This window comes from Nesoenas mayeri, assembly GCF_963082525.1.
Source record: "Nesoenas mayeri genome assembly, chromosome: 9".
NCBI classification, from domain to species: Eukaryota; Metazoa; Chordata; class Aves; order Columbiformes; family Columbidae; genus Nesoenas; species Nesoenas mayeri.
The window spans coordinates 24940086-25228443 of record NC_137557.1 but is presented as its reverse complement, the minus strand read 5'-3'; the positions used below and the strand labels follow the sequence as shown (position 1 = coordinate 25228443).

General features: G+C 40.1%; 1 protein-coding gene across 1 annotated transcript; it reads right to left on the bottom strand.

Moving 5' to 3' along the window:
* Positions 1-139814: 139814 nt before the first annotated feature.
* Positions 139815-266786, bottom strand: NYAP2 (neuronal tyrosine-phosphorylated phosphoinositide-3-kinase adaptor 2; the record flags this gene model as incomplete). Its single annotated transcript, XM_080349761.1, has 6 exons — positions 266575-266786; positions 213293-213591; positions 191171-192268; positions 172483-172695; positions 164109-164212; positions 139815-140042 (listed from the first exon to the last, which is right to left on the bottom strand). The coding sequence occupies exons 1-6, from the start codon at positions 266778-266780 to the stop codon at positions 139815-139817; spliced, it is 2148 nt and encodes a 715-aa protein (XP_080205887.1). The 5' UTR covers positions 266781-266786.
* Positions 266787-288358: the final 21572 nt, after the last annotated feature.

The following is a 288358-nucleotide window of genomic DNA, read 5'->3' as shown; positions in this document are numbered from 1 at the left end:
AGCAGAATAGACAAAGTGGGCAAGAATTGGCTCTTTGCTCTTTTCACACGCAAAAACCAGGGACCAGCAAATGAAGTCAGTAGGACCCATGTTCAAAAGAAACCAAAGGAAGTTTGGTTTCTTCATGCAACAGGCAGTAGATTTGTAGTTTGTTCCAAAGGATACGGAGGCTGATGGAAGTTTACATGGGTTCGAGGAGAGATTGCACAGCCAATGGGTGAGAAATCAGTTAAGAATTATTAAATTGCAGAAACTGCAGCCACTCAGAAAATCCCTGCAGCTAAAACCAGTTGTTATGCGGGAGAACCTGTGGGGACTGTCACACCTACGTGCCCTTTTCTTGCTTTTCCCTGCTCAGCTCCTTTGAAACCATGCTGGAGACAAGTCCTGGGCTCAGTGGACCTTTGGTGTGATCCACTGCGGCTCTCTTTATATCGTAACACCACTCTGCTCTTGTGCCTCAGGGGTGTAGGATGGATTTGGGCTGTGGGAGTGAGAAACTTCTCTTTCTTGGATGCTGTGAAACTTATCTAGTGATTAACCAACAGATGTTCACCTGGTCTTTCACTGACCAAAGCTGCCTTGCCAGATAAAGTGCAATTTTACAGTATGGTCTACAAATGAGATATCTGTGCAGCATCGGGGAAACCCGCAGCAAGCAACTATAACGGCTGACAGACCCGTGAGACCCGGAGTCTTGCGTATTCCAGAACAAATTTAACAATCTATTGTAATGCCCAGGAGGAAAAGCTATCAGAAATTTTCATAGTGTTTCCTTCATTGTGAATTTATTTCTAGTAGCAGCTAGATAGATAAAATAATAGAAATCTAGCTTCTGCGTAAATGATGATACAAAATAAGTTACAAAAGGCTGCAGGAAGATCAGCTCTGATTGCTCACTAGTGACTTCCTAATTTACAGCAATATACTGCAGCAGCAGCAGAGTGAACATTTACTTTACTAGGCTTACACTTCAAAGCACAAATCTAAAGGAAGGACAGTGCGTAAACTGTACTACTAGTCCAGGAAATGTTCTGGCAGTGATGGGCGCAACGTTGCGATTGTGGCTCAGAGAAAACAGCCCAGACATGGTTCCTCTGTTTCTTTCAATGCAGCTGTATATTAGCAGCAAATTAAAACTCATTAACGCTACCTCAGCTGCTTGGACACATGAGCTCCCTTGCTGTAGTGAGTATTTTATGATCAAAATTTGTCTCTTCTCCATCCTTTTCGAGTCCTACCCAGTTGCTCCAGAGAGAAAACATAAGAATAGACACCTCCACTTGCTCCCAATGGTCTGGCTGGTGGAGGGGTTATCACCGTACCATTTGTATATGAATTAACAGCAACCTCCCCAGCTCCTCTAGTTGTTCTAGACTCATAAAATATTCTGGACTAGTTTTAGTCATGTAACTGCCCCAGTAAAAGAAGATTGTTTGATCAGATCTAATGTGTGATCTGTAAACATTGTCTTTCCTGTCAATCAATTTTAAAATTTTCTAGCAGGACATTCAATTGTAATATATGTGCGAATAGATACGAAACCTATATCCATATATAATAAATAATTTTATATTAATATAGAAAGATTTCACTGTAATGCACTGATTTTGACAAACACAAAAAAGGATATAGAATTTTCACATCAGTAGATTCAAAATGCTGATGTTTTCACTTTATTCTTCTATAGGAATTGAAACTCATTTTGATGTTTCCTAATGTGGAAATTTTTTTTGAAGTGTCTATGCTGCAGGACATTTTGAAATTTGTGAATTTAGAATGAAAAGAAATTTCCAAATATTTCAATTTTCCCTGGAAAACAAATGCAGGAATTTCATCAGCTGCATGTGAGCCATTTTAGAGCAGGCAGATTCATACTTTTTCTAGGTTTCTCGATACAATCCCATCTCTTTTTCTGTATGTAGCATTTATATAGATATACTTATGCATGTACATGATTGTCCTTTTTATTCTAGATTTATAATATTTTAGCTCTACCAATATCACAGCCAATGAAAACTGCCTCATTTGAAATGCATTTTGAATGTGTGTCATGGAGGAATTGCTTTTTAATTAATCCATTTAGCTTCAAAATTATTCCCAGATTGAGGAGTTAGACTAAGCAGAATGAAATCTTTTCACATCTTATTTTACTGCATGTACAGATTTTTTTTTCCTCGCGTTTTAAGGAGATGAAAAATAAACAATTGTGCTTTTTCAAATTGATATTTTAGAATCCAGAATATTAATTTGTTAGTGTGAAATAACATCAAAAATATAGTTCGTTCTATGCTACTATGTTCTATTCCATCATTTAATCACTTCAGAAGGTTTGGTTTTGACCAGGTAATATAAAATTTGTGTTTGTTAAATTCGACATTTTTAGTAGTTTAAAATCTCAACTTCAGAACTTTTATTAATGGTATAAATATAAAAGTCTATGGATAGAACAAAGAAAGGTTTATGGGAAGAGGTGCTGTCATTTATGTGCTGAGTTCATACAATCACAGAATGTCCTGAGTTGGAAGGGAACCACAGAATCATTGGGTCCAACTCCTGTCCCTGCACAGGACATCCCTACAGTTCATGTGTCTGAAGGTGGTGTTCGTTCTCTTCTTGAACACTGTCAGGCTTGGGGCTGTGACACCTCCCTGGGGAGCCTGTTCCAGTGTCCACCACCCTTTGGGGGAAGAACCTTTTCCTGATGTCCAGCCCAAACCTGCTCTGCAGATCTTCCTGCCATTCCCTTGGGTTCTGTCATTGGTCAGTAAAGAGAAAAGTTTGGCGTCGTGCACTCATGACACCCCAGTTGGAAACTCTGTCCTGAGGGAAAAGATGTCTGCCTTGATACAAAATACATTATCAGAGGGGGTGTTCTTTAAGAAGAGACAGAGGGAACTTCCATCACGTTTTGACTGTCATCGTCACGTTATGAAAATTACAGACTACTGAGATGTTTCATTAAAAAGAATTCTACCACTAGAAACATTATGATTTCTTGGCTAGCATAGGGTTGTTTAACTTTTAAGGGCAGAAGAGATGACTATAATCATCTGCTCTGACCCTATGAATAAAATGAGCCACAGCAGTTCACCAAAATTATTCAAACCACAAGCTAGAGTGCAGCTTTTGGAATAGTATCTAATCTTGAAGAGTAAAGAGTGTCTCAAAACACTAACAAAACAAAATGTCTGGACAATATTTGACACATATTCAGAGTGTCAAGGAGGGGGCTAAAAGATCTTTGAAAGGCCCAATCCATTGTTGTTGTTGTGTTGGGTTTTTTTAATGATGACTTCAGCTGGATGTAGTTGACGCCACTGAAGTGTTACGTAAAAGCAAAGTGCGAGGAACATGTTAATCACCTTCCCAAGGATTTTCCCCCTCCTGTATGGTATTACCTAAAGTAGTTGCCTTGGCCCTGACTTTTACCCCTTCTCTGAAATGTGCTCATTTCCTTTTCTTAACTCCAGGGATCCACTGAGGAATTAACCTTGGGCACTGCAGCCCAAGCTTGAAATTAAGTCATAGTGAAAGTTGAGACTCCTGCACACTTCACTACTTCGTTTAATTGAGAAGAATGGATTTATCTAACTTCATAAATACACTGTTAAGGAAACCTAAATAGCACAGAGCTCTTATGGAACTCTTAAACAAAGGTTTACAAACTTTCTCCATGGAGATATGATGAGGCTGGCACTATAATCTTATGGGAGTTTGTTTATGAAATGTCTAAAGGGGTAGGCCTGTAAAAACAAATAACAAACTCCTTCCTCCCATGCCCAAATTCCCACGTGAAAAGATGCACCAGTAGTTACAGTCCATTCTTTCTTTTGATGGTGTAAATACCATCTTTTCTGTTTTATTATTTCTTCCCCATAAACTTTAATTTGCATATTAGTCTGCTTTATGAAAATAAATTGAGCCTGTAGCTGCTACTATACCACCTCACAGGACAAATATCTATGCGTATTTAGAGTAACCATCTTAAATTTCTTTGCTGTGTACTTTTGACTAACAGGTAAGGATTCCTCTGGAGTTGGATCCTGTGATGATCCTTCTCCTGCCTTCCAGGCTTCTAAACTTCAATATGATAATTAGGTTTTCTTCCTCTCTTTCTTTTCCTTCTCTAGTACTCGCTCTTCTAACTCAGCAACATGTGCTAGGAAACCAGGATATCATTACAGTAACAAAGTACTTTGAGAAAGACAAATTTCAAAGTAAGAAAACCCATATTCCCCAAATTACCTGTGTTCAAGGAAAACAGTGGCGTATTACAGAATTAGGACTGTGGAAACCAGAAAACAATTCAGTTTATTTCCTATTCAGCTCCAGTCCACAAACACGCAGCTCAATGCAAGTCCTCAAGTGAGTATTGCTTATTCTCTTTGCCTTTTACACATGGGAAAACTCAGTATTGTACCTATTCTTACATACTGAAATTAATAACATTTCTGACTAATTTCACTGGTAAGAAAGACTGATAAAATTTGTTTGTCGTCCCAGTAGATACAAATACCTTTTCAGGAATCTGCTGTCCTGTAATTAAAAAAGATTGCTGGTGTCCAGCTGCAGGTAACAAGTATAATAATAGCAAGTTACTTTCTGCAGAGCGGAGGCTATGTGACATTGTCATAGGGCACACAAAAACCTAAACCATGATGGAGTCACATAGCTCTCTTCTGTTACCTTCCATTGCTGTTAGAGTTGTTAATCAGTGCAACTGCACTGTCCTCAGATGAGTTACTCTTGATTTGCATCAATGTGAGGGGGGTCATCTTATTTTAAGCGGCGCCAGTTCTTTTTGGAGATACCATTAATGTGCCTAATATTTCCAGTCAATGAAATCCAGATTGTGCCTGCAGCTCATCATATCCTTTCTTTACAAACTGCATAGAACTCCTTGGTCCAGTGTGAGAGTAAGTATTAACTAACTTAAAAGTCGTCATCATCCAATGCACCCCTGTAAAGTATGCAAAGCAGAGCTCCACAGCTGGAGAAAGATCATTATTTGCCGGGATTTTCACAGATCTGATCTCCTACCTTAAAGTGCTTCCAGTGTTTGTGGGTTCCCTGCAGGGACTCCCTGCTGAGCATGTTTTTATGGTTGGCAAAGCATGGGTGGTACAGGTACACGTGGAATTGCCTTGTTTTCCGTGTGTGGCAGTGACATGGCACAGGTGGCTAGACTGTGACAAACACACATTACTCCCCCACCCTTCCCCCCAAAAATCTACACCAAACCCCCAGACATGTCCTCTTCTTGGATATTTGCAGCATACAAAGGTGAACAGTGCAGTGTAGAAAATTATGATGCAGCTTCATCAGTTCTAACTTAGCAATTCAAATTCTCTTAAGGACTCTGTGAATTACATGAGAATGGATTTTTTTTTCTTTTTAGGATATAGTAGATATCAGACAAGTTAACCCTGATATATATGATATATACTGAAATAAGTGGTTTCATTTCTTTGCAGTGTGCTTGACTTTGATTTTCATGTGCACTAAGGCAAAAGTCCTTTTAAGTCACTCTTGTCCAGATGAGAATATATGTCTTTGCTTTCGAGCTTTTGTCACACAACTTCTTTTGCCTGAACCATTATAGGAGAAGAAATGCTTTTTTGTAAGAATTTAGCACTTTCCACCCTTCACTTAAGAAATGACAGCTCTCTCACCTACACATTTCTGAATCACTCTGAAAGACTTGTTTTGCTTGTATTTCCAAGGAAGTCAAAAGAGGGAAATGAAAGTTGTGCATATTCTACATCTATAAACATCCACACACACATCTATGTAAGCCGTTCAGCCCACCCGAAATTAAAGAGAACCTTCCTGAAGAACTGAAGCGGTGCTGTTTGCTGCCCGGTCTGGTGTGCTGTGGAAATGTTGTCCCGGGCACGACCCTGTTACGCCAACCACCATCATTCTTGTGAATCATTGCAGTCAAGGCAGCGGAGAGCTGCGTGGAGGGAGCGATCATGTTCCTGAGTCACGCTTGAGGAATTGTGCTGCATTTTAGCAGCAGCCTTCTAGATTTGGTTGGGAATAAATGTTAGAACACACTGTGTAGATTGTCCATCCCAACACCACTGCATAGCTGAAGCTGAGTATTTAAGTAAGTTGGTTATATGTGTTGTTACTTCACCCTGTGGCAAATGTTGTTACAGTGAGAGGCTGTCATGGAGATGGAAAGATAAACCTCTGCACAGGCTGCATCCATAAAGGTGATGTACTACCTGTTGCAAAGGCATACTGTCTTCTACCGATGCTTAAGATGGGTTAAGCCTATGTCTGAAGTGTGCTATTTGTTACCTAAAACGCTATTCTACATGGCTTTCAACCCTGTTACCAGGCTTAAAATGATAAGTGACCTTCTTATTATCTAGTGCGTTATTACAATGTTTTTATCAGTGAACAAAGCAAATGAGTTTCAAGTTAGTGTCAAAGATGTGTGATTTTGAGATACCAAACAGTTTTCTCATGGTTGGGCTGATGCAATTGCTCATGTTTAACTCATGCAAAGATTAATACAGATATAATGTGACGTCTTCTCTCTCACTCTTTGACCACTACTAAAGCACAGTACTCTGTAGCGTTATGCTGTACCCATTTGTGAAGCGTACCTAATTGATTAGGCTAGTTTAACATTTTTATTCTGCACATGAAGTTCCCTCCTCAGCAATCTCTCCCTCCCAAAATGTATATTCATCATTAATTACAAAATCAATGGGAGAGATGGCCCAGACATACACAATTGATAGCTTCCCTCTTCAGATCAGCATAACCTACCAATTCATTATGTGGAGTGAATAATACAGTTGCTGCCACTGCGAAAAGGGTCAGGTCACTTGCTGTAAATTCCTTAACAAAATGTGGTGTCATGTGCCTTTTCATTCGCCGAGTGTTTACTGTGTGTTTGGAGGGATCCATCTTCTTTGTGAGCCCAGGTTTGCCTCTTATCTCTTGGCAAACCAACAATCACAAATTCAGACAAATAAATGTTTACATGTTGAAAGCTGGAGAGGCTCCTCCTGAAAGCTGCAGTGGTTCAACTGAGAGCTGCACAGTGCTGAGACTGCACCTAGGAATAAGACATCCAAAATAAAAATCTGGTTCCTTTAAACCCAATAATGCTCTTGCATGATTGGAATTTGGGCCATAGTGTGCATACTTTCCTGTATTTTAGCGTATTAAAAGAGTGAAATATCCCAGATATTTCTTTCACTCTGTACTATATTAGGATTAGAGTCTTCCATTTCTCTTTTCTCAAAGAAATAAGCTTTCAGTCACGTTTTCAAAAATAGCTTCTGTAGTCTTTCAGCAGCTACCCACTTATAATGTTACAAGCCAGGTCAATTATGAAATAGATACAACATTTCCTGTCAGAGTCAGGAATGCAGCTGACACTAAGTAAGTATTCCTTTTACAGATGGATAGAAGAATAATCCTCTTTTTATTTTTAATTACAGTCAAGGATCAGACCATGAGATATCATGGCCCATGTAGTACCTCACTCCAGGAGTGTAACTGAAGTTAATGGGACACCTGGAGTGGTAAGGGGGTAGATTAGATAACAGGAGTAATGTTGAGAATCGTCCTGTTAGTGCCAAGACAATGGAATCTTTATGCTGAATAAAACTTATACCAAACTACTTATACATATAACAGGAATCTTTGTCTTAAATTCTAAGATATGAAAGACGACTTAGCTATTTAAGTAAGGGGAATACATGCTTACAATTCTCATAAGCATTAATGGAGATTTTACTGGAGAAATAAATTTTTTATTGATAAATAAATTAGGGAGAACACCTGAAGCATAGCTAATACTGGTATTTACAACATGATTCAAGCCAGGCTATGAAAAAAGAATAATGATAGGATACTTGTCTTAATTAAATTGTAGTACAATTATCTATGCATTAGAGATCAACGGAATATACAGTCAGTTACAAACATGCCTTAAATCAAAGATGTTTTTATTTAGTTTGGTATGAAGATAAATTTATTCTCTGATTTTATTAGCACTTCTGGATTGCTGCTTGAGCTAATTTTGCAATACTCCCAAAGTGATTACCATTCACAGTTTTTATTTAGACCTCAGTGAAGAAAATTACTGTAATCTCTTGCTCTTCATATGCACATTCTGAGTCAGACAGTCCTCTCCAAAAAACTTTCCAAAAGGATTCATTGGTGGAGATCCAATTGCAAAATCAAAGTCTTAGTCAACTGAAATGTTGGTGTCTTTCAGCACAGAAAATAAGAGCAAAGTGCATGTACATATTAAATGCCTACTTCTAGTGGCACTTCCCTGTCAAATATATTTTTCTATTATTTGCTTCAGTATTATTTCTCATGTTCCAAATCATGGGATATTCCCATGCTTGTCAGCTCCTCAGTCACCTGCAGCATTTCCTGGTTATTTTCCAGTAGTCATATTTTTATGATATTACTACAATCCTTGCCAGAACCCCTTTGCCTCACTTTAAATAATTCTTCCACAGTCTTATAGCGTGCTTTCAAACCTCAGTAGCCATCTATCATATCTTTCCCGGCTTAGCCAAACCATATACACAACTCTTTCATTACCACGACACATGGAAAAAGCAAAGACAGATGAACCAGACCTGATAATTTCTGCATGAATAAGGTTTTCTTAGCTAAACAGAGGCCTTTTTTATGTGAAGAAACCTTGCATATTGTTGGCCTGTGTAACTACATTTATGAAGTTCTCTAAAAGCATGTTATTGATTTGTCTGTGATGCAGTGTTGTTAGACTTTGTCATGTAAGTATGTAGTTGGATGCCTTTATAAAATGCCAGTTATTGACCCAGACATATAAATATTTACTCACTGTTTTAAAGCTCAAATGATTTGACCTGATTGTATAACAACCCATTCTTAAATAAAGAAAATGCCACTGTAGTATGTCCATATTTGAAATTTTTTTAAAAAGCTTAGAATTATCCCAATAAGAATTATCCAAGTTGGAGTGATCTCAAATTCCGCATGTTGCATGTTTCTCTTATAGCCTAATGGCTTGCATAATTTTGCTTTTAAAATATATTTTTAATTATAGTAAGAAAATAATTAAATATTTTTCAGTCCTAGAACTTGTTTGCCAAGTTTCAGCCCAGAGCAAAATTTTTATGGTTGAGTTACCAACCTCTGAAAATAGGGTTTTAAAATGGAAACACTGACACCACTTTAACTATAGTGGCACTTGTAGCATGGTGTAATATACACTAGAAATAGAAACCAAGATTAGAGATGACATTCAGGACATGAGGCCTTCTCAAAGCTGTGGGAAAATAACTGTGTTCTATTTTTTTTGACAGCCTGAAAAAGGCCTCCTGGTCTAAGTGTCACCTCTAATATTATTTCCCATTCATACTGTGTATTTAATTTAACCCATTTTTTTAATTATTATTGACAGCAATTTGTTGCAGTTCTAAGTACCAACCCACATCCAAATTGTGGCTTCCCTAGCTAGTGTATGTCAAGGGTGGTGGGGAAAGCACCAAGGAGACCCAGTACTCTGTAATACCAGAGAATCACATCCCACAGCTGGCTGGATCCTGTTGCCAGCAGCTGTGGCAGCTCATGAACCAGGCAGGGGAACCATGGCATTGTGCACATATGTAAGCTGCTGCTTCTAAAGGAAAAGTTGATAATTAAATACGCTTACCTTGGAACCTCTGAGAGCAGTAACCAGGACAGTCGGTTAGTCGGGTGCAATGACTTCCACCATCACTTCTGGAGCAGGCCACAGCTTTCACCACAATTCAGCCTTGAGCCAGGATCCTGAGTACTGTTAATGGAGACCATTGCTGAACACCAAGAAATAAATTGGTAATATGTGACTCTGGGCTGGGCTGCCTTCACCACAAAGCCCTGGTGTTAGCATTGTCAGGAAGATCTCCCCGTCACTGTGGGTCTCCTTTAAAGGAGGGACTTAGTATTGTCTCAGAAAGGTAGCTAAGCTTAAGAAGTAAGTTTTAGATTTCTCCATTTTGAACTCCTTTTTCCTTCATTAGCCATCTTCCACCTCAAAGCTACTTCAGTTTCCTATTCACTGCACTACACAGTAATTCACTGTATGCTTATATGGCCTTTTAATGCCTACTGAGGTGCTACAGCATTGCTTTGCTGTAATTTCACAGGACCCATTCTCAGTACGGGGTAAAACCGAGCAGTAAGCAAAGAAACTACCATTGCAGAACAAATGCAAATGTAATTCGTTCTTGTACCCACCACACTAGTATCAGTATGAGATCCATATCCTTAGGGTGATCAGACAGACAGAATACATTTATCCTGTCTATATTGCTAGAATGGTCAAGGTAGAAACTTGTAGTACATTTGAACTGCATTTTCAGTACTCATCTGATCAATTATTTTTATTGCTGCACTGTCAGTAGACAAAGATACTGGAAGCCACTGCTCATTCTCCAAGAAATGGAGGTGTTCCTGCTCTGGCAGGGGGATTGGACTAGATGATCTTTCGAGGTCCCTTCCAATCCCTAACATTCGCTGATTCTGTGAAATGTATCCTGTAAATTCAGTAATAGTGGCAAATAGTGGTAAATTTATTGCTGAAGCAATAAAATGCTTCATTCCAGCACTGTGAAAGCTGATATAAATGTAGGGATAAACGTAACCTATTCTGTTCTGTATATGTAAGTAGGTGTATAGCATTGTGTATTTTGTTTACATGCACAATGTTGTCATGGCAGGTAGTCTGCAGCCAGCAATTGCCAGCTGCTAAATGTTCAAGGAAACGTGATTTGAATTGCTCTCCACACTGTGGGAGAGTTGCCAGGAAAACAGTCCACAGTTAATAGAATCAATGGATTCAGTTCCTGCAGCAAAGACATAGGAAAACTTGTTTACCTGCGTACATCTTCTGGATTTTAATTTTCAGAAAAAGAGGTGAATAATAATTATTCTCTCTTGCACAAATGATACATCTTAAAGCTTAGTCTGGCTCTCACAGAAAATCTGGAATATGAATTATAAAGTCGAGCTTTCACGTTCATTTTTCAACAAGATTTTGATCGTTATTGGCACATTACCTTATTTGACTTTGTGTTGCTTATAGATAAGGAAAATGTCATATACTTTCTTTAATTCTTAGGACATATAAACATTCTTTTAAGAATGTTCTTTCCAGTGGTTACTTCTCTCACTGAATAGTATTTTTCATACAAGCAAAATGTATGATATAGTCATTTGACAAAAAGTAGCATGATGATTTGAAATGCTATTACGTACCGAAGCTGCTGTAGCAGGCTGGTAATTGCAATGTTTGTTCACAGGCAACTGCTGGAAGATGCAACATTCTTCCAAAAGCACTTTCTCGGTCCTACAGGGCTGTGAGTGGGGGACATGAAGAATGGGTAGAACAAAAATCTTTGTTGAGGAAGGAGAAGCCGCCACTTCAGGCTATAGCTGTGCTAATTACTGCACATGGAGCCCTAAACTATTCCAGGAGACATGCTGAAAATACTTGACACTTGTGTCAGAACAGTGCGTTACACCAGCCACCGTGTCCTGCTTGTGACAGCTTCCAGTCACATTTCTGGCCTGCAGGGATAGAACAGGAGTTGCTGAGGAAAGGTTCTTTACACACAGAAGCTGCAGGGAGTTAAGCTGAAAGAGCTCTGTTAAAACAGTACAATGGCATGAGGGGGTATTGATGGTAATTCCACCTGATCCAGCCCCGGTGTGATCCAACATAACACTGATTTAAATGATTCCATGTGTTCGTGTGCAAAAAACAATGTAACTAAGCAGACAGTATTGCACCTTCTGTTACTCTGCCACAGCTCTGTGTGCAGGTGATTCTGTCCCACCCAAACAGCCCCCTGGCCTGCTCTTTGGCAGACAGGAGCAGTGTATTTACAAAGAGAAGCTCATGGCTGGAGGGCATAGATCTGCAGCTTTCAAGATCCCTCCAGCCATGCAAGTCCTTCATCCACAAAAACTCTTGTATTCTGCCTCTAGGCACAGGTAAATGACCTTGGAAGTGCTGTGGCAGCAGATTATATGAAGCCAGCGCTAGGATTTTTTCCTTGTTTCTCTTGAAACATTTTGTGTGATGATTCTGAGCTTATGATACCACTGTTCCTCTACACTATCAGAGACAGCAGGAGATTAACCACATGCTGATAATGTGCAAGAGAAAGGAGGATGTGCAAAATTTGCCTAGGTTCAGCACTAGCTCTGATTTTCCAACACACATAAGTCTGAAACTCATTGCTGGGAAATCAAGCAAAGCAAACCAGCCTACTGGTGAAATTTGCTGAAGCATAGGTAAACCAGAGCTGTAAGCTTCACACAGCTCTAGGACCAGCTTAACCAATTCTAGCAAAACTTCATGGCTTTATGCTGCATTTCTTCCTCTGAAAGTCAATGTTATCATTTCCTGGTAGTTTATTTCCTTCTCGTGTACCACAGACACGTAACAGTGAAAGCTCAGTTTCAGTGTGCGTGCACAGCATTTGAGTTATCTCATTGCAACAGCAGGCCCTGCTCTGCATCACGTCATTCATAGGAGGCAACAGAAGGAATGTTTCAATTCTAGATTCTGAAGATTTACAGCAACATTTTTCTGTGATAACATATTTATGCTAATCAGAAGCTATGTGAAATACTATGCTGATGTTATAGTGCTACTGCACCTAACCCAGAAACTATTCACTGTATTTCTCCCCACATTCATCTTACAACTTGGTAGGCACATTGGCTGGAGTTGTCTGAATGGATCTGCACTGGATGATGAAGTAATTTTCTTCTAGACTCACCTTGGTCGCATACTCTCCTTGATGAACTTTTTCCTTTAAGTCACCATGGGAAGCAGCAGGAACCCTCCTGCAAGACATGAGGTTTCATGTGAGCGTGACACTGCTGAGGATTCACAGTACATCTACACAGATAACTCTGTCCTTCTGTTGTTCCCTTGTGGTCCCTTTGGATCAGGCTTTAACACTGACCATCAGCTAACTAACTTCTAGGTGCCCTGACTCATGCTGAAGCTCCTGAGTGGTTGGAGTTGGCTCCTCACTACTTTACCTCTCTGTTATTTTGTCTCCCTAGACATTCTCCACTCCACTCTGAAACAGATATCTGAATCACCATTTCCCAGTGTACCAAATAAGTTGGCAATACTTCTTTATCTGATTCAGTGACTCTTTTGCTATTCAGACCAGGCTGAATTCTCTAATTCTCTGCACAGGTGCTTGAAGAAAACTTTCTTTAGCAAAGATATCTAACACGCCAGATTCTGTGATGATGACCCTAGATATGTTTTTGCTAATGTTGCTGATAAACTTTCTTCTGTCTGTGCTGCTCATTCCAAAAGGGAGGGGTCTTCTCTTTGGTTTTAAGAAAATGCCTCTCTGAGTTGCAAGTTAAACTATTAAAAAGTAAAACTAAAATAAAGCTTGACATATTGTGTCTGACAAAAATCCTTAAGTACAGGATGATATTGCAATACTTTGATCAGAAACAGGTTATAAATTCTTACAGTGAAACCGCTATTATATGGACAGACTATTGCCTAATAAAGACCCTGTTACTTATGGCTACTGGGAAATGCCAAAATCTGCAGTTTGGTCTTAGTTTCCCTTTGAACATTTCTTAGGGACAATCTGTAAAATTGATTAATATTAATGCTATTATTATACTTAATAAATTACACTGTAATGAAGGTTACTTGGCATAACTTTAAAATTATTGCAGAAGGCTCAACATTTGGTGTCTTAATAAGGATATATTTTCACAGTAACAACTAACAGTTTTGTGGTTTCTGCTGTAGTAACTGCTATAGTGGTAAGGGTCACCCTGCCATGTTTTTCCACACAGAAGGTAGCCTGTAGAGCCACCACCTAGGTTGGGGTCAGTCTCGGGGTGTTGGCTGAATGACAAGAGGACAAGCAGTGTGACAGTCTCCATGCCAATGTGCCTGCAGAATTTGCACAGGGGAAAGAGGGCACTGGTGAGAGTAGCAGAATAAATCAAAGTGTGAAAGCAACTGCAGTCAAATGTCACACTCAAGCAGTCAGTAACTGGGCATGCTGTTTGGAAATAGGTTGGGTTACCTGTCAATGTGGCATTTTCTTTCTGTTGCTAGAGAATTATTTTATCTGAGGATAAAACCTAAGGAAGCACAAATGGTTGTTAGACAGACTTGATCTTCTAAACCCTTATTGCAGCAAATCATACCATTGACCTAAATGGGACCACTCCTATGAAAAAGATCTTAGTTACATTCTCTAATTCTTTTATTATTGAAGTGATTTATTAGGTACAGTTTTGTCACTTTGTGTGTGTGTGTGTATATCTATGCACCTTAACAAAATAACATCATTTGTGCAAACTCCATCATAGCCTAACAGTCACTGGGATCAAAGTCATTGTGTAAGACTGTAAGATATCAGTTCTCACTTGGAAACTTTATCTCTGAACTTCCTAAGCAAAGATATATAGACTCTGATTTGACTTTGGTATTTTCTTTGCTTGGGAATCACCAGCCTGGAGTCCTACACCTGTCTAAGGTCAAAAGCTTCCCCTTGGTTTTTACGTAGGCATAGAAGACTTGTGGTTGGGGACCAAGAAGAGTTTAAACTGTGAAGAGTAAAACAAGGACAATGGGTTAAAATTTAGAATCAAGCCTTATTTGATTTTTCCTATTCCAAATTACTTTATGTCTTATAATGTAAATCTCTTAGCATTTCCTGAAATACTGATTTTTTGAGTGTAAATAATTTCTACAGCTGCTCCTTCTGTTGTCAGGCAAGCCTCTGTGCTCTGGGGAACGTTCAGGAGCAGACAGCTGCACAGTTCATGTTTGTTATTCCCCTTACCCCATGTGCTGTCTTAGGAAACAGTCCTGCTGGCTTCAGGAACATAGAAATCCAAATAAAAGTCAGTTGCCTTCAGACGGAAATCTTGCAGCCAACAAGCTGACTCAGTCTTTATAATGTACCTTGCTGTGTCACTGCACGATTTTGGCAAGGCAGCCAGGAGTAACTTCGTTAAAAATTACCTCCCTTCTCCTCACCTCTTTTTGTCCCTTTTACTGCTACTTTAGAACTGAAGCCAAACTCTTGGGAGGCCATTTTACCTAAACAAGGATTAAGACAAAATATTGAATCCTTGCCCTCCTTCAGTTTTGAGGAAAAAAAGTAGAATTCTTTTATTTCTTTGCAGTTCAGCTCTGAGCCTGAACTTTCCTCAGATTTGAGTGTTCGTTGTATTCTGGCCCATTAGTTAGACCTTCTCATTTACAGTCTACTACACAATTTTTATTCTTAGGATACCTTTTCCCCAGGAAAACCTGCAATGTTGGAATTGAAGCTGTGCCCCACTTTGGGAGTTTGAGGCCCTGGGACACAGGGTCCCCTTTAACGCTTCACTTCTGCTGCCATAAGCGGACCAGGCAGCGGCAAACTGGTTACGCTGAAATATCCCAGGATTTTTGAAAACTAGATTCCCTCTAATTAAAAACACATTATGAATTCTCTGAAAAGAAAAAAAAAATATCATAGCATTTCTGATTTTTATTATAGCTGTCACTGCCACACCATGGATTCAGCTAGCTCAGCCATTTGTTATGAATAACATTTAGTTTGAATTTTGGCATTTTTAATTGAGTAACTATGAGTATTTTGTAATTATTTTACCAGAGATGGATTGCAGTGAAGCTGTCTGCAATGCTTCTAGCCCATATTTTCTTTAAAAACAGAACCAACGTGCTGACCTGCAAATATTTTGCTTACTTTGATACTATTTACTCCAGCATTCTCCTCTGTTAGGAACAGAGTTCTTCATTAAAGGCTGAAAAGCACATCGCTGTTAGTCCTAGGTTCTCAAATACAAAAGCCATGAGGAAAAAAGTTGGAACCATTTTCACAAATAACATACGAGCCCAGAGCTCTTCTTAAAAAACAATGTAAGGAGACTTCATGTAGACTATTTTTTTTTCCTACAAAAACATCTTTGTGTCTGATATAACAGAGCATTCATCACTGCCCTTTATCTAAAGAAGCCCGTCCATAGAAATTGTTCAGAGCCAATTTTCTGGACTTCTATCTGAATCTCAGTGTCTGTGTAACTCAGTAACTCATCTGCTGATGGACAGGTACATAGGTCAAAGTGGACAGGCCTAAACCCATAAATTTTAATATAGCAATGACAATGAAGCACAGTGCAAGCTAATTCTGACATTCATTTCTGAATTTTTAATTTAATTCAGCCATAAATGAGCTTGGTAAAAGTATTAATTTGAAGTAGTTTTTTATTTCTCATCTGCTGGCTGAAGCTTGCAAACAATAGGGTAAAGGTCTTTCTTGCTATACTGCTACAAATAAGTAAACAATCTTTCCTGCCAAGAAGACTACAGTGTAAACACAGTGTCAGGGAATGATTTTTGACTAATTCATCCTGCATATGGATACTTGAAAACTACAGATGCCACACACTGATCTCTCTACAAATATCTCCCAAAGGAAAGGAGAACTTTAATTTCACCTAGTTTGTAATAAATAATTCCCATGGACTGCTGTTAGCCCACATCAGAGAAACACTGCTGAGCCCATGAGGGCCCATGTGAACCCATGTGAGGGCAAGGCAAGGCAAGTTTAGAAGAGGGCATGAAGAGGCCATGGGAGGGAATGAAAGCCTCAATCTATCAGAAAGCAGCTGAAAGAGCTTCCCTAAATACACCTGTTGTTCTTTGATGAGGCTGCAAGGTTATCTGCACCATGGCCAGGTAAGTCAGACTTAATTGTCCATTCAGCGCTAAGAAGGAGCTAAAGGGGATCTGGATTGAAGCTTGGATTGTTGACTTAAAAGCAAAGTTGTTTACTTCCCTTCTTTTCCCTCCCTGTGCCTCACACGGTGGCACAGCAATAGGAGCAGCATGGCACACGGGTCCCCGTTCTGGCTCTTTAACAGCGAGTAATAACTTCTCTGATGCTCCTGCTTGCCTGATTCTTTTCCTTTCACTCCAGATCTCCCTCCTGTGCTGTTGTCATTACCCATGTTTCTCCAGATGTACAGATAAGTCATCTCTTCCCTACCACATTTTCACAGGAACCATTCCCCGTCCTGACATACTGCTGTCATTTTTGAACACCACTGTCTCCTCAGTTCCCCTAATTACTCCATAACTCTTTCCCTGCCTTTCCTTTTCTCTTCCCCCTGCCCCAGTTCTGTTCACTCAGTGCTACCACTTGTTCCTGGGGCTCTTTCCTCCTCCTCCATCATTCTGGAGATACCACCCACTCTTAGCCCAGGGACAGCAGGAATGCAGGGAAAACAAGGCTGCAAAATGAACTCTCTTTCTCTCTCTCTGTATTTATGTTTCCAACTCATTCTATGAACAGGCATATGGTGCTAATCTAAACTGTCCAACACATTAGTGGGAGGGAAGTAGCACCCAGAGGATTACTACAGCATTTTACCTGGCAGATGCCACCGTATTTATTGATATGAAAATTTATTTGTTCATATCAGCCACTGAAAACCTCCCTCTGTGAAGGTCTCTTGAATTTAGGCATAGCTTTGTTAAAATATTTTGTTAAACCCAGTAAGTTTTACTGTGGCTAGAACGGACATTCTTTATTCAGGAAAATTATCACTAAGGTCAATAGAATTCTGAAAGTAATGAAAGATGTGTTCCTTGTATTTGGTTAGTTGAACACACATTATACTTTTATGACTAATTTCTGTGGGATACAAATGTGCATGTCTGCATACAAAGGTGTATATATGTATATTTGATATTGATCTCCAAAATCTATTTTTATATCAAGTGTTCCTAAAGAGAACACTCAAAATCCATTAATACTGACACATCAAAATACTAAAAAGCAGGGCCAAAGTATTACTTGAACTAATTTTCCGATAATCCTGAAATCTGTAAGGATGTCAAGCCAAATCTGGAAAGCATTTATTAAAAAAGGCAGTAGATATTTGAAAAAATTATCAAAGTTTCTATGGATGTCTTTTAAAAATAAAAATAATCGTTTGAATTGGATTTCCTACAGTTTTAATAAAACAATGAGGGCCAATATAAATACGAAGAAAAAGGGTCAAAGACAATTTAAAAAACACCCCTTGGAAGGGCAAAATCCTTCTGTTTGGTTTTTCTTTCACAGAGAAAAACTGCATTCAATTCAGTCGAGCACCACGTTTTCAAAAATTTTGTGGTTCTGGTTCAATTCCACAAAAGGGGAAAACTTCAAAGCTAAGGATCAAGCCTCCAATATTTGGTCACAATATGACACAGCTGGGTAAAAATTAAGGATGGTAACCTGTTGTGATAGACAGTGGGGAGGGGGTGATCTCTGACCCTGGATTTCCTTTCTTTTGCTGATTGAATCATAACAAATCCCAAACACAGATTAATTTCTTTTGCTATTATGATAATATATCTTTGCTTTTTATTTTGGAAGCAAATAAATTCTCGAATGTCCGCACATGCGTATTGGTAATAAAATATTTCATACTTCTACGATAGCTACGAAATCTGACTCCCCTTTCCTGGTGACCTGTTCTGTGCTCTTTGTGTCTACAGGTCCTTGCAAGCAACCTTTTTTTCCATTAGCTGACATGGGAACATGATCATAATGTGCAGTGACATGCAATACAGTACCATGTTGTTGTACGCTCTGATGGGGGATCGGTATATGAGAAAAAGCAAGGTCCATAGGCAGAAACATCTTTACTTAAGCCCATGGATGGAGCTTGGGAAAGCGGGCAATGTTTTGGGCTCAGAGCTGGTGACACTCGGTGCAGTTTTCTGTAGCAAGGCGAGCCAATGGAGATGCAGAAAAGACCTGGGCGGGGGGGGGTGTGTGGAAATCACACGTGTTGCTGTATGTATAGGTCAAAAATTTTCCATCTCAATCTGTTCCTTAAAGAGAAAATTGAATTTTTTGAGATATTTTTTCCACAAAAAAAGTATCTGCTTTCTGTAGAAAATGAGAGCTATTCATCAGAAAGCCAAACACCTGCAAGCCAAATCTTTCTAGCTGAAATTATTGATTTGGAGTGCTGCTGCCGGACCCCTCGGGGTGAGGATGGCAGTTTGGTGCTTCATCTCCAGGCTCTTTGTGAGTGGGCTCGCAGCCACCACCTCCTCACTGCCTTCCATGGGAAGGGACGGGAGCTTCTGCAGCAGTGGCAGCAATGCTGCCTGTGAGGCACAATTCGGGTGACAGCTGATTTCTCCCCCCACTGCTTCTGCAAGGCCAGGGCCTGAGCACAGGCAGGCCGGGGCAGCGGGGATGCTCCAGGAGCTGAGGCTGAAATCCAGGTCCAGGATGGGGCTGAGCAGAAGGCTGGCTGTGATACAGCGCCATAGAGAACAGCCATGTCTTCGAGCGTCTACACTTACCGTTTGTGTGGCTAGAGAAGTGTTTTCTGACGGGGAGTTTTCAGACAGAACCTTTGTTATTTCACTATTATCAAAAGAAATCTCTTCAGATTTTCCAATTAAAAAAAGAAATCAATAGGCTCAAATAGTTTTTGTAAAGTAATGGGCCTCACTCTGCTCTGTTGAGCTCAAAGGCATTAGTTGGGCAGGTTACCTACAACTGGAGCCTGGTAATGCATGAATGTTTAGTCAATAGTTTTATCATCTCACAACGATTTTTCTTTTTCCAGAATTGTATTTTAGTTTTGGTCAAATCAAGCTTTTAAAAAATGTTGGCAAAATGAAAAATAATCAGGAAATGTATCATTCTTGTTCAACCCAAAATATTTAGTTGAGATTCAAAGGAATGGCTTGATTTTTGTCTTGGTCTGCTTCACACATATTAAAGCTTTTTTTCTTTTTAAATGTAGGCCAATTTTAAAATGGGACAGCTAAAAAGCTTTGTTTTGAAAGTTTTTGGAAGTGTTTTGGCAGTGCTAGAATGAAACACTCCATTTTGAAAACGCTAAAATGAAGTGTTTTGACATTTTAATTTTTTCCCTGCGTTGTTTCATCTGGGACTATTTGCTAAATTCCATTCAAATTCAGGAAGAGTCTCACTCCCTCTGAAATTCATTTGTATGGTATATTTATTATTTGTCAGAAAGCAGAGATTCATTAAGCTCTGCATCACTTCAACCTTAAATAATGGGAAAGAATGCTTAATAAGGAATTGATTGTATACAGCTACATTTCTCACCCTCAGTTACTGCCCTACCGGAGAGCACCCAGCTGCATGGAGCTGCTGCAGGAAGGAGGCAGCCGTCACCCATCCGGGAGAAGGGGCGAGCTGCTGCTCCCTCCTCTCCACCAAACAGGGTGCTCTCCTCCTCCTCAAGTGCCCATGTCCATTTTATGGCCCACATCAGTGCTTCTGTAGCCTTTTGCTAAGCTCTGCCACTGCCTGTATTGCTGCTCCTGCCATTGAAAGAAGAATCTTTGCTGTTAATGTTAGTATACGTGGTCATTGCACTTCTTACGTTTTATTGCCCTGCTTCTTTCTTTTTCCCGTTACTCGAAGACTGGGTTGAGTGTACTCCAACTGGTTTAAATGTTTCTAAAAGCCATTCACCTGCACTAGAAATGAACAGCTTGCATACCAACATTTTAGTCTTTTCTGGCTGCTCAGCTTTACCAGGGCTATTCACAGCTTGCACTTTACTAAGGTCGTTGGTATCACTGTTACACATTTCCTGTATTACATGAGGATTGGGTTCCAGCAGTTAGCAAGTCGAAAAATATTCTTGGGGGTGGGAGGGGAACTAGGTAGATAAGTGCATTCCACGTGTCCGATTTGTTTCTGGAATTGCTGCCTTCATCTATGTGAGAAATAATTGTGATCAAACATAGGTCTGAAACATGGTACCTCAAATCACACAGAAATGCTTTTGCAGTCTGCACTCTGTTCCAGTCCACCTGGGCCAAAGTCTGATGGGGCCTCAGCTGCTGGCCACTGTGCAGTGCTTGAACTCTAAATAATCTTTGGGCCTAAATTTGCACTACTGTAATTGGGAATAGGTCCAATAAAATCAGTATCTATCTCCACATTTATTCTCTTGAAATTCAAAGCCAGTTTGGCCCACCATGTGGACAGAGTCCAGCTGAAAACTAGGGGCCAGATCCTGCTGTGACTTACAGGAAAGCAGATGAGAATTAACTCTACTGCAGTTAATCGGGCTCAATCTTCATGTGTCTGACACTGATATAACTGTTCTGACCTCAGTGGAATTGATTCTAATTTATGCCACTGTAACTGAGATTGCAGCGTGTGTTTAAATTCCGTTGGGTGCGCCTTCTTCCAGGATGGAAACTATTTGCAGACTATAACAGCCTCTTTCCTAACATTGAGGCTTGCCATATCTGAAATTTTTGTTGGGGCAGTGGGGCAGGGGGTGTGGAGAAAGGGATATAAAGCCAACTTTGTGCTTAGTGCTACTTTTGTATACTTTGAGTCCTTCAGTGTTCTGTTAAATTATCGATGTATAATTAGGGGACTAGAAGACTCCTTTCCTCTCATCCTAATACAGAGAATGCGCTCCAAGATCACCCAAAAGAAGAGAGGAAAATTCAGGAAATTCAAAATGGCAATGCGGCAATTCCGTGCAGGCCCGTTTCATATATGGCCTTTCCTGCTAATTGATTTTTTTCTGCCTCTGCAGCTCCTGTTTTTTCTAGCTCTACATACTGTGTTTTTGAAGCATATGATGAATGGGATGCTGTGCAGCTGAAAGATCACACGTCTCAAATGGCTCACTTGGCGTTCTCATACTGAATGGACTGGCTGAGTTGCAGCTCTCTGACAAGGGAAACGGTTGCTTTTCTCTCAGAACAGCACTGTAAGTCTTAAATGCAACATAAAGAAGCATTTATCTAGCAAGTTATTATACATATATGTATATATGAGTGTGTCTCTCTATATATATACACGCACACGTTTGTGTGTGCGTGTATATATATTTTCGGAGTAAAAAGCAACACTGTTTTCCTTTGCTTGCACTGGAAGTGTTCAGTTTGTCAAGCTGACTTTCTCCCCTGTTGGCAAAGAAATCTGGCCAGGAGTCCCAGCACGCCATAAGAAATCAAGCTGTGACCACATTAAGCATGAATGGCAGGGCAAGGTTACAGCGTGTAACATGAGGCTGAGGTGACCTGTTACCGACTTAGAGGCTGGGAGGTGTGAGGCTGGGTCAGATAACTGTTGCAAATGAAGCACAAAGCGAAGCCACTTTGGCTGTTTACTCTTTCAAGAGGCACTTGCTAAGGATTCTTTTTTTTTAAGGCATATTTTGAAAACTTCACCTACAGTGCTTGTAGGCAGCCTTCCAGAATCAAACCACTATAGTTATTCATTTTACCTACCCGTACACTCATGGCATATTCCTGCTTGCTCTACAATCATTAGAAAAGCTTTTCTAAGGCCTCATGCACAAAGTGACTGCTGAACACAGGCTGTCAAAGACAGAGATGTTCAGCTGCAGTGAAATAAAGCACTGTATTGCCCAACCAAGTAACGCGAGTAGATTAGTACATCTCTCCTGTGATGCTCCAGAGTTGTACTCAGCAGGAAGCCAGGCATTCTCTTAATGAAGAAAAAAAGAGAGATGCCAGGAAGTTGTTTATACCACCTCTGACCTTTGCTCCCCAAATCTTCGTTTTATGTCTTGAAATACTGAATTAAATGCAGACAAAAAACAAAAGCAAAACCCCAAAAGCCCCACACCTTTTTGATTGTAAGGCTTTCTTAGTCATTTGTCATTGTTTGGTTTGGGTTTGTTTTTTGTTTTTGTTTTTTTTTTAATTTTAATTTCACTCACTTACTAGACCTATAAGCTCAAGAGATAACACCATTTTAACGTAGCTCTGAAGGGAATTTGGTGTGGTGCTGTAATGCAGGCCAGGGAAGAGCCTGCTCTTAAAATAGACACAAGGCACAGTACGTGAATCTGCTTTCAGGATCACACTGAAGCACAATTTTAACGTTGCTTTGTGGAGTGGCCTACTTGAAGAGCACAATGAAAACTTTCAAGACAACCATAACCAGGGCTGCAAAAGATCTGCAGCGTCCCACCCTTTTACAGTGGCAAATAGGTTCTAGTGGAGATCATGCACCTGCATCAGCTTTACCTTGGTCTAAGACTGCACACCTGTGCATGGAATCCCTTGGGAGTTTCCTTTCTGCAAGGGGAGGGCAATCCAGCTTTCTCACACCTCAGCTGGAAAATATTACAGTTGTTGTTGAGGATGTCACTGAAGCCAACAGAAAAATAACTTGGTATTTGTAAGTTCTAGCTTACACACCATGGGTAAGGCCTAAGTATAATTAGAGTTTATGTGTTTAAAAGGTCAGTACTACAGCCTTGCTTAATAATATAACCCAGAACTGTATGCTGGGCAGCAGCACACTGACCAGGGAAGCGCCCCAATTTAGCTCATGTGTTAGGGAGCTGTGTATTGTCCCAACAGAAATGCCACCTCTTCTGAGGGTGCAGAGCAGCAGGGAAGCAAGAACTTCTAGATTAGTGGGAGTTCAGAGCACTTACTGCATTTTAGAAACCTTAAGATACTGAGGATGTATGAGGTCATTTAAGGATGGCCTCAGTATAGACCTGGCCACATCTGCTTCATTTCTGATTGATATTAGTCCAGCCTGTTCTTAAAACCTCTGTGACAGAGCATCTCCATAGCTTCCCCCCCAAAAAAAGTTGTGTCTGAGCTGGTTCTTAGCATTGGAAAGGCTTTTGCTAATGCCCAGTATGAGCCTTTCTTACTGCCAATTATGTTGTTCTCACCTTTCTTACTGTCTAAGCATGTTTCTTCACACCAGCCTTTTCTGTGTGCAGACTGTTATTCCAGTCATCTCTTCAGCACACTAATTATCTCCACTTATTCAATCTTACATTTTAAGTTGTATTTTCTAGATTTTTTTTGTTATCCCAATTAACAATGTAATTTTTACAGATTTACAGGCTGCAAAATTTATTTCACACATATAACAATTGAAAGTTAACTAATGAAACCCAAGTAAATAGTGCTAATTAGCAGTATGTTCAGAAGAAAAAAATGTTTCAACAATCAAATTTGGATAGTATCTTACCTTTCTTGTTTCGTGCCATTCTCTGCTGGATTGATATTCTGCTCACGTGTTTTGAGATTTCCCGATCTTCCTTTTGGTGATACTTGACTGTGGGGGAAGAGAATGAGGTTTTTTATAGCTGAAAAGCTTTAGTTGATAAATCATATTTTACAATTTAAATTGTTCTTATTTTATCCAGCATTACCCTCAGACTTGCTACTGCATGGTTTTATGTACACATTGGTCATATATTCATTTAATTAATTGGAGAGCAGAAATAGCATATTATATTCATGGAATTGAAAGATTTAACAGTTTTTGAGTCTCATTTATGACTGTAACCCAGTTGCAGGCTCAGCTGAAGCCTTTCAAACTGGAACAGATCAAAGAATAATTATTCTTACTACAGTATGTTTCACTAAAATTGGGCAACACTTTTCTGTTACTATTATTTTACATTTACATAGCAGTAGCATCAAGAAGTAGAGCTCCATTGTTTTAATGATTATACTATCTTGTTTAGGTGCATTCGTAGATCACATACCTTGGTATGGTGATGAGAAAGGACAACCTGGATAGATAATTATTCACAATGGAGATTAAAGCGCTTTAAATGTGGTCCCTGTCTGAAAGCTGACAGGGTAGATCATTCCATGTTATCAAAACAAACTGCTATGAAATTGCATTGATTCCTATTACTACTACATAGTCTCTCCTACTGCTATACGCAAAGTCCTTCAGTAGAATCACTCTTCTGAACACTTACTACACTTGTTGTTTGTGCTGGCTTTATTAGTAATCCACAGTCCAAGAAAACAATACTGCAGTTGTTTTTCAATGTTAGCATTTACTCATCTTTGCACAACTTCCGAAGCTCACACCTCACTGATGAGTGGTCAGAGGAAAGACTGCAAAATAGATTTCTTTTGAATTTTTTTTTGTTGAAAAGGGCCTTTATGCTTAAATAGAGACAACTGACAGAACTGGGCTATCAAAGCAGTAGCTCGTGGCTTGCATTATGTTATAGTGACAATGTCTTGGCAAATGAGAGAGTGACAAAATGTTTTGCAATGAAAGCATAAAATATATGGTATACTGTCAAATGTAGACAATATAAGTCTTCAAGGACTTGCTTTTTTTAATTGCTTACATTATTTTTCCTCATTTCAGTGCTGATGCAGTGTTTCATTTGGGGAAGTGTTCTTTTTTTTCCTTCTGCCTCACACAAAGCACCCAGCAAGGCTCTGAGACCAGCACTGCTTGTGTTTGTTAAGTGAAGAAGATGCAGGCTGCTGTGTTACAGAGGCTACAGGCTTTCCTGGGGGCTGACCTCAAAGACTGATTCCTACTGCAAAAAGAACTGCATGGTAGGTATTCAAAGAGGTGATGTCAAGGAAGATTCAGGTTAGGCTTTAGATAAAGCTCTTCAGAAGTGGAGATGGATACATTTCATCAGGGAAGTTGTGGAATGCCCATCATGGTCTTAACAAAAAGGAAAAAAAGAACAACTAAAATAAAAGAAAAAAAACCCACACAAACAAAACACCCAACCAACCACACCTTCCACAAAATACAATCACCACTATGCTATAAGCTAAGACAACACATAAATTGGACTCTTTGTTGAGGATGCACCAGAGGACCTCTCACAGCCCCTTTCAATTCTGATTTCAGGGCCAGATCTTGAACTGGTGCTGAGTCCCTTGCAATTTGGTGGACTATACAGGGCTGTTCATTTGCATTGGTTTGTGTTTACCTCCCTTAGTTAGGAATGAGGCTTTAACTAACTGACAGTCCCAATACTCAGCAATATCCTGTCAATCTTGTATTTAGTAGAATTTCAGACAAAGTAATGTCGTTCAAATACACATAGAGAATGATGACTAAGAAAATGATTAGATGTTACCAGGATTCAAAGTTCAGCTGTTTGGAATAAGGTATTTAAAAAGAGAAAGTGTGTGGCACCAGTGTAATGTGCAGACACAGATAAATTTTTCCTCAAATTCTGTCTTTCAAAAACTAGCAGAGAACAAGAAAACGTTTTTTTCTTAAGCTTGTTTTAAGCAGTAATTGAATGAGCTTTCCAGAAAGACAATGTATGGAAAACTTTTTTTTCAGAGAAAAAAAAAAATCTAGAAAGGGATGAATTAGTGAAACAGGAGATAAAGATGTAAGTAGCCTTCTAAGTAAATCTTGACAGTATCACAGTATGTTTGGGATTGGAAGGGACCTCAAAAGATCATCTAGTCCAATCCCCCTGCTGGAGCAGGAAAGCCCAGGTGAGGTCGCACAGGAACATGTCCAGGTGGGTCTTGAATGTCTCCAGAGAAGGAGACTCCACAACCTCCCTGGGCAGCCTGGGCCAGGCTCTGTCACTCTTACTGAGAAGAAGTTTTTTCTCAAATTTAAGTGGAACCTCTTGTGTTCCAGCTTGATCCCATTACCCCTTGTCCTATCATTGTTTGCCACCGAGAAGAGCCTGGCTCCATCCTCGTGGCACTCACCCTTTATATATTTATAAACATTAATAAGGTCACCCCTCAGCCTCCTCTTCTCCAAACTAAAGAGCCCCAGCTCCCTCAGCCTTTCCTCATGAGGGAGATGCTCCACTCCCTTAATCATCATCTTTCTTGCCCTACGCTGGACCCTCTCCAGCAGTTCCCTGTCCTGCTGGAACTGAGGGGCCCAGAACTGGACACAATATTCCGGATGTGGTCTCACCAGGGCAGAGTAGAGGGGAAGGAGGACCTCTCTCGATCTACTAACCACCCACCTTCTAATACACCCCAGGATGCCATTGGCCTTCCTGGCCACAAGGGCACAGTGCTGGCTCATGGTCATCCTGTTGTCCACCAGGACCCCCAGGTCCCTTTCCCCTACACTGCTCTCTAATATGTAATTTCCCAACCTATACTGGAACCTGGGGTTGTTCCTGCCCAGATGCAGGACTCTACACTTTCCCTTGTTAAATTTCATTAGGTTATTCCCTGCCCAGCTCTCCAGCCTGTCCAGGTCTCTGATGGCAGCACAGCCTCTGGCGTGTCAGCCACTCCTCCCAGCTTAGTGTCATCAGTAAACCTACTGATAGTACACTCTATTCCCTCGTCTAAATCGTTAATGAATATATTGAATAATACTGGCCCCAGTACAGACCCCTGAGGCACTCCACTAGATACTGGCCTCCAACTAGACTCCGCACCATTGACTACCACTCTCTGGCTTCTCTCCTTAAGCCAGTTTGTAACCCGCCTCACTACTCTATTGTCTAGACCACACCTCCTCAACTTAGCAACTAGGATGCTGTGGGAGACTGTGTCAAAGGCTTTACTGAAGTCAAGGTAGACTCTTATAATATAAAGCACAGTAGTATCATACTATTCTGTCATATTTTTATATACTAGTAAAGTTTTATTCCCTATTTGTGCAGCCCGCTGTTTCATGGGTTCTTCAGTATTCCCTGCTGCAGTAAGCAGTCATCTGAAATACCTGTGGGACTGCCCTCTCTCAAGACACTCCATATGGGTTTTTCCCTAACTACTGATTTCTACTATTTTAATGGCACAAAGAATTCTATGTTTTGACATGGAAATCATTCTCACTCTAAAAATGAATTACAGTACTCATCCAATCATAGAATGACATTATGAAATGAGCTCTTTTGCTGATGCAGTAACTATGGAGTTGCTTGATGTTATTCTGGTAACACAATTTGACCAGATATATGTTTTGACATCCAAGAAACATGGACACTGATGGAAAGTGATGGACCCAATGTCAAAAGAAGAAAACCTGGCTGCAGAAGGACATCCAGAAAATTAATAGGTGGGTTGAAAAAAATCTCCTTTCTCAAAGGGCAAAGTCAAGAAACAGCAAAATGAAAAAAAAAAATGAAAGAAAAGGCAAAGACAAACCAATTTTTATATTTCTTTCCTATAAAAATAACAAAGAAATACTCAGGGGAATTTTAGAGCTCAGTAGATGCAGGCTGAGGAGTAGTTAGTTTTAACCTGAATAGCTGACATTCAATATTCATATTTATATTTCTACCACAGCCTTCAAGAATAACTATTTTGATAAAGTGAAGTATCTCATTATAAGTATGCTTTATTTCATCCACATTTTTAGTCTTTTTCTTAATTTCTGCCATAAACAAGTTCCAGCATACTGTGAACAAATTGCCATCCTCAGGAAGACCAGCATTTGTAGACACTTTTTGTTTTGGACATTTTATTGCAGAAGCCCAGACTATTTTTTTTTTACTTCCCTCAAAAGGCTTTATAAACACTTCTGCTTTCACATTTATCAAGTTTATAATCTCCCAAATCTCCAAGAATAAAAAAAAATAATCTGGTTTTGGAATCAGCCAGAAACATACACTTCTACCTATGTTGTCTGTTCCTAACTGAGCATTTGTATATATCAGCGATTGGTCACTCTTCCCTGTCATGGAATATAAGTCATATGACTTGTGACAGGGTTTAAGGCAGAACTGTGTTAAATAATGCAGCACCAAGAATTCAGTACTAGCACAGGTAACAAAAACTCCTCCAAGTATCTAATATTTACATATTTTGCCACTTGCTGACATCATGTCTCCCTTTGCACTGGTTCCATTGCCAGGCTATTTCTAAAGCCAATCAGAAAAACTGCATTATTTTGATGTTTATAAGCAGTGTGTAAAGTCTCTGAGCAGATTTTAGAAGACTGGTCTAGCCAATATAATTTTATACTTAGTGTTCTCTTATATCCTTCTGTAGGCATCTACTGTTGGACACAGGATAACACAGGATACATATTGGCAACACGGACCTTTGGCTTGCTCCAGAATGGCCGTTCTTACTGTTCTATGCAAAAAAACCCCTAAACACAAAACCTCGTCAAACAGTCATTGAAAATGCTGAACTACAAGAAACAATGTTGTTAGCAAGAAACGATCCTGAAATCAAAATACTGAAAATCAACCAAAAGGAAAAAAGTTTTAGTCGAAGTGACTTGGCTCCATTTTCCTCAGTTCTTGGCTAGAACATTTACATTGATAGAGTTGCTAAGTGCATTCTATTTACAAATATAAACACTTGATTTTGATCAGCAAAAATGTATCAGCACACTTGAACAGTGTCAATGATGGCATAATTACACTCACAATTTCCTCTCTGTAATGATTTTTAAATGTCAGCAGTCATTTTTTGTCTAATTGTAGCCTGTATGTCAGCACTTCCTCTTAAAACAGCATGTTCCTCTCTGCTGGAATTTCACACCTCTCCACTCACTTCAGTGAAGATAATGAAGATGATATAGGGCTCCAGGATATTTTCACTCCTGTGCTGTTTTACCATTTAACATCAAGCGGGCAGCATGAGGACTACTTAAAAAAAAAAAATTACAAAATTTGATCAGTTAGGCTCTAAATAATTATTTGATTTTAATCAACAGATTGAGAGGCAGTCTTTATTTTTCTGCCCCCCTGCTGGTCCTTTCCTAATAACCTGTTTAAAACTATGGGCTCATGATAAAAATATTCTCACACATCTATAATGTAAACTTCCTAGAGGAGGCAGCTTACCCTGCCATGCCAGTCTCTTGATCAGTTCCTTGTCTGACATGCTGCAAAAGCAGGTGACCCTTTCTCTTCAAAGGCAGCGTGTTAAGAGATGTTATCACTACAGTCTCATGCTGTGACCTAGAAAGTGACTTTTGAAATGCTATTTCGCATGGTTCCAGGCATCCAGAGCCCACAGCATAACAAATAGGTGCATCTGGAGTCTCAGAGCTCTCTTCCTCTTTCCATAGATCACAGACCACATCGTCAAGTGTATGAGAGTGGATCACTTGTGCAAAGAAGTGGAAGCTCTGCACTGAGGTTAGCAGCAGACATTTTCCACTCATCTGAACATACACTGGAATTGGAAACGGGGACCAAAGAGGCCTCCTTCAATCCAATTTGCTTGCAAGCCATCTTCATCTCTCTGATGATGCTTAACTCAGGGGTTTAGGCGATAAAGCTTATAATTTACTGGCCCATTTAGTATCAAAATAGGTGAAGAGCCATAAAGAATGCACACTGTGAAATCAAATAATGTTGAGATGTCTGATAAAAAATAGAATACAACTGAGTATCTCTGATTACAAATACACACTGATCCAGAGACGTAGCAACTCTACTTATATGTCTGAATGGGTCCCCAAAGGATAGATAAATGAATAAATGTAATAAATAATATGCAGGTGGGTTGTGGGAGTGTTTTCTAAAGCCCATGGTAACATTTATTATGTGTCTCTGTGACATTACCAACACACGTGACACATACACAACTGTATATGTGCACATAGGCACACATGATAACACACATATTCATACAACACAAATGCTGACCTGGTTCTCCTTGTGTTTTATGCTGCATTTTGTGTTCTTCAGTTTTTCTATTTTGAGTAAATTAGTGACTCAGAAATCTTGTGGAGCTGTTGGAAAGGGCAAGAATTTATTAACAATTGCACCCTGTGCACTTGTGGGATGTATCAGTGAGTAGAGACAACCTGAAAAGAGATGCTTCTGGGTCACCCCGCTGCAGCGAGATGTCCCCAGGGACCATTTCATTAAGGAAACAAAGCAAACGAAGGAAACTAACAGTCCAGCAATCAAGAGGAAAATAATCCCGTCTTTGAAGACTTCTACGATAAGAGTGCTGAAGTCAGCCAGACCTGCCACGGGGAACACAGTGGGTGCAGCTAGCTTGCCTTAAGAGCTGAAAGACTATGCAAAAGATGAGCCTAGAATGCAAAGAGACATTAGTCTAGAACTTTCTAATTTTTATACCAAAGAGAAAAGTAGGTGCTATTAAAATTAATTCTAAATTGTATGTTAAATGCTTATAGCTATATTGAAACTTTACCACAAAAGTTCCTTTCCCTATGAGCAGGTTTCACTTCTGTGCACTGCAATACAAAGACAATCAACACCTCCTTGCCACGCTGCTCAGCTAAAGCTAAATTCAGAAAAGGGAAGGCAAGGAAAGAGCCTTTCCTGGAGTCTTCTGCAGTTCCAAGTGGTTTGTCAGAGGTGGTGAAAAGAATTTTCTTAAGGCTAATAAGGTAAAGAGGCTAATTTGAGGAGCAGGGCCATCTGTTTCCACAGAAAAGCAAAAGCAATATTTTACACATTAGTGTGACCCTGTGTGTAATGCAAACCCCACGTGGAGTTACCTGAGCTAATTCTCAATTACCCTGGTTAGAAGTTTTTGAATTTATTGCTGAGTCTCGGTACTTTTGTTTGAACCTCACGCTTTTTAACGAACTACAAAAGGCAAAATGCCTTTCATTCCCCCTCCCGCAACATTTGAACATGAGGAAATACACAAAAGGAAAAGGGAAAATGGAGTTTGCCATTTCAATGGGCCAAAAGTATTGGATTATTGATGTTACACACAGGAATTTTGTTTCTGTTTTACAACATTACACTTAAGCATTCCTATAGCTTCAAACAAATAAACACACTGCTGAGAGAATGACACTTTGTACATTTAATGGTAGTTGGGTTCAGCCTGTAAGAGCACAGAACCATTCTCTATACCAACAGAAACAGGTTTATAGCTTTTTAAAACAAGTCTGTTATGGCCTGTGCCATTTGGCAGATTAATCATGACTCAGTCACTGCACACAGGGCATAGACTTGTGCTGCATGTGAAGGCGTTTGACATCACTTAAAAATCGTGCCAAAAGCATTTCAAGTTGGCCTCTAAGAGAAAGATGCACATTAAATTAGAGACCACATCTGAAAACTTCAGTTGATTTGCTTCATATGAACTTGAATTGAACCTCAACCTTACAAAATAGGGCATATTAAAACATACAGACAGCTTAATGGTAACCATGACAACAGTACTTCCAAAAAAAACCTCATAAGTATAGCCAACATTTCCATATACCATGAGGGATAATACGTTATTTTGTACACTTATTAATATCAGTTCATGCTCTGTGCATTACTTTTCATCAGTAAAAATTGTAAATTATGCAGCTCTTTTCAGATACTCTATTAATTTATCTTTATTTTAAAATATTTTTTATCTATTTTTGTGTTTTTTTGTTGTTGTTTGTTATGTTGTTTGGGGTAGTTTTTTGTTTGTTTGTTTTCCCCTCCTACTCTGACAAGGTCCATAGGTCCATACAAAATGAAGTTGGTCAAAAGTTTTGGTTTTGGGTACAACATGGTCTCAAAATATTATCTCAGTTTTAAAAGTCTTTCTTTTGGTAAAATTTGATACTGTAACTATAGGTGACGTTCCACTTAACCACAATATTGGTTATAATATTTTCACCTTTTTTTTTTTTTTTTAATTGTGACAAAGACTTTTTTTGTTGATTTATTTTAGGAAGAGGGCTACCAATTTTTCAAATAGCTTATTACATTAAATGAGACTTTATTCTGTGTAGATGTCTGTTACTTTTCAGTCCTTAAAGGACTGTTCTTTAGTTTGGTCTCTTGTTGGCACTGAAGTAAAATGCTTTATGTCTCATTTTTATAACCCATTTCACCCCAACCAGGGTGAATTTTAATCCCCTTTTCTCTAACTAATTGAGAAATACAGCCCTTTCCATCACTTTGGACAGAAATATGTTATTTTGAAATACCCTGCCAAGAAGCATTTTCCTAAATGAGGATTTTCTAATCTTTAATTAGTATCACAAATACTTTTGCTGCCTCTACATTCCTCCAGTGAAAGGTTGTATAGAGCGAGTCACTGAATTCTGTATGTCCTATGGGACTATGTGAGGAGCTACACACTCCCCTTTCACACAGAGAACAAAAGCCAAATTCTTCTTTTCTTTTTTAGGTCTGAAACGCCAAAGCGAACGGTGCAATACTGAGGGCTGAATACTGATGATCAGGCCTTCTTGGGTGGTATCAGGGTTAGGCTTGATGTAGCTCTATAATTCATCTGCCATTATTTCTTTTGCTATCACATTGCTTTTCTAGCCTCATATATTTCCTTAATAGCACAGCTACGGTGTTTACTATTCCTTTCAAGATCTAATGAATTGCAACTACAATGTCCTTTCCCCTAGCAAGACCAGAGCACAAACAGCTCAGGTACTAGCAACCAGAAGCATTACACATACATATATAATTCCGATGTATTTTTATGTCTGTGTATAATTATACATATATATACAATGTAGTCTGTTAAGTAGTGGGATATATGTGTTTGGGATCAGCCACTTCTATTATATAGCACATTTAAGTGATAGCTAAGGTAGTCTTAGAGTACATATTAGTATGCATTAGTAATGCATATCACTCTCAGCTCACTGGTTACGAACTTTGTTAAGTTTCCCTAACTAGATCTGCAATCGTACCTTTTAATCTACTCTGTTTTGGGAATTAGACCTGGCTTGCACCTGGCCTCTCCTCAATAACTATGCTTGCAGTCTCAGAATAGTGATATAAGTGAGGCTTACCCATCCTGCAGGAAGAAACCTTAAACGTCATCTGGTTTTTCATTTGTCTTGACTTCACCTGTCTGGAGAATCTGGTTGGCTTCTCCTTGGCTAAGGCCAGAGTGTAAGCTAACATGTAAGTAGCATGTGCCAGAATTTGACTGTAAACTGCTGCCCAAATTAGCAAAATTGTTATCAATGCAATTATGCAATTATAACAAATTGTCTAAAGTTGTAAAGAGACCTTCAAATCTGGAACTTAGGCAGCTCTCCTGGTGTTAAACACAAGGCTCTATTTCTTACCTTTTCAAAATAAAGAGCTTGAAAAAGGAAACTTTCCTTGCCTGTTCCATTTGGCTATTCCAGAGTTTGTGGTTTAGGTTGGATTAATTCTCAGATAAAGAACTGACGTATAGATAGCAGTTGTTAGATGTATGAATGACAGCTGAAGTGATGGTAGAATCTGCCTTTTACTGATTTTTTTTTTTTGGTCTAAATTACCCTTTCCTTAGTGTATGGAAACTTATTCTGCTTTGGAGACAGCACGAATATATAACCCAGTAAATCCTACCTCCACCCGGGTGCCTCCCTCCTTTCTTTATCTGGTATTGCATGAATACTAATACTATAAAGTTACTATGAGATAGCACTAAGGGCACAAATGCACCTGATTAATTGTTCTAGCAATGAGAAATTCAAAAGCAGTGACACCCTAGAGGTTTTAACGGACGGGATAATCATAGCATGAGCAATGAAGACCTGTCAAGCTGTCCTCTTGGTGTGACCCTCTTCTGGCTTTTCATTCAGCCCTGGCACTGGCCTTTTGCTCTCTGGGGACATGTCCTGCTGCAATGGCAACCGTTTGTGCCTGCTGCTGGCACCATGTGTCCTGCAATCAGCTGCTGTAACCAAAGCCCATTCAAGCCACTGGGCAGAAGTCCAGCCTGGAACTGGCCATAGCACTGCTACATCTTTGGGTGTCACTAACACTAATTGAAATGGCAAGCAAGGCCTTTTGTGGCTATCTAGTGGTATCGTACTCCTTCCATTTAAAATGCAGTTGGCCCAAGAAAACGTGATGTTAAAAAATGTGACATTAAAAGCACTGTTAGCTGAGATTTGTATGAACTAGGATATGTACAAACAGCAACCCATGCTAAGACAATACATTGCACATAAAAAAACCTAAGAGCTACCAGTCGTGGAAGGTATCGCCATGGCCAGGGCACAGTGCCACACTGACGTGTCTCGGATCCACACTAGCTGGGTTAGGGCAAAATCCAAGCTCTCTACAGTGAGATGCAAATTCTGACTTGTGGAGTATAGGGAGAAGAGAGGCTCCCTGTCTTACAGTCCTCTGTGAAAAGTTACTGCTTCCTCAAATGCTTAGGATCTTTAAGAGACAAGCAATAAACTGACTTATTTCTCCAGTAAATTGGGAAAACACATCCTTTACTGCTGCAGAGGTTCCTAAATGAAGCATAGCTGGATGGCTGCCAGTAAAGCCTTAGTATAGTAGTTGGCTAGGGAACAAGGATGCCCTGGCAACCACGCTTTAGCGAGGATGCTGCATAATCTTTAACAAACTGTTGTGCACTAAGGCAGAGCATAGAGGTGGGGGCAGGGGGAACTTCTCCCCAGAGATTTACATAGGAGTTGCTGCAGAGGAGAAGGTGAGCACTCTCCATTGATGAACAACAATGCTAGAGAGATTGAGCATTAGATGTTTAAGGATAAAGAGCCTTCAACAATTTTGCAGGTGTACTTACTCTTTCATGTACCTGCTTGAAGCCACAAAATGTGACAAGGAGCCTTTCCATCAGGGGATAGAAGATCTAAGAGAAGGTCATGCAGGCTCCTTTTGAAAATAACAAAAATTAAAGCTTATAAGGAGAAAGGGGGAAAAAGCTGGGTTATGAACTGTAATTGCTTTAGACTGCACTGGCATCTGTTTGATCCCTGATTTAGTTTTGTAGTTTCAATCCCTTCTTTTGAGTAAGCAAGCATGCATCAGTAGTTAAGGAATAGTTATAGGTTTATCATAGGTACTGATGGTTTCACTTGCTGTGCTAAAAAGCTAGATCAGATCACTTGCATGCTGAGGAAGCAAGGTAAGTTCTCTTCACGCAATCACTGCCCATCATTTGATGACCCCACTCTAGGGTAAGGGTTTTAATGCTTTCATAAACCTAAACTTTTGAGGAAGACACTAGAGGACAGACCAACGTCTGAAAGAAACCTGCAGAATACCATTGGTGTTGCAGCTATTAACTGAGGCCTTGTAAGCATGTTAGTTAATTCTACCTACTAGTGACAGCCCAAAATCTACACCAGGTCTTCGTGAAGTGCAGGGGAGGTCTGGTGACTTCTACCACCCTGCACATGCATTCAGCTGGAGGTTCCTCTTCCACACTTTTGTGCAATAGGAACAGCCACTGCTAAGGAGCAGATGTCCTTAATGTCACAAGAAACTCCAGCTGATTGGGCAGTGGAACAAACTCACAGGCAGATCTCAAGTATTTCTCAAAGATAGTGTAAAACTTATTATTTCATAGTATCAGTTAACATTTACGAAGTATCTTAAATTCCCAGAGGAATCACTATAAAGTTGCTATAGACATTATTATAACTATAACTAACAGAAACAATATTGCGTTCTATAATCTACACAAATACTAATATTGTTTTGTTTCTTAAGAGTACTTATGTCCTTTACACAATTTCTTGTGTATTTTTCTCTGTGTCCTCTGATCCACAGGAACTTTATAATGATTTGAAACATGGGTGGTTTGGGATTACTTTTTACTGTCTGTTTTCATACAGACTTCTATGAAGGGTTTGCTAATGAAACATGCGTGTGTTTGAATTAAACCCTTTAATGCTAAGGGAGGAGATCAATTTGACATGGAATTCAACTGCTGTTGTTTCTCTGAGGAGAAAAGGCCTGCTGGATTTAAAAGCATTTGAGTATATCTGTTTGACTGAACTGTTTCCTCAAGGAAGTATTCATCCAGTCCATGTCCTGAAGGGTTAAGAAAACAGAAACCCATAGTTTTACTGAGTTGTTGTTATGTACGTTGCCAAGGGAACTGTAGCTGGAATGTTTAAATGCGTTGTTTCTCCCCAAACCCAGAGGAGTGGAGCTTGAGTGTCTTGGTGTGCCCTCATCTGTGCAATTATCTTCTATGTGGTAGAAGGACTTACGGAGCTGAATCAGACTAAATACTTGTTAGGGACACTAGGTAACATTCCCACTATGCTGGGTGGAGCAAATTTAGCATCATACTCATAACTTATGTGAGTCACAACCAAAAGCAGAAAAGGAAGTATATTAAAAGCCTTCCTTATTGCTTCTCCCTGAATCCCATGGACTTCTTTCAGTAATACACACTGTAGAAATTAATGATCTCTGAGGAGCTTTCCTTAAGATTTAGGTAAGAGAAATCATGAGGTTGACTGGTCTTGACTCAGATATCTAGTATCTCTATTGTCTTACCTCACGTGTGATTTAACTTAGCTTTACTAGTGTAAAACTGAAGGATGTCATATTGAAACCAACTGTTTCAACAGAGGAGGCAAATTTTAGCCTTGTTTTCAGTTAATGGTTAGGCTCTCGCACTGTGAACAGATTGGTCTGCAGAAAGTCTAAGCACTCTGCACTGCCAGATCAATTGCTGTAACAAAAATATGTACCTATATATATCTGTAGAGGTCAACTGCGACTTAAATCTTTCAAGAAGCTGGGAACAACAAGGTCCAAACCCTCCCAAAGCCGCCACCATGCCATCGTTCTCAAATGTCCAGCCTGTTCTACCACTCTGCTTTTTCCATGAACAGGTGGCACCACTCAGTTGAGTCAAAACTAGCTAAGCAGCACTCAACCCCTAGTTGAGTCAAACCTTCTTCCAAGTGTAATCTGACCCATACTTTGACTGATTTATATATTTCTTCTGGTATGTAGGAGGATCTGCATTCAGGTGAATGCTTTCAGTTTTGTACTTGTACCTCCTCCTATCACTGAACATCAGGTTTTTAACGCAGTCCAAGATAAATCTGTCTTACTATAATGTGAACTATTTCTTGTAACACAGATTACCTCCTTTGCAGCTGCCCTTCAAGCACTTGAAAGCCCAATGCTTTCCCAAGACATCATTTCTAAACACCTGATGAGTCTTGTTGCTTTCTCTGGCTCCTAAGCAGGACCCACATCTTGAGCTATGGGTTCCTGAAACAGACAAAGGTCTCCATCTAGTCAGTGCTGGGGCAGGTTACACACATTTTATCCATGCAAGTCCTATGCATACATCCTACTGTGAAGTTTCCTTTTTTGTTTCTGCCTCAGTATGAAACCATTGACAACAGGCTTACTTTCTGCATCCAGATAAAAAAGGAAGCTTACTCTTCAGCCTGTCCTGCAGTCCTCATCCTCCAGTTGTCCAAACTGGGAGTACCTGAACTGCAAATCAAGGAGGAAGACTGATTCACATGATCTCAAAACTTCTTTCAAGCTCTTACGATTCATAAAACATAGAAAACCAGAGCCATATGACCAGTGTTAGTAAAAACCTGGGGATTCAATGCTTCCATCAGTGGTCACAGGCCAAGTGTCCTATTTCCACTATGGTCAGAACAAGTAGACAGTGCTGAATCTAGGCTGGGCACGCTGACAGCTCACGTTTCCCAACTGTGATGAAGCTGACTATTTAAAATAAAAGAACAAAGAAAAAAAGGCAGAGTCTTGTTCACTGATTTCTGTGGCTCTTTTACTCCACGTCTTTTGATACTGCAATGCAGAGAAGGGCAACTCACAAAGCATTAATTTTGAGGTTAATTCTGTTACATACTTCTGTGTTTCATGAAATTCCTGCACAGGTTACTTTGACCAGGCATGTCTGCACACTTCTGAAAGTGTAATTGAGGGCAGGACTGAGGTGCATTGGCAGGAGCTGGACATGGCTTCCCTGCAGTCTCCTCAGCTCAGGTTTGTACTTCATCACTCAGATTTATCTAAGTTTTAATTTAAAATAGTCTCTTCTTAGAATTCTCTTTAGATATCTAAAGTCTTCTAAACTGAATGCAAAACAAAATCTCTGATATGAGCTGAGCCTCCTATGTAAAAGACAAAGAAACTATAAAAAGCAGAGAAAACATAACCAAAGCCCTGCACTCCTCAGACAAGTTTATCCTGCAAAGGGTGCTAAAATCCAGAGGCCTAGTGATACACAGAGTGCTCCTCTTTTTCTTGCTATTTGTAGCCACAAAGTAAGGATGAGCAAAAATCTACCTTTTCCCTTTTATTAGGTGTGGTAAATGCTTTTGTTTTGCTAGTGCTTCTTTTTGTAATACATAAAGTTCATTTTGAGTTTTTTGGGAGCTTTTTGTTTCCTGTCAGAGTGTGGAGGAGAAAGCAGTTCCCGTCTGTAAGTTATGCGCCCCTTACAGTGCCCCTTAGTTACACAGCGTAAAGAAAGGAGAAACAGAATCCATGGCATCGTGTAGAAATGCTGCACTATATAGTTTGCCCTGGTTAAACATTCCCAGAAAGGGAATAACAGAACGCTGCAGAGCTCTTGAGCGTCTTTTGGACAGGTGCTGCAGAGGATGCAGGCATTTAGGGTTAAACCGAAACAGCGCTGGGTTCAGGGCAAATTGGTTTTCAGATCTGAGCTACATAGATCAGAGTTATTTCCTGTTTGTATTACTACAACACTACCTCCTCCATACCTGAAATAAGTGGCATCTGGAGGCTTGAAAAGCAATACTTAACATCTGTGGGAGAACTTCAGTTTGATTTAGCTATGTGCCCCAATCTTCACCCACTTTTTTTGATCTTTGTCCAAACAACTTCAAGTATGTCTGCAAAACAAAGCTGAAAGTCTTGTATGTACAGATTTTTTTGTGGTATGTAGTTCTGTGATTTTTTGCCTAATGTTCCAGATATTGAGGGAGATATCAAACAGGAAAAACAAAACAAAAACACAAAACAAACAAAAAAAAACTCACTACATACCAACCCACCAAAAAACCCCAACAAAACCAAAAAGGAAAACACACACCCACAAGAAGCAAAGGTTTCAGCTTTGGATCAAGTTTGGGATGGTCTCACTTTCTCCTCAGCAACCACCTTTAATTCACTTTATCTTGCTCTAAAATGTTTTGCTGAGGGAAGCTGAGAGCTGAATCTCGTGAGATCCTCACGGCTGCTCGGGCTTTCTGAAATAATACCTCAGTGCATTCATAGCTAATAGTCCCCAATCTAATGACAGAATGGATCACACCACTGCATCTCGATAGTAGCTTATGTGAAATTCAAAGGTGCATTTGTAGTTTGTGCCTTGGGTCAGCTGCTTTTTCTTTGCTGCTGATATTTGAACCTTGCCCATTCCTGTGCATATGCTTTAAGGACCCACCTTCAAGATCAAATACTTTATCTGCTGATAGTTATGCTATAACATATGCTATATAGTTATGCTATATAAATGCTATCTACTACCCTGCCTATCATAGGTAAAGTCAAGTCCATGCAAAATGCTGGACAGTAGAGCAGGTTCTGGATGTGCATAAAAACATCTGCAACTGGGAGAGAACAGGATTTTAACAGTGTGAACAAGATCAAAAAACAAAAGCAGCCCTATCCCTTAAAAGTACACATTGGAACTACACGGTAGCAAGAACTCGTCCCCACAGCAAATGTACTCTTAGTTAACACAAAAGCCCTTTTCTGGTCTGTAAGTAATATTATTGTAAACTATGAATTACAGTTTATCAGCTATTCTGCCAATTAATAACTTTGTTATGTTCAACTAGTTAGTTATTGGCCATACACTGAGGCAAGCATTTGTACAATGAATCAAACCTTTCAGCACAGTCAGACGTTGGGGATGCTGGCATACACCTTCCTTTTCTGCCAGGCTGTAGCTGTATCGAACAACAGCAACAACCACCACAGAAGAACCCACAGCCTTTGGTTAGCCCTTGCATTTTTACACTAGGATTTGTTCAGTTGATATAAAATAGTAACTCAGGCGGTCCAAGTCAATGCTACAGGGGGCCTCTATAGGGGGAAACACAGACCCCTAACATGCTCCCCAGAGCCCCCCGAGTCAGGTTCAAAGAATGCAGTTTTAACCAGCCCTAAGATGAAACCCCCACCAACTTTTACAGAGGCCACCCTCTGCTCACAAAACCTAGTCCTTGCCCTGCAGGCATTCAGGGTCCTTTGAAATGGAAAATTTATGCTGTACCGAAATAGTTCATACTATAATAAACAATTAGTGCCATCATTCTGCTGGTATTCAGGGCACAATTAAACCTGAACCTCATGTGAGTGCTCCATTTGGGGTGGGAAGGTGGTGGGGTGGGGGGCACAGGGAGCTCACCCCTGCGCAGTCTTTCCTAATGCAGCAGGTTTTCCTGCTCAGTGACAACCCCCTGCTCCCTCCCCACATTTACACGGGGCACAGGGTGATTATATAATTTACAGGTCAATTTGTTGTTTGGGCACAAGCACTACGAGAATGTGGTATGTTGGCTGAAGCTGTTTGTTTGGTTAAGTTCTCAGAGTTCAATGAGGTCATTTTCTCATCTTCCCTGTGTTTTCTGTATTTTCCACAGACTTGCCAGCCTCAAACAACACCCTCTTTCTTCGCATTAGAAATGGAAACACGTCCTCTGCAGGAATTTTCCACTTAATAGCTCCTGCTTTCCTACCGGGGGCCTCAGTGCACCACCACTGCAATGCTGTATTTCTTTCCACTGCAGTTTGACATTTTGCAGCCAGAACAACGAGCGGCATTCACTCCATCCTGATTTTTGAAAAACATCTCTCTATAGGCACATAGAACACGCCCAGTGCAGCAGTCACCGGGGGAAAATGGCAAAGTATTTAAACATCATTACATGTCACTAAGAATATGACATTGTCGAGTAATAATGATATTTTATACAGTTGCTTTTCCTGACTCCCCCGCTCCCCCCCCTCAACCCTTTTACACACACAGGCACCAAAGCCTCTACCCTGGTCTCCCATTACCAACCAGTCTCATGTTCTACACTTGATTGTAATTTTTTGCCTTTGTGAATTATTTCCCTTGCATAATATTTGCAAACTGTATATCAGATCCTGACACTGTGAGGAGCAGAAATGCAGATTGCAGATAATCTGAGCAGTAAACAAGGAGCCTGCTTTAAAATGCGCAGTGACCTGTCTGCAAGCAGCAATATTTGCAAACTGTTTACTGCTGAGCTGCAATGATGTCGTCTGAAACGCAGCAGCCTGAAGATTGGAGCAAAATGGGATCTCAGACACTCGGTCAAGCACAACCTGTAATTTTTTTGTTGTTTGGATTGTGGGTTTTTTTCCTTCAAGTTAGAGCTGTGTTATAAATTATTAAAAGCTAATTTCCCCAAATCCCTCTGCTGTGTTTAAGAAGTATTTTTAAATTCCTCAACAGAAATATAAATGTCTGGAAGTAAACATTGTTTATGGCTAGAAGGGAGGTTTCCCCTGTCTGCGCAGTGGTAGAGTCTCAGACAGCAAGGTCCCAGTAGGTCAGACTGGCACATTGAATTGCGTATCAAGTGAAACTGGTATTCTGGAAACGGCTGGAAAGAGGAAGAGGGGTGTTAGTGAGGAGGGTGCTCAGGCCAGGAGGGTGGGCCACTGAAAAACAACAAGGCAAAAAATAGGATTGATGATTTGCAGGACACCTAGGGTATTTCTTTCAGGGGGTATTACTTCCACTTTTAACCAGGAACAAGAGCTAGTAGAAAAAAAAGCAGCAGGAGCTGACAGCTTTGTGCTGATCAAAGGGACGTAGCATTGAATGCCTTCCTTTGCTAGCTATTTATTAGAAAGAGAGAAGGGCTCCTTTGCCATTCTACTTGGGAGAGAAGGGATTAAAGATCAAAAAAGAGGGGGACTCGCCTGACTTCTTTGTTCAGAAAATATTTCTCTTTTTTTTTTCCCCTCTCTTTTTTTCGGTGTGCCGTGCTGTCCACCATAAGACAAAAACACCCTTTTAATAGTGTTGTTGCTTTTCTTTTCTCAATGAGTGAAATTTCTGGTGATGAACAATTCCAGTAGCTTTTTTTTTTAATGTAAAGAAGTCCCCCTTTGGGAAACTTAGCTAACTGTCTTTTAGCCTGATTAACCTAGGAAATAAAGTTTTAATGCACTGCTGGGATTCTGTTAGGATCATCAGTTCGTATAGATAACAGCAAAAGGTGTTAAAATGCACTTCGCTGGTGCAAGTGATCTCATGTTGTAAAAATGATTACGCTCGGCAGAACAGGGCAGGATTAAGGGGCCACGTCTACATCTGGGAAACTCTGTGTTTTATTAACATTAATACATGTATTAATCACACACACAAAAAAGGCCCATCAGGATGGTGGCAAATGGCACAGTGAATTAAACCTGCTCTCTTAAGTCAGTGAAATATGATCATCTTTATTCCTAGAACTGCAATAACGCTATTAAGCAGTCTGAATGAAACTGGGAAAAAGCCTGCTTGTATGATTGTGGATCACTGTGGACTACCTGTCATAGAAAAAGAAAGACTGTTACCAAATGAAGATGCTTCCATTGCAGAGGCTTTGAAGAAGTGTGGGGAAATTTGGTATCTGAGCTCTAAATCAGAATAACTACGCTGCATATGAGTTTGATGACAGTGGCCTAACTGCTCATTCATATTCTCATTTCTGTTAAGTGGATCAGATAGAGAGACGCTAACCACGTCCCGTGCTTCTGCTTGCTCCTCCTCCGCTCAGTTCAGGTTGTTGCTTCTGAGAGCAAGTGAGAGTCAGGCTGAATGGCTGCGCAAGCAAGGCGGGGTAGGTGCGGATCAAAAGGAGCGCTGTTGACCAGACATGTGAATAGCTCAGCAGATGAACACCGTAGGCTTTGATATGAGCAGCATTTGTCACACTTCCATTCCATTTCCATTTGCAGCTTCTAAGTTTTGTTTCAGCTTGAGAGCAACCACAAGTATCAAAATGAAACATTGCCAAATGAGTGGTGATTTTAAAGCAAGATTTTTGCAAAGTCTATTGCTAGCATTAGGCAAGCAAAACAAATACATAATGGCAATTTTTAGGGTCCTTTTTGATCTCCAACCTTCAGTGCCACTGAAGCAAATCTAAGTCCTTTAGTGGAGATTGCAACTCTTGAAAAGAAGTCCTCATATTTGTGCTGTATTCTCCTTTCAGCTATGCTGTGTTTGTTGACAATCACCGTACCAGAGCAGTATATAGGAAAGTCTTGGTAAAAAATAGTTTAGTACCATGAAAGATGTGCTAGTGAGACAAATTATTGACTATAATGCTAAAAATATTATAGCTATACATGTTCACATCCTGTCAAGCGTTGCCTTTTTCATTCCTGTATTAAAACACTTCTCTTTCAGTGGATATTTGGAATATTGTATATGCCTATCACCACAGCAGTGACATTTGATATTTTGCTCATCAAAATGTCACCTGCCTATCAAGATATCTAGGATAAGTAGGATTGGGAAACTTTGTTGACTCATGCACAGACTTTTTTCTGCCAGCAGATATATTGCAAGAGGCACTTATATTGATGTGGAATAGCAACAGAAGTCAGCTTTCCTGACTGCAAAGTTAAAGGAATTAACGTTTGCCTTAAAAAGGATATTTCATTATAGTAATTGCTTCACAACGTTATGGCGACAGACTGTTAAACCAGTCAGTCCATGACAATGCAGGGCTGTTCTTATTTTAGCTGGTGTTTGCAAAAGACTGAAAGTGGAGAGGACTCTGTAAAAGTGAAGTCCTGTAATATTTTGAGCATGTTTAGCTGGGACACTTGACTGCCCTAAAAGCCTTAAGAAAAACTTAACTGAGGACCTAGTAAGTAGACAGGTGACAAAAGAGACAGGAAATGGGGATGCTAGATAAGTAGAAAGCAAATTCTAAACAGGGAGGCAAAGAAAAGATGAAAAGCCAGGCCTACAAAAATACAGCCAGGTTTTTAGAAGCGACACCATTATGACAAATGATCAACACTGTTTCAAATATACTGTGTTTCTCCACCCATTCCTGAGTAGATCTTAAGTACCCTTCACCGCCTTGGAGTCAGATTTCATGCCAAAATGTCTGTGTTACTAGTTTTGCAAGTGTTGCCACTAATTGAAACCACATAACGTTGCAGATTTGAAATAAGGCAGGCAGGGCATCCCTGCTGAAAAGCTACCCAGCAGGACAAACCCTTTGTTCTCTCTAAAAATGAACTAATTCAGAGGAAGTGTTGTCTAAATCGTTACTCCTAAATGTATGCAGAATTTCCTCCAAACACACTATAATTTTCCTGCTTATCTATCAAAGAACTTTACTATTCTTGTAAACTGCAAAAATGGTTTTAATATGCACACTTGTCATTTCTAGGTGTATAAATTTTGCTTTTGCAGGGGTCTTACATGGCACGTATTGTGATCAGCCTATGGGTAAGGTAGTTAATTAGCAAAGTCCAGGTCCTCTTTCATTCCATTTGTACCAGAGTAATTTAAACTAGGAGAATGATCACAGCCACACTCAGTAACTTAACTCCCTCCTTTCAAAGCTGTTTTAGTGATTATATTTTAGTTGAATATTTTCAGGAAGTTTTTACACCGCTTGTTTTCCTGAACCATGCAAGCTCTCTCCCTTCAACCCTGGCTGTTTGTCCTTTTGAGTAGTGTTGGCTGCATTCCTTTAAGAAATTAGAAGGGATGCAGCTGTCATTATTTTGTCAATCATAAAATCTAAGACATGGAAAAAGCCTTAGGACAGTATGGGGTCATATAATTTCTGTTGAGAAAACAAGGTGTTCTCCAATACTTTCAGCAGTACTTTTACTTGACCTAAAAGAAAGTTAAAGATGAACTTCTGTTATCAGGGTTTGGATTTCCAAGTGGATTACTGTGGTGTGGGTACATAAACATCACTTGATACCTGGTTTGCAAGCCCTCAAAAGCTACACTCAGGACTTTCTGGGGAATAACTCATTATATCATTGACAATCATTTAGTTCTGAGCCTCATCATTGTTAAAAATGTTGGTGCTATAGCAATCATTTAGCTACCTACATTAACACCAGTGAAACAGATAAAACAGCTGCGGCCAAGACCAAAAACTCCAAATCAAAGCATGTTCCTTGTCACAACAAATGGAAAAACTGACAATAGCATATAACTGGTAGCATGCAAATAACTTGTTCTCTTGCACCTTAACAATGAGGGCCTTGCGCACTGTGCAGCCCTTTTAAATCAGGCCTTTTGGACAGTGACTTTGAGATTTAGGAAGACTTTCAGGGATGTAAGAGCTTAGATAAACCCATTTTTTTCTCTCTCTAATGTGAGAAAAATCAATTCATTGTAACGTCAAGATTCCAGAAAAAAAGATTGTGTAGTTTTGCTGTTGAAACTTTGATTGCAAAGTGATAGACAAATAGGTTAGTGCTTGCTTTTCAGTACCTTAAAAGAGCTGGTCTTCATTGATGCTATTGGTATTCCTGGTTAGCCATATTTCTGTCAGGCATGCTTTACAATTTAAAATGAAATAACCTGATGAACTCGTACCAGTTTCTGTATGTCTGCTCCAATTTATACACCAAAGATGAAACTTTTAACATTTATTCATGCTGGAAAATATTTTTTGAGTGTGTGTTTTCTTGACTAAAAATTCATATCGAAGTACATCAAAAAATATTTAACTTGTTTGTGTGTATCAAAGCACAAACCTCAACAACTATATCACTTTTAACTTAAACAGCTGGCGACATTCTAATTATTTATTTTCTTGAGTCCGTGGCCTTTAGAGACAGAAATTTCCAGTTAGTCTCCAAGTAGTGGGAAACCTTTTGTGAAATGTGGGCCTTCAGAGAGGAAGGGGGGTTTCCTTTAGAATAACGAAAGTGTCTTGTGGATTTTGTTTGAAGCTACAATGTATGATTAATGATTCCCTTCTATTCAGGGGAAAACAGTAACTCTCATTAAGTGAAATGAAAGTACACCAGGGTAAAATGCAGCCTAACTGAAAAAAAAGAACTGATCCTAGGAAATCCAAGCATCAACCTTTTTCTGGGCAATGAAAAGCAAAGTGTAGATATATTAGGCTTGAATTTCCCGTGAAGAAGCCAGATATTTTGTTGCTTTCTATCTGCTATATAGAAGATGGGTCTTGAGCTCTGCCAAGGGTTGCATATTGCTTGTCCAAGATAATGAGTGAGTTATCAAAATACAAGATTTATGACAGCGCAATACAAGATTTATGACAGCAGTCAAGGAATTAATGAGCAGAATTATGAGGACTGAAGAAGCCTTTGCAAATCCCCAAAATAGAGAGAAATCTCGGCTTGAATCATCTTCTGTTGTGAATTGGTATGGCATCTGCTGCTACAAGTCTAAAAGCGGAAAGAATAGACAAAGAGTTTCAGATGTACAAGCTGTGCTTAATCACCAAATAATAACAAGTAGGAACTCCACAACAACCCTCTGTGAGATCACGCTCAAATTAGTTACACATTCAAGTTTTAGAGCAACAATTTCCTCACTTCTATTTATGGGAAAACTGTAGTATATATACCAGCCACAGAACTTCCTGCATCGCATGACACAGATGATTTTCTAATTGACTCACCCTCTATATTGCTTCATGCCTGGTCTCTTAGGAGCTTTTTTTCACTGTAGAGCTCAATGAAGCTCACTGTAAAGCTCTTCAAGAGCACCTCCTGGCCAACTTTTGGGTGTGAAGAACAAAAAAATTAGCAGAACATTTCACGATGCCTAAGAAAAATGTTTTCTGTGAGACTTTGTGTATTAATCCTAGCTATATCTGTTTATTGTGTTTTCATGACAAATTGTATCAGAAGAGCTGAAGAAGAGTTTTATTTCTGTATAGTGTTTCTCATACTGAGACTGTCCCAGTAGACACAGGCAGGTAGTGAGTGTTGTCAGAGGCTGTTAAGTGTGCTTACTGGGTAAGCAGAATCAAGTAGTCAGGTTGTGGTTAATGATAATTCACATAAAGGACCAGATAATGAGAACTTGAGTGGGAAAGTAGGCCATACAATCATAGAATGGTTTGGGTTGGAAGCGACCTTTAAAGATCATCTAGTCCACTACCCCTGCAATGAGCCAGGACATCTTCAACTAGATCAGAATCAATATATCAGTAAATCCCTAATTTTTTCCTTCCCTTCTTTCCTCCCTCACCAAAACCCCCTCTTGGTTCTTGGAATTGAGAGAGTAACAACCCAAATTTTACTTTTCATCTGCTCCTTAACATGCCTTTTTTTTTCATTTAGCCAAGGATAAAATATTGCCCTTTACTGTGTAAAGGATAAAGTGGTTTTTAGGAGTTGATTTCAAAGTATTAGACACCTAAACAATGCAGTTGGGATCACAGGAGGATTTTTCAAAGGCAAAAGCAGAAGGTACTCAATGGGACTTATGAGCCCTTCTGCTTTTTTAGCTGCCCATAAGACTTTAAAGATTTATATATACATATAAGTATATATATATATATATATATGTCTCGTGCTGTATTTCCTCTTCAGGGTCACTGGCCTAAGAACCCTTTCCAGAGAAGCAGGACTGAATTGTTTAGGTTAAGGGGAAACTAGAAGAGTAGTTAGAAGCAGTGGAGCTTCTTTAATTATTTCAGAAGAGGTACCAGGCTCATTAGAGTTTATATGGTTTTACTGCAGAACAAGATGTATCTCCTGGCACTTGTGGTAGAACCCATCCAAGCACATCCTGACAAGATTGCATCTGAGGCCCCCAGATAATGTTGTGCTAGTAACCCACATTTATGTTCTGGGTATTGATAAAAATAAAGTAAGGCTCAAAAAAACCCTCAGACCAGCAGCAATTAGTTTATTAAGCCAAATAATGCTCTTTGAGTTGCCACCTGAACTATCTCTGCCAAATAATTTCAGCTTAATTAACACCATGCTATGGATCTCTCTTAATAAAGTTATTCTGTTTTAGATGGAGCTCTGCCATAGCTATTGAGAAGCAGAACATTTGGACACATACCCAACGTGTGCAGCAAAGGGTGCTTGACTTCTTATCAGCATCAATACCAATATGTAGTCAGGCACTTAATACAGAGTCCTGGCCAGGTACCCTGCCACTCAGAATCACCCATAGTCTGAGGATTAAAAGTTTCTCAGAAAGTAAAAGACTCCAAGGGAGTTCTTTTTCAACATGGGAGAGTGATGTGGACATTACTGGATTTTTTACTGTTGAGAAAGGAGAGAACTTTCTCCAATTTCTTGCATGTTTAGATCATGCTTCCCTGCATTTCCACTACTTGGCTTTAAACAAACACAAACATAATACAAATTGGTGCCTGAAAGGGAAAGAATATGCTTTTTCGAAGACTGAGTGAAAACAAATGTCAGTTTTGGGTCGACTGAAACATTTCATTCCACCCAAAAACAATTGTTCACACGAGTCTAAATAAAAGGTGCTAGAAACAAGCCATAAAAGCTACTGCCAGAATCACAGCTGAATCTGAGTTACTCAGTGCTCTGAGATTGCCTGGCTAGCTGATATTCAGTCATTAGAGAAGAAATAGGTATCTTTTAAATTAATGGATATGAAAAATGTAGTCTCCTTTTGCCCTTTTTCTCTTCCTTCCCCCACCTCCACTGCAGGTGGCTTCTCCATCATATACAGTCCCACCCTCTCTCCCTGCTTTAAGCCACAATTAGCACATATTTTCATAACAAAAATAAGCCTCTCCCTCTGTCCTCCCAGCTGTGCTTCCCACCCAAATCACATTATGAATCAAGTCAAGTACATGTGTTTAAAATAACAAAAAATATGTCATTCTGCCCTCCCCAGCCTTGCTGCCTTTTCCCACCCATCACCTCGGCTTCACTGAAATACTTCCTGGAGGACTCCAGAGTTTCTGCTGAGCTAAAGACACCTCAACCATCGATTTCTGCTTCATGACCAGGGCATTGGGCAATAATGTTGGGAGTCTGTTACACTTCAGACAGTCAGATTAAATAGGTGCAAAAGGACGAGGCAAGCTGGATGTAGGCCCAAATGGAAAACAGAGGGGTGTAAGCCATCCTTGTACAACCCACATGGGGTCACGCTGCAGAGCTTGGCGCGCTGACAAACCGGCTGCTGCAGGAGCACCCCTAGTTTGAACATTAGCTAGTGTGGAGAGTATATAAGTGTGGAGGGGAGGAGGAATATCCTAGATGGGCAGATTTACATACATTGTGCTAGATAGATTAAAAAGTGTGTGCCAAGGAAACTTAACCATGCAGGACTACTACTTATTCTGGCAGAAAATGAGAGGCTTTCATATGTTGACATGTCATGTCCAGAAGCTCTTCCCTGATATGGAAGTACCTAGGTTGGTTAGAAATATCACATTTTTTCCATGATGAGAATAATAGTTATGTTCAGCATACTTCTCCATGCCTTACAGCAGTTCCTCTGGAACACAATTGAGTCAGAACCTATTGAATACCTCAAGACACTCCAGAACACGCTTATTTGTATTTGCAGCTTATCAATAAAAATGCTGGAAGTATTGGAATGTTGTATGTTTTCTGAGAGAGGTTTCTGTTCTGTTTCTCTTCGGTGTTGTGTGATTTCCAAGTAAAGCACTATGGTATCACCTCTTGAAATCTAATCTAGGCTTTTTCAAACCAGAGCCTGCTTCGTGCTTCTCAGCCTCCAAATCTGAGCTTTGATTCAGCCTTCAGCTCACTGCTCCATACAATGAACTGAAACTGAGTTTTCAACCTTACGTCCCTTGGCCTTTTAATGCCAGCTGGGGTAGCTAACCTAAAGATGAATTATGTTCAAGCAGAGTTAATTGCAGGGTCCAAAACTGTCCTTACTGGGATGCTTTTCTGTAAAATTTTTCTCACAAACACCGAGGACCTCATTTCAGGTGACTTCGCAACCAACAACAAACATAACCTGCAAGAAGTTGCAAGGGTACTGTTTGCTTTAAATAAGCTGGGCAGACCAATGCAGAAAAAAGTTATTTTGTGCTCATCTAACCCAGGGATTTCATTGATAAGCACTGGGCCACAGACATAGTCTTTGTTTGCCGCTAGCTGAAAGGGCATGTTTTGTACAAAATTGTTAGAGTCTCTTATCCTAGAGCTCCGTTTTCCCAGAACATTACCTCCGTACACAGAATTTCTGGCCTGGCTGATGAACTTTCCAACGTGCCAAGTGTGAGCCCTGTTAGCAGAGCAGTACAGGTCCTGAGCCCTGCCAAGTGCTCTGAGCCCCCAGGGTGAGTGGCCAAAGCAGAGGCCAGCTCACAGCTGCTGGGCACATGCCCAAATCAGACCCAGGGCCCTCGGAATGGCACCTCCCTGGCTTGCTCTGCCTGCTGCACGTGCCCCAGTTGAACACATGTTCTCCAGGCAGGTGCATCAGCCTTTCCTTTTTTAAAAAAACAGGGCCTAGCTCAAAATAATTTTCTATCATTAGGAAGTATTCAACTCAGTTCTAACCCTTAATTACAAGTATTTGCAAGGGCATTATCCAGCAAACCAGAGGGAACATTTAAAGGACTTATAGACACCCTAGCATGTACCTCACTATTCTATCGCCTACAGGCTTCTACAGGTTGCAGAGGTGAGGGTAATAAGCTTGCCATAAGTAGGCACCACCTCTGTACACTGAACAATTCTTGACCTGTCTCCCAGGTTCCCATTATGCGATCTCACAGCCCATCTACCAGCTTTGATGCATCTACATCTACCAAAGAGTTCATTTGGACAAGGACAGTTTGACTCTTAAAAAAAGTGCAGTGAAGGTGTTTCTGCTAGGGACTTGCGCTTCTTGTTTAGTCTGGGTTCATGCTCCAGGGCGTGAATACTGAGAATGTAATTGTTCCGGTCAGGGCCCAGTCTCCTTCTCCAGCAGCCAACGATGGAGGTGGTCTAGCAGTCTTTGATGGAGAACAACACGGCACGGGCCACAGCCAGTTTCAGAGCCAACCACTATGGATTTAGGTTTCCACCTGAAAACACACTATATTGTCTGCTCATTAACAGAGGCTAGAACATCTCTTCAAGGCACAGCATGGTCATTTCTTTCCTTCTTTCCCAGTACAAGTTAAAACATGCTTTTATTCTTCCCAAAACACAGACTGGCTCAACTGTGAATCTCCATCCCTGAAGGATGAGCTGTCCTGGGAGGATTACCTGCTTTTCAGCTTATTTTGGTCCCTGCCCTGACTGTGCATGTCAGGCAGCCAAATGGCAGCTCAGAGCAGAGGGGCAGCTTGGCAGGTGACATGTGGCCAGTGCATGGGAAGCAAGATGGGCTCGAATGCAGAGGGGAAGGGATTGTGGGCTCTGTATAGCAGTTCAGGTACCACGTGCTCAGGGCCAGCCCTGGATGACATTGATGGTTTGGAGCAAGACAGTTAATAGATCCCTTATGGCAGCCAATATTCTGTACTATTTGCACCAGAGTCAAAGAGGTCTTCACAGTATCACAGTATATTTGGGATTGGAAGGGACCTCAAAAGATCATCTAGTCCAATCCCCCTGCTGGAGCAGGAATGCCCAGGTGAGGTCGCACAGGAACATGTCCAGGTGGGTCTTGAATGTCTCCAGAGAAGGAGACTCCACAACCCCCTTGGGGTTGCTCTCCTGCAGCTCCTTTGGAAGGAAACCCTGTCTTCACCCTCCTATGTCAGGTACAAGATGATGCACTTAAAGCAGGATGAGCGTTTGCACAAACTATCTTCACCGTGATCTTGATACTGCATTATGAGGGATCCTAGGATTCGAAACACGTGGCTAATACTCTTCTGGAAGTAGGGGTTTGCAAGTGCAGTGGCCTTTCCACTGGCCTTCAAGCATGTCAGAGCACAAAGACTTAAGTAAAACTTCTTTATAATAGACATGAGAAGTGAACCGTGCCAAATGACCACAAGGAAAACCACAACTGTTTATGCCATATTTATACCTGGTGAAACTTCTCAGAGAAGACAATTTTTTTTTCTTTTTTGCTTAAGAGTATACTTTGCCTACATAAAATTAATTCTAGGCACAAAGTGTACCTTGGGAAGATAAAGTTCAAGGTAATAGATTTTTTTTTTCTATTTTGTTGCTAATTTATTATATGGGCAATACTGAAAACATGCTAACTGCTTTACAAGCAGGAAAAAACCACAAAAACACACAAATAAAAAACAACCAAACAAACACAAAAAACCACATGACAGAAATTGATTCACTTACAGAGAAAAGGCAGGTGCAGACTTTCTGCTGGGGTAATCAGGCAGGGGAGAAGGGATGAATGTATCTGCATTATTAAGCTTTGGTGTGCTTGTCATAACCTTCCGCTAGCTTTTGCATTTACTCACTGAAACCTGGCTACCAGATGGCATTATTTGGCTTTGCCTGTGCTTCTGAGACACCCTAGTATCATCCTGTATTCTATCCAGAACCCCTTGGTGTGTTGTTATACAGTAAGAAGAGTGAGTCTGGCACCTTTCATTAGCAAACCATGCAATAAATAGCATGAGATCCCCAGGAACAAGCTGGTGCTGTTTTAATGCTCATTTAAGTCTAGCATTTTTCTGGCCAATCTTCTCTAGATTTTAATTTATGTCACAATTTCATATTTCTATTTTTGTTTCTGAGAGCTCATTTTCTTTTTACCTTCCTGCATCAGTAAAAGCGTGCATAAAAGCTTCAATCAATTCATTTATCTCCCATTAGTTTCCTGTCTTTATAATTCTAATGCCATTATTGATTGGAGTTAACTCCTAAATTTACTGGTATAAATAAAAAGGAAATTGGCCCAAATATATTTCCCATCATCTTCCAAGTGTTTATTTTCTGCAGTGTTTTTTGGTACTCTGCCTCATCACAGTGATGTCGGTCAATATTTTTGGCTTTTAACACACATTGTGCAAAAATATGCAGCAAAACTGATTTCTAAAAACAGAATTTTCTTCCCATTAAGTCTTTATGAAGCAACTCACGAGGTTAAGAAGTTATGGCATTTCATAATCAGTTGAGCAATCATCCTCACATACTACTGATAGCTAAATTTTAGTTCTATTTATATTCTCCTATTTTCTATTCTCCTAAGTTTGGGGCAACCCTTTATAGCACTGACTGCTGCTGTGAGATATGTCTTTCATCTCCCAGCTATCTGAAATACTTGTGGTGGCCACCTCCAGCCCTAGGCAATGCAGAACTGTGTTTTGTAGTCTACAGGGTTGGTTTTTTTAAGCGGTTCTGGGGAACAACTACATCTATTAAAAGTTCTAGAAGATCTTTTAAACCAGGCAGCTAGTAAGCCTTTAACTATGGAGGTTTTATCTGACAAGGCTGGCATAAAAATCCCTAGGTGAAAAAAGAAGTTTGGCCCTTCAGCCTCAGATCTCTTAAAGAAACCACTACAGACCCTACAAGATATGTGGCTCAGTGCATGATTAACTGAAGGACACCTTTAGACTTCTTGTCTTTTCCAGCTGCTCAGACTAGGGAGGGAATCCTGAGCTGCTTCTGGCTGTGGCCATGCAGACAGGCCCTGGGCCCCCACTGCCCCCCCAGCTCTTCCCCACAAAGGTCACTCCTTTGGAGTCAGAACAGGACTTCTGCAAATATTGGCTGTACAGACAAAGTGTGTGCATGGGGCATGGACTCTGCATTAGGAAAATCCCCCAGTAGGATATGCTTAAGATTATTTCATGACTGCTCATTGTTTCATAATGTTAAAGATATAAAGGGAAAATTCATGGTCATTCGCCTGTCTGTGTGAGGGACAACCTTGACATCTTGCTACCACGAGTTCTGTTGTCTCTTGCAGTAAACCTCTTCAGACAGAGCCTGGTACACACTACAGAGCCTGTGCACTTCCACACACATTTGCCTCTGAGCTGAATTCCATCTTCTGTAGCTAAAGCTTGAGGACCCTCAAAGTATGGTTACAGAATTTTAGGACTCCACAGTTCACTTTGGCAGTGACTCCAAGTAATGGCTTTTGTTCTGCCAAGCTTGAAAGGTCTTGCAGCTAAATTGTGCGGAGATATCTTAAGACGAAGCAGTGAGCAAAGTGAGTATCCATAGCCATTCAGTCACAGTATTTCCATAATGCAATTACTTGCCCATTTACTTAAATGATGTATCTAAGCAGGATATACCTCTACAGCAATAACATATTCTACTTATTAAATAATGTTTGGCACCTACTTCTGGATTTTTCTAGTGATTTTAGAAAAACTCCAGTGACATGAAGAGTAGGAATAAACTTTTTTAACTTGGTCACATGTCTCAGTATTTCTGTAGAACTGTGTTCTGCCACAAAGACATCATCTGTGCTTAAACATTTGCTAATTTCTCTCTCTTTGTAATCCAAAGTGGAACACAGGACAAAGGTAAATAACACCTCTGAAATACACCATAGTACAAAGCCATTTATTGTGAGCAGCAATCACAAACTTTGTCTTTTTTTTTTCTCTCTCATCACCTAGTTCAGTGCCATCTTTCCTTTTTTTCCCAGTGAATGCATAATAAATTCTTCAACTGTTACACTTTTTAGGTTATTCAGACCAACTTCAAATTGACACCATGTAGGAATAGCCCAATGATAAGCAAGAAAGATTTCAGATATTGTTGTTGGTGCACTAGCCATGTAAGACGTTTCCTACAGCTTTCATTTGTTAATTTCTTCCCAAGTCTGCAAGGTGGGGTCTGAAGTTACAGACCTGTTTCCCACAGGTACATCTGCCTGATCCCTTGTCTTGCTTGCAGGGCAGTGTGTTTTAGGCTACAACAGGGCCTGGTGGGAAGATCAGCATTTGCACTGAAACCAAAATACACATTTTCTGCATCTGAAAACCCTGCACTAAAGAAGTGGCTTCTGGTTGTATTATTCTTTATGCAGCAGAGGAGAGGTTTGCATTTATTTATAGGGTTTGTGAATTTGCACAATTAATATCAATTGATGAATCTGCCATCTAGGATCTCTTGGGAAACCATCAGAGATGCATTACTGCATTCTTTGAAATCAGTAACCTTAGCAAAGACCTGATGAGACACTCCTGCCATTGGTGAGTATCACTCACGCAAGCAGGGAGAAAGCTATGTGGTCATGCCCTGGCCTGAATCCCATATGTGCTACAAACTTCAGCACAATAGCCCTCACACTTTGCTTCTCTTTAGAAGTCTCTGGTCCATCACCTTTTAGTCTCCTTACATAATTTACAGTGGGTAGCATTGTGCTGTCTTTCCAACACAGCTCTCTTTAGAGATGCAAAAGCCTGCTTTGCTGGAGACACATATAAAAACACCTCATTTAGAGCTATATAAAAGGGCCACTAAAATCTTCTCTTGGTGAACTTAATGGGGGTTTTACCATTGACGTCAATAAGGCCAAGTTCCCACCCCTTTTTTCGAACAAGACTAAAACACTAAGGTCAGGTGACTGTCAGAAATTATGCAAGAATACAGCTACCAGAACAGAAACACAGTAAACTGCCATGTAAATCTTTGGTGTAACAGGATCAATGAGTGTCAATGCAGTTTTACGAGTATACATTTATTTATACATGTGGCCATTTTGAGACAGAGCTTACATGTCGTGGGGAAGCACTGCAAAGCTCCCACACCTCGTTATATAGATGTGTGTAAATTTGCCATACATAGTAAATACACTCAGGAAGATTTATTTTAGAAGTTGGCTTTCCAACCTCTTCTAATGTTAGGTCCAAGCAAGCACGCAAACAAAAGCCTCACAACCCCACGTGGAGAAACAGTTGTGAGTAGCATTTAAACCACCTGTCCAGGGAGCTACTTTGAGCCCATGAGACGTGCCAGCAATGGAAAGGTCAGAAAGAAGATGCTGGCAAATGGAAAGGCAGAGTCATATCTTTGCACAGAGTGCAACTGTGCTAATATGTCGATGCTTTGGCTCCCCTGTCAGTCTCCATCCTGGGACTGCTGCTTGGGTTGGGAATGGCAGACAGCAGCTGTACAAGTCCCTTCTGCAAACTGAATAGCGTGTGAGGGCCTGGTTAGCCATTTGTGCTCCTGGGGGTGGTTGGGGGGTGTCTGATGAAGTGGAAGGAGCAAGGTGTGCTCAAATTTTGGTGCAGAAAACATTGGGCCAGAAGGAGCTGGAGGAGACACCTGCTCCAGCAGCTCTGGTGGTATCTCCAGGCCAGCAGCACTCACATACCCTCGGGGAGCACACAGACCACCCCTCCCTGAGCCAGGAGTCTGCACAGGCGAGACAGACAAGTATGTGGCCTGAAGAGCCCACATTCAGGCAGCAAACAGGAGAGAAATCACAGAATATTGTGAGTCCTAAGAAAGTTCTAATCTCATTTCTAATCTGGTGAGGAGTGACACACACTGGCATACACCAGGACTAACCAACAGGCTGACACTTTCCCCGCTAACTTCTAGGGAAAGGCTCTTCCTGAAGAGTCCTGGACTGCCTTAAGTGGCAGGATGATATAATGATCTGTGACACAAGGACTTTGATTTATTCACTGGTTTTTACTGCAGAGAGAGAGATCACACTTGGAAGACGCATCAGCAAATATCAGAAGTCCTTTCACATAACTAGACCTTCCCCAATGTTGAAACAGAAGAGATGGCCATGAATTTATGACTAAGTATGTTTCCATGGATTAGCCTGCATTGTCAAAGCATAAAAATGCATGAAGTACAGATTCAACAAGTTTTAAATGTGAAAAGTACTTAGATGCAAATCACTTCCAACCAGAGAGAAAGGAAAAAACAGTGACTCAAAAAAATGTAGGGTTTTTTTTCTAATTTAAAATAGACAAATGCAACAGTTCTGTTATGCGTTATTTTCCAAAGACCATATTTGGTCTGTTCCAGGGTGGAACAAAAAGAATGAGACCTTTAAAGTTATCATAGAATGGAACAGTTGTTCTCTGGCCAGTTATATTAAGCAGTCTTGAGGTTACAAGAAATGCACTTAGAAATGAGAGATGTAAAGAAAAAGAGAGGCAGAGGGAGCTCAGAAACATTACTGAATATTTAATTCTGGAAGGCAATGATCTGCTGCCATCTCTCTGATCCCAAGGAAGCAGTATCTTAAGGACAACACATAAGGTCTTTGGAATGGAATAACTTTAGACAAGCAATAACCCACCCATAGAGCATCTAATAATATTATAGTAGAGAGATAATGCATTTATTTAAAGTTGCCTTTAACTCTCTTCAAATAGCTGTGCAGATGCATTGGCCAACCTAGCAACTTTGCAAACATTAAACACTTGTGAATAGTGGATAAATTCTGCAAAACCAATGTGTCTCCTAGTTCTGCAATAAATAGAGACTGGAACTTATCAGATTAATAGTTACAGTTTGGCTGTCTAATGCTGAAAGCCAGAGACTTTTTTTAATGGGAAAAAAAAAACCCCTAAGATGGTCCCTTAAAAAGATTTTCATGATTTCTGAAATATTTCACACTGTTTGTGCAGCTCATGAAATCATTACTGTTTGAGGAGTTATCAGCTCCTAGTCTATCAGCCCTTTAGAATAGACTTGCCTTTAAAAGAAGGCATCAAAATCAGTGAAGAAAGCGGTGATGATTGTCAGTAGAATTTAAATACAAGGAATTAAACAAAATACGGAGATTCAACAAAAGAGAGTCGTGATCAGGACAGGTGACAGGCTGGCTGCCTTTCTTTTGATGCTCACCCTGAAGCTGCTGTGTTGTCTAGTGAAGCTGAAAGCCCTTTGGGACCCAGGATGCATCTTGCTAATGTCTGTAAAGTCCTTGCCACATTTTCCATTCTATGTAACTCTTAAAGGCAAGTTGCAGATTCCAATGCTGTACAGAAAACTAAATGCTTATTAAAAGGAACAGTACTGTGAGGCTCAAACACAGTACCTGTCTGCTTCATCCCATTGAGACAGCTTGTCCTTGTGCCTTGTTTGTACAGCACAGAGAATCCCTGATCTGCAGGTGAGTGGTCCTTACAATTGCCCACACTGCAAATGAAAGCATTTTACTGCATATTCTTTGAAGGAAACAAGCAGAGTAGCCTTATAAATGTGTTTTACTGTACTGAGAGATAGACAAAGATATACAATGTGAATATATTTTTGTTAACAGTCAGAAATAATGCTAGCTATTTTAACTCACCCTTGGAGTTACTGCTCCAAAGGAATGTGCTAAATGCTGCGCATTTCTCATGTGTCTATTTGAATATGAAGATTCAACAGCATGAGGCTTCATCTGTTCTAAAAAAAAAATCAGTGCTTGGTATCTTGGTGTGCACTGTGCTACAATTCATCAGATTCCTTGCAATGTAGCTAAGATCTACATTTTTAATATTGGCTAGCAGTGCCTCTATTTTTGGGTTGTTAGCCTAAATTGCCTTACAGATGTTGGATGTTCTGGGAGTGCTGCTCTGAAAAGCCTTAAATGAAAAATCCAATATTATTTTGAGAGGCACTCCAGAATTATCAATTGCCTAAATACATGAATATTTCAAGTGCTCCTGAAGATAATAGTGCTTGAAAACCTCATGCAATAGTATTCAGAGATGTTGTAGAGCTTACTTCCCATTATATCTCCCAGCATTGATTAAATACTATTTGCTACTCCTTTCAGGGTTCATGAGAGGCTCTATGAGACTCTAAAATATCTTTAATTTGGAGTTGTTTAGTCAAGTCAGAAGCCCTGTTGCTCAGTTTGAATATATAGCAAGTTCAGATTTTTTTTTCAAAGGAAGAAAAAATGTGGTTTAAATTTTGCAAGTCATTCCAATACTTTCAGATAATGAGGCTGAAATAGTCTGGACAAGTGCAATAAGCAGTGTTTAGTACCACACAGAAATAAATTAGCGAGTACACAGAAATGCCTTCATTTGAACTTGAAAAGCTTAATAAATAAACAAGAATCCCCTAGGAATTCCAGTTTAACAGAAGAAAAACAGAGAAGCACATGCTGATAATTCTATGTCAAGCAGTACTTTTGACAAGCGGCTTCACTTTTGGCTTTCAAGGAATGCTACAATGAACCACTGCAACACCTGAGATTTGCACTGTTTAGCCACATTCTTTCAACTCAGCATTAACCATTTAAAAATGCCATCTCTAAGCTGGTTGTTTGTGCTGCCTCACTACTCACTGCAAAGAGATGGATGCATCCAGAGATGTCCAAGAGGATGCAATGAATAGCCCTTTGGAGATGCTACAGTTATCTGAGGTAAATATCTCCCTAGATTTGCTTAAAAACAGAGTACAATTCAACTTCTAAACACAAGCAGCCACTTTGGAAGATACGCATTTCTATCACTGTCTTACTGTTTTATTAGGGCAGTCCTGCACGTGGATGTTTGCATCTGGTAGAATCTGTGTTGCTGAATGCACCCCCAAATGCACAATTTCTGTCAATTTTAGAAGTCATTTGTGTTCAACTGTTTTTAAAAGAGGAACTTCAAAGCTGCATCACAGAGAATTTGTGGAAACAAAATTTTAAACTGGCACATGTGAGGATATGCTTCATAAATGCTTGAATATGTAAAAAGTACTGTGTGACTTCTCTGATGAATAACAACTGAGCAGCACAGCTTGACTTCCAAATATTCATCATCAATTCATTAAATAAGGAACGAATGGAAGAAAATTATGATCACAGATATTCTACAAACAGAAGGGAAAGCGAAATGACAATTCTGATGTGTCCTCTGAATATTTTCATGAGAAAATTATATTAATATTTAATGCATGTATTACCTTTTTCAGTCAGCTTCAATTTAAGTGAATTTCATTCTCTGTGAACAATGTCTGCTAATAGAATACTAATGCTACTAATAGTTGCTTGCCATACTTGGAGAGGCAGGAGTTAGTAATATTAACATCTGTGTCTAAAGATGCTATTCTTAACACTGAATTAGCAAGTGTTGTAACCACGCAAATTTATAAACTAGCACAATAGAAATGGAAGTAGTGTGTCAGAGTGAGCTATTTAGTCTATCTACATAAATACGTAATCTCACAGATGGCAAACAACCCCAGATTTGAGAAGCAGACTGTAAGCAATACTGATACTAGAGAAGAGCATGTCCCTAAAGTGGCAAAAGCTGGGGTGTTTTATGGCAAAGCCAATAGACAACATTTCTAGTTAGCCTGAGTTGCCAAAGACCTGCCTTGAACTGCTAGTTAATTTTCCCTGGTCTGTGACCCACTGTGTGGTGGAAGACGCTGTTCCCCCACTTTGTGCATCACAAGGGCTACTGAGGGATCCCTGCGCAGGGTCTCCTTCCTGGGGGAGGATGTGCTGGGAAAGCAATAAGTGCATCTCAGAGGCATGCAGAAATGTCACCTACAACATAAATGCTGGATGATTTGGGCATTTTCTTACTTTTTACCTCACTCTAATGCTATTCAGCACAAGAGCGTAATAAGTCAATGCAGTGAGGGTTAATCCTTGTGCCTGAGTATCTGACGGGCTGACAGTGCTAAGCCTTCTTTTTAGCTGTTGTGTGCAACTGATCTGAAATCTGAAGAACTACCAAGGTACAGACTGAGCCACTTGTGTTTACATCAGGCTAGATTTACAGAAGACACACACAGAAATTCTAGGGAATTTTTAGGAGATCCTCAAGGTACTCCCTCCCTCTCTTCCTCAGTCTAAATGCCAGCAAATTCCTCTAGAATTGAGAGGTGTTTGCATAGTGTTGCCCTGTTTAAGTACACCCACTTCACATAGATCAAGTCATATCCAGATATCAATAAAGTTCTGAGAAAGTTGCTAAACGTGCATTTTGTTGTACCAGGATTCCTTATGGAACCATAATCTTTCCACACATCATATTGCCGGTAAGGGATTAATGGTAATGGCTGCAGTGAGATCTAGGGGCTTGTCATATTCACAGTTGTAGTAAAGGAGAGACTTTCTGCACAATGGTTTGGCGGATGACACTGGGCATTATTCATAGTGCTAGGACATTGCCCATAAGAGCTGAGCCTTTTTCTCTTCTCTTTCTAGAGCACATGAAGTGCTCTGCTGAGAGCAGGAAAACAAATTAGGTCATTGACCTTTCCCACGACCTTGACACAAATGCCAGTTTGCATTGACCAGCAGAACACCTACTTGAATAGGACCTGTTGTGTCCTCTTTCTCACCAGGCCTCACCCATTTTAAAGTGACAGAAACAGAACAGAAAACCAAAGTTCAGATAAAAATTAGGATTTATTTTTTTTTTATTTCTAAGAACAAAACCCTCTTAAGGCTTCCCTGCCTTCATAATGTAAGGAAACTAAGTTATTTCATTCAAAGTCTGATATTTACTGATGTTGACAGCTCTAACACATTGTAGATCCTTCAGATCATATTGTTAAGCCAACTCACTTTTACAAATTAAGCTAAAAAAAATGACATGCCATAGCTTGTGAGGCTAATAGGTAATGACAATTGTGCTTGTGTTTAAACATACAATGCATTTCATTCCCTCTTGGGGTGCATTCCCTAGTCAGAGAGCACCCGAACATTTTCACAGCAAGAATTGTATCTTAACAGTTTGTTCTATGGGGCACTTCTTGTGTCACAGGAGACCAACACAGATCATTTCTCCTTCCTGTTGGTTAACTGCCAATAGTATAGCAACTACAGCTGTTTATACCAAGTTTGTTATATTAAAAAAAGTTATTTAGGTGTATGTTTTCTAAAGTATATGGCTGTGTGAATAAGCAAGCATTCAATTATGGCCAGAATATCATAATCATTTAGACTGTGGCCTGCAAGATCCAGGGCACAGGCAGAAGGATTTGCTTTCTGCAGCTCTTTACAAACTATGTGTAAGATTCTGCAACAGGGAAATCTCCTGCACACTCTCTGACTAGCTCTAGTTCTAAGCTGGAAGTAACTAAATGTGTAGAGGGGTTTTCCAAGGGGTAGGTATTACACCAGTGCTAATGAGAGGATAAAATCCATTTAGCTCCGTTCCTCCCCTAATGAATCCATGCTTTTGTAGGTTTGCTCAGACTTCATGCCAGTGATTGCTCCTTCACCAGGACGGAAGCTCATAAGTAACTGGCAGTGGGGCGCAGGGTCATTAACTGATGAGAAGAAAAATTTTTTAGCTAATCACAATACAGTTTAATCGACAGAAATGAAGAGGATGATCCAGACCCAAGGGCATAGCCACATCTTTCAACATACATGAGGCTACTAGTTGGCTTGGGATCACAATTTGAATGCGTGTGATGACCAAGAAAAAAAAATGTTTTCCAGAACATTAATCACAAGCCTAATTTGGTCTCCTGTAAGTCAATAATGAATTCTTGGATTTCTGTCAACTGAAGCAAAGTTAAGCCAATGCTAAACAGTTTTGAAAAACTCACCCAAAAATCTTATCCAGTCATTCAATTCCCAATAAGGATCTGCCTTTATAAATTCATGAGCAATGCAGATACGCAGTTCCAACATGCAATTGCTCTCTCTGCACGAACAGGATAGAGTGGTTTACATGGAGTTAGCAAAACGGGCAACATCCCTGATCCTTTTAGAAATAGGCATTTGATTTCTTTGCATGGGGAATTCAAATGTGTGCTCAGTACATATATGAGCCATTGCCCACATATTTTTGTAGAGAGGAAGAGAGCTAGAATAAAACAGTTTTTGTTGGTAGGAGACTTTTATGCTTATGAAGACATCTTTCTTCTTCAGCTATGCAACCTTCAAGACAAAAGAAGGCTCTAGTTCACAGGCCAGCTTTGTGCTTTGTTTAAGATTATCTTGCAAGTTACTCAGTATTTTGCTTTAAATAATTATGCCAGCTGCAAACCATAAAGATTAAATATATGATCCTATCCTGAGCAGAAGGCTAATCTCCCACAAAGGGAGATGAGCCAAAAGCTACATCAACTGAAGTAGGGATTTCAGTATTGCTCCTCAATTTTATTAGGAAGGTGTTCATATACAATCCTGGCAGACAGACAGACAGGCAGATGAGGAAGGATGATACATGCATGCTCTGTCATGGGAATTTTGGATGAACTGGATGATTTAACTACTTTTTTTTCAAGTAACAGGAAAGGAAAATTTGATTGGGAGGATGTTGAAAATCAGACATGCAACTTTTTACAGAATGGTTGATGACTTTTTCAAATTGCTTCAATAGAAATCATCACAGCTATTAATATTCAACAGCTAAGTGAGAGCTCTTCAGAAATATACAGAGAAAACAGGAGACAATTGTGTATTTAAAGTAGAAATGTCTTATCTATCTGTAAGGTGTCCCTGGGGACCTGTGCACTTCTCCTTGGTGACCAACATTCAATTTCACATCTGAGGTGACATTTCCACACCAGAGGATAACTGCATTTCTTGCTCAGTGTTTGAGCAGCCCCAGGCTGGGGGGCTGGTTTTCAGCCATCAACCTGTTTTTCAACATACACTGGAAGTTTGCTGCCATTCAACTGGAGGACTTTTCTCAGTCTTCTTCCTCTTCCACCACTGTACCATGCATGCTTTGTAAACATTTTCAGTCATCACAGCTATAAAATGTGAAGCTTTATAGTAACAAAATCTGTCTCCTTAAGTGCTTGTCTGTAATTCAGCTTAATGATGCTGCACTTTCTTCTGGTCTCTCATTGCCTAGAGGGTACTTTGTATTGATTAAGTCATTGTGTAGGTCTCAGTAACAACCGAACACATAAAATGCAGACTAGAGGAGGAAAAACCTTCCTTAGGTGGAAAAACACATTTATCAGAGTAAGAAGCTTTTGATTTGGAGAATCATTTAGAAGAAATATAAAAATATTTGTGCTTAAATAGAAACCTTCCTGGAAAGGATAGGGAAATAACCACTCAGTTTGTTGTTCACTGTCCTTTCCTAAACAAACTGACCAGTACTGTCATAGAATATGAAATATTACTCCATATGCAATGTGTCAAGTCCCAGTAAGCATGCATAATATATGCAACACTTATCTAAATTCCAAAATAACGTGTTTGTCCCAGTTGCAGTTAGTAACAAATATTAACTCAGTTCAATTTATATATTTGCAGAGAATGTAAGTTTTAGGTATTTAATAATCAAATGTTACCATTATATATTTAATCAACTATCTGAGAAACAGGACCTATAATTTGTACTGCTATGGCTGAAAGTAAAATATTCAAAGAGACCTTCAAATACTTTAAACCAATAAGAGTTAAGACGTTTCTTCCATTCCAGCTCCAATATAAAGAAAACTCTGTCCATCCTGTAGAATTTTTTCCCAGAGAAGAAATTTTCTAATGTTCTTAGGGCCCTCACATAAGGAAAAAGGTAATGAGAAAAATATGTAAGGAGTCTCAGCAAAACATGTGGACACCATCACCAAAGAGCCCTTCAGGTTCCCCCCACTTCCCTCACACCTGACCACCAGGCTCCCCACAGCGTGGGTGTGAGCACAAGCATTCCCGATGGGATGCAAGGTGCCAGGCAGGGAGCTGTCTTGCACAAGCAGAGGGAAGCGATATAGAGAAAAAGCCTGGGGAAAAGTCATATGTTACTGCATTTCATGTACAAGTTTATAGGCTGGTGCTCTCCACTAAAAAGCAATAGCAATTTCAGCTTTCCGTTCTTTGATGGTGATTTCTTGAAGCCAGCTGTGACTGACAAACAAAAATATTCCTTGGCTCACACTGGTGTCCTCTTCTAGTATGACTGTCATACTATAACTTTCCAACTTTTGCAAATTATTATAAAATGTAAGCCAACAGACAATATTGTGAGTTCCTTCCACCCACAAGAGAAGATCATGGCTGGCTTTTACTTGACAACATTAGCTTCTTGGTGTCTCTGCTTTTTGCCCTTCAAAAGCAGAAATTGTGCTGGAGGACACTATGCACTATGTAGACGTTCAGGAACTGTGGAAAAGTTCTGCTAAGAACTTCATCATGCATGATGGCACCATGAGGGTCTTAAACCTATGGGCTGGATCTCTTGATTGGAAGCCCAATATAGAGCAACTCCCAAATTGAGTGCTGGCTCTCAAACAAGAAGTAAAGCCACCTTTTTTAATTCAGTCTCTCTGTAATTGGCCAGTGTTCGCTCACACTCACTAGTGAGTAGCCTCAAAGCAGTCATAACCAAGGGACTTTAGAAGTCTTTCTCACTGGAAATAACATTTTGTGCTGATTTACAACTCTAACGCTATTAACCACTCAATTGGCACAAACTGGAAAATTCTATTTAGAATTGCTTGTGGACAATGTGTAAGTTACTGATTTCTCATGCACTAATGAGATGGATGTGCTGTTTGTGCAGCACAGGGCTACAGACACGCAAAGCTGATTTTTATGGCCATGCCATTTCCTTACTGACAATCATGTGAAACACTCTTATCATATGGTAATATTCACGAAGGACCACAGAACAAGAAAAATAAGACCCACAATTTGAGTGATGTTGGAAATAACTCTATAGATGGTTTCCCCAGAACAGCAATCTAGCACTAATTTCCTCAGCCATACAAGAGGAAATATAGTCTTGATTTAAAGCCTGGAATTCTCTTTTTCAGAAGATGCATGAGACTGGAAACATATTTGTGTTTCTAACTGTAAGCATGTCAATACTCCCATTAGAGAGATTTTGTGACTGGTTTTATGCTTGAACTTAAAATCACAGTAAGTGTTTAAAGGATCTCTGCCTAAGGCAGGTGTCAATATTGAAAGAAAAAAGCTGGTTAATACACAACAACTCTTATGCCATTTTCTATCTTATCTTTTGCTGGAAATTGCAGGAAAATTCAAATTTATTTTTAGTAAATAATTCATTGCTTTTCTGATGTTTTATACTTTTTCTGTGAAATCGCTAGAACTGGAAATTTCTCCCCATGCATTTTGTCTCTTTTTTTCAAGAGGCCTGATGAGGAGGAATAAATGCCATAAAACAAACAAACAAACAAGAAAACAAAAGAAAACAAAAACCAACCAACCAACCAAAACCTAAAGACATCATTAGTAGCCACTGCATTTAAAAATTTAATTTCAGTAGCAGGCTTTGCCTCATTGTTATCCATTTACAGACATCTAAGTCATACTTAGATATATCTACAGCAAACATTCTAAATGAATCAATTAAATAGATTCCTGAAATAAAAGCTGCCTTTGTAAGAGTTGCAGAATTTTTGAATGCATTGCTTCTATTCAAGCTACTAGCAATAAACATAATATTTATATAAAAATATTACATAGAACATTAATCCTACAGCACTAGTAAAAGTGCTTGAAATAATTTATGGCAGATAAACAGTACTTCAGGCATTTTCTTTGGCAATCTTTAATAAACCATGAACTCTAGGATCACTACAAGTCCTCACAGTTGATGTACAATACTACATAGTGTAGTAGCTCATCCATAACAGAATAAGGTGGTTTCCCCATTCTGCGTCTCTTGGGCTGAACATTTTACCACAGATGAGAGAGGAACAGTTTAAATAAACAACTTTCAACTTAGAGCTGTTTGGCTGTACAGCCCAGGGCTTGTGGGTATTAATCACTGATAGTGACCCACAGGGGTGCTATCTGGTGTAGGTTTAGTGTGGAATCAACAACCAGCAGCTTGCCTGTGACCACACATTCAGCAAGTTTTCCAGATTTTTAGAAGACCACTTCATCATTTCAGACTAAGAATCATAACCAAGATTAACACTTCACTCCAAAGGAGGTAGCATGGGTATGTATATTCAAGAAAGAATCCAAAATAACATCATGTAACGCAGGTAGATAACTGAGATACTAAACACAGTTTCTCTGGTGACATTTGCTGTTCATACTTAAACTTTGGATATTGTGCAGTACAAGAAATGCCAGTGTCTTCGCAGTGTCTGACTCCTACCCTGTGCAGGATTCACAGACTAGGTAATTCCTTTTTGCCAGGTTCACAGTGTGGTAGTGGTGGCTGCTGCAAACAGCATGTGACACTAAAAATATACTGGTCTCAGAGAGGAGCTGCAGGATGTTGACTAAAATGCAGAGCAAAAAGTATCTACATGTCATTGGAAGATTGGTTTTTTTTTCATTCAAATCTTTCAGAAGAGATAATCACAGTGTGGCAGGTATAAAGGAGGGTAATAACTTCAGTAACTTGAAAGTTTGAACAACTCCAGGAAGAGAAAGAACAATTCTGTTGTAAACATCTGTCAAGAGAAGCTGCAGATCTGCATCTTTATCATGCAATACATGACCTACCTGCGTTCTAGTCCTAAGCAATCAAGCTTTCATTGCAAACAACCATTTCTCTGACCTCCACATAAAATAAGTCCAGACACTAGAAAAAAATGATGAAAGAACACTGAGACTAACATGATCAAATGTCCCAGAGTGACTACATTAGAAGGTATCGTCTATCTACGTTACAAACCATTCCTTTCTATCATGAATAAAATGCAGCCAGAGTCTGTCCTTATGTGCACAGGCATGGATGAAAACTGACAGTCAGATTACTCACAGAAATTAGTCTCTTCAGTCCTTGCAAAAAGATTTTGACTGCTTACCCACACCAGTCATGCTGGATGATTTCAGCTTGCCTTTGAGTGAAGGGAAAGCTGTTAGGAAAAAAAAAAGCAAGCCTAAAGCAGAAAGCTGATAGCACAGGACTGGGAGATGCCATCTCTCCATCACCTGGGAGCAACACTAAACTTTTACAAAGGCCCATTCAGTAATTTTAGTGAGATCCACTAATTTTCACAGAGATGTACTCAGGGAAGTGCGCCTGCCCTGTTGCAGATATCCCAGTCCACTTCAGGATGCTGTTTCCCTGCTGGGCACCATGACAGCTTGCTGTCACTGCTCCTCAGTGGAGTGGGAAGGGCTGCTCTCCTGCCCAAGAGCTTTGCGGGCTCTGAGCAAGATTCGTTCCTAGGCCAGGTGTAGAGAATGCCATTAGATGATGCCTCCCTTAGAGGCTAAAACTGCTCAGAAATTGGAGTTATTCTTAAGAATAACATATGTCCTGGCACTTAACTTTGTAACCTATTGTCTTTTATAAATTTTCTTGTCTTGATAGAGTTGGATGAGTATGGCTAACAGGCTAGGTTTACAGTGGATATTCACAAGGAATCCTGCTGAAAAGACTCAGAGGCTATAAGGCTGGCAAACAATGTTCCAGCATCTATAGGGAGAGGTAGCTTCTGCTTATCTCAGATTTCTGAATCTTTCTAATTTGTGAAACAGATGACAGCACCAACAATTTACTCTTTCATAAGTAAGAAGTGCCCTAGTTTTACTTTAATGCATCTGTCTCCAGAATTTCTGGGGTGCATAAGCCCAAGAAAAAATTGCATTTGGTTCTCTCTTACAGAATTACCTAGGTAACTCTTCTCTTTCTTGGTACATACTGTGCTTGCATCTGGTAAGCATTTCTAGATGCCAGTGTAATAGAGAGCAGATATGTGGGAAGATGAGCGTGGTTGCTGAAGATACAGATGTGATCTTAAAAACCATGCAGAAGATGTCACAACTCTAATCATCCTCTGATCCAAAGGGAATCCAACCCATGTGTGAAAAATTAGTATCTACTTCAATGATCTTAACCACATGGCTGCAGGAGAGTTAGAAGCTGAACCTATGAATCTTGACATGCCTTCTGTGATAGAACTAGGTCATCTTTTTGCTTACTCGGAACACCAACGCAGGTTCTTCACACAACGTGTAGTACAAGATACCTAAATTTCACAAGATTCTGGTATAAGAACCATCCATCAGGGGCTGTAAAAAATGCATTGGTGATGCTTGTGGCTCAGAAAGTTCCTGATCTGCTTGTTTCTAGAGGCTGGAGGAGTACATCACTGAAGAATGCCTGCCCTGCTCGCTCTCAGTAAGGTTATTGACCACTGTCAGAAACAGAAAATGGGATGGAGAGACTTTTGATCTGGTGTCCTTACTACAAACAAAAATTGGTCGAAGTGTGATTTTTAGAGGTGCCAGCAATCCAGACTCTGAAGTCAATGGTAATTGTGGAAGTTCAAATCTTAAAAAAAAAACCAAAAACAAAACACAAAACCCCCCAAAAGCATAAACAAACAAACAAACCAAAACAAAAAACCAGACTAAGTATTTTATTTATGGAGACTAACAACCAATTTTGAAATTAACAACCAGTCTGAATATCACCATTGCAAATGGCTCAGCATTCTCCTGGCATAATTCTCCTTTCCAGGAAAGCCTTAGGAACTTGATGTGGTTTGTGTTCATAGGAAAGCTAAGAAAATGCAGGCTTAAGCAGCGCTGCCAGCTCTTGTGATTTTTATCATAAACCTGACAATATTTCATGTTTTCTTTAAGGTCTAAACTCCTGGATTTATGATAAGAATCTCACATTACACATTTGAAAAGGTAAGCTTCTGGTTCTCATGGCTGCAGAGAAATCTTGAAAATCTGAATTTCAGAATCAGAAGACAACCACCTCTACAATCTTTACATTTAAAAAAATCTCAACAAACTGTAACCAATCTCATACATTTTGGGAACCTGACTGAGAATTTGAATGTTTTGATTTAGCGTTAATGCTTAACTTCAGCTTTGCAAAACAGTCTTCATGTTAATGTCTAAGTCTTCATATTTTCCATATGAAATTGGTAGGCTTACTTGTTTTTTAGGGGCTGCAGTTTTATGACTGGTCAATATGAGTTGGTGAATACCATAAACACAAGTCCTTTCTAACTGTCATGAATAATTCCTTTTTCTCATTCTATTTCTGGATCAAGACCCACTTGTTGGATTTCCACATCTAAAGAGAAGGATGCAAATATTTATATTTAGAGTACATTTATACTCAAAGCACACTGAAATTGATGGACCTTTATCAGCACTACTGGACTTTGGTATCAGCACTGTGCTGAGAGCTCTTATATTGGGTTCAGAACAACGTGCATCTTCAGCTTCTCTGACTCCCACCCAAGAGCTAATGCTTAGTTTCTTCCAGATTTAAATGTAAACTATAGTCAATTCTTGCTGCTGGCAGAAATGAGAAAAACAGACATAGAAGGGAGAGTACTAAGATTTAAACCTTGCTGGGTAATGGCCATCTCAGATCTTACTGCCACTGCCCTGACTTTTACTTTCAGGTCTCACTATGCAGCTCCCTTCTCAGCCACAATATCCTTGCCATGCAACCACCTTCCTGACAGGTCTCTGGCCTGACCAGGAGGGCAGGCAGAGATGGGCATTTAATACATGTTACAAACCCCTGTCCCACACCAGGCTTGCATGATCTGTGTTGGATTCACTCATAGTCCTCCCTCAGTCTGCCTGCCTTAGCAGGTGTAAAGAAACAAGTACTATAGTATCTACCTGATACTCCACAACATGAGTTTGAAGTGCAATTGTTAGAGCAGTTTGTTGCATCCCTCTGTGATGCTCTGCAAAGGGTTTCTCCTGCCTCCCCATCTGCAGACCTAAGCTTACTTTCTCAAGAGTTCCCCAGGTATGCCTTGCTTTCCAGAGGCTTTCTGTGACATTTGATATTCATATTGCTGGGAGAGAAGAAGAAGTTTCTGTTCTGCTCCCTACTCTCTTGACATAGGAAATAAGTATAACCAAGCACTTTTTCTCTGACATTTGCTTAAGGCTAAAGCAGAAGGGATGACATGAACGCAGTCCTCTGGGGATAAGAGTGGAGAGTGGAGCCTGGTGAACCTCCAGTACCTCATTTACTTGAAGAATTGTCTCTGGTAAAGACTCTGCATGTTGCTACCTCTATCTGCTGAAAGCAGATGACTTGGCAAGGACATCTCACAACATGAGTTGGTTGTAAAGAGAGTTCAGTCAGCTAATCCATACACTTTGCAAATAACAGAAAGACAGCTTCCAAAGGACAATGAAAATAAGCCTGAGTGTTACTTTTTGTTTCACAGCTTGCACTGTGACTAGGCAGAGTTACCCATGCTGGGTACTTCTCTTGGAAGCTTAGTAACAAGAGGAGGCTCCTGACCATCAGAAGCTGCCAGCCCCCTCCAGCTCCAAACCAAGACAAGCCTCCCTGGGAGCCAGCCAGGCAGAGCTGGGACCTTGCTGCCTGTGGGAGCACCTCCATGGCCACCACTCTAGAGCCTGGATATTCTTAATCTTCAATACAGATTCATTAAATAAACATCACGCGAAGATATTCTCTTGTCAACATGCAATTTTCTTCTACCTTCCACCTCCATACAGGAAGATTTCAATAGATATTTAAGACATTTTGTGTCAGATTAGAAAAGGAAAAAAAAAATAATGGAATAATATTGAAACTCATTTGTTGCATGACTGGATTATAGAATATTTAGCTTTTGAAACTGCTTACTGGTACATAAAGAGTGGATTTAATCTGACATATAGCCCTGTGTTGTCCCCAGCAGAAACTTAATGTCTCATTTAGTATTTGATTTTTTTTCACAGAGCAAATGAATACTCTGTGCTAAACTGTCTTGTTTTAGGGAAACGGTAAGGCAAGAAAGTGTGGTCCACACAAATATTTTTGGTGCTTTATCACCAAAAATATGAGGGCATGGAGGAGGAGGAAAGGGATGGATAGAGCTCCTGATCCCTGAGTACTCCTAGATATCAGTAGCTCCTGATAAAGCCTAAATGGAGCTTGGTATGGAAGAACATAAATAAGCCTCTGTAAATAGATTAATTTAAATGTAATCCATATTTTTAAAAAATTATCTAGTAACTTATAGTTGAGTAATTCCTTATCCATGGGTAAGGAATTGGCTGGATGGTCACATTCAAAGAGTTGCAAAGAGTTATGGTCAATGGCTAAATGTCCAAGTGGACACCAGTGACAAGTGGCATTCCTCAGGAGTCAGTATTGCAATGGCACTGTTTTACATCTTTGTTGGTGACATGTACAGTGGGATCAAGTGCACCCACAGCAACTTTGCCAAAGACACTAAGCTGCGTGATGTGGTCAACACAGTGGAGGGAAGGGGAGACCGTCCCCAGGGACCTTGACAGGCTTGAGAGCTAGGCCTGTGCAAACCAGGTGAAGTTCAACAAGGCCAAGTGCAAGGTCCTGAACATGGGTCAGAGCAACCCCAAGCACAAATACATGCTGGGCAGAGAACAGATTGAGAACAGGTCTGGGAAGAAAGACTTGGGAGTGTTGGTTTATGACCAGCTCAACATGACCCAGCAATGTGTGCTTGCAGCCTAGAAAGCCAAGCGTATCCTGGGCTGCATCAAAGGAAGTATGACCAGCAGGTCAAGGGAGTTGATTCTCCCCCACCGCTCTCATGAAGCCCCACCTGCAGTGCTGCATTCAGCTCTGGTGCCCCCAACATAAGAAAGACATGAACCTGTTGGAACATGTCTGGAGGAGGGCCAAGAAGAAGACAAGACAAGCCGAGAGAGCTTGGGCTGTTCAGCCTGGAGAGAAGGCTTACAGCAGCCTTCCAGTACCTGAAGGGGGCCTACAGGCAAGCTGGAGAGGGACTTATTACAAGGGCATGTAGTGGTAGGACCAGGGGTAATAGCTTTGAACAGAAAGAAGGTAGATTTAGATTAGATATAAGGAATAAATTCTTCACCATGAGGGTTTTGAGGCACAGGAACAGGCTGCCCAGAGAAGCTGTGGATGCCCCATCCCTGGAAGTGTTCAAGGCCAGGATGGATGGGGCTTTGAGTAACCTGGTCTAGTGGAAGGTGTCCGTGCCCATGGCAGGGGAGTTTTAACTAGATGATCTTCAAGGTCCCTTCAAACCCAAACCATCCTATGATTCTATGAACTTGTCATGCTTTCTGAGGTGCATAATACATAGTAACCAGGAGGTTGTACTTATACTTGCACCCTAAGTAGCTAGAACTGAAATGAAGCAGGTCTGAAAAGAAAGATTACATCATAAAGTAGTTGAGAAATACTGTTGTAAACACCATGTGGCATTTGTATGCATTCAAGAACCTTTGATTTACCAGTACCAGCTGTTAATGGTAAAGAAGGAATTTGTTCTGTTCCTAATCAATCTGAAGTTAATAAGGCCCTATAATCACTTCATGCCTGCCCATTCCTGAATCCACATAGGTTTTACTCATCTTTGAGGTGAGGGGAGCAATTGCACAGCCAATTGCGCTTCGGCCAAAACCCTACGATAAGCCCATTGCTATGAACCAGTTAATAAGGTAATTGTAGAAGCCTAAGTTTGTTTCCGTAGCTACATAACATTACACAAACATTTTGGTTGCAATTTTGTGGCAATGGTTTCACAGTTATTTGATTAAAATGCAGTGCCCTGCTGCTTGGAGCCTGGGAGTGTCTGATATCAGTGAAAGCTCTTTAGAACTGCTACAATTTAAAATTACAGCTTACCCTGTTTGAAGGGATATTTTTAGTCTATTTATTCAGAGTATAAATATAGTTCTATACATCACTGATTTAATGTCTCTCTCTTGAGCTGGTCAGAAAGACACTTTACCTAGCACCAGACAAAGGTCAACAAATGGGTAACTTTTTTTTTCTTCCTTTTTTTTTTCCTTCCTTTCTTTTTTGAAAAGCAGCATTAAGTGCTTTAGAAAGCAAAATATCTTGTCAGCAAAGGCTGCACGTCTAACCCCTTTACTGCAGTGACCTACTTATAGGAAATACTCCTATTGAAAAGGGTTTTTTCCAAGATCTAGCATTTCAAACAAAAAAAGTATCTAAAATTAGGTGGAAAGTGTTTAAGGGATCCCTGAGCAAAGATAATCAAAAGAATAAAAGGCAAGAGAAGGGAAACGGTGATGAATCACCACACAGTCAGGAGGAGTGATGTAGTGCATATTTCTATGAATGGCCATTCTCTGGCTTTATTCTGAACAGCTTCATGAGTTATTTATTTCTGATTATTTGTTTGGGTGTCAGGGGGATGTTTGTGCCTGCAAACCCCTGGAAACCAAAGTTTTATGTACATACAAAAGGCACAGTAGTGACAGTGCAGGCAGCCACATCTCTGCTCAGCTGTTGCCGTTGCCCTTGACCTACAGGGACCCTCCCTTCCACACAACAGCTCAACACCACATATTTGATTTCTGTGTTAATGTAGCTCTGGGCTTTTCTTGAGCTGGGTTTGCTAGTTGTGCTGAACTGTAAGGGAGTCACCAAGGAGCAGTAGGGTTGTTCTGATTTCAGGTTTGATGTGTGCTGAGGGAGTGGGGCATGAGGTAGAATTTCTTGTAATAAATGGCCTCTCCTAAACATGTTGCACTTCCAGTTGCAGCCTACCTCAGTCTTACTGTAACCTACAGACCTGAGCAAGTAGAAAACACCACAAAGATTAACTGGGCTCTGCAGTTCACATCTTGGTGGAGCTCCACCAGAAAACCAACCAACCAACAACCCACCACACGCACACCACAGCAGACATGCTTCTGGGTGCTGTTTCTCAGCATCTCATTTGGGAGACACAAAAATCTAGCATCTTTCATATCATGGTCTGTGGACTGAACTGCATGTAATGTGTTGTGGGTTTTTTTGAGGTGAATGTCACTACGTGTAGGAGCTTGGCAGTCCAGATTCTGAGGAAAGAAGGTGAGAGTTCTGCATATGTGGAAAAACCCTTGTGACCAAGATGTACAACCCAAGTAAACTGATATACATCATGGGACCACCCTAACAAATTTGTGTTGTTTCTAAGGACGCAAATTTATCAAAGCTCATAATAGCTACTCAGGCACAACCTGTTTTGAAGATGATATTTTTTTTTTTCTAGTTTACAGCAAGTAATTTGGCTGAGATGGATGGAGTCAGTTTTCAGTCAGGAGTTTCTTTTTTTTTCTTTCCAGTTTTGATTCTGTATGAACAAAATTCCCCCCAAAAGTAACGCACCAGAGAGGCAGGAGAGACTTTGCAAGACATTTCAGTCCTGTCCACAGTTCACTATAGTTCTGGCCACGCATCGTGATATTTATGTGTCCTGGTTCTTCGCTTAAAGTGTCTGGTGAATCTGTCATCTACACAATTTGAGGCTACATTCTTAACATTTAATATATCACTCAAATGTTGGTGTGACTAAATAGTAGAATTACAAAAAAAACCCACAACAAAACAAAACCCAAAACAAGCAAACCCCACAACATATTAGTTTAATCCTTACTTCATCATCTGACCTTTCTTTTTATCCTTTATTTACTCTCTCCCTTTCAGAAAATGCAGATTTCTACTTTCTCAAGACTATTAAAATGCAAGGTACAACATGGAGAAATATTCTCCTCCCCAGGCTGCAGTGCAGAGGCTGTCGATAGCCTGCTCTGCACTCGCCTGGTGTGTGGAATACATATCCACGACATCAAGGGGGGTTCCTCCTGCAGAACAAAGGTGGAATGCGCAAGCAGAATAGTGCAGGGCGCCACCAAAAAACAGGGGGCTGCTCCTGTTCTGCAGATGAGGGATAAATAGTCTCCATTGCAGTCAGAAGAATGGTGTGACGTAAGCAAGTTTTCCCGTTGATTTTTATCTCGCCCTAAAGAAACCATTGGAAAAAAAAAAACCTAAATGCATAGCATATAAAATAAAAATATTGAATAAGTCATTTCACACTCCAGTGAGGTACCTGGGAGCCCCTAGAGCAGGACAGTCACTTCTGTGTTGCTCCTATGGTTTTGTGTCCCCTGAGCACTCTAAATCAAATTCACAGTATCCTGCAGGCTGTGACAGGACTCCCCTAAACACTGCAGTTCTCACAACACAAAACCTGTGAGCTTTGATGTGTACATAGCCCTTTCTGAATTCTGCTCATGAAAGCTGGGTGGGTTCTACTGCATTCTCAGCCATCAGCTGCCCTTTTTCATTTTTGGGGGGAATTATTATAGGCATAAGAAATATATACTTTAATCTGGACTTTTATAAATCTGTATGAACCATATTGCTTACTAAGAGAAATAAAACTTGTTAGCTCTTTCCCCAAATACTTTCGTAATTTTTTTTATATGCTACTAGGTTAAACACAGATTACTTATTATTTTTTTTATATAATTTGAAGGGACTACATACAATAGCGTGCATCCCACTCCCTGGAGTAAAATGCCATTTCTTGTTTACAGGCCAAAAATACAATAGGCAGACGATTATGTGATCACTGCCTAATGTATCACCCACCCCACAGTAAGGATTGCACCTGGAAAGTGTTTATTATAGCCAGAAAGACAGCCCTCCCTAAGATATTTTAGGATGTGACTCATGATAATGACTAATAGGAAGTTACTTTACTCATAAATCTGCTCTTTCCCTAATCCATCTGTTGTTCTTGTTCTTATAAAAGGCAAAACAATTTGGCAGAACGTTTTTACACAGATATAATACATTTACATGTTTGACTCTCCATTGCTGCTGGAAAAGCAAGTCATCATAGCATGAGAATATACTGCAGGAATTCCTTTTTGGAGAACATTTCTGCAATGACAGTTCCAGGTGAGCCATCTAGAGGCAAAAGCAAGATTTTCTTAAGAACACTCCACGCTAGTGGTGTAATGAGTTCCTCTCAAATAAAGATCCTAAAAAACTCACAGCTTCATGTGTACCAAGAGCTGAGAGATTGCCATCTGTTAAATTCATAAACCTCTTACATGATTTAATTTCCTGTATGCTCACATTATGAGTTTAACAGTTTCCTCTGCTTTCAAAAAATTATTTCTGAGAGCAGTTTGAATTGCTTTATGCTAATGTAGTATCAAGAAAAGCCTATATTAATTATAATAAATAATATACCAATTAAAGGGGGAATGGAGAGTTTAAAAACCTTGGAGTCTCTCCTGCTCTTGACTCTTCATATGACACTGTGAAATTCTCTTAACTGGAGTCAGTCATAAAGTACAGCTCATTTTACCATCTTTATAAAGCACTTTATGATCTTTGGATGAAATACCAAAACACTACAATAAAGATACACACAGTAAATACAATAAATGGCCACATTTTGCCTTTACTTCCCTCTTGCTTAATCCTATTAAAATCAGAACTACATGGTGCATAAATCAGAGCAGAACAAGCAGCCTTCTTTGCACTTAGCAGCAGCATCACAGTTTATGAAAGGAGGATAAAAGTCACCAATCTAAAACACAGCTGGGATGATCTCAGAATAGGGGTGCACCTGGTGCATCCAGTGGGAGGGTTTGAAGTGGGTTGTCATCAAAGGCTTATTTACTATTAAAATAACTAAATTCTTTGAAATATTTGTATTCACACAAGATTTGCCCGTGCCATCTAACTGAACCCTACTGCCGTAGAAGACTTTTGTCCCAACACACTGGCTAAAGTATTGCAGCTGAAAGCCTGATTTCTATTGCAGGAACTAGCACTTGCAGCTGATTCCAGGGTGCAATGTCAGCAGGGCTGCCTTGGCTGTGAGGTGGGAGGTGTAGCTTCAACCTCAGGGACTCGGGTCCCAAATCCAGCTGAGACTACCCTGATTTAGAAAATGCTGGTGTCCAGTGCAGCCACAGCTAGACCAGCTACTAAAAGTAGATGTAGATGCTCTGTCTTCATACCAACTGCACTAATTACAATGGGAAACAGAAGTGAAAAACCTCAGCAGCATTGTTCCAAGGCCACACATAGGCATCTGCTACACACACAATCACCCTTGGGAGCTGGAAGAGCCCTTCCTGCACTACCAACAAGGCCTGAATGGCCATTTAAAAAAATCCCTATGAAGCCTGACTGTAATTTGTCTGTCATTTAACTTTTCCTTGCAGCATAAAACATGAAACCTACACCAGTATATGTCAAGCTGTGTGTGAGTACCAGTGTGTGATGTTGAGTGGAGGTTGACCATGTGGAGGTCATTGTGGTTGGGAGCTCTGAGGAAGCAAGGAAAGATGAGGATAAGGAACAGGCTGGTGATCTTCTCTCCCTTCCCCAAGTTCACAGGGCACGTTGGGATAGCCACTCTGGGAAAACATTGTGTTCTTGTCAAAAAAGTAAGTGAAATAGATGAAGGCAAGGAGCCAACAGAGTGATGGTTCCCACTGGGAGCCAGCATGAATCAGAAAATATCTTCTAGCCTAGAAACACAGGCTTTTCACGTGGCACAGCATTGTGCATGGAAGGGGGTAATGAGGATGCGTGGGCAAAGGTGAAAGAAGGGGAGATGCCTGCAGATCAGCCTGTGAGTGGGTCACTACCCTCTGCTTTACAGTAACAGCTAAACAAAGTCAGGATACAAGAACACCTGGACTTCTGCCCAATCCTCTCCTTCAAGAGCTGGCGTTTTACCAGGGCTCCTAGGGACAGAGCTGACCGAGTTCACAAACTCACTATCTTGGCTGCTGGAGTGTGATGTGGACAAGGAGATCTGACCCCACGTCTGATCCTCTCCATACCTCCAGCTTTGGAGAGCTGCCGGCAGTCCCCCCAGCCTCACAGCGTGCTCCAGATGCATGCCGCTATCTTCTTTGGAAGGGGCCAGTTGGACTCCGGTCCCCCTTTGCTTCAGACAGCTGTGGTCTCCTGTGGCTGCCCTGTCCGACCCAACGTCACAAATGCTTGATAATACATTTGAACAGTTCTTCTTTGAGCCTTCTCTTTTAGGAATTGCAGACAATTTTTGTTAACCATTTAGGTAGTACCAATAATTGCTCTCATGTAGTTGGAGATACCTGGTACCAGCCTAATAGTATTAAAAGCATTCACTGATTTTCCACAGACACAAGCAGGATAAGGCTCATGTATATAACACAGACACTTATTCAGACAGAATAAATAAATTCCATTCTGCAGCTGTTTCCTAGGTAACTAAACCAGGACCACAGAAACAGACTGTGCACAGCTTAAAGAGTCGAAACAACAAAACTGCAGCATTTCTGTCTCCAAACTTTTGATTTTGTGGGGCTACAAATATGATAGAAATGTTTCAAGAATAAAATATGGAACTGGAAAATATGCACCTATTCTCATGTAGCTAAAACATGCGATCCCAAGAGTCCTGTGATATCACTTCTATAAGCCACCCAGAACAACCTTGCCTATTCTTGGATTTCTACTGGCACCCAAAGCACTGGAAAGCCACAGAGAGCAGTCATCAAAACTTATGTGGTTGCCTTTCTCAAATATGAAATCTAGCCACTTAGGCAAATAGGCTTAATGTGTGAGCTGAGAGGAAGTCAGCCCTGTATAAGGGACTGGTGAAATTTCTGGTCTTGTCAAGCAATGCAAGGGCTCCCTATCATTAACAAGCTGGAAGGACCCAGCAGATGGTAGGTACCACCTTGCATCAGCAAGGTGTGAACAGCATTTTTCTTTAGTGAAACTGTCTGCACCCACAATGGAGACATGCTCCAGGAAAATGCAATTGGATCCTTTGAAGCCCTGTTCTCCCTTATTTTGTGACACAACACCTTTTAATGTATTTGCACCTCCATGGGACTAACTACACTTGCTGATGGCTGATCTTGTGGCTTGCTTCTTTTTGCCACTCGGAGCAGCCTGTGCATGTTACCACGGTGTGACGGTTCCTGGGTCTATGTGCCGACTGCCAGCCTGGGGAGCCAGCAGCAGCACTGGCCTTCCTTGGAGACAGAGGGAGATCCTCCAGCTGGGCATTCCCTCCATGTGCACACCAAGAAGGGGCAACAGTGCAAAGGGCTGTGCTGTTACACAGTGAGTTAGAGAACGGAAAACAAACAAACCACATACACACAAACAGAACAAAAACAAACACCAAAACAACAACCACCACCACAACCCCTTGAACTCTTTGGCAGAGAAATAAGCAGGTGCGACTTTGCACCTGCAAAACAACAAAGGGAGAGCAGATATGAAAAATCTATGTAGCTAGACAAAGGTAAAATTATTTGGCATCCCACAACATAAAGTCTGAAGTACTTTCTGTCAGGACCTTGTATTCGACTAGGAAAACTGGAGAAAATAAAATAGATCAGGTTGGGTATATCCTCATTTAATCTACAGAAAGAGTAACATGCAAGTAATCAGCTGCCAAGTGATGTTTGTTTGTGACATTGCAATAATTGCTTCCAAAGATATATTATGCAGGTTGAAATAGATGTATTTGTTTTGTTGTGCAGAGCTATGGGACAGTATTTCTGCCTTATGAAGTAGCACCTTTTGGTGGATTAGAATTACTATAAATGTGTTACTCTAATGACAAAAGCCTGATAAATAAATATTTAACTAAACTGTTTTGTTAGCTGGAGGGCCATGGAAGTGATCTAGTTTTCATCTCCTGAGTATCAAACACTCTGAAGAATCAACAAACTTAGTAATTTTAATTAAAAAAGTATGGAATGAATGCCTCCTTCAGTCGTGCTAATACATTTAGTTATTTTTTGAAAGACACAAGATGTTCATACCAGTGTGGGGAAGGAAAGTTTTTAAGTAATGACACAAAAGCAAACTCTTATCCCTGTATAAAAGGGTCAGAGCATCATAAATACCAGTGGGGAAAAAGAGATGTCTTCTGTTTCCATGATTAATTACATTCAGTTTTTAGAAAAGAAATTAGACTATGTGCCTATCCACCCAGAAACTCGAGTTCACAGGCTGCATTTCAGGAAACATGGTGCCAGCTTTTCACTGAATTACATTTGTTTGGTCCTAGTGAATGTAATGGGGCTAGGCGAGGTGAAAATCCATGCAAAAATTGACTTGGCCAGACTCTCAAGAGGTATGTCGAAACCGTAGGTCCTGAATCTGGTCTCTTTGGCAGTGATTTGAATGTAAATTATATTGAAGTCTATTGATTTCAGTGGATGAACCATGAATGTATGCCTATGTAAATGTAGCTAGAGCCAGATCGCCCTTAGTTATATTCAGCCCTGCAGCTGTGAAACAGAGTTAAATTCTGATAATGTGTGTTTAATGCTTCTGATCTCTTTCACCTCTATATGGAAAGGCTCGGGCTGCAGGGGAACAAGATCTCATCTTGTCTGCATCCTGCTTCAACTCAACAGCTCTCTGGAAATTGCTTATTCTGCCTACTTGCAGTTTCCTGGCAAATAGTTCTATTCATATACAGCTCTAGTAAATCAAAGAAAAGAAGTCTTCACCTGAACTTCAACCAGAACATCCTTAGATGACCAGGAAAAAGCTTAGGTCTCCCATTAATTGACTGGTCAGAACAAACAATTAAAACCAAACAGCAAGCACCCTTTGTCACTGAAATTCAGAGATCTCATTTCAAAGCCAGACACATTTGTCAAGCAAGAAGGCATTTAGTTGCTGTAGTCACTTGCCTGAATGTACCTATTTTAAAATTTGATCACCTACATAAAAATAAGAATAGGATCACATAATTTCATTGGCTACAAGTCATAACCTTTTTTTTTTTTTCTAAATTGTGTACTACCTTAAGGTCCTGTGAACACAGCAGGCAGTAAAATCCTGATGTTATTCATATATCACCTAGCTAGGAACAATAGACAGTCTCCTGGGGTGAAGCTCTTTAGTAAGCATGGCAGGTCCAGGAATTTGCAGCCCAGCCAGTTCGACTTTCCCATGGGTAACAGGGAAGCGCTTTAGGGCCAGGCTGGGCACACAAATCACAGGAGTACACTGCTCTCTCTCTCACCATCGCTGGTGAGCACCAGGACGTAGCTGGCTGGCACCTGTGGCTCTGGCATTTCAGATGCAAGACTGCCTAAGTTACTCTGACTTGTTAAAAGGCTAGGGATGGCTATCCTGAAAACAATGTCCTTTATGGCACAGAACATCTAACATGAACTGAAAGCTGCAGTCTGCCAGGGAGCGCAGCTGATCTGCAGGTTGCTGCTTCTGACCGCAGTTTTGCTGTATACTTCTTCCTGCTGTATAGTCTTATTCCCTACAAGCGCAATTCAAAAACAACCTGCAGAATTACTAAACCAGTGAATCACTAAGATTGCATGGTCTGACTATAAAAATACAGAAGGGAACTCCAAAATGGGCAAGAGAGCCCTGAGGAGTCAGACTCAATGCCATCTTCTGGACTCCAGAAGAATCCAATTTATTATAACATACAGGTAAACATACAATAAAAGTTTTAGAACACAGATCAGCTAAGCTTTAGAACACAGATAAGGCCACAGTGATGAGTAAGCCTATGCACACCCACTTAATTTTGTAATATCAGCTGCATAAAACTTACAGGGTATAAAATGAAACTTATCCATGACTTGGCTCATATTTTCCATTCAAATTTATTTCTCCGACACCTGTAATTAGTGTTACAATGAAGCACGATCAACTGCCTCCAACTTCTACCAGACTGCTACTATCTCAGGATTCATACTGGGAGTTCTGCTTGTTTGAAATAATATAAAAAACCAAGGAAGTTCACTACTGTCCCCAAGAGCTGATGGAAAGATCACAAGATAGCTTGAACCTTTAACTAAAACAGACCACTGGCAGAAGAAGATTTTTCCCATATTATAGACACTACTGTGTTTAGTACATCAGGATTTATTGCCACATCAGGCTCAGTGCAGAGTCTAAAGACAGTGTATAAGGAATCAAGGCTCATCCATCCTTTCTCTCCATTAGATCTGTGAACCTGGGAGTGTTTTTGTCCTCCTGTTTTTGGTTCATATTAATTTGTTACAGTCATTCTCTTTTGTCTCTCTTTTAGACTAGCAGACTTTTTTTTCATACGAGTCTAAGAGTAAATTGAAAACATAAATCAGAAGGGAGGAGTTTAACTTTGTTAAGTTCACAAGCTGCACCATTTATGCACATACTTAGAGAATACAAAACATATACAATTTGAAAGGAAGCAAGCTCAAACTAATTAACCTCAAATACTGTAATTATCAGTGGTTTGTGGTTTTTTTTTTTCCTCCAGACTCTTAAGAAATCACTTCAATGATGATTTTGTTATTATGCAAACCACTTTAATATTGAGCCCCTCAGGTTAGAAATGCAGATGAGCTTATGTGATCATAGAAGGTGTTCTAGTGATGGATCAATCACCAGCTCAGGTTGTTTTGGGGTTTTTTTTCATTAGTTTTTTGTTTGTTTGGCTTTAGTTTTGTTTTAGAGCTATTTCTTGCAGAACCTAGAAAAGTTTTAAATTTAATTTTCATATATAATTAAATGGAAAAACAGTGGTATATTTTCCTTTGGTTTACATGTAGTATTTCCTGACTCATAATTTCTCACTGCACAGCTAGAATAAAATGGACCGTCATCTCACATTCCAGCACACACTTGAACTTTGTAGGAATGACAGACAGTTTGTACAGATCACTTAGTTTAGGTGACTGTGGTTCTCCTCTGTTCCCTTCCTTCTTTTCTTTGATCCACTTCAAATCTCACTTTTAAGAAAACATGTTAAATTTAGTTTAAGTGACCAGAGGTATTACCCAAACTGCCCTTACATTGTTGAAAGGTCAATGAATCATTCTGCTGGACTAGGCCTTCAAGTCTCTAAAGAAAAGTAGTATGATTTAGATGCTACAAGCCCAATGCTAACAGTTTGCATATCTGTAACTAGGAGAGACTGTTCTCTGGCTCCATTTCCACAGAGGATGGATTAGACATCAAGCCTTTTTGGCATGGAAAGCTCAATGCACTGGGCTAAATCAATGCTTCAGGGACCACTTCATTACTGGGTGTATAGGCTTTCAAAGATAATTGAACTAGATGAAATGAAAAACTATAAATAAATGTTGGAGACTAGTAGAAATACACTTAGCTGATAACATGGACTGTCAGGACATGGTTATTACACTCACATGAAGGTATCATAGAATGTCCTGAGTTGGAAGAGACCTACAAGAATCATCAAGTCCAACTACTGGTAAAATTGTGCTGTCCTCGTTTTAACTTTAAAGTATGAAAATAAGAGACAAAAGGTATTCAGTGTTTGCCTCACCATGATAAATCACAAGTTTGTAGGACATGTATTATTTTTTCTAGGCCAGAATCTTTATTTTTTATGATATTCACAATTATCTGGAGGTTCTCAGTAAGGAAAGCAAATGTCCTGTACACCCTGCAAGGTTACCAAAACCTAATGATCTCCCTTACTGTTTGAAGACAAAGTAGAGGAGAATGTGTTGGGCTCCATCATGACAAAACAGGGAGTCTTCAGCTGCCACATCAGAACCATCTCTGTCCCTAGTCCTCTGTGCACCAGGCTAAAAAATGCCTTTTTCCCCTTGCACTATCTAATAATTAATAGCAATCATTTAATTAATTTATTGTAATTACAAGAAACCCTGACATGGAACCCATCAGGGAACTGCAATTAGAAATACAATCCTGCAGAAGGCATCATGGAACTGATAACATAAAATTAAGTAAGTTATTAAAATTCCACTTAAAAGTCTTATGAATGCATAAACAGTGCTGAAATATATGAAGTTACTTCTCCCAAATGCAGATAGCTAGTGCTGAAATATGTTGAAAAATAAGGTATATAGTGAGAAACAAGGGACACAGGCTTCACTCTACAAGTCTGAATAACCCTTTACAAAATGAATTATGCAAAAAGATCTCACATGCTAAGAACAAGAAATTCTTTGCTCTCAGGAATGGCACGTTCCTGGGATTGAGGCTGTGTATCCACACTTTGATTTTTCCAGAATGAGAGAACCGTATTGTAATTGCTGATTCTGCAGTAAAAATGCTGGTGATGTTGTTAGTTGACCTCCCCTCTCAATTTCTGTTGGTAATACAGTAATTTTTCCACCTCCAGGATTATATTACCTGCCAACACAACCACAAATGGCCTGGAAAAGAAGGGAATTTTATTGCACTGCTTTAGGGAATTTTATTGCATTGCTTTGTGCCATGTCTACATTGGGTTGTTGAAACACTTCAACTGTTGTTAGCTTGCATTAAAGTAGGTAGTGCGTACATCAGGGTCTTCAAAGTGATTTAGTACCTCAGGCTACACTAAGCATCCCTCCTTAGAGCTCCATTTTACAGGGAGCCTGTTGCTTGTGGAGTTCACATGGCTCTAGCTGCTTTGCTGCCATAAGCCCCTTACTTAGTAACTCGCTCTATACTAAGCTGTCTTAATATTTTTATGTCTCCAGTGTGTTGAGGTTGCCTTGCCTAGATGCACTTTCTGTTTAATTATATGTAACTCCACAGACATTAACATATCAAGTTAATATATCTGCACTAGGACGCATGTATCTCTCTGGGTTTCTTCGTGGATCCATGCATAGTTCTTAAACCTGACTGCACTTGCCAAAGACATACTTAGCCTCACCACAGTAAGATATCCTACAGTGTAGATGCTTTCATAGAATTGCTAGAGCAGAAAGGCAAAAGGCTGACTAAAGCTTGAGTCAAAGCTAAGTCAAAGAAAATGACTCTGGCAAAAGTGCCATAATACAACAGACCATGATAGAAACACAAGCAAGCCTCCTAGACATGAGATGATGACTGTATTTTTGTACCCAAGACACAGATGAAGCCAAAACTAACATGGTACATATTGTCTGCAGCAGCACTGTGATAAGTCCCCACAACAGAACTGGCAGGCTCTGGGAAACCACTGCGAGCACCCAGCACCCCATGCATATGTAAGGTCTGACCCAGAGAATTACAGGGTGGCTGAGACCCAGCAGATGTGGTGGAGACACACAGAGCCTCAGAAGGACAGCCACACTGAAACACAAACTCAACAGCCAGCTAAAAACCACTGTTGGGACTTGCCAACAAGCATGATGTGTTATATGGTTACACAAGTGCCCATGGGGATTTCAAAGGGGATTGTTTTGTTTCTTTCTTTTTGTTACAAGCTACCTTGCAGGAGATAGCCTCCTTCTACCTGCCTTTTAAGCCCACTCACACAGATAGAACTCTCATCCTTTTGTACACGATATTCACAGCTTTCTTGATTCTCACTCCAATCCTGTTGCAAGAGAGAAGACTCTTCCAAATACAACAAAAGATTGTAAATTTTATTTGTTCCAACATTTTGCATGAATAAAGGAGGGCTATAATTCCTGGTCAAATGAAAATTATATATCACAGTGCTTTCTTTGTATTTCTCTTTTATGGTGCAAGTTCTTTGCTTTACTCTTGCACTGGCTATGAGCACAGGGAGTGAAGAGAGTTGCAAACATGAGACTTCTGTATGCAGAAGTATGAGTCAATAGTGGTTACTGGTTTATTTGCCTGACAACAAGCATCCAGTGCCAGCTACCTACCCAGAGTACCCTGCCTGGCCTCCACACCGCTCTTTTAAAAAGCTGCAAGTCTCCCAAGGTCCTCCGCTGCACCTCTTCTCCAACCCTCTTTTTCAATACTTATATGTCTCAAACTGCACTGTTGTGTTGGTTTTTTTCCCCTGGTTCAAGGTAGTTAAATCTGCTGCTTCCACTGTTTTTAATTTCTAAGCCAAAAATATACAGCAGTACGCAACATAGCTTTATGTTTATCTTGCACAGTTAAAAAACTTGTCCAGAATAGAGTCACCAAGTACATCTAAACATAGGTCCCTCTTATGCTTAAGAGGCTCCCTCTTCTGCTATACACTATGGACCATGTTGTGGGGCAGCAGTGAACAATTCAGAGTCTCACTGGCCATCTCTAACACTGCCTTTGTGGACTTAGGAAAAGACCAAGCACTGATTTCACATATGAAATTAATTAAGCTTTAAGCTAGCTAGTGTCATGGTTTTAAATGTCTTTCACATCTACCAATACCAAAGCATGCAACCACTCCAACTGAGGATAAAGTTCTGCAACCAAATCTGGATCTCACTAAAACCAAATGGAAAGACGTCAGTGGGCCTGGGGCTTGCTCTATATGGATTTCTAGGAATGCATTTTTTTTCGTTTAGTTTCTTAGGGAAATGGGATTTATGCAATCATTCTGTGTGTATAAGTATGTTGGTCTGCCCCAGTAACTTTGTACCCACTGGACAATTTAAAAAGAGAGCCCAAAGACATTGAGTTTCTACAAATTCAGTAAAAATAAGAAGACGAGTGCCAGAGAGCAACCCTATGAGTGCCCAGTTAAGGCTACATGGCACACTCAGCTCACTCCTTATTATGCATCTCATAATCCATGTGGGAGACAAATGTAGGAACATCAGATTTCTTTAGTCCCGCACCCCATGGAACAGCTTGATTTTGTTGCTTTTTAGCCGTTCTACCCTTATGATTGAAGATTAAAATAATCCAGGTTTTTGTTGTTGTTGTTGTTTTTGTTTGGTTGGTTTGGTTTTTGTTGTTGTTTAAGCCTAAAGGTATTTTCTCTATTTATTTCTTCTAGCATCTTCTGACAGATAAAGCAGTTGTCAATCTCAGTTAAGAGTTATATCATTAATACTGATAAAGGTGTCTTCCCTATAGTATAAAAGGCTAGCTGTTATTGTGAAACAATCTGTTTTCTTAGCAGATTATATGCAGTAATCTGGTACTTTGAAGAATTATTACTGTATAAAGCGGAACACCTATTTCCTGACAGATGCTAGAAAAAGAGGAAAAAGTATTAAAAGACAGATTCATAAACAGAGTTTGTCATAAAAAGATTTTAAATTCGGGTTTATCTTACCTGGGAAGAACAATTGTGTTTACAGCAATTACACAGTAACTGCAAACCACGTTATTTTAATGCTATTGCCTGCCTTCAAGTGAGATGTTGGTGATACCATGACAAGATCAGTCAGGGTCTTTAGGGAAAATTCTGTATAACAAAAGTCAGAATTTTTCCAGCAGAGCATCACTGTTTTCTCAGTCTTCCATTGACAACTTATATCAGTTGCAGCTACCAGTTCTTAAACACCTGCCATATTCACTATGAGGGATGATAACCTTGAAGCAGGAAAGACCTGGGTGATTTGACAGCTGTAGCAAGTCACAATGTGATCAGGATTCTCTGGATAGTGAAGTTAAAATATTTTAATGGAACTACAGTAGTTGATCAAGGAGACATGCAGTACTCAGGAATATAAAATGAGGATATTCATGGTCCTTATATCTGTCATAATATAATAATGGGGAACCAAGAGGACAGTATAGCAAATTTAGTTTAAGTGAAATTCACAATCTTAAATTATTAGAAACAACCAAGTTTCTTGCATCATTTAACTTCTTTTTTGCCTTATACCCTGATTGCTCTTCATCCCCACTTGTTTTTACGAACTATGCAATTACTACTTGGTTTGGGTTGTATCAAGGGCTTTGTACCATAGAGAACAGAAATGATAGGGAGATTTTCTTAGGAAAGCATGAAAAGAGCTGCAGCTGTCCTGCATGATACCTTGGCACCATGATTTCTGAGAGGGTGACCCAAGCACAGAAGGGCAGCTTGGTCAGTGCTTCCAATCCCTTGTGCTCAGTGAAAGAACCTGACAGTTGAGGGCTCCAACACAAGATCATGAAAACACACAACACAGATTGATCTTTTTTCTATTGGAAAACAAGGTACATTTTCTACAGAGAAATTATTATAGGAACTGTTGCATAAATGACAATTAAATATCTCCCATCCCCCACGTGAGACTGGAAGATTAAAGTTTCAAAGAGCCAGGAGCCTTCAATATCTCACTTCTATTGACTCACCTAAGCCTGTTGGAAAAAGCTCTGCCTTTGTGAAGACCAAGGCTGCAATGTTATTTCTAAAGACTTCAGAAGAGTCAGGGTTCCCTATTACTCTAAAATTAATATCCAGTCTCAACCACAGGCAAGAGTTGTTACAGCAATTCCTGTGAAGCTGTGTTGTGCCTTGTGTAAGAATCTGGCCTGGATAGTCAGAGTGGACCCTTGTGGCCTTATGAAACAATCAAAGTTCACAGGCCAAAAATATTATCATTTGAAGAAAACAAAACTTAGGTAAAATAAAATCTGTTGGATTTATGCACATACCTAAACACTCTGCCCAATCCAGCTTTTTTTCATTATTATTTTAAAATCAGATAATTTTTTGGCCAAAGTGCCTAGCCACTGTGGTTGTTTGCTTTATTACAGAAGCATATGACAGCTGGCCATCAGGCATGTCACTTGAAGAATTCTCTGAGCCAATTATAAGTAGTATTACTAAACATTTTGCACAAGGGGATAGTGAGGCATCCTGGGGCTGCAGATTGGGAAGAGTCTCTCCTATCAAAAGTTCACCCTCACTTTTTTTAACACTTTTGCCTGATTTGATCTCACCAGGCTCTGTCCCAGGGAAGTGTGACAAGCTGACAATAGCTAGGGTGCAAAAAGGAGCTGGGTTCTCCTCCCTCATCCAAGGCAAAGGGCCTCTGGCAGCACAGCCCTGGGCCAGCTCTGTGAAGGTGTGATGTTGGAGATGCTTGTGTAGGAAGAATCTCATCTTGAGATAGTTTCTATTATAACTATTCACATTCACTGGCCAACAACAATTTTTTGCACCCCTTTATTAGCCAACTGTGGCAGGATATTTTTCTGGAAGCAGGTGACAGTACAGTGCTGAAAGTGCTCCAGCTGCCTCCCTATTGCCCACCCTCAGCTGCCAGGTAGCTTGTGAGTCTTCAGCTCTGCCCTGCTTCTTGCATTAGCCATAGACTTTTGCCTGCTGTAAACATATGCCTTTTTTTAGTTTTAGTTTAGTTTTTTTCAGGGTTTTTTAAAGTTATTTTTAGGTGTTTTTAATTTGTGGTGTTTGGTGGATTTTATTTATTTCTGTTTAGTTCCATTTTATTTATTTATATTTATTAGTTTCCAGACCCTTTCCATTATTGCCTGGTGAAAGCATTTTACACAGAAGCACATAGCCATACTTCTGGGGCTTTGAATTTGCATTACTCTGACTACAAACAGAAAAACACAACAAGCAAAACAAACCACAGCAACAAATCCAACCACCACACACCACCAACAACAAAAACCCACACAAAACCTCTCTTTTCTTTGGGATTCACTCACAGAAAGTTTGGACTCTGTATCTTCACTGAAGAATGCAAAAACAAGTTCTGCATTTTCTGTTGAAACACATGGAATTTGAACCTGCACAGCTAAAACACTGTTTAACTGGGGGCTTGCTGATCGACTTGTGCAAGTGGGGACAAGATCTTCTGCATCACTCCAGACTATGTTTTGTTTAATTCAAAGTTTTCTTGGCACAGTTAATTTACTTTTGAAATTATACTCCCAGTCATAATGGGGTGGGGGCTCCCAGAAACATTGAGATTTTTATTTTAGTATAAAATTATCCTCCAGTCATGCAACTATTTATAAGTGAAAAAGACCTAAATATCATCCAGGTAACACAAGATATTGTATGTAGGAGTACTATTCAGACCAAAGTCAGATCTTTATTTGTCATCAGAAGGGGAGAAAACTAGACAGTGCTAAATACACCCACCATAAAGAAGGTTAATATTTTACCACAGTATCATTTCTGCCCAGATACTCTGGGGTAGCATGTCCACTCTCTTAGCCTCCTACTGTTTCCTGTGGGTGCTGCCCTGAGAGCTTGTAACATTCAAGAGCAGACCTAGAATATAGCTTTCATATGCCACGTGCTGCTTTCAAAGCAATAGTTGCTTCTTTGAACCTGTAGCTGATGTCTACAGAGAGCTGGGAACTTCATTTAGAAGAGTAGGGAAATGACGTTATGTATATATTAACAGTATGCAAGTATCTTACACCTGTGTGCACATGAGAAATTTCCATTTGAATTACACTGGACATGTTTGGCATGGCCATTTATCTCTCAATATATCCCCTAATTAATTGGTTCTATTAAACATTAGAAATTAGAGCTTTAACTTAAGAAACAGAATAAAATGGATCTTTTTTTAAAAAAACAAAACAAACTATGTTGTAGGTAGGTCATACATGTCCTGAGAATTTGGTTTACAAGTTGCAAGTTAAAATAAAATAATTGGAGCTCAGCAAAAATCCCACAGGATCAAGTTGTACCTTCAGCTGCACCCAATTAATTCAAAAGAAGAAAGTGTGTTTATAGATTCTAGGTGGTCTAAGCAGCATCTTATGTTGACATCAACAAAACAAACAGTATTTATCTCAAATAATTATGTGAACTATATCTTAAGTGGTACAACTAAGCACTGATAAGACTGAAGACAATGCTCAAAAATATTTTTTTTTTCAAAATATAACACTTTTAGAAAGCAGTGACCTAAGTGACAGAAGTTGATTCTTTTATTTACAGGCAGCGTTTTCATCTTAGCATGTAAACTCACTTTGAACTTGCATAAGTTACAACAGACTGCTGACTGAGAATTGTACACAAAACTAAATTGGACTATGCAACTGAAAATATTGCCACCGATTAGCTACATTTTTTTCTGAAACACGGTTCTCAACAGTTATTTGTAAAACATGCTTGATTACAAAAAATACCATAGAATCATTTTGGTTGGAAAAGATCGTTAAGATAATTGAGTCCAACCATTAACCTAGCACGGTTGAGTCCACCTCTAAACCACATCCCTAAGAATCTCATCTACTTAGTTTATAGTGTAGTTATTTAACAACCTGCATACTAAATAGCACTTTGGCTTTTGCAGCATCGCAGGTAGGAATTTCAACTTAACATCCGTTTGAACTTTTACAGGTCATGTAAAACAAAATTAAAAAAAAAAAAAAAGTAGCATTAGTCTCTCAGTTGTAGAAGTATAAAGCAAGAGTAGAGATACTGGATACACTACATGAAGGTAGGTGTTTCCAAGTACATTAAAGGAATATTATGCCTGAAAAGCTTTGATTTTACCTTTGAATTCATTATGGGACCAAGTCTGACTCATAGAAGCTTAAATGTTCAGGGGAGAGGCAGGGGGGGAACTGCCAGAACTGAAGTGCCGTATTTCTGTGCAGTGCATGCTCTTCCCTGGGACCTTGAGAAGGGGCGGGAAGGAAAATACCAACAGCTTCATGTTCTCTACACTCATTACAATAGGAGAGATTACGTTAATCCTTTAGAGTTTGAGGATAGAAGGGTAAGAGAAGGGCTTTGTGTACCTTCTCTCCAGTTGAATGCTCAACTATAGACCTTGACTGAGATAAAGCTGGCTCTTTTTTTTTTAATTCAAAATAATTTAGTACCCAAGTATCAACATTGCAAAGCAGGTTACAGCTAGTACCTTATAAATTGGAGCTATCATACTACCTTTCATTATTAAATATAAAAGTTGATCACATAATGAACAATAAATTCTTACAGTATTTTAATCTGTTCTAGAGAGAGAGGCGCTGATTTTTTGTATGCTTCATACTTACAGCTCCTCAAGTAGTTTGTAGGCAAACCCCATCTGTTTGCTATACCTGTGTTTATTTGGCTAAGCATGCTGTGTACATGCCATGACATTGTTTCTGCTCCTGGCTTTGGATTACTCGACACTTCTGAAGATAGCAGCACCACTAGTACCAGTCAACAAGAGCTGCTGCAAACACTGTTTTCTGTACTTACAAAACAGTAGATCTAGTTGTGTTTTCTAGGCTAAATATCTTGCTAAAGGACCAGGTGCAATACCATGAACATGCACAGAGGTTGCAGCAAAACAGACTTCACAGGTAACTAAGCTACAGCAGTGCCAGTCTCAGCAATTTAGAGCTGGGCAACTGGGGAGTTAAAGTTAATGTAAGGTGTTCTTCAGCTTTTCTGAAAGGTTGGATCCACCATGTCTATGTGTTTCTTAAGCAAGCTGAGATCACTTCTCCAGAAAAGCTGCGTGCGAGTCACAACTCTGCTCTTTATGAAGCATTTTTTTCCACTAAAGCCACTTGCAGACATTTTGATTGCTAAAGTCAAGTAGATCAACTTATTCCCTTAAAACAATATGCAAAATCCCCTGGCACATACTTACATCCTCCTTCCAACAGGGCTACATTAGTAGGAAAAAACAAATGAAGGGAAGATATCTCCCCCTTAATTTCTCAACTATAGATGTTTTTAATTACAGAATCAGATTTAACAAAAGAAGAATTCAAGTCTATTAAAAAAAAAAAAATCTTACTTTTCTCTTTACTTTTTCCTCCTAAAAGAGGGATTTCTTTCCACTTTTTCACATCTTTAAGCAGGTTTTCAAGAAACCAAATTTCCACTCTATATCATGGACTCCGACTAGGCATTCAATGCTGTGGCCTTTTGATTTTTACAGTCCACTGATCTTAACCTGAGAGGTGGGAACTCAGCTGGGGCTTGAGGACATCCCAAAGACACCCAGAGCTGGGTTCTTTGGCAAGCAGCATTTCATACTCTACACAAAAGCTTCCTTGCAGGAGGCCAGCATGTGCCCAAGGCACTGTTGTGGCTCAGTTCTTTGGAGAGGCTGGTTGCTGCCTCACTCCTTGCTGCGACTGAGGGGACTGCGTGCCACCAGCCTTCCACTTCCAGCCAAGTGCCAGCGGCTGAGAAAACAGAGAGCAGCAAGGAAGGGATGCATGTCAGGAGCTGCTGTCTGCAGCCAGTCCTGCAGCACGCCTGTGCCAGCCTGACAGCAAACAGCCATCGTCTCATTCAAACCTGTCAATGCACCTATTTTCCTCCTGAGTTTAATTAGACCAAGTTACATTTGTATTAGGGAGGCATCCTCCCCTGCCAAAAGCCATAGCTCAAAGGAAGTATTTCCCACTAAAATTCTAGGATTAAAACCAGATGCTGCTAAGATTCCACCTTCACAATTATAGTAAGATGATTAGCCATTAACTCTTTTTAATTTTTCACTATCAAATGAGATAAGATAGTTAAAAGAAAACACCAACGGGGTAAGACTTTTATTACTTGCCAATTAGCTTAACTGGTTCGTTTGTGTGTAGAAACCACAGAAAATTGACATTGGTTAATACAATGCAGGTATATATGCTGACAGACAAATAAGTTATACCATTACAAAAGGTGATGACTTTCTAATTTCAATTTTCATGGAAGCTCCATCTGCTGAAAAATCGCTCCCTAAGAGCAACAACTCAAATTCCAGGTGCTCACAGGGGAAGTATTATCCTGCTACCGGACATTTAACAGTCGTAAAATGCAGTAATCATTTTGGTGATCCTTTTCAGTGCTTTGAAGTGACATCTGAGTTTGTCTGCAAGACTTCAGCATTTGAAAACTTGTGTCAAGAAAGAAATAAAGCAGAGATGTTTCTTAGTGAACCAGAGGTAAGGTTACTTAAAGGGTGAGCAAGAGCAGCTTTGAATGTGGAAATGCTAAAAAATCCAAGGACAACATAAATCACATTTATGAGGTTTACAAAAAAATGCATGACCTATGCTTTAACTTCTGTAAGCAAGAAACTATAAAAATACATGTACTGTCTGAAAGCATGAATATTCATATTCAGGCAACAAAGAAGTAACAATTCCCATACAAATAAAGTTGTCAGTAGGCTCCGTGTCTCCATCCTTTTGGTTTGTTCCTACTCTGAACATCAAGGCCTGCTGATGCACTGCTTGCCTCTCTTGTCTGCACAGTGTACTGGTTCTCAGACAGCCAATGTCCCCCTGTATGGCTTGGGACAGGAGAGGTCTTTAAAGTGCTGCACTTCAGTTTAAACAAATAATAGTGTGCAAAAACTACAGCAAAGCCCACCACTGAATGGTGAAGATAACAGAAGACAAGAAGGCTGGAAATCCAAAAGACTTAGTCTTTCCCCATGACATTCTATCTTGCAAAAACAGCTTAGGTACTGATCCCTTGATGCTGAATTACTGAGGCAAGATTTAATGCTTAACTGACATTGACGGTACAGCATCAACACCCTGTTGTTCCTCACCTGCCACCTAGATCCACACTACAATCAGAAAAAATAGTGGGACACCAGTTTTCAGGAAGACTCGAGGCAGGACCCAGAAATATCCAGAGCAGGAAATCTAATCTCTGACATGTGGCCAAATGGTTGAAATAATAAGAATAAAATTAGCACACTAATATAAGGGGCAAGAGCTGTGAATGCTTTTTACAAAGGCATATCATGCTGCCCAAATTTAAGAGTTAGCTGAAGATTGTATTGAACAAGTGACAAGGCATCTTCTCACAGTACTCTTGAAAGAGCAAGCAGCATTAAGGCCTCTAAAGGAAGCTGAACTGCCAGAGAATCTATGCAAAATCTTTTCAGGAAAAAAAGTGTTCAAGACTGAGAAAAGTTACTCTACAAAATAGTTGGGCAGGTATCAAAATTACTCAAAAATTGCAGAGGGATTTAATGATCTCAAGCAATAAAGTCACAAATCAAATTCGAAGTAAAATTGCATGTGCAGGGAAAGTGACAATAAATACACTAGAATTCATCATTGCTTAATTAGCTATAACATTAAAATTACATTGGATTCTATGTAGATAGTTGTGTGGAAAATACAGCTTGATGCTCAGCAGCACTCAAGGAGGCAAAAAGATGTGGAAGCACAATAAGAAGTGTAATGAACCTAAACAGAAAATGGCATTGCATTGCTATGCTAATCTGTGGTGCAGCTTCTCTTTGATACTTTGTGTAGTTACAGTCACCTCAGAAAAGACTTAAAAAAGAGTAATGAGGATAATCTGAGATATTCATAACAGCTTCCATGTGAAGAGAAACTCAACAATTTAAGACTCTGGTAGAACAGCTGGAAGAGAGTGTCATGGATGTAATGGGGCTTTCAAATACTGAAGGGGTGGATGAGGTTAACACCTGACTATCAGGAGTTAGCCATGAAAATACAGGGTGGTAAGCTCAGAAATAAAAGCAGAGGAAGCACCTTTTCCATATAAAAAAAAAAAAAAGTGCTATTAAATCATTGAATGTCAACAGAGAAACAAAGCAGCATTCACTTCTACATCATTTACACAAGTTCATAGAGAAAAGCCCCAAAGGACTATTTAAAAACATTGGTGCAAATGAAGTCTTATTTTTCGGACAATTACAGATTGCCAAAAACTAGTAGTCTACACCAAGTACTGTTAAATGTTTGCTCTGTTTTTATATTCCTTGTCTCAGCATGTACTGCTGGCTGGCTGCTGTCAAAGGCAAGGTATTACTTCAGAGGGACCATTAGCTTAATCTAGTGGGGCTGTTCTGGATTCAGCCAGGTCAAAAGGACATATGAAGTAGGAGCTATAGGTTTTGAAGATTCACACTTTATTTAAAATTATTCAAATGGCAATAAAACAGATTAATGGAATATTTCTCTTGTTTTCTTTTAAACCTCAGTAATTTGAATTTCCTTCTCATTCAGGCAAATCCCTTAACCTCTTCAATTACACCTTCGCATTATGGAAAAGTTTCGCAAGTCTGTGTCCCATAATGAAAAGATTATCAAACAGTATTTAAAAACAAAAACAAACACATGCCTACTACATATTCATTTCTCTCTCTTTGTTCCAGTCATTAATGGTTATGTACCTTTCCTCCATCAAATTGTCCAACTAAACTGTTTCATATTAAAAAGGAAAAGTATGTAATTTACTAGCTTTAAGAAGATTGTAAGACGACAGTTTGCAAAAGAAAGGCTTTGTGACCCTATTGAGTTTCTCCCAAGAGGCTGTGAGAGCCAGGTTCTTGGGCAAAGCACAGAAAGCTCAGAAGTTCTGTTATGTGCCTTCCTATGGCGAGAGGAATCCAAGCTCAGGCTTTTGACTTGGAGTGTTCCTAAGTATGGGCATGCTCTTTTTCCCCTAGACCAACCAGAGGATACATGCAACATCCATCCCCTTTGCCTACCAACAGCAAGGAGCTGAATAAACGCCACAGGAGTCCTACATGATGCACAAAGCCATATCCTGGTTAAGCAGTAAAGTAGATGCATGCCTCAAAGAAATACTAGTGCTCCATTTTCCCAAGAAATTGACTTTGAAGATAGTGAAGGGATAAATGCTACTAGGACAAGGAATGGCTTTAACAGATACCAGGCTCCTAGCAGGCAAATTACAAATACGGGACCTGTTCTACACCTGAACACAATAGCATGCTTTATTCCAGAGTAGTCAATAACTGTCAGCAGAAGGCAGGAGTCTGATACATGATCAGATGTTGTCTAGATTTTCTTGGGACATGCTTCACCCATTGCATAAACCACATGGACATCAGCACAAGTTATCTGTGAGCATTCAGGGTGCCAAAACAGGAAGCAGGAAAATGGAACAAGTCAGGCAAGGAGAATTTCCTTTCACTTCCAAAGTTGTTGCTGGGATTTAGGACAGATTCGTTGTGATATGTCCAAGTCCACTGGATGCAAGTGCAGTAGACCAACAGAATAACCTCACTTTGCAAATTGCAAACCTTGCTTTGTACTGAATCAATGATAGTCAATCTCTTCCTATTTCCTTGGGGCTATTTTGCCTTGCACAGAAAGGACAATCAAAACATAGATCTACTCTGATTTTGAAGTTTTTTTGAACACAAAGAGGCCAATAGAGAATAACAATCTTCCATTTTGTCCTAAAGCACTGTCTACTAAATTCTACATGAAAGTGACCAAAAATAAGTGATTTATATAGCCTCACTGGTTAACAAAAATAAAGTATCTTCACACTCATCCTTTTCACTCCTGGGTTGTTCTTCCCTTTTAGTATTTTCAGGATAATTGACCTGTCCTACGATCATTGTTCAAACCATTTTATATACCACTGCTGGCCAACTGATCTTCCTTTTCATCCTGCCCTCTAGAACTGTAACAACACTACTGTATTTTATTGCTGTTAAGCAATGAATTTCTGCTATTATAATAAGTAGTCTGTGCAAGACATTTACATATCAGACTTCTGGTTTTCATTCCCAGTTTTTTCTTGAGTTCTTCCTCTCCTATAGGCACCTATTCTCACAGCGCACTTTACCTCATGGAAGCTTGGTATTTGAATTGGCTATACTGACAAAGCTGAATCTCAATAATGACATCATCTTCCTCCTGAAAGTGTTTAAGGGTATATTATTTTCCCCCTGTGCTCAAATTTCCTTTAAAAACAGACTCAAGAAATGAATGCAATAATTCAGGTTTATTTTGTTCAAGTGCATTGTCTTCAACTTCATTCTCAATTTGTTTTACAGAATGTGTTTGCCAGCTGTTCTTTTCTTGTTTTTGTACTTCTCTATATCAAATTTTCTAGTTAAATACTTACTATTTGGCCCAAATTCTGCTCCCTAGTGTGCATGATCGGAAGTCACAAAGCATATCCAAGAACTGAAATTGGCTCTAGCTGTTCACCCACAGCCTGTCCTATCTTTGGCTTTTTTGGACTACATCCATTTCATTTTTCTTAAATTATCTAAGCCATTTTACTGAGGCAGCTTTTAACAGTGTCTGTAACTAGCAGCACCTTTATTGGATGTAACACTACTTAAGCTTGAAGGTTTTCAAACGTAGTGTGAAGCAGGTTATTTTATACAATATTCTCAGTAGCTGAACAGAATCCAGTTGCACAAATCAGTGCAATTTCTAAAATCACTTCAATTAGAAAGCCAAATTACATGAGTTATATAAGCTTTCTAGCAAATATAAGATACAATACCTATTTGCCAAGTGTAGAAGCATTTAGATGATGATAATCAATTTTGCCACCTCTTATAGCTCTGTAATATATTTTCAGGCACTTCTATCACCTCTATATAGGAAATCTTTTAGACAAGCATACACAGGTATCTTGTCTGTACACAACATAAGCTACAGCTGTTAATTTGTAGAATTCAAAAAAGTATTTTTACTTTAATATGGGAGACAACATTTATACTCTGCCTTCAGTTATTGCCATAGTTTTGCCCTTTATTTTAGAAACTGACAGCAACTCATTCAGAAAATGAATAGCCTTTTAATGTGTTTTAGCATACTGGACTATTTTTACTAAACTAAAAGTTAGGGGAGAAGAAAGCCCTGAAGAAATAGCATTGGCTCATATTCTTTATTTGTGCAATTAATAATTTGCATTAGGCATTAAGAAAACCTACCATGCTGTAAATAGCTTTTACTGACTCACACTCCACTGTTGTTCAGGCTTTGCTTCACACCTAGTTCTAGCTAGCACCTGCTGCTTCAGAGAAACGTTGAACTCTCCTTATGGTGCCGGTAAGTTCAGGCCCCTGCATAAGGTCATACGCAGGAAGCAGCCGTAAGGACTGCTTTGTCCTTTCTGTAAGTGAATGCTGCTGTCAAACATCCATCCCTGTGCAAAACTTCTAGATTCTTTGTAATATGAGTGCTATTGCAACTGTACGCGGTTATATCAACAGATGTTTTAAGAGAGACAGGATGCTGAAAGAAAATATATCAGCGTTCTTAACTTCAATGTCCAGCAAAATACTTGGACCCTTTAGAAATACTTAGAAGATAACACAGCAATTGACACATCCACATTGGACATTATCATGTAACAGAAGGGAAATGGATTGGTTTGACATGATTTGTTTTAGATAACAGGTGCTATGGACAGAGGAGAAGCAGGAGATGTCATGCCCTGAATTTAGTAGGGATTTTGAATGTGGTTGGAAAATCATACCCAGAGAGCAGCTGCCAGTTACTCACTGTCAGTGCATATCAAAGCAGAGTTCTGCAAGAGTTCACGCTGGCTCTAGTACTACTCACTATACTTAAAGTTGGATGTTCAAAGTTTGAATTCTGAACAAACAGAAAAGTAAAAACACAGGTACAACTCAATAGGTGAACAGAATGAGTGTTCTTCTTAAGCAAAAAGAATTAACAATACAAGTCACTGATCTGTAGAAAAGAACCAGGGAGTTGCAGCAGATTGCAAGCATGAATTACCTAAATAGTCCCTTTGCTCTATTGATCATGCAGGTGCCACAGGGGAAGGACTAGCTCCACTGTGGCCAGACCATAAGAATTATCTAGGCCAATTAGAAGGAGCATGTAAAAGCAATGAGAACTAATCAAGGCCTAGAAAAATATAGCATGAGGGGGAAAAAAATTAATTGTTTAATCTTAAAAAAAAAGAAATACTGAAGGACAGACATGGTGAACTGTGGCAAGAAAGAAAATCTTCCCATTCTCATAGTAGATATAGGTCTAGGGGCTAAGAGGCTTCAGCTGATTAAAATGACACCAAAGAACATGAAGAAAAGCTGTCCAAAGGCAGAGTCCAGAAAATGCAGGACTGTGCAGCCAGTAGGGACTGAAGTGGCCTTCACTGCAAGGTTTTACAGCAAAGAAATACAGGCAGAAAAAGCAGAGGCACAGCTGATCCCACCTTTGGAAAAGAGGGTGGATCTTACAGATCAGCAAATGTGTCCTATAGGGGAAGTGAGTTTTTAGTACTAGTTGCCTTCTGTTTCTGCTGCTGTTCTGAAAATTAGACCTCAGGCAGATATTTATTGATATTTCCTCTCCAACTCTTTTGAAGACTTATATTCATCTGCTGCTTGAACTCCAATTTCTCATGTATTCTACTTCACCTTACAGAGTACACTGTGCAATTGCTCATTACTGGCCTGAAAATGACATATTTAGCTACAAGATATCGATCTGTAGGATTACAAACAATGACAAGCCATGAGAAAGATTCCTCCCCTCCCCACATTGACTTCTGTTTGGTCTAATTATACAAAATATTGCAGTTATTACCTTGGGAGCTACTTCAGAAGGATAAGAAAATAAGCTCTGCCTTTCAGACCAGGAAAGTGGTTATAAAGTTATGAGAAACTCTGGTATGCATTGTTTTAATGGTTCCACCAGAAAGGGTAATTTCATACTAAATTTTACTGTACTAGACCATGGCAATGAATTAGACACAAAAGCTATAAAATTAATCTTTGATACATAATCATGCAATAGAAGATAAATGCTTTTATTTAGGCCTGATAAAGTGTGTAGTTTTTATAGCACTTTTTACTATAAGTTGCTTATTTTCAGCAAAATAACTTCTAAATATTATTTTTGATGGAAAACTGGGCTTAGCTAGCTTTGTGTGTGCGTGAAACAAACCTGCACTCCACAAAGTATTTTGTATACATTGACAGTATCCAGATTTCATCCAAAGACTTTAAAATTATTTGAAAATGTCTGCAGTGTCATCTGGTTTATGGAATGGATGTCACTTGCCTGTATTTTGCAGGGAAATTGCACCCCACATCACAGTAAGTCCAGAAATGGGAACTTCAGAAGCTCACAGGACACTTCCGAGATGATCAGTTCCTGGTTTTCAGGCAAGATTTCAATCCCATCCCAAACAGCTAAAATTTTTCCTTGGAAATTACCTCTATTACTCCTTTTACCTCTTTTCCTCAGAACATTCCATGGCAATTGTTTTTCTATTTATAGTGTATATTTATGTAATCCATTCATCTAACAAATAATTAGGAGACTAAGAAACTGCCACTAGATGTTCTGGTAGAAAATATCTTTATATGAAAATTATTAACACTTAAATAGGGGACTATCATAGCTGGAAGACACACAATGGCCTGTCTGGACAAATGAAGAAACCAACACTCCCCAGCTGTTACACAGTTTAAACTCAGTTTTAAAAACAGTGATCATGCAAAGAATAATAAAAAACCCATTATCTTCTAAGTGTCACAAGTAGAATTTGCATGTGATTCTCACATCATACCTATATTCTATTTTCAAACAGGACTTTAGCTTTGGGGAGGCACAAAAAGGGGAACCCCGATCGTAGAAGCAAAACTTCAGTATTTTGAAGTGTAAAGATGCACGTGCTTAGTTGAAACAGCTTTTCAAAGTGCCTAATCAGATTACATAGCTAAAAGAGTTTAGAAAGGAAACAAAATTCTCACTTGTGTATTTCTTTGAAAGTGTATTTCTCATTTATATTTAAAGATGACCATGTTCCTTGCTCTTGTCACCTCTTTCTGGGCACCTGCAGTCTGGTGGAGTCCTTTAAACTGTCTTCATCCTTACTGTGTCTCTTGAAGCTGTATAAGCAATTACCTTCTGCCCCAGTTACAGCCATACAGAGTTGTGATTGCACAATGCAGCCCAGTTACTCAGGCTGTATAGGAATGTCACAAGTTTCAAGCTTGATGGAAAAAAAGTGTGAGGTGAAATAAAAGTAGATGTGGGTAATGTTTTTTCTTTTTCTTCCTACTGCTCAGTTATGCAACACTGTGACTCAACATCAAAACACTTGCTAAAGAGGAAACTTTTTTAAAATCATGACTTTTAGCTTAATTTACAGTGAAGTTTTCAAATTAGAAGATTGATTACTCCAAAATTCAATCTAGAGATAAATTGTACACATGGGTATGGATGCTAAGTGAGAACATTCCTCCTCAGTCATCAAGAAACAGCATTGAACTATTTTTAAAAAGTAGTAAATAAATTAAAGTAACACTGACATCTTTTGGATAGCTGTTCTGTTTAAATTGGCAGCTCAAACCTTTATCTTATTCTCACCAGATTTCTACATAACCACAGTAATGCAAAATTAACCTTCTGCATCTAAAAACTAGCTGCCTGATCTTCCTTCTACAGGGATAAAACCGATATGCTGCCCTTGGCTTCAGTGGCTGAAACTCTGTTTCTACAGATTGTTTCTTTAACTAGATTGCATTACATTTCATTTAAGTCCTTATTTTGTCAGGAATTTCATCTTTCAAGATGCTAAACTACCCCAAGCATTTGGTTTATTTTAAAGTGCGCACTAAACCCCATTATGGCAGAAGTCTGACAGTGACAAGAGATAATATGATTACCTGCTCAACAATCGCTTTGGAGGAGAAAAATGTAAAGGCTCCTTCCCACCCCCCCCTTCCCCCGTCTCCATAAAACAGGTAAGGAAGTGATCATGAAACAATTAAGTGTGGCTCTAAGGATCATATAATCACTGATCAAGTAATTCTTTAATAATTTCTTTCACCTTCATTCACTTCAACATCACAAATCTGCCCTGTCTTGCTGCACTAGATGTTGTGGAAACTCGTTACAAAGGACCATTTGTCCTCTAAATGTGTAATGCAACAATATACATTATTAAATACACTTGTGATATAATCGCTTCTGAGAATGATTGTATACTATGCAAAGATTTTTTCCATCTATAAGTTTAATAAAACGTTATTAGAAAAAGAGAGGCTTTTTCTATAAATAGCTCATTTATGCCAAATGTCATTCTATTTACCTCAAATTCCACAATGACGCTTTGTTTGCCTCAGTCTGGTTTGCATTTCTGAACAATAGTCACTATCTACAGCTAACTATTTTAGTTACATGAAAAGATATCAAATGCACACTAGCTAGCTTTTCAAATACAATTTCAATCCTTTAAGTTGTTACAATTTTTGCAACGCTTAATCAGGATTTTGAAAGAAAATAGAAAAGAGACTATGCATTATTTAAAAAAGTTTTCATTAAAAACTTTGAGAGTGCCATGAGAGTGCTTAAAGAACATACAGGCACCTGCAAATTCTTCTTATTGACTTGAGACTTACTGATCACTTCCTTCCTATAGCAAAAGGGCTCATCCACAGTAAAACTATTTAGAAAAGGAGTTAGAAAAGACTTAACATTGTCAACTTCAGCATGCCAGAACTCTGCCTTAGAGTGCTGCCACAAGCCATGGCTGGGATCCTACCATAGGGTTTGGAGATGAGTTAGAAAACCTGTCTTTTGCTGCACTGGTCTCCATCCTCAAATACTATGTTCTGTCATTAAATAAATGAGCATACCTCATTCCAATACAAGAACATGCTATGTTTTTCAAAACAAAGCCCTGGCCAGTGTTCTAACACTGCAGGAATCTATCTCCAAGACTTTTCAAGAACATTTGAACACCATCTAGCAATGCAGTTAGTGATTTTAAATTAGTTACAGAAAATTTCACAACAGTTCTTGAATTAAGTGAAAGAAAATGTTCAAGGAATGCACTCAGAATTGGACTGAAGTGAATATAAATTGGTCCCAGTTTTGATTGAGATGACCTCTGGATTACAAATCGGCCTGAAGAACGAGGATTTATTTAGGACTAAATAATTTTACCCTTGTTTATAAAACAAATTTAGGTAAAAATGGAAACCACATTAGAAGCTACTCACACCTGTAATGGTCAATAGAATAACAGCTCAAATGCACCAAGGCAGTCCTCAAGCTCCAGAGCAAGCCCTGCCTGCCTCTGAACCTTGTTTGTCCCCAGCCACATCCTGAGGTACCAAGGACTGTAACTGCCACTTGGGTGACACAGCAGAAGGGCTCAGAGAGCACCCCTGGAATGGCAAGTGCTGCTGTCACTGCTTTCACAGGCCAGCATGGTAACCCCATTCCTGCCTCTGCTGCCCAGCACTGTGTTCTGTCTTGCAGGCACCACGAAGAAGAAGGAGCAAACCCTGCCATGGTCCACAGCACTCACAAACATCACCCTGACGAGCAGGGACAGCTGAGGCCACACCAGCTTTCTTGGGAAGTTTCATTGTTTAAATCTACTGTTAGAAGAACATGAAGACTCTTCTGTAGCCTGTATGACCATCCTACATGTAGCTATCAGATGCAGAGTTAAGCTAGTCACAAATTAAATCAGCATATACTACTCCTGCTGCATGGACTGTAATAATTTTTGGGAAATAACTACCTATTTTAAATTTAATGTGACAATCAGTATGTGTTGAATTACCAGGATTTAATGGGTTTTCAGTGGGATCTAGTAAGTTTTGAAATATGTGCTCAGATTTTGCTATAGAAACAGTTCAACCTTGGCAGATCCCGAGATACCGATCTTTTAAGGGCATTATGTACTTATCTGACACAAATAACATATTTTAATTACAGTTAATAAGAGTCAGATTTTGTTTTGAATTCCATGATGTCAAACCTGGCACACTCCTTTAAGGAATCTGTACAGAGAGCACAATCTTTTTTTTCATGTAACTCATCTAGACTTTTTTTGGTCATGTCAGCTTGACCTTAAAGAGAACATGATGTCCTTTGAGATTCTTTTTTAAAAAAAAGCCACACTCAAGGCCAACAATTCTTTTGCTAAAGAGACCTCTATATCTTTAGCTGGTGAAATCTGTTGCTCCATCATGCATTAAGAGGCAGTATTCCTTGAACTCCTTGTTCACAATAGAATACAGATACAATTGAGCTCTGCTTTCAGAAGCATCACCACTAGTACTGGAATTTTTTGTATCAGTGTTGGGAGTCTGATACAGTAAGGGGATGCAAATCTCTACAAGTTTATGTAAGGTCAGATCTTTTAGTTATTTAGATAGGATAAGAAATAAGGCTCCTGGAAGTTACTAGACAATGTGAATAGCCCAATTGATTTCAGTAAGGATATTTATGCATTACCAATTATTAAAGTATTGGCAAATTGGGGGCTATTGCACTAACAATCAATTGTAATTGACATCAGTTAATTCATTACATTAATCTGCATATAACATCTGGTGTTTTTACTGATATTTTAAGCTGTCCTTCAGATTCCATCATCCTGCTATAGTTTAGCAGATAGCTGTAAATATGCCAGCAGCCTCACTAGGATTTCACTAGGTAGTTCTGTGGAATTAAACAAACAAGGTTGATAATAACAAAGAAATTTTCCTACTGTTACTATTCTAAGGGACTGGGATTGACTACAAGAGGGGTTTAGAAAATCCACGAGAATAAGTTTTTCCTACACGGAGAGCCAGTCAAGTGCTCATGCGATTTTGTTTGGCTGATCCATAAAGCATATATACAAAATTCATCAAGCTCAATAGATATAGTCATCTAAGATAGATTTATACCTCCACCAATCCTGCTGGCAGCTACTTATTCATAGATAGTAAGGGCAAAAGGGACCATTACAATAGTATAGTCTGACCTCCTGCAGAACACAGGTCAATGAACCTCACCTAATAATTTATGCTTCAAGACCATAATTTGAGTTATAGCATTTAAGATCTTCAGTGATACCTTAGATACTCTAAGTGGAGGTGAAACCATTACATTGTCTAGGTAAGTTGTTCCAGTAATGAATAACCCTTACTGATAAGAAACTGCCTTATCTTTAGTCTGAATTTACATAGATTCATTTTGCCATTGGATTTCTCTGTGCCTTTGCCAGGTGAATGTAAGAGCTATCTATTATTCTTCCCTATAAAGACACGACTACTGTAAGTCACATCTTAACCTTCACTTGGAGAATTTAATAGACCAAGTAGACATCTTTCAACATACAGCATGTCCTCATACTTAAACTGATTTTGTAGTTCTCTTCACTTGTTCTTAATTTTAATGTATCCTCTGAAATTTCAAACCCAAAGGTGCCACATCAATTCTACACCTCTAAGATGGCTGTTTCTTTCTTACTACATGGATGCTCATGCTAAGTGACCAAACCCTCACAAACCTGTGTCTTCATGAAACTATGACAAATTACTTAAATAGAACAGCTTTATAACATTAGAGTAATTAAAACCATATAAGCAACTAAAGATGTATATAGATATCTTCATGTGTAATTCCTGCTGACAGGATGAAAATACCTGATCCTGGATTTAAAAACATTCAAGATTAATAGTTACTGCTTAACTTACTGCCTTCATCTACAGCCTGATTTTTTTTCAGTATCAATACAATTTTCTTTGTTTCTTTCACAAGCCAGTACAGAAAAAAATTGTTGTGTTTTTACTTTATCAGGTTTAAGTGATATTGCCCCCAGGTCTAATACTAGACAAGTCAGTTTGTTATCAAACACAAGAAGTTCTTGAAACTACCCTTAACAGTAGTGAGACCAACTTCAAGTATTTTTAGAATGCCCAGTTTTATCTAGACTTCTTATTTGGGCATGTCATATGTAGATTTAGGATGCATTTCATTTCCCAGAACCCTTAAAAAAAAAAAAAATCCCCCAACAACAAATCACAAACTTTTGGCATTATTTTACCCACAAAGTCAGTTTTGAGAGGATAGAAGTTGTTTGCCAGTCAGGTCTGTATTTTGCAAAATAAATATAAACAATTAATGAGGTCTACTTGATGCTGTTTAGAAGTGAGAGACAGCTAAAAAAGCCCCAAAACTTATGAAAGTCTATGCGTGGGAATAAACCCTCTAAACAGCACCCACCAATCCATTCCTTAGTTTGAGCCAGGATCTCTTCTGTTTCTATGTCAAGATGTCTCCCAGGAAAGTGAAGAAAGAAGTCACTCCTCAGCTACCCACAGATCTGTATGCCCTACTTGCCACGTTCTCTTGTCTCTGGTTCTGTTGGGGGGTTCACTGATTTCTCTTGAGCTGGTTATCCAGTGTGTGTGCATATACATTCATTTATTTATGTACACACATACATGTGTGTGTATCTACTCCAGCTGAATTCGCTATTAAAAAAAAAAAAGTCTGAATATGCGAAACACCTTCCTTTGGCCTGTGCACCAGTTCTCTGCCTAGGCCAAGCCAGTACCAGCTACAGCATGTGAGACTCGGTCACTACTTCTGAAAAATCAGTTGTGTGTGTACCTCATGGACACAGGAGGCACTAGTCTCACACAAGCAAAGAAAGAATTCAACTCAAAATGTAGAAAACATTCATGCTGTCTGATTAACACCTATTTGACACTTGAGCTCACCTTTAGATTTTGTAACTTAGACTGCAACCGTATTGCATTTGGGAGGGGGAAAAAAACCAGCACTAGGGGATCACTGAGGACAAAACAAAATTATTGGCAGAAATGTGATGTATTTTTTGTGCAGACTTCGGCTACCTAAACTCCTAATATACATTGAGGCACGATGTCTTATTGCCTACTTTACAGCCTTACCACAATATCACATTCCAGATTCATGGTCACCCAAGATAATTACTTCATTAATTGACAGGGAGAACACTAGAGCACATGGGGTTAGGGGATTTCTGTTCAAAGACTGTCATAATACCAGATCAAGATCCCAGGCAACTAAGTTCAAAGCTTCCATTAAAAATCTGGGTGACTTAATTGCTAGTATTAACAATTAGAAGCTAGACACACTGCAAGAATGATACATTTAATGAAACTCATGCCTCAAGTACTGCAGTTGGCAAGGTATTTCTTCATAATTAATGCATTGCACAGCTATACAGATTTTGGCTTTCTGCTAAAGAGTATCCCTGTGTATGGGGGGGACTGGGAAATATATAGGGAAAAGCCTTGCTCTAGCAGGTGCATCTGCCTTTCTGAAATAGAGCTTCAGCAGTTCTACTGGCAGCCCATTAGGCACTGAGGTGAAACTGCAAGGGATCAGTACAAAAGAGACCTCATCTTCCTCCCCTGTTCTGGCCCCCTCTGCTACAGGTGAAGAAACAAAAGCATAAAATTAGTGTGAAGGTCATAGCACTGGGAACTGTGTTTACCAACCAATGATTTAGCTGTTAGAGATCTCATTTTTGTCTTTTTGCTATATGGTTCATTTATCTGCTGTAGTTTTAAGCTTGGCTTAACATACACATTTCCATAAACATTTTAAAATAAAAAGGCCAAACACATCACCACATCACTACAATCTTGTTCTTGTAACTGGAAGCAGCCTGCACTCATCAGCAAGAAGAAATTTATTATTTGATTACTTACTTCAAGGTGACCTAATATTAGAGCTCTCAATCTACTTGTGATATTAATCTCTTTCAAGTCAGTTATTTTGTGCTGATATCTGTAAGTTTGTCATTTCTGTGGTTCCAGGCTTCTTTCTTTTACTGTGGGGATCTCAATGAACTTGTGTCTTTTCCAGAATGACTGAGAAGTTTTGAAATAGAAGATAATCCAGTCATCATTTCTTTAGACTTGTGCAAAAGTTTTACCAAGTGATACTAAAACACAAGAGCACAACTCTTCAGTTGTCATGTGTTACATCCTACAGAATTCAGCTATTTTGACTGCTAGTGGCTTGGTTCTTGTGCATATACTTATGAAGCATTAGAAAGTAATTTCAACTCTTATAGAAGACTTGCAGTCAGATATCCAATGATATTTTTCAAAGCAGGGCAAAATGTCATTTTTACCATTTATTATACACAGGAAACTGAAGAGCAGAGGCAGCAGAGTGAGTCATTGGTAGAGACATGAGGTGGGTTCTTTATTCCTGCCTGTTAGACTGATATGCAGCCCCAAAACACAAGCGAACAGACTGAAACATGGCTTTATCTTGAGGCCTTTCAGTGTAAGTTGCACTGATATTGTAGATACTCTGCTTTTGCAATAAGGACTTCAATAACGTTTGATTACTTTAGCACAAAACTTAAAATCAAGACCCATAAAAATTACACCAAGTAGTAATATTGAATAATAATTTTTAAAACCTTGAATTTCAAAACATTTGATTTTTAGATAAATTGTAAGAATCCACATAATCCTACAAAAGATCAAGTATTTCCATAAAGCTAGAAACAACAAAAAGTAATAGAAAGCTTAACATGATAAAAAGAAGTCTTTCAAATGTCTGTAAAATTTCTTTTTAACAAGAGACCTTGGCTTTTATTAATATGTACTGTGAGAAGCTACATAGGCTCAGTCCTGTGCTAATCTAGATAAAATTATTAAGTCATTTTTAGAATTTACTAATGTTGTAAATAACTAAAGTTTTAGCTCACAAAGTAGCACTTCCTCCATATGCAATATATAAAACACCAAAAGGACGATCCATTATTATGTGTTATACATCATAGATTAAGTCCTGATGAAAGGAACCATGGAAGAACCCACACAGCTGAGAGATCACCAATAGTATAAAACAGCTGTAACATTAATAATCCACTTCAACTACCTCAAATGAATGATAACACCACTTTTCTGAATTACCTTTTTATACTCACAACATTAGCTAATGAAGATTCAATTAGAGACCTTACCTTTTAGAACATATTTCTGCTCATACCACATAACTTTAAGGTTTTAGAGATGTTCTTATTTTTGAATCAGAACATTCCATAGAATAAGTTTTTTCACCACTACTTTTTCTTCCCTCCTTCTTTCAAGCAAAGGAATTTCATTATTTTTATCTCAAATTTGTAGCATATATTGTTAAATGTACACAGTTAATTAAAAACCACATGGCTTCAGCATCCTTTGCATTCTGAATTGCATATGGAAGGACCTAAAGCAAAACAATCCAGAAATAACTAGAAAGGTGCAAGAAAAATAAAAATAGGCTGGGTGGTTCCGAGAAGTACAAGCAAGAGTGATAAAAAGCTGTTTCCCTAGGAGACATCATATATCACTGATATTCTAAGGAAAAAAAATACCACGACAACAATCACATGTGGCCCCCAACAAACACCAAATCCAAAGTACATTTTTATATAATATTGCCTTTTAAGATAAGAACCTTGAGTGCCTGAAGTAAGCAACTTTAAGAGATCTCTAACTTACCTTCACTCTCAGTTTCACAGGTGCTCTGTTGTAATTCTCCCTTGCTCTGAGAAAAAAGTGACTTGGTTCTTGGTCCACATCTGTTGCTCTCTCTAAAAGTAGAAGAAAGGCTGTCTTAGCAATTTAGCAGGAGATTTTTAACTTACCACATTAGAGAGAAGTACCTCCATAATATAACTTTTCTGTTATACTGCAACCCCTTCCCAGATCCCCTCACCTCCAAGGCACCCACGTTGGCTGCACTCTCCCACTAAGCCAAAAGCAGCCTCGTGTACTCCCACAGGTTCTTTTGTGCACTCGCACAACAGCTGAGCCTCATTGCCCTTAACAAGACCAGCTCCCCGTTTCCAAAGGAGACCCAGCTGCTGAGGTTGGCAGCTTTATCACACCTGGGTGTGCTTAATTTAGTGACAAGCTGTGAATGCCCTCAAATAAATGTTGCACACTAATGTAAAGTTTTTCACCCCATCACAGACAAAGCTGACTTTAACATTAATACAATCAGTTTTACTTGAGAGAATCTGTTTTACCTAGCAGAACGTTTCACAGGTGCATATACTGTAATTCAACAGGATTTCATGACTCATTTGATAATTAGTGAGAGAGCTTTAAACTTGCACAGATAAAAACACAGAAAACTAACCTTCCAGGAAACTTCCTTCTTACCTCCTAAGGGTTATATACCAGAGTGAGGAGTGGCTGGTCAGGCTGACCATGAGCAGGAACAGCCAGCAACTGCCACTACAAGGTTACTGCAGAGCCAAATCAGGGACATTAGCAATATAAATTAATTTTATTATATTTTGGTTTTTAGGGAAAAAAAAAATCATATGGGAAAAAAAATAGAGTAAGATCAGGCAATAGAAATGATACCATCTGTACTTGTCAAGTATACTTTGATTTTGATATTCATACACAGAAGTTAAGAATTCATGGCAATATGCATATTGTTGTTTCTAGTAGCTGCTGGTAAAACTATTGCAAGCTTTAAGAGAAGAATGCTCAAGTCATTACTCCTGTAACACTCTTCATCATTGATTGAGCAAGGAATTGACTAAGGGACCTGCTGTAAAACAATGTCCAGTGTGAAGAAAGGGGGAAAAAATGTGTAAAAGGCATGCAGGCAGCTAAGGATTGTGTTAGCAAACCTCTCTAGGTCCATATTGCATACTAACTTTGTTCTTTGAATTTCAGTTTGTATCACACTGCAGGGTCATTGTCATAGGCAGCTCATCCAGTAAGAAATAAACCCTGGGCTTACTCAGGTGGACAGAAAAACACACACCCATTTCAGAATGACCTCTGACTTGTTCCACCTTAGGTTTGTGATTAAGTAATCCAGACTAGTTTGGCTTCTGCCACCTGCTGAAGGCTCAACATTATCTGATAGTCGAGTCACCAGTTACAGGAAGAGGTAATAGACTTGATTAGAAGAACAGAAAAATAGCTAGAAAAAAGCATAGTTTGCAGGCGCTCAGCTCGTCAGCCCCTGGCAGGCTGCGCAGAACACAATTTCAGACATGAAGACAGGCTGAGTGGCCAAAAGCCTTTTTCCAAGAATATCAATCTAATGAGAACTATTAACACTGCCTGCAGTTCTTGCCCCCCTTACACTCTTAGACTACCATGACTTCAGAAATTATCTTACAAACATCTGAGAGCCACCACTGGTGTGGACTGGTGAGTTTCAGCAATACTGTTCCCTGCCTGGCCATCCCTCTCATTTCCCAGCCAGAAATAAAGATGTGTTCCCTGTAAGAGTGCTTTGAAGGGAGGGTGGCCATCATGCTCACCACAATTAGAGAGAAGACTTGTAAAAAGTATGCTCTGGAAGTATAAAAGAACAACCTTGCTACTTTTTAAGTCTCTAGTTCAAAGATGCCAATCCTACTTCTGTATGTTGGAATAAGGCTGATTTAGACCACAAGATACAGATTGTTACTGATACATTGCCAACTTCAGGCCAAAGTACCAACAAAATACAGCTTTTAAAGAGGCAGGTCGAACTCATAGATAAATGAATCAACCTTTCCCATTCATTCCTGACCTTTTACAGTATGTGAAAATTCAGTCAGTTGAAGAAAACAAAAACTAAAAAAGCCAAACCAAAAACCCCAAACTTTTTTTTTTTCTTTTTCTAAATAGCACAGCTGGATTTTCTAAAATTATAGTTGAGACCACTGGAAAATTGCTAGGGTGATAAACCAGCTTGTATTATAACCACCACTTTCATTCTGCTATGTGGTTTAAAAACTCATCTGATTTACTGTCTAGCCTTTTTCTTGTCTGAAAAAAATGTTGCTACATGATCCTTAGTGGTTAAAACTATGGCTGAGTCATTCTACTTTGCCACAGTTGACTTATCCTTCAGAAAGCCGGCTCCCACCACACTGTTTGGAGAGTGATTGTACAACCTTTGGCTTCTGCAGAGCCATCCCATGGAAGGAGCCTGCGTGCATCCCCACAGCCTGAAACCGTCCAAGGAGTTCTTTGGAAGCCAGGGACTAGCCAAGAAAACGCATGTGAGCAGCAGTGTCTGAACACAGGAACAGCAAATGTAGCAAAGTGTGTTCCAAGCAGCTGTTAGCCTCTGTCATAGCTTGACCAGAGGGTATTCTGCAAAATAGGTTGCTTCCTACACACCTCAGCTTCTCACTTCGAGGCTGTCATTGAAAGATGTCTACAGCAGATTATTCACTTGACTGATTCTTCATATGGTGAGGAAGAATGGATAGAAGAGATGCAAGACTGAGAGAAATGAAAGATTAAGATGAGGTCATGGAAGAGTGTGAAATGGGCTGGAGAAAGGTGGAAAGGGAGAAAATCTGCCAAATAAACTCACTATAACAGACCACTTTTCATTGTCTTGCTCTTCTGCTCACCAATACTGCATGGACAGCTCATGCCGGCTAGCAAATACAGTAGACCCTGTTACTCCCCATGCTTATGTCATCACATTCTATAGTTTGCCAGCTCTGAACATCAGGGACATGGCAAATATGTCCCTGCAGACTTGCCCAGGTTTTCATTACATATGCCACCCATGAATAAAGCCCCTGATTTTCTCTATTGAATAGCAATTTCTCTCCCCAGCAACAAAATCTTTAGCAGTCAATGAATGTGTTATGTCTCAAAATTCTGTATGCCCCCTCCCTTACTATTTAGCAGCAATTGGTTTATCATGGGAGAAGATGCTAAACAGTTGGTGAGATTAAAACAAAACAAACCAAAACAAAAACAAACAAATAAAAAAAAACCAAAACAAACAAACAAAGAAACAGCCACCACCACACCAAAAACCAGTCACATCTAATATTTATTTCAAACAACCCTATAATAAAAACTATTCTTTATCTCTCACATCCCTGGAGTAATAATAGCAGATCTTATTGAAAGTGGAAGTTGAGATGTGATGCAGTCCTAAATGATCAGAGACAAAAAAATCTGGAAGCTCTCAGCTCATAAAAACACCACATTAGGTTTAACATGTTTCGTGTAGCCCTCTAGGGTGCATAGCAAAAGGGTTGTATTCTGTACTATGCAAGACCTAGCCCAAGCCTGTTTCCTTTCACTTGGGAGTCTAGTTTTCACTGGTTTTAAGTGGCATCCTTCTGATCTGTGCTCAGTAAAAGTGTGAGTTAGATATAGCCTGTGTAAAAGAACAGGTCAGGTTTATTTATTTAGCAGCTTGTTCGCCCTGCATAGTGAGATCTTGCAGTGAATCTGGGTAGACTTTTTGTGGTTAGGTAAAGCTGCTCGAAGCAGGTGGATGTAGATGCTTTCTAAGGAACTCCTGGCAGCTGATGCACATGTGGCTGCAGGCAGGAAAAGAAGCCCATGACCTTGTGCTGGAACAGCAATTTAGCAGCATTAATGTCCAGGCTTTAAATGCAGTTTAAACACAGCATCTTCCCCTGGACCCAAATGGTGCAGAAGTGACTTAAAGAAACTTTTAACTCCATGACTTCCCCTTGAACTATACAAGAGACAGAAAATATAACCACAAAGATCTGGCCCAAAATACTGATAATACCTTAAACATCTGTCATATCCGAACACACAAAGCCCAAGCTTTATCACAACATAACTCTGTGGGTCCTTTGCTAGAATAGAAAACAAAAGACGAAGTAAAATTTACCATATGCAAACCATTACCAACCATTTATCACAGGTTTCCAAGTGCAGGCAGAAACTGTGGATATGTTGCACATTTTCTGGCTAACCTTGGTGAATGCTGCAGTTATAATGGCAGGTACCACATACAACACAGACAATTCTGAAATATCATTCTTGACTATTTTTCTAACAGCAACTTTTTTTATCCTGAAATATGCAGGTGATTGCAACAATATTTTGCCTGTGATGTTTTAGGTCCATGATGTTTGTGTTGATCAACAGCTGAGAGATAAGGTGCCAGAAGATGCCCTCACTGCCAGATAAACCACCCTTGCCAGGGAAGGGCTCGTTTGTCACACTCAGGATTTTTCCCTTATTCAAGATGAAACATGAAAATGCCAGATTACTTTAAAAAAATAAACAAACAAACCAACCCCCACCAAAACCAAAACAACAACAAATACCCCACACCACACACACAAAACCCCCCACAAACAAACAAAACTAGTTACTAGTTTAGATGTGGTTTATGCTGTCAGATACGAACATGTAATAGCAGTACTAAATGAAGTCTGTTATTACAATTTAAAGATTGTATTGTCATGACAATAGAAAGGCAGCACATTTAAAGTTAGACAAAACCTCAATGCTATCATTTCCGTATTTTTGAGTGCATAACAATGGGGTGAAGTTGTCTTAACGCAGCATTTTTAGTTGGTACCTTTTAAATTCTGATGTAATGTAAAGTCATTCAAAACCTAAAATTGCCAATAGTTTAGATTCCATCAATTTAGAAATATGTAGGCTTACATAGGAAAAAAAAAAAATTTCTAGGTCTCTGCTTTTTTCTCTTCCCTCCAGTACCCTCAAAACAATTTATTAACAGCACATATAAGAATGGTAGTTTATAATAGGGAGGGGAAAAAAAAGGAGCTTGCTAAAAGATAAGTATAGCACAAGAAGAAATATTCACGTAGTCCCTACAGAACTGAATAGTTTTATCTATAATAAAGATTTGTCAGGGAAAAACCTAACTATATTTTCTTTGTTGCGGTTCATATTGAGTTTCATTCACGTGAGCCAGGTGGTACATAAAGATGCAAAAATCAGATTTTTCAGATAAGCCCCAAAGCAATAGAAATTAAGGCTACAGCAGATGGATTATCTCAAACCCGGGGAAAAGTCTACTAAGAAAAAAAATGTAAAGAACTAAATTGTCAATTATTTTCCTGATATGACACCAGGGTAATATTGGTATGCAACTAACCTCTAGAGCTCAGGAATCCATCTGTACTGTGGGATCAATCAGTTCCAATACAATGAAAAGCAAACTGTGGAAGGCATCCAAAGCAGACCTCATTTGCTGTAGAGTTTGCTTTGATTATATTTCAGTAGAGTATCCATTGTCTTTACCCAGCTTTTATGCTAATTTGACTATGAGATCAAATCTATCCTAATATTTAATCTGTGTGAAATGACTCCATCCAAAAGCAGAAGCAAACTGTTACAATGCCACCATTTCCCAGAAACTGAGATGCTGGCTTTGTAGCTCCACTTTTGTAGAGCATGTTTAGCAAAACTTCAAGAGGAAGGGTAAACAAAGGCAGTTCTTTACCATCTTTACACAAACACATACCTATCACAATAATATACATATATATACACACACACAACTTTATGTCTGAGTCTGGGATCAGCTAAGAAGCCTTCAGTCTCTGAAGAAAGTGATTTTGCTGGTGGTGGTGATAGCTGTACCCTAACGACCCAATGCAAATTGTAGCATGGAAGTGGCAACACTGGTTTTAGCCTACCTGGAAAAGCTTTCAGATCAGAGAACCTTTCCCTGCCTTCCCAAGGCAGTTTTTCAGTCATTCTTGGATAGCTGGGGTCAAGGCACTGGTTCTATTTCACCAACAAAGCCAAATTCTTTTGGTCAGACTACCTATTGCTGAAGACTGTGAAATTAAAAGAAGAAAATGTCCCCTAGTTTTTGTTAACCATAAAAAAACTTCATTAACATCATTATCGATTAACTTGACACCTATCTCACTTTCATCACTTCCTTTTGTATTTTTTATATTCCTGGTTATATTCCATTTTAATGGGTTTTAGACTTAGAGTGGTATGGAAGACTTTGAGGAAGCAAATCCTCCTATGACGCATCAAGTACCTTCCATGATCAGGCCCAGGCAAAAGCAAAAGAGAATTTAAAATTTAGCTTAACACTGTATAAATATAGTCCCAATGGCAACATGACTTGCATTTCCATTCACTTGTCAGTACTAAACTTCAGTAGTAAACAATGGCATGGTGCCAAATTTCCACATATGAACACTAAAAATATAATCTTGTTATCGGTATGGGATAGAGAAAAGCAGAGCTCTAAGGCAAATTAAACTAAGCCTTTTTCACTTAGGCCCAGATCCAGAGTTTCTCCAGGGGCACTTAACTCCCATTTGTTTCAAGCTTCCCTCAGAGAACTGGGCAAGTATGAGTTCTGTCTTTAAACACCCTTATGAACCTGAAACTTAATTTACCAAGTGCTTAATGGAGGTTAAGGGTAATTTATTTATGAATAGTCTCCTGTGCTGCCATTCCAGAAACTGGGGCTGGCATTAACTACTGAAAATTGCTTTGACAAAACATGGTCCATGAACTAGCAACAGTTAGATGCTTGCAAAAAGAGTTTTTGAGCACACTTAAACTAGCAAGAGAGAAATACTTTTTATGTGTAGCTGTGGTTTGATTTTAATATTGAGGCTTCTGGAAATGATTTAGGAAAAAAAAAAATTAATATTTTGTCACTGGGTTTTTGTCTTAATCAAGAAGTAAATATACTCCAATACTGACTGGTTGATTATAAGTTCAATAACCTACAGAAGACTGGAATAAGTTGCAATTGGACAGAAAACCACAAATCAAATCAATTGCTAATAATGGCTTCTTTAAATCACCCAAATGCCCATGTTTGCCTTTGAAAATGAAGCTGACATCTCCTGAAACAGGATGGTTGAATCTCTGCAGTGAGGCTCATTCCTTCTGGCCATTTTCTTCTTGGAGCTCCTGCTCCTTGAGAAGGGAGGCTCCTCAATCAGACCTAACTCGGGTTTTCCGATAGTCAGTTTAATACTGGAAATTCTGCTCATTACTCTTAAAGGCAGGAAGGCATTTCCACACACATATCTGGTACATAGCAGGTGTGCACACAGCCAGCATACTTCCTAGTCCCTCATTAAAAAAGAAAATCAACACACAGCAGCAATCACCAAAACAAGGTATGTGCATGAATGACAACAAATCTGCCAAAACTTGTTGCAATCCATGCTTATTTACAAATGTACTTAACACATCAACAGCCTTCATCCATGAAACCTGGGACACTCTGGAATGACAGTCACAAAAGCAAGCAGCAAGCATGCTCCAGTGAGCTGATGTGTATTTTCCCACTAAGGTTGGAGGAGAACAAGCAAATGAACAAAACCAAACCAACCAAACAAAAACAAAACTAACCACACCACTACCACCACAAAAGGGAGTGCATTCACGCATTTTCAGACATAGATTAGGAGCTGCAGAGGTGATGGGACCTTGATGAGACTGCAGACATGAGGAAGAGCTTGCTTTTTGGAAACAAAGGTGATATATACTGTTTTCTGATGTTGTCACAGCCTAATCAAAGCAGGAGATTATTTCTTGCCAATTGCCAAGGCACCCTGCACTCCTTCTAAGGTGTTTTGCTGACTCTGCTCAAGGCCAGCTCTGATACCAGATGTAATAGCTGTAACCCATCTCAGAAAGGTGGGAAAAGGTCTGTGTGAGACAGCTGAGGGATGCTTCACTGGGGCTTTTTCCCTTTGCTCAAGCAGCTGCTTTTGATCTCAGTCCCCTGCCTTGTCCCTGCCTGAGCTGCTTTGCATTGGTGCCTGGCCATGCACTTCTGGTCAGGACCTCAACTTGCTGACTTGACTTACTGGCCCTGGTAGTAGTGAAAAAGGTGTTTAAAGGCTTTGAATCCTGTCGAGTTTGGTTTTGTATGTTTGTTTTTCTAGTCATTCAGAGGAGCATTTCCATTGGATCCACAACTACATGATAATTTTAAACCACAGTAGCATAGGTAAAATTAAATAATTTGGTGACTAAACTTGTGTTTGAAAGAGATTCATTCATTAATCTTTTTAACTGGAGATTGAAGCACTCTGCATTATAGTAAACGAATACACTCCTGGAATCTCTGCTCTCAGGAATTCAGCTACTACCTCTCCTTTTTTAATCCTTTAGTAGGTGGGAAAGAATGAGAGGGCACATGAAATAAGTCTGAAATTGGAATAAAAAGGAAACATATCCATCTGCTGAGCAAAGTGTAAAGAAGAGGGGGAACACTTATAGTCATGGATATTTCTCACTGCAGGAACTTAAAGCCCCCTGACTGAATGAGAGAACAACATAAAGGGGTGTTAATGTTGAGGAGGAAAAGGTAGTGGTATTGTACCACATATTTTCTCCTTCCCAAAACACTGCCTTCAACAGATATTTTCAGAGAAGACATTGATTTGTCATAGACTTAATTCAAGGTGAAGTTTTCCAGTTTCTGCAAGAACACTTGGAAATCCTTCCCAATAAATACATAACCATGATTTATAGAAATTTGCTTCAGGCAGATTATACTGTTTCCAGAGAAAATTGATATAAAATGCACTGAAAAAAAACCTGCTTTGCAGGAACCCTCAATCCAACTTCCACTCAACAACAACAAAAATCAAAACAAAACCAAGAGGGTTATTCTCTCATAAACTCCTATAAAGTAAATAAATAAGAGCTAGCTTTTGAGATCATTAATCATGACAGCTAATCCTCGCCTCCACAAAGAGGCTCACCAGCTTCCCCGTGGCTTCTTATGGGCTTGCAGTGCTCCCCAGGGTGAGGAGTTCAGTGATCTTGCTCACAACTTAGAGGTAAGAGATTGAGACAAGAACAATACTAGTCATATCTTAGTCTTCATGGAATCAGGGAGGCCTGTATTCCTATTGGAATTTCTGTTTTGAAGCATCCACCCAAGTGTTGTTAGAGAGAGAGGTTTAGAAGTGTTTTATCAGCACATATTTCCCATTACTCAGTCACAGGCTGTCCGGTAACCAGTCATGGACAAAGTGGGAACTGACAGGAGAGCAGAACAGTGCTGTTGTTGCATGTTTGCATGTGAAACATTTCAGGAAGAACAACAAGTTGTATATTTTGGCAGGTTTAAACAAAAGTTTTCCAGGTGCTGAATGAAAAAGTAGAGTGTCGTCTTGTTATATCTTTGTGACTAATGGAATTGGATAAAACATTCTTCTAAATATTATATTGTGATTTGACAGCAAGTATAAAGGAACTAGAAGAGTTTAGATTTCAAACAACAGAGAGAATTTAACCAAGCCCAAGCTTCAATGCCTTGCTGTTAACTTTTGAAATTACTCAACCCAAAATAATTTTAAATTTAGCAGATGGAACTCTTTCTCTAATGGCAAAAACCAACATGATTGATCTTGGATTTAAGTACTATTTAACTCCAACGTGTTCAAAAAGCTGAAGCCAAATATTGTAGCCATAGCTAATCTCAAAACAAATGAGAACATTGCAACACAATTCAAACCAAAAGATGGAAGCTGAATGTTAGCAACGTCTGGGAGAAGAACAGTCATATAAAATACCATGATTCTTGGAAAAAAAAGACACAAAAAGCATTTTTGCTTAAGGAGACTACTTAAAAAATATAAACACATTATCTTGCAACAGAATAACTGATTTTTCCACAGTACTTGAACTGTCAAATAGTGTAAGTGAGGGGCAAGAACAAAAGCTCTTTCAGAACGGTGATCTACACTCAAACACAAGTTTTGAAATAAGAATTCCTATTTCTTTGAAGCCCTTGAAATCATTTTAGTACATCATGGGCTACAGAAAACTGCAACTCTCACTAGCAGTATCTAAAAGCACATTAAAATTTGCTAACTACATTAATATATTCTTTTCTCTTTCACACAGCTTGGTTGCTTTTTTTCTGATGGTAAAAGTTACTGTTAAAAAGTACTAAGGAATTCTGCTGAAACAGAAATACTGCTCAGGAAATCATTATTTTACAGGCAGTCACCAAAATTTGTCATTTAAAATTGCAGGCAGGCTTAAAGCAAATGTGTACCTGCTGAGCAGGAGTGCAGGCAGGCTTAGACAAATCTCTGACATAATTCTTTCTTGATTTCTCAAGCAAAGTCTGACCTACACTCATTTGAGGCCCCAAAACTTGTTAGTTGATTGGAAAGTATTGGGTAAATATCAATTCAAAAGAATCAACACCATTAATTCAAAAATAGGGAGCAAGTCAACGAGAGCAAAAAGCACCAAGGCCCTTAAACCACAGTATTTCAGATAAAGAAAAAAAATACCTTTCATGAAATTGTATTCATATTACTGCCTTGTCATCCAGGGAGAGGAGGATATTATTACTAAGAGTGTGCATACTGTTGTTATAATTATCCTTGGCATAAATATTCAGGCTCTGTCGTTTTGTTTCATTGTTTTTTACTGTGCCAGAAGGAATACTGGTGTCACTGGTTGGTTTTCTTCTGTCATACCTTTAAAATATCTTTAGGTATCATGAAGGTTAAAAACACGTATCAGGAGGAAACAGGATAGAAAACAACAGATTCCTTGTCTCCAACCCCCAAGAAGGAATTTTCTATGGAAAGAAAAGTAGGAGGAGATACATAATAAGAAATGCAACAGAAAGAAACAGAAGATAAAGTACAGAAAAAGATAGGCAGGGTAGAACAGATGGGAGAAAAAAAAATAAACAAACAAAATCCCAAACTACCAAACACAAACACCACAAACAAGGAATGGTCAACAAAAGGAATTTCACTAGACAGCTCTCAAAAATTAACACAATACTGTTTGTGAAGATCCACTGGATATTGCAACCTTTGTAAGCAATCTCCTTCATACCGAAACATCTTGGATCCTGTGGCCATGGCCACTGAAACGTCAGTGTTTGACCTGCACTAGGCATGAAGCTCCTTCTCATCACACAGCACTCCCCATGTGTTGCTCATGTTGGACAAACATCCAGCGAATGTCTCAAGTAGACTAGTTGGGAAAGTCACATCCGTTCCTTCAAAAGGTGAGGTTTGGAAGGTTTCTTCCCTTCTAGCAAGGGCAAAAACTTACAAACGGGGCTTTTTTGCTCTATGGAAAAGGAAATCCAGGAAAAAAAGAACTGTTTTGGAAGAACCATAATGAATTTTCTCCTCCTGCTGTCTGCTGGAAAGGATTTTGGTGATTTCATAGGAATAAAATTGACAAGAGGCTGGCAGAGAGAAGCCAAGCTCCCAGATATCTACTGCCTCCCTTGGCTGGCTGCTGAAGGGGCACTGAGACTGCAGGGTGCTCAGAATCATCATGTTGCAGTAAGATGTTCAGAGGGAAAAAGCTTCTCAGTTTCATTTTCTTTCTTCAGGCAAAGTTTTCCTGAGGGGAAAATATTTTCTTTTCTGTAAAATAATAACTTTTTTTTTTTTTCCATGGGAAAATTATTTCACCAAAAAGGGCATTTCATTTCAGAGAATTTGCATGATTGAAGAGACCCATTTGATTTTATCATACAATAAAATTGATTTCACAGTAAATTTCTTTTTAATATTTTTCAGGAACAGATTATTAGCTCTTGAGAAATCACTCCACTGCCTTTCTATTTAGATCTTCATACTTTACATTTTTAATAAAAATGAACTGCTTCCAAAGGAATAACTCTTAAAAATAAGCTTTATTTCTGACTGTTGGAGTTACTGTTCTTTCCAATCTCTACTGCTCTTCCCAGTGCTCCAGTATTTCGGTTGCTCATCTGGAGCCACTGGTATCTTCAAGAAGTCTTCAAACTCAGATGGTGAAATGCTCTCAGTGTCTTAAAACAGAGATGCTTAGACTGTCCATTGTGTTTTTTGGGAAATGTTCAAGTCACCAGCTGGGAGATTCAGTTACGAGTGTACAGATTCAGTAAAAATCTCACATCTCAGACACAACACAAGAACTGGGAATGACGAAGTAACTAAAGATTAGATGTGACCTCCACTCTTCAGACGTTCACACGGTAAAATGAGGAGCATGACCACCAAACCCTCTTGTGCCCCGCTCTGCATCATGTGGTGAATCAGGTTCAAGATCCTTTTAAATTTAATATCTCTTTATTCTTGCTCCGTCTTACCGAATGGATCCTTTAATCTCCATGTGCCAAACCAAACGCTTTGTTCTCACACGGTGCATCTCTTCCCAAAGCCTGGCTGGAACTTCAGGGGCCCATGCTCTTTGTTGAGACTCTCTGGTACTTAGTGCAGAGACTTGCCTGGCACATTCAAGAACTATAAGGTCATAAGCATTAACACCTAAAACAAACTTTATGTCAGTTTCTGTTTGGCTAATCATTATTCCTTCATTCTCTCTTAGATCTGTTTTTTATTTCTGTATATTTAAGAACTGTATTGAAAATGTTCCATAACATCCATGACAGACAAATCTCTATACAAATGTGCTGTCAAAGATTCAGTGATTTGTGATTAGTTGCAAGTACTGCATTATGTGTTGTCTCTATGTGAAGAACACAAGAAAGCAAAATGTCTTTGTTTCTGTTATTCCACAGTATAGCTACTATGTAATAGGCAGCCTTTTGCCCACTGCATCATTTGAAAACTCACTTGTTCTGGCTTTACCAAGTAGTTAATGCAAAATAAATGCCAGCAATTCTATGTGATTTTAATTTGGCTAAGTAGTGGAAGAAGAAAATAGAAGCAAACAAACCACAAACAGATCAAACCCCATAAAAAGTCCAGTAGTTTGCTATGTGTTTGCTTGGAAACTATGGTTATCCTGTTTCACAAACACCTCTGGAAAGACTACTGTAAACCAGGAAGCTTTGCAAAAGTGCAAATGAGCTTATGAAATAGTCTGGAGCTATGACATGCTGTCACCTGGTTAATAAGATACTTTATGGATCTGTGATCTTTTGAGAGCTTTGTACACACTATTCCTTTAAGAAAAAAATTGCCATTCCTGTAGGAAGCAATGAGAACTACTGAAATCTGTTCTTTGAAAGGAAAAAGATGAACAAAGGAAGCACAATCCTGCCTTGTAAGAATTCTGGCAGAGACATCTGATGAGTTAAAGTCCTGATGCAGTACTGACAGATAGAAACTCTCAGACCTATAATCATCATCAGGGTACTTAATAGGCTTAACTAATAATGCCTTTAAATATCAGCTGCATATAAACCATTAGTTGAGTCATGGATCTTTGTATAAACGAGTATATGTGAAATTTGAGCAACTCTTGCATGACACATTTTGAAAGCTGAAATGTGCTTTATGGAAAAAACTTCATTCTCTAGCATAAGAAACATTGCAGTCCCATATCAGGTATGGCAGACTGTACCAGTTCAACCTCTTGATGTCAAAAAGAGTTGCTCCCACACTATGCTCAGTAATGATTCAAAATAGTCACACAATAAACAGGGTGACTATGAATACAGATAATCGAAATGTGATGCCAAGTGACTGTATCTAGCACTGGCACAATTTATGACCCACTTTACCTGTCTGAGAACAAGAGGCCTGCAATCTCTGTGGTGCTGGTTTCTGCACAGCTCGGAGCCACGTATGGTTTTGTAATAGCACAATAGATGATGTGTATTTGCTATAGACTTGCTCACATAGCGCTTGGGGTAAACACATAACATTCAACCTTGTATTCAAATACAGAGTTTTCCAGACTTAAGAACCAACTTATGAGTAAAGTGTAAACAGAGGCAAGTGTATTTTGTTTCATTATAGACCTTACCACCTCTCAAGCTTCAATTGCACTTCTGTGATCTCAATTTTTTCTTGCCTTGAAACATCATTTTTTATGGTATTAATTTTTGGAGATACTATGTCGTTCATTTTAATTATAGTTTCAAGGTAGTAGTTAACTTACAATTAGCACAGTGTGAAACTGAAGTAGAGCATCATTTGGGCCCAGAATAACCTTGTAATTTTCTCTTTATTCTCAGCTTTCAAAGCTCTAAGGCTCCAGATTGTTTGATTCCCATTTGGATTTTTAGCCCATCATGAACTTGACACAGTTGCTAAGATACATATCAGTCTGCACCATGTTGATACAATATTATTTAAACACTTTAAAGGGCAGCCTAACAGTTCTCTGTAAACACACAATTCCGCCATAAACTGATCTCAGCAGAAACAAGCAGCCTGACACCAAAATTGAATCCAGAGTATTTCAAAGATTACTGTGGAAGGCTTCATGAGCATCCACCCACCACCAGCAAAGCACCTCACAGTTGCATTGTCACTCTGATCTCGCCTCACTGTACATATACATCCTCTGGCTCAATGCCGGCAGCAGGTCCACCGCCTGCAGCTTCGCATCGAGAGGGACTCCTTTCCTGCTACTGCTGTCACACCTATGCAGGGAATTTGATTTGATGTTAGTAGCCCAGGGACAACAATTGTTTCCATGTCTACTATGATAACCTGCCTGAAGTTGATCTGACCAGGAGCCCTCCTCATGACCAAAGGTCTTTCTGCACTGCATGCTGTTGAAATAAAAAATTAAAAACTCACCTTTTCACAAAGAAGGGCCAGATATTCACACAGTCAGCAGGAAAATACAAGGAGATAGTACAGGCCAATCTCAGGATGCTTTTTGTGTAATTGACATTTATCTTTCACGACAAACTTCTGTGTTAGTTTGGACACCAACTGCCTGGAAAAAGGCTTAAAGACATGCTCAGAGGATGTTAAGCAGTCTTCACTGAAATATAAAGAAACTCAGAGAGATGTGACTTCGTGACAATATTTTCTCCGTTGTCCTTGCTGCACAGCCTTAGTCCATGAGCCATATGTCACCTGATGTGATGTCCACTACCTTGAATGCAGCTTCTCTCTGATGTGTGCACACAAGGAAAGTGACAGTGCATTGCAAACAACTGACAAAACAGAGCAGCTCACTTACCACAGGACAAACTTACAACAACATTTTGATTTTAATAGCTGATACAAAAATCAACAACTCCCATGACCATTTCCACTTTTTGAAGGTAGTGAGGAACATCTTAAAGGCAAAAGATCCATAGCTGAGATCCAAGATCTAGGGATCATATCTCATGCTGGGTGCTAACAGCATTGTCCTGGTGTAATTATTTCCTGCACCAAACCAAACATTGGGAACAATAGGCCAAGTTTTCAAAAACAGAAAAAAAAAACACCATCCCCAAGCTGTATACTGTGTTCAGAGTAAAAATATTTGTATCTACAACATACCTTGATGAGTCCAGGATATCATAATCTTGAGGGCTGTTTCATAAAGGCCAGGCATCAATATAGGTGATGCAGGTGCTCAAAACACCTGAAAATCCTTTCCCCTTTACTCAGTTAATGTCTACAGGGTTTGGGGTTTTTTTACTAATTATGCCAAGGCTCTTTGTGCCAGCCTTAAATTATGACAGTGTCTTTGGCTGTTTTCCTGCTGTTATTTAGCTGCATTAATTATGACACTAGTAAATGTTTGTTTTCTCTCTTTTAGTTTTACTTCCCCCACTAGAGCACATTCAGTCTATTCTTCAATATGTCACTTTTTTCCCCGTCAGGCTACAAACTGTTCAATGCCTTATCTTCTCTCTTCTATAGTTGTGCAAATTGCTGCATTAACTTTTCTTCTACCTGATTTTGTCTTTTTCTATGTATTCCTGTTCATCTCTTGAAACACAAAGTTTCCAGTGATGAGGCAAGTGAAAGCAGGGCAGGCTTGGATGCAGCCAACAACTCAGATCACCAGGCAAATCCATAGCAGCAAGGCAGATGCAAGGCAGGTCCAAGGTCAGGCAGGACATCACCTTCAGGGCTGGGATCCAGATCAACAGGACAGAACTGTGACAGAGCTGAAGACCACTGCTATCACATTGCTCAGGAAGAGACTAACATCCTTGGACTGAGTGTAAATGGGGCTCTTGGGCCCATGGGCAGGTGTGTGAGGGGGAGGTGAAGGCTCCAGGTGAGGCTGATAAGGGCCATCAAGGAAAGTGCATCCATAGGGCTCTGACATCACCTACATATATACAAACATAACCACAGAGGTTGCTATAGGCTGGGAATATTAGCAAAGGGCTGTTGCCACCTGGAATGCAATGTCAGCTATTTAGGAAAGGACTGCAACCTGGTCTACAGTTGTATGGCTTTTACATTAAGGTGCTCACTTAGGTGATTTCTCTCTATGCACTTGTGAGAATCCAGAATGAAACCAACAAAATACTCTCAATATCCATTACAAATAAAGAAAGAGACTTTCTTTTTTTCATGCCAATATTTTCAAGCTTCGTAACACACGGAAACCGTTATGTGTAGATTTCTCTTGGGTGTGCTATCTAATCTGCAGAGATGTCAGTTACTATATGCATAAAGACTTTAATCAAACTCTTCTCATAACCATCACAGCATGATCTCTGGATTACTCATGTATCTGTATTAATCATCTGCCTTCTAGAGACTACTAGATCAGAGTCAGAAATGCATCCTGAGTCAAAAGGTGCAAATAATAGAGTGAAAAGAGGTAATTGAAATCGGCTTTCTGATAAAGGTGGCCTCTCTTGCGTAAAAAGACATTCTATCTTACAGAACAGGCCACAACACACAGTATTTGTTTCTGAGTTGGTTTTTAGAGTCATATCATTTTGTGTGTTTGCAGAGACAACCCCTTTTCCTGATTCTGAGGGCTTGTTTTAGGGTTTTCTTGATACTCACGTTGTCCATTGACACTATGGCCACAGCCAGCTCTTCTGAAAGACCACACTGTGGCCGCTGACCCAGTGTTTGTGTGGCAGTAAGCCATGCTCTGCCGCTCTGAATTCCTAACAGATTTTTTTGCTTTGCACAGCATACAAACATTTTGAAATTTGTTTCCTAAAAGGAAGAAGGTTTCTAGTCTTTCCTGCTCCTGAGTCCTAAACTTCAGGAACAGAACCAAACTGTTGATTTTTACTTAACATTTTTCATTAACGTGTAAAACCTACTTAATGTTAAAAATGGAAAAAACATTCCACTTGCAAACCAAATAATAGAACACACCAACATTGAATAATTGCTTCATGTTTTTAAACAAAAACAGAATTTTGTCGTGTTCTGATATCAACAAAAAGGATATCTAGACAAAAGACTTCTGGCAAGAATTTTCTGATCAACTGTACTTCCTCTTCTTTGCATTTATCTTCCTGGTATGTCCTAACATTTATAATGTGCAAAGGAGTTTTCCTTAGTCACTTAGTATTTTTTTCTATATTTAAAATTGCCCCCAATGAAAATGGAAAGCAATTCAATTAATATTTTCCTTAAAGCCAGGGCTGAGTGATACAGTAATATCAGACCACATAAAGCATGAGTGATGAGCCTGACAATTTGTCATTCTCCTGCTAATCGCACCAGCCTGGAGCAGTCGCGAACCTCCGTTCCGGAATGGCCATGAGTGATCGCTCTACAAGCCTGACAGTCACCTCCAGGCACATGGTGAGTGCTCTGGTCCACCAGAGGTCCAGGAGATGGCATCAGTTTGCCACTCACCATACACAGTTAGCTGTCTCCTTATTCAAAACTGTTGTGAGCACTTCTCTGCTTGTAAACTGAGTATATTTCCAAAAGATCATTTCCTTCAGTAAGTATGGCAGGAATAATCATCTGACATTAATTAGATATGCAGACATTCTCCATCTTCTTTCCACTATGTAAGCTACAATGTTAGAAAGACATGGAATACTTTGTTTATTTATGAAGTGCTAAAATGACAGTGATATAATCATTTTTTATGGTCACAAGGCATTTTTTATAATAGCAGGGTATGGCAATTGCATGGCCTCTTGTTTCAGAAACAGATGACAGTGGAAGAGCCAGAAGAGATGATGGAGAGCATGAAGGAGGCACGTGGTCCCAACAGAGATAAGACCTGCAAGTATAAGGGCTTTTTTTGCAGGAGAAGAGAGAACAGAAACCATGGACACTCAGTAAACGAGAGGCTTGTGGAGACCCAAGATATTCCAGTTAGCACATTCTAGGATCTGTGAGTAACATTTCAAACTTGTGAGTAAATATTTTCACCATTTTTTAAAGAAAATAAACTGAAGCACTGTTTTAAGATAGAATCATAGAACTGAGTATTATAAGATCCTGATGCTTGGATGAATATTGCACTAAACATACATTTTTCATTGTAAATGCAGCACTGGTAAATGTCCCCACATGTTCTTAGGCCACAATGACACTCTCTAGTTAGGAGTTATGAGGAAGCCCGTAATGTAAGAAAAATCAATAGTCTTATTTCAGAATGTTCAGCCATGAAAGAGTAATCAACGGTTGAAAAGACCAGAAACAATCCATTTCAATGAGCAGTTAATATTAGGTAACAAGGCAGCACAGAGATAGATAAAGACTAAACTTACAGGAAAGAATATTTAAAGCATTAATTAGAGACACTAGAGCTTAATGCCTCTCAGAAGAGTTTTTAAAAGAAGGCTCTATCTTAAATTTTCTCATTCCATTGTAGAATAACATCAATCAAATAGCACATGACAAATGTGACATTGAAAACTATTTTCTTTTAAAACAATTAGATTTTGTTAAAGCAAAGTATATACTGCTGGCTGAATTCTGCAAGAGCATGTAATGACATTTCGCCTCTGAAGGTAATGTTGTACTCTCTGGAGCAAAGTTAGTTGCATGCTTAAGTAAATAAGTGCCTAACACTGGCAAAGTAAATGACATCTTCAAATTAGGATTCCAAGCTGAATATCCAAGTAATAACCTAGTATGCAACCTTCTTAATGTGAAAGACCTGAACATCAAAAAGGCAAATGACTCCACTATCTTGTTCATGTTCAGAAGCACTTGGAACTGGGTATCCATTTTGGTTTTAAGATATACATACACACATGAATATACACATGATTTGTCTGTTCCTGTCACGGCGAACTAATGAATTCCTTATTGCAAAGGTTTAATGGAGAATAGAAGCATATCACAAGACTTAAACCCACAAAACCCCCACAAAACCTAAACCAAAAAACCCAGAGCAAGCTAGCTAACAGCAGGGATCTGGAAAGCAACTGCAAGGTTCATGTTGTAGAAAACAGGACTAGATTCAAAATGGGAGAGGAGACATAAGGGAGCACTCAAGGCTAAGATCTCCAAAGTTTCAAAATGTTCTCTGAAATACGGTGGGACAGGTTGACACTGGGCCCCCATTAAGGCTGTGATTTACCTTTGAACGTATCAGACAGCCAATAACAATCTACCCAAAGATAAATCAAAAGTACATAAAATATTCTCAGTCCAGGGTAAATCTAAAAGCGGATTTCTCTGTGCTAGCACAGCAATAAATGTACCATTAATTATTCTTCTCGGTTGTATTATCTAGTGTTCTTCAGTGGAGATAGTTTGAAGGACAGAGGACACTTTGTCACAAGCAAAAATTCCAAGTCAGCATTTTGTCCAATTTCCTGTTAGTTTGTCATGGAAGTAGTATAAAACTTTCATAAGACACTCCTTGAACTAGCAGAATATGTACATTAAGGGCTATATTTCACTATTCCAAGACACTAAACAATCCTTCCCTTCCCTAAACCCACTAACCTCACTTGACAGAGCATTCATTTATCTTGTGGACATAAAGAGAAAGGAAAACCTGAGAAAAAAAAAGTGCTACATATTCATTCTTTCTCAGAGAGAGAAGGACAGAAAGTTGATTTATATGTGTTAGAAGTCTGTTAACATAAGCAATAGTATCTGTGTAAATGAAATAGGCAGTAAGAAAGCTTTCTTGTGTAAGTCCAGAAAGACTGAGCTCAAACTTGTTTTGCTACATTCCTGACAGGGAGACTACGTTCACTTGGATTAAAACTTGTCAAAATTTGTAATTTCTTTTTGGTACCATGTCTCAAAATGTCGTGTGTGTTTGAATTCCCAAATGAGATGTAAAGTAAAGTAATCTGAAATTTAAAAAAAAAAATTCAAGTGTTACTTAGTTCACTTAAAAAAATGTTATTATGAAGGGTTTTCAGCATGTCTCAGACATACATTCAGAGTATTAACTCAGACAGCATACTGGAGATTTGTACTTCTCTATGTGTCTATAAAAATAGACATAAATGATGAAACAGAGGGGAGCTTCCTAGGATAAATGAAATGCCAGCAAAAGTACAAGTGAAAACGTGATAACTGGTCAAATTCACAGTCCCTGTCAGTCCATAGCACTAAATCCCTGGCAAAACAGTAGGCAAAATCATTCCAGCATTGAGTGTTGTAACTACATGCAGTACCTGCTTCTGAAGGGCTTCCAGCGGTATCCTGGTCACACATGAACACAGACACGCTCACAGGAGTGTGCAGAGCAGTAGGGTAGCCCCTGACATGGTGTTCAGTTGTGATGCCTGGCTGGGCTTTCCCTCAAAGACCACCACCTTTCTGCTCCTCACAGTAATGCTGCAAAGCCAAAAGAGTGCTGTAAGATGCCCTGCACCGGGCATTCGGCGGCTTAGGTTAGCTTAAATTACCCTTCTAGCTGTTGATTTTCAATCCTTTGACCCTGTATACAGTACTGCTGTTTTTCCCCTGCTGACCGCTGCTGCCCAAGGAGTAGAAATCTAGTTTTTTTGAGGTCGATGGCACTACTTGCAACTTTGACTACTGTGAACAGGTTGGATCTCAGTTTGGAAATTTCTTCTCTCATTCTGTGTTATCATCAGAGCAGATGCCTTTTAGGAAGTTAGGCCAGATATTCTGCCACTATGGTCAGGGAGAGAGATGGCCAAAGCACAGCAGGGAAGTCTTACTGATGGTGAGTGTGGAAATTTTAACTGAAAGAGTTCAGAGGATGAAGCAACACTCTCACATTTTATGTGGTTATAACAACACAGCAAAAATGTACGCTGGGAGGACTAAGTGTTTTCCTCTGGTGCACTCATTCTTCTGACTCAGTCTGTAGTTTTTATTCCTGCTTGACTTGCTTAAACTGCTTGGAAAATACACGAGAGGACTCGTGTCTATACTGTTCTGAAACCTCTTGATCTCCATGTCAGCGTAGGACAGCACCTGCTCCTCCTTACCCCAGAAACCAGCATCCAGGGGGTGATGGCACAGACCTGTGCAGACATAACCTTACAGCCTACCGTGAATTAATCGTGACAAAGTTTTGCATGGAGAGGTGGCCATGCCTGCACTCCCCAGTCTTGTTGTTCCCAATGACACAGTGTGTACCAGCACACTCCAGATTGCCACAGCCACCCGCAGTGGACACGGAGTGTGACGCTGCCCCTCCTGGAGCTCACTGCTGCACTACTCAACAAGCCAGGCAGTGCCCGGCCAGTCAAACACATATCATAGGCAATAACCCATCCTGTCAGGTTACTCATACAACTTGTGTCACCACATCTCACACACAAGGTTAGAGCCAGGAAAAGAAAGTGCTGGTTTCAAACTTCTTGGATGGGCCACATATTTCAGCAGAAATTGCAACAAAATTCTCAAACGCCAATGGACCTAAAAGCCAGGCAGAAAGCGAATGCCTCTGCCTGTGTGGCCAAGGACACCTCAGCCTCTTTAAGCTGGAAAAGTAAACACACCAGAGATTCAGTTGTTGTATTTACAAGAACAGTAAAAGTCCCTGAAGAACTTGGGAAAGAAAAGAGCTCTTTGGTGGGAGCTGGATTCCACAGGAGTTATTTTGAATTTCCCCAGCCAGCTGGAGCCCAGAGAAGGCTGATTTTCCACTGCTCTGCACCTTGAAGGATCATTTACACTCCTCAAGTGGATGTAAAAACGTTACAGACACTAACAGCACCATTTAACACCCACTTTGCAGAGGTGTTAATGTCTAAACAAAGTATAAGGTCATAGAGAGCAGGCCCGGAGACACTGAATCAGGAGTGACTGCTGAGGCAGCACAGGCTCCTCTGCTCCGGGGCACTGCCCAGTGCTTCCCCAAACTGGAGCCTTTGTGGGAAGCCTGCTGCCTGGTCACCAAAAAACTGTTCAGATGGGATTACTTAGTGGTGGGTGTTGCATGTACTGGAGAGCTACATCCCCACGACCTCCCTTTGTCCCCTGAGATGACCCACAGTGCTCTGCCTGCTGCCCAGCATCAGCAGCGGCTCCATCCCTCAGGCACCGCCATGCTGCTGCGCTCCTCTGGAACAGGAGCATAGGAGGGAGATTGTGGCGGGCATGAGTCACCCAACACGAAGCCTGTCAGCCCAAAGCCCACTAGGTGCACCTGAGCAAGAGGCAGCACTGGAGCAGCCCAAGAAGCTCAGCTTGTGCCAAGCGCTGCACTGGGTAAGACATGACCTGGTGAAGCGCTGGTCTCGCCAGCTGCAGACCAGAGATCTGGCTGCTGCCCCGGGTCAGTGGGCTCTGTCAGTTTCTGCCCACCTTGCCATGCCAGGGCGCTCTCTGAAGGAACAGGATGGCCTCTGGGATGCCCACCCTGAGGGAGGCTCGCCCCTGGCGCCGGGCAGCGCAGTGTGGACACCGCTCCCTCAGGGAGAGCCGCTCTGAGGGGTGTCGGGCGGCAGCTGCAAAGTGGCGGGAAAGCCTGAGAGCGAGCAGGGCCCAGCTGCCCCACAGCCCGTTTGGGAAACGGAGCCCACCTGGGAAAGGCAGAGGGCTCAGCTCACTGCAGGAGCACTGCCACCTGGCCTTGCTGCCTCAGGGGCTTCCTTGTGCTGGAGACTGAAGTTTAGCATTTACTGCCAAATTCCCAGCCGTTTCTCTTTCCCCAGCCCAGCTGCCTCTCTGTCTCTCAGCCCTGGGACACGCAGCCCAGCCCTTGGCATGCTGGGTGGCACCGGGGCCTGGGGCTGCGAGCTGCTCCCCCACCTGCAGCCTGGGCCACTCTGCAGCTTCTCAGCACCTCTGTGCTTTATTAAGCCCTTTTAGCCACTTCCGAGCCACCCCCCGTGAAACTTGCTGTGTTTGGTAAATTGATAAATGCTATCCTCTAAAATAAAATTGATGGTGGTTCCTGTTCCCTCTCTCTTTGTATGTTTTTATGAGGGTTAGACGGTGTGGAGGCACCTGAGAGCAGGGGAGGGAAAGCACAACATTAACAGGAACAAAAGACAACAGGGGACCTCTTGTACCTACAAATATATTTTCTAGAGCACATAATGAAAGAAGGGATTGAGACAGAAGGAGAAAAGGGGACAAAGGAAGATGAAAATATGCCGCAGGTGGGGAGAACACTAAAACCACTGCCACCCCAGTGCCAAAAATCTCAATTAAAAGGTGAGAGGTGTGTAATTTTGTTTTAAAGGCAAAACTGCACCATAAAAGAGATGTTGGCAGGTTTAGAAAATAAATGCCAAATGCGTTCAGTCTTGCCTTTGAGTGGTGTTTCTTTTCAGTTGTCTTTCATTTTTGTAAATTTTATTTAGTTTCCTGCCGTTCCCTTGCCAGCTCTGTCAGCGCTGGCCATAGATCTGAGGGATGTTGGCCCATCTCTCCTCCAACGGCTGCTCCATGTCTCCGCTTTGCTCAGGGCAGGTTTCTTGTTCCCAAGTAGGACAGGCCCCTGTGTGCTTTAATTGCTTGGCAGCCACTCTGGCACCAGCGAAGGTCACCGAGTGACTGCGGTGGAGAAACAGCAGTAACTGCTGCCAGTGTTATTGTGACGGTTTTTTAAATGCAAAAGGAGCAGAGACTCAAGATAGAGCACTGCAGGCACCTTTCCACTTTTAAACAATCTTAGAGCAATACAAGTGTAAAACTCAACCATTGCTTTTTATGGTCTTGCCCCCTTTTCATTTACACTTCTTCTGTTTAAGAAATGACGGCACATAGAAAGTGTCTTTGCAGTGGCAAAGAAAGCGAATACAAGTATTTCAAATAGGGAAAAATCTGAATTAGCCACAAATTTATGCTCCTTACAGCATTTGGCAATCCTCTCCTTTTGTTCTTTCTCTGGTTCAGGTGCTGCTGTCCTCCAGCAGCGGTCAGGCATGGCACGGGGGGTGAGGTGGATGTTGGAAGTCAGCCTGGAAACTCTTTAGAAATGAGCTAGGACACAGGACTTCATGAGCTGTCCCACTGAAGAATACAGACAACAGTCTGACTCTTAAACTGACAGAATCTCTTTTAGGTCTGGAGAAATCCCTGTAAAAGCCTTATTCTGTTCATTTCTAGTAATCCCTGTAGGATTTCTCTTTGAAACATGGAGCCTGGGATAAAAAGGCTGGAGTTTGCTTTGGAGGAGGAATCACTCTGAACATCCATGCCAAGGGCTGGGGAGTGGAAGAGAAGCATAAAAGGTAGCAAAGCTCTTCAGCCATTACACGGGCCCTGGTGACAGGGTTGCTGCTGAGAAGAGAGGCTGTGTCCTGAGGCACGTGCCTCCTGGGGCAGGGAAGGACTTGGAAAGCAAATTTGGGGTCATCTGCAACCAGATTCAGAACCACCTCCTGCAGAAGAAAACCAAAGGATTCTTTCTCACTGGTTCACTTCTGCATGCAGATCTATACAAACATGGAGAGCACCTTGATTGCATTTAAAGGCAGCTTTTTCCATGAAGGGAGAGAAATTTGGTCTCAGCGCTATAGCAAGAACATTACTGTTTCTTACTGGGTTCTTTATTAACTACCTGCTTACTTGCTCCTGGAAACCTTTTCAAAATACAAAATGTCTTCGCTCATATACAGAATCCAGGTTACAGAACTTCAACAAAACCCATGAAGTATTAAAAAACTGAGCACTGGAAGACCAGTATCACTTGTAAGGTTGTACAGGTCCTTTTCTTCCCCAACAGCCCCTGTCTTGTCCCCTCCTGCCACTGTGGAATTCCACTGTAAGGACTGGCTCTTATGTCCCGATGGGTTTAAAGCTTCTGTCTGGAAACACAAAAGATTATACTGACTTTTAAGCAGATTTTTTTTAGAGCTTTACAGAGAACATGATGTGTCCCTCTCCTGTTCACGGATATTCTGCAAACGAAGGTCTTTGAAGTGACCATCTTCCATCCCAAACTGTGAAAGGTACTTACAGAAAAAATTCTGTCTGTTCTTCAGAGAACTCTTATATCATAAGGATTTAGTTGAGGATGACACTCATGGCTTTAGATGCAACGAGGCATGACTTGCAAATATTAACTTATTAAAGCAACTAATTCACTTCCTCCACCAAATGATGTGATTAAAAATGTGCCTAGGGAATGTTATAAATACACATCTGTGACTTGACTTTTCTCCCCAGGAATCTCTGGCTAATCCTTGGTGAATAACCTGTCTCTAAGCTGAAACCATCAAATGACCATGAACAGCCAAATATTTTAAACTATTGCTTTTTATTATAATTACACTGGAGCACAAATAAATAAGCACTAAATTATTGTAAAATATTTTCAATGCACTAAAGAAAGCAGAATTGATCTTCAAACAACATCTTATTACTTCAGAAGTATCAAAGTACATTTAATTACATCTTACCTAAAAAAATCAAGTACAAAAATGAAAAGAAAATTAATATGTATTTATACTGCGTATATAGAAACGGCTAATAATATATGATTACAGTTAGCCTCTAGCTACTCCTTACTCCTACACAATCTCAGGCACATACCTGACAATTTCTAATGAAATATGAAAAAAAGCAACATGACATTCAATTTCAAGATATTGGTAAATGTATTACATTGGAATGAACACAGAATGATTTCATTGTATTTAAAAACCCTGTCATTTAAAAACATAGTGCCATTGTCCACTTAAAAATAAACAACCCAAAACAAAAAACCCCTTAACATTTTATACTATCTGCTTTATTTGTCAAAAGGAGCAATAAAGTAGACATACATTGGCTAATATACGTAAACACATTTTTAGTGCAAGAATAACAAGACCTGTGACTTTACTGTGCTTTCTTGAAATCACAGTGCACTTTACACAAATTGCTACACTATAATGTTTAACTTCAGGAGTTTAAAGCAAAATAAGTGCATACCAAACGATTTCATATATACAGTCTTGGTAAGTGTGTGTATATATGTGATCTGGATGTATATACAGATTGCATATTTATACAGACTACAGCTTTAATGACGGTGTGTAACTAAGCACTGTCATTCACCCTGTGACACAGAAACAGCTGAGACAATAAATAGGTGGTGTAGAGAATGTGAAGAGCGTTTTGCCAGCTTTCGGCAGGACGGTGCATCGTTGACTGGAGCGATGGGGAGGGCAGCAGTCAAGGGACAGGATGGTGGCAGGTGTCTTCCTCTGGCTCTGTCCGTGACCAGTGGAAACTAATCCACCTCAGGCTCACTTCCCTCCTCTGTAAAATGATTCTTGCAAGTGTGAGGTTTAGTTCACATTTCTAAAGTGCTTTGAAGGTAAGTGCTAAGTTATATTTTACTTTTTTCATGTACTGTCACATTTCAAAACAAAAATCCATTGTTTCCATGGGATACAATGGAGGACTCGAAGCACACGGGCAATTATTTAGGAAGGACAATGTAAACAGTGTTGAGCAATAAAAGCAAAACAAGAAGTGGTTTTAAGCTGGGCTAAGTGTTCAAGCAAGTCTGCTTACGACAAGAATGCTTCAGTTCCCTGATCATTATTCCTATTACGTATTGATATGAAAAGGACACAATATGAACAAACACTATTAAACACGTAACTGTTTACATCAACGTTTGCCTTTCCCCAAAGGGCCTGGCACTGCAGAGCCCGCGCGTACCCACGGATCTGGGCCGCAAATCAATGCTTCAGCAGTTGGTTTTAACTTGATCGCTCCGGGAAGAGACCAGAGCAGGGAAGGAGCATCGAGACTGACTCAACGCCGGCTTTCATCTTCTCACCAGAGACTTTGTGCAGCTGGGGGAAAGGGTTGAGCTAATGTCTCCTACATAGTTATGCAAAATTCTTCTCTTGCCACATAACAAGGAAGACAAAGCACAAACACTTTCTGAATAATAAACCTGTTATCTCAACAGATTTCTCATGGCCAACAAACCGTGTTCTTTCCAGCTGATTCTGGAACTTTGCGAGATCTCTGGAGTTCTTCTTCTGCCATTTTCTTTCTTTAAAAAAAGAGAATAAGCAGAATATACAGTTGGTGCCGTTTGGACACAGCCTCTGGGTTTTTTCGCATCTTCTGTCATTTCGGCTATGAGGGGCTCTTTAAATCTGCATTTCAATTGCGTACCCATTCCAGCCACTGTATATTCATAACACACATTGATATTTAATGTATGTAGGTATATACGTATGCGCACATCTATGAGTATATAGAGATACATGCATATATACATATATATGTGTGTACACATATGCATACATACATACACAATAATGTTAATATACATACACACATATAAACACACACTTTATCTTTTACAGAAATCTCAGTTTGGACATCAAAATATACATTAATTATAAAATATTTTAAAACTTTATTTTAGAGGACGAAAAGAAACTACTACTGATAAAGCATTACTCAAACTCAAACTTTAGCAATATAGATTACAAAAACCTTCTAAAATTTGTTATTTTTGGTTTTTTTGATCAGCGATTACAGCCGTGGCAATGCTGTCAATATAATTTCAAAGAAAAGCCAATATAACAATAAGTTTCAAACAACACACCTTTTCTCCTCAATGAATATAATATTAAAATGATTGTTTTAAAGAGGGACTTTTGTGCTACCCAACTTCAGACACATAGATAGAAATTTAAATATATAAAATATATGCCATAGATATTTTTTCCCTACTCCACAGCAGTACAAGTTTCTCTCGTTCTTAACAGATCCTTTTGGAAGATACTTCACCACATGGATTTCACCCTCATAATCAGTATAAGCCATCTCTTTCTCCCGTTAAAACCAGGAGGTCATAATTCTTTGGTCATGACATAATATTCTGTTAAAATGGGTGTAATATAATACAGGGTTGCAAGCCAATTACAGAAGCAGCCAGGAAGAAGGAACAGCATAGCCGGGAGAACATCTTACGTGGGCCTCTGCTCCAAAACCGCATGAAATCCCGAGGGATTTCCCTCCTGGCTTCCAAGGGGTCTCACTTCCAGCCTTTATAAATAACACGGGGAAATCTGACACGGCGTAAAGTAAGGATGTGTTGCTGGATTTAAAAATTATAAACATGTAAACAGATTTTGTCACCTTTATTTTCTGGACCAAAGACAAATGTGGACAGGACCCGTGGCTGCAGTGCCACTGCCTCAACATGCCAAGTGATGGGATCTTTCTGTCACGGGCCGTACGATGCTTAGTCACAGTGAACCATGGTCTCTGCTAGTCAGCGGAATAGAAGGAAGAAAGAGTTGCTGTTGCAGGCTGTTCTGCAGAAAATTTAGTTTCTTGGCCAAATAATTTTAGTAACTGATTCGTATAAAACCAAGGGCAATTTATCTGATTAACTTTATGGGAAAACTGGTGCAGAACAATTCGTATTTTAAATGCAACTTGGGTATCCGCATTAAGCACTTTTATTTGTGTTACTTGCAGTTTTGCTGTTCCCCACCAAAACTGCTTCCTTTGTCCAGCCCTCTCCACCCAAAGCTAAGGACATCTAACGAGTACGACTCTAGGGAACTTCTACAGCCCTAGCACCGAGTTGTTTTGTACGTTGTCCTGTTCAACAAAATGTACAACCACATGCTTATGTACAGAGGCCAAATATAGGCAGGTAGGGGAAATAAAATTGTGGTGGCAGGGGGAAACGTTAGAATACCACATAGAAAATAGGTAATAAAACAGTATAACAGTAACATTATATAGTAAAATTCTTAATAAATTTTTGAATTTTATATATATATATATATATTTAAACAGTGTCTTAGTTTGGGCGTTTTCAATATATTGGTGAAATATTTACATTTTGATATCTTCTGGATCAAAAAAAAAAATCCTGGATAAATATGTATGCCTTAATCCAGTTGGAAATGTAAATATCTCTCTTGATTGACAGGTGAGCACTGTATCCATGTGTTTTTTTCCTAGGAAGTTCACCACCTGCAGGTCAGTCTCAGGTTAGAGCCTTTGCCTTATGAAGAAAGCAGGCGACCTGGGCACGGGGCGACAGAGCGGCGAGGGCGTCCTCCCCTCGCCTGTCAGATTGCGGTGTCCCAGAAAACAGTCTGTTGTTTGGAATAAGGAGGAGGGCTGTATTTCTTGGTCCCGGTATTCTTTTTCCAACTCGGCAAAATAGGCATGCTGTCCTGTTTGCAGAGTCCTTTTTCTGATTTCTGTCGCGCTTTTATTTCTTTGCAGAGGCAACGTTTTTTCTCAATCATATCCAGCATTGTATGGTCTCCCTGCAACCACTGCATACACGTCACCTGTTAGGGAGAAGCAGGGAGACAGCAAGGGGGAAGAAAGAAAAGAAGGAAAAAGGAAAGAAGGAAAAAAGCATAAAAATAACTGTTTGGTCATAGATTGAACATGTTGGGTTTTTTTGCAAGGTTAACATCACTCTTATTTGAAACACTCTAACTTGTTTAATGAACAAAAAGTCTCTATGCCAACAACAAAGTCGGTCTTTGCTTCTAACTGCTGCTTTAAGAAAAAAGGGTAATAAAAGGTCCCATTTTTGACTTCTCCAGAGCACTGAAAGATAATAAAGAGAAATGTTTTCAGCAAGCTAGCACTGGAATGATGGAATAGATCTTAAAAATGCACATGGATCTTAACAACATCCTTAAGTTGTGGAAATAAAAAATTCTGTGCACTGAAACCCACATTTTATATTGCTTTCCAAATCCAATCTGTCACATTAAAAGCATGGTGTTAACACTTCCGATTATCAAGCTAAATATAACTCTGTATTTAATTTTTTTTTAATTATTGAACAAACTCCATGTGAATTATATGGCTTAGCCTATCCTATTCTGTGATGATACTTCATTAACTGGAAGGCACTAAGATTTTAGAAACTCCGTTTTTTCAAGCACGTAGAATATTTGAAAACATGATCCTGATGCAAAAAAGGAGGTCAGCATATGTTTAGTATATGTCGTAGCCCCTTTGAAGCCTGAGATTGTGGCTTCGTTGGAGTTCAGTGGGGTGCTCACATGATTGAAAATGTGTGTGTCTTCAAAGGCTTTTGATTGGAACCAAAATCACTAATACTAAACTATCCTGAAAGGGCTTATTGTATTTGGATGACATACTGTATACCTGCAAATCAGAGAACTTCCTCTCAACACTTACTCTGCAAATTCGAAGTAATGTCTTGAGTCTCCCAACATTTTCCACATTAGTCATAAATTAAAGGTTTGTGTGTCAGTAAACACACGCCATTGGTTCACAGGGGCTGTCCAAGTATCTCTGACCTTGTCGTGAAAATGCACACATACTTTGGCAGTGCTTTACGATTCATGAAGAAAACGTATGTTTATTATTAAGAGTATTTGAGTACGTTTAATAATGCAAATGCCTTTCACTCACAAGTCTTAGACTGCCAAGCATGCGCATACACCAGGTTCCTAGAACTGGGGACTAGTCTTCTTAGAAGCTGGTATAGAAACTTTTGATCTTGGTAGTTTTTGTGGTCAGCTTGGAGTGTATTTAGCATTTGTTGATAAACAGATAGCAGAGAACAAAGCGAAAGGAATAAACGTGAGCAAGCCCACCAGAAAAAGTAATAATAAACAATGCACTCAAACAGAAAAAGCATATAGAAATGTGCGTATTTTTTCAAATATCTTTGTAAAATGTTTTTAAGGGGTAACACAGGTTAAAAGAATTTCAGACAGAATTACCTTTATACTAAAACAAAACCACACTTACCTTGTACATCAGAGAGTACTTTGAGTAGAACAAGTACTATATGAATTTTGTTCCTGAAGATTCTTATGAATTTAGGATTACACAGGTAACATATCTGCAGCACGTCCTCCTGAGTGGCTGAGCTAACTCTTCTGGAAGCTTGCTGTGCTGTTCTTCCTAATCGAATACTTATTTTTCATTTCAGGAGTGATCTAACGCTTACTGCAGTGCAGGCAGGTGTGAGGCATGTCATCTGCCATGGCCACGGGACTTGCTCTCTTTGGGTACCTAGGCCTGGCCCAAAACTCACCGACTGAACCAGAGATAATCCTCCCTGCCCCTGGCTCGGCTTCTCAGGGCTGTGGACGAGGCTCTACATTTCCTGCCGCTCTGCTCCTCAGTGATGGGTTAGTACTTACCCAGCAGTGTCTTCATTTTGCTGGGTCCTCCTACACGAGGCAGGACAGGGACACAGTCTGCACACAATTCATCGCACAAAATATTCACAACACACAGCTGCGCTCAAGCTTCTGGGCTGGATTTGATGACAACAGTGCTTGAGTAGCAGGTTTCTTCAGGAAATACCTTATTTATAACCCACCATGTAAGTGAACAGAAAACGTGCCAACACCAAGTCCTGAGGGTTTGTTGTGCGTGCAGCCACCATGAGCACCATCCGCAACACGTATGACAGTCGCCGTGGCGGTGTTACATCCGCGTCACCCCCACTGTACTAAATGCAGAGCTGTTGCCAACACTATGTCTTCTGGTAGCTAATATCCTCCATAGGATTCAAGGGGACTGAATGAGGATTTTGACATGCTATGCTCTAAAATACTAGTTGCAACTTCCCAAAGATAGAAATGGTGTTGCAGAATGTATCAGTTATGCAGACACTCTGCCACTCCCTGCAAAACAGCCCCTAAAATAAACCTGAGTGTAGGCAGCTCCAAAATCCCTTTTTTATAATAGACAATGTATTTTGTTGCACTTAGTGAACCATTTATTATGAAGAATTTGAGTTTTTCCACTTTCCCAGACACAGATTTCCAACATTACTTGCGATTTTTTTAATGTTTTCTTTGTTTGTATGATGGCCAAGTCCTTCACACCAGTATCTTCTTTGACATACCATCCACACGGTACGTTCCTCTCCTATAACTGCATTCAGATAATGGTATGTGCAGCATGAGCATGTGCAAAGTCATTTGCTAAAACAGACTAAGTGAACACATACGATATTGAAAGACTTGGGGGAAAAAGCTTAAAAGTGAGAACAAATATTAAAAGGTTTTACTTGGCAGTTTTGCCCAGTTCTGGTGTTAATGTGCAGCAAAATAAAAATGTACTAAACAAGGGTGCACGCCTCTTGAAGTTGCAAGATGGACCTATGAGGAAATCACCAGTTTGTAGACCAATGAACTCCAGAAATGACAATAACCATATTGCTAATAGAAAATCCAAGTGTCAAATAAATTTTCAGTGTGTCCCAGACAAATTACAGGCACTAAGGCTCACAAGTCAGCACTCAACCCAGCTGTTTAATCACAGCAGTAACCCTCAATGACTTCAGTAGGGCTACTGAGGTGTTCAAAGCTAATGTGTTTAATGCTGTGGACTTAGGTCTAATCCTTCCTGTGACTGAACTGATGGCACTCACATTTAATTCCGCTACTAATTTATTTCATATCCTCCCTCCTTCCTGGCTTCAGCCTGCTCCTCTGTTCATGCACCAGGTTGTTAATATCCCTGCTACATCATAACAAGGGATTTCCTCAGTGTGAAAGGCACAAAAAATAATGATACAACTTAATTATTTATGGAAAAAAAGTAAATCCTTCCTAACATCATAGAGCTATACAGCTCTCCTGTTCCTGAAAGACTTCATAGCACGTGAGGAACGGAACAGACACTGCAGCATGTCAGAGCTTGGCTACAGATGTGGATGTAGGCAGACAGGCTCCAAATGCATCAGCATTGGAGGTAGCAGCCAGCAGACATGGTGCAGGAGAAGCAAAATCGGTTTTGACCAAAGAGTCTTGGCCCAAAGCGTGTTCGTGCTGCAAAGGGAAGACAGAGCCAGCAGTTCATGTCAGGATTGTAAAGAGGGATCTCCTGAAGACTTTAGGATGTGTATCAGGTACTATGTCACATAATCTCCTTTGAATTATGAAATTTGCTGTTTGTACATCTGCACCAGCAGATTCACAAAAGTGCTCAAAACGTGGGTGTTTAAAGCAAGAAAAAGAAACGTAAATGAACATAGTTCTTTTCCTGTTCTTAACTATGCACGCAAAGATTTGGCAAAGAGAGTAATGGTTACAGATGGAAAAAGATAGAAAATATTCTCCAATAACACAATTAAGCAGTGACTGGTGGATACAACATTGCACACCTTCTAGCTGTGGTCACCACGTACAGCAAACATCCTGTTATCTTTTTGTTGGTGATTATTCACAGTATAAGACTTTCTGGCCCTTCAGGAACTGGACTTCCACCACAGGGACCACCGGGCAAAGTGCATCAGTACAGTGCACAAGCAGGTCTGTGTATGTCACTGAACACATAGAATAGAATCATAGAATCATTTTGGTCAGATGAGACCCTCAAGATCATTGAGTCCAACCATAACCTAACTCTGGCACTAAATCATGTCCCTAAGAACCTCATCTAGATGTCTTTTAAACATGTATGCTACTGAAAAAAAACATGGCAATACCTGTAAATTACATACAAACTGAATGATCCCATGTAGCATAGCCCTTCCGCATAAAAAACATGAAGAGTGTGAAAAGAAAAATCTGGGCTGAAAAATATACGGTGAAAAGCCCTCAGCACCAGGCCTGGGAACCTTTTTCTTAGGTGTGATTAATTTTACTTGCTCATGTGTGACAGATAAATAGCTACATAAATAGAGAGATAATGCTCTCTCTTGGCAAAAAGATGCATGTGCTACATAAGTCCTGCTCATACCTTCTTGTGTCAGCCTGTGCCTGTGTAACTTCAGCCACGAGCCCCACGCATCACGTGGGGGGTGCTCTGCGCCCCTGCCCGCACAGGGACCAGAGAGGAGCAAGTGCCAGAAGCGATTCTGCTCCTCCCAAGTCAGGCCACAGGGATGAAGTGGAGGCAGGATAAACCCATCCTAATTCCTGCTGCTGGGAGGCGTTTCAGGAAAACCTGTCATTGAAAGGTGCACTATAATTTTTCACACAAGTGCCTGTGAAAATACGTGCTGTTAAAAATGCCATGGGGGAGAAGAAATATTGGAAATATTGTAGGCGGCTCTATTACTCGTCACAAAGTTAGAAAATTTTCATTCATTTTTGAGGAAGCTTTTCTAACATTCGAATTGATGACCTGATATTTCATGCTCTGGACGTTTCTGTGAGCATGGGGGAGCTTGTGCTGTATGAACTTTTAATGACCTAAAAGAATATTTTCCACTATAGTTTACATGAGGGCTTTAGACGACACCATATCCCATTCAGCTGTTCCTCCTCATGACATCTCAGCTGGTAAGTTCTCAGTTTCTCTATTTTTAATGTTGATGGTTTGTTTGAGGTGAAATTGTAAGCTCTGGGCACTAAGAGAGCTCCACGATTCAGTGGTGCTTCCATCATTTTTTCACAGAACTATAGGTTTCCACTGACTGTGCTGAAATAGCAGAGGCTATGGGGTCGAGGAAGACACAGTTCTCTTCTTGCGAGTCTCTCCCTCTGCTGCCGGATGGGGAGAGCGGCTGACTCTTCCTCTGCAGGAAGGATGGGAAAAACCACAGCACATGTATGTGATCATGGGTGTCATGTGCAAATACCTTTTCTTTGTGACCACTGCATATCACAGATCAAATAAAAGCCCAACAGCTGATGTGAGGCTATAACGATCTTAAACCAATGCAAGATATAACGAAGTAAAAAATATCAGCAACATTTGGAGGAGATTATTTAAAATGTGTCCTGGGTCTCTAAACAAAGTGATTGCTACCAGTGCAATCTGTGCAGTGCTACACATCACTCAGCTGGGCCAAGCATGCTGGTTTGGTTTGGCAGGCTCCAGTAAGTGCAGAAGAAACGCTTTCTGAAAGCCACTTACCGTCCCCTGGGAGGACAAGGTACTCCCTCCCTCTTGCCTTTTCTCAGACAGGAGTTTCCAAACTCTCCCAATGACACTCTTGATGGCACTTTCTCTGGTGCAGACGGGTCCCAGCCACCTGGCCAGGTGCGGTATTTCCACTGGGGAGGGTGTGAAATCCCACTCCTAGAAGGCAGTCGTGTGCCTCGGTGCAAGTGGTGGAGGCCTATGTTAAATAGCCACAGTTACTTCACAATCTGCTATCTGATACTCTTAGCTTGACGTGGAGGTCCTCTCAGCACATGTTCACAAAAAGGGAGTTGTCCAAGGCAGAAGTTCAGTCAGAATTAGGTTTCAGAAAATCTGAGCAGCGAGATCCTCACCCATTTGAAGCCAGCAGGCATGTACTGGCTGACTTCACAGGTCCAAGAATTTAACTGCAGTTTGTTCAAACAAACAGTAAAAAACTCCCTCAAATGATTTTAAAAGCCTTTAGAAGAGCACTTCGAAAGTTATGTTGGACAAGATTTCTTTTGCTAACCATTAGCTATAACCATTGAATGGCAGTTGAATGTTGTTACTTCCAACTGCTGCAAAGTTTGGTAAATGAGGGTAGAACTGCAGGCTAAACCTGCAGTCTGTCCTTTCTCTCCGACAGAGAGACACTGACATGAAAGACAACGTAACTGGCCCAGGACAGTCAGCCGTTCATATAGCTCTGTACGTCTAACCCGTTCTCCTGTTACTGTTAAATTCAAAACAACAATTGATTATTAATACAAAGGTGATTAAAAGGAACAGTGTGTTCAGGAACACGCAGGATGTGCAAGGTGAGCTGTGAAAGCAGACACTCTCCATGCAATTCATAGTGCATGGTAGCAGTCCCTGGGGGCGCTGCATAGCGTAACTGCAAGTTCTTATCTGGAAGTGTCTGAGGTGTTTTCTAGGAGGTGTCCTACGGCGGCAGCCACATTAGAACATCCCCGTGCATTCACATACGCACACCACGAGCAGAAGCACACATAAGGTGCTAAGCGCTACACAAACTACCCTTTCCAGCTTTGGCAAATCATTCTTTTTAAAGGACACAACAATTCTATTTTCCCTCTAAGCACTTGGGAAAGAATTCCTCCAGCACACTAGTCTCAATTTTGACAAAATAGCTGGGCACGAAGGAGCACTTTGTAATCTTTTCCTGTATGCTTAATGTTGAAAGAATTCACTGACACCTGCTATTTCAACTTTTGAAACTATATATGCATCCCATTTCAGGGCTACTGTAACATTTGAATTGCTGTGTGTAATGTTCTGATTTATTTCATTATAAATTTCTAAATTTATGAAAATATGTCTTCTTAAAAATAATACTACTACAGGAAAAAAAAGAAAACCAGAGGCCTTGTAAAAACTGTCCTACCACTTAATGGAAGTATATGATGCCGTATTTTAAGAAAACTCCGGACACCTGTTTTCAAACATAAGACTCACTAAAAGACTTATTACATTGACTGGTGTGCTGTGGCCTGACTAATCCACCACTTAAAAACAACTGACAAGAATCTTTGGAAGTTCAGGAATTCCCAAAGACTCAAGGTTATAAGCAATTAATATTTACCCTAAAATTAAATTAGCAAATGGTTAGTAAACCTTCAGCACCTCTGATTCCAGACCTCCAGTTTCATGATTCATTGCTTCCAATTACTAAATGTCACAGTTACTTTATACAGAGCCAGCCCTGCACATACTCCTATGCCTTGAGTTTTCCAGTAACCCTCAGATTATTGCTGAGGCTATCAATAAAGCAAACTTTCAATTATAAATTCACCATCCTGCTTTCCATTTTTATCCTGGCAATCAGTCTAGCTATAGATCTTCCTGCATTACTATTTGGAAACGTGTTCTTCTCATCTAAGCTCTTTTTTTTTAACACCAAACAACTGTCTGAAATATCCTGCTTGATCTACTGTTAGTTAAGACATCCTGTAAATGCTAGTATGTTTAAAGAAAGAGCCTGTAAACTAACTCATATTAGGGATACTGTGTAAAATTTTCTCATGCATCTCATTTATGCAGTGGATTCTCACCAAGTACATTCCCATTGAGATCACTCATGAAAAATCAAAGCTTAATCTATGCCTTTGCTAAGCAATAAATGCAGAACTCAAGCAACCCACTATGATACATCCTGTCGTTCACTGTAAAATAGAAAGGAAAATTCAATATTGCATTAGGTCAATCACAGGAGGGACAAAAGCCAGAATACTTTGTTAGAGTTCAGTGACACAGAGATCTCCTGCTCACTGCATTTGATTGTACAGCACCTGCAGGGTAAGGCTATGTCTGAGGTTTCCCTGAGAGGTTACTAACCCCATTTCCCCATCTTTTCCTCTCACTGGAGGTTGCTGCTCCGTTGCACATGGCCGTAGCTGCTCAGGAACCAGCCTCTGAACAGCGGGACAGCGTGAGGCAGCAACCTCAGTGACCATTACACCTGGCCCTGCCTGTGACTGAGTAAATACACCCACACTACAACACACCTGCAATTAGTGTTACTTACTCTAAATCATGATAGTTGTTAAAAACACACAGATTCTAAATCTCGTAGTGAGATGAAGAGTCCATCCCCTGGGCATTAAGAGGTGGCATGGAGCAGTGTGAGCTGCTGGTGGGCAAGATCCTTTCCTCCTCCGCGTCCACCCCTGCGGGCTGCAAAGCTCATGCAGGAGGGGGATGAAGGCAGCAGGCTGCGTGCTCTAGATATTGCTTCTGCTTACCCACACAGGGCCAAGATGGACACAAAAATTTAATGGAAGACTGAAAACAAGTGCAAACAAGACCAAAACACTGGAAGAACTAAGAACTATGAGAAAGTTGACACTGAGGCCAATCCTAAAGTTACAAAAATGTGACGTGGGGACACCACAAATTGCATTAGTTTCCCCATTTTATTTGACCTAATTTTTCCTAAGCTAAAAACACATACATGAACTTCAGGACTCCTCCTGTTGAAGCCAGTACTAGAACTCAAGATTCAACTAATCTTTATTACTGTGACAGCTGAAGAACCTCATCACACAAGTCTGCCAGCAAAGCCCTTAAGAGTTCATATTTCTCTAGTATTTTCAAGAAAATGGCCACAAGAATAATTTAAAAAATATATCTATATATGGAGGGAGAATGCCTCAGCACTGAAAAAAAAAAGGTGCCTTCAATTTCTCTTGTTTTGTATTAGGTGATGTAAATACACAAATATCTCAGTTATAGCCCGTGAAGTTGCTTTACAGATGAGAAATTTTGAAATATGCTCTTACATTTCTCCTGTTTTGATAGTGAAATTGAGTCAATGGTAATTTTCTTAGATTAAATGCCATTTCTCAATTATTGGACTGATTGCATGGGGGAAAAATGTTTAGAAAAGCATGACTGAAAACAACACTAAATGTAGAGAGATTATCATATTCTTGCAAGTGGTCACATCTTCCTTTTTAAAGATGCATAAAAATATGATTAAAAGACAAAGATCTCCATTTATGATTAATTTCTAACTCTGTTTTAAAATGCCGTTAAAGAACAGCTACTAGAGTTATAAACTGTACTGAGAGTTTCTAAAGAATCCAAACATTTAGGAGTTTGCTTTAGTATGAGACACCACATCTGCTCTACCCTCACAGCAACACCAAGCAATTTATTTTATATCAGGAATTGCTTAATAATATAGTACCCAAATTTAATAATCTATGCTCAATACGAGTGAACAGTGTGCTGCTGCGGCAAAGAAAGCCAACAGGACGTTGGCCTGCATCAACAAGGACATCACCAGCAGAGACCAAGATGTTATTATCGTGCTCTGCTCAGCACTTGTCAGGCCATACGTGTAGCACTGTGTTCAGGTTTGGTCCCTGCTATGCAAAAAGAATGTGGACAGGCTGGAGAGGATCCAGAAAAGGGCCACAGAGATGATGAAAGGACTGGGAAGCCACCATAGGAGGGAAGGCTGAGAGAACTGGGTTTGTTCAACTTTGACAAAAGAAGGCTCACAAGAGACTTCATCACCAGTACCAGTATTTAAAGGATGGCTACAAAAAAGGTGAAGACTCCCTTTTTACAAGGAGTCACATGGAACAGACGAGGGGTGATGGGTACAAGTCACTCCTGAGGAGATTCTGATTGGACACAAGAGTGAAATTTTTCACAATGAGAAGGATCAGTCACTGGAATAATCTCCCCAGGGAAGGGGTGGATTCCCCAACACTGGAAACTTTCAAGATTCAGCTGGACAGGGTGCTGGGTCATCTAGTCTAGACAGTGCTGTTGCCAAGAAAGGTTGGACCAGACAATCTTTGAAGTCCCTTCTCACTTGGTTTTCTATGATTCTAATATAGACATGATTTCTTGACACATACAATGGCCGAGATACAGGCAAGAAACTAAGACACTCACCCACATTCCCTGCACCTTGTTTCTGTTTCTCTGTTTAAAAGGCAGTCTCCAAAAGGATGGCACTGGCTGATTCAGTGGGTGACAGTGATTCAGCTTGAACTCATGGAGAAGACTGCAGCACAGTCACCATGAGCACCGCTCCACTGAACCAGGGCTCCGCTCAGAGGCTCCCACACAGAGTGACCAGGCAAACTCAACTTAGCCTACGACATCAGCATGAGCTGAATTCAAGTTCAGATCTCCAGAACTAGGAGGAAATTAAAATATTCATCTTGAAATGTGTGGCTAATGACAATGCATGACAAACAAAACATTCAGCATCATGTTAACCTATTCATACATATCACTTGTAATACAAGCAAACAAATTGTGGACCACCAAAAGAAGTGCTGTTTTTCTCTGACTGTTTGTGTTTTAAAGTTTGGTGCAGAAATCAAACAAGAGCCATGATCTGACTAATATTAATTTTAAAAATGTATGTTGCCATTGCCTGTTCTCATTTTTATGCTTTTCTATTGTGAATTATACAATCGTAATTATAAACCCCAGATAGTAAAAGTGCTTTTTCAGACTATAAAAAAAGAGATGGGCCAACCGAACCCAAGAGTCCACTAATTGCCACTGACTTGCAAAGCCTTAAGATCAGGCCACTGGCCCATAAACACCAAAGCTCCACTAGAGGAATGTGTTCTTTCCCCATTCTATTTTTTGTTGAGGAAAAGCATGCCTTGGACATTCCAGTTACAGCTTAGGAGTGAAACGGGAATTTGCTGCTGATGTGAGTGAGGTCAGAATTTAACACCTTGACTTTAAACTAAAGAAATGAAAAGGATTTTCTATTATGCAATTTTAGTTGGGGTGAAGGCTCTTCCTAGCACTGGCTCTGTCATCCTATAAGTTCCTCAGTATTTCCTGTGTAAAGATCTGTCTTCTGAGATTTTTCTAAGTAGCTGCTGCCACTCTGCTGCAGTAACTTCTTATGCACTGAGAGTGGTCTGCCTGGACAAGCTAGTACAGTGATAAAATTAATTAACTGTAAAGGAAGCAGATTTATCACTCCCAGGTCTCATAGAGAAACACATATGATTATCACTGAAGCTCCAATTCAGTGAATAACTTAAACACATGCACAACTGGAAAATATTATCAATCACCATCTCGATTTACAGGGGTATTTTATTATTCAAGATAAGTCAGTGTTTTCCTGCCTCAAGGCCAGATAACTGAACCTACCTACAGTTGTGTGGTGATTAAGAATAATTTTCAAAGGGCTAATAAATGATCGTTAGGTGTTTTAAAAAATGCCTAATCAATTAGCAATTATTTGTCACTATGGACTGCAAAGAGGTCTGACAAATGGTGCCTGTAATGTTCCCATAAAATAGACTCATAAAGTATGATATTTTCACTTGTTCTTAAGTCTCACCTGCACTGAAGAAACTTTTCTTTCCAGCCTAAGGCCCTTCTGTATCCAGTATTTATACACACAAGACGTTATAGACATGGGTCACCAACTAGATTTACTGCAAGGCCCTCATGTGAATAGAGGAGGGATTTGCAGTATGGAAGTCCAGCTGGGTAAGGGCACCTCTAAACCTCGAAGCGCTTGACCAGCGTAAGATACAGAGAACAAAAAACTACATAGTGTGGGCTGCTACAAAACATTTTTCAACCATAGAAACACAAATATCTTTGTAATCTTAGAACTGTTCAAATACTTTTTCTGAAAAACTGGAAACTTTAAAATCAGTAAAAATAATATTTTAAAGTTCTCATTTAAAATACATGACATTTTTATTTTCATTGTTTAACAAGACAAAATGAGAATAAAAGTAGGTTATCAAAAGTGGGTGCTGGCATTCATACCTTTTTATAATTGGCATACACATAATGTATATGAATAGCCACACATTTCTAGTGAAAGATTATGAACGAACACACACACATATACAGAGATATATAAACATACTATACATACATACATACATGAGTGAATATACATATTTATGTGCATACAGTATACAGACAAGATACTATACAGGTACAGTAAGTGCAATATACTGTATAAGGCTATACAAACACCGAAAGGTTCTGGTGAAATGGTGACAACCATGAGAACAAAGCTTGGATGGTTCGTGACTTAACGCAGACAGTGGGGAAAACTTCGCTGTTCCATGTTGTGTTTTACGCAACAAGCACACACAGTTCAAACAGAAACATGGTACAATATGTCCAGTTCATATACAAAAAAGCTAAGACAAGTGGGACTGCATGGAGATAACAGAAATGCATATGAGCAGACAAATAAGGTTGTTCTACCTAGAATACAGAATGTTTGGTTCGTTTACAAAGAATGCCTATATAGAAACCCATGCTTTCATGAATTCATGCCATTTTTTTTTCCTTTAAGAATATTATAAAATTCTTGCCCTGAGTTAAACATAAATACACACAGAAAGGGGGGAAGGGGGAAGGAAATTGCATGCTTCTGGGTTTTTTTTTGTTTGTTTGTTTTTTAATATATTTTTTTTTAACCAAGGCACAATGTCTTCAATAGTGGTTGCAAGACCATTTGAAATAAATTTAGCAATTGCTATTGTTCCGGTACTGCATCCTTCCTAATGTGACTAAACTAATTGTTTGCACACAAAAGTCTCAGAACAAGTTTTGAAGTGAATTTACAAGTTTTAGAAGAGAATAAGTAAATTTAAGAGAAACGCCTTAAAGAGAGATTCCATGAAGAGGAAGGAATGTTACCAAATTAAATTCCTTTATAGGCAAATTACTGATGTTTGGACTGGAATTATTTCACATTAATTATATCATCTATTAGTTTAGTGTTACTGTAAGTTGTTACCTATTTTTAGTAGAATCATGTACAAAGCTGTATCACACAGTATCACAGTATGTTTGGGATTGGAAGGGACCTCAAAAGATCATCTAGTCCAATCCCCCTGCTGGAGCAGGAACGCCCAGGTGAGGTCGCACAGGAACATGTCCAGGTGGGTCTTGAATGTCTCCAGAGAAGAAGACTCCACAACCCCCCTGGGCTGTAAGAGCAGCTAAAAACAAGATGAGGAACCTCCAAATAGTTCTTAGTTTCTTGTTGTAGGCAGGACAGGACAGTGATCTCACTGATGCAGTGGTTTATACACTGCAAGAGTTACACTTTAGGAACCCTTGTTCATTGACACCGTGAGATCTCAAGGCGTGCATCTCCCCATCTCATCGACCTGTAGCAGTCTTTTATTGGAAATATTGGTTATTAGTTTCTGTGTATGTCATCTTAAAATCTACATACCTGTGTACAAGTCTGACCCTCAAAAGAAAGGTCTGGGTGCAAAGGCCACACATGGCTGCTGCCCGCACAGCCGAGCCCTCAGGCTCTACAGGCACACGGTTCTCACCAACTTCTCACCAGTGTGCAGGGGCTCTGGAGGGAACCTCACCTCCCAGGGAACAACCCCCTACTACGCTGTGCCCCATCGGCTGTGGCACCTGTGCCCAGAAACTCCTCTACTGAGCTAAGACTATTTTTCAAAGTACTGAAAAACACAGTCCCAACTCTGTCAAAACCAGTCACAATGCAACAACCCCCTCAAACCACAGACCAGGCAGTTGAGATCTTCTCCTGCCTGTCCTCTGTGCCTTTTAAAGAAATTGTAACTCCCAATATGAGAAACAACTAGGTAAAGTCAGTAAAAAACACATTGAGTGGGAAATGGAAACCCTCATAAATGCTGTATTTCATTCTTTGTCAGAATATTGTTGTATTTGAAAGTTTCAGCAACTTCTTTGAGGGAACAAGGCTCTTTCTGTACTCTGCTGGCAAGCTTACAAAACCCGTGCAAGAACAACAAGAGATCAGAGTAAGGGAATGGAATATTCTTCCTCCTACTCTCTTCCAGTTGAAATATCAGCAGCCAAGCTGGCACTTGAGAGCAAGGAAAGGTATGAAGACAGACAGACTCTAGATCTGGTGCTCAGAGACTGATCACTGCTCCCATCTCTGATACCCTCCCTCTGTGGCATTACTTCCACAGCTGCTCTGCTTTCACCCATCACTACTTCACCCCGACATGTATTTTTTGTAGCTAAAACCCCTGCTATGGAGTGGTACGGAGAAGGAGAGCCACCAAAGCCATGCCTGGGCCTTGGCACCCGCCACGACAGCCGTGCCTGGTCAGACCCACCTCCGCCCAGCTCCCCCCAGCACTGTGAACTGGTGGCCGCTGCGTTGGTGCCAGGCGCCCAGCACGCCCTCCCTCGTGCTCTCAGACCGGAGAGCCGTGCAGTGACCTGCTTCTGCTGCATGACCAGCCCAGCTGAATGCTGAACAAAAGATGTTGGGACAACAACAGCAGGGCTGCCTGCCAATAGAAGATGGCTTTGACACATTTGCTTCTCGTGCCAATCAGTCAGGCATGCCTTGGAGGTGAGGGATGATGGATGTGGCAATTCCATCTGCTTCAAGGTTTGTGTTTTCTTTCTTTTGTTTTTTTTTTTTTTTTTTTAATAAGCATTCTCTATTTGCAGTTTGTGTATTTAGAAATAATTTGCACTGCTCTGGACCCATACACTGATTATGTAAGACCAGATTGAAGCTGAAGCTCCACACAATACAATGTGGAGCCTTCCCTAAAGCATTAACATTCTTGTTGTTGCTCTCATCCAAAATGTTGACAGCATATTTAGCTGGACTGACGACAGCAGAATTTTGCCTTCATGTTTGCCAGATATTTATCCTGGCAGGAAAGAAAACCAGCAGTGTGTAAAGCGATCCAAGCGCTCCCTCTCGTGGGCTTGACGTTCTGCTGCACTTTATAAAGGCACAAAAGCAGACTCAGAAATCCAAACTGACACATTTTTAGCAGCACAAACTCCTCAGAAGGCCGTGTGACACGGCAGGACACAGCTCATGCCCCTGCACTTCTTCCTAGGTGCTGGCAGTCAGTGTGACGACTCATCCCTCACTCTTGTGAACATTCAGCCTGAACAAGAAGGCAAAATCCTACAGCTCTGGATGATTCGGATTTTCAAATATACTCAGGACACAGGCTGATCAAATTCAGACATCATCTCAAGGTAAAAGTTGGCCCATGTTCCACCAGTGAAGTGCTTGTGCCAGGGGTTTCTCTTTGCACCCCACCGTGGGTTCTTCCATGCCCGTCCATCCTGCCAGGCAGGACACAGAGGAGTTTCCTTCTCCCAGCTAATGCAAAACCAGTATCCACAAAATGCAGTCTATGTCTACATTCGTTTTCATCTACATGTATGCTAAAGTCTTCTCCACTGGAGGAGCAGGACTTCTCCATGAAAGGAACATTTGAGACAGAGGCATCATTTGTTAAATGTTCCTAGGAAAATTTACCTGTTTTATTCCTGGTTTTCACATTCAAATGCATTTAATTGTATTCGTGGCACATAAAACTACATAAAATCACTGACAAAGTTAAAGTAGATTGCACGACCAATATTTTTTGCACTTTCCTATTTCACATACACTAAAGTTTAAGCAATTCCTGACAGTCACATACTTACCAATCTACTCCCATCTGCAACTGCTTACTTCCTCATCTATTAGGCTGAGCTTACAAAACCTTGGGGCAAGGACAGTCTTTGTTCTACACACATTGTCTATCAACACAGGGACCTTATTTATGACTATGACTCTTAGACACCACCACAAACGTTACTGTGGTAGATCCTAGTGGCCAACATTAAGCAGGCTTTGGACCCAGTGATTATCTCACGCCTTATTAAAGGTGATGGTTAAACATAAGGAGTAATTAAGTCCCTTTAAGGGAATAACTTCACAGGCAAAAATAGAAGCTACCATCCATGGCAATAAATAGTGTATAGAAAGTCCAGACCAAAACCCCATGAGACGCTGATTACAGAGTGAGAGGCATGGGACTGTTCACACAGTCTGGACATACATTTGGAATGAAGAAAAAGATCAAGTATCAAAAAGGAACAACCATAGCCTTGGCCGCAGGAGCCCAGAAACAGTGATCTCAGAGGCATTGCACTGGTTGAAGGGGAACACTTGGCATTTACACACAGGGAGCAGAAGAAAATGATTGCCACCATCCCATTAATTGTTTCATGTTTTGCTATTCTACATCCAAAATACACAATAGACTTTCAAAACTTTTGAAAATTAGAGGAAAAAAGAGGGACAGAGAAAGTCATACCAGAGTTGCAATTAGCACAGTAGTTAGATATTCCTTTTGAACAGGAATTTGGGACTGCATCTCCCCTGAGATCTTAAACCAGCAGCCCAGGGGGATCTTATTTCCCCTTTGGCCCAGACAGCAAGTATGAACAAAGTCAGTTCTTTCATTGCAAATCCTTCTGCATTACTAGAACCACAAAAGCAGAATCACTAGCATTTGATGCTAGTTTCAGATTGTGATTCATCAAGGAGTGCATCTAGAAAAGACTTACAGTACTGAGCAATGACACAGGTTTACACTATGAAGCAGATACAAATTCTCTTACTAACGCACTTGTTACCATTTCCCTAATATTCAAACTGGATGACAGGCTACTTCGGTTTACAGAGTTCTCCGTCTACCTGCCATGACTGTATTTCTTGCATATAATGGAAGTTAAAAAAAGACTGCTGTGATCAGATACAGACCAGTGGATCTTGATTTATAGGTGCTCACTTTTCAGCAGCAGAATTCACTAAGTGCAGCAGTCAGGATCTCAGCCCTGCTATGATGCCCAATAACTGCAGGGTGTCTGCTGACTGCTCCGAGCTCTTATGTACTATTGCTGGGGAAAACGGCAACTTTAAGCTGAGAATAATAGATGAGCACAGATGCTTTGTTTATACTTATAGGGTAGCATAGAGCCCATATGCTTTCAGATGCACATTTGCCAACCAAAGCATGATAATGTCAATTCAGCGGGGAAGTACTTTGTCTAGGTGCCTTCAAAAATAATTATAGCCATAATAGTAACAATTTATCCTTCTTGCATTCATTAATTTCAGGATGAACACAATGCTTACAAGGCATACAAGGCCTGCAATATGCTTTATATCCACAGCTAAGGCCAGAGACATTAAGAGCTTGGCTTGTGATATTTAGTTGAGCCAGTATGGAATGACTCGTTGAAGTCGGCATGAGACAAACACTCAGCTACATTGCTGAAGGGTACTCAGTCCTTGTCAAAATTCAACTCTAAACTATTTCTCTGAAGTTTTATAAATTTCTTACAAGGAGCTTATTCTGCACTTAAACTGCAGGGTATTGCTCTAAGAATGCGTGTGGGGAGAAGTGAAATGCACACCTCATCTTTTTTTCTTTGTCCTATTTCCTTTCCATCATTCTTTTGCTATAAACCAGAACAATTAGAATATCTGTTTGGGATTTTTTGGTTGGAGTACAAAATTAAATAATAGTTGCCCTTGAGATATAGTCTCACATCCGTTTTAATGCTACAATTTTTTTCATGATAACGCATGTATGTTTTAATTGCATTTCGGTTAGCACCGAAATACTGAGTCTTTAACATGTTATCTAAGCTGCTGTGCGGCAGTATTTGGTATCTGGGGTCTGAGAGGCCCGGCCACCCCTCTGCTGCCATGTGGGACCCGGCGGGCACAGGCTCACAACGCTTCTGCACAAGGTTCTTCCAATTACCTGACACCACAGCTGTGATTCCAGCCAGGAGGGGGAGAAAAAATCCCCACGCATCCCAACCACGCTTAACTTAACCCATCTCCTGGGGAATTCGGGTGAAGCCCGTATACGATCCGCACGGGCTCCACGTCTCCTTGAGCCGGGCAGCGGTTTGCACCGGCACCGTCAATCAGCAGCAGCCGGGGACACCTCCCGCCTCTAGGACACCCCCCGCCACAGGGACACCCCCCGCCACAGCCCTCGCCACCAGGACACCCCCCTACACCGAGACAGCCCCCTTCCCGGAGCCGGTCCCAGCAGCCTCCGCGCCGCCGCCCCGCCCGGATCCCGTCGGGGACCGCCAGGCGGCGCCCTGGGCTCGGCGAACGCGGCTGCGGCAGCAGCGGGGCTGGGACCGGTCCCTGCCCAAAGCCGGGCTCAGCCCGCCCGCCAGGCACAACAGCCTGTTTCACGTCCCGCCGCCTCCCCATCTCAGCCCGGTACCGCCGGCATGGCAGCGCTGCTCCAGGCGGGCACGCCGCTTCGCTTCCCAGCTTGGGAAAAATAAAGCTTTTCCTAAACCTTCTGGATTTTCCAGACTTCATTTTGAGCAGCTGTTAAAGTGCACTTCTGTCCAGGACTTCTCCGGCACAGATCCAAACAATAAAGCGGGAATTGTTTCCTTACTGAACACAACACAATGTGCATTATACTTATCGCAGACCAACTGCAAATAAACACAGTGACAGTTCTGTAGTCGTATATTCAAAGTAGAGAACCTGCTTTCTACTTCTCTACCTACATTAATACACGGGAAAACCATGCTGGAAAAATTCTGGTCTTTACCTTCCAGGACCCTGTAGAGCCTGGATTTCCATTCCCATAAAACCGCTCTCTTGGTGGGTGCAACACCAGACTCAGGAGCCAGCCCACCCACCCATCCAGCACCGCCTGGCTGCTGCTCTCCTGGGCACTGCCAGCGAGTCCCAACATGGAGCCTGGCAGGAGGGACGATGCCAAAAGCACAACGTCATTTCAAAGATTACCTGTAGGCGGGACCCATATAGCTTCTCTCTAATGCTAAGCATCCATGGATTAAGTCTGAACAGGTATAAATGTCTACTATCCAGCAATGGACATTTTAAAAACTGTTACCTGTTCAGTGGTAAATGTCCAGGAGCCTCTAACACGCACAGAGCAGGAATGACCCCAGCTAGCTTTCCACAACCAACAGACATGGTTAAATTAGGAGGTTATCTGAGGTAACTGACACACAGCTCTGCGTGGTCACTGAGGTTTTAGCCAGGAGAATCCGCTCTGCAGCTGCCTCTTTTCATATAATCCACAGGGAACCTGTATTATACCCCTGATTTAGGCATCTCAGAAGTAGGTAGGATAGATATCAACAGTACGCTCAGTCCTTCTACAAGTTTGTTTTATGCTACCTAAATACAAATTTAAGGAGTCTACTTGTCTCTATAATTCTTGCTTGTAAAAGATACATACCCAAACCATCGATGGATTCACTTCATTTCATACAAGACAATAATCACACTGTCAAGTCCATTCTGTGGATGGGAAGCCTTTGCCCTTTGCTGTATTATATTCAGATAAAACATAAAATAAGTGAAATCTCTCCTCAGTTTTAGAGGGTAATGGTTGTTATGTCCATCACATGGACCTTCTGTGTTGTGTCCACTTATGGGGACTTATGGGGGAAGAAAAATGCTGTCTCAGCTTGCTGGGGGCTCAGGCAGATACCAGGCAAGTAATGAATTGAGCTGCTTTTTTTGTTTGTTTGTTTAGTTTCTCTTTTTTGTTTGTCTGTTTGTTTTCCAAAAAATAAGGCACCAAAAAATCCAGTGTTGATTCTGATATATTTTCTAGCTTCTTCTTCAGTCCTTCAATGCAAATTGAAATTTCTTAATTCATAGCTGTCCATGTATCTTCATTGAGTCCTCTGAGCTATTCCTTCTAATCACAGCATGGCTTCTGGATTTTACTTTGATCATCACTGTAAAGTTTAAATCTTTTTTCCTTGCTTAAATTGGAACTAGATATTACTGCCTTGTCCTCCCCACAAGGAGACATAAGACCTTAAGAGCTATGCAGACCTCCAGAATTAAGATAGCATACCTCGAGGATGGCACAGTAAAGGACAGTGCTGTCTTCCTGCTGAAAAGCAAGTACCTAACAGGCAGCGTGAAGAGAGGCTGCACATTTGCAGATAAGGTACAGAGTTTTGTGGGAATCTGGCTGAAAATTGCCTCTTTTCTGCAGAAAAGCTGAAATATCACATTGTAACTACCAGGAGTTTTGTTTTCAAAGTGTGTATTGTCCTTCAGATCATGGATTTTCATTATAAACATGCACTGTTGCGCTGCTATGCAGCTTAATACATGCTATTTTCTAAGAGCTGTCTACATGGTAATGAAAACAAACTTTACTTTGCACAATTCATTTGCAGCAATAGATCTAGAGATACTTAAATTGTTACCTTTTTCTTAAAATGGAAACCAGTGGGTTTTTTTGTATGTTGAAAAATGTTTCCGAGAAGTCTGTCAGTGACCTAGAGATTATTTTATGTCCATTAAAAATATGGATGTGAGACACTCTGCTCTCCAGCAGAGGGACTTCCATAGCAGACGTTGCTTGAAATGTTTTCTTCTTTTGTGACTGACTTGCTCAGTGCACATGCATCCTGTATGCAACAAGGATTTTCGAGTCCATCAATAGAGCGCAATCCTTTGTTACTCTGAGGTGAAGGTGCGGAGGATGGTGGGATGCAGGGAAACATCGCTGTACCACAGTGATCTCTGTGACTCCAAATCCTGCTTGATTTACACAAGTGAAGAATTGTATCCGCTATGAGGGTCTCCTGATATGACTGAGCATTCACCACTGCAGGGCAAAACCCCTGACCGTGCTGGCTACAAAGGCCTCAGGCACCAGCAGAGAAGCCCCAGCAATATGGGTGACGAGTTTGTTATCGAGGCATCCTTGGACCGTGCTTACTCTACTTCATAAACCTCACACGGTGGTTAACTTCTACTGTTTTCCATCCACTTGGACATCTACAAACAACTGGCATTAGTTTTCATTTCCATATAAAGGCCAAACTCAGATGGACTTTCACTGTTTCTAATTTTATTCACATATTCCTTATCTCTAAGATATGACTTACTGTACTTTCTAGAACATTTTCTCATTCCCTGTAAGCTGTCTGCTAACACTGCAGAACCTTTACAAGGCATTACATTCTGTGATACCTGGAACACTTCTGTGCTACTTACACTCCTCTCTTTAGGATATTTATATTAAGATACGTATTTAGGACGTATACCTATATGCCACTTCTGTAGCTCAAATATTATATATTCCATGCTTCTGCCATATTAGTTCCAAGCTCCTCACCTGACTTCATCTGCTACTTCTTAATTTCTTAAACTTTGTCCTTATACATTCAACATCTTCAGTTCCAAGATAAACTCATGTTTATGTTTCAGTTTAAATTGAGTCGATTCATGACTTCACCCAAGGTTACTTCCTGCAACCAGCTCTTTCAAAAAGCCCTCACCATTTACCAGCACCAAGTCCAGAATGGCCTCAGCATGTTGGTAACTGCTGGTGGCTGCTGCACTACAGGATTTTAAAGTGTTCTCCATCGGTGAACAGCCACATAATTCACCTCTGCTTGTAAGCGTTCTTTTTAAGTGATCACTATAATGCTTACCATCAATACACAATAAATATGTTCCATGAATGTTAACTGGTTAATACTCACAATTCCTACACCAATAAACAAGAAAATAAGGCATAGGGGAGTGAAACATAATTAGTTACATGATTAGCCAATATTTGACTGGAATTATAATTTTAGGTTTTCTTAGGTCAGACCTGTTTTTAATTACGTAGCATCCTCACCACTTCTTTTAATGATTCTGTATTAAAAATTACGAGCCTTGAGAGCTCAGTTGCAAATATGATTTTTTTCCCCAAGTTAAACATTTTGAAAAACATCGGTTTGGCATCCACAAAGATTTGAGAAAAATGATTAACAGTAATCTGCCCTTTCCCAGATCTCGTATCCCTGTCTGAATGTCAGCTGTGCTAATCTCATCAACAAAGAGCTGGATAACAGGATGCGACCTCTTAATCTTTTGGAAAGTCTAATTGCTGATTACAATGTCGCTAAGAAAACCAGTATCAATACAATCAATAGACACAGTGCATGAAAATAAATGCCCTATATTCCACAATCTGTCAGATTCAGAACAGGCTAGCAACCCAGCCGTTTCCAAACACATTTCACCTGTCAGAGATTGCTTGCACATTAGATAGAGAAGGTGTATAAAGAACACAAAGTATTGTTTGTGTCTGACATGGAGATTATAAGACTTTCGTTATTCCTCTGGAATCATGGTCAAATCCACACCTTGTAAAATTATGTCACCATAATAAAAGACAACTTAGTAGGTGGACAGCAAGAGAATGACGGCTTGAAGGGAAGACTTACGGGGAGAGAAAGCTTTTACTAGTTTTGCTTGGTTTTCATGAAGCCATGTCCATACATTATTCAATTAACAAGATCACCCTCTACAGTCACTTGAAAATTCCTTTTATCATCTTTGTTCCTTTCTTCTGGATGAAGTGAGGTGGATTTTTCCTCCACAGTTTCAGTGAACCCTGGCTGCAGCTTCTAAGAGGCTCATTATCTCTTCTATCACATCAGCTTCTGCTTTCAAGGCTTATTGTTTAGTCCTTAATATAAATTGAGAGACTAAAATCCCCTCAAAACACCCAAGATGCCTTTGCCACTAAGTAACCCGCAAAGCATCATGTCTGTGGTAAGACCCATTTAATCAAAAATCACATACTACATGAACACTGGGATACTCAAAACCTTTGGAAGTACAATTACCCAAACTTCCTCCTTAGCCGATGTGGTATTTAAATAGGGTGTCATTTTCAATTTCCACTACGGATTTGATTTTCTTATGTAAAATATGCTCTCAAAAAGTGCAAGGTTCTGTTAGGCACTGTGTCCAGCAGGGCTCAGATGTCATACAATAGCATCAGTTTTGCAGGTTAAAGAATTTTAACCTGTATGGCCTAGGCTACCCAAATATAGCCTTCCTAAGAAATAGTTGGCTGTCTGGATTGAGTAAAGCAACCTTGCTCTTCTGATCTCTACTTTGGTCAAGACCTTCTAGAAGCAGCTCACCAAGCTACAAACAACTTAAATACATGATTATTGCAAAGTAGTCCTCAGGAAGTTTTCCACTCAAATCTCATTGAAATTCAACAGGATTATGGGGACTAATTCCCTGAAAGCCAATCAAAAATTCACCATCTAAGGATGTTTGTGTGTGTGCATAAATATATATGTATACGCGCATATATACATATATGTTGATGTCTCTTTGTGCATATATATATATACTCACCTACACGGTGATATGTAGGCCCATACACGTACACACAAGTGATACAAGACTGCAGTGCTTTGAGCTTGACAGAAGGCATTCACGTTATGTTTAAGTGAAACCTTTCAATTGCTACTCTCAGCAGTTAGTTCTGTCAAACTAATAATACAGGTCTGCGCAGCAAAATGATACAATATCAGTATTAGCATATAAAATAAAGGTAAGTGTAGGTTTCCCATGTCTTTATTTCTCTTCCATTTTCTCACTATTGGAGAAATTTGCTAAACCCAAACACTTTCTTTTCTTTATCAAGGGTTTAAGGGACATTTTTGGTTTTGATAATGAAAAAAAGAAGTATCTCTGTTTAAGACACAAGGAGATGCTACCCCTTTGATTTGGATTTTGATTCCCAACAATATGCAATAAATATAACTACAGTGGACTATTTAATAGTCCTGTAAGCATTACACGGCCTATAGCTGAAGAAAGTCTAGCTGCCTTAACTAAACAAAACTTACTGTAAGAGCAGTTTTCAGGACAGTGATAAATCACAGTGTAATACAATCATGCATTGAGCTCAAAACAAATGTGAGACTGGCACAAATATTAGAGTACAACTGGGCAGAAGTCAGGTATGTACAAGTCATTGACAAACATTGGTGCAACTGCTTTAGACAAGACATTTAAAAGAAATTTACATAAAAAAACATAGATTAAATTTATCAAAGTTTGATAAATTTTAGAGACAGTAAAAAAAGTACAGAAAACATGAAAAAATAAAAACCCCAGCCAATTCATACAGTACAGTTTTACTACATTTATATTACAGAATGAAGACAGAAAGGATACAAGGAATCAAGAGCAAAGAAAATTCTGCTGGCTCTGGCCAGTGGAATTTCATTGCCGATGAGAGATGCGCACGCACAGATGCATGCACACACATACAAAATAAAGACAAAAAAACAAAAAAATCATTTACTGTAACAAATGACAGACACAAAGGTGAGAAACATTTGGCATGTTGCAGCACAAGAAGTCATTCACGATTTGCTAACGATGGTACCTGGCTCGGCTGAAGATCACTGCCTTGCCTGAGCGGAGCGACGGATGGAGGAGGCACACCTGATGTGGACGCAGACCGACCCAATCTGCAACTTGCTTTAGGCTCTGTGGAGGAAGAGGGAAGAAAACACACTGTTGAACAGGAGGCTGGTTACTGCTGCAGTGAACTGACCCTGGATTCCCTTGAAATGGAGACGCCAGGCTTGGTTTTGAGCTAAAGTCTTGGGCATTTGGCTGTATCATGAACAGAAGTTGAGATCAGAAGGATTAAGACAGAAGCCATCCTATGTCGAGGCCTCTTTCCTCTCCTCTAGCATCTCTGAAGTACAGAGCATAAAACAGCAGACAGATAGGAAGCATATAAATGAAACATTCTCCTTGCCCTCCCCAGTGCCTTTTTCTACTCCTTATAAAATACGGCAGTGATTAAGGGAGTTACAGCGGCTTCTGGTTTCATCTCTCTATCCCAGAGCTAAGGGAGATGGTAGCCCAAAGACTGACAGTGCTGAGGAAAATCACAAAAGGCCAGAAAATGAAGGAAGGGATGTATAAAAGTGGTGAGGATACTGTCACACTTAGGGATTTGGAATGACACCAAAAATACTTGGAAATCTGATGTTAATGTCAGTGAATTGAGAGACGGAAAGTAGGAAGAAAGGAGAGAACTCAGAACATTAACAGTGGCAAATTCTGAAGTCAGTTCCCCAGAATCAAGGCGATTACAGAAGTAGAGGTTGCCTTGAGAGAAATCTCTGTTCCAGAGAAGAACTGCACAGAAATGACACAGTTATTTCATTTTCCTTCTGCTGTTGTACAAGGAGGCATTTCTCAGAAGGCTCCCCATTGATTTCCAGCACAGGTCACTACAGTTAATGTACTGACACGAAGCTGACCGTGCAGCTCAGAAGTCCCGGATGAAGGTTTTTGTGTCTGGACCACGCTGACATCAGTGCGCTACCCCAGTGTTCAACACCCCACATCTGGTCTAGAAGAACCTGTCTTTCTGATAAAAGTGCCTGTCTGTTTCTGTCCAATAAAAAGATTTTTCCCTGCATTTCCTGTTTATTGGTGAGGAAACATCTTTCAACCCACGGCTTTTGGCCCAGATTAATGTGTTCATTCTCTTCCTGTTTTATAAGCCTTCCTCTCAACCCTGCACCTGTCCTTTCTATTTAGTGGGCAAACACTGAGACTAAGGACATTTGCACTCAGCAGATGCACTGTGCACAATAATGGATTCTCAATTTTAGCATCGATAGTACTGCTTTACCATGAGTAATAAGTAATGATAATAATACCATGCCTCCTTACAATGGGTTTAAAGAATTTCTTCTATTCAATCTCATGTTTTCAGGAAGAGGGGAAGGATGTATGCCTTGTGCAATCCTGGTTGAGCAACTTTGCCTTTGAGGCACGTTTTCCCACATCTTTTGCTTTTCTCTCTCTGAAATATATTTTGTTATGCCTCATTTACACTGCTGCTTTGTCTGTGTTTGTTTTATACTAATATCTCTATTTACTACATGGATGTCTAGTATCATCACTAGCCACTGGCTGGGCCATTGTTTGAAAGGAATGAGATGTCCACCACCAGCACATCCTTAAGGCCACTTGGCACATCTTGGAAACCCGAGGACAGCTGGCACATTACACCACCTACCAGCAACGTGCTGAAATGTGTTCTTCTAATTCCACTGATGATTTTTCATTGTCACCCCAAATGCTTATTTTCCTCAGATGTTTCAGAATTCAATAGGGTGTGGAGAAGAGCTATCCACTTAAGCTGGAGCACTTAGGCCAATGAAAGCATCTGTATGGGTGAATATTCATCGACTAAATATTAATAGGTTGGTTAACATCCAGCTGGCTGAGCAGCAAAAATATTTATGCTGTTTGACAAATGCATTATTCAATTCACTCATTCCTCGTCAGTCTGTAAACACACCACGAGTCAACACAGCAATAGGCATGCAGAAAGGAGCAGACTGATCTCCCCCATAACCTTGCATTTTGTACATAATCTGTTGGTTTGCTTTTTTTGGACATGGGGAGTTGTTCTGAAGGTTTGATTATATTTGTTTTTGTTCTGATTTCACACCGTCTGTGTGCCGGATTTCTGACTGATTCTTTCAGTAATATAGATATAATAATGGGTCTCATGTCTGTTCCCTCCTGGAATTTTGCTGGGGTTTCAGAGGGGACAAGAATTGCATTTTTGGGGGGTTGTTTTTCCCTGCTGCTAAATAGTGTGTCTGTTTTTGCTGTGACAAGCAAAATCAGACACCCAGCACATAAAAAACTCCAAGGCACTGTCTGCCATTGCTTCTGAATTGTTGGCTTTGCGAAAGCAGAGAGAAGTGTCATAATTTGCAATTTGGATATACGTGCAACAACAAGAGATTGCCATTTCCTTGCCAAAGAGACTCCTTTCATCTGGCATCAAAGAAATAAAACCTATCACACACAGATGAAGTACTAGTTCCTTTATCTCCTTGTAATATATGTTGCAGTATTAAGGAAACGATTGTGATTTTCATGGTGATCTTCCCCAGAAGAGGTTTGAGAGATGACTCCATCTAGCTTTTTTTTCTTTAAGTTCAGGAAGTTAGGTCAGATAGTGAAAGGGAAAAGTGTGTTTAGTTTTGTTTTGTTTTTTTAATGGCCATTCCATTGGTCTCAGTGGGAATGTTTTTAGACCAAATAAATGCTCATTTCTACTGTAATTAGTGCTCTGAGTAACATCTTCACACTGCACACTACTGTGGGGAAAAAAATATCCATAAATGGTCTGTTGCATAAACGGCGCCCGACTTACTGCTCTGTGTTTTGCAGCATGGTATTTTTCAGCTGTGTACTGAGGCTAACTGGATTTTGATCACTTCAAAACAATAATGATCACTTCAGATAATAACTCCTGCTTTGGGCTATCTAAACAGTAGTAAGAGGTCTTCTTGCATAATTATGTCCACCGTCCAGTCACTTTCAGTACCTTTACCTCTTGATTTCCATGTTTTAAATGATTGTCTGCAAGGCCTGCATATTGATGTTGATTCTGGTTCTGGAATGAAAATGGGCTTTCCTGGTTACTGCTGAGAATCTTGAAGGAAGGATAACTTCTGCCTGCAAATCTCAGGGACAGTTTCTAGTATTTAATTCTCGTTAATCTCACATGGATGATATGGAGACAGCTCAGTATTAACATCTGAAATGAGCAATCTTGAGACTACTGGAGAAGTCCCATCATGACAGTAATTTGTGGTGTGGAGAGAGTTTTATCAGCCAGCCTGATAAAGCACATAGGAGAGGCTCTGTAGATCTCTGTCCTCTGAGGAGGATGCATTTGCTGAGGGTCCATGATAACGCAAGCTAAGCTACATCAGGCTCCATACTGATAAAGTTAGCATGGCACCGCATCTCCGCACTGCGCTTCACTTTGCTATGCAAGTGGATGCTCTGGTTCTAAATCAAACCTGCCTGAAAGAGGGTTCCAGAGATTCCACTCCAAACACAGGACCCTCTGCAGGCACAGCTGGGGGCCTTTTGACACTGCTGTAAGCCATGCAAAAGCTGACAAGGGCTAACAGCCTAGTGCCAAGCGAGGGGACTGGCAGGCATGTGTCTAAGTGCTTTACTGGACTGGGGCCAGCGCACTGCACTTGAGTAGCCATCAGAGATGCCTGTTGCAATCAATGGGCAGCACGAGGTCTGAATTCAGCAGATTGCTCAGGGTAGATAGAGAGCTGCAGATCATATTAATGTTTTGCACAAAAATGTTCATAAGATTCAGTTGTTCTATTTAACTGATGAAACTTTGGTGGCGCTATTTTGCACAGCTTCAAATGATGCATCCCGCACACTGTGCCATACTAGACAAACGTGCTGCTCACCGAGTGCCTGAGCCACCCCAGGAGTTGGGCGCAGATGCAGCGTAGCATGAGCAGGGGCTGCTCAGCCCCCTGTCGTGTCACCACAACACTCCCAGCAATGCAAGTCGTTGGGACCACAGCCACCTCAGCACAAAGTGAACCTGCACTAGTGGTCAGCAGCAATGAGACTGGCATCACAGGACTCTCGGGCGTAAGCTGGGTCCAGACAATGCCAGCAGGATTACACATGGCCGCAAGCAAGCAGACAACCCCAAAGGACAGCATTACAGATGAGAATTTTAGGAGAGACTATCCAACACAGAAATACAGGCTTTCAAATCACAAATGGGATTGCCTTAAAATTGTGTACTTAATTATGTATTTAAGCACTCATATAAATGACCTGTTTTCCAAATGTGAAAGTGCTGTCATCGTAATTAAAGATGTAGAGGCTTGGCTGGGTGCATTCGGGGCAATGAGTGTTGGATTTTCTTCAATAAAGCAGAGTGCTGAAATGCGACAAGATTTGAGGAAATATTTTCAATCAGTTTTATACCAATGTGCTATGGTTTTCTACATTCTCCAGAAACACAACAGCTCTGCATGATTTTTATTTTTGGATCTTAACGGAAAGACTTCTTCTATTCATCCAAGGAAACCTTCACTCTGCCTATCCTAATCTTAATTCAAAAAAATACTCTGGCTGTCACTTACATTGGAGAAGCTTCTTATCCTGTCACAGTCTCTTCTTTGCACATGAAAAGAGAAATATTGCTTATTTGCTACAGCTGCCAAGAAGCACGTTTTGAATTAAACAAGGCAATGTGACAGGCTGAGAGTAATCACATGCAAAAAAAAGAAAAAGAAAAGAAAAAGAAAACATGCATACTGGAAAAATGAATCACACCTATTATCATCATACTGGCCTGGCCATGTTGGTCTCCTAGAAAGAGATGAGTAAGCTGAAACATAATTTGAAATTATGAAACTTTAAGGTGGAATAGACTGCATGGTAGTCTGTCACTTAAAAAAAGAAAGGATTTAGGACTTCACCTGCAGAAGCCACTTAGTGCTGAAATAGCACAGCAGCATGTTTAACTGAGCTGATTTCACAAAGGGAGCACTGAACCTCTGAAATGCAGTGTTACTAGATATCTATAGGCCAAAAGCTTAGCAGGTCTCAAAATCAAGTCAGGTAATGAGAAAAAACATATCTGTATTAGATGGGTTACGTATTAAATTAAGATTTTTTTCCTAACTGTCATGACTCAGGTCTATGTCAATGACTGAGGCAATGAGGTAAGGAATAACCATGTCCTGCTGGCAGTGTTTTTTTCCTTAAAATTTCTTGCTATTTTTCTCTGAATCTACCCAGTAACATATTCCTCCAGCATTAAGTTGCCTTCACTTGGAGAATCCTTGAGGATTTAGTAGCTCAGTGATACTCTGACATTGCCTGTGAGGAGAACATTTAGGGGTCGGTGGGAGTTACTCAGTCATCTCTGAGGGAAGCAGCCCTAGCTAGGACAAACTGGTACTTTGCTGCTGCTCCTTTCTTGTACCAACGAATGTGTTTTGCACCTTGGGCTTTGGCAGCACAGCTCCATTCCCAAATAGCTTGAACTTAACTATTCATTACTTTTGCAAATCCACAATAGTAGCCAGAAGTCCAGTGAAGGGTAGGCATTTACTCCCTGATTACCTATAATGTTTTCAGCTAGAATACTAATGGACTGGCTGAGTGACAAGCTGATGGTGATTCAAAAACAGGTCACAACAACAGAGTTTCTGAGATTTAAAAGGCAGTGCAGTGTCTGTCTCTAGCAGCAGGTGGCAATGCAAAATACTTCATGGTTGCAGTTAGGAAAAAAAGCAGCAACATTCCAGAAAATACTCTTCAAAGCTCCTGGAGTGAAGTTATAGCAGCCTTCTGTTTCACAGATCTCATATGGCTCTTCACTACAATTGCACTGAGTTTCCTAAATGCCAGCATGCCCACAAACCACTTAAACACTGCTTTCCATAAGAAACAACAGGATGCCAAGAAACCCAAAGTGGCCTTGACATATTATGTGACAGATGAGAGAGCAATCAGGTATTAGAGACAGTGATTTCCCATGTGCACCTAAAAGGCCAGGCTCGTTTGAACAAAGTGACCAGAAAGCTCAAGATTCTGTTTGGAGATGGCTCATTCCACCTCTGATCTTACCAGCATAGCAGGTGCAGAGATGGGGAGAACACACAAAAACCAGTATTCTCACTCAGGTATTCACTCAGACCACTCCAGTTCGCAGTTAATCTGTGCCTCAGCAGAGCTGCCCTGTTGAGCACACATGAGAAGTCCTTTCACATCCTCTCGGTTTTATAGCAGAGCAGTTCAATCCCATTTTCTTTAAATTATTCCAACAGTGCCCTAATAAATGCCTGCACCAGCGTGAACTAAGAAGTAAGCAGCAAACTGGCATTTCAAGGACATGTCTGCACAAAAAGTAGCCTTTTTTCTCGTGTCTATGATGTTGGAGAGAGAGCAACAGCAACGACAACTGTAGTGGGGACTGCCCTGGTTACATTTGGTCCTGTGATAAATCTAAGTTCTAAATTCCTAACACAGAACTACTTTGTCTCTTTGATTCCAGAAAACATTTGAATCCATACAGACATATTAAATCCCTCTTCTTGCATTCTGTTACAGTTCTAATTTAATTGCAAAGACTGAACTGTTACAATTCAGGTACAAGTTCATTAAGGAGCGCTGTGTACGGCATTTTGAATGCAATGCCCCACCGATTAAAGGTAAAACATGTTGCTCAGGCAACAGCTAGAGACATGGGAAAAATATTCATGGCAGATGAGAGGCAACATTTATGAAATGAAATGTCATAAAAACTGCAGGGAAAGAAAAAGCAGCAGCAGCCCTCAGATTCTAATCATAAAAAAGAAGCCAAAATTCAGACAATAAAATATTTCCATAATTTTTCTTTGATAGTCCTAGCTATGTAAGACAAAGTCACAGCTAACTAAATCAAGGCATGATTCAACAACTATTACAGTTTGTTGATGCCAAATAAAGATTGAGGCCAACATGTTTTGTCTGCTTTTGGAGATCAACCAACTCTCTAAAATAAAACTGATGCAGGAAGGTTGGACAGAAGTGCTATATTTTGCTAAGAACCTACTCTTTAATTTTCATTTCTCTTGCATTCTGCTCTGTACTGTCATCTCACAGAACTAAAAAGCTTGGTACACACCTTCAGTCTAATTATCAGATGCACAGTTGCTTTGATGTGGTAACCCCACCCTTTTACCTGCATTAGCACAAATGATGCTCTAATACACTGGGAACCTAATTTTTAACAAAGTTACGATCTAATCTGGAAAAATCCTACCTACCAAGATGCCTTGTGAGAACAGACAAGTAAGCAAAAGGCAGTAACACCCAAATAACCTGTGCTAGTGTCATGAGATATGCAGAAAAGCCACTTTTGCTGCCTCAGTAAGGACTCTTTGGGGGACCTCAGCAAGAAAAGCTGGACTACGTGATTGCTGCAAATGGTATATCACATCAGCAAAGCTTATTTGAGTTATGTACTGAGTTTCAGGTGTCACTTCCAGCAATGCAGGGAAAATGTTGAGCCCCATTATCACTCAGGGGAGAGCTGCCCTGGTTGAGGGGCAAGCATCTCTGACACTGACTGCCCAGTCAGTTCGTTGTGCAGGAACAATTTCTTGTTTGAATAGCTCATTCATGCTCTTACGCTCACTGAACATTGACCATGAGGCTCCAGTACTATGTAGGCCCACTCTTTTTAAAATGGATATTTTTTAACAATCCAACCAATAAGCAAGGAAGTTACTCTTCTAATAGAACTCTCAAAACTCAAAAACTACCAATGCAGTGCAGTGCTTATGCCTGAGCTATACATATCTGTTAATAGATGTGCGTTCATGTATCAGTTCTGTTTGTCTTAGTTTATAAACAAGGCTGCATTATTTTTCATGGCTAATTGGGAATTCATTATTTTATATATATATATGAAATTTGATGAATTAAATTGGTAGGTATGAATTTAAGACTTCTGAATTCCATAGTTGCTTTTCTAGAACAGCATAAAGCAGAGGCTGCCTGTGTCCACGAACCGTGCATATCAGTAAGACAGCCTCTTTTCTGAACCATGTGTTTTTGTTACTGTATGTGTATGTGAACTTATGAACTTCTTTCTGAGGTGCCATGCTGTGAGTGTCTTTGCCATAGTGTCCCTTTTCAATGTCAAGTGGAATTCTTTACTTTAAAAATAGATGAATGGCATGCTTACATGTTTGTATTACCTGCCACCATCCCAATTCTGTCCCAGCACAGAGCACAGGCAGCAGCCAGTGGGCTGGGCAGATTCTAGAAGATATTTGAAAGTCTAAAGGACATGGATGCTTACCTACATCCGTGCATGTTGAGAGATCCGTCAGCTCACAAGGATATTCATGAGATCTCCCTTGCTCTGCTACTTGACATACCTGAGCTGTTGCTTCCAGCTAACATGGTTGGGCTGACAGAGGATCTCCCCAGCCTGCTGGACACCACTGGCGGGCCTGGCGTTCCATCCCATTCCTGAGCTTTCCCTGGCTCCCTGGAAGAAGCTGTCCCATGATGGCCTCCCCTCTCTTTGTTTTCCAGCTTTGGTAGTGGTTCAGTGCTGTGACTTCTGATCTTCAGCTCATCTAGTGGTTCTACAAAATACACAAATGCACATTTCGTTATCAAGTGTCTGCTAATTACCCACATCATAAAACAATCTTTTACTCAATATTCCATATATACCAATCATAACTCTTTTAAGGGCACTTTACATCATGATTTTACTATCTAGGCCTAAAAACCTATAGATTATGTACATTTCAATATACTTTTTTAATTATTAAAGCTATACACAATGCAGCAGATGGATGAAATGTAACTTTTCTTTTACAACTTTTATATGCCAGGAAGTTATTTTCAAAAATGGTACTTAACCAAGTTATGCTTTTATTAACAATTTATGGTAATACTTGAATTCTTTCAGCTGTCATTTCAGTGAGAACAAGTTCTTCTTCAGGCACTTTCTAAGGAAGCTCTGTCCTAAGGCAATACTATGCAAGCAACATATCTGTATTCCTCACAAGCTCTAATAAAAAGCACACAATCCACAAAACTATCCGGTGTTAATATTTTGGGCGTGCCCAGCACCATAACCTAAAGAATAAAATTCCAGTTGGTTGGAAAATCCTTGGAGTCACAAAATTACTTTCTGCTTCAACACCATGAGTCAATATAAGGAGGATAAATTTTTACAAAACAATGAAAGGATTTTTAAGTGAAGCAGTGATGTCTGCTTTCTTCATGGCTGGGTTTTTTTTTTCTTGAGACCCTCATCTCTTTTTTTTGCAAGTTGAGCAATATATGGAGAAACAATTCATTCCTGATCTTTTCCACCTGTAGCTGTGAAAAATTCACATGAAAAACTAGATACAGAAGAAACTTTAGATTGCTTTTAGTTGTATCAGCTTATTACCATGCTAGTCAGGTATTCAAAGCTTGCAGGACTGTTTGGCTCCTTTTAGGGAAAAAAAAAAATCCCTCTGAGTTTGCAATTTTATACTTCATATATTTACACCCAAAGATATCTTTATGTGATAATATCAGTTCCAGTCATCCTGGTTTATAAATCAAACTCCTCATGTACCCTAATTCCTGTATGTATCTACAGTCTTGAAATTCACATTTGGTAGAGATGGACAATCTTCCCTTGAGCCGTATCTCAAAATCTTTTTGCGGCTACAAGGGACATGAGAAGATTTGGGAGAACCAGCTGCAGGACAAACACCAGGAGCCATTTGCAGGCAGTAGACGAGCAGAGCTCGCCAGGACTCACGGGAACGGCCGTGCCTGGCTGGGCAGGGCTGCCAGAGATGCAACCGCAACACTTGGCTCAGTGGCCACTTCTCCCAGTTATCCCTGTGGCCTGGAACTGGGACCATCTAGTGTGAATTTACACTCAGATGATACAGTCCCAGCAAAAGAACCACATTCAAACCACTTTGTCTGTGGCTCAAACCCCCTCGCACTGTTTCACCCTCACTACAGCGAACAGTGGAAGCTGCAATGTTGGAGATCTCTATGGTATGGTAGAGGCGCCACCAATGCACAACAGTGACAAAAAAATCTCATGTTGTGTTGAGTTCTTTGTCATTCCAGTCTGCAGATAAACTTGATGAGCAACAACACAGCCTGAAGTTTGAAACATGTAAAAATATCTAACTTGATCTGTAGTGCAATATGTAATCATCAATTTATTTCATTAATTACTGTCAGTTAATAGTAAAATTAATGTTAAGGCTATTGTACCATTACCTTAAAGAATTTTTTCTTTCAGTTACAAGTAACGCTCTATGAGAAAACAATAAAATGACCCTAGTTTAACAAGTCTCGTAAATAGGATTCAGTGACATTTTATGTGACAAAGTTGCAAAAAAGTCAAACCTCTTCCTTGAACTTTAAGGTCACCTTTCTACTTTAGTGTATGCATAAAGACACTGTAATGAAAACCCAAACTGATTGTTTTTCCTAGTTGGTAACCCCAGCAGAGCACAAGGCTGAATAACAGTCTGTGTCAATATAACGTGACATCTGCCTTTCAGGGACCTTTGCTACGAAGTGTAACACAGCTCTGTCTGTGACTGCACAGAGAGACTTGCTAATACAAAGAGCTGTGCAAAGAGATGTAGAGCCCAAATTATAGCTAGATTTGAACTGTTTCACCTATCAACAAAAATGCTCTTATATTTTTTGTGAGAATTGATATATCAAAAAAAAATTATATACTTTTTCACATAACAGATACGTGCAATCATATCTGAATTCCTTCTTTACATCAATAACATTCACTTCTATAAGATACTACTTCTCTAGGAAGAGGAAAGACATGAACAAAATTCCAAAATTCTTTGGAAATGCACACAATCCTGTTTCCCACCAACACAGGATGCTGTCTAGATTGCAGCTCTTCCTTTCCAGCAAACTGAAGAGAAAGCCAAAAGAACAGAATATGCTTTTAAAAAGCCACAACCTGCCTCTCCAAGTGCCCTACCAACTTAATGAATCATTCAATAGATTTAATTTGCTATGTCATTCAGCTGCTGCTGGCAATGCTGTGATTACCTTAGTGAAAACCTTCTCTGTGTGTGCCTCATTGACACTACTTCAACACCACCCCTTGAGCTCCACACGCTCACGCAGTCAGCCCTTAGTTGCAGTGGAAACACTCTGCTTGAGTGTGGAGCTAAGGACTTATCCGCTCCGTTTACTTAACAGAGAAGCATTTGTACTTGTTGCCTGATAAAAATGATTTGTGCTTTCTTAGTTTTGTTATCAGCTGAATCAAAGCACAGCAGTTCTCTGCGACCGGCTGGAAACTATGGAAATATTCAGACTAAATAGAGATTTGGCTTATAGTCTACTTCTTTATAAGGTGTAGAAAATCAGTTTTCAGCTGGCTGTCTAGACTTCGTAAATTTACATTCCACTATCCCTTCTTGGGGATTTTTGGTTCTCAGCTTATCTGAAAAGTAATATATCCTAAAAATGAAAAGCAGATTGAATCAGATTATAATGTCATACAACCCATCACAGAGCCTGAATCATTATTATTTGGTGATCGCTATCAGTAACACTGATACACAGTCAGAAAAACAACATGTCAATGTTTTATATAGTTTTCTGTAATATTACTTTGCTGCTCACTTGCAAATACATAAAAAATGAAAAAAAAAAAAAAAGCCTCACTTTTGCTCCAATATTTTTGTGAAGTATTTTGGAATAATTTCAGCTTCCTTAATAAATGTCAATGGGAATCATACTCCAATTAAAAAAAAATCACAGTGCTAGTTGTTGCACAGAACACTCCCCTCCCAGGTCACAGCGCATCACTTGGATGTTTTTATACTGTCAACCACTCCCTGCTGCAAATCCAGCTCCATGGAGCAAGCCAGTGGCACAAATTGTCGTGTCTCATAAAAGCACATTCACTGCTCCGTGTTTTCACTCCTGCAGTTCGGCACGAGGCACTGGTGGAAAGCAGAACAGGCCTATAGCTGCCAGCTCTGGTTACCTACAGGGTGGTGACCTTATCATCGACTGAAAATCAAACCAGTGTATTTTAAATGGAGTAACCCTTTATAAAAGCTACAGCAGGATTTAAATGGCCACTTTATCCACATTGATCCCATGCTGAAAACATGAACTCTAACCAGTCATACATATATTTTGCTGAAAGGTAACAGTAGCTGCTGCACAGCTTTTTTTTTTTTAATTTTTTGAGAAGTGCAGAAACACAGATGGGATCCAAGTTACCTCAAGCTGTTAAAAACCTTAATTTGGAGTTAGGAGATATTGGAACTCAGTGTTATGCTGTGAGCTCAACTCAATCATATGATGGCCACAGGCAAATCTTTTTACAGTCAAGTGCTGTACTTTGAAAGCTGAAATTATGGAAAGCATCTTTATTGTTCAAGAATTCGTATGCCAAAATAGTACATAAAAATGTAAATTTCAAGAAATAATTCACTGCTTTAAATATTTATGGATACAGTTGGTTGAGCTGCCATAAAAGCGTTCAAATGTTTCGAGCACATCCAGGTGTCATGGTATTTCAATATTCAAAGATATGCATTTTCTGTATTTATTTCACCTGAATCTCAGGCCTTTCCATTTTAAGAATAAGGTGGTGGCTAAAATCCCTTAGAGAGAACATATTTTACAAATAATTGACATGCACAATTTCCCCTTTATCAAAGGTCTCCTAAGTAGCTGCACACTAGGCAAGGCTGGCATGTGAGCTGTTGTACTGGAAAACTCATAAACGCTGAAGAAAGTGAGAAACAAACTGAGTTACTTGGCTGTAACTTGCACCAAAGCAAACTGAAAAATACAGCTATGGAAGAGCTATTACTCAAATGAATGTGTATTCTGTGGCCAGTCTGCCACTCTGCTGTTAAGCACAAATTAATTTCAGGTCCTGGTGGCTTCTTAGTGTAATGCTAGGTGATAAACAGCAGAACCTTTATGACAGCTTGGGGTTTTGGAGGGAAGAAAAACAAGCAATTGTTTTAAGGAACTTAAAATGAGGGCTGCTCTCTGCCATCTCTCTCAGCTGTGAGCTGAAATGTATAAGCTAATCATCCATGCATTATTCATATACTCTTTTTTCTGTGTGTTTGTTATAAACCTAAATAAATAATACATTACTCTAGGCAGAACTTGCATACTGTGGGAAGTAAACGGTAGTACTCACAGGGTCTAAAATTGAGTATACACATACAGGTGTGAAGCAAAGTCAGTCACTTGGGATGGGGTTTAGATGTGAATCAGAACTCCCTATCTCCCCCAGCCCTGACACATCGGACCTTACCTGGCATAGCCACAAGGCGGGCACGGCCCTGGCCAAGGGAGCAGGAGCACAGAGCATCCCCAAGGCACAGCTGGCAGGTTGAGACATGGGGTCAGCCAGCAGCCAGCACGTGTGTGGGACAGTCAGAGCCACCAGAGCCACTTCCCAGGCTTCAGCTCCCACCCTTGTACCCAGGGCCGAGCTGCCAAGCTGGCAGCAGCCCTGCTCAGCAAGCCAGGTCTAACCTGTGGTCCTGACCAGGGGAAGGGCCAGGCACAGCTCCAGCAGTGTCCCACGGAACGCTGCCTGCATGGCCGCGGGATGTGCCCAGCCACTGCAGACAGTCACTGCCACGGACATTGCATGCAGAGCAATACTAAGCACTTGAGGAAATCACGCAGTTTCTTCTTCCTGCACACTAGGGATTTTTATTCACCTTTATTACACATTTGAAAACTAGAGCTGCCTTTTAATGGCTTTCTTGATGAGTGGTACTTTGTCTGATCTGCACAGCTGTATATTCATCACAACCTCTCCCAAAGAAACGTAATATGTTATTACTACCACGTGCAAGAAACCTGGATAATGCTCAGTGCTTAAGCCATTTTTCCCCCTAAATAGGAGTATATTATACTGTCAGTGAAAGCCATTTCCTCATCTTTATTAACTATGGTGGTTTGTCTATTCTGACTTCATCTGCTTGCTAATTAAGCTGAAGTTTGCTCTGCATATCAATTTTTAATACCCCTTTTTTTTACAGTTAAGTGAGAGTTGCAGCAGCCAGCTTGTTCAATTAAAAGCAGCTCTGACCTAGTTCCATGCAAAATCAATAGAAAGCCTGAAAGAATCTTGCAAACCATTTAACATTTGAGGAGACATGGCTGAAATGCTTCACAGTGTTCACTGAACACGTGTTTCCATGAGCAGTGTGGGCTTTGTTTTGTTCTATACAGTGAAATCCAGTGGAGATCGCATTTGCTTGCTACAGACCTGCAAAGATCAGCCTCACCTGCTACCGACAGCCAAGGGAGGGGAAAGAGGGATTGCCAAAGAAACGCATTTGGTTGGTTTTCTGTGGCTATCCCAAAGCTGCTGAGTGGGCAATCCTGGCTGGGAAAACAAGATGGGAAAAGAAAAAACACATGCTGCGTTTGAAAACTAACAAAAGAAGGGATGGATTTATACCCAAAAGCTTTAAAATAAAAACATTTGATAAAAATTGAGTGGTTTAATCTGGTTGAAAATATAGAACAGAATTCTCTAAGTTTCATTAAGCATCAGCTGGCGTTTTCAGTCACTTCAAAGTTGAAGTTTTAAAAATTCTGTACAGTAAGACATACATTTTTAACATTGATATCTTAGAATAAGAGAAAAAATACTCTTGTATATTGATGATTGAAATACAGGAAAACCTGTTTTAAGTCTTACATAAGAAGTGCTATTTGATCCGAGATGATTATATTTTGGCATATATTATAGAAGTGCTGGCAATATAACATATCTGGTTTCCAACAGGGCCATCATTATTTCATAATGATTTCTTCCAATACTGCACTTGATTTTTCAAGTGTCCCTATTCTGCTGCAGGTCACCTCACAGCGTGACCCTTTGACTGAAAAGGCCACATCTGGAAGATACACATTATACAGATGTATTACCAAAGCAAATAAAAGTGAAGTAAAAACTCCTGGGACTCTCACTATTCTATCAAACAGCATTCTTGGAAAGGATGTTCTTTTGGCACTCTATTAAAAGGTGCTATTTACCTTGGGCCAGCCACAATTACGTAATTAAGCAGAACACTTTATTCTCTTATATTCACTGCATATTTTTATTTTATTTTCTTTTCAGAGCTGGTGATGTTGCAAATTGGTGACTTGCATTCAGGAGCACCTCAACAGAAGCCTCTCTGTTCCCCAGTGCCTCCTTGAGCAAGCACCTAAGTACAGCAAGTCAAAGGGAATTTTGCCATTGACTTCAACAGAGCAAACTCCTTCCAGCAGTTATTATTTGGGGCTAGCTAGCTACACTGATTTGTAAGAATGTATAGCTTAGTTGATGCTGGTGAGCCGCAAACATTTCTCTTATGTAATTTGTGGACCCAGATCTCTCGCTAATAACCCAGACTGTCCTTTCAGTGAAACAACTAAATGTGTGCACATAAATTTCACACCTGTAGATGGGTACAGCCATGGTCTTGTACCTGCTTGCAGAAAATAGGATTTAAGTAGGAGAAGAAGGAAGATGACTAGTTTGAAAAGTCTGAATGTGGCCGTCTCATGCAACTTTCTTCTCTCCCCTGCCTTCCTCTGTTGGTATCACCGACACTGCCCTTGGAACCCACAGTGACAGCACATGCAACACAAGCTCATAGCGCCATCCCCACCCCAAGGCAACACCGATCAGAGAAACACTGTGAGATGAAACAAACAAACTGTGGAAATCGGTGACTTTAAAAGGTTGCCCAACTGTTAGTAGCATTCGATTTGAAGAGAAGACAGTGTCAACTCTTACTTAATTGCTTTTCTTCCCAACTCTGGTTGTTTCTCTGCACAATCATTCTGGTATTTAGGTTCTCTAAATACACAGCCTTCATGCTTGGGTGAGGAAACACCAGTTTGATGGGCACTGCAAATGTCTTAGCACAGTGTGGCAAGAAATTAGAAGGCAAGGTTGAGCAAAAAAAGCTAAAAAATAGTGACTCTTGTAGGAAAATGTTTTTGTAGGAAGTTCATGACCTAAAGTTTCAAAGCTTCACTTCAAAAATATCAATCTTTCATAGAAGTGCTGACTATATTAAACTTGTCAACATTTTTTTGGTCAAGTTGTCTGCTGAAAGACAGCCTTTGAACTATATCAGCATTTTAAATGCAGGGCTTTTCCATTGTTTGACCATTTTCATTTCTTCTAGAGTGTATGCCTTCATCTAGATTCAGTAGTAAATGAGAATCTGTTGTTAAGGCAGAAAAATGTGGAGACAGTAACAAATGGTGGTTGTGAAAACTAGGAACAGGAACTCTGACATTCATATTTTCACATTAAAAAATCAATCAGAATGTTGGAGTGAAAATAAATTCTTTACTGGCTATTTTATCTGTATTTTAATTACCCTTATGGAAAACATTTTTAGAAATGCTTTTCCCTTTATTGACTCCATTAATGAATGAGAAAATTTGCCTTTCATTATTAGAACAAGCGTCCCATTTGTAAGGCTCTCCTTCTACCACAATACATTACCAGTAAAATAGAATCCTGAAGTTGTCTTAATGTTGGCACTATCTGAATTTTACCCTCAGTTTTACAAAGCCAGACAGAAGCGTACGGGCTTTTCTGTGCAGCCTCTGCCCCAAACCTGCCTGGGTCAGGGTCCCAGGACCTGTTTGCTCTGCAAGTTAACACTCAAGGTTTCTCCTGATTCCAGAATGAAACCCATACATCACTCTGTCTTTCTATGCCTTTTAACAGAGTCAATCATTTTAGACACACTCCACTTTCTAATTAGAGGTTTCATTTCATGAGTTGGTTTTACCCTTGCTAGCTATGCAACTGTTAAGCCATGACAACACAGACTACAGAATCTCAGGAAATAAGTAGAACTGCAGATGGCCTTATACAGCTCCAGCCGATGCCTGTGCGTGTAAGACATGCCTGTTATTGCTTTCACAAGTGTGCAGACCAGCTACTGCGGCTGGCACACGTCTCTGTATGTGTTACAGCACATGTAAATTAAAGTACACAAACACTGCCCGAGCAGCAAAATAGCTGTATATCCCCTGGAAGAAGGTAATTTTTGAGTTACAAATTTGAGTCACACACACAAATACAGTAATTTCCATCTCCAGCAAAATTAAACCCGCAGCTTCTCTTTTTCAGATGAGTAGTTAGAAGAACAATAGTTCTCCTTACTCATTTTTAAATGACAGATAAAGTGCTAATTGCATGTTCCCACTGTTTTAACAAAAAAAATAATTATTAGGGATGGATAATTCTGTTCAGAGGAGTAAAAGTAACCTGAACCATCACATCAAATTGAATGTAAATGAACCTAATTTTTTAATATGCATTATTATCCTGACAATTATTTCTCCAATGTTCCTGTACTTCTCACCTTATCTATACCTAGCATGTTTGTACACCCCTACAGCTTCATGGTTCAATATTTGAATCAATGTTACAAGTATAGCCCAAATACAGCTATTTCTAACTCCTTGATTTCTCTTGTTACTGATAGACTGCTGGAAGGCCAAGAGAAAACAAGGAGAAGCATATCCACCTTTTTGTAGTTAAAAGCATATCCACCTTTTTGCAGTTAATAGTCTAAAACTTTTCCTCAGAAAATTATGGGTAGATTAGATAATACACTGACAAAAATGTGTAGCATGTCATGCAGCCATCCACTATTTTTTGTTAGTCTTCATATTACTCATTACATTCTGGATACCTAAGTGCCTTGCTTTGCAGAGTGGTTTAGCAAGGAACAGCAGCGTAAGACAAGGAGAGGACACGTCTTGCCATAATTTATAACGGGATCCCCTGAAGTTTATCTTGTCTCATTCTTTAAGGACCTGTGGATTGGGCCTTTAACAATGGAGTTAAAGAACTAAGCTCACTCTGTCAGGAATCAAATCAGACATGCCAGAAAAAAAGAATGTTTTTACACAGATTAGTAAGGTAAAGACATTTTAAGAAATATCAAGAAGAGAAATAGCAGTCAGAAGTATTAGAGGATTTTAGAACTGAAGGAGGAAACCTTGTTCTTTCCTTTATTCCCTCCAAACTTCCCACCACCTCCTCATAAAATTGCATGGCTTCTACAGATAGAGCTGTGTCAAAGTATGTACAGATAAGGCATTTAATTGAACTCCATCTCTTGTAAAGATGCAACGATAGCAGTTCAAGAGATCATTGAACCAAGTTGGCATGCAAAAGACTTTCATTTAACAATGATCTCAAGCAGCTCCTCTGGCTCTGATGTAGATATTCCAGTTTCTGAAAAAAATAAGCAGATTTTTGTTTGCAAAACTATTTTTTTTGCTCACGATAAATTTTGGGGAAACTGCTATGTTCTGCTCTCTATGAAACTTGCACAGTATTTCACCTTCACAAGCCTCTCAGTCCTTGGCTTAGTGGTGGTAGTATGGGCTGGGAGACTTCAATTATTTTTCCTAAACAAAACTGTGATCTCCTTCCCTGTGATCTGGTTTAAGCAAACAGACTTAAGTGCTACCTCTATATACTTACCTGTGGAACATGTCATCTGGTTCAAAGTGCTTTATGAACATTGTGCTTCCGTAAATTAAACACAATACACATAGGCCTTCCTTACCAACAGTCTCTAGTTTTACTTTTAGGATTTAACAAGCAAAAATGCGCTTGAATCGTAACGCAAAGAAAAATCTGATTGTTAACTTAGAAAAAATAAAATTCAGGGTCCAGTGCATGGTTATGAAGACAAGTTCTGAAAGATTTAGCAGCTGCCTTTGAAAAGGAGCCCTGAAATGCCAAAGCCAAAGGCAGGAGGACCAGCTGGTCCCACCCTGAAAATCATCACTGTAGCCAAGTCGACCCACCAAAAGATCCTCTCCAGTCCCCAGCCACTGATTGGATCTACACGTGTAAACTTGCTTTCTCCCTTTTGTAAAGCTAACATGCACACGTATCTTTTTCACATCTGAACTGCAATTCCTGTTTAAAACTTCTAACTCTCCAATTGCTGCAATACATGATACAATTTTAACAAGATACTCTACAAAAATCCTATAAACCAAAGCTGACACCAGACTTTTCCTACAGCAAGAGGCTCCACATGATTTTCAAATAAATTATCTCCAACCAACACCAGGTTAGAGATACGTCCCAGCACAGCCCCAGCCCCGCCAGCCGGGCGGCTCCATCCAGCACAGCTGTGCCAGCTGCCCGAGCAGAGCCCACCCAAACCAAACTGCACCACTCCTTTACATCAGAGGAGTTCTCTTCCTACTCTCTTTCCTTTTTTTCCTTAGTTCTTTCATGAGAGAACTCTGATACCCTAAACAGATACCACCTTCCCTAAAAAACACAGTGAGTAATTATAAGAAATTGTATTTAGCAGTTTCAGTGAAGGTAATACATGCTTATGAAAAATATCACCAGATTAAGCATTTCTTACCATTATTACCGAGCACCCATAAATTGGTCATAAATTGTGTGGCCCTGTTTGAAACAAAAAGACAATAAAATCTCCGATTCACAGTCGTGCTGTATGACTCCACCATTTTGAATGCAAGCTGTTCTAGTCACAAAGGACACATTTATTTTCCTGAAGCCAGAGACACAGATGGTGTAAACTGGAGTAGCTCTCCTAATTTCAAAGAAGCAGCAGTGATTTATAAGTGCTGAGGATTTGGCCTAAAGGTCAAGATACTTCTCAGGCTTAGAAAGCTCTGGTTGGAGGGGTAGGGGTAGAGGAGAAGAGAGGCAAAAAAAATAAAATCAATGGCACTTAAAACTCAGAACCTATTATCATTATTCATGTCTTTAAGTGGGCCATGTGTTACTTTGCTTACTCTGAATATAGTGAAGTAGGTGCTGGTTGCTGCATTTAAGGTTTTGGGGTTTTTTTGCATTATTTCTATCAACTTTCAGACAAGTCACATCTTCCTGTATGTTAAACCTAAAGGGAAAATGTCTTTTTCAGTCCTCTACCTGAAACTGTTCTTTTACTTGAAATCTAACAAAAAGAGAATGGCATTTTTCTCTATTATTTTTCTTTTTTTTACGGCTTAACAAGCTTATTTCTTCTTCATTAGAAGAAATGTTGATTAATTTGCTAACCAGATATTCTACCAAGCAGTTAAGTAAGATGAACAGAAGGAATAAATAAGTCTGTATGCATCAATCATAAACAGCAGCTGTTTCCAGAAAAACCTGAGCAATTATTTATGAAATTATGTCTTCTTCAGTGCTTCTGTATACCGTCACAATCCCAGGAGGACCTGATTTTCTGATGAGCCTAAATTGCTGAATTAGAAGAGGAGACAATGTCATGGTACCAATTAGTAAAACCATTGCGTATCATCTCAAAATGCATGTTTTCTGTTTTAAAAACTGCATCTAACAAAGACATTCCTTCATCTTAAAAATGGAGGGGACATCCCACCCATTAGCAATTTGAATGACTAAATGCCCTTAAAACAGACACACTCATATTTGTGTGAAAGCAGCAAGACAGCAAATGCCATAGTATGCATTTCAATCAAGGAACGGGTACCTACTGATTAATCCCTTCAGAACAAGTTCTCAAACCTGCCATTATCCTTGGTGCAGAGGAAGAACCGCATTACTGGCACGCAGAGCAAAGGGGCAGCAATGGCACAGCCAGGGCAGGGGGTTGGCACCCAGGAACATGTCACTGCCACAGAGCTGCCGTGCATCCCATCACACGTTTCTTCTTTGCACCTTTGCTTCTCAGCTCACTCTCTCTCATGTAGAGTAAACCTAGGCAAAATATTGGTTTCCTGCCTTTTGCATGCTTAGCTGAATGACTTTGATGTCACAACATGATTTTTCTTTCCAGTTATTTCCTCTGGTTTTTAATTGGGGAACACAGGTCAGCTTCAACAAGGAAGATGCTCCAGCTGGCCAGGCTAGCTGAGCTGGATCAAAATGTTCAGTCCAGCGCCCCCCTCTTTTTGCTAGAGGATCTAAGGATTACTGGTGAAGGACAACAGTAGGAATGGCTGAAGCAGCACTCAAGATCACTCAGCTGCTAAATCTGGTCACCCCCATGTTTACACTTCAGTCATGCTCAGTTCTGTCTCACAACATCCCACGCTCACCCTTAGTGAAAGGCAGTTTAAGAGACCTGACTCCAGCAGAGCAGACAGCTCGTGACCTTTGTGCATGCAGGTGTACACGGCTCTTGCCCTGAACATGCACTCACAAGTGAGCACTTGAAGAAAGTACTTCTGATGCTGCAGCTCCTTAGCTTGCTGCTATCTTGACAGATAGTAATTGATGGGTAAGGACAGAGCCTTTTTCAGGCTCCAGCTAAATGCAATTAATTGCAGTAAGACCATATCCTTCCAGTGGCGAACGAGTGTCATTCTCTTCAAAGCTGATGTTCTCTTACCCTCTATTCCTTTTCCTCTGGCACTTCTCCCTGCTCCCTTCTCTAAGTCTTTTCTTTCAGATCTGCTTTCAGATTCTACTTTCTACTGTCAAACGAGACATGACTGCTGTGATCACCTCGTCTCATCTCATACATATCATGGGTCATCAGACTAGAAAAGCTAACTTCTAGTGAAACATCTGCTTCACCTGTGACAGAGAAGCCAATACACCTCTGGCTCAAAGGTTGAGGAGTAACTTCAGTTATGCAATATTATTTCTGTAAAGCTGTACCTATCTCTTTGGACTGAACATAGCATTTGTACTGCATGCAATCAATTGCTACAATGCCGAAAAGGTCTGGAGAATTAGGCTGACATCTCTTTATATAAAACTATGAAAATATATTCATCTAGAGGTTAGAAATGATGTAGGCTTCCAAATTTCAGTTTCTGATATTGACTCGCAGTTATGCAGTAGTTGAGCAATTGTATGTAGTGGAGTAGCTACTATATTTTTTTTACGGCCAGCCTAATCTTGTGGGCAAGCTCTTCCTCTTCAGAATATCTGAGGCTGAGCAGGTATCCAGGTGAGAAGGTATGCAGAGGTTGATGGCATACCAAGTCCACTCTCCTCAGGCCAGCAGTTCTCATCCTAAGTCTATTAGAAATACATAAGCTGAAATCCTGCTGTCCGCCTGCATCCCTCATCCTGTGTTTAATGCACAGAGGTGGGGGTCAAACAAACAAACTGACCCACATGGGGTGAATTTTCACTTAACTCATTTCCCAAACTCTCTTTTCCAACATATTGTTCTATCTAACAGGGAAATCCAAGCTGCTTTCTAGCTCCCTGGAAAACATCAGTATTGAAAACAAAAAAAAAGGTAAAAATTTCCACTGTAACTCCACAATTTCTTCAAGGAAGGGTCTCACCTGCCTGAAATCAGCATGAGCTGCTTTTTAACAAGTTGAGCCACGTCTGCACCCCTCCCCACACTATTTGACAGCTTATAATAAGATGTTTTACATTCCTAATGCAGTGAGTACCAGCCAGGAACAGGAAATGTTAATAATTATCCTAATTTTCAAGCACTTTAACTGAATTTTCAAAGTAGCACGTTCACAAATTTCCCCCCTATTGGTAACTAGAAGCTGACAAGTGAAACTCTCCATAGGCAAAAGCCAAAGCAGCTGCAAAGCCCTGCAGAGCGGCTAAAGAAAAGAGCAACGAGCTGCTGTGCATCGCATGTCCTGATCTCACACCTCGTGCCCAGTCGGGGCACGCAGCAGAGGTAACTATTCTGTTCTGCAGTTCACTAGGATGAATATTTACAAAACTTGCTCAAAACAGGCGCAAAGTTCCCAGAAAATTATGAGCTATAACAAACGGAAAAAAAAATTACACAAACAGAACTAACATTCTGTGATTCTGTGAAAGGGCTGGTCCTGGCAAGGGTTTACAGGACCATTCCACCCAGAAAATATGTCCAGATGCAGCCCAGCAGCTCCTCTGTTTTGCTTTTCAGGATGTGGGTATGCCTATAGGCACATGACTTCAGCTCTATATTTTCATGGAGTACAGCATGTTTCTATGGTGCAGAAAAGACAGAGGCAGCAAATACAGCTCTAGAAAATCCGAAGACCATTCCCTCCCTCTTTCCCTCCACGATTCCCTCTTTCCTGAAGGACACAGGTAACACAGACACTCAGTGCATATGCTAAAAGCAAAAGAGATGTGTCATTTCACACAGCTGGACTGAGCAGTCCACACCTTCAGCTGTACTAGAAAAAGGACACACTGCAGTAGCCCAAGGACACCAGGCGGTGTCGATACCCTTTAAATAGTTTCCTCTAACCTCTGACAACTGATATTATATTTCACAGGGGTCTGCCAGCTGTTAGGGCATGCTACCATGTTATCCCACTGAAAAGTAGGAAGGGCTAAAGAACAGTCAATGACGATTAATGTCTATCTTTTCCACTCTTTCATATTTTTCATGCTCTACATCTTTCTTCAGATTTCTGTAGGGGATCTATCTTTCTGCCTTCTCTTTGTGATCATCTTCCACCAATTTTTTCATTTCTGATTTGGCCTCGCAACTTATTTTTCTTTGTTCTTTCTCCCCACCTTCTTAATTGCACTGTAATGCATATTTAAGATGCTAACAGCACACGAGAGGATTTTTAGAAGAACACAGCACAATAAGTGAGTTGCTTAAAAAATCCAGTTACGAACATCACAGCTGCAGCTGGTGGCTGCTGAGTGCATTCAGCAGCATGTCTGGGGCTCCAACGGAAGCTCATATCCTCAGAAAATATGGCCCTGAGGTGACAGTCTCCTTAGGACCACTGATTTATCCCAATTTCCCACTAATGCTATTCCAGTGAATTCTAGCGGAATAAAATAGAGTGGGATAAAAAAAAAAAAAAAGGAAAATTACAGAAAAGTATAGCAAATAATACAGAAAGGCTATGAGGGCAGCTTTGCTTGTATATTAAAGCTGTTGACTGGAAATAAGGTTTGTGTAGTCCCCCTCCCTCAAAGAGAAACCCACTCAAAAATGCCACAAATTAAAAGCCAGCAAATACATTCTGAGTTTGGACTCAGATGCCAAATTTCCACAAAGACAGTTGCAGTAATAACAATAAAGATGAGGGAGAATTTTCTCTGTAACTGCTGCAATATTTTGCAAATACACTCAGCTGAATACAAAATTGAGTATTGTGCTATTGTTTTTTGGCTAGCATATGGCAGTGAGAGCTTCAAACAAGCCACAGAGGGCTGAGTCTTCAAGGAGAAAGTTGCTTGAGAAATGCTCAGAATAATTTTATATTTTAGAAGCAAATACTCTTAGTTTCCTAGCACAATTTCATAAGAGTCGTATAATTTCTTTTTTTTGTGTGTGTATTTATTACCCTCTAGATTCTGGAAATCTTTCTGTATGCTGAGAGCAAATTACCCTGAAGTGATAGCTATAAAACCATGGTAGTCCCAGTTTGTACTATGCTATGCTTAAAAAAATGGCCTAAAAAAAATAATCCAGAACTGTGTAAGTGCCTTAGGCTTCCAGTGTGATTTGCAGGCACAAGATTTCTTTAACAGATCATATGATTAGCCCAGTCTACACTGTCTATCGCTATGCATAATCACGGCATGTAAACAGGAGTCTGGTCAGACTCTACGTTCAAATCCCAGAGTTTAGATTCTTTCATGGAGGATCATTTTAATGTAGAATTGCAAGATATAAAATGTTAGAGCTGTATGTGCTTTCTATAAATCTTAGAGTGTCTTCTACCTCTGTAATATCTGGTTCTTGCTCAGCACAGTAATCCCACAGGATTAAGTCATACTGTAAATACCAGACGAATTACAATCGGATTAGATGGGCAGTCTGTTCATTTACTCAACACAGCTGCACTCCAGAGTCTTTTCACCACTGGTGTCTATTTATAACATGAATGTTTTGTCCTTAAAGTAAATGAACACAGTTTCTATTCCATTTCTCTCTTGTGCTCCCATTCCTGACCAATAAGGAGCACATTTCTGCTTCCTAAGGAGCAAGCAGAATGCTCCTTGAGAGGCCAAGAAGAAAGCTGTTCTTCATACAAATCTGCAGGGCAAGATTTATTTTAAACTTATCAGTGAAAAGTTCCTTGAAAGGTCTGCATTCAATTTCAGTCAAGTGGAATATAGAGAAAATCTTTCTGGGGGCACGTATGAGACAGAAGCACAGATTTGCTGAAATGTCCCAGGACTTGCCACATTCGCTGCAGGAATTTTTACAGGTTCCAAACCTGGTACTTCTGCCTATATCAGTAAGCATAAAACCATCCAGCTTACAAAGTTCACCAGGTAGATTTAGTGTAGCATGGGATTTACAGGGGATTTCTGTACACTTATGAATAAGAAGCATGTTTAATAACGTCCAATTTTGTCTGCACTTTGCCAACATCTCCCTGCCACTTCACTGCAATTATTCATAAACGTCACATCACATCCCTCATAATTGTTCTCAGTTACAAGAATCATCTTTACTTTTATGTATAAACTTCCATCCAGCATGCAAATCTGGCATTATTGTATCCTTGTTACTCTAATCACTTAGTGAAACCCTACTGAATCATGGAGCCAAGACTTCAAGAAAATGGTATTTATGATTGCAGGCCACAAAAATATTGAAGCAAACTTGTATTCTCAGTATCCTGCTAACTCCATTCTCGCCTCCACCTTCTGATTTCAGAGTCATTATTCCTGATTTGCACAGACATGAATAAGAACAAAACTGCTGAGGTTGGGACAGTGGAGTCCATGGATCAGGAGGAATGTTTTGTATGCCAACCCAAGCCATTGCCACCAAGCTTCTCTGTGCCTACATGCTTGTGTGTACTCAGCTGCAGAGGTGCGAGACAGGCAACCTCTGCCCATGCAAACCCAGAGGGGCTGTTTTTGTGAGCCCCTCGAGTGTGACGCAAAGCCATGTGTCTGTGCTACGATGAGTAATGTAACAGAGAGACACAAACACAACCAGCAAGGCAGTGCAGAATTCACTTCTTTAGCGATATGGTAGCCTGGAAGCCAGAACACCTTCCTTTATCAGGTGTAAATCAGTGTAGTTTATCACATCTATGTAATATATTACAGCTGCCAAATAGGTATAATATAGCACTTGGACAAACACAAGATCAGCTGCTCTCCAGAGAGCTTTTTCCATTAGGCAGGCGTCAAGATTTCAAAGTCATAAACTGATTTTACTGAAGTTGGAGGAGAAAGCATACTGAGCCCACTTTGCACTCTGACTGAGGTGTTATGGCCGCCTTCCACTGTGAGACAATGTCTCTGGCACCACTGAACGGGAATGTTTTTGTAACAGAAATACTGGTGCCAGGTTCTGCTTCTGCTCACACCTGTGACTCCTGCTGATTTCATTAGGAGTTTCCGTATTTCACTAGCTCAGAAATAGGTGTATGTTGCATAAACCTGAATACATATGGGATGATTTTATGATACACCAAATGAAAAGTCAATATTGGCTTAAGGTTTTCCTGTACAACTTCCTCCTGTGCTTTTCTCTGTGTGTGAATAATACGTTATAGGTCATGTTGGTTTTCAGATCGATTCACAGTGTGGCCTCCCAAGCAGGCACACCACCACAAATGAGAGAGAGACTCTGTAGCACAGCACAGAAGGAGGCAGCTGGAAGGAGAGGCATCAGCTAAGCTGGTACCTCTGGTTCCCATCATACACACCATGATCACTGGCCAAGTTCATGGCGATCAATGGATCTTTGCCAAAAACAACTACTGTTGGGCTATTTTGTTACGAGCTGCTTGGACAATTACCGTGTCTTAGCATCCAGCAAGAAAGGAAGGATGTGACATGGTGGGAAGAACCCAACTCACATTGGACCCTTACAAATGTGGAAAAGTTAATGAAAACTGACTACTTTTGCAAGGCCAAACCATGAATCGTACTTCCGTAGTGCAGTATGCATACTTAAGCATCTTAAATATAACAATATGAAGACTAAAGAAATTTTAACAATAATAACTTTTCTTCTCATTACAAGAAATTTCTATAAGGAATTCAGACTTCTGAGACATTTGATTTTTGCAAGTGTTTGATGTAGTAAAATATACTGAAAGATATTATTATACAAGGAAGAATGAGGGAAAATTACATCAAGAACTTACTTTCCGCAGGTTCCTTAGATCTTCTGCCACTGGAGGACTTCCTCAGGAGGCTTCGTCCTGAGGTGAAGAGGCTGGTTAGTTCCTCCAGAGGACTGGTGGGTGTTCGAGAACGGGAACCACTCTGACATGACGACCCATAGGTACTGACCGAGGCATTTACCATCTTTCCTCCTTCTTGCAATGTGTTTCTGGCTGTAGTATGAGGCACTGATGGAGAGCTTCTTGAGAGACTTCCTGAATGTACAGAGTCATAAGGTGGAGGTCTTTTGAGGCTTAAGGGGGTAAGAGACCTACCCATACTGACAGGAGAAGGTGAGGCAGAGTGACTTTTAGGATAACCATGTGGAGATTGTGTTCTGTATAAAGTAGAAGGATGAGGAGGTGAGGAGGTATGCCCAGTGGTGCTAGTTCCATGAGATACTGTCTGGTCTTTCTCCAGTTTTTGATGGCCTGGTGTATGAGGTGGCAGTGAAGATGGAGAAGCTCCAGCTTGTTGTTTGATGTAAGACACATTTTCTAAAACAGGAAGCTTTGTCACCTCTAGTGGAGTTAGAGGAGACTCGTCAGAATTTGGGGAACACTGCACTGGTGCTGGTGGGAACACCAGCAGTGGAGGTCTGTGAGAAAGCAGATTTGGAAATGGTGGGGGTATATCACAAAGCAAGCCCTTGGGAGTAGATGGCACTGAAGACTTGGTGAAATCCAGGTCAGGCACTGTGGGAGTAACACACTGAGAAGAACAAGTGTGATGGTCATATTCACATTGACATTTTGAATCTTGGCCTACATCATCAAATATAGGGTATTTCATCTCCTCATAGACTGCTTCACTTTGGTCATCCTCATCTTTTTTGAAGTCTCTGAGAATATTCCCAACCATTTCAATATAAACAGGCTCTTCTTCCTCTGTGTCTGGGGCAGGACTGCTGACCTGCGACAAAGAGGCATCCCTAGTGAGCGTTGTCTTCATAGGGCCATGCTTTTTGATATACGTTTCATCAAAAGAGGTGCTTAGCTGAGTGTTTGGATTTCGTTTCGGCTTCGGAGGTGGAATCTTCTTTGTGTATTCATCACTGTGAGGTCTTGGTTTGGCTGACACTGAAAGCAGAATCAAATATAAATTCATGAGAAGAACGTGACACACTTTGTCAACCACAGAATCTTTGTTACATTGTCATGATTCCGGAAAGAATTTCCTATGACTAGGCAGTTGCTGGTTTTCTCTGGTATTGCATCAATAGAACACTACAAAACTAACATCCTGTTCAAAACACTCCTAATCTTCCCGCAGAATGCTCTGACATTCCACTATTAACCAGTGAGCAGTCCCCTTCCTCCAAGACATCTGTTCTCTCCCAAACTCTTTGGACAGGGGAATTTCCATTTTTATATGTTATGGGATTTTGAAGACCCAGAGAGTTGTCAAAGACATAAAACTGAGTATCCAAATGAATTCCTTATGGCTTCAAGAAAAGATCTTGGACATTCATACTGGAATGACAGGGATGTAACTCTGCAGCAACACAGTGATGAATCAAGACCTTTTTATTTATAGTAACTTCTTGCATAAAGCACAACACTCTTCTCAGCATTGAGAAAGAAAACACATACCGATACTGTAAAATTTGCTGTTGGGATAATCCTAATCATTTATCTGGACTCTACCCTATGAGTTAATGAGACTTCAGTGAAATCAAGTGGGAACAAAGTACCTCACAGATTCAGATCCTTCCAAAACATGTTACTTCTAGAAATGGTAGACCCTTTAATCTTTGAAATTACAGATCAAAACATTATGGTGAAATTCATTTGAAATAAGAGGTCAAAGGTTTATTAAAAACTTTTCTTTAGGAATTAAACAATAAATTAAAAAAAGTGGAAATTGCATTTTGTTCACTTTGCATAAATAGTTAATAAAATATCTCATTAAATGTTAGGGTTAATAAAATGCCTCATTCAACGTTTGGATGAAGTCAGTTTATATCCTAAGTGGACTTAACTAATTCAGAAGCAAAATTTACCACATATACTAAAACTAAACTAGATTCCTATAGGGTAAATAGTTCCTGCGTTAAAAGCCTTGATACCTCACTGTACATTTCCAAATTAAAAAAAGAAATCCTAACCTGCAGGCCAGTTTAGAATAGCAGTTGTCCTGTCTTACCAACCTTTGCTGTTTGCTACTCATGGCGACAGATCTGCCACTGTAAACTCGGTGCTCTGAGAAATTTCCAGACACCTTCTGCTGACCCATCACAGAACAGCCAGCAAATTTCTAATATGAAACCAAGCAGGCGGTGCTCACGGAGTTAAAATCCCTCTGTCAGAACCAGCCTCAGTTGTATTACCAAAGCCAGCAGTGAGGCACTGTTCTGCCAGCGGAGAGACAGTGTCCTGCCACCCTGTGAGGATGTTGGTGCTACAGCATCTTACTGATGGGATATGCTCAGGGTCAGAGGAGGACTCGCACTGGTGGTATTGCCTTGTCACACTTCTGCTTTCATCTGCTAAATAACCTCTCCAACTATTACAAAGCACAGCCATAAAGGCAGATGGTAAACAAAATTCCGGTTTTGTTTAGGAGTAAGGAGCTATGAATGTATGGATGTGCACATATACGAAGACACTGGTCCTCATAGACAGCATTTTACAGAATCACAGCATTTATTTAAGCTTAACGTATAACGAAGGTAGACAAAGCAAAAAGAAAAATAAACCTTGCCAGAATTAAAACAAAAAAGAAAAAACATAAAAAAACTATATTACGCTTTCACGATAATTCCAATTAATGTGTTCCACTTTGCAGCAGGCTAGGGACATGCAAAGCCTACCACAGATTATGGTATTTAGTAGCTTGATAGACTTTCACTTTGTGGATATATCCTAATGCACATTTGTCTTTTTAATTAACCCAAATTAATTTTCTTGAATGTATTAGGATAGACTTTGGGAATGAGATGTAGGCTACCAGAATCACTTGGGCTTTGCAGAAAATATTACTCCTGATGTATTTGACAATACTAGCAGATTTTTCTTGCCATGTTTCCAGTTAAATGATCATTTTTCTTCTGTTTAGTCTGTTATTTGTATTATTACATTCCTATACATTCTACTGACATAAATCTGATCTCAATCCTCTCCCCACACCTCTGTTAATCTGATTTACAACCCTGGCAAAAGCAATCTTGTTCAGATTGGTGTCATTAAAACGAAGAGACAGTCAATGAGACCGGCACAAACTGCCTGATCATTTCTGAAAATCTTGCCTAGGGCTCGAACTCTACTTTAGACTGGCTAAAGGATTACGGACTTTGCTGCCTTTGAAAATTGTGTATTTTCTACACAGGGGCTTCTTGCAATCTTCAGTTCCCTGTGCATCATGCTACCAGCCATAATTTATACCAGAGATACAAACGCTTCCTGCTCCTGTGCCTTCCGCACAGCCTCATTCCCTCTCCTGTCTTCTGTGTCTCCTGTGCCACGGGTGTCACCCTGAGAACATTCTCTGCCTCACAGCCGTAACCCTCTTGTTCCATTTCTTTATCTGGAGAGATGTTAATGATGGACAAAGTAATCAAAAGATGCTCTTGTGCTGAAGCACATTCAAGGCTACTGTTAACTGATATCTTTACCTAAAAATAGCTAAAAGTGGTTATGAGTACTGTGTTCTCAAACAAATTGCTAGAAATAGCATATTTTACCTCTTCCCTTCTTCCATTTCCACAGTTTTTATCCAACTGATAAGGTTCTGCCACATGGTCTAGGCCTGTCCTTAGGTGTTGGTGTTTGCATATACAACACTCACAAGTTATTACATTACAGAAAAGGAAATAAGAAATGTCATGGAAAAATGATTGACATTCTGCCATCTAGTCTTGTGTTTTTGCATGGGTTGAAATTAAGTACTGCAGTGACACATACAGCATTCTCATTTGCCATTGCATGATATGTAACGTTAGCCTAAAATATCTCGGTGACATTATCAACAAAAAGGTCAAATGGCCCAGTGTTGCTGTATAATACACACAGTAAAATGTGACAAGGTGAAAGATTTGCTTTCCATTTTCTACCAAAAGCATGTTTTCATCTGCCACAGTTTATTTTGTAAAAGCATCTATTTCCAGGTTCTGGTATGTTACTGGGATCTTTTTCCCTCCTTGACAAATTGGACTTTTCGAACTAAAATTTAAAACTAAACACTTTGAATATTTTTAAAACTTTAGAAAGTTTATACCCTTTCGGCCCAGAATAACATAAAAAAACCCACCAACCAACCAGCCCCACAACAGAAAACAAACCAAAACAAAACCAGAAATTCTGCAACCAAACAGAGCTGTGCAAAGCTAATGAAAGAAGCAGGGAGTAGCTGTACGCTTCCTGTGTTACCAACATTTGGCAGGCATACATGTGCATGAATGAAAAAGGCCTGGCAAGATCCCATAGCCAATGAAAGGAGATTATTTGGCAATCTCTAGAGAGGAACAGGCAAGATTACTTTAAGTACTTGACATTTATCAGGCAGAAAAAGCATTCGGTGCCTGCTGGGAACATAAACTCCTATGAAAAGCAAACCATGCTGATATATTGGAGATACACATACTGCCCTGTTGTCTGCTCTAAACATGGAGTAATTAAATGCTTTTCAACACGGATTACTACATCCTTGGTGCAACTGTCTCCAGTAACTTGCCTTGAGACTGCCACTCGTACTTCAGCGCACACAGGGCCTGATCCAAAGCTAAATGGAAGAAACGAAAGTGAGGACTGTTTCTCCCCCTGCCAGCTGCACGTTCCCTTAACCAGTCATGCCAAATGGCACCACAAAGCTCCTGTGTGTCCTACTTCAGAGACACTCAAATGCGAGACATCACCAGGTCAGCGAGGAGTTTGTGCATCCAGAGGCAGGTACCTCAGCAACTGCTCCGTGGTTCTGTGCCCTCACCGGAGCTGCTCTGGCTGTGGGAGCTCGAGGAGTGATGCTAATGGCTCCTTTTATTTGCATCAGGACTGCCCAAACTGTCACAGTTGTTAAACTGGAGGCACGATGATCCTTGCAAGCAAAACCGAACTTTGCCGAGTATACACTGCTGGGCAGGAACCCTTCCTGTTTAATAGTATCCTACATCTAGGAATTACCTAGCTCTAATAAACTGCAAGTGAAACAAAACATGCAGGCTGTAATAACTTCATTTCTCATCTAGAAGCAGAAGCACAGTGCCTAAAATAGCCTTACGGGAGCCCTACTCAATAAGCAGAATATGACATTTTTGAAATGAGATATTTGTAGTGCAAAGGTTACGCATAGCTTTCAGACATGCCCAGATAATCTGCCTTTCATAGTTAATTTTGGAAATACAGAATGCTTCTTGTCATCTTATCCTTCTGAAGTATTTTTTTTACTCTTGAAGGAGAAACTGAAATATGAAAATGTGTTATCACATTGTTTTTTATTATTTGCTCACTGTATAAGGAATGAGTGAAAACATCTAAAAACTAAAATGAATTTTGTCATTTCTATTGTCCTTTGGGTGTTTACCAGCTTTTGCAGTTGAGACCAAGCCGATCCGTTATGCTGTTCACCATAACAAACAGAAGAAAAATACATGTAACAGGAAACTTCCTCCCTTTCAATTTCTACAAAGGGCTATAGCATTCAATTTCTTTTTAAATGAAGGAATTATTTGAAGCCTAAACATTTTTAAAATTCTTTAAAATGTTACTTTAAATGCAGAATAAATTAATCTTGGTGTATTTTGAGGAGTACCTCTATCAAAAAGAGCCTCTGGGAGTGAAAGGACATAGAATTTCTTTAATTAAACCCTGAATTTCCTGGATGCTGAATTAAAGATACACAGATTTGGATTTACATCACATAATTCAACAGAGAAAATCCAGCTCTAGGGTAGCACAAAACCTATATATGTGTGTGTGTGAGTTCAAGACTATGAGTAAACCCACTGGCTTTAACGAAATGAACTGCTTGTTCAAAGCTGTACATGATCTTAAGTGCATTTGTGCACCAGTGCTTATATTGGGTTGGATTTCATTATCCCTGTAGATGAAGTTTGAATATTCTTAGTGAAACTGAATTTAAAAAGGCACAGTCCTCTGAACTATGCAAAAGATCAGCACTCAGGAGACCTGAGTTTAATTCATCTCTTTCTCACAAGACACAGGGCCTTGCCTGTCATTCCACCCCCTTAGGCCACTTTTCACTATCTATCTTTTGCCAACTCAGGCTCTAAGGTGCCTTCGGCAAGGTTTTTATTTTAATTTATTTGTTTATATCAATCCTTGCACAGTGGTTCCCATCATTGGAAAGCAACTGTAGAAAACAAAAGCAAATTTAAATGTATTTATTAGAGACATGCAGTGTTGAACATGTATCTTTTCTTCTCCACAACATTCTTGAATACAAATGGTTCCTATACTGTGGACAGCCACAAAAAAAATAAACACAAAGATGTATCTTAGCAAATGGCTATAGGAATGTCATCGCTGGGTTGAAGTAACATCAGGGAACATATCTCAGTGACAAAAAAAACCTGGCTTTCAAAATAGCATTGTCCTTATGGACACAAGTCCTTTACCTGCAGGTAACCTTTTCTGTTTCTAGAAGAGACTAGTAAGGAAAAGCTTTCCAAGCAAGAGATGGTTTCAACACAATGATTTCATGCAGTACATTTTTTTCCCCCCCTCCTGAATCTTTTAGCTCTTACTGGAAATTATTTGGGCATTTAAAGAGGACAAAACTACACTGGAAATGAAAGGACTAAAAGACAGTGTTCTAAAATAATACTGATATCTCAAGGCTCTAATTAAGAAGACTTCTTCAAAAGTATTCAGGTCCCTTTATTTTGGCCACAATTTATTTCAGCTTTTAAAAGGATTGATTTCTGCTCCGATTCAAAGTGGTAGAAATCTTGTGGCTCCCATAGTGATATTCCAGAATGAAACACCAGTATAACAGAGAGCAGAACTGGGCCCTGCAGTTAAAGTCAGTCCTGCACTAATCCAACAATACAACCACTGCAGGTGATGGGCACCATGGCTGAAGCCATGCTGCTGCCAGACTGGGCTTAGGGCTGAGTATCTGGGTCGCACAACTGAATTCTCAGCCCCAACGTCACAGCTCCTTACAAGCTGCACATGCCAGGGGGATTCACAAAACCCAGCCTGCTGCACTGACTGCACCGTGCCAAAGCCTTTGGCCAGCCTGGCAGGGGCTGCAGAGCCTCTGCTCTGCACTGGTAACATGACCACAGATCCAGAGATGGCAGGACATTGCAAAAGCTTCGATGTATCAGTATCGCTCCCTGAACTGCCACACTCCAGAGCAGGCTGACTTCCAGGCTTTTTCCCCCAGAGCTCTCCACTTCTCTGTGCACCTATCTGACACACTGGGGTTTGCTTATTACCCTTTTCCCCCAGTGAAAAGGTCTCCAAAAGCTTTCAGATAATTACAAAGTGACTAAGTCTCCTCCTGAATACCCAGCCTCATGCTTTCATATATTTTGAACTTCACCTCCTAGTTCTTTTAAAGAATGAATAAGTGATGTCCCTGATTTTCCCAGATAACACTGAACAGTCAAAGAAAAAAAGAAAAGAGAATGTGTGAGAAATAATTACAAATTATTTGCAAGCCTTTCTGTACTATTCACTGAAGCTAAAAGTTATTGTCAGTCAGCACAGCCCTGGAAAGGCATAAAATCTGAGATTTTGGATAAGAAAGAAAAGTCAGTTTGAATCATCCTCCTTTTACAAGGAAACTGATGAATGGAGTGAAAACCAAAAAAAAAAAATCTCACAGTAACTCTTTTAGGTTGCAAAGGTTTCTGAATATCCATTTAGAAAAATATCCTTGAACTAATATGCCCTGACAGAAGGGGCCAGGAGCCACAGCTTTCCATGGGTGTAAGTTACAGCAGCTCCAGTGGAAGCTCCGAGGAGGGAGAGGTGGGAGGATTACTGGGGAAGTGGGAACCTCACACTGCCCACACGCAAACCCAACATTGCTGCTGAAGTGCTGGTTTGTTCTGTTCTCAGACAACCTGCAGTCTGCACGCAAAACAGATTTTGCAGCCAGTGCACCAGTAACACTAAAAAATTCTGTAATTGTATAGAATCTGAAGGAATTCTAGATATAGAAAGGCAATTGGCACGGGAATTTATCAATCACAAGCATCATTAGATGAATTACATGAAGAGTGTGTAAATAGAACTACTGAACCATGCTTGCAGAGAAATTAATTTACAAAGTGTATGTGCTTGTTGATGGCTCCAGTGCTCTACTGCAAGAACCCATTCAGAGTCAGAGCACTGACAAGTTAAATGTGGTCACAACAGGGTAGGGAAAAATAGCCACAGATCAGCAATATGAGTAAAGCCCTAGAGTTTTAAAGCAACATTTATGGTATCTTGACTGTCACCTTGGAGATGAAACTTGAACAGCTTTTGCTGTTTTACTGTAAATTAACTGTTATTGCTCTATTCTTACAGCTACCCACAAACTGACTGCATTTCACGCTGAGAATGATGGGCGACATCAGCCCCCGCCACCCCACACTCAGCATCTTGGTTCTGGTGCAGCTATTAGAGCCCAGTTCTCATCTAACCATCATCCTGCACTGGCTGCCCCTCTCCCTCGCTGTAGCTACTCATCTCGCCTTCCCCAAATGTCACGTAGAAGGTGGTGAGGCTCTGCATTTTGTCTGACTGAGTTACTACAGGCTGTGCTCCATGACAGCTGAAAGTGCAGCAGCATTTCTGTTGACCTGCAGAAAGAAAATCTCTCTCTTCATGCTCAGAAAGGGATGCTCTGGGTATATGTGAAGAGCTAAGTCCCACCAACACGTGCCTTAGACACTGCATCACATGAGTTTGGTATGTAGCAGACACCACAGTAAGATACCAGTAAGCCTTTGAAGGGTGAGCTACTTATTCATATATTATCTGCTGCCCAAAGAGCACTGAAGGCCTCTGTGGTATCATTTGGCAATGCTCATGTAAGCAAAGGCATACTCCAGTCCAAATGAGACTCCTGGCTTCACAGGAACAACACTACTATAATAATTTATTTGATTACTATTGTAGCTGAGGGAGGTGATGTGTGAAATCACTTGCTGGACTCTCAAGAACTTCTTGGAGAAGGTACAGTAGAGAGGCTTCTGACCCAGTACTCATAGAGACACTGAATGAAACAGATCTCTGCAGGAGTTCCTGGCTCTGTGTGATTTCTAAATCCAGTACCTGAACCCAAAGAGCGGACTCTGAAATGATTTACAGAGAAAACAACAGAGGAGGAAATCAAGCTAGAGAAAGAGCAAATGCTTAGTGAAACAACAGGCTCAGCTCACCTACTTCATTTATCTAGAAAAACAGTCTGTATTTACTTACTTGATATAACTGTTGCTTTGGTTCACAAATATCCTGTCCAGAACACTAGCAGTGCTTATATGAAAATACTTAAATAATTTGCCTGGAGATTTGAGACTCTTCGTTTTTTAGATCCACAGTAATGCCCATCTTCTACTTACTGATACAATAAGTATGTCAGATCCATTATTTGCTTACATAAGTAGCAATCTGTTTGCCGAGCTTCTAAAATAATTGAAGCCCATTAAATTAAGCTGGCAGACCTACCGAGATGATATTGTGCAGAATACTGACCGCTTAGGGACCCCAACACATAAAGAATTGTGTTTGACTATTGCACAGGCACAGCAGCCCCGCGAATGCTGCTGCGCTTCCTCAGTGTCTCCCACCAGCGACACGGGACCAACAAATTTCACTAACAAAGTCCAGAAGTTTTGTGGGCTTTGTACAATTCTTTTCCTCGAGGCCACTATATAAACAGCCTCTTGCTGCTGCTGAGCGACAGGCTCAGCAGGTGCTTCTGCCATGGAGGCGTTTCAAAACAGAGCACAAGGTTGATGGCAAGGGTCAAGTGGGTCACAGGAGCAGAAGCATGGAGAAAGCACACGAGCGCCACTGAACAGGAGTTCATCTAACGGGGCACTCTTGCCTCTGCCACAAGGACACAATGTGGCCCTGCAGAAGCAGTTCCTGCAGGTTGTCACTGAGCATCTTTTGTGTGAATATGATGGTAGCTGAAGTGGACAGAGCATTGCCAGAGCAGCTCACGGGCAGACAGCAGTGCCTGGAGATGTAACACCTCTGCGGTCACAGGCTGAACATTACTGAAATGCTCAGTGTAATTGGCTTTGGGAAAAGAGCCTCGCAGCTATTCATTTTACCTTCATCTCCATAGAGGTGACTCCTCTCTCCTCCTCAACTCTAAATACAGTGTTGACAAAATTACACATAACCATACATTATCAGCTGCCTCCCACTTGGAGCTTCTCTGTGTGCTTGGCATCTATTTTTCCATCCTGCACTGATTTGCAGAAGGGTCTAGTGAAACTAGTCAAGTCTGTAACAGTGTTGATCTATACAGGTTGTGCAGCCCCGCCTCCTCACCCTAATTCACCTGGTATGGCTGCAGTGTACAGTACCATTTTGACAGTGTTGTATGCAGTTCCAGACAAGCTTTGGGAGAGCCCTCTCCTGTTTCAAATGCCACCTGAGAAACAAGATAGAGAATGAAAAGACAAGGACGGAGCACAAAAAGGAACAGGGGAATTGCTGCCAGAAGCTGTTCCTATCTCATCCACGACTGCAGAACCTGTTCAGTTAAACTCACAGGCAGAACTAGTGGAAACAAGAAAGAGCCTTGATTATTTTCCTGCAAAAAATGAAAGAAAGACCAATCAGCAGAAGACAGAGATGGAACAATGAGGAGAATTGGAGTTCTCTAGCAAAAATGTTTGGAAAGCTGAGGTAAATGTAAGGCAATTAAAGCAAGAGCAACATCACAGCCTGAAAGATCTTAGTCAATATCTAAGGGAAGAAGCAGGCATCAACTATCAGATTATGACTGGACAGAGAGACCCAAAATCATAATTTGCTCCTAAAAGCTCTTTACATGAATAAACTGTGTTGTTATTTCCCCTTGTCTCTCCCACATTGTGTTTGCAGTGAGCACACACACAGCACTCCCCTCCTCTTCCCACTTTTCTCCTTCCATTCTGTTTTCCCCTTCTCATTCCTCAGTTATTTATGATTTGGACACATCCAACCCTGAGCCAGCCCTAATGGTTCAACTAAGGGCAGAATGCAATGGTCTGGGTGTAGGGACAAGCCAACACTGGCTTTGCCAGTGAAAAGCTGGTGTCTGATGAAACTGTTATCCCAGTCAGCTTTCTCAGACAACATATCCTTTCCTTTGCCAAGCAAATGTTCATTGCAAGATATGTTCCTTTTTATCAGATCTTGCAGCTGTTGAAGGTCCCCATGAAGACTGAACTAGCATCTACTCCCACTGTCACTAGGGCAAAGGAACAGACTCATGCTTTCAGCAGTTCCAGAACCACAGGAAACCAGAAGCTATTGTCACAACCCAGTGTTTACAGCCTTTACATTTTGCTGTTGCTCAGAAGCAAAGCTCTTGGCAGGAATTCATGAATACCACTGAAGCATAGCCTCTGGCACAGGACAGCACAGAACAGCCTAAGCTCCAAGAAGGGTTGTTACCTACCATCTCCTGTGCTGTAAACTGATGGCATTCAGCATTTCACTGAGCTGGACCAAAATTGCAGCCCAGATTTTGATATCGTTATTCATGCAGCATCAGGATACCAACAGGAGACTGGGAAAGGGAACTTGAGCAATTCCTATGCTGAGAACCTGCTTCAAGTTCTCATTTCCGTAGTGTTTGCCCTGAGTTCACAAATGAAACCCTGCCAGATGTGTGGAATTTCACATTAAGCAAGGACAGTCTTTTTCACATATTCTCTTCTCTACTCAAAAGGCCCTTTCTACAGTACTGTTCACAAAAGCACTCACACACATCCCATTAGCCCAAGTTTTGGCTGTGAGCAGAAATACTCCGATCATAAGATCATTGCAAACCACCTCACAAAACAAAGCCCTCGTTACTATCTCTATTTTACAAGGGAGGAATCTGGGACACTGAGAGACATGTGAAATGCTCAAGGTCATCTGAGCCAGTGGCAGAGCTGTGAAGAGCCCCGTTCCTCCACTTACACCACTGGGAGATGGTTTGTATTATTTACAGAACTCTCCATTTGGCATAACACTTACTCACACGCAAGCATGTATTTGCAGGACTGGGAGCTTATGACAATTAGTCACTGCAGATATTTATCTACAACACTAAAAATTATCTCATCTTAACAGAAAATAAAAAATAAGTCAGAACCATGGAATATCTTGAGTTTCCATGTTTTTGTTTGCGAAAATTCATACTTAAACAGGCTAGACATAATATCAAGTTTTTGAATCCACACTAGTGTTATAGTTTCAAGTTTGTACTGGATGCACATTTATGTTTGCTCTCCCCCCCCAACTTTTTAATCAAAGGGTTACTTACCATCTTATTCACCAAATTCCAAATATTAATAGACTTCCACTGTCACAAGTAAAAATCTAACCCCATTAAAACTTTCCAAATTGAGGAGACTTGTAATATCACACTAATCTTAAGGCAAGATTTATAGCCAAGCCATCCTTTGGTATTCTACCAAGAGGAAATGGGAGACAGCTCCCTTGGCAGTCATGCACAGAGGGAAAAATGCCAGGAACCTTCTTCATTGCACAAAACACTGTTAGGGCCAGCCACCCTAAGGTGACACTGCTTCCAACACAGAGCTGAGGTTTTCCAGGCATGTTGATGCTCAAAATGTCCTGTATTTGTAGCATTCGTTTTGCTTTACTGCTAAGCATAAGAGGAGCTAGAATGATTCAATCGTTACACGCAGGCTGGTTGTGAATTTGAAGGCAGAGTATTATTCAGGATTATCTTGGAGAAATAATGAAAACCATGGCAAGTATTACATCGCTGCACTGGAAATGGATATTAAGCTATGCCTCTTGATGATGTCAAGTACACCATGCTCCAGCTTTTTATTTTGCACATCTAAGCCCCCCTTCACTCTGACCCAACAGCCAGCTGCAAATTGCACTGGGCTTTGAGAAATGTGCTGCTATTTTGACGTATCAGCAGTTCAAAGTTATGGTCACTAAAATTAGCACAAAAAAATTGTGTCTGCTTTTTTTTTTTCCCATCATGCATCTATGAAAAGCCTAGGCTGGTACATTGTGACCGCCAGGCAAGTTGATGGCATGGCAAAAAGGAATCTGTGCTCTGTTGAGCTGTCACTGTTGTGCACGTTAGCCCAACACAGCACTGTTTGCACATGTACGAACTGAAAAGCATGAAGTGCCAAAAACAGTTGTAGCATGTCAGGCATATGTTGCTTGATGTCATCCAGGATTAAGCCACGTGGAAGAGATGAAAGCAGCAAACCAGTGCACCAACCAAGACTGCTATATTCAAACAGTCATTAAAAAGAAATTACCAGAGGATAGCCATGACAGGATTTCACCTGGAGTCAGACTTAGATGTCTTGGGATGTGACTCTGCTAAGCACTGTGTGTTCTCAGGAAAGCCAACGTGGGTGCCTGCCCGCCCCCGCCCAGAACCGACCTCTTGGCAGATTATGCTTTGAGAGCTCAGTCATGTTTCCCTCTATAAGGATTTGTCTCATTTGGTTGTTTAAGTGAGAACAGAATTAGGGCACCAGTTAAAAATAAAGTAAGACGAAGAGGTGGAAATCCAGTGTATTTGCAGTGGTATAAAAAGTGCAGCTGCTTTGTGTTTTTTCTTTTCATCCCAAATGAGTTTTGTCAGACCTGTTATTATCACAGACCAGCTCCGAGTGTAAACAGAGACTTCAGGATTTCAGTCTGGTCTCTCAAGCCCTTACCATTTGTCCACAATGTCTTTAACAGACAATGCCAAAGACAGTATGGAAAACAGAAGTGTAGTACAAGTACTTCAAAATGGTTATTTTTGTAGTTTCTCGGTCATTTCATTTTACTTAACAAATTCTGGAGGGCTGTCAAAATGAGGCAAGAGAATTACCTGGATTTCTCCTCCCCTCCTCTCCTGGCCCTGATTTCAGAGCCATTCAGTGATGCAAAATAATGCAAGAATCTAGTGTTTCATAGTATTTCGGCTCACAGGTGGAAATGCTGAGAAGGCCCAGTAATATGGTTCCCTGAGGCATAAACAAAATAAAATATGAAATATAGTCACAAATATTATGACTTACGGGTGGGGTTTTTTTTGCAATATTTCAGCACTGACACACAGTGACCTGATGATAATTTATGGATTTATTGACACTATAATCTTCCAGTTACCTACGGGCTGTCTGTCGAGGTTGCAAACTAACCATGCAGTGGACAAGAACACCCACATGACAGCTTTCTTCAGAGGCTCTCTCTTCAGTGTGGTCTTTCTGGTAAATATAATTGATTCAGACACCTCAAAAGTACAGCTGAAGTACTTCCAGGGCTGGGTTTGCTCTAAAAGTGGCCTAGTGACTGTCATATGATATGAAAGCTGTGTTAATACTCTCTCCTGGATCCCAGCTGACTGCATGAATAAGTGGCTCACATTTCCTTGTCTTGTTGGTGTGTTCAAGGACTGCAGTGACCCTATGCATTCAGCAGACCTCAGGGTGGCAGCAGCCTGGAGAACGTTTCCTACTCAGCATGTCTCCATTATACCCAACAACAATGCTTTGAGATCCTAGATGGTTTGCTGATTCTGGGGCAGAATGGTGTGAATTCACAAGTGCAGTTTGTGAAACCAGGCTCATAAACTCTCCTGAACCCTGGAGCACTGGGGCACTGCAGAAAAGCCCATGCACTCAAAAGGAATCACAAGTGTTTAGCAGGGTGTACTAGCCTCAGCCTCCCGAACTGGCTGCATTTGCAGTCTGGTAAATCAGTACAACACTCCCCGAACTCGCATTATTAAGGCTTTTCCATTATCAAGAACATCACAGCTTCCCTCACCCTTGAGAGCAGAGAGATAGCTGAACTGCAGGGGGGCTGCACATTTAATTTTGTGCCTTTTCACACAGGTGCTGTGTCTCTCAGCAAATGAGCAACATCCTAATGTGAAAAGAGAGATGAGGAATAAATAAGGCAACTTTGTTAAATTAAAGTGGAAAAAAAAAAGAGACACTAAGTACACAGGATAGACTAGCACAACACAGCTAAAGTACCAACTGCCAAGTCTTGGGCACAATGCAATTCCCAAATGGGTAACTAGATCTTCATGTCTTTTACCACTGCATGGTCTATTTTCTGTTCAATGCTTGCAGCTTCCATTAACGTTAATGAGTATGCATATGTGCCTCGAGGGTAAGAACATACTCCCTCTGTGGATTCAAAACTTGTTTATAAATCCCTCCAAAAAAATCACATTGTGTTGATTGCTCTGTGCAGAAAGCTATCACAGCAGCTATAAGAACCGCTGCTTTCATTCTTTCCTTCCCCCTTGCCCTCCCTCATCTGAAGGGCTAGAAAACAGACCTGGAAAGAAGAAGGGCTGGAGGAGGTGGCACACAGAGGAACACAACCCAGCACTGGGAGCTGCAATCTGAAAACTGACCCTTCTGCAGAGAGGGACAAACTGAAATCTCAGAAAAAGCAAAGAAAATCAAACTTCAAACCACTGAAAAACTACTCTCCCATGCTAGCCGTCCCCCCCAAAAAAAAAGCAAAGCCTTTGAAAATGTCTAAGCTACTAAATGCTAGAGAACAGACCAAAATCTTTGCTATGCCGTCCTTCTTGCTATAGCACAGGTCAGAGGGAACAAGCTGCTTCAGCAGCCAAAGGAGCCACCACAGAGCAGAGGCACTGCTGGGCAGAGTCCCACAGCAAAGCCAGGCCAGCGCTGCCCTCCAGACTTACCACCACCGCGGCAGCAAGGAGGCTGCTGGGACGAGGGGCTGAACCAAGGGCAAGAAGTGCTGGGCTTCTAGGGGACACTGCATTGCTCCAGTGCTGCTGAAGGCACTGTACCTACCCCCATGCCACACAGGGCAGTTCTCCGGAGTCATGTGTAGTAGTTAAGAGCCTACTCCACCTGACCCTACTGCCAACAGGGCATGTGTTTTCTGATGTTGGCTTTGACTTTTCCCTCCGTCACTGCCAGCTGCTTTCTCCCAACATACAGTTTCAAGTTAAGCCCTCTCAAGCCTGCAAGAGATGAATTACAGCATACAAAAAAATATTGGCTAATGCAGTACTGAGATCAAGAATTGGACTAAGGTGCATGGAGGAAAACAGACAGTACTTTACTCATGGCTGAATACTAGCTTGCATTACACCTATGTAGCTAATGTGAACAACAGCTGCAGTTTTTTTTGAGTCAAAACGCTGTGCTTAAAATACAGAGCAGACAGTAAGAAAGAAGAAAATGATCTAAAAAGCATACAGTGTACAACACATAAGCACTCACACCTCTCGGGCACAAGGACACACGGGGACTCCAGCTGAGCGGTGGCTGAGGAGGCCATGCCTGGAGGACACCCTGCGAGCTAGAGCTCTGGAGGCAGCACACCCCATCCTGCCCCAGCACCCAGCCTGTCCTGCCCCTGTCCCCAGACCCACACCCTGGCACTGCAGCAGCATCACGGGGCACAGTGACAACAGACCCTCATGAAGGGGGAGTGCATGGCAAGAGCCACCTGCATGAATCTGGTGCCCATTGCACGGGGCTCCAGCAGATCTCACCACTGGATGCTGCTCACCGCTCTGCCCGCCCCATTCCCTGCCACAGCTCCTGCCCAGCAGCACCCGTCTCAAAGACACGGCCCTAAAATACTGCATTCTGCTACGTCAGCACTGGGTTGTCGCATCTGGCAGCAGGCCAAGGAGATAGCTCAGATTCAACAGCACCTTAACCTGCCCATAGCTTTACCCACCAGAGCTCATCTGTCAGTCCCTTTAGACTCATTAGGTCTGAATAGGGTTCATTAGTGATATTTCTTCCTTTAGTGGGCACAGATAAAAAGATACAGGACTAAGATCTGGCTAGAAGGAAGGACATTACATGGTTACTGCAGGTGACACTATTTGAAAGTCCAGGTTGGACATGAAAGGAAACCAGCACCATGCAAAAACAGCAAAAGTGCTAAATCCCTTTAATCCAAGTTCTGTTAATGACAGCAGCAAAAGTTCAAGTTTATAATGCAGAGTCACCAGTCTAGCTGACAGAAAACTAGATTTATGAGAGAGACCAGCTGGAAGGCAACTCCAGTTACAGTTACTGTAATTGCTTTTCTCAAGAGTAAAATTGTCCTTACAACTTGCCCACCTTTGAAGATCTCTGAGGAACACAGAGGCTCCCAGTGCATGGGCTTAGAAAGCAGCACATAACACCCAGAAGGAAAACACTAAACAAACGGAGTGGGTTCGAGAGGTGGGGATCCCTGCAAGCATTTTCATGTATCAGACCTAAACTTCCCAAGGCCTCTGGCAGGAGCAGAATTACAAATGTAAACAGCATTTTGAAAATGCTACTCTGAGCTTTAATTTGCTTTTGTGTGCACAAGTTTGTATGCACATGCAAGCACACACAACTTGCATTTTCATTATACATGAATGTGCATATAATATATACATAAATTATATTACATATTTTATGTGCACATGTTTATATAACAGCCATTCATATTACTAAAAAGAATTTTAACAAAGAGTTAACTTTCAAAATGCAATTCACTTACACCTCTTCATTTCTGTTTGCACTGCAGCAGATCTGTAAACCTTTCTTGTGGACATGTAGGGATCATATCCAAAAACACTGCTTGAGGCTGGTTATGTTCACCATTTATACTGTTTTATTAATTTCTTTTTTTGTAAGATTGGGCAGCAAAAGCACATCAATTAATTAAACTCCTGCATTTTCTCAATAAAGAACCTCTCAGGATCAAGACTAGATATGCCTTCCATGCTGAAATGTTATTTAAAATTACCCTTTTCGGTTCACTTCTCACTTCTAATGTGAGATGTACAGGGAACAGCTACATTTGTTTGCTGTTCCTATCAGAGTTTAAAAACCCTACAAAAAGGCAACTCACATTTTTAAAAATAACTTTGTAGAAACCTGTCATGGAGGAGAAGTGCATTGGGTGGAAGGCGTCCAGTGGGTGCACATGAGAGGTAGCCAGAAGAGTGAAAAAGGAATCCTGAAGCCTAAGAAGGGACACGAAAGTGTGGAAACGCAGCAACAGAATTAAAGCCAAGTTAAGGAGGACACGGCCTTCAGGGTGAATAGTGCTCTTTCAGGCAGAGTCAAGGTAGACTGGGACGAACCTCAGAAAGCAAAGTGTTATCACACTGCTGCACAATGAGACAAGGTTAATATATGTCATTGCAATTTAAAAGATTCTCATACTCTCACAAATTTGGAAACAAGAGAACTTACAGAAAGTGTGCAGAGCTGGTGTGGCTGTTACTGATGCTATTTGCGCTTTAGGAGGAAAAGGTCTTTCAAGTTCATGATCAAATTTCTTCTGCCACTTACATCTGCAGTAAAGTCAAACTGGTATTCAAAACATAATCTAACGTTATGCTAGTTATTATGATGGGGTGGATTCAAAATTTAGGCTTTACCATGATCAGAAAAAGAACAAAAGTTACCATTGGTAACTGCTTTTGTTTGTATAAACTACACCATTATCAAAAGGCAAAAAGTTAACATGTTTAACAAAAATGAGTGGAGAGACTGTCCCTGGTTGCCTAGGAAATGTAGCAAAAACCTTTTTGAAGTAGCCACGGGGTCAGACAATAGACATTACAATCTGAATTATTCTGCATCACCACAAAAGAAATGAGCTGGGAACAATTTTGTGACAGCTCCTTTGTAGAGATTCCACAATAGCTGATGGAGAAACAATAGGGTTTTCCATCATTGTTTTCCATAGTTCCTGGAAAAAAGCTGTAGCCATTCAGCCTGCAAATACCACAAGTACATAAAAATGTATGAGACACATGCATATACAAATATTTTGGTATAATATAGACAACAGCGACTGAAAGTTAAACGTGTGTGTTCTTGGACTTGAGCTTCCAAAGACCTCCCTAGAAGAATGTGAATATTGTATCCTATGGACTGTCTCACCTGAAATTTGAAATACAGGTTCATACTTTCTTGAATTCAAAGACTGCTACTAGAGTGAGAACTACTAGATATGGAAAAATGTAACCACTTGCACATAAAAACCAGACTGGCAGACTCAGAGCTTCACAGGTTTCTTTGTGCTAGGCACAATTTCAGATATTATATTTGCAGGGAATTAATTGTAGAGCAACAGTAATAATTTCATATTTCGGGACAAAGCTGGTTTATTATTTCTACTAAATCAATACAGCAGACAATGAACTTTCATCTGGTTCTGCTCATCTTTAGATGTCCTCATCAACATAGGGCCACAGTTTTTAGATAAGCATTCCTATGCTAGTCAGATGATGACTGTGAAAATCCTTTCACCAAAACAAACATGTTACCTTGGAGAGCACAGGTGATAAGAAAGCCTCTCCTGGTGACAGCAAAGCATTTCAGAAATCCAGCCTGATCATCCAAACACGATACTGAACCACTCGAGTATATCTCAGACTTTAAATTTTGACTGCTCACTTCAAAAAAACCCTACAATCTGATCTTACTTTCTACATATCAAACCCTTTGGTGAAACCCCTATAAGTCCGACACATATAAAACCAGCCATATACAAACAAAGAAGACATTCTGACATAAGAAAACCAAGGCATGGTTAAAGGGTTTTGTCAATCCAAAATCTCCAGGAACTTCTTCATGATAGTCTAAATGTGCCCATTGCTGCACTACATGTAAATGAGCAGAATGAATATAATACAGGTCATGTATCAAGTATCACAGAGATTCTCAATATTCCATTAAGGCATTTAGTGACACTAAAAGGTAACATTTAGGTATCACCTTTCATGCTAGTGATGGAGTATTACCCATTCACCAGTTCCTTCCAGAGATCTTGCTATGAATATTCAGCTCTTGATGACACTAATGAATCTGAGGTGCTCTGCAATACTTAGCACTATGGTGTAGTTGTACCATTGTCATACAGATTATCCAAAGTGAGCACCACCGCAACAGCACGTGTGTCACTCATGACCATCATGTGATGGGGAAGATCAAGCTCGACCTGCACAGAGTGGGAAGAGACAAAGTGGTACTTGACCTTGGAAACAGAAGTGTCAATCAGTTTCAAACTTTGCAGTCTGTCAGAGGGACATGACTACATATTACATCCCTGGTGTCATGTATCAGAGGCAGGAGGAAATGAGGGAAAGGAAGTAAAATTTTCAGAACCTTCCAGAACAATAATGCTGAATAAGATTTAGTTTCATGAAGACACAGACTGCTTAAGGAGTTTGCCATAACTTCTGTGAGACTGGTAAAATACTTAGATGTTTTTCAATTATTCCTGCCTCAAGGCTGTCAAAGTCTCTTGCTTCTCAATACATGAGGAAAAGGGCTGGGATCAGGTGTAAAACAGATCTCCTTCCTCATCATCCTAGAGAGAATGCCAAGGTCAGCTATACCAAAGAGTACAATATACTCTGTGATTCCATGCACATCTGCAGGAATATTCATTGAACAAGGTAGAAAACATTAGGGCTTATCTCACTGCCCTGACTGCAAAACAAACTTCATTTAGCCTTGGTATTTCTAGTTGTGCAGGCCCCAGAAGAGTGCTAACATATATTAAAGAATAATAAAAATATATTAAAGGATAGCGTTTTTAAAAGAACTTTTGAGTTACTTAAGAGCTCCTGCCTTTAACCTCAGAGCATATCGGACTAAGAAGTTTGAGCCATGCACTTTCTTCTTGTATTAAATGAAAGACTTGAAAGACTTTCTGATATGAGATTTTAAATCTATCTGTGGCACAAATCTGAATGGTTTCTATGTAGGCTTTTGTCCAGTAAAATTGTGATAAACAGCTTTTATTAGAGGCAGCTACTTAATGCTTGGGTTTGTCATGTTAGTCTGTTCAGTGGAGTTGATGTAATGGCCACTATAGAGGACAAGTTTTGGAAGTAATAGTAAATGTCACATGCAAAATAACTACCATCAACACCATAAATAAATCTAGAGTTTTGTTCAGTGTCTGTGTTCAATCTTGCAATCGTAGACATACTTGGTACCAGTTAAATCAGACATTCCTTTGCATCTTCATTATCACTGATGCCTTTTTAAAATCAGATTTGCTGAAAAGGGGTTGTAGCATGAATGCAACTAACAAGTATTTCTGGCCACAAAAGGGATACACACCAAGAGCACAACACACTGCATGGAATGTCAAAAGTGATATGTAACACAGCAGTGGGAAAGACCAGCACTGATCAAACCCATTTGTCCCTAAGGGTTCCCTCTTACAGTTCACACTGCGAAGCAGAGTCATCCTGATCCCTCCTAGCAGGGAGTACAGCTGGTCCTGCTGCTGCACAAAATGCATTTCCAGCATGGAAGAAAGGAAGGAGAAGATCCCTATAGCGTTAGCTCATCTTTAGTAAAATAGTTCAGAGTAAGGAAGCGATGTCCTTATTCAACATATTTGTTTATTTTCTTCTGAATGCTGCATTGGCTTAAATCTACCTGGGAGGAACAGGAAGAAAAAAATGTAGACTCATATGCAAACAAAAGCTTGGAACAACACATTATATCATATTGGCTACAATTTTTACCCATGGATGATATTTCCTTGCTGTAGAGTTTCAGGGCCATGCAGTATTCTTTCTAATATTTTCTATCCTTTATTTCTTTATTGAGAAGGACCCTCTCCAAAGCTGTGGTCTGCACAGTGCTAGGGAGCAGTCCTTGGCTGGCATGCAAGTAACACTGTCCTACATGCCATCTGATAGCAATCTCTTTTTCCCTTCATTTTGAATACAATAAAAACCAAAATCCCCAGTATATAACCAAGCCATGTAAGTGGCATGGTTCTGTGAGAAATGTCAAAGCTTGGCAATTACCTACTGGTCCAAAATTTGGAGAACAGTGATCTAGGATATCTATGCTAGCACTGTTATACAGATGAGGAAACAGAGGTAATTCTTAAACGCAAGATGAACAACTGGATAATCTCAAACCTGGGTCACCAAAAACCTTTTTTCCAGAGAATTATAGCATTTACCTTCAGTCCTGTCCGGTAGTTTCCCACTTTTACTTGTTGTTCCAGTGTTGACTGTTTCAGATGAGGTGCTCAGTTTGGTGTTGGGGTCTCTCTTAGGTTTTGGAGGCGGCTGCTTACGAGAGCTGCTACTTTCATCATCGGTTCCTCCAACAGAATGAAGAGACTGGGATCTCACGGTAAAGCCGCTGGAGCAAGGATGTGGCAGTCTGTCCTGAGGAGCAGGCATTGTCATAAATCCCATGCGGAAATGTTTCCCCACGTAGCTTCCTTCATTTCCTCTCACTACTTCTCCACCTATGCTGTAAGAGAAAATATGCATGTGAGTAAATGATCTACCTTTGCCTGAGCTGTACCTGGAACTAGGGTCTCAGTTCTGCCTGTAATGAGCAGATTGTACTTTTGAATTTGGAAACAAGCAATGCTCATTTCTTAAAACAAGATGACCACAAGAACAGAGCAGTCTATGTTTCAACATAAGTTGCTAAAAATTGAAACATAGATACACCACTACGTATTCATTCAAAATTTTATAAGAAGAAATAAATAAAAGGTTTTGCTTGGGTTTTATGTAGCATGGTGACTAGAAAATGTCTATAGAAGAAATTTCAAACATTGGAAGTTGGAGCTGAGTTTTCAAGAAGACAGGAGGCTGCAAGTAGGGCAAAGAATGTAGCTTCAGAAACGCAACATCGTGTATTGATCCGCACTCCCCTGCACTCAGCTTTCACTACAGACACTCATGTACCTTGGGAAATAAGGCTCTCGGGGTCCAATCAATCATTTCCTTTCAGATTAAAGATTGGTAAAAGAAAGAAATGCTCTAAAAATTACTTGGATATAGGAAACTGAACATAAATATCTCATCAAATCCACCTGAAGCTGCAGTATGAGCAGCATCAGACTAGCAAAATACAAACATAGGAGATGAAAAGGCAATGGGCTGTGGGACATTAGGAAGAAAATAAACTCCAACCATTCAGAAATACAGCTGGAGAAGAAGGAAACCTCAGTGCTGTGATACCAAGTATTACATTGCACTGTGGATGGCAGGACTGAACACCTGGTATATTCCTGCTATACTCATGCATACTTATCAGTTCTGAAAAACAAGTCTTACGAATGCTTGTACTGTAAACCTACAGCACATTTCAATTAAGTCAATTCAGCAACTACATAAAGAAAGTCCACAACACACACAGGTCAACACGGGCCAGTTTGCAAGGAGGTTTGAAGTGGTACCAACTGTGTGCATGCAGCAATGTCAGTATGAGAACTGAGAAGTCCCAGAAAGCCCTAATTACCTCCTGTTTCCCCTTCACACAGAGCGAACCTCTAAGCAGGGTCAGTCTGCTCTGTAACTTTCCTACTGGGTGTTGCCTTGGGCTGGTGCAGTTTATTTGGTGCTGGAACACATCTACTTCTTTGAAAGACGAGAACGTTTCTCAACAGCTCATGTAAAGAGTAAGGTCACTTCAATCCCTGGTACTGTCCCCACCTTCACTGTAGGTAATACACAGGCTGTATCTAATTGTCCTAAGAGCATTAGATTGGCACCGTGCAACACCCAACTAAAGATAAAGCAGAACCTTTGTTTGCTTACTACTGGTCCTTGCATTTTTATTTAATTTCCACTAGTGGACAGGTCGACTTTCCAAATCGGTAACAACAACTGAACAGGTCTAACTAAACATATGCCAGTCTCCAAGGTCACTGACGCCCACCCACACGTGCACACACACACACGTGCACTCACAAGTACACACACACACACTCACTAGTCCATGTTCATAACCAGGTTATTACTGAATCTTAATTGGCATCAATTCCAGAGAGAATTGCTGCCAGAAAGATCAAAAGGTAGAACTCATTAATTTGAAGATTAATAAAAAACCTGTAGCTAATTTAAATGATTAACTATGCCTCTACTAATCTTTCATAAATCGTTCTGAAAATAATATAATCCTCTGACACTGGACTACAAAAAGGGACTGTCACATTATTTAAAGAAGATTACTATCCAAACATGCTGAAGAATGCAGGTGGGGAGTCTGCTTCCTTCCTTATGTCCATTGGATAAATCACATTTAACAAATAAAATTTCAATTCACCATGTTTCTGACATTAAAATTCTTAACTGGTTGCACTGTTTAATTAGTGCATTTACTTCACTGCTGCGTGGAAGCGTTTAAAGCACACACTATAGGGCAGACTCTGTTCTGGGTAGACTTGCACAAATTCCACTGAGGTGATAGGTTTCACCCTTTTCCTAAGAATACACAAAACTGCATTTATATGAAGCTTGTTTGGTTTTTTTTTGCCAAACTGCTGCATCTTGTATTCCAGAAATAAAAGCTTTCAAAATGTAAGTCCAATGTCTAAAAACACTATCTCATCGAATAAGTAAATCATGTCCTTTCTGCTTCCTTCCCTTCCCATAATTTTTTCATTCTTTACTGAATTCTTTTCAACATCATGGATGAAAACCTGTCTCACCTGCTTCCTAATAAACAGCCTATAGCCAGGTCAGAGAGGCTGCAGGTGCAGATGGGAACAGACCTTGCTGTTCTGCTTCATGGCTGAAGTAGATCTGGTCTTGCTTTTCTACGTGCTCTTCTCAGCTACTAGACAAAAACAACAGGACACCATTTCCCTCTTTTCAGCTATGTTTAAAACACAGCCCATTTATCTTTGAGCATAGGAACCAATCTTCCCCTGATGATTAGGCACTGTAAACCCCAAGCTGAAGAAGACTAGCCTCTAGCTCTTGGTCCTGGACCCTGGTCATTGACCAGGATCACAAAAGGTTTAGGTTTGTTACTGATGCTGGTAGCAAGCTCCCAAGTGTCAGGCAGTTGGTGTATCCATTCTAGCACAGCCTGACTAGTAAGTGCAAGAGTAACGTTGGGTGGAATGCCAAGTTCACGCCTCGATAACGCTGAAATCCACGGTCGTGCAAAGAGAAAGGAGTCACTCCAAACACACACCCAGAGCACAAGTACACAAGCAAGACAGCAGATTTCAAACGTGGCATCCCCCACCCTAAGGCAGCAGCATGCTGAAGCTCCATTTGGACTTGCGCAACGCAGCTTCGCAACACAGTGCTGCTGATGTTACGTCATGAAACCAGACAGAATTAAAGGATTTATTTATATACTCCTCCTGCTTGTAACCACAGGAGCTGGCTGTGGCAATTATTACAGAGACAGTGAAAGAAAATAGTTGTGTAGATGATCTCACTCCATTATTTCTGACAGGAAAGAGCCTGTGCTCCTCATTGTACTGATAATGAGTTCTATCTCATTTCAAAACTGTATTATGCGAGTTGCTGCAAGTATTATACAGTTTATTAATATATATGGAAATACAGATTTGGATTATTCCTGCAGGAGTTTCAATTTGAACTTGGCCAGGTTCAACTGCTTCTCTGACGAAGAATTATGTACAGAATTCAAATAACTGCTAAAAATGCACAACATTTGTCTACAAAAAGAGACATGAATTGTATAATAACAAAACTAATCATACGATCACTCATGTTACCCACTTAGAGCAAAGCTGTCTTTGTGCTGAAAATGCACTGTGGCATTTCCCTGGGTCTAGTGACTGATGCTGCAGTGGATGGAAAATGGGCAGTGCGGTGAGGTTGGCTCCATTCACCCTGAAGAAGAGTGTTCAGAAGCAGCTCTCTTTTCAAAACCATATTACAAGGGCTTCTCCAAAGTCTACAAAACAAGTTCAGTGTAGGGCAACAGCTGCTGCTAGGTGACACACTCCCTCCTCGCATGCACTGGAAGGTAAGTGAGCTTCCCAGCCCCTTTCCTCTTCCACCCAGTACTGGAATTGAATCATTACAACACATGATCTGCCTTAAGTCATTATTACTGGATTTCAGCTTTCACTTCTAAAACAGGAACTAGAGCTCCAACTGATGGATCTGATGAGCCTTGTTACACCTCCAATACAGGTTTTATCTGTCATCTGAGATTTCCAAGGTCAGAACTGGGCTAGCATAAAACCACACTGACCTTGCTGTTCCTACCTGCAGCATCAGCCTGCCTGCATGTAAGCTGGAATCGTGGCAGTCCGGGGCACATTACAGCTCAGCGTATTGTGCTCTGCCTCCTCTATTCTATCGTAGACACTGGAGCATTGACCAAATTACAGCACAGAATAACTGAAATGTTCACGTGTTTAAAGAACTACAGAGGGGAAAGTCTTTTACATTATTCATTTTATTATACATCACAAAAGGGCAAGTTATAGAGGAAGGCTAAACATTAAAAATGAACACAGAAAATACTCTGAAGGGACAGAGCACAGGAAAGGTCATTTTCACCTTGCTTTGCCATGAGTCATAATGTTCCTATTGACTAGGAATATATTTGCAAGTTGTTAAGTTAGAAACCTAAGAAAAAGTACTTGTCATCACATTGCTGAAAAATACATGGCAAAGAAAGTATCCAGAGACTGCCTGCCTCAGTCAGTGTGGTCTTTTCAATTTGCATTGTTCCTACTTAGCATTGCAAATAACAATTTTACTTTGCTGTGAAGTTTCATTACTCGATGCAAGCAGAAATTGAATTAATTCCTGGAAAACAAATTAATAGTTGTGTGAAAACTTTTGTTTTACTTGGTGTTACTGCTTTAACCATAAACAGTGTGGAATATTAAAATCCTCAGCACAGTTCCAAGGAGTAGGAGAATTATTAGGAATACCTAAGTCCCATCAAGTCAGAATACCCTGGAGCTACATTTTCTTCCCAGCCATCTATCTACCCTTGTTCTTGGTATTCATCCAGACATTCTCATATCAGTTCAGACTTACAACAGATTAGTTTCATGCCTCAGGCACCAAGAACCACTTGGTAGTTTTCCTCATGGTTTTGCAGTTTCTGTTTTTCTTCCTGTGTGCCTTTACGTGAGACTTTTTGGCTTTTTATCTGCAAGTTCAAAAGTGGAACTACACCTGATTATGAGACTTGACCTCTTAAGCAGCAGGAAAGGGAATGCACTCTGCTGGTGATGTGCCATCTTCAAAGGTATTTTGCTATTTCTTTGGTGTGATACACCCCAGTCTGGGACCACAGCAGGTCACTGTCTTTCTCTGAGTGTTGAAATTCCAGTCAACCAAGAGAAGTCATTTCAATAGCAGCTGCGCACTACTCTGGTGCATGAGGAGGAAGAGCTGGTCACAGATACTGGTTTATTAGCTGATAGAAACTGGGCTGGGAGTCTCTGCAATCTCCTCTGCAGAAGTGGATAGAACTATGAATTACAGGGCAAATAATGCACGTGGATGGCCAGGCCTCTTCCCTATGGGGAGCTGCAAGCCCACACAGTGCTAACCTCCAGTGACATGCATGTCATCTGTCAGGGAAGCCATCTGAGTCAGAGACTGAAGAAAAGAGAAGTCACAAAAAATTAACCGTGATGACGCAGGAAGGTTTCTCTAAGTCCATCATAAAAATGACTAATCATCAGCAAAAATACGAAAGGAATAATAATGCTTAACTCAAGGATTGTATATGAGCTGGCTTGACTGAGCTGTTCAGTTGATAAACAGCAGTTCATCTCTTGGTGCATCTACCTTTTTCTGGATTAAGAGAATAGCTGCTGTTATTTTAGGCTTTTTTAAACCACTTCCCTATTCTTACAGCAATGAACACCCAGCTTCTCTGCTTACATCAAATGTTCTGAGTATAAAGGGCTGAAATGGCTTTGAAATGTCTATTCCCCATCAGAATAAATTATACACACACATACTAAGGATGACACATTTTACTTTGTATCTGAGAAGCACTTTCAAGATTAGCATAAATTATATTTGTAAATTAGAGGTTGGATGCCAAAAAGCAGAAGATATACTATTTTTATCCCCCTAAACATGATTTCAGCAGACCATGAAATGTAATACTGAAGAAAGAAGGGCAGGATCACAATCATAGATTCAGGAACTGCACTGCAAGCACGAGTTTACACAAAGCTACATCATTTCAATCATAGAAATTAAGGATACAAACAAATTAGACACTTTTTTTTTTTAATTGTACTTCAGCGGTCTCCCTCCTTATTCCCAAGGAATAAACACACATGATTTTTTTTCTGCATTACTTTGCTGAAAAACTCCAAATGACTTCTGATGATCTTCCATCAAGATCGAGAGTATAAGACTACTATCCTTTTAGGAACAGGCTAAAGGGTAAAAAGATCATGACAAAGGTCAAATTTAGAGTAATTTTGTGCACCTAGAGGGCTATGTGAGAAACTGACATAGCTATGTACGTTAAACATCTTACCTCTGCCATGCCTCTGATTTTGAGGTAGATCAAGTGCTGCTCAAGAAATCAGGCCTCTCAAGACATAAAATACATTAATGTTATGAAATAAAATGTATTCTTTTATCACACCTGTTACAACCCATATACCCAGGGTTTGATCCTGCAAACAGGCAATGAGCTGAGACTCCCTCTTAGCGCACCTGCATTATCATACTGGAATAACTAGGATGTCTTGCAGGAGTTGCTTGTCATCGGTGAATCTGTTCTCAGCAACGCCACTTATCAAGGTGTGCTGACATGTCTGACACTAGGTTATTCCTAGGAAATAATTTCTTCAAGTCAACCTATAGATGTAACAGACCTCTAACAGCACTCTGTGTTGTGCTTGTGAGACTGGCTCCTGCCACCCACAGCAGCACAGAATCTGGCACCCGGAACTCTGTCCACATCAAACTGAGCAACCGAAAGTCAGCTGGAATTCCTACACAGTGCACAATGGGTGAGAAAAGCAAAACTGAGACTGCCCACAGAAAGTTTTCCATAAAAACCCAGATAACCCCATATCAAATGATCATCTGCTATGCTCCACAGTCACCTGTTTATATAATGTAAAAGGTGGAAAATGCTAGCAATAGTTGGGAATTTGAAAACAAACAAACAAACAAAACAAAAACCCAAACAAACCAACCAAAAACCAAACACAATAACACTTAGAAGAAACATTGATAAAGAACAACTATTGTTTTACAACAAATCTAACCTAAACCAGTCAGCTTGGAAAGGCATAACTGAGGAGTAGTGACCTTTCTGATCCATAGAGAGCTTAACAACTACTTATTTCTACTGGCATTCCTGCTGTCTTTAGTAGGCTGCATCTTAAATTGGGGACTAACAACAAGTACATTGGGCTGAACATCCACAACAGCCTGAGGTTGCTTTTCCCAGAGGAACAACACTTGCTGCTGTAGCTGGGGCACAGGGCTCCAGCCCTGGATACGAATGGTGACCAACTGATGGATATAGAAAGGTTTGTAAGTTGTGAATGCAGAGGACGCTTATCAGGCAGGAACGAAAAGTGCTCTGCTTTTATATGACTACAGATATTTTTAATTTTGCATGGGAGATGCACAGCTAAAAGCCAGTAAATGAAAGCTCATATGTTCAGAGTCACCTAGAATTAGACATCAAGCATATGCAATGTTTAAACTGAGTGCAAATGCATGTTCACGTTAATGGAGTGGGGTTTTGCATCCTGCCAAAAATGGGTGGAGCTAGAACAAAGCTGTGTTTTTGTCACATTCAGTGGAAAACCACATGGCACAGAATCCACTCTGCCTGAAGAACTATGGCTAAGTAAATATTGCAATGAGATATGGGAATAACTTCACATATAAAATAATTTTTGTGGGTTTTTTGTACTAAAACACTTATTTGGGTTTGAGTTGAAGAGTTGTAATAGAAGGAAAAATCTGTAAAAAGTAAAAAGGCCTTTTTGTGAATCAGGGGCTATGAAAAGTTTAAGCCGGGACACATGAATGAACTGTACCGATGCTCTGAGAATGGCAATTTGTAAACCAAGTGCACTGTGCCTGCTGAGATACTACACTGCATCTGACCTTTCCAGATTCAGGCTTATTTCAATCAGTCATTGTACAGATGCTCTTTGAGTCCCTTGAGTAAACATGACTCTCCTTTTAAAATCCAACCTCAAACACAAGGAAATAAGTGCTTTCTGTGGCCTTGAGCCCCAAAGAGAAAGGAGTTTGTTCCTGACCTGGCAGCGAACAGGAAGAACAACATTTTGTTTTGGAGGAAAAACCCTCTCACAAATTTCATATTGCAGTCACCCATAGCACAGCAAGTAAACAGATGTTTTGGCTCAGCTAATGAGCTGAAACTCCAGTTATCCAGATAATTCTGCTGATAATATTGTTATTCACAACTTTCAGTTCAAAATACAGTCCCGGGGCTGGCTTATCTTTCTACTGGTTTTGTTTGTTGGGTTTTGTAATAAATGCCATGTGAGTAGGTAAGAAAGGAAGCCTGGGAGGAGGTCTCAGTTGCAGTGTCACAGTAGGGATGTGACACGGATGCAGGCTCCACTGAAGGGACAGATTTATGCAAATGCTTGTCTTTTGGCAGCTCACCACTCCAGATCTGTTATATACATATAGGGCAATTTTGCTTGCAGACATCTCTGCACATGGGAAAACTATGGGATTTGCATTGTCTTGAACATGCATATATCCAAATGTTCCAGGTACAGTTGTAAGTACCCCTTTCATTGATATTCAGGGTCAGTTTGTAGTTACTGAAAAGGCATCTGCGCATTACCAATCTAAATAGGATGAAACCCATTTTAATCTACAAATGGTATTTTTAAATTTTTATTTAAGGGGAATTCATAACGCAAGCTCCTACAAAACAGTATAAGGCTCACTTGGTTATTTTCCTCACTTACAATGCTTCTGTGTACTGAACTGGTCTTCACAGAGGAAACAAATAAACTTCCTGCAGCTTACCCCCCTCCCAACTACCTAAATGCCCTGCTGGATACTTCACCTTACTGTCACAGGTGCTGGAGCCCGTACAAATCTTCACCAGAAAACCCTTTTTGCACTGGAACAGTCTTGCCAGAGTCCATCGCCTTGACTTTACAGCTAGCTTTACTACCCTCATGCTGTTAATTATACACATTACCATCTCTCTGTTCCTTCTGATTTCTGGAGGGAAGTTTTAAGCTCATTTGTCAATCACCACTTTGAGATTTAACTGGACAGGATTAATATCTGCCTGTGCCTTGCAAAATGAAACGAAGCCTCCAAAAACTAAGTGAAACGTTTTTCACTGGTATGATAAATCCAGCAAACAGGAAAGGGAATCACTCCACACAGACATGTACCCTGCTCCCTCTCCTCTTCCCTGGACAGTCTCATTCTGGTAAATAAACCTACATGAAATCCTGTACATCAGTACCGACAGCTCTCACTGTCAAAGCCTGGAGAGGCTTGTTCACTGAGATACAAAGTCGTTTTGAAAATCTCTCTGCTTATGTCACTTTTTTAAATCCATAAAAAAGTGACCATTCTTGCCACAACAGAATATTCATGCTTCACATCTAAATTTAGAAATAATACTATAAACCAACTCCTTCCCTGCCTTGATGGATGTCAGTTTCTTAGCCAGGCCTGTCAGAAGCTGCTTATTTGTTCAGAGAAATAAATAAAAAAGGACATTATGTTTTCATAAACATAGCTGATCTATTATTGCATGTCAGAGTGTGTGAAAAGCAAGCGTAATGGGCACAGAGGTGGTCAAGACGTAGTAATTTCAGTCAGGACACTAAAAGAGGTTAGTCAGCAATAGTACAGCTTGTCCCATGCATACATGTACCCAGAGTACCCCTGAATCAGTACCACACTTTGGTCTTCAGATACATTCATTGCATGTCCATGTGTTCCCTTTACTAATCAAGGTGATTTGTCCAAATGCAAAGTACAGCAATTTTTTTCTCCTCCATATCCGTACACAGAGCTAATGAGCCAGATCAAGTAACTCTCGCAGACTACTAAAAGGTCTCTACATCTATGGAAATTCGACACCAAAAGCAACTAGACACAATAAAAGCTGCCAATAAACTGCTAAAGCTGCCAAAAATCAGCACACACTGATTTTCATCACTTTCAGGATTACTTTTGCCACCGGAGATGTTCAGCTAATTATTATTTTTTGTACCCATTTTTGTTATGGGGTCTTTTTTTCTTGCAGGCTTGAGCAAAAGCTACATCCAACGAGCTCTGACACCGAAGGAAGGTAGCACCTAAACACTCCTTTAATGACATATACTTACATTGCCCAAGGGATCATTAGTACAGCTTATGAAGCTGCAGTTAAATGAAATTTTGCTAAAGCAGGAGTACGTATGTTTTCCAAGCTGTGCAAATCTGTGTGGGGATATTTTAGGGAGTTAAAACATTAAAAGAAAGACCAAACACCCTTGTAACCTGCATTCAATGATATAATGCCAAATTAAGTGGAGAAGTTATTGGTTTAGTTCCCTGCATGAGAGGTGATGAGCTCATTGCTGTTCATATTAAAAGCATGTAAACTCTCTTCATTCCTCAGGTAACTCTTTGGATCTGTCACTCATTGAGTGACACATTTGAAGTACCTGAGCTTGCAAGAAACAGTGCTTTCTGTATGTTGAGGTGGTGAGCTATGGCAACCCAGCTTACACAAGTCTGGACCTCAGTTTACAGAACGATTAAAATAAAAAGTGTTGTCGCTTTTCTTCACACTAAGAATTACTACTAAAATCTACGAAGCTGCTGGTAGTAAATTTCAGTGTATGCACCTTTGTAGGTCACTTAAACCCCTTTGAAAAAGTCTTCTATCTAGAAAACATAATCCTGACATAATATGAACTATGTTTTTCCATCTCCCAAGGCCACATGGCAGGCAGCAGTATAGTTTAAAATGACTTAAGCCAGCAAGGGGCTCAGAGACACCTTGTATGGATGTGCCAAGCAATACAGCCCGAATCAGCTGGTCTGCAGACTGGGCAGCACAAACGGCTACCAGAGGGTCACTGGCAAGAAAAATTCAACTCGTGTTTAAAAACCAACTGACACAAACCACAAACAAAACTCAAACAAACCACAAAAACAAACCCCCCCAAAACAAACAAAAAAACCCCACACAAACCCCAAACAAACAACAACAAAACCCAAATCAAACAAACACACACCACCACAAAGCAAACAAGAAAATACTGTTGTTCTCTGCTCCAGAACAGCTGATGCCTCTTTCCCCGCCCTGCTGCCATTATTCTGTATGGTTACTGGATCAGGCAGGCTTCCAAGTCCTACAGAGAGCTCAGCTCATGGCAACATGTCTTTTAATAGGCACTGTCACCCACTTAATGCAGTAAAGGGTTACCAAGTTCTAGGAAGGATGAACTGCATCGGACTCCAGACACACACTTCTACGAATTTGCCTGGGAAATGGTTTTCTAAGCTACCTAGAGTTGCATGCAGAAGTGTTAACATTTCTGGTGATCTCATTGTTCTGGTCTCTAGAATTTCTTCGTATTTTATTTTTTACTCAGTGAGAAGCAAAATATAACAATTGTTAAATAAAGCCTATCAGCACCTAGTTATTTAGGCAGTGGATACGTAGCTTTATAACAAAAGCAGAAGATTAAAGGTAAGAAAAGATAGAAACATAATTACATTATCACAGATCTAAAAAGTGCCTTCTAGAACCCGTGTAGAGGTAAAGGGTAAAACCAGCACATTTTCCATTGTTGGTTTTGAGTTACATGGTTACCTGTGGTCATGTTTTCACATTTTGCTTTGTATCCATGAGTAACACCCCAATTTTAAAATGAGAGGCAAGGCTCTTTTGTAACCCTGCCATTGGATTCTGGAAAGAAAAACTAAGTACAATCTAAGGATTGCGAGACACAGAGAAAAAAACTTGGGAAATCAAAACCATGGAGTTTTGCAGATGTTTTCAGTGATCCAAGCTGAAGTTTTTAATCCACCCTCAGATATTTAAAAGGAGTTCATACTTCACAGGTGCACTCAGTAAAATCTTTAGCATAGCTTTGATTCAAATCCAGATCAACTTCAAGAGGGCTCATGAAAGAATAGTGTCAAGAAAAAGAAAACATCTCCCAGAGAGAGATTCCCTACTGTGAAGGTGACAAAATTGGGTTGTCTAATAGATGCTAGCATCTATAAATCTTGAAATGTAGATAAAAATAAATGCAAATTATAATCTTTTGCAATACATATGAGTTATTTATGCATACGCTTATTAATCTATGTTTATTGCCCTTCAAGCTGAACAGAGAAACAATTAGATCCCTTTTTAGCAGTAGTAGTATGGGGCATGTAGATATATAACTGTGATTTACCAAGTATGACAGGCAATCAATGTGTGTCAGAGAAAGCCCACATCAACAAAGAGACACGTTAAAGCCGCATTTGAATTTTCTCTTTTAGGATTGAGCAGATGAGTGTTTCCTTCATATTCTGAACACAATAGCATCAGGAAATAACCTGAATTTCAAGCTAGGAGAAAACAGATTCCTTCAAATTATAGGAAAATGAACAGCATTAATTTTCACCGCACTTTCAGCAGAATGGGAGTGCTGCACACCAGAAAAAGGAAAGCCAGATATAGCTCCAAGTCTGTTATTAGACCCTTCCACTTGCATACACCACAAGTACATAGTATAGGAATGACAGCTAGAAATCAACTATTTTCCTACATTTTTCACTCTCATGACAAACATTAAATTGGTTGAAAAACTGAAAAGAAAATAAAAAGTCTATGGATTATTGTTTGGTTTTTTTGTTTGTTTGTTTTTAAATGATTAAACAAAAGAGGAATACAGCTTGGAAATAAAAGACCAAATTACTCTATTATAATAATAGTGAAGTACAATGAGAACAGTTAAAGATCCCATTTAAAAGACACTGATATTACTTCCACAAAAGGTTTACATCAATTGCCAGAATATGAACTATTTATTTCAGCTGGGAAGCATCTGATTGTAAAGTCATTAAGCTATTAAAGATGCAGCCCTGTAGGAAACAAACACCCAAGCTGATGAAATCAGCAGTGTCTTACTTTTGAGAGGAGAGGGCCAAATTCACCATAACATCTCAAGTTTGAAAAAAAAACACCAGAAAACTGAGAAACCTGAGCAGGACTACATTCTTCAGTCCCCTCTGTCCCATTATCACAGACAGTCACATCACACCCTTTGTCAAAGCCAGGTTTGGATGCTTCCCACTAATACTTTATCTGCTTTGTCAGGACTACAGGGTTAGAGCTGGGTATCAAACAGTTCTGTTTTCTATGGCAATAAACAATTGTCAACTTTTTTTTCTTACAAGTTTAGTCATTCGGTGTGACTATAGTGTCTATGAGCGGCTGGACAAATGCCTACAGCTGTCCCTGGAGAGCAGCACTCTGTGCCCCGCTGCACCTGCTGGCTGAGCAAGGAGCAGTGCCACTCAGGTAGGTCTCTGAAATCACTTGGTCACCACAGCGCTGTTCCTCTGTCTCACCTTTAAGCACAAAGTGCAAGGAATTTGAGAGGTGAAACAGAGACTAAATTACCCACAAAACAAAGTTCTTGAGATTCAAGTTCCCCTAAATTTCCTTTAGAGACAGTTATACACACAGGTATAACTCCCACAGATATAATTTAGACATCTTATACAGAAAGCTTGAGTCTCCACAAGTGTCATTTTCCAATGAAAACTCTCCAATACATAATTGAATAATTCCATGGGCATTCTTTGAGAATAGTGACCATTCTTGTTTTGTTGCATTTTCTATTTTTTTGCTAGCTTCTATTCTTAATGTGTTTTATCATTATTCTGGTCCTTGCCAAGTCTGACCATTACCTGCTTATTAGAACTTCTGTGGCAGAAAATGTTTCTGCAAGAAGCTAATCTAGTACCTTTCAATTTATTTTCAGCCTGAGTGAGTCTATAAACCTAGATTATTATTAAGGTGAGTTTGGAGGGATGTGTTCGATAGAGTCTGAATCTGGTCGTATTAAGGCAAAGGGAAATTCATCTATTTAGTTTTAATTTTATACTTGGGAGGATGAACAAAAAAGAAAGAATTCCAGACCGTCAAAGCAGCTTGCCTCCACTGGGGTGTATAGTGACTAGCAGGTCACTGGGCAAAACAACTTAAGAGAGTTTCACTGCTAGACATAGGAGAGGGTTATATGGCAACATGCAACACAGGCTTGTTCTGCTGAGCCTTTCACAATGGAAACGCACTTTGGAATTTGCCAAAGCAACTTTAAAATTTCCAAGAGCAGGCTTACACATGCTCTTAGTTAATATTGCTAATAAAACCATTGAGTAGTTCAGCAAGGTAAACCTACAGCAATATCCAGCAATACAGATTTTATATGCAATTTGAGGGCTGAGTTCCCTACAGAATGATTCTAGAGTTCCTATTTCATTGCAGTTACGCCTACAAGATATTAGCAGTGTTAAGTAAACTACAAGGGATTATATGAGAAAGGCCTTCTGTCAGTCAACAGCTGGGCCTCCAAGTGATCCAAAACAGGCTTTATTACTTGTCTCTACTTTTTTAAAAAAATCATATTAAAGTTATTGACTAACACTTGGAGGACGAAAGAAAACTCAGAGTTTAAATAATCATAGCTAAAAGTTTTACAACATGCATATTTTTCCTGATTTATTATTAAGAACAGCGGTAAAAATTGACTGTGATTTTACAAGGGTAGGAGAAAATTAAGCAGTGTCTCATCTGTGACTTCTAACTAAATTTTAAACACTCTAGAGCTTTTAATATAAATGGCAATTTTATTGTTGACATTAGAGATGTAGTTATCTTCATCTCCAAAAATGCCTACCACTTTCTGGGCAGTTCTGTGAAATGTGTGTACATTATTAACCACAGGACAGGTTATCTCAGACACAGGGCAGCTACATGGCTGTTGCAGCACCGTGCGCTCTCTTTGGGTACCAAACTTTAAAGCCACAGCCCAACAGAGGCTTGGGATTGAGAGATGCAGACTAAGCCACTAGCCAGCTACCCTGATGGGAACAAGGTGGACTCAACACCCTCTTCCTCCTTCCCTTTCATTTATTTTATTTACACATGTCCAGCATATCCCAGCCAGCCTGGATCCCTAAGAGGCTTTTGTCTCCTCCAAAACCACAACAGCTCTAAAGCATCTTGTCAGACTATCAAGCCTGTGCAAAGGGAGCCTGGCTCCACCCCAGTCACGCCTTAATGAGAAGATCATCTGCCTTATTACAAAAGACACCAAATAAAACTGAGTATTTAGGACTCACACTGTCAAGAGAGGGAAAACTGCTACTAAGTATTAGCTTATCACTAGGTATCCAATCCATTTCACAGAAGACTAGCAGCGTCTCATTAGGTTTAGGAATATAAACTGTCATTTGTTCAGTCCATTTATAAAATGTGGGAAGGCAGCAGGAAACCTGAAAATTCATGAAGATTTCCTGGACAGAAACATCTACTGCTCTCTTTCCCATTTCTCTCAGCCTTTGATTTTAGACTCCTCTTTTCACAATCCTTTCTGTGCGCCTCCTACACTGCCAGGCCACCCGTCACTCTATGCACTCCCTGTTACACACTGAGGGAACTTCTGTGCTACTGTCCAGCACCACCACAGCTGTAGACAGCTGTGTGCCTGTTCTTCCGACATTTTACAACAGTTGATCTTAATCTAGGGACAAGGGGAGAGCATGAGGAGCACTGGGGAAAGCAAAGGCCACCCTTGAGTTCACAACTGAGCAAAATCCTGAATCCACATGCCAGGCTGCAATCTCAAACCCAGAACCAACCTTTCCATCTGTCATGTCTCTGCTTTTCTCTGTCGTTAGAATTTCACCTCCAAAATACACATAAATGCTGGCCTGAATACAGTGCAGTATGCCAGAACACGGTAGCAGAGCCTTCAGAGAAGAGTGCATCACAACCCATCATGGATCACTAATTCAGGAAGAAGCTGTTGGCATTAGAAAGAATGCCCATCTCGCTCCCTTTTGACAGAACTGATCATGGCAGTCTCTTGAGAGAAGGCCAAGCCTTTGGCCTGAAAGCACAGAAGGGGTTTGCAGCGAGGCCTCAGACCTGGAAAGCAAGGGCAGAATGTGCTTTTGGCTTATCTACAGCTGTCATTACATTATTTCCCATGTTGCTTTCCAAAGTTCTCCAGCACGCTGGCAGGAGAAGCAAAAGTGTGATGATATGTAAAGTACAAGGTACATACAAAAGCAATAAAATTAAATACCTCATGTTGTCAATACGATACAGCCCTCGGCCAGTGACCTGTGAGTGGATTTGACTATTTGGGCAATCTGCTTATAACAAAAGACAGGACACACAAAAATGCAGGGTGCAAGAGTGTGTCCAGTAAACATCATTAAGTGTCAAGGCTAAGGGGACCAGTAATGACTGGAAAAAGACAGATGCAAGTTAATTTGCCTTTCAGAAGAGAAACAGGAAAAAGAGGAAGATGAGAAAGGGGTAAGTCCTGTCCCGAGCATGCTAAGATGCTCCATGGATGGATGCATATTTGCTGCACTGCAGATACACTTACACGTAATAGAACATGAATTCATTAATACTAAATATTTATGCTTATCTTGTAACTGGTCCAAAAAGGCAATTATGATACATCACGTTGATGGAGAGTATAAAGCCATTAAAACTTGGATCACTCAAACAATATACTGTGTCAATGCACAGTTAACAATAACATCCCTAGTACAGTACATTTAAATGGGGACAGTCCAATGCTTTCTAAGAAAGCAATGTAAAATCTATGTTTTTCTGTGACACATATCCTGCAACAAGATCCCTTTAACTGAAAACATGCTACAATGAATATGATTTAAGTTGTCCATTAATTTTAGCAACTCAGAGGGAGCTCTTGAGACTGTACTTTGGTTGTAATATTTTCCCAGCAGCATAACATGTTATAGATGTCATTCATGGAGGACTTAAGACATAAAGATGAGCTGGTAGCAACAGCACCTTTAGCTTCATGATGGCAGGTGAAGAGAAGCCGTACAAGAAGAGACTCTGCAATGTCTCTCCTCAGCCTATTTTCTGTCCACCTGAATATCTTTGAGAAAGGGATAAACAACAGTAATTATTTGGTTGGAAGTAAAAAGCAGAGCTGTCAAAAGTCAGACCTCAAGATGTGACAGTCACATTGAGTTCCCTTCTCTCTTTCACAAATAATAGTCTTAAGAGGTAACCATGGGGTCTTTTAAAAAGCAACACACTCCCTGCAGGAGACATTGTCCATAGAAGTGCTACTGGATATGGCTTCCAGCTTTTATAACACCCTGGCCTTGGAATCAAAGTCTAGTGAAGCAGAGATAGTAAAAGGTTTTCAAATTACCAATAGCTACTTAAAAAAACATGGCCTAAAACACAGACCAAATACACTGCAGGGAAATTGAAATACAAGCTGATGACAGACACAGGTTTTAAGGGAAGTAGCCATCCAGTTTGGCACAGGCTGTACGTTACTACAACATGACCTACACAAGTCATGGGCATCCTCTTCTCTTTGGATAACCCTGTATGTAAACACATGGTGCCACTGGTAAAATATCAGTTGCCAAGATAAATGGTAAAAGACATAGTATTAAACGAGCCATTTCCAGGGCCCAGATCCAAAGGCACTAATCCTTTCATCAGGATTCAAACTGGCAATGTTCCATATAGGAGGACATTTGTTCTCTCTCTGGACTGGATATTAAACCCATCTGTTGAAGAGAGCGAACTCTCTTCTACTCTCAACTCCACTACTGAGTAACAGTATAAAACCACATTGGCCTTCTGTGTGTCTCCAGAATCACCAAAGCGACCCCAAGTACAATGGCAATCCAATGACACTACTTGGGTAGATGTTATAACACTCAGGTCCAGCTCAGATATAAGATTTTGCATTTTATTTCATCAAGCCCATTGATGGTACAGGAACACGTACCACATTTGATGTATACCAGAATCAAATATAAATACCTACTGTGTTTTGATACAGCCCCTCCTTTGCACGTGATTTCATGGGAGTCTTGAATTCACATACAAACCCAAAGTTTGCATTTAGATTTGCTGACATGGTTCTCATTGCTAGCACAGCACTGGTATACTTCAAAATTTCCCTTTGTTTGGAGTTGGGAAATCACACCAGTGTTTTAGATGCCATATCACGTAGCTGCTGACTTTTTTTGTAGTGACTTTCATTCCCTCACAAAACTCATCTACAACAAGAAGCTTTCCAAAACGAAAATTGCCATTCTGATATAGAAAGCTGATCTGATGACTTAAGTTGAACAACATGTAAAAGGAATCAGAACTACTTCAGAAGATTCAGTCTATTATCATTTCCCTGACTTCCAGCCATTTTGTTTATTCTTGAGGCTAAGCCTGAGAACTTATATCCATGCTCATGTCAAATTGTATGTTGCTACTTTGGGCAACCACACACTGTAGATGTCATTGTATTTATAAATCAATAAAGATGTCTTATATGTTCCTCTTCTCAATTCCTGTGCACCAGGATGTTTACAAGATGGCCAAAGTAAAATAAATCATTATTTTCTGTAGTAGAAATAAAAGTCTGATCATTAACTTGGACTTTCCATTTCACTGTAAAAATATTGGGCAGGAGTGCGATACTGAGAATAAAGAAGAAATGGGAGTATTTCAATGATGGGAAGAAAAAGAAAAACCCAGTTCCAGTTTACTTAGATATAGAATGTCCAGGGAAGTATTACATGAAATGTTATATGTTAACATCTATATTATCTCTCAGGTAATTCCTATAAAGAAATTCCTCCAACTTTGTGTTGGCCATCTTGTGTATTAAATGAAGAACCTCATCCTGTAGCTTCCTATATGTATGAGCAGAGTATTTTTAAGGCCAAGTCTTTTCTACTACTATATGTTTGTAACATGTGAAATATGGTTCATGCAATTCAGTCTGAAAACCAATTCATTTTTTCTACATATACTAGCTATGTTGAGATGGAAAGTTTTTGGATAACAACCATGAGTTAAGCATAGTTTTCCATAGTTTAAAAATAAAACCAAAGCTTGATAAGCTATGTTTTACCAACTTCTAAGGAGAAAATGAATTTCTAGAAGCATGATACGAAATATTACCTAGCAGAAACTATCAAGCAACTTTCTGTTTTCCCAATGGTTTTATAAAGCACTTTTGTGCACAATATATAAAAAGTACTTAGTATTATATTAACACCTTGCATTGGTAGAAATCATCATCCTAGGATATAGTTGTAAGAAGCATAAAAATCTACAACTCTCCTAACTTTCTATCCATCAGTTTCAGCTCAGAGATGAGTAATGTTAGAAGAATGTTCTTTATTCTTTTTCCAAAGTCAAGTAATCCTCATCTTTGCAGTTTCCCCTCATGTTGCTCTCTAGATGGAATTATCTTGTCAACAAAATATCATAATATTTCTTCAAAGTACTGAAAAATATTTTCTAGATGTGTTCTTTCAGGATAGATTAAAACACAATAAGGCACTCCAGTGCCTTGGAAAAATTATAAGTAGCTTAAACATGCCTAAATATTGACTTAACTGCTAGAACAAAGTAACTCTTTTGGATAACCCTAATAAAGGGTTTAAAATACTTACTAAACATGTATGATCTACTGGGTAAACATGACTGTGAAGCATCCATTTCAACCTCTCAAGCAACACTTTGCATATTTTATAACTTTCCAGGGAAATCTTTCAAAAGTTCAGTAGTTTATTACACATTTATTATTGAACTATACCCAGGGACCCAATTTAAACTTACATTATTTGAGAAGGAATTAAGATTGCCATCCTTTCCCAAGCCTGTACTGTGTTTGTCCTGGATCTGAATACCATGAGTGTGAGCACCTTGCACTAATCATGTATTTAGCTCCAAGTTCAATGGCACTAGGATTTTAATCTCTGAATTAAATCTGAATTTTTGCTTCCACTGTGGTCTTCTCTTGCTGCTCTTGCCCAGGACAGAGTTACCAATGAAATATTTCCTCATCAGTGGAAAGATACTGGGGAATAATCATATTCCTGGTAATGCTGGTTAAAGAATAGACAGGTTATGCCTTCAGATCAGCCCTGCCTGCAAGTGCAGCTACCAACAAACTGCAAGCCAGATCCAGGCCGCTGAGTTTTAAAGGCTTCCCAGTGCTACTGCACATACAGCACTTTAGTTCAAGGTCAACCTGAAGAACTTTTGGGACAGGCAGAAGCTGAGTGGTCTGGGATTGAAGCATCCATATAGTGCCAGTATTAGGTTATGGTTGGACACTATGATCCTGAGGGTCTCTTCCAACCACAATGATTCGATGATTCTATATTACCACTGGCTTGAGCTGGTCAGGCAAAAGACTATATTAGTAGAGTATGATCCAAGTAAAATACTATTCTGCTTCTATACTACATTGTTGAGCAGGATTCACAGAATAAATTTAAAAACAGCTCAGTGGGAGAAACAAGCCCTCTTTAATAACCATTAATGACCTTACAGTTCTCACAATGGGTATTCACCATCATGGACCCTTCCCATTGAAAGACTGGGCTCTCACTCTCTCCACCTAGCTGGAACTCTGTTCCTCATCCTATTCCCTCGAGGCAGGTGGCTTCTGACTTGGGATGAAAACCAAATTCAACTGGCACTATGACGAGACCAGCCTCCTCACATCTGATCCCACAGCAGAGATATCAAGCAGCAGTCCAACCGTTTTGTAAGGCCCAGCGTATCAATATGCGGTCTGATTGCATGAGGCAGTGATTAGGGAGGGGAAACATCTCATTTAGCCATCTCCAACAGGAAGGTAAGGAGACTAGCTGGGAGATAAGCCAAACAAGATCTCCAAGGAATGACAAAATGCTTTGTATAAGCAACTATGTTTTGCAAGTTAAAATGCTCCGAAGGTCCTGGGAGCTGGTAAGGGAGTAGATATCAGTGCAGCCTGGGAAAGGCAGAGAAAGCAATGAAGCAAAAGGGGCTGCTGAGCTCCTGCAGTAGTGCATGAGGCTGTGAGAGGAAAGGCTGACAGCATCCTCATCCTTTCTACTCAGTAGACTAGAAAGGCATTTTTGCTTATAAACCAGAGGAAATACCTTTGGCTCTATGAACAGCATCTGACTTTCTTGGATGCTTTGAGCCTTGTCTTTTGCCCAATCTGAAGTCCTCCCTCATGCAACCCAGCCACTTTGTAGGAAAGTCTCAGAAGTGGGGAGATGACCAACATTAGGACATGGTTCATCTCATGAAACAGGAGCTTCCTGTTGGGAGATCAGGACTTCCTAGCTCCTTCTCCTCAAACCAGTCTCCAGGGGAATTATGTGTTCAATTACTGACTCTTTAAACATTAGAACAATTCCTCTTCCTTCATAAAGTATCTCCTACTGACCGGCGTATAACCTCAGGTAATTAGGTAGATTTCTAGATGGCAAATACCCAAGATTAATCTTTACTCTCGAGGGAAAGAATAGTGACAGAGCTTTTAAAAGATTTTCAGGTAATTCACAGAGACATTACATCCCTCATTACAGTCATCTTAAATGCAACAGAATTGACCGAGTTGGAGTTTCTGGAATGAAATGAGACACAACCTAAAGCACACTGAACAGCTCTTGCCTGGGCATCTCCCCTGTTTCCCACTCAGCCTCCTCTGGCAGGTGATAAATGCAGTTTCTCCATTTATTGGATCATATTTCATCAAACACAAATGTATGTGTCACTGTACATCTGTGCACTCCTTAGATGGCCTCTTCAGATTGCACTAATGGGGCCACAGCAGGACAGAACCAGGCTCAAGCCCCCATAAAGCAGAACTCAGGACAGCAAGGGAGGCTTGCACAGGGAAGCAGTTTCATGTGGGTATTCATTGAGGAGGCATATGCAAAAAAAAATGATCCATTTCTTCAGAAGATCCCTCTAATTTAATTCTCAGCTAAACAGCAAAGCAGTTTCTATTCATATCCAACCTAAGAGATCAGGTCTGAGGCAAGAGGATACATTGACCCTGATCTGGCATGGCTTCAGATCTGGCTCAATTTTGGGGTAGACATTAGAGAGTACTCCCAGACAGCAAGATTCAAAGTGGGATGGTCATACCAGAAACCTAATATGATGCACTGCTAAATCAGCCCAGTTGAGGTCAGTAATTATTTCTTTTCTACCTCAGTTGCCCTTAAAGGTCCCACATGAAGACCTAACACTCATCCTACAAACCGTGAAAAAGTGAGAACCCAGAGCTGGTGATGAACCATGGAAACCAGTTACTCATAAATCCTGAATTAAAAATACTAAAAATAAATTGTTTATAAACTATGTAACAGCTCAAGAATTAGCTACAGAATTATCCAAACAGCTATAACAAATTTATAAATACATTAATAAAATGATAAGCTCCCTTAAGCAATTTATAAAGGAGAAAAATAACATGTCAATTATCTGCTGTAAAAAAATGTCTTATACTTTAGCTTCTACTTATGTAGCTGCAAAAATAAACAGTTTGCAATCATGCTGATTTGGCGTAACTGCTTTTGAAATTAACTCTTAACAAAGAGCAGTTGTGATTTTTGAAATTGACTTTCATTTCAGAAAAGCAAAGAATATATACTTGGTTTTTTACACTTATAAAGAACAGTGCATGGATCTTAGAAAGAATAATACACAGCAGAGAAAGTCTGAAGTGGAAGAATTGCAGAAGTGCCTCTGGAGGTCCCAGGCAGGTCACCAGGGGTCAGTGAGAGACAACTCCAGATTAAAAATTTCCTGCTTATCAAGGATGAGATCCTGCAAGTTCACTAAATGTGACCTATTTCAAAGTTCAATGAAGTTCAGATACAAATCTAAACTTTGTCTCGATTGTGAAGACATGGAGTAAAATACTAAATCTAAAGCCATTTCACATCTGATGAAGCCTAGTTTTTGGGGCCAACCAGCAAAGGTTATTCTGGAACACTCTTGGGACAGAAGTACAAAGCTGAGGCCATATTATAGTATTAAGTGTTTTGATGAACATTGAAATTGGGAAAATGGATGGAGAACAGCTGAGAAAATACATGTGAGGAAAACTCGGAGGACCTGAATAACTTTAAACACGTATAACTTGGTATCACTTGCCATGCAGATCGACTCTAATAATTTAGACATATGAATTGAACAATCCCAGCTAAAATAAAAAGGAGTCAGTCAGTTATCTATGCATATTTGTATGTAAAATATATAAGATTATGTAGTTATTTTTCAGAGTATGGCCAGACCTGTATTCCTTGAACTGCATAGCTGCTAAAATTTCTATGCTTTTGATATGCAGCAGGAAACCGGTGGACTGATTTTACTTAATCAAACAATTTAAGGTTTTAACTGCTTTCTTATTTAGCTAACAGCATATAATAACCATAAGAAGAAGCCATAAATTTATCATCTTATTTGTATGAATACCATACTAGAGTCAATAAAAGTATTCCAGATTTACAGAGTAACTAGAAGGAAGATCAAGTCCACAGTGTATAAACATTAAAAAGATCCTAATTAGGATCAAGTATTTTTGACAATTTTATTTCCAGCTAATTAGCACTGATGTTTCAGTACTAGGGCCTGACTGCACTGCATTCCGCAATAAAGAATGATTCATATCTACATTCAAATAAATAATTCAGCAAAGAAAGATGCATAGAAGTGCTTTTGTTTATAGCACTGTCAAAATTAAATACTTGGGAAAAAAAAATGTTATTCACCATACACTTTCAACAGGTTGATACGAGATTAAATGCTATTTACAGGGAACAGCAAGCCACCCTGCAGTCTTGGGATAATTAGCCACGAGAGCAGGTTTCTTGCAATATGACATGTAAAGGCCAATTTCTGGTGTGTGCACACGCTCCCACGTCTGTAACAGGAGACATGGTTCTCTGTGAACAACTGGGAGACTGCGGCTACAACAGCATCATTAAGTGACATCTTGGGTGGCGCTCCTTCTCTAGATCTTAAAGGGACTATGAAGGCCGGGGGGCTGTGGGTAGCAGGGAGGAGAGCCTTGCCACGCATCCTGCACAGGAACATGGGCATGTGCCTGTGGAATCACTGCACTCAGAAATCTGCATTGCCATGTAGAAAACCTTCTGTGCACGTGCAAAACTGTATAGGTTTCAAGCACAAGCCTCAATATTTAATAGAGAATCTGTAGATTAAGTGACCTGGAAATACACCAAACCACCAAGAGAAAGGCTTCACATCCAAAACCCAGAAACACATTGACAGTAGTAAGCAGAGAAACCTGAAGCTCTCTTGTGACTCTGGTGTACAAAACAATTACTTTATCCAAGGCGATTTTTCAGAAAGAAATGATCTCTTGGCAAGACTGCTATCAGAAATGGCATAGGGAATAAGAATGAAACATCAGAACAGTCTCTTAGATTGTTGCAAACGAGAGGACGTTCCTAAAGTCACAGGCCATTCAGAATTTGGAAGACCTCCATTCATCTCTGCTTCACTACACACTGCCTGAGCAGGCTGGCTCAAGCATTCATATAATCATTTATCCAAGTGTTCACCCTTTGGAGGCTCCTGTCCTTGCACAGCAGGTGCTCAGGCAGTGCACACATGTGCTTCAAGCCATGGGACTGAAACAGGATGAATCTGGGTTTCTGCCCCATTTTACAACTACATTGTTGAGATCAGGTACGCTGTGGATCAGAAGGTGCAGAGGTGGTACAATAACAGCCAACACACGCTCAAGACATACTGAGGAACAGTGGTATGTTACAGCTATCAGTTGTCTATTACATTAGTAAAATCAGTTTAATATGTGACTAGCATCCACTGTATTTTTTTACTCTAGATTTATATCACTGTGTATAAAACACCTCAATGAGTATAAATAATTTTAATGCCCTGTTTTGCTCCTCTGTATGTGGTAAAGCATTGACTTCAGCCAGAATAACAATCCTACATGCAAACACCTTGTAGGTGGTCTTTTTCTTTCCTTTTCTTAGCACTGCTTTGGGCCAGATTCTCAGCTGGTGTAGGCTAGCAAAATTTCACAGGGCTAAAGTATGATGCTGCCTTATGGCAACTAAGGATCTCTGCTATGTTAAGCATGAGGAGGAGGGAAAAGGGGAATTTATTAGTGTAGTTACTTTAAAAGGCCAATTACAATTTTATTAGAGGAAAAGCTTTAGCAGTTTCAGTTACTTACAATTTAACAGCCATGCTGGAATTAAATTTATACAGATTTTTTTTCAAAAAAATAATTAATACTATAAACAATAAAAATAAATTGAGTGTTGATCAAGACATCTTAGAGTAGACTGGTGGTATTTTCCCTTTGGTGCAGCTTTCGTTATTACCATTTTAATGACCTGAGCTTAGAAATTCTGCTTCCTTTTAGTATATTTCACTTTTGTTCTGCCCTTCTGGATACATGTAGGGGAAAGAGTAGGACTGATGTATATCGGAAAAGTTAACTCAGTCAATTGATTAAAGCCTTTATTTTTACATAGCTAACATTCATGGAGTAGGAAGTAAGAAATTAATTCTAAACAAATAATAAAAAAATCAACAGCATTAATTAGACCTTTAATAAGGAGTGACAGCAATAACTGTTTGGTTCACTAGCAGAGATTGATGTGCCTCACATCTGGTACCTCACCTGAGGACAGTGAAGTTCTTGCTGAAGTCTCAGTCAAGGTAATGGATTTGCATGCAGTGACTGCTTCTGTTGGAGGGAAGCATTCAGCTCCTTCCTTATTCCCAGGGAGCTGACATGAGTAGCTAGACTCTGATTTCACACCAGTTTATCGCCATTAACATTCCAGTAGTATAACTCGATCTCTGAAACTATGTCTTGATTTACAGTGATAGCTGGGCAAGGTGAAAAGTCAAGCCAAAAGAACAATTCCAGAAGCAAGGTAGCTATTGCCTGGAGACAGAAATGCACATACCCCCCACATACCCATTCTCCACAGACAGAATAATTTCAGGTCATTCATCCAGAATAAGCAAACCCACAAATAGAAGAAATGAAGCATTTTCCACAGCATAATGAGCCAAGACCCATCCTCTCTGCCATGGGCATATTAGCAAGCAGCTCCTGCTGCCTCAATGGAAGAAACAAAGAGGGGATAAGACAACTCCAGCATGCCCACACCTACCTGCTGCAGCAGCAGGACAGGCAGGACTGGGGCACAGGGGGACTGGAGCCAAGAAATGAATTGGTTCCCCTTTACCCAGACAGCTACGACTACTTCTCCACCCTCCTGTCCTTATTTCTACAGCTGCTCTTCTGTGAGTCTAAGCTGCTTGCACAGCCTTGTGCTTTTGATAACTACATCATGGGCTGTGAGAGAAGCAAAGGCACCTCTGCCCTGTGGCTGCAGCCCCTCCCTCAAGCACAGCCCTTCCCCAAGCTTCTCCCAGCAGGCAGCAGCCTTTTCCCCTGGCATGGCTGCCACAAAGCAGCCTAATCCCTGAAGGGGAGTTTGCAACCCCATTTTGGAAAAGGAGGAGTATTTATTTGCAGCGGGCATCAAATGCAGTGGAACTGCATCCTTTCTCTCAAGAACCAGTCAGTCATTAAGACTGACTGGGCCTGATGGCCACATTCTGCTTGCTTGCATTTTTCAAAGCAGCCACAGCAGCTCCTCGTTTGCTCCTCTGTGCAAACATCAGCAATTACAGCTCACACAGACATGAAATGTAGGTACAAGGGCCTAATTAGACCTGAAAAGATTTAAAGACAAATATTTTCCTTAGAGAAAACTCATCTGAAACCATACTTGAGACAGTTGCTTGGACAGGTTCTTGTGCTAAACGAGTTATCCACATTGCACTGTGTTAGAAATCTTTAAGGAGAGCAAAGGAATCAAGGGCTCAGAGCAAGCTTTAATTCCAAATGCATCACTGATGTCTATATTCCTGTGATCCCTTGACACATTTCTTTAACCAGCCAGCTGGGATTGCAGCCAGGCCAGTAACATTTAGTTCCAGACCAGAGGAAAAACTATTTACACATTCAGTCCTCTACCATAGATCAGCAACTCTAACAGTTATCATTATGTAATATATAGCAGTGAATTAGAGCTCGAACATAAACTAGCTTTTATTATAGAAGATTCTTTCATTAAACCATACTGCAGTGAGTCTGAAACCAAGTAAAATGCTGTCACCTGTTTCATTTTTTTTGACTCTTACTGCTCTATGCAGTCAGTCTGCTGTCATTTACAGTAATAGGAGAGATATTTTTAAACACCTTTGATCAGGCTCTTTTTTGTGGGAACAGCTGAAAATAAGGAGTGTCTGGTGCCATGTCATCCTGTCCCCTCTCCTGCCATTTGTACTGTTTCCAGAAAAGTGAATTCCTTGGCTGATGGCAGAAATCCTGTAGCTTCATCAAAAATCAGTGGCACAATGCAAGTTTGCAGTCTTGAAAATTTAGCTCAGTGAGGATTTATCTGCCATATGAAAATGTGGTCCTGGATAGCAATTTGCTTCTTCCAGATAAATTAAAATTCAAAAGTTAAAAATGTTTAAACCACTAAAACTGAAAATCTATTTTCTTCTTGAACAGACTCCATGTGAAAACTTTAGAAGTCTGAATCTTCATAAGCAGATTAACTTTGGCATCTCCCTCCATGAAGCAGGAATATTTAAATCTAAAAATAACATGCTAAAGCTGTTTTAAGTTGGATAATTCAGCCGGAGGTGGCTCTCATTTCATCTAGCTCTACCTAATTTGCTATAGCTAAAACCCATTTGAGACATGCTGAGCAAAAGGGACAAGTGTCCCCTTGTCCGTGGCCTAAAATTCCACATTAAATCTTGCAAGTCATTGCATGCATCCTGTCCTATATTTAAAAGGTCACATTTAAACAAGCTGTCATTAATCACACATCTGCAGAATTTAATCAATCAGTACAGAGATTATATTAGTAGTTTCCTATAGCAGCATGCAAATCTTTTTGCCCTAGTTCAGCTTCTTTCCAACAAAGCCAAGCCAGTGTACAGCAGAAAGGTGAAAAGATAACATTCGTCTCTTAGATGAGACAAACCTAGGAGGTGCTTCTTCTTTTTATTTTCATACTTAAAGATCAAGGAGAATGTACATTGGTATGGGGAGCTTGTTGTTTAATTATACAATAGCTATGGAGAGATAACAATCTCTTTGAAGTGCTTTAAGTTCTGTGCCACTTTCTCAAGTGAAAAAGGAGGAAAGATATTCATCACTTTGAATGCTGCTAGCTTAGATCTGAGGGAGGAGACAAGGGGGAAGAATGTCACATTGAGGAAGATATATATTCAAATTGATTAATAAATGTAAACACATCATTAGATTAAATAGCAGGTTAGTTTCCTGACAGCTTGTTGTCAGGAGTAGAGAAAAGAAGGAAAGAAAGATCACAAAACCCCAAACAAACAGCAGCTAAAATGCTAGAGCTATTTGGAGCTCAGTGCTGTTTCTCTTTGAGTGGGTGAGAATCCTTCCATCAACTGAATGCAGCAGGAGCTGGCCCTGGGTTCTTATGTGCAATTCTTTATGTTGGTGTCAATTAATCAACAATCCTACTTTATTCAGCTTATGCACAATTAGAATCTAATTTTTAGTCACACAGTGATTCCTTCTCCCCTCTCCAAATTAGGACCTGATGTTCTTTTATGAAGGATTTCTTGTTTCAAGGATGATAATTCTGGCCTAGGGTATGCAGGTATCCTGATTGCTACAGAGAGATTATCTTTTCCAGCTATGGAAATATTTAGAAGTAGTTGGCAAGAAGGAAAATTCTGCAGGTGTCTTGAACTGATCAAATCTGGCAAAACAAAAAAGGATACATTTTAGACAGTTAACTTCTTAAGCAGGGAAGGCAGAATACACTGATGACCGTTTTTTACTTCCACTGAAATCCTTTAGAAATGTGTATCTCAATAGGCAAACTCTAAGCTTTAAAACAAATCATAGAAAAGAAAGAAAAACTAGAGCAAGAACATGAAAAAATGAAATTAATTCAGTCTCTGTTATTTACTGAGTGATTGAAAAACTCCAGCTGTGAATTTCTCCATTCAAAAGCTCATATTTGTTTTTTAGACCTAAGCACAACTGAATGTAGTAAAAAATACGGACTGATAACCTAAGCAATGGAAGTGTTGCCCATTCAATTACACAGCTGATTAGTACCCAATAAGCAGAGGGAGAAGGGAAAAATCATTTAAGTACAATACATGAGAGGACAGAAAAAATGACACCTTTTCTTGAGGTCTGTAGACCCGATCAAGTAATCTTAAGCTACTGCATACAGAATTTTCGCCATTTCCATGACACATTTATTTGTCCTACACATGTTTGTAAAAGAAATGCTGCTTAATTAAATAAAGCTTTTTTATTAAATAGTATGTCATTTCTATGTGCCATATGACACACGTGGTTTGATTATCATAGCAATAACTTACATTTATCTCTGTGTACTTGCAAATGCTCCCTAGAGATCAATGAAAGGCCATATGGCATAATGGCATCTCTTCAACTGTAATCATTATTAGTGGTACTTATTAATGTATTGAAGGTGAACTGAAGCCTTGTAAAAGATGAGCCCTTTAATACAGATGTTTTATTTTTTTGTTTCAAACAAAATCAGTACTACAAAAGATGGTACATTATTCATCATGTTACAGTGAGGGTGCAGCTTTAGGATGCACTAGTTTTGGCAGCAAATCTGGTTCAAGAAGTTCTACCTGCCCTTTTTTTTCTTTCACATAACCCTTTTATTTGGAGGCACAACGGAAATTTCTTCTTGGTAAACATTTTCCTCCAAGCATGCTCTGTTCCTACCTTGGAAGGCTTACTACTAGACATGACAAAATATTTCTCATAGCTATCCAAACCCACTCCAGCAGAACAACTGGTTGCGTCATATTTGGAAAAGAGTGAAATTTGAATCTAGAATTAGATCTTCAGTTAAATTTTCCCAAATTGGGGAATGTGAATTTAGGTAAGGAAACTGTTTCTAAACAAACCTGCAAAAACTGCTGTCTGATACAATGATCATAACAGGTCACCATGTTGTGTCTGACACCAAGTAGGCATTGTCATCACAAAATTACATCTTTACCTGGTAGCTGAAAGTTTTCAACTTTCATCCTAGTGGGTCAGAGGTATCCAGACCTCCTGAACACATTACCCAAACTCTCCTCTCAACATTACAAATACTACATAGAAATAGAGACACTGGCTGAGGAAGGCAACTTGAACAACCATTGCACATCTCCTGGGGGTTCTGGGCTGTATCCATTCTCTCTGATTTAATTCTAGGATCCAAATACGATCTCAAATAGCCAGTGCCTCAGATTTTCTCATGAGCTGTACTCAATGCCCCAGGTCTTCAGAAATACCATTCTAGTGTGAGGCATGAGGCTGTTTTTAATCTTCCTTTGAGCTTCTGGATGGTGCAGTTGTACAAATACCAGATAACCTTAATATTTATTGCTTTCCAAACAAAAATAATTAGGATGTGTGTGACTGTTTTTCTTATCAAGAAGATGCATATTAGTAACTCCAGGACTCTACCACATGTACCTATGTGACTATAAACAAAAGATGGGGTTTGCTTATCCTCCAGATGTCTGGTGCACAAGATGTCTGATGCCAACAATAATAAGAAACCTGGGACATTGAACATACAGAAGTAAGTAGCAGTTTTACGCCATATTCTGCTCCCCTTCACAATTAAACAGCTCAGTATCACTTTGAGACAGAAGAGGGTTAACAGCCTGTTAGCCCAAACTACTGATAAAAAGGTCTTGTTGTCTCAAAATTTACATCTCAACAGCTGCTTAAGCCGTACCTTATCAACTGCTTTTCGTAATTCCTCTACTTTAATGAAGAGAAAACTGAAAACTTTTTTCCACTTGTTTTCCTACAGACTAATGGAATTAAATGGTTTCTGAACCTTAGTCTGTCTCAGAATTTCCAATTAAGGAATATTACCTCCATTTATTTAGAGGTTTTCCATTATTAAAATCAAGCAGCGCAGGACATAAAGGAAGGAAAACAGTTTGAGACTTGTAAAATGATCAATGGCCTCTGAGTCAGCAGCTTTCAGCTTAAGATGATGAAGAAAAAAAAATGGAAGGAGCATTGTGCAGGAGGTACAGAGGATGCACAACACCGTTGTCACAGAGGCTGAGTGAAAGGACCCTCCAGTGCTGCTGTCTCCAGCATCCCTCATGTGCCACCGTGACCCCATCGCATGTACAGCACAGCCACAACTCGACATAGTCCCTTCTGGAAGTAGCTCATAGTCTGAACAGAGCAAGCAGGCAAAGAGGGGAGAAGTAAAGGAAAACAGGTTTAATGACTTTCTTAAGGTCATAATTGATAACAGTGGCAGAGACAGAAGAAAATCCTTCTCTCCAAAGCTCTGGAAATATTTTGCCCATTGGAGTGCTGCCTGTGGCAGGGGAGATCAAACAAGCATCTCTCCAACCTTGTTCCTCTGGCCAACAGCATACTTCTACCACTTTAACCTCTTGTCTGCCCTAAAAACAGCTGAGGATTTATTTACATCAGCTCAAGCCCCCTTATTGGACACTTTTGAAACATAATATACAAAGAGATTTTTTTTTATTAGTATTCATCTCCCTGCTACTATATCCCACTTCTCATCCTTTCTCCCTTCCCCAATACCCTGCTGCTCAAGAAATGAGATGAATCAGTCTTCATGAAGAGGAAAGCATCAAAGAAGCTCATCCAAAAATTCAGTTGAAGGAAAAAAAAAAAGAAAAAAAAGAGGGCCAAGTTAGGAATAAAAACATTTTCTGAGAAGAATCTGTGCAGAACTGGATGACACTAGGAGTTTGGACTAACACTTCTTAAGCAGAATAGACCCAACTGAACTCCATCTTTGTGGGCTTCTGCTGGAGTATGTAAGCAGCTACATACTCACCAATGCTATTGTGTTAAAAGCAGCAATGGCAAAGCATGACAAATATTCTTTTTTACATACAGAAAAGGTATTCTATTTGCTTTGGGAACTATTCAATGTTATCTACTACTCTCTGACTTAAAAGTTGTGTACAGTAAGAAAATAAAACCAAATATCATGATCACATACTAAGAATAACAAACAAAACAACTCACAGGTACTCTATAGGCTGAAATTTGTTTGCACAAATTATTCAGTGAGCACTTATGAATAATGAATGCATTGTGGAAGTCACGATCAGCTTATGAAAGATTTATGAACTGAAATACGGGCTGAATTTGTCTGATAGATAACCTCATTTTCCACATATCACTCAACCATCTTTTACATTAAATGGTACCAACTGGTTTCCAAATAGCCCTACCTGCAAAATGCAATCTCTGTTTCCTGTGATATGAGAAGACCTTTTTAAACCAAATTTCTAGAGACCTTCTATGATATTATCTGTCAAAGCTTTGCTCAAAAAACAAGTAATTATCCAGAACCAATACTAATGACATCCTATATTTTAACTACCAAAGGCTGTAACGTGACAGTTTGTCACCTACCCTACCAATCCCAAGTCTGCAAAGACAATATGGGTGGAAATTACCTATCAGTGAATACTTTATAGGCTAGGAATAGTCCTGCCAATCACAGTGCCTTTAAAGGCAGTCATTATTTGTGAGTGAGTTGTCTGGGAGAGAAAGAATAACTAAAACAACCACAGTTAGTGAATGAACAAGACCATGAATTTAAAATGTTTAATTCTGCCTATTTTCTTGAGAACTTTGCTTTATACCCAGCTTAACCAAAGAATCTGAAAGTAATTTATGGGTATATAGAAAAGACTTCCACATAGTAGGTAGCACTGGTACACAGAAACCGTCCTACTGGATGGGACCCAAAGCCTAGCTATCCTGTTCTCTTCAATGGTACCCAAAGTTTGCAGAAAGCTGTAAAAAAAACAGCAGTAAGCAGCAAGATTTCTGTCATGCTCATTAAAAAAAAAAGGGCAAGCTGCTGTCCTTAGCCCAATTCCTCCTTAATGCCAGAGGCACACTGAAGGTGACAACACCGTGTCCCTGCAGATCGCAGGCACTGCCTGTCCCTGGCCCTTTCACGGCAGTCACAAGGCAGAACATGACCCCTCTCAGTGCCCCCTTTCGCCAAGCATCCCCACAGAGCCAAGAAAAATGTGGCTGAGGGTGAATCGGGCCACAACCTTTCAAAAAGCATTGTGATTTTATGAATAATCCCACTAACGCACAGCCAGCAGTGGGGTTAACACGCCATCACTGTCAAATTCCATGCCGGGGCTATTGCCTTAATTTAATGCTCTCGATTTGCTGAGTGAACACGAGGATGCAGAGAGCCCGTCAGCCATCGCACGCGATGCCAGCAGCCACTTCGGTGTTCCTTCACAGCCTGTCACACCTTCAGAGAAAGGAGACGTGAAACAGCTGGCGTGTGCAGCAGCTGAAGAAGGAACAACTTCTCAGGTGGGGTTTCGTCTCCCTTGGGGTGGAACAACTCCACATGGTGGAAAGCTACTAATGATCACGCAGTGCTGAGATGAGAAAGGCAATGCGGTTGTGCTGTATTTGTTGCTTGCTTATGCAATTGTAAGGAAAGATTGCTGCAGTATTGCTAAAAGACCTGGAGTGCTCATGACCTTTTGTTTTGCTTACTGCAATCTCTGACAGTTTCAGCAGCATGATGGTTCCTAGCAAGCAGCAAGTACTGAACTATTTATTTGGAGTGCAAATGAATAATGAATATGAGCTGAATCAGGACCCCTGCATCAGCATTCTTACTCTAATAGCACCAAAATTCAACAGGCTACTCACAGACATGAAAAAATAGCATTTTCCCAATGACTTATTGCAAATAAAATTCAGGAATGAGTTCATCCCGAATGTTACTCCAGTAAGTAAAGGAAGCTGCATTAGAGCTGGTGTTGGACCTCTCTGCCTCAGGACAAATTGCAGGTTTGGGAAAAGTGGGAGAGAGTTTGATTACAGATTTTTGGAAGCAGTTGGAATCAATTTCTGGCTTCTCACCTGTAGAAATACAATAAAATCAAAGTGGAAGCAAATCTATCAGATTCTGCAGAGATGCTTTATGCTTTTTATTTACAACTACCATACCAAATCAACAGGTACTCCATAATGGTTGAGACCTGGTTATTGTTATAGGATGTATTATTGCACGGTCAAGCAACGGTTCACTTGAGGCAGTTAGAACAGAAATGAAAGCCTTCATTATAATTACAAAATTGTGAGGGGTTTTGACCACCCATTTTTTTTCTCCAGTGTGGGTAGAGTATTACCTGACCACAGATCAATCATAAAATCACATTAAAAAGCAACAAAAAGCATATCAAAAGCATCAATCTACAAGGAAGAGGATAAAGACTAAACTGTTCTAATTGTTTCCTTCATGAGGAGGCATGAAGGACTTGAATGAATAGCAGCACAGCTGTTACAAGAAGTGGAAACTCCATTCAAGGCATGGTCACAGATCATGCCTTGTTGAGAAGACCTCTCCTGTTGATTTGAGGCACTTCATGAAAATAACAGCAACAACAACAAATAAAAAAGGGAAATGCCAGAGACTGAGAATTCTGCTTCAGAAACCTACTTGCTTTAAGCTGAAAACTAAATTTTTCATCATCTCTGCAATGAGATTCTACAACTCCAGTGGGAGAAAACTGACTACTTTTAAGATTAAGCTCAAATAGCTCCTGAAAGCTTCATCAGCTTATAAGAGACATTTGTTTGAAAGAATGCACAACTGGATCTCGCATTCCCCTTCTATGTTCAAATGAGTGGGCCCAGAGTGGGGTTCGAGTACATGCCGTAAAAGCCTTAGCCACCATAGGCTTGAAAATGCTCAGATTAGGATATGTTTCACTGTTTCTATGCACACAGACAGAGAAAAATGAAAAGGACTAGGAAAAATTATTTGCATCACTTTCAGCAGAAAGTATTGCAAAGAGACAAATGAGGACATAGCAGTGAAAGCAAAACAGCTACAAAGCTTTAGGTGAGGCAATCGGAGAATATGAATCATCTAAGGAACCTTGCCACTGCTTGTCAAACAAATTATTCATCAAATTACTTCTGCTGATATTTGACTGGTTCTAGCAAATATTCCAAGCCTTAAAAAACTGTAGTGGTAAAACAGCAAGATTAAATATCTTTATATCCTCTGGTCTCAATCACAATGAAGAAAGTGAACATTCTTCTAAACTGTCAATATAACTGAGGAGGCAAAGAATAAATTTTGACCAAATCACCTGAAATTTGTTTTAGGTCAAACTAAAAATGATTCATGTTTTGACTTCATGGAGAAGGAGAGAAGAGCAGGCAGTTTATGTCTTTCTCAAGATATCATTTCATACCTACCTTTCTGAACAAGTTCCACTCACCTTAGCTATCCTAAGGCTATTGCAACCTTTTAAAGCAAAAGCTCTGGCAAGTCTGCGCCATTCTGAGACTTGCATCCCCTTGTAAATTCTAACACTACATTACTTACAGCCAAATGTTCAGGCAATCCCGCTCATCCAGGAACCTTCTGTTAAAACTTCAACACCTGGGTCATATAGGTGGAGGCATTTACATTGGGATACAATGAAAAATTAAACCTGACTTGGCTGAATCTGAGCACTGTCTGCTCATGAATGCAGCTGTCGTTTGCAAAGCCAAGAAATGCCTAACTTCACAAACCAAAGGTGATTGTTAACACTGTAAAACCTTGCACTCACCAGAACTGCAACTCTCAACATACCATGAATGGATTACTTTGAAATCTACACCATTCAGAAAGACCAAATGAATCTGAAATGGAAAGAAAGTGGCACTGACATTTTAGCATGCCACCAGATGAGCACAAGAGGTATTTGCCTGCCCTCAGTGGGATTCCCTAGTGTTCTCATCATCAGGCAGCAGAGCAAAACAGAGCAGAATTTGAACAAGCTGTAACCTTCCGTGAGTACCAGTTTTTTACACAACAGTCAGATCTGAGTTTCTTTTACATAGTAGCTGAATTCTCCGATGTATTCAAAGGCCCATACACTGAAAGCCATCACATTAAACAAAGTCAAGATGGCTGTGCACAACCTCTGTATGAAAAGCACTGTAAGCAGAGTTATGTTCCAACCATAACAAAACCAGCAACTCCTGTAGCAGGTACTTAGTTAAAGTAGAAGCTGGAAGCCTCTGACAGACACCTGGACTTATTTGCAGCTTTTTTTCTAAACAGAGTTAATGAGCATCCAAAGAAAGCTCCTGAAGTCATGTCCTTATTTGTGTAAATCCCATTCCTGTGGGGCTGCAGGCCCACACCAGGAGACAGCAGCTTTCTTCTGGAGCTACATGCAGGTGTTGGCTGCAACACTGAGAAGAACAGCTCTGTCTGAGCACTGAGTTCATGCTCAGGTAGGAACTGAGCTGCAGAGCTGCCATCCAAGGCACTTCCCCACACCTGCCACTGCCTCCCAGGCTCTGCAGCCCACTGGGCTTCCCCTGGCCCACCTCTGGGAGCACGATGCTATTTATACACAAACCAGCTACTGCATGAGCAGTAAAAGCCAAGTACTGAACAGCTGCTGGTTCTCTGCCCAGTAAAACTTAATGTGCTCAGAAGAATGACTGTCTGGTACAGTAAGGACGAAGGCTTGAGCTCAGGAAAGCAGATCACATGGAATTTGAGCACCAGTCAGGTTCATGCACCTTTGTGAAACCAAATAGATAGAACTCATTACCAAAAAAAGTCCAGCATATTAAAGATCATGAGGTATACTGACAGCTTTTTCCACCAAAAGCAAAAGCATCTTATTCTGTCTTAATGCAAAACATCATGGTATAAATGAACATGAGGAAGGATTAAATATTTTTTTAAATGATTCAAAAAAAGTAATGGCAAAGTATTGTTTATTTTAACCAACTCAGAAGACTTAGTATATGCCATTTGAATATGGAATTGACCTTGCAGTAGGAGGTTTAGTGTGACTGTGTACAGCACCAGGGGACACACTAGAAGAAAACACTACTTAAATTATGTATTATTTCGTGAACTAGACTACGGTAGCTAATGCATGTATCTGTAAACTAACTGCCAGTGTACATGAAACAATTATTTACATTTCTTTAGTTCAAGAAAAATGTAAACAGCCATACATAATGTGAAAAAAAAAAAGGTGTCTTTTGCAAATAAGTATCAACTAAAATGGCTGGTCCTCATAATAAAATTATAAAAGGCAGGATTATCACCAATATCTCAAAATGGAAAACATGCAAGGGAAAGACCCTTTTGCATCAATCATTCCAACGTATTCAGTGTCAAGGGTATTCAGTTCCTTTTTTAGATTTTACTTATGTTATCTTCATGTTACTGCAAGATGAGGGTGGAGAGTTAGTGATTACAGACAGCAAAATTGGAAATAGTGTAGGAAAAGCTGCATGACAAAGGTACACATAGCATCACCTTATTCAGAGTGCCAGCAACGTCACCAGAGTGTTTATCCTGATATTTAACAAAGCACTTCATAATATGAGGTCTACAATAAATATGCAGTTCTGATGACCTTGCCATGAAAGAAAAAGACTGAAAAAAACTTTTCCTCCCCCTCATTTGCATGAAAGGGGCCAAAAAGGTTGAAAACAACCAACCCCCCTTTCTGCCTTTTGCCACTGCATTATATTTACTCTTAAAAACATCCCAAAATGCTTCTGAAAAATGGCAATGAAGTTAGGAGATTAATACTGCTGTTCAAAGAGGGGCAAAGGGTTCAGATTTGATTCTTTTTCATCTTGACAATTGTGCATCCAGACAGGAAAACATATAGAGGAATATTATTTAAATGACAGATTTTTTTTTTTTCTCCTGACTACATGTTCACTGTGGCAGCAACCGCCTTCATGGAATGGTATCCCCTTACTCTTAGGGCTTTCTGCATTAGACACAACACATGGGTGGTGGTGTTGCAGTCTATAGATCACCCAGTGACACAGCTTTGCCCTCTGCCATTCACTGGCAGAGGCTCAGCTCCTTTTCTCAAGGCAGCATGCCATTTGGTCTATGTTACACATGGGCACCAACAGCAGATCACTGGGACCCCAAAGAGGAAAGAAGTGACCATCAGAAAGCCTTTGCTGTGCTCCTGTGTCCTAGGAGATAGCTTTCCAGAGGCGTCAGCAAGTGTTAGTTTTAATAGGACAACTGGGACTTAATCCTTTGGCTACCCAATGCTGACTTGCACTCTTGGATTGCTACCAATGGAAGTTAAAAGGATGATAATCTGTGAAAGAGGCCAGTGTGCCTGCAGCTCTGTTGTTTCTGGTGCAGTCTTCAAAAGATGCATTTCATCAGCACTTAACCAACACTCCTTTTGCAGGCACAAGGATCAGAGAATGAGCTAGAGTGACACTGAGGGGCTGATATCATCTCCCTAAAACTCTGGCATGCTTCCCCAAAGAGGTTTCTAGGAGGTGAGAGGTTACCTCCACTTACAAATAAAAAGGACTTGGCAGGTCAAGTGTTTCTGTGTCAGTTTTTCTGGGGAGGGGACCTGCAGCTCAGCTATGCTGAAGCTTGGTGAAAACAGCTACTTTTGTCTGTCCTGATGAACTTCAGTGCATGGAAGGATTCACAGCTCTTGCTGGGGCAAGGTGCAGAAGCCAAAGCCCACACTCCAGGACAGCTGTCTGCCCCAGCCTCCCCAGAGCAATGTCCCGCAAAACAGTAATGCACCTGTATGGACATACTATAGCACTACAATGTCAGAGCTACTGCTTAAATCCCAATTCAGACCTGAGTTTACTGTTAGGCTAGTTAGAAGTGCTTATTCCTTCAGTATTGTGGTGAGTTCTTCAATTTTACAGCTAGTTTTTCACATTAGCTAAAAAGGAATCTTTATTTCCATTAACATAAAAGCAATGGAAGATTTTACCATCCTAAAAACAGAGGGAGAAACCTCTGCTTCTCTCTTTTTACTGCCTGTACTAATTTACTGATGCATGCTCTTAAAATCAAGAAAATGAATAGCTTAGGATAACATAAATCCTATATTGTCTACATAATAGCCACAGTGACACAGAGAAATGTAAACTTCATTGCGACACAAACTTAGTTTGCACCCAAAATAAATCGCAGTACTTATCTCAAAGTGCAAGCACAACACAAAACATTTTAGAAAAAGAAACTCAAAATGAGTCAAGGAATCATGCTGGTCAACCTTACATTAACATCATCATACATCAATAATGGAGTCATAATACAGGAACACTGAACGTTGCTACTGTTAAAGAATGTATCATTTTCAAGAAAGTCTTTTACTAGTAAAATCATATGTTTCTATGTATTTAATTTTTTCACATCTTCTGTATTATCAGTTAAAATACATGCAATGTATGTAGATGTCAGGAATGATAAGGAAATGAAAATAACCAGTTTTATACATTTATAAAAAAAACCATAACACAGGTCAAACTTGAGGCTCTCGGGTCATTTTCAAATGCCCTTCTTTAAACTGCATTTGACAACAAAATGCATTCAGCTTATTTTGTGCATAGCTTAGAATTCAGTAGAGTCCACAGCTCTCGCCCTTCCAAGTGTTTGGGAATGGTAAACAAATTGGCAAATAATTACATTCTGTCTCTTAGCAACCTTAACTGTCTTGCAGTGAAGTTATTGGCCTTTTTTCCTGATGTATTCTGGTAATGACATTATTTCCACAAATTTCAGACCCAGTCTGACAAACCCCTTTTATACAGAATCTCCTGGATTAGCCCCCCATTAAATGACAGCAAAGATCAGCTAGTGAAAGCTGCCGTCTTGTTTATAATCTCTTGGGAAGACAGTTCACAATAAACATACACTGAGGACAAACAAATGAATAAGTATGAAGAGGCTAGTCAAAATATTTTGTCATGAGCCTAAATAGCCTTTTCCACTGCTATAACTGCAAACAAACACAATATAGAAACCTGTGGTTTAAATACAAACCTTTAGATAGCAAGATGCATGATTATTTAACAGAAGAAATGAAATGTGAAATTCTGGAATAGATGAGAGGTTTTGGTCTGTTTTTCAGAAGAGATTTGAATTTGGTAATCTCTTTTGAAAATGTGATCCCACTTGCAGGCATGAAACAAATCTTAAAAGCCAGTTCTTTGCACGCAGAAGGGGAAATATTGCTGTCACTGCCCTGCTCCTGCAGGCCTGGAACTCCGCAGCAGCAGCAGCCGCCAGCTAGGAGAGCTTGTCAAAATCTTCACTACATTTCAGTGGGCAGGCCCTTTGTTCAGTGCATTCCTAGGAAAGAAATTATCTCTAAATCCTGTTTCACTCTTAACAGTATCAGAGCAGATAGTAATAACAAAGTAGTTGAAAATGCTGAAAAATCGGTAGTCATAAAATACAATTAAAACAGTAACCTAAAATACCTCATTCCTGCCAAAAGACTGTTTTATTACACACCATCTTAAAATGTCTCCTTACTCAAATGCTGATTTTGCATTAGAATTGTTGTACAATCGCTGTCAGAGATGCACATATGCACACTTCAGAAGAAAGCACCTTTCCTTTGTCCCTAATAACCAACACAATATTGCTTCTCCTTTTAATGGTAAATTCATGTACAAGTACCTCTCTAAATTAATTCCCAAAGCAGGTTATTGTTCCCCTATCGTGGATCATCTCTGAAATGGTAACCAAACAAACTCATCTGAAACAGAATACAAGGAACCAGCAGTCTCTCACTGAATGCCTTTAATTATAAGTATTTGCACCTTGACTGATTACTTGGGAAATGAAGATGAAAATCTGATGGACTGGAATCAAACATTGAAAATAGATTTTCCTTAAGTTTGAAAGCAACACCATAAGTCACAAAAAAGATTCATTTCATCACATGTACTTGAGAGTTGATCTTGCTATAATTCTTGATAAATTTCATCTCGTAGCAGCCATAGGAGACTAAATAACTTTGTTTTATGGGGGGTAATTATTAATTATTTTCACAATGCTTTGCTGCTGCATTGTTCTTTTTTTCAGTCAGGCACTTGGTGAAGTATTTAGGCTCAAATGAAGTGCTTGCCACAAAAACCTCAGGTTCCAACTAGATGAGAAAGAAAAAACCACACCAGTTCAGTCAGGCATCTGATAGAGGAAAGGCAAACAGAACAGGAAAGGGATTCCTTTCCCGTGTGTGCTGTTTTGGTAAAGGATCAGTTTTCCAGCAGCTCCTCTCTCAGTAGACAAGCGTGCATCTCCTTAAGAAGGGTGCCAGTGGGCAGCAGGGACAGCACCAGCAGCAGGGATGGCACCCCTGTCCTCTAGGGATGCTGAGATGCAGACAGATATACTGAGGGTGTGGACAGACGTACTTGTTCAACCCCAGCCCCACCTCTTCTCTTTGCTCACCACCACTCATTCCCTGGAGGTGGCAGCCCCTCAGGTTTGCTAATCAAGTGCCACACATAACTTCCCTTAAACAAGTAAAATTAGTAAAAACTTGTGTCAGGTCACAATTTTACTGGGTAAGGAGTTAAGAGTTCGTTGTCCTCTTCATCAACAGGTCTGGGAGGAAGTGTGTTAAGGGGCAAAGGTGTTTCCAGGCAAGTATTTTGGGAATACTTTGTCAATACTGGAAAGGACTAGTGGGTTTTGATTGTTTCTTTTTTCCTTCTGTCCTCATTTATTCTCCTGAAATCTAGTAAAAGGCCACAGGAGGTGAGTGCAGAAAATGTGTCTAAAAAAGCAGTATATTGTTCACCCAACTGCAAAGAGCCCCTTAACTTCTAATTAAAAATAAAATTAAAAAAAAACAAACAACAACAATGAAAAAACCCAACGACAATGAAAAAACCCCAACCAAGCAAAACCAACTAACCAAAAACCACTGCAACAAACAAACCACTCCACTACTTTGTCTTCACACATAGTTGTTTTTTCCCCAAAATGAAAAAAAAAACCAAAACCAGAATACCTATAAGAGTCTTGACAACCTTCATGCATTAAAAACAAAAAACAAACACCACCACCACAACAACAGCCACCCACCAAAATTCCTCTGCACAATTCAAGAGGGGAGGAAGGAACTCTGGTAACATGATGCTGATGAAAACACTATGATGCTCAAATACAGTTTCCCTTTAAAAGGTTGCAGAGTCCGAGCAGCCACAAGGCACGGGGGTGTGCGCTGGGGCCGTGTGTGCTGGGGCTGTGCCTGCCTGTTTAATAAGCCATGAAGCTCTTTGGCTGAACTAGCACATGTGCCACGTGATACAGGGGTTGCCATGGCAAGTCCATATGCGGTTCTTCATCTGCTTCATCACAGACGTAGCTGAATTCAGATTAACAATGCAGGAATATGATTTCCTAGGAAAAAAAACACCCTGTGCTTTGCTTAGCCTAGCAGTTTCGATGTAAACCTGAAACAATTTACGTGATCTGTTAAATGGTATTTGTAATATGCTGATAAAAACTCTTAATCTCAAAACAATAGCCACATAACACAAATGCTATCAGTTGAGACTTTGAAAGCAGCTGTATGTTTGCCATATATTACAGTACATGAATTTCAGTATATACTTCCATTTAAATACACAGAAAATTATATTTCTGTTTCAGCCCTCAAAACAGAGATATAGCTGGTAGAGAGAGGAATGGAGGACAACCATTCCAGTGAAATAACAAAAACCACATCAAATCAGCTTTAAAATTCAGTCATCGCTTTTTTTTATGTGGTAACCGACAGACTGACAGTCAACACCAGAGATTCCTGTGAAAGATGTTCCTGACACTGAAGTAGAAACATATGATCAGTTTTAACATCTGGTGCCAAAATTAAGCAGCTTGTTAATACAACAGGCTGATGAAGACTGTGTGGGCTGCTGTTCCTAACTCGGTAACAGGATATGGCTGGAGCTACTTGCAACCCAAAGCCAGGTTTAAAGAGGTGATTCTGTACCTGGAGCGGTGGCCATAAGACTGTTTTACCTGACTGAGGTCAGTTCTAGCCAGGCACACTGTTCCTGCACTTTTAGGAACCTCACTGTGGAGGATCTACCATGAAATGTCCAAAGACCCTTCACATATCTTCAGCATTTAATACATGTTCAGGTGATTTTCACATATGCTGCTACTCCAAGACAAAAGATATCAAAGTCCTGAAATAATTTCCGATACTAAGGAACAACCAACCTTCAAGCAAAAAATTACAGGGAGCCTAACCATAAACAGTGAGTACCCAAGCCTCTGAGCAATTACATAAAAGCAAGCAGACCTCAATGCAATGGGAATTTTTAATAAAATTTAGCCCTTTGTCTCCATACTTTTCATAGAAGTGCTTGAAAAGAGATAAATTGCATTGAAAGGACAATTGATTCTCTCAGTGTTTCTTTCCAGCAAGAAAACTCAGTGATAATTAAGCTTGAGTTAAAAGCCAAACACATTGCCTCCACCTCTATGCTGATTACCAACCACACTTCATGGGGCTGGTCTCAAAACCTACAGCACCATTCCTGCTGCAATTACGGCCACCGCGAGGCACATGAAAATGCAGAGCTCTCCTGGCATGTGAATAACAAGGTGCTGCTTTTGTTCTTCCCCCTTCTTAGAAAAGACTCTGTTGGGGCTTCATGGGTTTATTTCAGATCCTTCTCTTTTTTTAACCTTATGCTTCTTACTCCACTTAGATTCTTCACGTTCCCATCCACATCTCACTTCCACAGTGTATCACAGGTTTTTCCTCCAATAGCAGTAAGCGGGAAAATTTCCATTGTAAATCACTTGCTGATTTGAAAGAATCGAACACTAAAACACAAAGCAATGCTCCAGGATTTCTTCTCCATTAGTGGGCTGCATTTAGCATTGATTGTAATTATTTTTAATTGAATGTCCATAAAATTGAAGACCTGCATCACTACTGATCCAACCAAGATGTTTCTCCATAACAAAATTGCATAACAGATTATATGGATTTTTTACTGAAACTACCTTGTGTCTCTCTGCTTATGGAAGAATATAAAATTCTAACCACTAAAACATTTGATACAGTTTCAAATAACTGATTTTTTTTTTTTTGTACTACTGGGTTTTGTTTATTACAAAATTGCTGACATCTCTCTCAGGTTCTTCTCATTACCAAAAATCAGAAAAATGAGATCACTAGTCAGAGCTCCTACTACTATGATTTTGGTGTGAGCAGACTACTTTTTTAATTAGCCTCTCTTTTTTCACTTATTCAGACTTGCACATTGTGGAGGGCTGCAGGATTGTCTCATGTCAGAGTTACAAAGCTGAGCATAAGATAAATAACTTCTCACATTTCCCAATACCCCTCTCTCAGCCCTGAGCTTTCTACAGGCAGCAGGAACTTGCTTTTCCATAACTGCATGCAGAGAAGCAAAACAAACTTTATGTTTAATTATAGAAGATTATTCTCTAGATGGGCTACGTTTTTAAACAATCTCTTTCGCAACACTAAAGGACTCAGCGGTTTCCTTTTGTCTTTAAAGATTCAATTAAAAGTATGTTCCAGAAATTAAATTACAGCATGAAATTAGCTAAGGGTATGAAATACTGCATTTGCCCTAGCATTCAGGGAAAGGCTGTACAAAGCAATTCAGTTAATGGCTCCTAACATGTGATCTCAACTTAATAACTAAAGTGCCCTCGGCTAGCAGAGGATCTACTGGTGAGATACGCCCTCTATAATCCACCAAAAGGAGAAATGGATTAAGCTCAGGTAAATCTTATTAATTTATGGTAAACCCTGCAGTTACTCTCATTTTTGATATTTCAAAAATGTTACAATTTTGTCAAGTAACACGCTTGTTGGCAGGAATATTTCTGTGGGTTTTAGCTGGCTGTGGTCCTCTCAATCTTGACACATTCCAGAAGCATCTGCCGGAGTCTACTGGAAGCGTTCATTTCTCTCTAGCTTTCAGAGAGTACTGCTGCATGTAATTCATCACAGCCACTGGCTATACACTTCAGTTTATTCTTTGCTGTACTCATATAGGAAAGGAAATGAGCAGTCCTCTAACTCTTCAGCTGCCCCTTTAGTCACCTGTTGGGCGCAATTTCAGCTCATGCTGTGAGCTCTGTGCTGCGTTTGTACACTGGGTTAGTGTTTCGGAGGAATCTGATTTCCATTCCACTTATGACTGCTTCTGTAGGACCAAACCAGCTCGCTGTGCTCACGGGCAGGCTCCCAGCAGCTCATGTGTGGAGATGCAGCATTCGCCCGCAACAGCAACTGGCACTGCCAGCCCACGGCCGAGTGCAGCTGCCCCAGAGCTGAGGAGTGGCCCCCCAGCTCCTCCACGGCCTCTCTGCGCAGGAGATGGGGTTGGCTCTATACTGTTGATCAAGACTCTATGGTGAGGACACATGCCACACTGTGTGCATTTTTTGGTTGATTTTTTTTTAATATATTTTTAAACTGATTTCACTTAGGATTATAAGTCAAAATAGAGTGGAAAGCCAGGAGGAAGAATAAAAGGAGAATCTAACTATAAAACCTTCAGCTAGTAACGTCTCTGCAACCCATTTCTTCTCTAATCTGTCCTTACTCCCATTTTAATCTAATCACATAAAAATCTAATCAGTCCATAGGCACATTCCTGTTTTCATACAATTTTTAAGCCACTGATCTAGCATAACGTGGCAAGAAGAAGCCCGGCACCAGATGCTTCTGTCACAGAGGTGCTCTGTACTGACATTCTCTGCTCTCAGGGGCACACCCAGCAACTGATTCTCTTCTTTAGGCTAAGAAAACAAACATCCTGATCAAGTTATCAACCACCGTACTATGTATGTGCTTTCCTATGGAAGAAAACTAATGAATAAACAAAAGCATACATAGCCTGTCAGAAGGGTGCTGAGGAGGAGAACATGCACAGGCAACAAATGCCAGCTGGGTGGGGCATGAAGTAATCTTTATTATTAATGGCAGCAAAATACAGCTGTGATTGATGGCCCTGGAAAGAGCAATGCACTGGGTTGTTTTTCTTCAACTTTATGAACAGGTATTGTTAAACAATGGATTTTCCTAAAGCCACAGAAATATTCACTCACATTACTCTATTACACAGATCTTCAGTTTTGCTGGGTTCTCAGGCTGGTGCTGTGTGTTCCCAGCGTGTATTACTGACAGTTTTGGCAGGAATTCCTAAGTGCATGTGGCTGAACCTGCATGTGTGCACATCTAAGAGCATGGCTAGCTGCAATTTTGCTACTTATTGGTCATGACACTACTTTCTGCATGTCTTCTGTACAGGTATCTGTCCTTCAGGTTGTAATAGGAGTTCTTAATTCAGCTCACAGGCAATTACAACATTTGTCAGGTGTCAGTGAACTTCAGCATGGAGTACTTTTGGGTTACTGGAAGCCCTGAACCAGAACAGATTGATGCTTCAATTTTGCCAGCAGTCCTGAGCTAGACTTTAATGTTACGTGGCATATTAATGGTGCTATTTAACTGTATATATTTCTCCATTAATGAAGTCCAGCCTAGATTACTTATAAAGACCCTACCTGGGTATGCTTCAAAACAGTCTTCCTTCTTTTTTAATCCAGTCTTCACAGTAACAGTTTTTTATGTTTCTGCTCTAAACTGTGCAATTTCATAATACACTGCAAGACATTTTCCAAGCAAATGCAAACTTCTCCCTAGAAACAGCAGCACCACCAGAACCCTAGAGGGCTGTGCACATCTACTTCCCCAGCAACTCTGTCTTGTTAAGGGGGGCTTTTTGGTTAGAGGCACTGCTGGCTAATTTTAACTACCAAATTAAAATTATGGTCCCGCACCCTATACTTAAAGGGTAAGAAAGATAATGAGAAGAAAACTAGAAATAAAAATGGGATGGGAAGGAATGACTGAAAACTGGAGATCCATATGCCCTCAGCACCTTCCAGCAACGGTGTGCCAAGGAACATCTGCCAGGGGTACAGCACATCACCCCCAGAATGACTCAGTCTGGCAAGGAGGCACCAGCCTGTGTGTGAACATCCGCCCAAATGGAACTGGAGCAAGGCCAGTTCCCTCCTTTACACAGGTGACCAGATTGCCTGCAAATACCAATAGCACGGAGACACTTGAACTGGATTTTTACATGAAGAAAAGGGGTCTGTAAATCCTTTACAAGTCCTATGGGCTCTCTATGACCCCACACTTCTAATTATGCTTTTAAATATAGCAAATGAATGCTGAGCAAAAATGTACCCAGCTACATAGTGGGTCAGTGTACGTCTGAACAATTTGTGGAATGATGAGGGGGAAGAGATCATGTAACTTTCCCAAAAAAGAGTAAAAGTTGTAGGCAGGAGTCCTAAAAATCATAGAAAATTTATTGAAAATACCACCAAGATTTAGATACCAAATTGATAACGATTTCTGCTATATTTCCTTGGTACTTGGGATTACCAAGCAGGCTACTGGCTTCTATGATAAATTTTAATTGACATTTGTTACATGACTGTCCTAAAATAAAACTTCTCAGAATAACAGCAACAGCAATATAATATAGTTTGCATTGTGTCTGTTGTTTATTTTGTGTGGCAATAATACAGGCGACCATATGGATATGAGCATTTGGAAGGGAGGATTTGTTGGCTAGATCATCACATCTGTTTACTTATAAATGCAACAGAAATACATTTGGAGGTCACTGACTGCACAACCATTTTACTTACTCTTGATGAAAAAAAAGCTATCAAACTATCAATGCTATTCTTACTATATCAATGCAACTTCAAAAAAGACCCTACATTATTTTCATGAGAAAAAGGTTTCAAAATCATACTAAACACTTCATCAGCCACTTCCACATAAAGGTAACGTTACAGTAATAATTTAATCTAGCATGAAATGAGTATGCAACATGTCCAGGAAGAAAATAAAGAAAAGAACCGGTGCCACAGTTAAGCTTCCTCATAACACATATCCTTTGATTAAAGGAGCACATACCACTGACCTCATATCAAAAAATTACAGTACTAAGTGAACTCAGATTTGAATTAAAGACAAAACAACCACAAAACACAAAAAGCCCCACAAAACCCCTCACACCGACAAACCAAACCAATAACAATAGGTTCAGAAGCTTATAATTTATAACATCTAAATAATGTGCTTGCAGGTATTTCAGCTGAGCCCCTCACCATGATCTGAAATATTTATTGCAATTATTTCACTTTTTTATTGAGGTCTGGCTGTAAGCATATGGTAATCTAGCAAGCATAAGTATTCCTGCAGATTTAGAAATGTGTAGTTCACTACACAAAATTTCAACTACAGACAAACATTCAGAAAAAGAAGAACCAGTACTTTAAGGATTCTTTTACCTAAAGTATTTTTCTGATTTGAAGACACAGCAAGTTCAAAATAAAATTATTTTCTTTAGATTATTATTGATTCTGATAGAAATCTTTTGCTAGAAACACCTCAGCATGTCCATATACTTTAAGATTACACACTTTTTCCTCAGCTGAATGGAGCTTTTGGCAGTGAATAATCCCATACATAGAAATATTTTTATATTTGCTTGCTGTCACCGACGCTTGATAACATTTAACTTTTAGCTGAAGGACACATAACTTATGCCTTGTTCCTGAAGGAACTTAAGGACAGGAACTACAGAAAACCACAGAAAGATAAGACCTGAATTCAATTACTTTCACAACCTAAAAAAAAAAAATATATATATATATAGAGCAAGAGAAAAAATATAATCTTACTTTTGCCGATGGGTTAGTCTTCAATATTTGATTTGCCAAAGGAAGGAGAGGTTAGGATGACAGCTGTTCATCACAATTTCTTCTTTATTACAAGAGCTTAACTCTGCCACTGGCTGGCTGGCCCATTTCTGCTGGCTTTAGCACAGAACTGTGCTCCTGAAAGCTCCTCCTCTTGACAGCATCTGTCTGGGTACTTCCCTCCACAAGCAGAAACAAGGCTTTCCACAGAGGGATTTAGGTGCTGGGAGTGAGCTACAACTAAGGGAAACCATTAGAAGTAGAAATAAATATTTTGATGGCTGAGTCCAGGATTTGGCAGGTAGAAATTCATGCCCACTAACACCATCAGCTTTACACCAGAGCAGTCATAGTGTCACAAATCAACAGCTTCCCCAACAGAAACAATAGCTTGAATGATGCCTAACAACTAGAAGCCAAAAGTTTGAAAGCATATATATCCAACTCCAGCCACTCCCTATGATTAATGCAGCATGTCTCAGCATTCAGAAGAGGAGGAGGGTTCATTATTTGTTTCTTACCAAGATTTTATATTTATACAATTAAAAAAAGCACTGATGAAGCATCCCCACAAGACTATGCATAACAGATGTAAAGTATCTAAATATATTGATTTCAATTATGGATGAATCAGAAAACAACTGCTCATTCTAAGAGATGCCCTATGTAAATTCAAAATACTCACCTTTTTCCTGGCACCCCTAACCGTTGAAGCAAATCTACCTTCTGTTCCCAGAAACACTGCTTACAGAAGATATTTTATCATGGCAAATGTACATCTCAGTACTGCAACTTTATTGCCAGTGAAAACGATACTGCTTCATAACTTCATTTACAATTTATAAGCTCTGTGGGCAACATGCCAGTGTGTTTTCTTGGTCTGGACACAGCCACCTGAGCAGACAGTGATCAAGTAGGGAGACCACACAAATAAAAGATGGAAGAAAAAAGGTCTAAAAATTAGGTACAAAATATATATACGAACATATTTATTGTGACTTACTCTCAGCTACAGATCAGCACATTAACCTTATTTTCTCTGCATGATCGCTAAATACCATACTAAAATTAGGTCAGAAATTCAGATCAGCTGACTCAGCCCAGCAAGAACAGACAAAGACTAGTTCCCTTTTTTTTTTCCCTCAATCCAATACGATGTGTCGTATCCCCTGCAATGTACAATAGATCTATACATTTTTTCCCCACAATTAACCTATATGAACCACACACGATGAGACAGCAATCACACTGAAGGTACATCAATGCCACTGAAAAAAATGCAACAAAATGTACCCTTAGGAAGGCAAAATGTACAATCAAACAGCTTTTTTTTTTTTTAGGTCATTTTTCAGATCTTGTTTCCAAACTGCTCAGACTAATGGATTTCAATAAACTTTTAAGTCATTCAGCATAGTTATTAGATGATTTAGGTAAATAACAGCTGCTTCCGAATAGTATTATGTGTGAATAACACCACTTTATTAGATAATAAATTACTCATTACTATGTTGTTAACATACATGATCAGCCTTTTTCTAAAAGAGACCATCTGAACATGAAAATTGAATAGCTTCTCAAAAATTCAACAACCAGACTATTAGGCAATTTTCAGGAGGTGCCAAAGACTTAGAGGTGCTTTATTATGATTCCCACAAGCACAAGGAGTGTTTGCTTGAACCCCCTCTCCTGCTTAAAATCTACCTGCAGTTAATGGCAGGGGATTGCTCCCTTGTTGCTAGGGAGATTGTTTTCAGCTGTTGGTAGTCTCCAGACTGGCAGCACTGTTATCACTGCACATGTGCACCACTTGCTATCTAGGCCAGGCTATCAGGAATTAGGGATAATATAAATACCCACTGAAATAAGGTAAAGACATAAGGAAAGCAGTATAGAACAAAGAAGAACTCAATAATCCTACTTTACCTTTCCTGACTGCTGTGTTTCAACACACAACATGGTCATGGATGAATTTCTGGAGGTTACCACAGGGAGCAGACTCTATTGCAATCACTCTAAGTGACTTCAGACATCATGCTTCCTTTACTCAAATCAGATGTTCTCCCTCAGTCTGCCATTGCTTTTAGTTTTCCTAGTCAAGGGTTGATCACAAATATCTCCTTTTCCCTCTCCACATTTACTCAGGAAAAAGAAAAAGACCCACAGTATTTTCCAGGATGTCCTAAGGTGTTTTTCCTACTTTGTTTCCTTAGATGGATATGATGGACCACCTCAATGTTACTGAGACAAGCCACGTGGGGAGGGGGTAGAGGGGACCGCTGCAAACATGGCTTCCCACAGAAGAGCACTATATTCAAGAACTGTTGATGCCTCCAATCCACATACATATACATCCTGTCCTTTGATAAAGCCACTACATTGCTGATAATCTTCCTTGTGTCTTCTGACTCTGCACCTGGGGAGAAGAGCTCTGTTCTCTGTGATCTCAGTTTAGCATGAGCAAGAATTTCATGTTTTGGCTCAGCCCTAAACCCTCTGCGCTTATCCAGAGCCCTTCATCAAATCACTTTGCCGAGATCAATAAATAAAACCACATAAACCAACCACAGGGCAGGAAATACTGTTACCACCATTCAAGTTAGGTAGAGAAGGTTGGCTAGTAGACTGTAAAGAATTAGGTAGGTCCACAACTTACACTCTCATGCCTCAAGAAACTTATTAATAACAAAACCTGTTCTGACACTCAGTGACCTTTATGATCACTTTACAGGATAGCCAGAGCACAGCCTAATTAGCTGTCAATTCTGAAACCATGTTCTAAATACATCTCTATACATTGACAGTTTAACATAGGTTATCATCAAAAGAAGAAGTTGCCACAAGGACAAGGGAATTAATTTTTCCAACCAATTCTAAATTAATGAAATAATGAAGTTTCAGTAAATTCAAAATATTTGCAAATTTGTTTAGTTCTTCCCCTCAGTTGGGAAGAGCCAGCAATGTAAGTACTCATCTCTCTACTCTAAACAGCAATTTATTGACTAATGCTGTTATATGTGCTCACTTTGCAGATGAGAGGGATTCAAATCCTTCCTCTGCCTAATGTAACTAAAAAATAACTTCCCTCTCTATCATATTATGACATATTTTGAGGTGAGTCTCCCTCCCCTTTCCTCTTGGAAATTTTGCAGTTTATGTAGCTATTCAGTAATCAAAAGAGAGAAATGAACACTAAAAGACAGTAAGAATGAAACCAAATGTGTATTTCGCATAAATCAAAGCAAACAAAAAAACACCCTCCTGCATTAATTTGCTGCAAGAAAAAACATTTTCTCTCATAAAGTGGCGCATAGTATAGCTCCTGCTATAAGCAGCCTATGCCTTTGACTCTGATAGTTTGAATCCCACTAAAGATCACCTAAAAGTTGAGTTGACAAGATTATAGTCCAGAAGGTACCAAAATACACTTTGCATGGGCTCTCATTATCTACCTTAACTTCACATGCTTATCCCCCCAACCAAACGACTGACAGTCCAGAAATATAAATAGTGACAGTCCTGGAATGTAAAGCAGCCATAATTTTGCCTTACGTTGCTGCTTCTTTCTCCACTGTCAAACTGTGTGCACTGCTTTTTTTTCCCTTTTAACATTCCATCAAAATTACCAGACTACTGAGGCGTTGCTGGAACATTCACAGCACAGCATGTCTGTTATACCTGGATCTACAGTACCCAAGACACAGCATAACATTTAATAATTTCAACTGAAATGCAGAAGATTCATGCTGGGGGAAAAAAAAAAAAAAATAAATAAAAGGACCTCCTATCAGTTTGTGCTCAAGCCCTCCATTTGCATATAAAAGTTTAGCATTTGGATGGATGATTTACCTATATTACACAATTTGTCCCTCTCTTTGAGAAAATGCAATTTTTTTTATATGTAAATGTGTATATAATAAATATTTGTCTCTCCCATTCAACCTTCTTTTCTTCTCAAAGCGGGTGCAGAAATTTCGTTGCTATCCATTGGCACAAGAGGCCAGGTCATGTGAGTGCTCCCCTCATTAACTGTCAATTAAAATCAATGGAATTGTTCAAGAAGAGCCATTATGGGGTTCTGCCCATCAGGGGTTTTGATGCATTTTCCTTTAAATGATTACAATATTTTTACTGACTTCAGAGCATGCAGAATGGTGAGAAAATAACAAATATCAGACTTCTTTTTGTAAAATCTTAGGCAGCAATTAGAGAACCTTGAAAATTTATCAGATTTAAAACATCAACTGAAAGAGAGTCTATTTTGACCTGTAAGGCTGTTCCTGTATTGTAAGAGCCCCCACAAAAACCTATATTCACACAGAGCACACGTTGTCCATTTAAAAGCACTGAGTGCATAAGGACTTATTTACCACTAGATCAATATCTCCTATTCCAAACACCTAAACTTTTTGTTATGAATCACACCTGCTGAAGATGCCACATGAGCTCAAACAAAGTACATTTGAATGGGAATACTCTCTTCCATTGCAGGAGGCAGAAGCATTCAGTATTGTGCCTACACAATGTAAACACATGCAATTAGCAGTCTCACATGGGCCAATGGTCTGTATTGCTTTTACCAGCAAGCTGCTTAGAAATTAACCGGTCTAACACATTTACCGTATTGGAACTAAGCCCCTCACTGGTCATTCACCTTGCCAGACCACTCATATTTTATAAAAATATTTACCGTTTTATTGCTTCTTCTTGTTTTCGGCGTTTTTCACTCTTTTCTTTCAAGTAAGCCAGGTTTGTTTCATTCCTCATGCGATCATTCTCTCGAGCAATGTCTGATGCATTCTGTATAACCAAGCCATCATAGGCCTTCATCCCCATATCTTCAATATACTGGAGAAAAGCGCCCAAAGTGACCTCCTCCTGATTAGAGCTCATCATCTTGCAGGAGATAATGAACAAAGGAAAGCAACGTTTCCTGCAGGTTGAAAAACACATAATACCTCATTCAGTAGGAAAACAGCTTATGGTTTATGGCAGCAAGATTTTGTCAATTGTAATTAACATCTCAGTAAAAGACAAATTTTTAGACTTTCTCCTATCTAAAGGATAATAAGCAAAGCAATACAGAACACAGAATATTACTCAAGAAAAGAGGAGATAAAAACCAAAAGTGTGTTCTTCCAAGTGATGCAGATCCATCCAGTTATATATCGTTCAAATCCCAAAAATGTTTTCTCTCACCCCTTCTGTTTTCCTAACACCCTTCAGTTGCAATGACACTGACCTCCCCGAATCTCAGTCTGAACTGGACTGACAAGGCTTCCATCCCAGGACAACAGGTCCTTTTCACAGTTTAGATAAAGTTTCAGCAGAGCAGATCACCAGACAAAGTTACTATTCTGCATGATATTCCAAAGTTCAGGTAATTTAAAAAAAAAAAGTTCCATTTTTTGGAACAAAAAAGTTCTAAATTTTCTTCAGGTTCAAAATCTGGAAAGAAATATTGTGAAATAGTCTCCTATATTTCTTAGTAATGTAGAGATGAGCCCATAAACCCTAGTCATCTGTTGCCTGACAGCTTGTTAGCTTGAAGCTCCAAGAATGAACAAGAAACCCCAGCTGAACTGGGACCTTCAGGACTCTTAAGCCCTTGAGTTCTCCAGGTTCCCATATTTCTTCCACAGGTATGACAGACACTTGGGTTTGCAGCACCTCCAGCTAATGCAGCAATGGAGCACAGACATACTTGGATGTCCAGATCACTCCTGGCTCCATGGCAGATGGCCTAAAAGTTCTCAGAAAGGCTCTGGTGTCTAGACACATCACTAAATACTAGAGGTGACCAAAGGCAAGATATGATTTCAAGAAACATGCTGGCTATCTAGATTCTATACAACTGGATTAACTACTTATATAAAAAGTAAAATAGAACTTTGATAAAACAGAACTGTGCCATCATATTGTTTTAAATACTGATGACTCTAAGGTCCTGAGACATTACTATATTGAGCATTATTATCCTCACCCAGCCCTGTGAGGGGGGGGTCCTCATCTTACAAACAAGGACTTGATGCAGAATGACTGAGACACCGGCAGACCTGGCAGCTGAACTCAGCTCTCCAAGGCATGTTGGCTGCTTCGCTGCTAAAACCTCCCTCCCTTCCCTGAAGAAGGGTGGTGTGACTTCTCGGAATTAGCCTGAGAACGATGCCAGCGCTGCAACTAGAAGTGATCTTATTGAATAGATGACGAGTATCCTGTCTGCAAACAGATTTTAAAGGCAGAGCCCCTGGTAATCAGCAACAAGATCTTCCTTTCATTTCTTAATATACTGCCATATTCTTTATGTTTATTATACCACTGGACAAGCAAAATTCCTATCAGAGCAAGTACTGATTAAAAAACCCAAATCTTATAGATTCTAGCAATCCACTCTGGGCCTTCAGGCACAGCCTTGAACATGTGAGCAAAATGCCTTTACATCCATGCAGTAAGCAATCTGCAAGGGATGAAAAGAGAGAAATATTTTTATATTTTTCCACCCTTGATTTTTTTTTTTGCTTTGATCACTTGAAGCTGCAATGGCAACAAGCAGCTGGTTTCAGGCAGCTAATATTTAAAAAGCACATCAGTATTTTTTCCCCTTGTTTTCTGTGTCTCTATATCAAAACTATTTCTGTACAGTGGTAATCTGGCTATTAAAATAATGAAGATTCAGAGGATGCAAAGGGTCAGCTCCTATCACCTCTTCCACCTCCCAAGACAAACTTGTCTATCAGCTAAGCCTGAACATGAACATAAGGCTGATGTTCAGGGTCACTAAACTGATCTTAAAGTATTTTCAGGCAGGGGTATAGGTATCTCCTACTAGTTCCTGCAAGGTAAAACCAGGTCAGGAGGTCTTAGTGCAGCCCAACATGCACGCATGCAATTTCATACAGCTTTCACATTGGAAGTGGCTGGAACTCTACTGGGGTGGAATATGCATTGAGTCATCCTATATATTCACTGTAAGTGGCACAGTGTCTGTAAAGGAGTCAATCGGAAAGCTGACAAAGAGCTAAACAGGTTCTACCAATGTTATTTATGCTTCAGTAGGCAACATTTTAGATCTGGGGTGTCAAACTCATTTTCACCAGAGGCCACATCAGCCTCGTGGCTGCCTTCAAAGGGCCAAATATCATTTTAGGACTGTATAAATGTAACTACTTCTAGGTTTGACGCCCCTGTTTTAGACCATAGACGCTTCCTGGGAGTCTCTGTGTGAAGCATGAAGGCTACCCAATTACAAGTAGTACTAGCAGCACAGACAGCTCTAACTCCACTATCTGCAAATTCCTCAAACAGAATCTGCTTCTTGATGGTTAAAATCTGGGCCATTTCCCCAGTGGATGGCTATTTCACTATATTTTCTATTTCAGACTTCCAGTAAAGCCTACATTATGCATATGTTGAATTAAATTCGGATAACTCCATATAACAGAGAAAATCCATAGCAATCTGATTTAATCCTGAAATACAAATAATACTAAATTTTATACTGAAGATATCTTTAGCAGGCTTTAAATAAATGAAGTTCTGATCCACTTCTCCCCCTCAAGATATATAGAACTTGATCTGCTTCACATTATCTTTTATGACAACAATACTGCATTTTTTTCCTTATTGTTACCTTTTCTTTTTGGAAGTCAAAAATCAGCTGATGCTTAAGGATAGACTGAATCTCCTTTTATTATGGAATTTATTTTTCATATGAGATGATGAAGTCATTTCAATTGGGAAAAGACTAAAATAAAAAAGCCTTTATTTTGCTGCCCACACTGACCAGATGCTTTATATATTGGTTTATCACTGATGTTGTTTATTACTAAACTCATGCAGAACGACAAAAAATTGCACAATATTCAATAAATAGATAAAGATACACTCTTTGTCCTAACAAAAATCCAATTCTGCAACAGTACTGAGCAACTGTAGGTACTGAATTCCTCCTGTGACTGTTGACGCTTGTACGCTCGTTGATACCGAATTCCATTTGGAATACTCCTGGAGGTACCATTGGGGCACTTCCAGATATTACAAAACCTTGAATCAGTTCTTATGGCACTAACTTTAAAAGGTATCTAGACAAGTAAGGAAGCACCTTCTGAATCAAACCCCATGTATCTTCTGCATGCATGGTATTTTACAGCCTCATTGCATTTACGAATATTGGACAGTTGTGCATGGTACGCTTAAACAGGGAATAAAAATGCAAACAGCTGGGGCAAAAAGCCTAATTACTGTAAACATTTTTACAGTATTAGTATTCCTTGTACAGCACATTAGGACCAATTTTATTTACAGATGTTAATGCTGCTTCAGAGATACTATGTTGCTGTAATAAAAATGCTCTCTAACCACAATGAGCTGCAACCAGTACAAGTGGCCCATTGAGCCCCATGCATTGCTTGTTACTCTCCTTGAAAAATGTGCAGACAGCACTGATCAACTTCTGAGCAAAGGTTCTGTTGACTGGTAAACCCAGGCAGTGAGGAATTCTGAACCATCTGCCAGGGCAGATACAGGTAAAAGCAAATGTTCTATTTGGGTACATTTATATTTGATTAAAAATACACAAATGCAAGTTGTTAAATAAGTAATGTAAGCTGTAGGTGGGGCACCACCATTTTGGTAGCCCTACCACAAACACTATGGCCAGGTGTTTTGTTAGCTGGTAACAAGGACCGCACAGGGCCACCTATGTATTAACAATGAAGTTGTTTTTATTGTATTTTGCTTTATGAAACCAAGCAGCCCTGGAAAATTATAACTGGGAGTTGCTCTGGGAAATTCTTTTGACACTCCTTTCTCTTCCCCTCCTCATTGGAACAGGATGAGACAGTGGGGAGAAGGAAAAGCCCTGTATTTCAGCATTGAAGCCAAGATGCTGAGAAGTCAACAGAAACTGATTGGATGAACTTTGTTGCCAGTGTTCATTGAACACAAACATTTTTAGAAATTCACTTGAGTGCAAGGACACAAAGAAGGAATTCTCCAACATGTTAACTTCACCTCTTAAAGGTCAAACTAACACTATGTGAAACCTCACTGAGACAAAAAAAATCTAGTCATGCTCACTGGCACCTGCCCCTCCATGTATCCCCAAATCAGAGGGACGCTGGCAAAGGAGCGTGGAGCAGCTCACGCTGTCATGGCCCATGCAGTCTGCTGTCAGCAAGGGAGGAGTAAAGCAAGCAAGAATGTTTTTTTCTTCCCTGCCAGCGCATCTGGTTTATTGTCAAGGGCAAGCAGTCCCCTTACTGGTTTGCCTAGCAATATTTACATAACTAAATTCAAGATCTTTGTATCGATTCAGACACAAATTCTATAGGAGAATAATGCATTGTGCTTCACAAGACTGTTGCATGTCTTACTTCTAATTTAACTGTTTGCTCTGATGCCAAACATACAGCATTCTTGGTCAAACCCCAAACCACCTCCTTTTCATACGATCAGTGTGCAAAAACGTTGAATTCAGAATATGAGGAGCAATCGATTCAATCACAGTATCAAAGCAGTTCTGTACGTTAATATTCAGACATGCAGTTCTCCCTCTTATTCACAAGAGGATCCCCAAAATATCAGTTGCTTTTCAGCATGCTTGACAGCCCTAAGCTGCAGCTGTGCTGCATTGAAAATTGGCAACACTGACATTAAACTGAAGAAGCTTTTTGAAGTAATGACAAAGGCACTGATTGCCTTCTTCCAAACCAGAGGGATTTTTTCAATTTTAACATCGGAGAATAAAGCCTGGAAACACAAGAGTGCGGTTGCCCAAAGTCCTGAGTCCAACCCTTAATTCTTAAGGGGTCTACACACTTCTCTAGTCCTGCCTATCCCCCTTCCAAATACTGCCTCCTCTCTTTGAGAACACGTCTGCTTTCACATTACCTGTCAATCCTCCTTCCTCCAATTCAGTATATTATATTCTGTACAAATCAAGGATGGTAATCAGCCATTCAACACTTGAGGTTGAGCTGTTACATTTCAGTTGCTTGCAAGGCAGTACAAGCAAAGTAGGCAGACCAGCCATATCCAATTTTCGCAAACTGCTGACCACAGCAGCACTAATAAGGACCTAATGGTGTTGGGTGTACAAAGAATACTTTCACTGCAACCAAGAAAAATTCAGTGATTGAAAAACATACTAGAAACTACTTTGCAGAACTCTCTTATAACTGTGCCTTATAAGAAGTGAGCTTTGAAATAACCAATGTGATGAAACAAATTGCTAAGACATGCTTTTCAGAGTTGCATTCCCCGCTCATTCATTACAATGAGCTGGCAGTACTGTTTTCACACACAGTGATACATTAAACTCTAATGTCAAAGAGGAAAGGCCTTTAGAAATAGGTTGCAAGTTTCCTACTGTATACTATTTGGCAACTTTTTATGCAGATATTTAAAGAAAAAACCCACTACACTCACTTGGAAGTATAAAATATACTTTGTAATTTTGATGGGAATTACAGATTATACATCCTGTTCTAATCATACTGTACAGCATGAGCTCTAGCACCTGGGTAAAATCACTGAAGCTAAGTAGTGTTAAACCCTTCACTTAAAGAGGTTCAAAGTGGCTCCTTCAGTAGAATAAGAATGCTACTGCATGGGCTTAAAGAAATAGCCCATTTCTATAGAGGGCCCACCCTTCACAGGGTAAGATATTCTCCCTGTAGTTTTAAGAACTGAAAAAAACCAAAACAAAACACACCAAGCCTTGAATTTCAGCTCCCTTGCTTTTGAAAAGGAAAATGATCTTTCCTAGCAATGACTTCTCTATGACTCCAGAACATAACGAGCTGTTGTTTACTTTGCAATACAGCAACACTTTCACCACTTTTATCCCCTGAAGAAAATAATGCTTCCTCTTAACCACATAGATGTTGGACAATTACAAACTGAGATTCAGAACGGCCAACACTTAAGTGCAATTATGAATGTTATCATCCAAATATTATATGGGACACTTATGAACAACAAGAAGAAATAAAACCATGCAACACACAGAGACATACATATACACACATTCTATATGTGAACAGGAGTGCATTTGAACTCAGAAGAAAGAATGACCTTCTTGCTCATGGCTGTATTTTTTTTTCCTCCTCAAGAAAATGAAATGGAGATTTCACTACCACCAGCATCACATTAAGATGCTGTAAAATATTAATGGTGCAGGATGCCTGATAAGCAACTAACATAGATATTAGAAATTATTTCAATTAATCCATCAGAAAATAGCAAAGAATGTTTTTAACTATTTAATCGTCCTTTTTGTGGAAAAAAAGTCCATATGCAAAATGCCACTATTACAAGCACAATCAACATGTGAAGTACACAAAACCAGTAAAATATACTTCAGCTTTTAGTTTAGCAATGGCTTAATACCACCTAAAAACACATGCAACTTCATCATTATACATTCTGACTACTCATTAGAATAAAAAAAAATTACAAAATCAAATAATTAGAACCATATTTTATTAGCATGCTCATATAATGTATTAAAATATGTACGTACCAAATTTTAAGTCCCCGGGGACTGCTAAGTGCAATAATCAAAGGTGACTTTTGCCTGTAAAAGCCCTTTCCTGTGGTTATCTCAGTGCAGTTGGAAGGGATATTTCAGCACCATAAGAAAGAGATTTGCAGTTAGGCTCAGTGTTTTCTTCAGTTAAAGTGCATTAAATCCTGTTGGCAAAATTGCCCAGATTGTAGAATTCGACATCACTATAAGTCGGTGTGTTATGTTACAGATCTTCTTAACATACGATTAAAATGGCATGGAAAGTTTGGATTTTAAAAAATGCAGTGGCACGAGAAGACAGGTGCTTGCTTCTTTAAATCCACATTCAGAGAAGAGAGGGTACAGATAACGGGAGAGTATAAACAACACCCTGCTTCGAGGTCCAGCAGAGAAGAAACTGGATGATTTTTACCCACTTTACAACATAGAAGATTACAGCACCATCATATGCACTAACACAGAGATTTCTAAGGTGCCTCATTTGAATATGCTCTGTGGAGACAAAAAGAATGGAATATAAGGAACAGCAAACATCCTATCCAAATGGCTTCTTGCAGCAGGAAAGACGCTCGCTCTCATTGCCACTTAGATACAGAAGGTCTGAAGCAGCCTTGCTTGTGGCATCGTCTCTCTCTCTCCCGTGACTACAGGCAGGCTTGCTCTCTCCAGCTGCCTTAGTCTGTTGATGCTGCTGTTGATTAATCAGTGATTCTCAAACAAAGAGCAAGCCTACCTTCGGGTGCTAGCAGGACTGCGGGGCTCCTCTCCTGCCGCAATCCGGCTGCCCTGGCCCCCGCGCAGCCGGCATCCTAGCACCGCGGACAGCTCCGCCGCGCCGGGGCCAGCGCCGGGGCCATGGCCGGGCGGCCGCGGGACACGCCGGGCGCCGGGGAGCGGCAGCTGCCTCCGTCCTCAGCCGCGGGGCTCGGGCGCTTGGCTGAACCTCCCGGCCAGGCAACGGTCTCTCTTATTTCCACTGCTCTGAAGTCTGATTAGCAAATAATCCAGCAGGAAAAAAAATCTGCGTGAACGGCACTGTACACCACATACAGTCTATAGGTAGAAAAGAATATGAAGCAACACCTTTCCCCCCCCGCCGTCTCCCTTCCCAAAAAAGAAATTGTTCTTCCACGGAGAATGTGTAAGTTAACCTTTAGCCCATGTTATGGCTCAAGGAAATGAGCAGCCACTTAAGAAGAACATCTAAACCTCAGTTTGATACCTCATATTGATGTATCTTTTGCACTCACCCTCACTGAAAAGCAGTGCAAGGCACACAATTACTGCTGACGCAGATGAGCCTGCTGCTTGGGGAAAGAGGGGAGGAGCTGCTTAACCTCATCAAAACAACCTCCCACCACCTGCTCCCATCGCACGAGAACAAAACTATGCTCCTTGGACAGATCAAGCACGACATTTACGCTGTTTTACTTATATTGATATGAGATGTGCACTCCAGAAAGAAGCATTCTGTTTGAAAATCATTCAGGCTGAAACTACACGATTTTATGGTCATCTAGAATTTGTGAATGTAATGGTTTGGAAGAAAACATTTCCTTTTTTTTTTTTTTTTCTGAACTGGATCTATCTGTGTTATAGCTCCTCCTTTCAGAATATGTGCAGTTCTGCTTTCTCTCTCCCAAACCTACCGCCTGGACACAAAGCAAAAGCATTCACTCCCTGTGCAAAAGCCAGTCAAATGGAAGATGTCTAAATGTGCACAGAATGTATCACCCCATTGTTAAATGCCATTTCATTCTTCCTCTTTTCCTAAATTGTAGGCATACTTTTCTCTTGCATAAATCTTGATTCCAATGTTACAGTTTATTTTATTTCTAAAACTAATAACAGAAACTATGTTCATGGAATAAAGTAACAGATGTTCACATTAAAATCAGTGCTAGCACACAAATAAGACCTCGCCTACAGAACACAAGAATACTTCCTGCAGTTTTACTACCCTCAGACTGGAATATCAGTATTACCTCACATTCAAGAGCACTCAGGATAGCCACCTACACACATTGCCAAATGTTGTGACCTCCTTCATGCAGCAGTGGCCAACACTAACATGGGAACTGTAGCCTGAAAAAAGCCTGCTCCTAAAACTCTCCTTCATATCCACTAGTAACTCACTGCTCACTGTAATAGTGCACACCCCAGCACACCTCTTGCAACCCTGTGAAACAGGGTAGTGAAGATTCCACATAACATCTCTGAGAGACCATTTCAAAAAGGTGGTTTAAGAAGGATTACGAAGACTGAAGAGGGTCTGAAGATACGGGGGATTTTTCTTTTTGTCAGGTAAAAAGATCTGGAAAGGAAGTACCTACGGTACAAGAAGAACTGGAGGCAGTTCTGGAAGGGGAGTTCTGTCCCTAGCCCAGAGGCCAGCCTGCAGCTCTGCTTCTATTTTCTTCTTCCTTGAAAGATACCTTAAGAATAGCTGTGGCTGTGCAGTAATTGGGGAATTCTTTGATTTTCATCAACTGGAGAGTTTTGTCACACTCATTTTGCCTCTCATTTCCAATACTCCTCCAGAATTTCATACCCTTCCTATCTGCCCCAAGTCATGCAGCAAAAACAGAGAAATTGCCCAGTCAGATTTCTTTCCATGTTACTTTAATAAAGGTATCACTGTAAATTCATTACAACTTCATAAGCAGTTTGGAGACCAATGAATTTTAAACCACAAGCGTGAAACACTTGGCTATATTGTCATCACATGGTTCTTTCCAGTAATCAAACTCACTCAGATACAATAATCTTCCAGATTAGGTATGTTATTGCACCTTTTAGCAGTTTCTACATTTATTACTCTTGCACCAAGGTTCCTGGGGACCACATCTCCATCAGTTGTGGAAGGAAATGTCCATTTTTCCTTCCAGTAGCACTGTGGAAAGATCACTGGGGGAATATCATGACCTCTGCAAGACTGACATTTCCACTCCTGGTTAAAGCAGAGAAAAGCCTCTCATCTGCCTCCACAGCCAGACAGCATCAACCCAGGAAAAAGCATCTACAGAAACAATCACAGGACTTTCTGCAGGGATGACAGAAGAGCTGGATCAGAGCTCCCATGTAATCTATGTTGTTTGTTTCTTGTTTGCTTGTTTTCCCTTTCCCTCCTCCCACCCCAATTTTCTTACAGAATAGTGCTATGATCATCTTTAAAAATATTTAATGACAACCTTAATGAAACTGTGAGTGGCTTTCACTCATTAGTTATAAAAGGGGCCTAATCAGTACAAATATGTGCACCTCCACAAATTACTACCTGTGCTCTCATGTTGCAGAGGTCTACATCTGTCTTCCTGGTCTCCAGACAGCTAGCAGTGGAGCACCATTCATTCCTCATAGTAGCTGCAAATCCCCTCTCCCCATCTCCTTTGCTCCACAGCCTTTCTGGATTTTACAACCACACAGGGTTCTGGTAGATGTAAATTACTTGCATCCGCTTTCAATTTCTTAAAAACTCGTGCAAGGTTTCTTTACATAGCATGTCAATGAACTCAATTTATTTGTGTAAATGTATGTGTTCACACACATATAAACATAAATATACATAAAGACAGGGAAATATTTACTTGACCTGTGGTGGCATTTGCACACTGGGAAAAAAGATGATGAACAGTATGCAACTACTCAGTCTCACAAGAGTTGCTGGGTACCATAACCTCTGCCTGGCCCTGCTGTAAGTAGGCTGGAAGCACACACACTGTACAACAGGGAGAAGGCAGACCTCTGCAGGAGGCTTCTTTGCCAAGGGGATGGATGACAAGTGCATTTGCAAGGCCTGAGGACTGCAGGCAGCAGAGACACAAAGGGCTTTCAAGAGCAAGAGAATATTCATTTAAGATCCTAACTGGCCACTTAGTGACTGAGAAATCCTGTCTGCCGGTCCCTGAAGAAAGGGAAGCTTGAAGACAAATTGATCTAATCCAGTTCAGTGGTATTGACTCAATCTCTGCTTGGTTGGCTAATGGAGGAGGAAGGCTCTCCAAGAAAAGGAAACCCTGTTGTTTCCAGCTCTGAATCTGCTAACACCTGACTTGATACAGGAACCTTTATGTAATTATTTACACTTACGAGGGTTGAAAAGGACAAGTTTCTTCATTTTGAATGCACTACCCCTCACTCTTTTGAAGCTTCTACTGAGAATGCAGTTCCATGACAGATTTTTATATCTGACCTCCAGGCCACAGATTAAGAGTTCTATGAATGGAAACTCCACAAGAGCTAAAAATTCTGAAATTAAAACCAGAAGTGAAGGACTTAAACCTAGAAATTCTTGACATCTAACCAAGGGGAGCATGGTATGAACCTACATTCCTGTACCCAAACCCTACATCCCAGTGAATGGGAAGAGAGAGACAACCAAATGAGACAGGGTTCCTCTCAGTCAGATTTTGCCAGGATCAGAAGTGTACCAAGGGAGGCTCATCACAGGGGAAACTAAGGGCTGGCAGTTTAATTACACTTATAAATACAAGGCCATCAACGTGCTGACTTTGGCTGATCAATATGTCCTTTGGCTAAGCTACACTAAACTTGGTTTGCTTTTTTCCTCCTTTTCTCATCCTGCCTACTTAGCTTCAATTACTTTTTGCTATCATCTGCATTCTTAGTCCTGATTCTTAGTTTCCATTGCTGCCAGTCTGGAATTACTCTAGCCACTTCATGCCTCTTGCAGTATGGATTCCTTGCTTGATCTCCGGCCACATCTCTTCATCCAGTCCTTCCTACTATCCTTGACCTTCTCAGCAGTTGCATTTGGCTTTTCTTGAATCCAGCACTTGGTATCTGGTTCTAATCAGTCCCAATTGTCAGGACCAAGCAGTCTTAATAAAAGAATAGTTTCCTAACAAGGACTATCATCATTCTCATAAGAGTGAGGTGAGTGAAATTTTCAATTACAACCTTACCTGTGCTGCATCTTAAGTTTTAGTTTAGCAATCACTGATGTACCTTTAGCACTGAATCTTGCCCGTGTGAAGAAAAAAAATCTTTGAAAATGTCAGCAGATTGATTCAATGAAAATGCATAGAAAACAAACTACATCCAAAACCAAGCAGTGTTCACCATAACCTTGATCTTAAGCAACTTTCTCAGATTTGTTTTGTTAATGCTCTTAGTATCCACCTATGATGATGCTAAGCAAAGTGAAAACCTGAGGATCTATTTGCAATTAATTTTCAATGTGATGCACTGAAATACTAAGTAGAGCTTTTGAGGCCACTTTACCCATATTATTTCGTTCCATGCCCCAGAAAAGCTTTAACACTTGTTTATTTTCCCCTCAGGCATTCTTAAATCTCTGGAAGTTCTGCAGCTGCTCCTTCACCCAGCTGCATTTGTCTCCTTTCGCCCCCTCTCCCTTCTCACACAGACAGTGCTGCCACAAGAAGTAAACTACTCACAGAATAAGAGTAAAGGACGCTCTCATCACTCCATCTTGGTGTTTGTTTCATCTATTTCACATCCCGCTGCAGCACCCTTTCACCTCCCTGGAGCACATTGTCTCTGTCCCTCACAGGAAGTGACTATCCACAACCATCACACTTATCTTTCTTCAGAGTGATGAGAAGTATTCTTCTAAAGGTACAACAGTAGAGGGGTCTCCACTCATGTAAAAAGCCAATTAAAGTCAAATGCTTAACTGCCATCTATGCCTTTAAGAAAAATCTCTTAATTTTCCCCAGTGATCATTTTTTTCACATGGGACCAATTTTGCTGTTATTGCTTAGGCAAAATTCCCATTGAAGTCCGCAGGGAACTTTGCCTGAATACAAAATGTGGAGCAAAACCCTGTGCTTATTTCCATAGACCACAAATCACAAAGATCATGTCCTGATGCAAGTGATTTATCCTACATGACAGCTGGTGCAACTGGGCTATTTTTAACCATGATTTGTTGTAAAATATTTCATGATAGTTACCATTCAAAAAAAAAATAGTAAATTGATTTCTTTTTCTTAAACTGGATTAGATTGAAAGATTCTGGCTGCTTTCCAAACCCATTAATTACTAAATGGTACATTTTTAACAGAAATGTTAAGCTATAAGTAGTTCTTCTGGAGCCAGTTAGCTCCTAGCTAAAATCAATTAAAGCTGGTAGAGATACATTTCTATGGTCAGGTCCCACACACAGACATCTCTATTTGTATTATAGCATAGTGGATGCTGGCAGAAGGCTTCAACATAGATGCACTTGTACCAGCAAAACTGTCCTTTCACTGCTTAGCTCAATATACAGGGTAGTAGGTGGGTTTATTATTCCAGGATAAACCCAGCTGTGTCAGTATGGTTGCACTCTCACTACACTCTATTTCTGCTATAGTAGCCTTGATTTTCTGGCCCCTAGGAAGCACTCTTTATGCTATGGAGTAAAAAGGCAGGGTGGTTTAAGCCATTTGTGTGGCCTTGTAGAGAAGTGGGTCATGGAAATGATCCAGAACAGAAATAATTTTGGGTGGGAACGAGGGGGAATCCAAAAGAAAACAAAGAGGAGGGTGTTCTTTTCAACTGACTCACTTCCTTGCACTACACAATGCAGAGGGCACTTCACAGCGTGAGAATGGTACCCTTGCCAAAGTAGTTGGTGACTTTTAAAGTGAAAAGTCCTTATGCTACAGACACTACTAGTGTGCTTTGCTTCTGAGTGATGCCAGTGCCCAAGCTACACACATAGCAGAACCGTGGCACTGAGACTTGGCCTGCTGAAGCCTACAGAAGCAAAGAAAATCCTGCAGGCAGTCGAGGAGCTGACAGGCAGTCCTCTCTGCCCTAGAAACTCCACAACAACTCTGACAAGCACATGCAATCACTCAGTTACTTTAGAGCAGGCAGAGAAGGGTATATACACAGTATACAAGTGTGACCATGTGTGTAAGTTGCAAAATGCTTCACCAGAGCACTTGACAACGTGCAGGCATTTCAAATTTGTGTAAGCCAGCACTGCAGCTAAAAAAACCTGAATGTAGCTCTGCCTTTCTCCCACCCCCAGCTATTCCTCCAACCTTACGCTGGCACAAATGCTGCTTGGCTGTGTGGTGAAGCAGATTGGGAAACTGATCAAGCTGAGAACTAGCCTGGGATTTTGGCACCACATGGATGTTATTACTTGTGAGAGGACCACCCTGCCTATGTAATCAGTGGGCAGCAGAGAGCCAACGTGGCCCAGCAGATAGAAGGCAGGCCAGTTGGGTCTCATTCAAGAGCAGCCAACTTCTTGCTTTCATCCAAGCTACTCAGACTCAGCTGTGAACAAGAAACTCCAGTGAGCCCCACGGCATTTCTGAACTCTGCAAAGACAAACTCCTGACAGCACACAGAGCACAAAATCTGTAAGTGGCCCACAATGAAGTTTAGAGCAAGAGGTCTGGGAATAGGAGTTGAGAAACCTTCCTGAAACTTCAAGTATCCTATCTGCACTCATTAATATAACCTGCATTCTTTTCCAACACTACAGGAAAGTCAGTCCCATCTAATTAGAAAACAGGCAAAGATGGGGAAGTCAGAGTTGCTCACTTTTACTAAAAAGCAACTGGGCTATTAGATAAAGGCATGGTAAACACCGAAAGATGGAGAAGACTTAGAAGAAATTGCAGTTTGTACTTCAGGACTAACAAACTGGCAAACTCCTCTATTAAATAATGTAGTTATGTACATTAAGATGGAATTTAACAGTAAATTGTTGCTATAGGCTAAATTCTTTAAGACATTAACTTTATAAAAAACCTAAAAGATTATTTGTTCATTAAAAGATACTTAAGCTTTAAAACCAACACAACTATATCATGTATTTTTCATGTGTTTGTTTTCAGTACTTAATAAAAAGCCCCACAAAAATATTTGTTGCTACACACTTCAGGATGGGACAGGAGGGCAAGTGGAGCTCGGATTAAAAAGCTATTAGACTCCCAGAGAGAGCATGCACAGCTCAGCAAAGGCTAGGAAAAAGTGGAGGAGCAATGTGTGTGTATGGAAGGGAATTTAAAAAGAGGAACAACATTTGAGAATGTGGAGAAGGTGACCTCAAAGCAAAGAAGAGAGGGCCACAACAGAAAAGAAGAAACTGATGGCAAGGGTGTGTGTGTTCCTTTCTTTGTTTGCTTTTCTTAATGACACAAAGATTGTCTCGTTATCTCTAGAGCTGCAGAAACAGTGACATTTGGTGGAAGAGGAAGGCTTTGTCTAGAGGATTTTAAGGGTGAGAGAGGCTCATTACCTCATGCTGTTCCCATAATCCAAATCAACGAGTTACACTCTGAAAGACAGTAACTGTGTAAGGTGCTGGGTAGGCTCTAAGCTTCCTTATGGTCTGTAGGCAGCCAGAATTTGGAGGCCCATCAGGCCCTGGAAGCCAGTGCAAGTGTGGAGAACTGTGTGCAGACGATGGAGACTGCCTGTCATGCAGTCACAAGTCCCCATCAGCAACCAGCCCTGGTAGCACGTGGCCGGGCTCACCCAGCCCTTATTAGCTGCTCCTGGCTTAAACCCTACACCACGATCCAAAGTTAAAAAGCATGAGCGGGAGACCTTATCAACAGTCTGGTGACAAGTCCAGAGGTAACCTGGTAGCCTTGGTTGGCATCAGCTGACCAGTTCCTCTGGTCATGGACCAGCTAAGCACTCCTGTGAAGGCAACAGGGAACAGAAGCCCAATTCATTCCCATCAGTTTAGGGAGGTAAGCCTCATTTTAGGTGTCTAAATATAGGCTGTGTAAGTACTGGCCTCTCCACCTCAGGTTGAACAAAAGGAAAGTGCAGTAGTTTCTGTCTTACATTCAGAAAGTACTTATCTCCAGAGAAAAAAAGAGTTGAAGTTTGCAACAACATGTAAGCCATGGTAAACACTTTGACCAATGTGAGCTATTTTTTCCCCACGCTCAGACATAAAGCAATCTAAAAATCAAAATTACTCTAATTACTATGGAAACAATTTCCTGCAGGCACTCCCTAAATAAACTCTTAGGAAAAAATCAGTTTTCTCCACAGCTAGAGCTGGCTAATCATCATATGTCAGTTAACATATTTCTGGTATTCCCTCCTGCTTATTTTCTTGGAGAAAATATTGTGATCCGTTATATTCTCTCAGTATAATAGCTATTCCTATCAACGGATGAGCTCAAATTGCCACCACTCAGGAAGAAAAGAATGCAAATGAGGAATACCAATTAACCCCTTTACAATTAAAAATATCTCTATCTATTATAGCACCCATTAGTGATACTCTAGTTAATGGTCTGTCAACATTTCCATTAGACCTCTTCCCCCTGCTCCTGCACAGAACTAAATCCTAGCTAATCACCTTGAATACTCCTCTATGGATTTATACAATACATATACACACCTCAAATGAGGCAAAATACAGATTTCTCTTATCTTGAGCCATTACATTTTCCTAAGTACCTATTTTCTAATGTATCTTTCTAAATAGTCTGTACTCCAAATACACTGAACAATTTTGCAGAATAATTTTTTTTTCTGTGTTACAAATGCTTCATGTACAAAAAAAAAAAACCAACCAAACAAGAAACACACAAGTAATTGCAAAGACCTGTTCTAAATATACACTGCAAAAATTTTAGAGTGAAGCTCAGTTCACGGCAGGTTCCTTTTGCCAAATGTACTTCACATTATAACATCCTTTTTTTTTCTACACTAGACATGAGACAGTGGTTTACATTTAGTGCCATGTACTGTAATACCTAGAAATGACAGGGTGAATTAAGGACAAAGCTTCAGCCTTAATAGCTTAAGATCCCCTAGCACCCTTATGGTCAACCCACATTCTCCACACCACTTGAATGTATTTTTTCTGTCAAATTCATTACAAATGTATCACATTCCTAGATGTTGCATTTGTTAGTCCTTTCAACTCTTAAAATACACTTAAGCATTTTATAGTCTACTCATCAACAATCCTCAGTTAAAGTGCTATTCTACTAGGTAGAAAAAGAACTCTGCAGCTGATTCCCAGATGAAAAGGAAGAGGTACACAGCATGAATCCTAAACCATAGTTTAACCCTTACTTTCACCACAAAATTTCTCAGTAAATTTACAATGGTTTTGTGCGGGACCTATATATATCTTGGCGCCATTTGGGGCACTGAGCTTGCACACAACAATTCAGCTATGCCAGGTTTTCCTGGCTTGTTTATCATCCTCAAACAAAGCATCCATATCTCTGATGAAAACCAATTGAATACATCTTGTACACAGATTACCCTTCAGAAACAAAACTGCACTTTGCTCACTAGAGTTGTGTTTAATACACTGTGACTGGCTTTTGTTTGGAATTATTGTTTGCAAACTCTAACTAGATCAACTGAAAATTACTCACATTTTATGTATTACATCTGATAAAATAGTGATTGGAAAAACTGCTTTTCGCACTCATTCTATAGACATACAAACCAGTGCCATCAGATACATAAGTGCCAGAAATACTGCTTTCTGGCAGCCCTGCAAAGATGTCCTTAGCTTTAGAGGTGGGTTGAATTTACAGTTCCTTGAATTCATGAAGCTACTCTAGTTCATGAAGTCAGAAACAGACAGACCTGTTTGTAAGATCAGACCTTTTGTACATTTGTAATACCAAATTTGATCAACCTCTATTTAAGAATTCCATTATTTGTAGCATATCTTCAACATTAAAGTGTTTATCATGTAAACTGCACCAAGTACTTGCTAAATTAATCCCATACAGAAAATAACAAGTAACAGTGCAACTGAAGTTACAGTTCACATCTGCCAACTCAAGACTCCTGTAAAACTGAATATCCTCAATTTCTTGGAAGATAGGCCTGGCACCACCAAAGGCCAACCAAGAATAACATCTTTCTGTAAAACAATCATCTGTCTGTAGAACAGCCCCAAAGCACCAACTACCTTTTTGTCTTGCAATACCAATAATGTATTTTTTTTCATAAATACTCAGCATTACACATAACATCAACACTGATATTTAGCATTGTTGCAGGGTAAACAGGAGACATAAACAGGAACAACCTTGTCTGTCTTGAGTTTACATATTAAAGGCCAGTTGTTCTTATATTTTCTGGAAATACCTCAAAGCAAAAGTTTACCAAACAACTAAGACATAGGCTAGGGAAGGAGGGGGTTGGGGGGGAAGAAAAAAACCCGCACGTTTCTATTGGATCCATCATGCATAGAGCCAACGATAAACTCTGAATGGGATTTAGACTTTTTTCCCCACTATTAGTGGCTCTTTATTTGTTGTGAGTATAGGATGAATAAGCCACAGGTGGCGTTAAGAATAAAAATTTGATGCAACTGCAGTTACCTATCCGGCTATGAAGAAACTCCAACATGACCTTATTGGTGAAAACAAGTTAAAGGACAAGTGTTAAGGGCACACCAAGCAGAAACAGATCAATATGAGATTCCATGTGGGAAATGACCCTGCCTTACTTTTTATTCCTAAGCCAGAGAAAAAAAAACAAGTGTGAGAGAGGAGACACCAGTGTTTCCAGGAGGAGTGTGTGAACAGGCAGAAAGTGAAATGCAGAGTTTAGGCTATTGAACACTTGACTCAGTTTTCCCACCTTTCTTGATATGCAGCTTATAAAAGGGAAGAAGAGATTAAGCTTCTGCTCTGGGAGGGGTGAGGAGAGGTCTGGGAAAGAACAATTTGGAGTAGTTGTTGACTTGAGACAGAAGAGGTGACCTGATAGCAAAATAGATCTTGTCACCTATTTTCAAAGACTAAATATTAACCTTAAATAACCCTTTCTGTAATCCCTGGGAAAGAGGATCAAAAGGAAGCGTGTGAAGTAAGCTTGTAGTTTGCCTGAACTTATTTCTGGTTTCCAAGATCCAAAATAAAATCTTTTTTGAAAGCCAGACAGACACTCTGATGAAAGAAATTACAAATCAGCACATTTCCCCAAAATGTTTTGGCTTCTGTGAATCAACATTTTCCTACTGAAAAATCAGTTAATTAAAATCACAGTCAGATCCAACGTGAGGCACACAAAGCCAGGAAAATCTCTTGAGCAGGATAAAACCACATCTAAGCATCATCTTTCACTTAAAGCTGGTGATTGTGGAGGAGTGGGCAGAAATTACAGGCATTTCTGAGCTTTTTATTCTCAGGTGCCATTAACTATTTTGGACCACTAAGAGATCAAACCCAATTATTTAATAAGCGGCACAGCCCCCAAATTAGACAGTGATATTTAGCCTTTTTGTTATCTAGATTAAAGTTTCAAAATCTCTACAAAACAGATGGCATTGCATGCCTCTACCTACACATCTACATAGATCAATTCCAATCTGATACTTAGAGTATGCTTTTCTTAATGGAAATTTCATCCTAACTTACACATTTTGGAGGAATGTAATGACAATGCTTTTTCCACCATTATCAGGAGAATCCCATATTAGCACTGTCTCAAGGCTTTCTAGTGACCAAAGAGAAATTTAAACAAATAGATATTTTGCCAGAATTCTCTTCTAAAGAAAAAAAGAGGGAAGAGGAGGGAAAGATTTTGCTTCCGTTCTAACTGAGGAAGAGATGCAATGGCATAGCTCATAGGAAGGTTCCCTTACATAGTTCTCCTCTATTCCAGTTACTCAAACTGTAACATGCAGTCAAAATAAAGAAGCCTCTCTGGGCAGAGAAGATTCAAAAGTCATTGCCCTACTGTAAGTTATGGTATTGGGTCTGGCTGAGATGGAGTTCATTTTCCCCCTAGCCACCCTCACGTTGCTGTGTATCAGTAGATAAACAAGTGCTGATAACACACCAGGGCTTTGACTGCTGCTGAGCAGTGCTCGCACAGCATCAAGGCTGTCTCTCCACCAGTGGGCAAGATCTTGGGAGGGAACATAGCCAGAGGAACTGACACAAACTGAATAGAACAATTACATCGTAGGTCTCCAACATACCACAGATGGAACCTGCTTTACCTAGTGCAGTATGGAGAACAGATGTGAAAAGGTGCTCTTGTTTCAAGGCTGCATAGCATACAAGTTGATTACACACACCCTTTGGCAAGCTGCTGTTGTGAATGCTGCTGAAGGGCTGCTCAGAGATGTTCCAGCAAGCATTCTTAAAATCAGAAAATTCCAGCTTGTTAAGCTGAAGAGCTTTTGAGGCAATATGAAATTGTAGTAGAAACCTGCCAGGTTAGTGGCAAGCAACAGGGGAACTCAAAACCTTGCAACAACAGCTTTAGGATCCTGACAAATTGTCAGGCATACTACCACACAATTTAAGGGACTCTTTCAGGGCTCTGACCTTTTCTATTACAATAAACACCAGAAACCTTACAGGCTGCTATATAGCCATACACAGTAAACACAGCACTTGGATCAAACTATGTCCTGAGTATCTCCTCAATCCCAAAGCATGCTGTAAAAAACAAAGACACAATGCTAATTCCATGCCCTGCTTAACTACTAGTGAGAAGATGACACAGAGTTGCAGCACTCTGCATGATTGATCAGCATCATGCTACATCCTTCAAACACCTTGAGGAACTCTTCAAGTGATTACATTCTCCTCTGCATAGACTACCCTGTTGCTTTTAGTCCTTTGCATTATACCTTTAGATTGTTTGTCCTCCAGAAAGTTTTGCTGAATATCTCTGCACTACTCCAACTGTCCATAGTGTTGAGAAATCTGATCTAATCCCTCCACATTTCTCTCTGACTGCTTCTCTGTGCCCACTGACTTATGCGAACTCACCCCTTCAATGCACCATGCAGAAATATTTAATAGTATTTTTAGTCCTGTTTTCTACGTGGTTAGAAACAAGGGTAAATAATAGTACAAAATGAATAACACTACATATTGATGTATGGGAGCACCTCCAAAATATTGATTACAATCTTTGTCATCCAGACAAAACAGAGAATTTTGTGAGCCTTTTAGAGTTGTCAAACACCACAGGATACAAATTTCTCTCAGTTGTGAGAATTATCAGCAAATTTCACTGAAACCAAAGGAGAGACATCCCTAGAAAACTCATGTAAACAAGAACAGAAACAAGTACACCAAGTGTTATAGCTCCAGCAAGTTTTTCTCACATAGAGAAATAATACAAGAGCTAAGAAAGCTGCCTGGGAAGTCTTCAGACCCCTATGATCTTGTGCTCATTTTTCGCTGAGCTTTGCTTTTATATTTATCACAAATGTACATCATGCATGAACACAAAATTGTTCCAGGCCAATACCTGGGAAGAAAGAAAAGGAAGCAGCTTATGATATTGTGTCAGCTATACTCACACACTGCTCAAAATGCAAGAAAAATACGTGAGAGCCTCCCTCTCTTCTTCCCTTATCCCCACATTTAAGTTAAACCACACTGGCAATGTCAGATAGGTGCTTCTGAATCTTTAGCAAAACAGGTCTTGAAGTTTCTCATTTCCATAATTTAAACAAATCTGAAGACTTATTTAATGGCATTTTTTTCTTAATCATTCCTGTGACTCATAAATAGGATATGTAAAAGGTGATGTAAACTCTGCCAGAACGGGCACTCCAGAATGAAAGTGGCATTACTGCTTTTTATCTTCTGGTTCTTGTTATTCATCTGTTTCATGCCTCTTCATTGCCAAGATATTAATAGTTTAGCATTTCTGATGCTTCATATTTTACTGAGGTTTAATTGCAAATAGCTTCAAGGGAAGAGGAAAAAAAGGCAATAAAGATGAACATGGGCTAAGGATTTTTTGTTTAAACAGTAAATGTCACTGTACAATTTCAAACAAATTAACTGGGAGAGTGACACAAAAGATTGAAAACAAACTTAACTGTTTCCCAGCTTCTAGCTGATGAAGGTCAGTGTGATAAACGTTCACGTAACCAGTGCAGATCTTGTGTCCAGCTCCCAGTTTTTATGGTTACAAAGATCTCATTCCAAATACTAAGGGACACATGGTTTGAAACAGATTGACTTTCACATTAAAT